The sequence below is a fragment of the Squalius cephalus genome (genome assembly GCF_949319135.1).
Source record: "Squalius cephalus genome assembly, chromosome: 19".
Lineage (NCBI taxonomy): Eukaryota > Metazoa > Chordata > Actinopteri > Cypriniformes > Leuciscidae > Squalius > Squalius cephalus.
Genome location: NC_137140.1, coordinates 16,953,017 through 17,241,374, shown reverse-complemented (window position 1 = coordinate 17,241,374; position 288,358 = coordinate 16,953,017). Strand labels below are relative to the sequence as shown.

The 288,358-nt window shown below is 38.9% G+C and overlaps 2 protein-coding genes and 1 long non-coding RNA gene across 4 annotated transcripts; 2 read left to right on the top strand and 1 right to left on the bottom strand.

Annotated features, from left to right (window-relative positions):
• Window positions 1–47,508: 47,508 nt before the first annotated feature.
• Window positions 47,509–64,701, top strand: LOC307147353 (uncharacterized protein). Its single transcript, XM_079852051.1, has 2 exons — window positions 47,509–51,068; window positions 62,688–64,701. The coding sequence occupies exons 1-2, from the start codon at window positions 48,130–48,132 to the stop codon at window positions 62,737–62,739; spliced, it is 2,991 nt and encodes a 996-aa protein (XP_079708177.1). The 5' UTR covers window positions 47,509–48,129; the 3' UTR covers window positions 62,740–64,701.
• A 13,314-nt stretch (window positions 64,702–78,015) lies between these two features.
• LOC307147243 lies at window positions 78,016–79,913 on the top strand. The gene is made up of 3 exons (XR_013819248.1): window positions 78,016–78,048; window positions 78,528–78,584; window positions 79,082–79,913. It is a non-coding gene; the product is annotated as an uncharacterized lncRNA (long non-coding RNA).
• Window positions 79,914–101,437: 21,524 nt separating this feature from the next.
• On the bottom strand, window positions 101,438–283,431 carry svild (supervillin d). Of its 2 annotated transcripts, none has more exons than XM_079852048.1 (28): window positions 282,959–283,431; window positions 245,203–245,636; window positions 210,087–210,121; window positions 204,561–204,616; window positions 171,222–171,322; window positions 166,036–166,177; window positions 163,626–164,080; window positions 162,872–163,007; window positions 141,894–142,041; window positions 141,612–141,695; window positions 141,410–141,490; window positions 141,138–141,318; window positions 138,936–139,108; window positions 136,720–136,875; window positions 136,475–136,611; window positions 132,657–132,804; window positions 121,065–121,210; window positions 120,751–120,926; window positions 119,613–119,751; window positions 119,226–119,523; window positions 118,788–119,045; window positions 118,479–118,686; window positions 117,810–117,943; window positions 116,913–117,068; window positions 116,631–116,774; window positions 115,944–116,056; window positions 115,629–115,784; window positions 101,438–102,064 (listed from the first exon to the last, which is right to left on the bottom strand). In XM_079852048.1, the coding sequence occupies exons 2-28, from the start codon at window positions 245,568–245,570 to the stop codon at window positions 101,978–101,980; spliced, it is 4,416 nt and encodes a 1,471-aa protein (XP_079708174.1). In that variant the 5' UTR covers window positions 245,571–245,636; window positions 282,959–283,431; the 3' UTR covers window positions 101,438–101,977. The 2 variants fall into 2 exon arrangements, with proteins under 2 accessions (XP_079708174.1, XP_079708175.1); XM_079852049.1 differs by having other exon boundaries at window positions 115,950–116,056.
• Window positions 283,432–288,358: the final 4,927 nt, after the last annotated feature.

Below are 288,358 nucleotides of genomic sequence, written 5' to 3'. Positions count from 1 at the left end.
ACAAGTCACATGGAAAATACAGTTGGTTAAATTTAAAGCAAGGGGCGTGGCTTTATCCAATTCAGTTTCAGCTAAAATGTGAATTATCATTAGTATTCAACAATGGACATAAGAAAGTATATGCAGCATATTTCAGACCATAAAAAGGACACTGAAAGTATGATTGAGAGTATGCCTGATGAAGATGACAGCCATCAAAATGCAGCTGCATTTTTTTGATGAGCGCCAACACTCAGAGCCAGCAGCACCCAGCACAAGCGTCGACCTGGACAGCCAGGCCCAAGCGGCTGTCCCGTCTCAACCCCAACCTCATCCGCTGCTGCTGCCTAATGACCTCGGAACAGAGAGCCCAGTCCAGGTCTGCCTGCAGTCGTACCCAGGTCGTATGTTCAATGGCAGGAAACGTTCATTCTGCAGTGGTTGGTTTAAAGGAAGGGAATGGCTGGAATATTCACGTTTCACCGATTCAGCCTTTTGTTTTCCATGTAGAAAGTTCAGTTTGGGCCCTAATGCTGATAAGGCCTTCAAGCTAAGTGGCTACTCTAACTGGAGACATGCAATGGATTCTTCAAAGGGATTTTCCAGGCATGCGCATGCAAAAGAGCACTTAAAATGCATGGTGCTGTAGAAGGAAAAGGAATCACGCAGCACAGCAGGAACAGAGGTGTCAACTCTGGTTAATTCGAGACAGCTAGATAGAAATAGCAAGTATTTTTCTGCAATTGTTGACATAATTGAGTTGTTTCAAACGCGCTGCCTTTCAGGGGTTCGTTGGATGCTTTTGACACAATGGGAGAGGGGGGCAGTGGCCTTTTTTTGTCCATGATGGATTATACTCTCTCCGAAAAGACACAGAACTTGCTGAAGTGTGTTGCACTATACCTGCCAATGCCAGATACACATCGCATGACATTCAAAATAAAATTATTGGACTTATGAGTGAACTTTTAACTGAGGAAATTGTTAAAGACGTAGGAAATTCATGGTACACGTTAAAGGCAGATGGGACCCAAGATGCCAAAGGCTGTGAAAATATCCCCATCGTCATTCGCTACCGGAACGAAAAAAACGAAGTTCACGAGCGGCTGTTGTGTGTGGCAACAACTGAAAGCTTTGATGCATTGTCATTAACTAATGTTGTCTTAACAGAGATAACACGTGCTGGTCTGAGCACAGAAAAAATTCTAAGTCAATGCTATGATGGGGCCAACGTGATGTCGGGGAAGAAGGGGGGGATGCAAAAGATTCTACAGGATAAATTGAACAGAGAAGTGCCATACATTCACTGTTTAAACCATCAGTTCCATTTGGTGGTGGTGCGCGCAATGTCAGTAGAGAATGCACTGGAGCATTTTTTTAATGTGTGTGACAACCTGTATAAATTTGTGAAGAAACCAACAGTAGCTGCCCAATACCATGGCGAAATGTTGAAAAGACTTCTCGATCAAAGGTGGACAGGTCACCTGGCAACAGCGTCTGTCATAATAAGAAGCTATGACAACATTGTGAATTTTTTGTCTGACATAGGTTTGCGACGTACAAGCAGAGCGTACAGCACAGACATAAAGCTGGAGGCTGCAGGCTTGGTGAAGTCGGTATCTGAAGCGGATTTTAAGTTCATTGCTTTGATGGTACACAAGATTCTCCTTCTCCTAGATCCCGCAAACAAGATACTTCAGGCCAAAGAAACTGATCTGTACACTGGCCTAAAACAGTATAGTTAAGTCTAAGTTCGGAAAGGAGGATTGAGACAGCAATTTCAACACAACTTGAGAAATTAAAGAAAATGTACTGTATTGGTACCAGTTTGTGAACATACAGTTAATAAAAAAAAAAAATAAAATAAAAAAAATACAATCAGGCCTGTTGAGTATAACAAATAAAACTAGAAAAATGCATTTCTGGAGGAACTGCAAAGTGTGCTTGCTCGGGTGCAGTGCACTAACGTTAGCAGGTAGTGGATAGATGCGAGATGCGAGAAAAATGCGAGAAAAATGCGAGAAAAAAGATGTCAAACTGTCTTTTATTTTCGAATTTAATTCCTCAATCAGTGCTGGACCGGCATTTTCTGTCTTCCGCTGAGCCCTGGCCGTAGACAGATCATATGTTTTACCCTGTCAATGCAGTGGTCTGCGTTGCGCTGATCTTATTCACACTATCGAGTGTAGGTGCAGCATTCTAACATTAGTCATAATGAGCTGTTTGTGAAGAAATTATCCGCTTCCAAATTATGTCATTTTAATCACGAAATTGAAACATTAAAAAACAATTTACTCTTTATGGTGTACGAGTGATAGAGCGCGGCAGCAATGAACCATCAGCTTGCAGCGTAACAACATTGAATGCTCGGCCGAACAGCTGATCATAGCTGTACAGGGCGCCTTATTATATCCATAAATATATCTAGTAGTAAAGCTAATGCAAGGGCTAGAAATCTATTAATCTTTTGCTGATACTTCCTTAGCTTTGTCTGAAACCGCTCACTCGTTCACTCATTCACTAATCCCTACATAGTGAATGGCAGTTGAGTGCACTACATCAGCAAAGAATTCGGACGCTGACATAATTATCACGCGCCAGAGAGCTCAGACAATTTGTCATAAACATTACCTACCCATCTTTAATATTTCCTTTTTTTGGCTGTGTGAATTGTATGTAACAATTGTATGTATGTATTTTTCACGTTTATTGCGTTATTTGATTAAAAAAATATATAATAAAAACACTTGCTTGTCATATTTATTTACTTTTTACATTTATATGTGAAAATAAAAGAGAACAAAACACTACACAACACATTTGTTTATTCAAATATAGATATAACGGTATATATAAATAAATAACCAGGCGTCTGGTCTTATAAATGATTGTTTTCTAACTCGCGTGCACCGTTGCCATGGTGACATTTTTGTTTATTTTTTATTCGCGCTCTATCGCCTCATCGTGTTGGATTGTGGGAAATAGTGTCTCAGCAAGTGTACATCGTATGTACACTCGAATTCAGAGAGGATTGTGGGTAAAAGTAGTGAAGAATGTAGGGAATGATGTCGTTCACTCAGAATTCGGACACCACTACAAAATGGCCGACACCCTAAATAGTGCACTATATAGTGGATAGGGAGCGATTTCAGACACAGCTCTTGTCATCATGCAGAGCGCAGTTCATGGTTGCATAGCAACGACAGACGCCACAGGAGAACAAGCGCTTGTGGAAAGGAGACAGCGGCGCGCTCGCGCTTTCCACTTGTTTTACACATCTAATGTGCATTTGACAGGGTCCATATGCAATGTTCACTGCTCCCCTACTCCCTGAGCACGGTATATCAGTTGAAGTGGACTTCACTGACAATAACCGCTCATTTGAAACGCCCTGCAAATGTCATCAAAGAAAGTCAACGACGGAGTCGTGCAGATTATGATATAACATAAATATATATAGGACTACATTCATATTTAAATTTTTATTATTATATTATATATTTACAATTATATTGCACTATTTTACAACTACCTAAAATAAAATCACTTTACTTCACAAACTAGCTAAGCTGGCTGCATTCACTGAGGTAAATTAATTATAATCATCAAAAATAGTATATGTAATATTCACAACAATAACCATTAAAAATACTGTCATTTGTATAACAATGGCGAAATGTATGAATACTTGCACACATACGTAAACTCCTCCATCGTTAGTTATGACCGTTCTGACTGGTGATGACGTGGTGCGCGAAATGACAGTTGCGTGATCATCGCTCTCCACTTCCTGTGAAGTGATGTATCGATGCTCCCTTATTCCTTATGCCGTGCGCAGTGCCCTTCGAACTGAACATCTAGTTCGCTCCCTTTGGATTAGAATCTCACTTAAGATGGCGGAATACCCTGTGAAGTCCACTTCGCAGTCCACAACGCACCTCTAGAGCGACGTTGTTGATTGTTTGAGCATGTGACTGCGCGTTTCTCCTTGTTTTCTATTGTTATGCGCAGCATATTTCCCGTGCGCACAAACACAGCCACAGACAATGAATTGTTTGTTCTGTTAGCGAAGAAGAGCATGATGTATTTTGTATAAAGTGTTGTTTTGTTTTTTTGTTATTAACTGCTTTGAGAACTGGAAATGCACAATTCATGCATACAAATCTGTATATATGAATAAATACAGATGATGATTAAATTAGACCAATGCAAAAAACGAAATTCATGCCTGCATTTATTAAGACAAACCTAGTAAAAACGAATACAGTCTATACACTGACTTGGCAGCTCTGTGAAATGTAATACAACAGTGCCACCTACTGTCTAAATGCATTAACATTAAAAGTGTGAGGAAACTCTTGCATAGACATAGGTAAATGGGTTTGTCTATTAGCCTGAAATAATTTTTTTTTTTTTTTTTAAATTCAGATCTTGTGCTTCCTCACATTGGAGTCCCGAGTTCATGTATAAAGTTTGGTTTCGATACGTGACAGAGTTCCTGAGATATGGACGACTTCCTGTTTGGCGACTACGCCACTGATTTCGTTTGGCTGTGACGGGCAAACGCTTCCGAAAATCAAAAATCCTTCTAGTAACTTTTGTGAGGCTTGGTCCAAGGATCATGCACGTCCAGTTTCGTGAAGTTCGGACCAAATTTGTGACCTGTGAAACTTTAGTTTGGCTTTTTGTTCAATCCACTATGGCGGACAAATGACATGGACTCGTGATGTCATCTTCGCGAGCAACTTACACCGGTACTGACCGGACGTTTTAAAGTTGGAACGGTGTCTCTGTCTCAAAGGGCCTAGGCGCAGGAGCTGACCAAATAGCTGGGGGGGGGGGGGGGGGGGTTGCCAAATGATGTAAAAAAATTTATTTATTTTTTTATTTTTTTATCTTGTACATCCTCACATTGGAGTCTTGAGTTAATGTACAAAGTTTGGTTTCGATACGTGTCAGAGTTCCTGAGATATGGACGACTTCCTGTTTTGGCGACTACGCCGCCGATTTCGTTTGGCTGTGACGGGCAAACGCTTCCGAAAATCAAAAATCCTTCTAGTAACTTTTGTGAGGCTTGGTCCAAGGATCATGTATGTCCAGTTTTGTGAAGTTTGGACCAAATTTGTGACCTGTGAAAATTTAGTTTCGCTTTCTGTTCAATCCAGTGTGGCGGACAAACGACATGGACTCGTGATGTCATCTTCGCGAGCAACTTACACTGGTACTGACCGTACGTTTTAAAGTTGGAACGGTGTCTCTGTCTCAAAGGGCCTAGGCGCAGGAGCTGGCCAAAATTTTTCTCCCGGGAATAATAATAATAATAATAATAATAAGAAAACTTAAGAAGAACAATAAGTGTGCGCTTTCAGCAAGCACATTTAATAATAATAATAATAAGAAAACTTAAGAAGAACAATAAGTGTGCGCTTTCAGCAAGCACACTTAATAATAATAATAAGAAAACTTAAGAAGAACAATAAGTGTGAGCTTTCAGCAAGCACACTTAATAAGAAAACTTAAGAACAATAAGTGTGCTGCTTTCAGTGTGAATGTCATTTGTGAATGTCACTCATTCACATTATCTGAATTGACAACAGATATAAATCACATGAAATTTCAGATCTTTTGCTTTTCTTTGTTCAATTGTATATTAACTCATTAACTTGGTTTACAAAGAAAATCCTGAGAGAATATACACACTTAAATCAACATTAAACAGAGCAATGTCTGATATATTATTATTGTTATATGACTCAAAACTAAATGAAACTACTAAATGTCATATATACATATTCATCAAATCACTTACTCTGATTATTTTACAACAATATATCCCCCGAGTTAATTAACATCAAACTATCGTCAAATGGCTCTGTTTACACAAACCAATGCACATTAATTAGTATGTGAAGCAGTTGATTTTAACATCACATTGGATTCAACTCCGATTGGTTTAATGACAAAACTATCCTTTATCTCTTCGTCACAACATGCATATTTCAATATTTACTCATCATCAGTTAGTTATCAATCATATTTCTTATCGTAAATCATTAATTGAACACATATGACTGATTACAGAGCAACAACAGAGTAACAAAACACTCACCGGAGTTCTTCGAAATAAAAGTATGAAAAGATGTTTCTTCCCCCGGATTTCACTTGAAAAGAACTTAAAACTTTGTCTTCACACTCTATTACTCTCTTTTATAATAATTACACTCTGAATCGTCTTTTTTTTCTTTGCTCTCTTTCTCGCTCTCTTTCTCGTTTTGCAAAAATGGCGTTTCTTTTCAGCTATTTTTAACTCATCACGGAGAAGCGCCCTCTAGTGGAGAACAGCAATCACTACACTTTTTTTCAAATTAAGAGTCTGTTTACTTCCTACATTTAAAGGGGTTACATCCTCCCCCCTAAATTTGCATGTGTCCCTGCATGTAGTCAATTTATACAATTTCATGAGGTAATAGGGAACTAACTCTAGGACTCATGTCATAGTCAAGGGCCTGGGAGAATGCTTTGTCAAGTCCACTAAATAGAGATTGCAAAATGAGGACTAAAGGATTCCCTAAAGTCGGGCAAGTCAGTTTGTGTGGTGGAACACTTTGTCTAGTGTGAAATGTTCCTGCACCAGTTCATCACTTGATTGAGGTATTCCTTCAGTTTCAGAAGTGTCAGACTCTTTAGAGACATCAGCTTTAACTTCATCTTCCTCTTCTTGGCCTTTGATTAATTCTTCTGGAACAGTCAAATCTGTTTCTGCACCAACTGACGGGGTGTCAGTCAATTCAGTCAACACTGATGTTGTCTGCGGATTGAATGGTTGAGCCTCCGGGCTTAAGGTTGACTCTGCATAATCCTCATGTTCAGATGTCCTAGCTCTTTCCTGAGACTGCACAGGACACATGTTTTCTAGTTCAGCAGTCTGTTCTTCTGAACTACATACTTCTCCCTCAGGTTCAACCACTTGTTGGCTTGGAAGCGGGAGGTCAATTGTTTCGATCCAAAACAGTGACTGGGGTGAGTAGTACTCTACTACAGGGGTTTTCAAACTTTTTGTGTGTGTGGACCACTATTTGTAATCAAGAATTTTCGCGGACCACCTCACTATACACATAATAAAATATGTCTACACACAGTCCTACCTGAATTAATCCGCACCTCTAAATAGGCTTACTAGCACTAAAACTATAACTGGTCATCACATCAGTACAACAGGCTTGTTAAAAAAGTTTACTGCACACAATGGCTGCCACATATTTAATTTATTTATTTACTCAAGCGCCCGAGGGCATAATCAGGTTCATTTAAACAACAGGCTTGTTTCCATAGCAATGGATTATGAAATCTATACAGTAATAAGAACACTTGGATATAGTCAACATATCAAAACCTTTGGCGATTTTTGGGGATTATTAATCTTCAGAGTTTTACAAGTCCTCAAAAAGTAGGCTTGAGTTTGTCCACTTAATGTTAACAGCACATCCGCGAAACATTTCAGAAACGCGAGATCAAGAAACTAACTGGAAATTAAAATAGTAACAGGCCTTATTCATTCCATTTATAAACATTTCGTTTCATATAAACTGCCTATAAAGGCTATGCGTGTGATGTGATAATGAGAACATATCTGCCTCTGCCACTTTTCTCTTCAGAGAACCTGTTGCTATCCACCGATCCATGTTGTGGTTCTAATTGCACTGGACTTGAACGTCACGGCCGAGCGCCAGTAGCCTATTTTAGTAATCACACAATAACTTGACAATTTAATTTAAATTTTATATCAATATAGGCCTACGTATTCTTTTTACTTTTTATTTTTTATGGGAATTTCCTGGTAAAATGAAGGTAAAAAAATATTATTTTATATTTTATTTTGCCTTTCCACGGACCACCTGCAGTACCCTCACGGACCACAGTTTGGGAATGGCCTCTCTACTACATGATCCTCAGGAATGTGATCTGAAACATCATCAATCTTATCTGCGGGAGCATCCTGGGGTACACTGAAACTCTCCATTCTTGGTTTAGATTCTGCACTTGTAGATCCATCTATACAGGTAGACAGAAATCCACAGGGTAAAAGTAGATCCCTGTGTAGGGTTCTCTCTGGACCTTCTGAGTCCACAGGTGCAAGAACATAAACGGGTGAGTTGTCGATCTGCTTCACAATCCTATACACAATTTTGCTCCACTTGTCAGCAATTTTATGTTTTTCACGAAGTCCCACATTCCTTATGAGCACTTTGTCACCAGACTCTAGGATGGATTCCCTGACGGGTTCCTGGGAGTCAGGCCGAATGCAAGGTCAAGGGGAAGGTTTGGTTGTCGACCAAACATCAGCTGGTATGGGGAGAATCCTGTTGTGTCATTCTTGGTGCAATTATAAGGGTGCACTAAAGGCTGAACAAATTCCTTCCACCTCAGCTTATTTTCTTCAGAGAGTGTCCCGAGCATCCCCAAAAGAGTCCTGTTAAACCGTTCCACTGGATTGCCACGTGGATGGTACGGCATTGTCCTGGTTTTCTTTATACCTAGCAACTGACAGAGGTCTTTTATGACAGAGGACTCAAAGTCACGGCCCTGATCACTTTGAAGTCTCTCTGGGAAGCCATTATGTATAAAGAAGTGGTTCCATAAGGCTTTGGCGACTGTCTTCGCTTTTTGATCAGAGGTTGGCACAGCAACAGCATATTTCTTGAAGTGATCAGTGATTACAAGTATGTTCCTTGTGCCCTTTCCACCTGGCTCCAAAGATAAATAGTCCATACAGACCAAATCAAGGGGGGCGACTTGTGTTTATGTTGACAAGAGGAGCACTCCGCTCTACCCTTGCTTTGCGTCTCACACACCTCTCACAAGACTCTCCTCTACATCCAGTGCCATTCTGGGCCAATAAAACCTTTTACGCACAAGGTCTACTGTCCTTTCAATGCCCAGGTGACCAACGGAATCATGCAGTTCTGTAAGAGCCACTTGTCTGAAAGCTTTAGGAAGGACAAGCTGGAATAGAGGCTCCCCTCCAATGATGCGCTTCCAATACAAGACATCATTAGTAAGAAAAAAAACTGGTCTACAACTCTCAACATCACATGGACTTCTCTATCCTCATGCAACCTAGCACGGCAGGAAAGGTGCTTGTTTGACTTAATGTCAATCACTCGGTTCACAGCAGGGTCATTCCGTTGCTCTCGAGCCCAATTCTGCTGGGACATACTTGGAAGCGTGCTAGATCCAAGGAAGGAATCTGTGGATAAGAAATCAGGTGGAATAGCTTCTTCACTCATTGCCAGACACTCAACAATTGCTGGTTCGCTATCTGCTCCATCTTCAGAGTCTGCACTGTCGAGCACGTTATGCCTCTGATACACTGCTTTCACAGCCTCCTTAGAGAATGCTGGTTCCGATCCTTCTCTCTCAAACCGAGAAATGAACTATTGTATCCGATCGTCCTCCTCCTTGGAACTATAATCATACTCGTTCTGTTTGTGTGGTCTTCGGGATAAACCGTCTGCATCTTGGTTCCTTTTCCCGGCTCTGTACTCTATACTGAAATCAAAACTTGAGAGGGCAGCTAACCATCTGTGTCCTGCAGCATTGAGCTTAGCTGAAGTCAACACATAGGTTAAGGGGTTGTTGTCAGTCATGACGACAAATTTGGCCCCATAAAGGAAGTCAAAGAATTTGTCTGTCACTGCCCACTTGAGGGCAAGAAATTCAAGTTTATGAACAGGATACCGCCTTTCACAGTTAGACAGTCCGCGGCTTGCATAAGCGATTACTCTATGTTGGCCATCCTGTTCCTGATATAGAGCCGCTCCGAGTCCATGCAGACTGGCGTCAGTGTGCAATATATAAGGCTTCCTCGGGTTCGCAAATCCCAAGACAGGTGCAGATGTCAGCTTCTGTATTAAGGTCTGAAAGGCCTCTTCACACTCTGAAGACCACTTTTCATTGAAAGGTCATTTCCAGTAAGCAGGGGAAAACTGAGCTCTTTTCACACCAGACAGCCTTTTAGGTGAAATATATCCAGCAGTTAGACTGTTGAGAGGTCTGGCAAATTTTGAATAATCTTTAACAAACCTCCTATAGTATCCTGTAAATCCAAGAAAGGATTTCAGCTCCTTGATGTTGTTGGGTCTAGGCCAGGAGGTGAGTGCTGCAATCTTTCCTGGATCGGTTTCTACACCTTTCTCTGACACTACATGCCCAAGGTACTTGACAGAGGTTTGAAAGAAATGGCATTTCTGAGGGGACAACTTTAGACCATAATCTTTGAGTCTGGTGAGAACACGCATGAGGCGATCTTCATGTTCCTCAAGAGTACTGGAAAACACAATGAGGTCATCAAGGAACACTAAGACTTCTTTTAAATTCATACTGCCTACACACTTCTCCATCACACGTTGAAACGTGCTTGGCGCATTAGTGATCCCTTGTGGCATGCGATTGAATTCCCAGAACCCTATTGGGGTCACAAATTCTGTCTTGTGTTTGTCTTTTTCTTCGACCTCGACTTGATAATAGCCAGATTTTAAATCCATGACTGAAAACCACTTGGATCCAGTCAAAGATGCAAAAGCCTCCTCAATGTTCGGTAGGGCGTACGCGTCTTTAATGGTCTGGCTATTCAATTTTCTATAATCAACACAGTCTTATGGCACCATTTTTCTTTTTCACTACCACAATGGGTGAAGCAAAAGGGCTCGGATTATGTTAGCGTCGCGCAGCTCTTTAAGATGGAGTCTCACCGCTTCAAGGTCTGATGGATGAATTGGCCTTGCTCGTTGTTTAAACGGAGTAGGATCAGAAAGGCGAATTCGATGTTTGACTTCAGCAGTATGGCCATAGTCCAGATCACTTAGAGCAAAGACTTCTGGAATGGAATTAAATTTTTGCGTGATCCTAGCTTTCCACTCTTCTGGCAAAGGAGATTCACCAAAGTCAAGAGTGATGGAGCCTTTAGTGTTTGAGCACTCTGTACATGGCACTGCAAGCGGGGGATCTTTTGTTACAGTTTGTGTAGGATTGGAAAGAGAAAGAGGTACTGAAAGCTCAGCTATGATCTTCTTTGATGGTACTGTAATGTCATGATCTGTGCAGTTTTGCACAAGAACAGGCACCTTGAAAGAAGTCCTGGTTGGGCAAGTGAGAACATAATTACAGAACAGAAGCCCACTTGGTAAATTGGAATGGGAAAAGGGCTCGACAATAATCGGTGTACCCAAAGGCAGAGAAACATTCCTTGCATATCCAGTCAATACCATCTTCTGACCGGCAGAAACTGTATGGGCCACTTTGCCTTGGAGCTTCATATTCGCAACCCTCCCATTCCTCAGCTCAATTTTATGTCGGTTACTCAATTCTTTTACAAGAGCTGCATATACATGGCTCTGGGGGCTTCCACGATGACTCTCAAGACCTTTAGTACAAACTTTGTACAATGCATCCAGAGTATTTGTCCCAACTAAGGCTGGAATTTCACTGTTGGTTTTGCAGTCAGGAACCACCAGAGCTAATGTACGGACTTCTGCTGTCCTTCCAGCAATTACTTCTGTAAACTCAATACTAAGATGAAGGTATCCCAAATAGGGTACTACTTGCCCTCCAGCACCTTCGATTTCGAGTAAATCATCAAGGGACAAGATTGAATGTGACTGAAAGTATGAGTTATAAAAAGATTCTGACACAGTGGTCAATTGTGAACCAGAATCGAGAAGGCATTCACAAGGGGTCCCATCAATGACAAGTAAAGCAGTGCAACGGGGCCCCACCAATCCATTTAGGGGACCTTCTGGGAAAGACTGAATTGGTGTATGAGTTTCACTTTGATTCAAATTGGGACGATGGATCAATGGATCATCTTGAGCCTCAATATGTCCCTCTATCGAGACCATTTCTAGTTTAAATGTGGACCATACTTCAGTTTCCACTCGTTTTGCTTAGCCTTCAACTCCTTGTATTTCTGATCCACAACATCTTTGTTTGGAGGATTCGCACACTGTCTGGCTATATGGCCATCACCACCGCATTTGAAACAAAACCAAGCCTTTGGCTGGGGCTTTGACATTGTTTGATATGCTTGTACTTCTGCTTTCACTGTGTGCTCTTTTCCCTTCTTAATCTTCTCGGATTCTGCTTTCTGCTCCTTCTTTGACTTTTTAGAATTCAGCTGCATTTTCAACTGCGCAACCCTCCGCAACCTAGTGATGTATGTCTCGAGACCGGTCTTGGTCTTGACAGTCTTGGTCTTGGTCTTGTCTTGGTCTCGGACCTCTCGGTCTTGTCTAGGTCTCGCTGTCTCAGACCGACATAGTGGTCGGGGATTTAGCAATACAATACTACAATATCCACGACGACACAACGTTCGATAATGCAACATTATTATCCGCAACGGAACGGATTGAAGCGCGCGCCCGAGTGAAGACAGTGCAGTGTGTGCGCGAGCCACACGAGAAAACACACCGCGCCACTGATCGCAGCGGCAACGAGCACTTTGATCACTTGGTTTAAAAAATACATATTAGTGACATGATAGGTTTTATATTCATTCAGGAGATTTTGGGTAACTAACTGACAGATGACTTTGAGCGCACCGCCAACGGTGTGTGTGTGTGTGTGTGTGTGTGTGTGTGTTGTGTGTGTAACCATAGCGACAAAACGACCAGCTTTCGGATCCTGCACTTAAACCTATCATTTCTTTTTTAAAAATTTAATTATGTATTTAAAAGTTGCAGAATGGATTCATTTGGAGTCTGAGACTCTTAAATCGGCAGAGATAGGCAGGCATTTGCTTAGATGAATTTGTGTCTTTGATATCTCTCTCTCTGTGTGTGTGTGTGTGTGTGTGTGTGTGTGTGTGTGTGTGTGTGTGTGTGTGTGTGTGTGTGTTGTTTGATTACAGTATTGTATGTGGTGTTAGACTAAATAAATGGTCTTTTAAATATCATCTGCATATCTCCGTTGTGTTGACTAAACATTAGGCCTAATCCAAGTTTATAATTGTGCATCTTTAATTTGATCTTGAGTCTGCAAAAACATTTACAGTGAGCTCACAGTCACACACATGACATGGTCTGTCTCTATTGTTCTGCCTGTGTAGTTGAAGTAATACTGTCTAATATGTATTGAATGTAAACTGCGGCTGAACCCTAGTATGCTGCTGTTCTTGAATTCATACAAGTTATAGCTTAGCTTCAACACTAGTCTGTTTTTCCCCTCCAGTCTCAACTTGGTCTCGGTCTTGGTCTCGGTCTTGGTCTTGACTTATTCTGTCTTGGTCTTGGTCTTGGTCTTGTCTTGGTCTCGATACCCTCTGGTCTTGGTAGTGTCTTGGTCTCGGTTTAGGCGGTCTTGACTACAAGTCTACCGCAACCTCAGATCCTCAGTTTCAGCCTGGTAAGCAGTGAGAATGGATGCATTCAAATCATAGGGTAGTGAAGTCTCATTTACTGTATGAACATTCAAGAAGGGTTTTGCCCTGGATCTACCCAAGTGACGCTGTAATCTTTCAAGCTTTGCAGCTCGTCGGTCTTCCTCAGTTCTAATCTGGAGCAAAAGCTGAGCAAATTCAGGTTTGTCTGGTTTTGACTCTAGCTGTAACACCAGAAGCAGGGACTGATCCCAACAGCCTTGACTAAACTGCTTGAGTAACTGTCGGTTGGAATCTGTTTTCTTCAACCCATTTCTTTTCACAGCAGAACTGAGGAGAATTTGCAATCTTTGGAGGTAATCAGAGGCTTTCTCACCTGAGTTCTGATAAGTGTTGAGGAACTTAGCGAATATCTCATCCCCATCCTCCACAAGACCATATGCAGAATCAAGAAGATCAACATATTCTTGTGGGGAAGCAGAAAGACCCAGCTATTTGACAACATCTGATGCTGGTGGAAGGAGGCTTTCCAGAATTTTCCTGCGCTGTACATCAGTTGGCAGACGATCTTGAAACATCAACTGAATGTGCAAACACCATGTCAAGTCAAGTCAAGTTTATTTATATAGCGCTTTTCACAACATAGGTTGTATCAAAGCAGCTTCACAGTAATAAATTAAAACAATACATCCATGTTTGTTTCTAGTGGAACGTCCATGTTTGGTAATGCTGATCAATAGTATCGTTGATTGATTAATTAAATGAAATATCCCCAAATATCCCCAACTGAGCAAGCCAAAGGCAACAGTGGCAAGGAACCAAAAAACTCCATCAGGTGACCTAATGGAGAAAAAAAAACCTTGGGAGAACCCAGGCTCAGTCGGGGGCCAGTTCTCCTCTGGCGTTTATGAACTAGAGGTCGGATTTAACTGTAAGATTAAAAGTATTATATGAATGCCTGGCTGAAGAGATGCGTCTTTAATCTAGTTTTAAACTGGGAGAGCGAGTCTGAGCAACGAACAGTATCAGGAAGACTATTCCAGAGTTTTGGAGCTAACTGTGAAAATGCTCTCCCTCCTTTGGTGGATCTGGATATCCTAGGTATGACCAAAAGCCTCGAATTTAGTGACCTTAAAGAGCGCGATGGATTATAGGGCGATAGAAGATCGGTTAAATAGACTGGAGCTAAGCCGTTTAGGGCTTTATAAGTCAGTAGCAATACCTTGTAATTAATATGGAACTTTATAGGTAACCAATGTAGTGATGATAAAATTGGTGTTATATGATCATATTTTCTTGATCTAGTTAGAACTCTGGCGGCGGCATTTTGGACTAACTGTATCTTGTTTATTGAGGTTGCAGGACAACCGGCTAATAAAGCATTACAGTAATCTAGTCTCGAGGTCATGAATGCATGAACTAACTTTTCTGCGTCAGAAACTGATAGCATGTTACGTAGCTTAGCAATGTTTCTAAGGTGGAAAAGCTGTTCTTGTAACATATGAAATATGATTTTCAAAAGACAGGTTGCAGTCTAATATAACACCCAGGTCTTTTACTGTAGAGGATAAAGTAACAGGACATCCTACTATGTTAAAGTTGTATTGTGAGAGGTTTTGTGGGTGGTTTTTTGAACCGATGATTAGTACCTCTGTCTTGTCTGGATTTAATAAAAGAAAATTGCGCGTCATCCAATCTTTTATATCTTTAAAACACTCTGTCAATTTGGATAATTTAGCGTTTTCATCTGGCCGTGATGAAATATAGATTTGAGTGTCATCAGCATAACAATGGAAACTAATTCCATGTTTCCTTATAATATTTCCAAGTGGTAGCATTTATATTGAAAATAACAGAGGGCCTAGCACAGATCCCTGCGGCACTCCATAGTTTACTGGAGTTATGATCGATTTTTCTCCATTTAAATAAACAAAATGGTAGCGGTCAGATAAATACGATCTAAACCAGCTTAATGCTTGTCCTTGAACACCAGTATAATTTTGTAGTCGATCTAAGAGTATTGTATGATCTATAGTATCGAACGCAGCACTAAGATCAAGTAAAACTAATATTGAGATACAGCCTTGGTCAGAAGCTAAAAGTAAATCATTTGTGATTTTAACGAGCGCAGTTTCAGTGCTATGGTGCGGCCTGAATCCAGACTGAAACTTTTCATAGGTGTCATTTTCTTGCAAGAAAGAGCCTAGTTGGGCAGACACAACTTTTTCTAGTATTTTAGACATAAAAGGTAGATTTGAAATGGGTCTATAATTTGCTAGATTATGTGGATCTAATTGTGGTTTCTTAATGAGAGGTTTTATAACTGCCAGTTTAAATGTTCTTGGAACATGACCTAAAGATAAAGATGAGTTAACCCTCTGGGGTCTGGGGTGTTTTTGGGGTCCTTGAGATGTTCTGACATGCCCTGACATTTGTGCTTTTTTCAGTTGCTTATAAACATATTAATGGCAAAAAAAAAATTACACACTATTTAGCACAAACAGGACTACCATAATATGTGAGCAACAAGAATGTACATGTCTGCATTTTTGAGAGAATAATGGGTAACACTTTACGGTAAGGGTACATGAATTATCATGAATTCATGTATAAATTCATGCATGAAATATGCATTCATTCATGCATTAATATCTCATGAATCATTAGGAACTAACACGAGTTCAACGTTTTTCATTCATGACTTCATGGATGAACAACACCTTAATTAAAACATTAACTAAGATGAGTACATCATCATGAATTATGATTTATTACGCATGATCATGTTTTCTTTGTTCACACAAAAAATTGGTCTTTACCACCCATTGTGGATAAAGCTATGGTTATGGTACATGAATCATCATGAATTCATGCATAAAAAAGTATTAATTCATGCATGCAAGACTACTCTTCGAATTATTAAAGGAATGTACAAAAATCCACATGATCTAATGCATGCATACAGGCTAGAACAGTATATCAATTAATGTGAGAACTTTTTTTCTGAATTATGATCTGAGTTATCCAGCATGTTCATGTCTTCTTCATAGCCTGCAGGTAAATTGACAGACCCCAAAATTGGCCAATCACAGCACATAACATACGAATTCTGTTGGCGTTCAAATACTAGTCATCATTAACTAAGCATTATTTATCAATGATTTCATCATGTGTGTGGCCCCTCAACTAAAGTGGTGACTTGGTGCTTTGAAACACTGATGAACAATGTGTTTTCATTATGATCTGAGTTATCCAGCATGTTCATGTCTTCTTCATAGCCTGCCCTGCAGGTAAATGGACAGACCCCCAAATTGGCCAATCACAGCACATAACATACGAATTCTGTTGGCATTCAAATACAGTAGTCATCATTAACTAAGCATTATTTATCAGTGACTTCATCATGTGTGTGGCCCCTCAACTAAAGTGGTGACTTGGTGCTTTGAAACACTGATGAACAATGTGGCATAACTGTGAAATGACATGAATATGAAAGTTCAAGCCTTGGCAAACAATGTACTGTGGACAGAAATGGACTTTGATCTTAACTGTACTGCTTTATTCTTAAACGGTATAAACCAGTTAAAACCCATAAAGCTGTTTTAAAAAAAAAATGTTTCACAAACAGCTTGATCTCTATTTGGGTAAAGAGTCACCTTTTAACGTATAAAGCTACTGATGTGACTCCTCCATATCATGAAATTGTAAAACAGCTTTATGGTTTTGTAAACAGTTTTCAGATATACAGGCACTTAAAATAAAGTTCATGGTGTTGAATTCCTTCTCAGCTCTTTCCAGCTGTTGATTTAACTGGTTTATACCGTTTGGTTTCAGAATAAAGCAGTAAAGTTACATAACATTATTACGATTTTACAGCTAAAAAACGTACGTTAAACTATTTACGAATATTTCATATCATAAAGATATCTGTATAATTTCCCTTTTACCATTTAATAGATTATAAATGTAAGATCCCTTAACCCTAACTCCACACCTAAACATACCCATTTTATAGATAATATTAAAAGGATAAAACGTAATGGACATATGTGTAGGGAAATGGCTTAATGTAGCATTAAAAGATAGTTTGAGCCACTAATCCTACCCCTAAACCTAACCATTTCTTAAAACTACGTAACTACAATTATAAATTAAAACAACAGACAGACAATCACAATCATTTATTTATTGAGAAAATGTCAAAACCGGTACCAAAAGTCGTTCACATGACGATGTGTCGCAGTCCTCTCTGGCAGTAACGTTATATAATAGTTATGTATGAGGTAACGTTACAGAGCAGAATTTAAGTTATTAATCCATGAAAATGTTAATCCGGTTTCGGTTTGCTGTTCGCTCTGTGAAGGCGCGCGCACTTCTCCATTTCAAATGTAGTACACAGCTTAAACACGGCATGTCGCAACCTGTGACGAAGCAGACGAGAGCCAATGAGCGTTTGATATCACTGCCGTAAAACATGTCGTAACGCTTCGGGCGCAATTTTTGAATTTGAATTCACCACGAGCGCGGGATGCCGGGATTTGACGTTGACGGTCTCTGCTGAGAAATGGAGATGAAGATCACTGGATAAAGGGCTGCATTTGGATCTGTTTCTTGCAAACAACGTATGGATTCTAAAGATTTGGATCACATTAAGCTAATAAAATTTATGTTGTGTTTGAGTGTATTATGTGTCAAAACATTAATGCCACGATTTTAATATGCATAAGTTAAATATGAATACGCCCAACTTTGTACGTCGTTGTTTGTATAAGTTGTTTATAAGTAAATAAATTACGTTTTTTGTGCTGTCCACTGTCAGTATTATACGTTTCTGTGTGTATAAAACAATGTACTATGGTAGAACTACACTTTACGTAAAAATACACACGTATTCTCATGAGATCACGTTGCAAGTTAAGATCAAAGTCCATTTCTGTCCACAGTACATTGTTTGCAAAGGCTTGAATGTTCATGTTCATATTCATGTCATTTCACAGTTATGCCACATTGTTCATCAGTGTTTCAAAGCACCAAGTCACCACTTTAGTTGAGGGGCCACACACATGATGAAGTCACTGATAAAATAATGCTTAGTTAATGATGACTACTGTATTTGAATGCCAAAAGGATTCGTATGTTATGTGCCGTGATTGGCCAATTTGGGGGTCTGTCCATTTACCTGCAGGCTATGAAGAAGACATGAACATGCTGCAACTCAGATCATAATGAAAACACAATGTTCATCAGTGTTTCAAAGCACCAAGTCACCACTTTAGTTGAGGGGCCACACACATGATGAAATCATTGATAAATAATGCTTAGTTAATGATGACTAGTATTTGAACGCCAACAGAATTTGTATGTTATGTGCTGTGATTGGCCAATTTTGGGGTCTGTCCATTTACCTGCAGGCTATGAAGAAGACATGCACATGCTGGATAACTCGGATCATAATTCAGAAAAAAAGTTCTCACATTAATTGATATACTGTTCTAGCCTGTATGCATGCATTAGATAATGTGGATTTTTGTACATTCCTTTAATAATTCGAAGAGTAGTCTTGCATGCATGAATTAATACTTTTTTATGCATGAATTCATGATGATTCATGTACCATAACCATAGCTTTATCCACAATGGGTGGTAAAGACCAATTTTTTGTGTGAACAAAGAAAACATCATGATCATGCGTAATAAATCATAATTCATGATGATGTACTCATCTTAGTTAATGTTTTAATTAAGGTGTTGTTCATCCATGAAGTCATGAATGAAAAACGTTGAACTCGTGTTAGTTCCTAATGATTCATGAGATATTAATGCATGAATGAATGCATATTTCATGCATGAATTTATACATGAATTCATGATAATTCATGTACCCTTACCGTAAAGTGTTACCGAATAATGTTTATGCGTGGTTATTGAAAAAACTAAAAACTAAAGTTTCTGAAATAAGGCCACAAAACACATACTAAATATGTGGCAATAAGTCTTTTGACTAATGGATTTCATCGCCTAGTGTTTTTTCTTCAAAATGATATGAAAATCATCCTGCCTAATCATCCACAAAAAAACGATACATTGATTTTAGTTTTGTGAAACACTTTTAGTTTGGAAAGCCAATATGCGGATGGGGCGTAAACGCTCCAACAGCATCATGCATATGTAGTAGTTCACACCTGGTGAGACTACGTCCCTGCATACTTAACCCCTTAAACCCTAAGCGTCCCGCCGGCGGGACGGCACCCCATGAAAAAAATTCATAATCAAATTACTAAGCAACCACTGAATGATATGATACAAAATAGGTATCATTTTAAAGCTTAGAATCTCAGCTTTTCAATGCACCTATACATTTTATTCAACTCCTAAAAGGTGCTGAGTTATTCCTTTAGAACGGATTATACCGCCGGAGGGCGCCCCCTAGCTATGGAAAAAATTAATTGTCATATTTTTCAAAACTACTGCATTGATCAACACAAAATAGGCATCATTTGAAAGCTTAGAGTCTAAACTTTACAATGAATGTAGCCATTATGATTATCTCCAAAGTAGTGCTGAGTTATTTGCTGATAAAATGATTTTTTTTTAATACATAATTTATGAGGAAGAGGAAATTATTATGTACTGCAATGTGTCAAAAACATCATACTGCTCAGATAGTCATGTGTCATATGTCATTTGAAAGGTCTCAATGAGTAGAATACAACAAGCATAATTGTTTCAGGCTTTTACTAAACTTGAGCAAGGTTTTTGTAAAATAAGCCCCTCAAGAGACCCATGGGTAAACCATATATGGATGCTGAATTTTAGACACATTTCCGCTTGTAACTTCATGAAACATGCTCCGATTGTGGAAAATGACACATCATTATTTACAGCAGATGCTTACAATTAAAATGAGTCCAAACTCAACGTAATCCATCACTCAGAACTAAAGATATTCCTCATGGAGTTCTAATTCACAAAAAATACACAAACGCACGTAGCCAAGCGAGGTAGCTTAGACTTGGCCTTTTTACTCGTATCTTCATGAAACATACATCGATCATGAAAAATGACACATCGTTATTTACAGCAGGAGCTCATGATTAAGACGAGCCCAAACTCATCAGTCAGATCTAAAGATATTCTTCATGGCGTTCTAACACAGAAAATACCAAAGACGTACCTAGCCAAATATATACTCATGAAGCACTCGCGTTTGGTTTTTACTTATAACTTCACGAAGCATGCACATATCGTAGAAAAATGCACATCATTATTTTCAGCAGACTCTCACGATTAAAAAGAGCCCAAACTCAGCATAATCCATCACTCATATCTAAAGTTATGCCTCGTGGAGTTGTAACACAAATGCGCACATAGATCTTTATTATAGATGTAGCACTTATGTCGCGTTCTAACTCATAACTCAATGAAGCATGCATCAATTGTGGAAAATGGCACATCATTATTTACAGCAGAATGTTACGATTAAAAAGAGCCCAAACACACCATAATCCATCACTCAGGTCTAAAGATATTCCTTATAGCGTTCTGACACAAAAAATACCAGAGGCGCACCTATGAAGTAGCAATAGCAGTGATGCTATGTTGTTTTGATGTGACGTTTCAGCTCATAACTCAATGAAACATGCATAGATTGTGAAAAATCGAACATCTTTATTGACAACAGATTCTCACGATTACAAAGAGCCCACACACAACAGAATCCATTGCTTTGATCACGAGATATTCCTCACGAAGTAATGCATACTTGGATAAAAAACAAGTCTCTCATCCTTCCTGGGTGCAAAGTGTTTTCCAATTTTCCCGGAACCGTACGCGCTCGTTTTCAAACGTGGAATAACACAAAATATGTATCATTTTAAAGCTTAGAATCTCAGCTTTTTAAAGAATCTAACCACTTCGATCAACTCTGAACGAGTGCTGACTAGTCTCTCTAAACCGGAGTGTACCGCCCGCGTGCGCCACCCATGGCGCCCCCTAGCTGCGAAAATATTTATTATCATATTTTTCAAAAATATTGCCTTGATTCAAACAAAATTGGTGTCATTTGAAACCTTAGAGTCTGAACTTTACAGTGAATGTAGCCTATTTGAAAAACTCCAAAGTATTGCTGAGTTATTTGCTGATAAAGATATAAAAAAAAATTCATAATCTATAAAATACTTTTTTGTACTATGTACTGCAATGTGTCAAAAACATCATACATCTCACGAAACATTCAAAAATCGTTGAAAATGGCACTTCATTTTTTACAGCATATTCATACAATTAAAATGAGCCCAAAATTAACTTTATCTATTGCTTTTATGACAAGATATTCTTCATGGTGAAACACTATAAAAAATGCCCATGAGGGGGCGTCAAGGTCTCAACAAAAATGCTATCTTGGTTCCAAAGGCTGTAACGTTTGATTACTTTATCCAATCACCACAAAATTTTATCCAGATGCAGCTCATATGTAGAGGGACTTCCCCAAAAAAGAATTTTCCTCCTACCTTATTTCCTTCCTGAGTTATTCCATGTCAAATAAGAAAGATATGCATTATCATTATAAAAATTATATTTATTTTTTGTCTTTTATCAGCAGTTTCTCGGCAGAAGAATGTCCAAATGTAATTTAATTTATATTTTCAAAAAATGTGAAAAGTGTTCTTTCAAACGATACCTACCTTTTGACTCTCCTTGCTATAGTTTTGAAGTTATGAGTCTTTAGTTTTGTGTATGTCACTCAGAAAACTCTTTTTTTTTATTGCTTTCCAAATGTGTGAGGACTAAACAAAAAGGCTACCTTTGTTCCAAATGCTGTAACTTTTGAGTACTTTATGCGATCACCACAAAATTTGATTCAGATGCAGCTCACATTTAGGGGTACTTCCCCAAAAAAGAAAATTTGTGCTACCATATTTCCTCCCCGAGTTATTGCATGTCAAACAAGAGAGATATGCAAAATCATAATAAAAATTATGTTTTTTTTTTTTGTATTTATCAGCAGTTTCTCGGCAGGAGAATATCCAAATGTAATGTAATTTATATTTTCAAAAAAATTGAAAAGAGTTCTATCAAACGATACCTACCTTTTGACTCTCCTTGTTATAGTTTTGAAGTTATGAGTCTTTACTTTTTTGTGTGTCACTCAGACAAAAAAACTCCAAAAATGGCTCAGGGTTTAAGTTAATGAGCCATTCATTCAGGTGACGTGTCACCTATAGCTAACTTAAATATACAAGCTTCATAAAAATGATCATTCTAGGAGAAAATTTCAGATGGCATTTAGAGGCTTTTGCATCTGAACTCTTATACACACACACACATATATATATATGCATGCACATACATACTTTATAATCTTTTCAAAACTAGTCAACGTCTTTCAAAACTAAAGTATACATTTTATCATACGTATTTCAAAGTAAAGGATTCATTAGTTAGTTGATGACTTTATTTTTGACAAAACACATACAGTATATATTCCTCATCTCAGTATAGCAATAGAGTTTGCTAAAAGCTGTTCATTCAATACAGCAGTATTTGAAAATCGATCATATTTTGTAAAATTACATTTATATTTGCATTTATGTCAAAACCTAGACACTTTTAAACATCAAAAGGACATTTATTAATATGTATTCGTGTCAAAATGACAAATAAACAGATTTTCCTATTCAATTTTGCATGGAAACGCTTCCAAGACGCTTGCGTGTCGCGTGAAAAATAGGCGTCGGTTCTATTTCTAGAATGCACGCGTTTTCCACGCGGCTCGTGCCGCGCCTGAGACGCGCGTCTCACACAGGCAGTGTGCAAACTCTGATGGGAGAGTTCAAATTCGGATGGGAGCCGAAATAAAAACGGACACGCCACGCAGCTGAGACGCTTACGCCACGCATCCAGTGTTTCACCGGCCTTATCCAGCGGATGTGGGCGTTTCACAGGTTTGTATGGATCGCCTCACATTTGCGTTTGAATAGCGCGGTCTCCGTAGGCGGAGTCACATTAAAACTTAATTAGCTGAGATGAGTACGACTGACATCTCTCTCTTTACATACATATTATATAAACTGTGAATATTTGTTTTTTTATAAAAATTACTTCATTTGAAAGAAGATAATTCAAGCTTCATGCCTGTGTGACTGTTTGCCTGTTTGACTGAGTATTCGCTGAGTTACAGTTCATTTTCGGACGCGTTTCAGAATTGACTTCACTGACGGAGAGTAGGCAGAACTCGCATCATGTTTATTTTTCTTTATTTGGCGAAAAGCACAACACTTTGTTTTTATTATGAGCATACACAAAAAAAATACACACTAAACAGGATCGATTGATGTATAACACAAGCATATAAGATAAAAATTAATATTTTTTATTTATTTATTTTTTTGCACTCATACGAAAAAAAACGAGCCTATTGCGCCAGCGCGATAGCCGACCTCAGGGGGTTAATAATATTGAGGAGAGGCTCTTCCACTACAGGTAACACTTCTTTCAATAGTTTAGTTGGTATAGGATCTAGTAAACATGTTGTTGTTTTAGATGAAGTGATAAGTTTATTTAACTCTTTTTGTTCTATAGTTGTAAAGCACTGTAATTGTTCTTGCGGGGTGATAATTGAGGCTGAATTACAGTGCTATGCATAAGTTTAGACACCCATGCTAAAGTTGACTAAAAAGAGGAATAAAAAATCATCTTTTGGAAATTGAACTTAATGCCTTAATTTAAAAAATTAGGAAAAATCCAACCTTTAAGGACACCAATTTTCTTTGTGAATGAATAATGTATCGTAAATAAATAAATGTTCTTCCTTAAAATACAGGGTGCATAAGTTTGGACACCCCTATGTTAAATTCCCATAGAGGCAGGCAGATTTTTATTTTTAAGTATTTTTTTGTATTTTTTTTTTTTAGGATACTATGCATCCTGATAAAGTTCCCTTGGCCTTTGGAATTAAAATAGCCCCACATCATCACATAGCCTTCACCATACCTAGAGATTGGCATGGGGTACTTTCCATAAGATCATCTCTCAATGCAAATCAAACTAGCTATTAGGCTAACTGAAATAAAACCATGCCAATCTCTAGGTAACGCACGGAGTAGACGAGGTCGGAGTCAGCGGGTTAGTAACGTTAATCTCTGATTTGTGTGCATCGGCGCGTGATGTTTCAAGAGCCAAACGCCGGTCTATCAGCTCGGCCTGTCTCACTAAAAGGTCGTGGATCTGTTTCTCAACAGCTTCCAGCTCAGACTGCACCGCGTGCAGCTGAAATGTGTCCTCACCTGCACCAAAAGGTAGACTACTTACATCTGATATATTCGCCATTTTAACAGATGGACAGTACGTTAAGTTGGCAACGACGCTACCAGTGATGCTATCAATATTAATACTAATTTATGGCTGAAGTCTTGGATATAATCCGTCTTTTTAGTGGTACGGGTGTAGAGTAGACGCACGATAGGCGAAAAAATGTTTGTTTGTAAATGAGTGTGGAGAAGACGCGTTCAGCCGTGATCCACGGACGTAACCTATAGGAATATCCAGCGTTGGATCACTAATAGGCTTGAGACGCGTCTGCTCAACAGTCCGCGTTGTAACTATGAGGTGAGGAAAAGTAGAAAATGTTCGTTGTAAGTGAGTTTAAAGAGAAATCAAGAATTATAAATCAATCGATGGAGCTCCAAAGACAACAACGCGTTCAGACGCGACGCATGCGCATTCGAAACAGTGTCTCAAAGCCTGCCTCACCAGGTGGTCTTGGAATGCGACCTGAGAAAGATTTCAGCCATTTTGACCCTTGAATGGATGAAACTGCAGAAGTGTCATTCTTAATCACATGTTCAACTACAATTCTTTGTATTTCAGATGGGTTCAACATATCAGAGGAGATGCAAGTAACAGGCTTCTGTGCAGGTGTGGATTTTGGCACTTTAGGTCGAACAACTGTTGCAGTGGTGGTTCCTTGCACTGAGCCATGATTCTGAGCTAATCTTTTCGTCTTTCCTTTAAGGAGAGGGGTTTGACTACCATCAGTGTCAGAGCTATTGGAGTCTGTATCTGAACCTGATTCATCAGGCGAAGCAAGATCTACTGGATTCACAGTCTGGTCAGTTTTCTTTGTCAAGACATTTATATTATCAACTAGCCATGTTACTGTAGCATCAGCTACATTTGGTACATAGCAAGGGAAATCTGGCTTCAAAATACTTATAGGCTGATCAGAATCAAACTCTACAATTGCTTTGGTGTTACCGGCTCTGTCCGGTTTACCGACCCGTACGACCTTAGTTACTTTTTAGTAAGTAGCAAAGGATGCCACTAGGTCATCATTAGAATTAAAGGGACTTCTGCACATCTACTCCAAATGCACTTTCAAGATCCTTTTTTTTTTTTTTTTTTTTTTAAAGAAAAACAATTAATATGAAACAAAATACAAAACTTTGTTGGTTTCAAAGAATTTCAGAACACTTGAATTTGAGCTTTGAATGTCAATTAATAGTAATGATCAAAATTAAAGCTGTCAAAAAGAATCCTCCTGGCTGGCTTGCCACTTTTGAGATGTAACCTGCTGTATCACTCTATTGTAGGGTTCTAAATAAACTGATCAGGTTGAATGGGCACAGTATAGTTAACGTCTAAGTTCGGAAAGGAGGATTGAGACAGTAATTTCAACACAACTTGAGAAATTAAATAAAATGTACTGTATTGGTACCAGTTTGTGAACATACAGTTAATAAAAAAAATAAAAAAATAATAATAATAAAATCAGGCCTGTTGAGTATAACAAATAAAATAAATGGTTCCTCAAACACAGTTCAGAAAGTCTTTTCCTTGTGTTGTTATTTGACTTTTTTTTCCCTTTAAAGTCTGATCCTTCCAGGAAAGAAATCTTGAAGTAGAAAAAATAGAAGCAGAAGTGGTCACATGACCCGGGTAGTTTTAAACTCAGTTTCACTCAAAGTATCCAAAGTGTATGGTGTGTTGTATTCTCTTATCTGTTTGATGACAGATTAAGGATACTGAACTCACTCCAGAGAAAGATGCGTTGTGACATCAACTAGGCACTGTTGGCTCGCCGTTCACTCGTTCACGGTCAACTCAAGAAGTACACATCAACCGGAAATAAGAAGGAAGAAAAAAAAAAAAACCTGCATAATGCAGAGAACTTGTCACTCATTCACATTATCTGAATTGACAACAGATATAAATCACATGAAATTTCAGATCTTTTGCTTTTCTTTGTTCAATTGTATATTAACTCATTAACTTGGTTTACAAAGAAAATCCTGGGAGAATATACCCACTTAAATCAACATTAAACAGAGCAATGTCTGATATATTACTATTGTTATATGACTCAAAACTAAATGAAACTACTAAATGTCATATATACATATTCATCAAATCACTTACTCTGATTATTTTACAACAATATATCCCCAGAGTTAATTAACATCAAACTATCGTCAAATGGCTGTGTTTACACAAACCAATACACATTAATTAGTATGTGACGCAGTTGATTTTAACATCACATTGGATTCAACTCCGATTGGTTTAATGACAAAACTATCCTTTATCTCTTCGTCACAACATGCATATTTCAATATTTACTCATCATCAGTTAGTTATCAATCATATTTCTTATCGTAAATCATTAATTGAACACATATGACTGATTACAGAGCAACAACAGAGTAACAAAACACTCACCAGAGTTCTTTGAAATAAAAGTTTGAAAAGATGTTTATTCCCCCGGATTTCACTTGAAAAGAACTTAAAACTTTGTCTTCACACTCTATTACTCTCTTTTATAATAATTACACTCTGAATCGTCTTTTTTTTCTTTGCTCTCTTTCTCGTTTTGCAAAAATGTCGTTTCTTTTCAGCTATTTTTAACTCATCACCCTCTAGTGGAGAACAGCTCACTACACTTTTTTTTTCAAATTAAGAGTCTGTTTACTTCCTACATTTAAAGGGGTTACACAGGCAACAAGCGAATTCTTCCAAACGGCGAAGATACACGACCAAGGGTCTCGAGCAGTTTGTAGTGGAAAGTTCCTGTGGACAGAGTGATGAAGCAGATGAAACAGAATGCAAAAGACTTTTCTTCAGTACTTTGGATACTGTCATTGGAGAAATGTCAGCACGGTTCAGTGAGCGTAACAGCCAATTGGTTAAAGCCCTGTGTGCAATCTGTTTTTATGTAAGTGACTTTAAAAAGTTATGAACATTCTTAACAAAAAAATTGATTACTAACTTAGTCTTTGTCTTAGTCAGTTTATGCAAACAACCACAGAGGTCAAGCCGCATTAAGCTTAAAGGTACACTGTAGGAATTTCTCCCATCTAGTGGTGAAATTGTATTTTGCATTCAAACGAATAGTGCTCTCTAGTGCCTCGCTTTTTCAAATGGTCGCTTTTTCAAATGATACTACGGTAGCCGTTATGTACCAAGAAGCTATGACAACATGTCTTCCAATAGCACTTCATCGAGTTTAACTATACATGTTCTACTGTTATCCTGTCTATATAATGAATTACACAACCAAGCAATGAAAAAAAGCTTGTAATTTAGACCGTAACATTGACTTACCTGTCGAGAAGAAAGCAGGCAACTTCACAAAGTTACAAAGTCTTTCTCCTTTATTGGCTCTTTCCACCTGGGAAAAGCTATCCCGATATTTACCCTCGTGTTTTGAATTCGCCTGTCACGTTTCCTTTTAAATAATTTTTTTTGCTTTTTTGGCGATGAGAATTCCTTCTCCTGTGGCTCGGCATAAGTATGATCATGCATTATGAAGTACCGTGCAGTGCAGCCTTTCAAATTTGCCGGGGCAGTGACGAGCACCTCTCACTGATCTCCTTGTCCGTTTCAGCTGGTTTCAGTCACGTGATGCTGGCTCTGCATCACGTGACTGAAACGGACAAGGAGATCAGTGAGAGGTGCTTGTCACAAGTGCTTTTTGTCCCTCTCTGCTATTATAGTTTTTCAAAATGGCGGAACGACATGGAAGCCTCCTTGGACTTACCCGTCCAATGTAAATAAAGATAAGAAATTATTCACTTACGAGGATAAATCAGATCATAGGCAGAGGTAATTTTACACCAATGAGGACATATTTATGAATAAAGACATTGATTTTAGCTAATAAAATACTTTAAAAAAACTACACAGTGTACCTTTAATATAAAGCATGTCTCATGTTTAGGATAATTTGGTTCTTGTTCTTTCCTCGCAGCAGCTCACAAATTGTTAAGGGGGCTTAACTTTATACCATCAATGAATAATACACACTAAAAGCTAGACTGGTTACCCCTAACTAACTGCTAGTTGGTCATACTAGCTCTTAAGTCACATTCTTAACATAATGGCTATGTTTATGCAACTGAACCCTGCTACCTGTGCAAGTATTAACATTTTACATAAAGGCTCACAATGACAGCAACCTAGTCTCCATTTCACAAACTTCACTGAAGGAGCATCAATGCCTGTATGTGCGTCAAACAGAGTGTTTAACTAAATAGGAGTGCAATTATTCTGACTAAAACAAACATGTTATATACATTTTACTAAAATATATGTTGCTAGACATTGTGTGGATGTTTAAAATTCTACATGTGGCATAAGTAAGTGTATTTTTTATAAGAACAGTAACTATTCAAATAGGGTCTGTACTTTTTTAATTTTTTTAATTTCTGCTTCGAAAAGCAATTGTTGTTTTAGAATGTAACGTTTATATTTTGACATATTTTTGCACATAATGTACATCCTAGGCAACATCGCTACTTGTTTTCATAACCTTCAATTTGCACATTGTTTGGAGGACAATACTACTCAGGATGTGGAATAACATTTTTTAAATAAATACAAAAAAAATAAAATTCGGCTGTTTATCTTGTTAATGGGTTAAATAATCAACAGATTCTTCAATGACCCAAATACTCATTAGTTGCAGCCCTAGTTAAATTATTTGGAGATTATTCAGATTTAACAGATCACATGAGCAGCAAAACCATTTAATCTGTAAGGAGTGCCATAAACAGGTTGTATCCAAAAGTGGAAGTACACAAAAATGTCACCATTTACAACAGCAGTGCGGAAAATGCATTAAACTTTGTGTTGCTGTGTAATAAGAGGTCCACTGGAGGCAAGTGTAAAGGAGAACCCAAGTGCAGTTTATTGTAACTAAAATAAAATAAAATGGCGTGGCATGAAAACAAAAACCAAAGCATCATCATGAACATGAACTTACATCACAGCAGATTACAGGAAACAATACTTGACAAAGACACATGGCAAACATGAGGGATTAAATACACAGACTAATGACAAGACAAGGGACACCTGTGAACAATGATCAGACAATTAACCAATGACAAGACATGGCAGGATCACATGACAAACAGGGAATCACATGACAGACATGGAAACAAGACATAAACAAAACCAAAACGTGACATGCTGCTGCAAACCTGCCGTGAAAGATTACTTAGTTGAAAGTTTTGATTTGCCATTACATTGCCATTCAACTTAAAAATACTGAGAAATGATTTTTGGTCCATATCAGCCCCAGTTCATGGTTTGGTTTACGGTTGAGTTAGGATTATATGAATGCTATGTCTTATTTGGCAAATCCAAGGTGACCCTGCTCCTTTAATCTCACAGACACACATACACACCTCTTCTTTTTATCACAAGCCCTGTGAAATTCTTGCTTGTGACTGCCTTTGGATTATAATGGTGTTCTGGCTGGTGAGGCTTATAAAAAATGCAAATACTGCAAGTGATGGTCAGGTTTAACAATTCTGCTTATGCTTGCTATATGTAATAAAACAAGTGCAAACAACCTTTCATTACTTCATTCATTAAACTGGAAACTCGTCTTGGTGTCACAGCTTCATGCCAACTGAGCTGCTTCTTTTTCTCCACTCTCCGCTTAAGCAGGCTCTCTGCTGCTGGGTACTTGAGCCTGTTCACACACCGCTGCACATACGTACTGTACTACATCTGCTGCCAGTGTGTGAGAACAGGCAGCACTTGAGGGACTCAAGGAGGCGCACAGGATGTTTTTCCTGATATACAAGGTGCTTCGTTTCGTGAAAATAACTGCAGTTCAGAAACAGACAAGAATGGAATAAACCTGATAAAAAAAATAATGGCAGAAAGAAAATGTAAAAGGAAGGGAAATTGTTACTCTATAAGAGTCAAGCCATTTTACCATGTTCCTGATTGAACTTATGACATGAAAAGAAACCAATTTTTTTTTTTAAGGCAATATCAGCATAGTCGTATATGGCCAAATAAAACCATTGAGCAAACCTATACTCTGGCAGCCAGCAACATTTTTGGAAATTAGGTTCTAAAACATTGTATTTTATGACACTGGAAATATGGAAGTCATTAAATCATGGTTTATCAGTGATATGAAGTTAGTGCCCTGGGCATATAGGCAACAACCAGTAAACCCTCTGAATCAACCACCTCTATGGAAGAAGGCTTGTCAATGCCGCAAGCGTTACCGCTGCAAACACAAATGAACGGTGCACACTGTTCAATATTCAATTGAGGATTAAAGCAGGAGTTTGACACGCGTATAATGGCTCTTCAAGGGAATAGCACTACAAACAAAGATGCATACACTGAATTGCAGATACATGGAAGAAAAGGGGATCCAAAGAAGTGAGGACCCTTTGCTTTAGTGGGGAAAAAACAACAACAAAAAAGAGAGTACATTTCCATTGCTCAGCAAAGTGGCAAAAAGATACCTTGGAACTGTTGCAACCTCTGTTCCAGAAGACAGGCTGTTTTCTAAGGTAGGAGAGACAATTATTCAGAGACGGAGTTGGCTAAAAGCTAAAAATGTTGACATGTTACTTTTCCTAAACACCAATCTAAAACTCTTGAGAGCACTAAAGAAATTTGAGAATGTAGGAAAATGCTGCTATTAAGAAGTCTTAAACGTTCTCTACGAAGCATAATTCAAAAAGATAACAAAAAATGTATGTAATCTTATGTAGGAAGTGGCTAAATTTTAGTGACTACGCCACCCCAGATTAACGGGGGAAAACAACCCAAATAAAGCACACAAGTACATTCCACCTAGAAAGGCAAGAGGCATGGGCTTCCATACAAAAGTATTTTTATTAAAGCTAAATGAAGTTGGCCAACAATTATTTAAAACCAACAATTAACAAGTGTCATGGTTGAATAAAACAGAACCAAAAAATAATAAAATAAAGAATTCACAATAAATCTCTACAGGGGCTGAGGTCTCCTATAGGGAGCAGGCTAGTGTGACAGCAGCAGGTCTACAATAGAAAGCACGCCAATCCGAATCACACCCACCAAATTCACTGCAAATGACAAAAGTAGTGACACAGCAATAATGACACCGCCATAAGGACACCCTTGGTGAAACAAAACCAGTAATGCAGCAGACAACCAGCCCGCTCCAGGAAGCCCTCAGCTCAGCAAAACTAAATAAACCTTCAAGCCCACGTAGGCATGTTTAATTCAGACGTAACTAGGCGCCAAAAGCAGCAGTGTGGCTTAAAGAGCAAGGGGTGGGGAGAGAGCAGTTTAATGTGACTGCTCTCACTCAGCCCACCTTAACGTCCAAAAAGGACCTTAAAAACATTTAACAAGGTTATCTAACAGTTAACGTTACCCACCTGATAATGCAATGAAGTATTAATCTAACAGTCTACCTACCCGAGGATATGATGAAGCAATACTTCGACGACATATGCCAAAGAAAATCATTTAACAGCCTTGTTGACTGCAACAGCTGGTGTTCTGACCAGGGCTACGTTAAACTGTGATGCCACACCGATGGAAGCCCTGAAGGTACACCGTACTGAAACAAATGGCTATAACTTAAGTTAGGTCAAACTAGGGATGGGACGGTATGAAAATTTAATATCACGATTATAATGACCAAAATTATCGCGATTATCAATATTATCATGGTTTTGTTAAAACGAGATGAAAGTGTTCAAAAAGAGTTGATGCTCACACTGAAGACATTTCAACAAGTTTTATATTTGAAAATCAACAAACAACAAATAAAACAAGCAGCTCTATGCACTTTTTAAAGCATTTCCTTCCTTATAATGACGGTCGTCAATAGCAACGCATTATAACCATAGACAGTATAAGAAGTGGACAGAGCCATCTCATTGGAACTCAATTGAGACAAGTGAAGCCCATTTTTAGCGATTTTTTAGGACTTCCGTTCCTGACGCGCAGACTCAAACCGACTCAAACTAAGCTTGACGACGTAGATGTGACGTGACCAACCTGTCTGCCTTCTAGTGGCTGTGGCATGAGAAATCTGAATCATTCCCTTCCGAATCTTGCAGAGACGGAGAGCGTGAGTAGGAGCTGTCCATGTGCTAGGAGCAGGAGAAACTTTTGCTAGGTATTCTGATTAATTATTTTGTCATTTTGCCTCCACGTCTCCCCGATTGCCCACGAGCTTCTCCTCCCGTCCATACGGTAATCTCTCTACTGTGCGACAGAGAGTCGCGTGGTTATGACGCAATCGTTAGCCTACTTTTACAAAAACTGTTTCTACGGGGCCATAACATAAGCTACAAGGTAATGGAGCATTTTATACATTGTCGTGTTTCTTTAGAAATAAATAATGGACAAATGGAGTCTTCAAACGCCTCAGATGTAAAGTTATTCGCTGTCAAAGTGACGCCAAAATGAATGGGAGTCAATGGGATGCTAACAGCAGGTGAAGTTCTGCTACAAGATGGTGGCACGCGGCCGGCTTCAACTTCCGGTCGACTTCCTTCCCGCTTGATTATAACACCGCGCACATCCATCGTAATGGCCACCTAGTGTTTAGTAGTGTTCAGGACATGAATGTGGATGTGCCTTTAAGATAACTTCTTCTATGGCGTACGTTATTGTATGCGTGCTGTTTTTATGTGAGCGCGCACGCACAGTGAGTGTGAGATTGATCACGCAAAGAGGAAGATGACTGCTCTACTGCTGACCGTTGTTTTATTATAATGTGTTTACTTCCACTTTGATTTGGAGCGTGTTTTAGAGTGTTTTCTTTTCCCTTTTAACATTCACTCTTCGACATGTATGTGAAGAGTGTGCTTAACTGCACTCTTAGAAAAAAGGGTTCATTGGGGTTCTATATAGAACCATAGGGTTCTTTACTCAACTCCAAAGAACCTTTTATGCTAAAAAAGTTCTATAATGACAAGAAAGAACCCTTTTCTAGTATAGTATATATTATATAGTATATATTATATTATTCTACAACTACTTCATTTTGTAGTTGTAATTAAATTATTGTTTATTAAACTGTTGTAGTAACTTAATATCACATTTTAATCATGCTGATTTTTGGAGAAGAAAAACTGAAATGGCACTTGTTGACTTAAAAATCTTGCTTTCCCCTGTTGTTTGATTTCATGTAAACAGACACCAGTGATTTTGCTAAGAGATCTCTTATTTATTTGGTTTATACAACATAGGAGGAAGAGACAATGGACCAGGTGAAGGTCTAATTCAGCTTCTCAGTCATCTTCTCTACATTTCCATCTCTTCCTGATTTTCGGACAAAAGGGCTTGATTTTTATACCACTGACCAAGGAAAAAACTACATCACTATAGGAACACATACATTCAGCAGAAGAACATATGGTTTCCATTAACGTTGGAATGTATATCTCCTTATGCTATGCTTGTATAAACACTGAATATACATTTCAGTCTCTGCAGCACACACAAGTCCAAAGTCTCCCAAAGTCTCTCCCACATATTCACAAAATACAATGAGTACAAATAATTATGAATGTATATAAAAAGTATAAAAGAGATACATAATACTACTGATTATGAATATTAATAAAAAGTAATAATAATAGTAAAAACATTAAATGATGAAATTTGTGTCTTCAGTCCCTCCACTGGAACTACGGCCGTCAGTTCCACACCATCATTCCCAGGTGGCCAACCTATAGAAGTGATAGTGAGGAGGAAAACCAGATCAAGAAATAGATATAAAAGACAGAAGAATAGAAACAGAAAACAAAACAAAAAGTAAAGAACAACGAACCCCAACCCATGTTATGTTCCCGCATACTATGTGTCATTTAACATCTATGTGTATGTATTTAAAAATGAACCCCAATCATCTAAGAAAAGAAAAAGTAATAAGTCTTCTGCCAGTGCCTTGACTCGTTAATTACTTAACTCCTCAAGTTCCTGGCCAAAACAACAAACTAAAATAAACGTTGATGTTAAAGGATCCTATCCCTTGGGGTAGAAAATCAGTAAGTGGGTGTTCATTGTTTGTGAGGTTGTGTTTTGTATGTAGAGTAGAATGTGTAAAATCTCCTATTTCACACCGAATTTCCCGTTCCCGGTTCTATCCATTTGGTTAGTAATAACCAATTTAACAGGTTTGGTACTTTTCTTCCTAGTGACACATATGATGAGATTTATTGCTAACAGAATCACCAAGACTACTACCATAGTCAAAACTATCCATTCTGACCATGACAGATTTCCTGGAATTTTAGTTAATTTTGTCTCAGACATCAATTTAGCTATTCCATTCGCTACGATGACATGACCCATTGCTTGAATTCCCTCCTCTTGGGCTGCCTTAACACTTCCTTTAACTCTCTTAACCATTTCAAAGAGTTCATAATTCCTCTCCTCCACCAAATCATTATTCCACCACTGTGCCTCTAACTGCAACAATTGCACATGTGGAACATGAATTCCACCCAAATAAAGAGGATAGAGAATCTCAACGCAAAATGGATCAGGAGGAATTGGGCATAACTTCCCTCCGTATATCATATTTTCCCTTATTCCATCATGTAATATGCACCACTGTGCTTCTGACACCTGCCATGCACCTGTGGCTTGATCTAAAGGAACTACTTCCCAAACTGCAGATCCATTAAGAGATAAACTGAACATTGTAGAGCATGAGCAAATTACCCACTCATGTTCCTCAACACAACAGTCTGTGGTAGAAATAATTGGTGTATCACCTTCAGCCAAATATCCATTCTTTCCTAATCTAATTACTGAATTTCCTTGTCTAACCCCCATTGATTGGAATCGTCTAACTGTCATAATATTACGCTTCCCATATTGAGGCCATACCATAAACAAAGGTAATGTTCCAGAACCTGACAACAAATTTTCATTAATGGCAATTTTAATTAATGGAACATGTTTAGCAGAAGTCAAATTAAGTTGATTACCGAAAACCACTAACACAGATTCCGCTATTCGCTCTTGAATATCCTCTACCATTTGATCCTTCAAATTTTGAGCCAGAAATAAACACGCTGCACAATGCGTCTCATAATTAGATGACTTTGTTAATGCATCTGCCAATTCCTTCGCTGCGTTATTAAGATGCTGACCCGCTGCTATAATATGTAGAGAATCTTGAAGAGCCTCAGTGAGTGCTTTCCCAGTCATTGTTCCCACCCACTGAGTATATTTGCTTAATTGATTCATTTGAGCAGTATTACTAATTAAATTGACAGAACCAAATACCCCCACTATATCTCCCCATATACTTCGAGATTTATGATTTCGACTTCTCAGAGGATCTTTAGAGGTATAATATTTAATTTCTTTTTCCAACCAACTCCGTATTTGTGTGAAATTTCCACAATAGGACTGATCAAAAACAGTAAGAAGAGATATCAAGTTATAATTAATGCGTTGTCGCACCATATGGGCTTCATTTATCAAGGTTTTGGTTTCTTTTGCTAACAAGATACCATGAGCTGGTGCCGTAGTCGTATTTGGGCAAGTTTTAGCTTTGTTTGTCTTTTCCGCAGAAAGATAAAAACACCGTCCAATTTCCCCAGTTTCTAGTTCAGTCTCACAATATTCATTTGCATCTTCCGAATGCCAAACTCTTACGTAATTTCCCTTGAATCTGGTTGTCCCTGAGGTAGTATCCCTTAAAAAACCCTCACATGGCAACACTATGGGATAGATACAGCCTTGGGCTAATGAATCCCATATTGTAAGCATGTGGGTCCGATTCAAAATGAAGTTCATTTCCACATTAGTAGATGTTATGAGGTCTAACCCCACAATTTCACATTGTTTTTTTGAACAAATTTCTCATCTTTGAGCACTACCAGTATACCCCCCATCTTTCACCGGGCAAATTATTCTGCTTTTGTAACATTGATGATGAAAGTTACATCCACCATAGATGCCCTCACGATATTTATCAAGGTCTTTATCATTATGTGGCACCCAATCCCATAATCCCCATTTGGAAATAAAGGGAAGAGTGAAATGTTGGCCTGATTTCAGAGTTGCATTCCGAGTGATTCCTTGAACTCGAGGAGTCCATAAAGCCTGGCTTCCTTGGTAAATGCCAAGTAAAATTAAAAATAAGCATACCATTGTCGTTGGGTATCGAGAATAACTTGCAACCATCTCTAATCAATGTCAATGGAATTGATCTCTGAAATGGAAGCAGAGAAATAATTAAACATCACTTCTTTATTCCCAATCTTTAAAGCTAATGGATGAACAGTGCTCAATATCAGGCCATAAGCCGTCATTATCATTTTGTTCATTCACTAAGCAAGGTTTAACTTGTGACCAATGATACCATCTATCTGTTCCTTCACCCTTCCCTTTAAGGCAAACACTTGTATCGGTTGTTAAGAGTATCTCATATGGTCCCTCCCATCTAGGCTCTAAACCTTTCCTAGCAATGCGTTTGACCATAACAAAACTGCCTAACTAAGGAATGTGTGGAATATCAGTAGTGGTATGTTTTTCATCCCATTGCTGTTGAGCTTCTCGCACTTTCTTATTATTGTCTTTGGTAGCTTTGTCCAGCATTGTTAGATAGCGTCGTAACTTCTCTTGGAACAAAGTAGAATCTCCTCCTGTTCCCGCAGGTGGCGGAGCATCAGGAGGTAGGACCATTGCTCTTCCAGTCATCAGTTCAAAAGGAGTTAGTCCTGTTACTCTGTTTGGAGTTGCTCTCAAGTTCCACAGAATAGCAGGTAATAACTTATGCCAACCTTGGCCAGTTTGCAGAATGGCTTTGGTAAGAGCGGTTTTCAACGATCTGTTCATTCGTTCTACCATGCCTGAGCTTTCCGGCCTGTACGGAATGTGAAACTTCTGTTTGATCCCCATCAATTTCATTGCTTCCTTCATCAGTTTTCCAGTGAAGTGAGTTCCATTGTCAGAATCAATTTCATATGGAAGACCCCAGCAAGGAAAAACTTCTTCCACCATTACTCGTGCTGCCGCTTCAGCTGTGCAAGTTCTCGTAAGGCAAGGCAAGGCAAGGCAAGGCAAGTTTATTTATATAGCACATTTCATACACAATGGTAATTCAAAGTGCTTTACATACTATTAAAAATAATCAGAAGAAATAAGAATATACAAAACAGTTTAAAATAAAGAAACGAGAAAGAACTAAAAATAATTAAAACAGTTTAGAATAAAGAACAGTTTAAAATAAAGAAACAAGAAAGAACTAAAAATAATTAAAACAGTTTAGAATAAAGACTAAAATAAGACACAAGATAAACAGTCGGACAAACAGTGACACAGTGCTCATTCATTAAATGCAAAGTTAAACAGAAGTGTTTTGAGTCTGGATTTGAATGTGACTAATGTAGGAGCACATCTGATCTCTTCTGGAAGCTGGTTCCAGCTGCGGCTGGCATAATAGCTAAAAGCAGACTCTCCTTGCTTAGAGTGAACTCTTGGAACTTCTAGCTGATGTGATCCTAATGATCTGAGTAATCTGTTGGGTTTGTATTCCGTGAGCATATCTGCAATGTATTGAGGTCCTAGGCCATTAAATGATTTATATACTAGTAATAATACTTTAAAATCAATCCTATAAGTAACTGGCAGCCAGTGTAATGACCTGAGTACTGGTGTGATATGATCATATTTTCTGGTTCTGCTCAGAATCCTGGCTGCAGCGTTCTGTATGAGCTGCAAATGTCTTATGGTCTTTTTGGGAAGGCCAGTGAGGAGTCCATTACAATAATCCACCCTGCTGGTGATGAAAGCATGCACTAGTTTTTCTAAGTCTTGACTGGAAACAAAGCATCTAATTCTTGCAATATTTTTCAGATGATAGTATGCTGATTTAGTTATTGCTTTGACATGACTATTGAAACTAAGGTCTGACTCTAAAGACACACCAAGATTCTTGACCTGATTTTTAGTTGTTTGACCTTTAGAGTGAAGGTATGCGTTCACCTTGAGAACTTCATCTTTGTTTCCAAACACAATGATTTCAGTTTTGTCTTTGTTTAACTGTAGAAAGTTTTGGCACATCCAGCTGTTGACTTCATCAATGCATTGAAGCAGAGAGTCAATGGGGCTGTAATCGTTAGGCGATAGGGCTAAGTAGATCTGTGTGTCGTCTGCATAGCTGTGGTAAGAGATTTGGTTCTTTCTCATTATTTGGCTCATTGGGAGCATGTACAGGTTGAACAGGAGTGGCGCAAGAATTGAGCCTTGAGGGACTCCGCATGTCATGGGCGTCCACTTAGACTTATGGTCACCTATACTCACATAATAACCTCTCCCATCTAAGTATGACCTGAACCATTTTAGAACTGTCCCAGAAAACCCCACCCAGTTTTCCAGCCTGTCTAGAAGTATTTTGTGATCGACAGTGTCAAATGCAGCACTGAGGTCGAGTAGAACCAGCACTGATAATTTGCCTGAATCCGTATTTAAGCGAATATCGTTTATTATCTTAATGAGCGCTGTCTCTGTGCTGTGGTGCGGTCGGAAGCCAGATTGAAAATTATCAAAGTATCCATTTGAGTTTAAGAATTTGTTCAGCTGGTTGAAGACAACTTTTTCAATGATTTTGCCTGTGAAAGGAAGATTTGAGATCGGTCTATAGTTGCTTAATATAGTCTTATCCAGATTGCTCTTTTTCAGGAGGGGTTTGACAACAGCAGTTTTAAGGGAGTTTGGAAAACTTCCATAGAAAAGTGAGGCATTTACCACTTCTAGGAGATCTGCTTCTAAACAGTCTAACACACTTTTAAAAAAAGATGTGGGAAGTGTGTCAAGGGCGCATGTTGATGTTTTAAGGTGCTGAACGGTTTCTTTCAGAATTTTGCCATCAATTTCTTCAAAATCAGACATAGTAACTACTTTCTCAGGTTGTAGTCTGATCTGACTGACCCCAGCGCAACTCAAGGATGTGCTGATCACCTTTCTAATATTATTGATTTTCTCAGAGAAAAAGGTAGCAAACTCACTACACTTGCTGTCGGAGAGCATTTCACTGGGAATCTGGCTTGGGGGATTTGTTAGTCTGTCGACAGTAGCGAGGAGATTTCGAGTATTATTTAGGTTTCTGTTTATGATATTGGAGAAGAAAGTCTGTCTAGCTTTGCCTAGTTCCATATTGAAAGCACGAATGGTGTCTCTATAGATGTTATAGTGGATTACAAGTTTTGTCTTTCGCCACATGCGCTCTGATTTTCTGCATTGTCTTTTCATAATTTGCACTGCTGTTGAGTTTCTCCAAGGTGCTTTTTGTTTACCATTCTTCCTGACTTTCACAGGAGCAATATCATCAATTACATTTTTAACCTTCGAGTTAAAAGAATCAAGGAGAGAATCAACCGAGTCAGCAGATATGCTCGGTCTTAGGGATATGGCCTTCATAAATAGTACACTAGTGTTCTCATTTAGGCATCTCTTCTTGACAGACACAGATCTAACTTCAATGGCAGGAGAGATCAATAAATCAAAGAAAATACAGTAATGATCAGAGAGTGCGACATCCTTAATATCATTCAATGAAATGTTTAGACCCTTACTGATAAGTAAATCTAGAGTGTGTCCACGATTGTGTGTGGGCCCATGTACATGTTGAATCAGATCAAAAGTTTTTAAAACAGTAATGATTTCTTTTGCCATATTATTTTCTGCATTATCTATGTGAATGTTAAAATCTCCAGCAATAGTGAAACTGTCAAACTCTGAGGAAATTATTGATAACAGTTCTGTAAAGTCTTCAGCAAAGGCTGAAGAGTATTTTGGAGGCCTGTAAATAGTGATAAGTAAAATCCGTGGAGCACCTTTTAACACAATACCCAGATATTCGAAAGACGGGTAATTACCAAATGATATTTGCTTACATTGATAGACATCTTTAAAAAGAGCAGCTACACCCCCACCTCTCCTTCCAGCTCTGGAGACACTCATAAAGGTAAAGTTCGGAGGAGATGTTTCATTGAGGATTGTTGCACTGCAGCTGTCTTCTAGCCAAGTTTCATTTAGAAATATAAAGTCCAGGTTGTATGTGCTTATAAAGTCATTGACTAGAAGTGATTTATTTTTAAGTGAGCGGATGTTTAAAAGTGCTAACTTAACAGTCTTGCTTTTTGTGTCCACAATCTTAGTTTGTCGTGTGATAGGCACCAGATTAGATGGGTTTGCTGTACGGCTTTTAAAGGCCTTAGACTTTCTAACATGTGAATGAACAGATGATACAGGAACACTGGGTTCCCGCTTGTTCTGTAAACATTTGAGAAAGTTACTGTTATAACAGCGGGGACCCGGCACAAATCACTTGGAGCTGGTATCGGTTGATTTTGTAACACCTCGAGCAGACGGTGGAAGTTGTGGGCCCTGGCGTTGTGGAAGGGGCCTTAATGCTCGAGGAGGAGGAAGAGGGGGAGGGGGGAGAGGGCGAGCTGCGCTCATAGACTTTGGTGGTAGTGATGTTTTTCTGGTTGATATCTGGGGGCTTCCAGCGAATTGGGTTCCAGCATACACTAGTTTTTCCATTTTCTCTGAGAAACACATCAATGGGGATGTAGGAGATAGTGATAGCGGTGAGAGTGGCTGTGGTGTTAATGGAGGCTGTAATATGCTGTCTTGGCTTTCCTGGTCATGTTTGGGTGCTGAATCTGTTGTTACTGGTGGCTGTAATGTACTGTCCTGGCTTCCCTGGTCATTCTTGGGTGCTGAATCTGTTGTTATTGGAGGCTGTAATATGCTGTCCTGGCTTCCCTGGTCATTCTTGGGTGCTGAATCTGTTGTTATTCGAGGCTGTAATATGCTGTCCTGGCTTCCCTGGTCATTCTTGGGTGCTGAATCTGTTGTTATTCGAGGCTGTAATATGCTGTCCTTGGGAGCTGAATCTTGTGACATTTCTAATATGTCACAGTCTGACTCTGGTGAGCTCAGTGGGCAGGGCTCAGCTGAAGTTGTGTCCGTGAGCAGAAGTTGTTTTGGCTGCATGGTGTTATCATTGTCTTTGTGAGATGTGTCAGCCGCATGTCCATTCAAGTCCTGAAGTGAAGTCCTGTGGTCATTCAAACTGTGTCCAGGTGAGTGTGTGCCATTCTGGTTGATTGGATTGGCAGAAGGATGATGAAGGGAGAAAAGGATATTGTCCTTTAGCACTCTTGAACCCAGTTTGTTTGGAAGATGGCCATTTTGTTGAAACAGTGGCCTCTGATTCCAGAAAAGATTAAAGTTGTCTATGAAGATCACTCCTTTTATATTACAGGTTTTTTGCAGCCATGAATTAAGCCCAAGCAACCGTGAGAACCTGTTACTTCCTCTTGCTGGGAGTGGTCCACTGATGAATGTTTGTACTTTCAGTCTTTTGAGTGTTTCAAAAAGTTCATTGAAATCCTTCTTAAGCTGTTCTGACTGCTCTTTATGGATATCATTCTTCCCCACATGAATGATGAGTCGATTTGCAGTCTTATGTTTCATCAAAATGTTTTGAATTTCTCTGTTTACGTCAGAGGTTGTTGCTTGTGGAAGGCAGCATGTAGTTGTATCTTTCGAGCTGATATCTCTGATCGTAGAGTCCCCAACTATCAATGTTTTGACCTCGGCTGCGCTCTGAGCTGAGTGCCGCTGTCTGCTTGACCTTGAGCGCCTGTTAGTATCAGAGTGAGCTCCTGGCTGTCTGTGTTCATCCACATTTAACAAATTTGAGCATTCCTCATTCAATAATACTTCAAATCTGTTCTTAAGATGAATAGGTTGTGGAAGACGACCAGTGTTTGTAATCCTTGTAGCTGTGTATGGTGTAGATGAAACTATTTTTGCCTGAGAGAGTCTAATGTCTCTATTTTTGGGTTTTGCCCCCTCTTTGTACCAACGGTTTGTAGGTCGATCGGCTTGTTTCTCTGCACTAGGTATGTTCTGTTGAGGAGCATTAAATTCATGACACTCACCGGCTGTGCGCTGTATTTGTCCATGATGAAACTCTGTTGTGGGTTCCGTCTGGTTTGATCCTACCATTAGCTTTGTTTCAAGAACTGTAATCCTTTGTAAAAGTTTTTGGCAGTTAGTACAGCAAGTAGAATCAAAAGGACGCATTTTCTCTTATCCTTGTGAATGTTTTCTCTTCCGCCGGAATGTAAGCAGTTCAGTTTTCTCTTCCTCGGAATGTAAGCTTCAGTGAATTCTGAAGGAATGAAAATAATTCTGCTTTTTTATAGTAATCCAAGCGTTCTGAGCACTGTGCTGATTCACTGAAGTTAAAATTAGGTGATAAAATGTAATAATAACGAAAGCGATAGAGCAAAGTGCGGAGCAGTAGGCAAAAGCGTCCGAACAGTAGCAAAGCAGGAAGCAGCATCGTAGGGAATGCTTCCACCCACCTAGTAAATCTGTCCATGATTACTAGAATGTATTGGTACCCTCCACTGGGTGATAAAGGTCCTGTGAAATCGATTTGGAGGTGTGTCCATGGACCTGTTGGTCTGGGTGCATGTGACATTCGCACCTTTACAGATTTTCCCACATTTGCTTTCATGCAAATTAAGCATCTCCTACAGTAGTCATCAATGTCTCTCATCATTCGTGGCCACCACCACGTCTCGCTGATTTGAGCTTTCATTGCTTTTGCTCCAGCATGCACTTTTCCATGATACAGCTGCATTAGTTCTCTTCTTGTTCCAATCGGCATCACCACTTGTCCGGTTGGAATTCTCCAGATACCTTGATCATCCTCTTTCGCTCCCGCTTTTATCCATTGTTCTTTCTCTTCATCTGTCTCTGTTTGATATGACAGAAGATGGCGCTCAGGATTATCTTTGCTGCTTTCCTGTACCATGGTAACAGGAGTAAGAGGTAGTAAAGCTGCTACTCTAGCTGCTGCATCTGCTGCCGCGTTTCCTTGACTTTCTTTGGACTTGTCAGATTGATGTGATTTTACTTTAATCACGGCTGCTTCTCTGGGTAAGTGACATGCTGCAATCAAGCGACAAATTATGGAAGCGTGTTGTATTTCGCTCCCACTGCTAGTAATAAGTCCACGTCTTTTCCACAGAGCAAGATAGTCATGGACCACGCCAAAAGCATAACGACTATCTGTGTAGATGTTGACTCGATCTCCTTCTGATAGTTCAAAAGCTTCCGTAAGTGCCGTGAGCTCAGCTACTTGTGCTGAAAATTGCCCTGGAAGAGCTCATTTCTTCACAACAGTTCCATCAGCTTCCACTACAGCCCATCCAGTATGTTGTTTTCCATCAACGTAATAACTGGATCCATCAACCCATAACTCCTTATCTGGATTTTCAAAAGGGGTTAGGTTTAACAGGACCATGGCTTTCCTCTTCTACTTGTTTTTCACACTCATGTGGTGTTCCCTCATGTGGTTCTAGCATCATTGTTGCAGGGTTAAGGGATGTGTCTCTGATTATTTCCACTCTCAAATCCTTGTTCAACAAAGTTGCTTCCCATTTTGCTCTTCTTGCATCAGTTATGGTCTTGATGTTTGTGTTGTTCAACAACGTCACTATACTGTGTGGAGTGTGTAGTATGATGGTTTGTGCTCCTATCAAATTTTCCACAGCATCCACTGCCCATGTGGCACCATCGAGAGCTTGTATACATTGTGGTTGACCAATCATTGTGACAGGAATCTTTGTGGAAAAGTATCCAACTGGTCTGTATTGATCACCTGGTTTTTGACACAGTACTGCTGAGTAGGTCTCATTTCCCACCCTGGTCCACAAATGGAATGGCAATCGTCCATCAGGAAGTCCCAAGGCTGGGGCTGATATTAATTTCTCTTTCATAGATGTAAATGCTTCCTCAGCTTCTGGTGTCCAATTTATCTGTTCCACTCCAGGCTTTCCTCCCTTGTACAAGTCGATGAGAGGGCTAGTGATGCTGGCAAAATCAGGTATATACTGGCGACAGTAGTTGAAAAGTCCCATCACCTTCCGTATTCCTGTAACTGTTAGAGGTTTTGGAAGTTGCCGTAATGCCTCTACACGCTCTGCTGTCATTCTCCTTCCCTCGACAGATATTTCTTGGCCCAAGTAAATAACCTTGGTTTTGGCTAGCTGTGCTTTGTCGGGATTGACTTTGAATCCTCCTTTCCTAAGGGCTTGTAGGACAACATTCAGAGCAAATATATGGCTGTTTTCATCTGGGCTTGCAATCATCAAGTCATCAACATATTGGATGCAAACACTCCCTGAACTCTCAATTTCAGCTTTTCGCTCTGTTAAGAACTGATCCAAAGTTCTATGAAATACCACAGGAGAAAGATTAAGACCTTGTGGGAGTCTGTTCCAAACATACTGTTTTGCACCCACTGTGAAGGCCAATTTCTCTTGAGATCTTTCGTCAATAGGTATAGACCAGAAAGCCGACAGTACATCTAGTACTGTGAAAATTCTTGCATTTCCTGGAATATCATTCAGAATGGTGGCTGGATTGGCCACAATAGGATGCGGTTTTGGTGTTACACTGTTAAGTCTTGTGTAATCGATGGTTAATCTCCATGAGTTATCCGATTTCTTGACAGGCCATACAGGACTATTAGTGGTTGATGAAGTTTGTCTGATGATTCCTTCAGCTTCCAAGTCTGCTACTATCTCTTCCACAGCTTGTCTTGCTTCAGGTCGGATAGGGTATTGTTTATGAGGGGCATGTATCGGTCCCTCAATAACAACAGGGTCAATGTTGGCTTTACCGCAATCCAATTTATGTTTAGCCCAAACATCTGGATATAAACTGCACAGAAGTCCCCACACACCGTCTTTTCCCCAATCTCTGATAATTGGTTTTGCTGTACCAACAGACGTTAGATTACATGTGCGATCTTCGTGTGGTATTATCCCAGCTGTTGTAGCGATTTGACGACTGTCGGTAAATATGATCATGTTTAACAATGGAAGAATGTCCATGCCAATAAGGCTTCCTTGTGAATTCGGCCCTACCCAGAAAGATGTCCATAAGACTTCATCTTCATGTATTTGCAAAGGAACTTTTATACTTTTGCGAAATTGAGTGATACCTCCTCCAACTCCTTCAACTTCCATAGTTTCATCTGTTGTAGGTAGGTTCAGATCTGTTATCGAAATCGCTGCTCCTGTGTCAACCAAAATGTCACATGGGTGGCCCCCTATCAATGCATTGACGAAAAGGCTATTGTCTCTTTTCTTACTAATACAGGGGGCCGCTGATTCCTATTGCGGATGCATAATTCCCTCTATGAGCTGACGGACTTGTGCTTCAGTCCACGTCTTCCCTTGAGAGGTTTTATTATGTCATTTCTAACATTAATCATTTTTCGCCACTAGATGGCGCTGTTTGCCATAGGTTTAGTTAAACTTCTCTTGGAAAAACTTTATTTGTTATGCTTCATAGCTACAATCACGCAAAGCTCATCAGCCATTTTCCAGTTCTGCGCAGCAGAGAGATCGCGTTCTCTTTTCTTCCGATTCCAGTTTGTTGTGTAAAGTCCAGAGAAGCTTTGCTTGTAAGTTTATTGAATATAATTGTTATTTTATATACTTTGTGTCTGTATCATATTAAAATGTATATATTAGACGCACGTTAGTGGTGACGCAGGCATTATTCGGACATTTCAGGAGATCGCCATGTGATCACTTAACATCTAGTGTAATTTTCCGATATTAATGTAAACATTGTGTAAAGAGTTTTGAATATTGTTTCTTTATATTTAAATTAGCATTTTTGTATTTCTTTTTCAGTTTCACAAAGTAATGTAACATTGAGAGAAATAACATGATTACACTCAAGTAAAGAAGAAAATTGACATCCTCTGAGTGGTCATTGAAGCCTCTTCATCACGTTACAATGTTTAGCTATCTGTATATGCATGCCCAACGCACACGCATGCAGAGGACAGAATAGTGAAAAAGCAACACGACGGGCAGAATACAACACTTCTGAGAAGGACAGCTATCCAGTTATTCCACCCATCACAACTAACTCAAGATGGATGTTAAAGAGAAAGCTGAAGAGCAACAGCTGACCACTTCACATGTCTCACTCAGTCAACTGGAAACCAGATCGGTAATATCTGCATCTTCCAAGAGCTCAAGATCGTCCACTGCGAGTATGGCGGCAACCAAGGCACGAGCTAAAGCGGAAGCAGTGAGAGCGCGTACAAACTTTGTGGAAAGAGAGGCTGAGGTACTGCTAGAAAGAGCTAAACTGGAATCTGAATTGTTATCACTACAGCATAAAAAGGAGTTTGCAGCGGCAGCAGCAGAGGTTGAGTTTCTTGAAGCGGCTGCAGCAGAGATCGAGTCAGGAGAAATGAATATGGCGACTGACGTCACAGCGTTTCCACAGGAAACTATTGAAAAGCGTACAAAGAACTATGTGGACAGCCTTTCTGGATCAAGTTTTCATCGTCTCCCTCATGTTAAAGCAGAGACAGACTCCCGTGATCACGAACAGTTCATGATCTCGCCTGCGCTTCCCACCACGGCTGTCACGAGCAATGCCACACAGAACGTTGGCACACTAAACCACATTTCAACTCCTAAGCCATTCATAGTAAGCCAACCTAGAATGCCCACCACCCAGTTATCATTTCCCCAGCACACTCCTGTCAACCTGCCATATACATCATTCTCTCATAACAAAGCCTATGGACAAATTCCGGTTTCAGAAAAAGTGAACCAACCTCAGACTTCCTACCTCAGCGGTTCAACGCAACAGCCACCCTCCACAGATCATGCAGGTATGAGTGAAATAGCCAGATACCTGGTGCGTCGTGAGCTTGTGAACTCAGGGCTTAGGAAGTTTGACGATCGACCGGAAAACTACTTGGCCTGGAAGTCATCATTTATGAATGCTCTAGAAGGACTATCGCTCACCCCTAGCGAGGAGCTTGATCTTCTGTCAAGGTGGCTAGGACCACAGTCCTCAGAACAAGTCAAAAGAGTGAGAGCTGTTCATGTCGCTGATCCAGCAGCCGGTCGTAGAATGGCATGGTGCCGTCTAGAAGAAAGCTTTGGGAGTGCTGAAATAATTGAGAAAACACTCTTTGATAAGCTGGATTGTTTCCCTAAAATCAGCAATAGAGAACCCCAAAAGTTAAGAGAACTTGCAGATCTGCTCAAAGAAGTGGAGTCGGCAAAGCTTGGAGGCTACTTACCCGGGCTCTCTTTCCTGGACACAGCGAGGGGCGTGGCACCTATTGTCAACAAACTTCCTCATAACCTCCAAGAAAAATGGATGTCTCAAGGGTCCCAATACAAGCTTCAGTTCCAGGTACCGTTTCCTCCATTCACATTTTTCACAGACTTTGTATGTAAGGAAGCCTACATGCGCAACGATCCAAGTTTTGCATTCCACTCATCTCCAACTGCCCCTGTAAAGCCTGAAAACTCAGTAAGAAGAGGCGGACCACTGAAAAGCTTCATCTCTACTCACAAAACTGAGATTGTACAAACAACCAGCTCTTCTGATTCGCCGAATAGTAAGCCTGATATAAACAGACAATGCCCCATTCACAAAAAAAACCCCATCCCTTCAAACGGTGCAGAACCTTTAGAGCTAAGAGCATTGAAGAACGGAAAATGTTTTTGAAGGAGCATAATATCTGCTTCAGATGTTGTTCTTCGAATGACCATGTGGCCAAAGACTGTGAAGCTGTCATACAGTGCACAGAGTGTGATAGTAACAAACATGTCACAGCCCTTCATCCTGGACCACCTCCATGGACACTGAAAGCACCCAGCACAGAGCATGGCGGGGAGAGAGAAAGTGCAAACCCTAACATTAACTCTAAATGCACCGAGGTCTGCGGGGATACTAATGGTTCACGGTCCTGTTCAAAAATCTGTCTTATCAAAGTTCACCCTAAGGGAGAGCCAGACAAATCACTGAACGTCTATGCTATTCTTGACGATCAAAGTAATCGTTCACTTGCCAGAGCTGAGTTTTTCGACTTCTTCAATCTCAAGAGCACAGAATTTCCCTACACTCTGCGCACATGCGCCGGAGTCACAGAAATGTCTGGGAGGCGGGCTATGGACTTCATCGCACGTCCTTTAGATGGCAGTCTTTCAGTCCCACTCCCTACGCTCATTGAGTGCAACTACATGCCCGAAGACAGGTCAGAGATACCCACTCCTGAAGCAGCAAAACACCACTCACATCTCAAATCTATTGCTCATCTCATCCCTCCTCTAGATCCAAATGCTCAAATACTTCTCCTTCTTGGACGTGATATCCTTCAAGTCCACAAGGTAAGAGAGCAACGCAATGGGCCACAAAATGCTCCCTATGCTCAAAGACTGGACCTAGGCTGGGTTGTGGTTGGTGAGGTGTGTCTTGGTGCTGCTCACAAGCCTTCAACTGTTAATGTTTACCGCACGAACATTCTAGAAGACGGGCGTCCATCTTACTTTAGTCCGTGTCCCAATAAACTCTACCTCAAGGAGAAGTTAACTGCACAGTCAAGTGTTAAAGCCTCTCTCCTTCACCAATTTTCTCCCAGCCCAATAGCCACCTCAGTCTTTGAAAGAATGGAAGATGATGAAAAAATAGCCCCTTCAATTGAGGATAGGCAGTTCATTCAGTTAATGGACAAAGAAATGTTCATGGATGACACTAACAGCTGGGTAGCACCCCTTCCTTTTCGTGCACTTAGACAACGGCTTCCAAACAACCGAGAGCAAGCCCTGAGCCGTTTCAACTCTCTCTGTCGCACACTACGTAAGAAACCTGAGATGAGAGAGCACTTCGTAGAGTTTATGCAGAAGGTCTTTGATAACAATCATGCCGAGCCAGCTCCTTCTGTGAACCCAGGGGAGGAGTGCTGGTACTTACCTTCCTTTGGTGTGTATCATCCACGCAAGCCTGGTCAAATTCGTGTAGTGTTCGACTCCAGCGCCCAGTTCCATGGCGTGTCTTTGAACGATGTGCTGTTAACAGGCCCAGATTTAAACAACAGTCTGCTAGGAGTCCTACTACGATTTAGGCACGAGCCAATAGCCATCACTGCGGACATTGAGCAAATGTTCCACAGTTTCATCGTCAGAGAGGATCATAGGAACTTTCTTCGCTTTCTGTGGTTCAAGAACAACGACATCTCTCAAAGCATGGTAGAATACCGCATGAAAGTCCACGTCTTCGGCAATAGCCCCTCCCCAGCTGTTGCCATTTATGGCCTCAGACGTGCTGCCATGTATGGTGAATTAGAGTTCGGTGCAGATGCGAGACGTTTTGTTGAAAGAGACTTCTATGTTGATGACGGACTAAAGTCACTTCCTTCCATCAACGAAGCTATCAGTTTGCTTAAGGCTACCAAAGATATGCTCGCTATCTCTAACCTAAGACTCCACAAAATAGAATCCAACAGCCCAGCTGTGATGCATGCATTCTCTCCAGCCGACTATGCCAAAGACTTAAAACATTTGAATCTAGACACTGATTCACCCCCTTTGCAGCGCAGTCTTGGCTTGAGTTGGGACCTTCAGAAGGATACATTTACATTCCACGTCAACCTCAGTGACAAGCCATTCACACGCAGAGGAGTCCTGGCAACTGTGAACAGCTTGTTTGACCCTCTCGGCATGGTGGCGCCAATCACCATCCAAGGGAAACTGCTACTTCGTGAACTTTCGAATGGGAAGTCAGACTGGGATGCCCCCCTCGCAGCCGAAAAGAAAACTGAATGGAACCTTTGGAAGGACTCGTTGCAAGATTTAGAGCAACTAAACATTTCCCGAACTTACACTCTAATGTCCATTTCCCACTCAGTAAAAAAGGAGATTCACGTCTTCTCAGACGCATCCGTTCAGAGCATATCTGCTGTCGCATATTTGAAGGTAACGGATCACGATGGGATGTGTCAAGTTGGATTCATTATGGGTAAAGCCAAGCTAGCCCCACAGACTGGACATACGATTCCCAGACTTGAACTGTGTGCGGCCGTCCTTGCAGTCGAAATAGCTGAACAAATCATCCAGGAGCTAGACATCAAACCAGACACCCTACTGTTCTACACAGACAGCAAAGTTGTATTGGGGTATATCTGCAACGAGACCCGACGCTTTTACGTGTACGTCAGTAACAGAGTTCAAAGAATTAGAAAATTCAGTCACCCAGAACAGTGGCTTTACATTCCAACCTCACAAAACCCTGCAGATGTTGCTACTAGACCAGTTCCTGCATGCCGTCTGACTGAAACAAACTGGCTCACCGGTCCTTCATTTCTGCAGCATCCTGCAACCACCCCGGTGAAAGAAGCTCCTTACAATCTTATTGACCCAGATACAGACGTGGAAGTGCGAGCACACGTCACCACATGCTTAAACCCTGATTCTGATCTTGGTTCTCACCGCTTTGAAAGATTTTCATCTTGGAGATCCTTAAGAAGAGCCGTAGCTTCTCTTATACACATCGCTCAGTCTTTCAGAAACAAAGAAAAGATGTAGAAAGAGAAGAATGTCCAGGGTGCTCAAGGAGTTCAAAAAAGTTTTTTTAGAAGGTGCTCTTTGGGGTCGGGAATTCAATGAATAATAATGGAAGAAAATCCAAGGCACTCTTCTTTTGGAAATTAATAAAAAGCCTTTATTAGACTGGCTATTTCATGTTAGAAAATTTTAAAAGACATGGGAAAAAAACAACCCACGCGTAGCGGCACAAACAGCCTTCTTCAGGGTATGTTTTACAATCAAACACTTTCCTCTTTTATAGGTGCTAATTAGATACACCTGAATGACAAATTGCATGCACATACAGAGAAGATCCACTAGGAGGTTGCATTACAAATTACATCAAAGAGAAAAGAAGAAGATAGAAGAAGAAAAAAAAAAAAAAAAAAAAAAAAAAAAAAAAAGAACATATGTACATACATACACATACTCATATACACAAGAAAAAAAAAAAAAAAAAAAAAAAAAAAAAAAGTACATACATACACACACATACTCATATACACATTGAAGGAAAAAAAAAAAAAAAAAAAAAAAAAAAAAAAAAAACATATGTACATACATAAACATACTCATATACACATAAAAAAAAAAAAAAAAAAAACATCACAAAAAAGGACTAAAATCTATTTCTTCATTCAACCCAGGGTATACTGTGGCCTGTAACTCATATATATAGAATGTTTCTCTCTGTAAAAGTAATTTTAAACGGTCACCACCCCGAATACTCTTTTCGATCGTTTCTAAACCCTCAACCATTAGGCCTTCTGGATTACTATTGTGCACATTTAGGAAATGTTTTGCCATGGGGTAATCTAAATTAGCTTTTCTAATGGCATTCTTATGCTCTGATACTCTGTCTTTGAGACGTCTCTTTGTCCGGCCAACATAAAAGCATCCACATTTGCATGATAACCTGTATACCACAAACGTGGTATTGCAATTAATGAATGTCTTTATGTTGTACCTCTTATCAGTCTTGAAATTACAGAAGTCTTTACATTCTTTAATACTAGAGCAATGGTTACAGAACCCACATCTGTAAGTACCTTTTAACTGTCTTTTAAGCCAAGTGGTCTGTTTTTTGGCAGGAAGATGACTAGATACTAGCCTATCTCGCAGAGTTGGAGCCTTCTTGAAGCTAATTTTTGGAGATGCAGAAAACACTTCTCTGAGAACAGGATCACTCTCAATGAGATTCCAATTTGAGTGTATGATCCTTTTTATGGGATTAGCCAAAGAGCTATATTCTGTCACAAAATAGGCCTGATTTTGTAAACAGGGTCGTTTTGTCTTCTTCTGGAATAGCTCTGGTCTAGGAATACACTGGGCTTTCTTATAAGCATTTTGTACAATTTCTGTGTGATAGCCCCTTTCTAAAAATCGGTTCGACAGGACTTTAGCTTGCACTTCATATTCATTATCAGTGTCACAAATACGTCTAAGGCGTTGGAACTGGCCAAAAGGTATATTGTTTTTTAGCCAATTAGGATGGAAACTATCTGCTTTTAACATCGTGTTCCTATCTGTTGTTTTACGATATACAGTAGTATGGAGTTTCTTATCTTTGCCAATAGAAATGGTTAGATCTAAAAAGTTAATACTAGTTTTGGAATGTTCCATACACAATTTTATATTCCTATCATTATTGTTCAAGTGATCATAAAATTGTAACAATTCATCATAAGAACCACCCCAGATCATAAGAATATCATCAATGTACCTCCCCCACCATTTTATCTTGTCACTGTAACTGTTTAAATAGACAAAATCCCTCTCCCACAGACCTAAAAAAAGGTTAGCATAGTTGGGGGCAAAACATGCACCCATCGCAGTGCCCCGAACCTGAATATGTAGTAGGTCCTGGAAAAGGAAAACATTATTTTTAAGTGTCCATTCAGTGAGCTGAACGATGAATTCGGAGGGAGGCAAAGAGTCTGAAGGTCTATTCACCAGGAAATGTTGTAAAGCTTTTAGTCCATCATTGTGAGCAATATTTGTGTACAGAGATTCCACATCAAATGTGACTAAAAAACAATTGTCTGTAACTCTCATATCGCTTAAGACCTTCAACACATGAGTGGTATCCTGTATATAGGAAGGAAGTTGTTGAGCCAATGGCTTAATGTGAAAGTCTATGAATTGCGAAGCTGGCTCTGTGAGTTAAAGACAGTTAAAAGGTACTTACAGATGTGGGTTCTGTAACCATTGCTCTAGTATTAAAGAATGTAAAGACTTCTGTAATTTCAAGACTGATAAGAGGTACAACATAAAGACATTCATTAATTGCAATACCACGTTTGTGGTATACAGGTTATCATGCAAATGTGGATGCTTTTATGTTGGCCGGACAAAGAGACGTCTCAAAGACAGAGTATCAGAGCATAAGAATGCCATTAGAAAAGCTAATTTAGATTACCCCATGGCAAAACATTTCCTAAATGTGCACAATAGTAATCCAGAAGGCCTAATGGTTGAGGGTTTAGAAACGATCGAAAAGAGTATTCGGGGTGGTGACCGTTTAAAATTACTTTTACAGAGAGAAACATTCTATATATATGAGTTACAGGCCACAGTATACCCTGGGTTGAATGAAGAAATAGATTTTAGTCCTTTTTTGTGATGTTTTTTTTTTTTTTTTTTTATGTGTATATGAGTATGTTTATGTATGTACATATGTTTTTTTTTTTTTTTTTTATTTATTTATTTTTTTTCCTTCAATGTGTATATGAGTATGTGTGTGTATGTATGTACTTTTTTTTTTTTTTTTTTTTTTTTTTTTTTTTTTTTTTTTCTTGTGTATATGAGTATGTGTATGTATGTACATATGTTCTTTTTTTTTTTTTTTTTTTTTTTTTTTTTTCTTCTTCTATCTTCTTCTTTTCTCTTTGATGTAATTTGTAATGCAACCTCCTAGTGGATCTTCTCTGTATGTGCATGCAATTTGTCATTCAGGTGTATCTAATTAGCACCTATAAAAGAGGAAAGTGTTTGATTGTAAAACATACCCTGAAGAAGGCTGTTTGTGCCGCTACGCGTGGGTTGTTTTTTTCCCATGTCTTTTAAAATTTTCTAACATGAAATAGCCAGTCTAATAAAGGCTTTTTATTAATTTCCAAAAGAAGAGTGCCTTGGATTTTCTTCCATTATTATTCATTGAATTCCCGACCCCAAAGAGCACCTTCTAAAAAAACTTTTTTGAACTCCTTGAGCACCCTGGACATTCTTCTCTTTCTAATTATTAAGCACTAGGGACGTGCTTTTTCTGGAGTTGCTCTGCTCGGATCCAGTGGGCATGGTGGAGTCGTATTATTAGCTCAAGATGGAGAATGGAAGATACAACGCAGCATTCTCATATTCGAATGAGCAAGCCAACAACATCATTGTAACTCAGTCTTTACTCGATGACACAACAAATTCTCCAGGAGCTGAGCCAGATGTGAGTAAAAAATATTTTGAACTCAAAAGAATGGCAGAAAAAGAGATTAAGCTTCATTGGAGTATCGTTAATCTGTCTGATTACTGGCGTGAGGGCCGCATTCCAAGAGGCCTTAGAATAAAAAAGTTCCCCTCGTTTGGCATAGAAGATACTGATTTCAGATCAAAATGGGAAGCCATTTTGAATAAATGCTCATTAGATCTGATTCTGCTAATCATTGAACATAGTAAGAAAGAAAAAGAAGTGGTTCAAGAAAAAATCAATGAGATAAAAGTACAAATCTCCGGCATGAGTAATGATGACACAAAACTGCCATTTGAAAATAAATTGAAACAGGACCTTGAGAAACTTGCAGATTGGGTCAGACAACAAAAGATCAAGAAATTTAAGAGAGATGAAAACGACTATAAAGATGACAGAGTGTACAAGTGGACTAGACCTAATCACAGAGATAGACAAAGACAGAGATCTGTGTCCTTCAATTTTACTACGAGCGATGAAGAATCCACTTCGATCTCCAATATGTCTTCACCAGCTGCTTCTACCATGTCTGATTTTTTGGACGAAAGACCCAAACCTATAAAACCCAACATAAAAAGAAGAAAACAAGGAGAGGCAGAAAACGGTCAAGGACAAAGACAACAACCATGGACTCTCAGGGACCGGAACAAGAACAGACGGTAATCAACCTATCAAAAACATCTCTTACCTCTGACCATGTGAGTGTGTTGTCCAAAGGACTTTCTTTTTCTCCCACTAACCACACTAATGTGTTTAATACCAAGGTGGATCTATTTAGATTCTATCGAAGTCTCCACCTTAAAGTTTGGTATCATCAATATAATCAGAAGAATGACTGCACAGCACAAAGATCTTCCTTTAGACCAAAATCATACTTCATGCCTCCAATTTCGAATGCGACTTTGACTGCTTTTACAAAAAAGGTGGATTATGATATTGAAAGATTATTTCTATCATCAAAGCAAACAAGTAGGGAAAATTTGACCAAATCCCAGAAACTTGCAATAGATCATCTGGCAAAGAATGAGTCTATAATTATAAAACCGGCTGATAAAGGAGGAGCAGTTGTAATAATGGACAGAGATAAGTATGTTGAAGAAGCCTTACGACAACTTAACAATCAAGACTACTATCAACGGCTGCGGTTCAATCCGATAGACAACATAAGAGATAAATTAAAAGCTCTGTTGCTCACAGCGAAGGATACTGGGTGGATTTCAAAACAGGAGCATGATTTCCTCCTATGTCAGCATCCTAGAATACCCACCTTCTATATGCTCCCAAAGATCCACAAGTCTCTCGAATCTCCTCCAGGCAGGCCCATCATATCGTCCAATGGTTCTCTCACAGAGCCAGCTTCGCAATTCATAGACTTTCACATTAAGCCATTGGCTCAACAACTTCCTTCCTATATACAGGATACCACTCATGTGTTGAAGGTCTTAAGCGATATGAGAGTTACAGACAATTGTTTTTTAGTCACATTTGATGTGGAATCTCTGTACACAAATATTGCTCACAATGATGGACTAAAAGCTTTACAACATTTCCTGGTGAATAGACCTTCAGACTCTTTGCCTCCCTCCGAATTCATCGTTCAGCTCACTGAATGGACACTTAAAAATAATGTTTTCCTTTTCCAGGACCTACTACATATTCAGGTTCGGGGCACTGCGATGGGTGCATGTTTTGCCCCCAACTATGCTAACCTTTTTTTAGGTCTGTGGGAGAGGGATTTTGTCTATTTAAACAGTTACAGTGACAAGATAAAATGGTGGGGGAGGTACATTGATGATATTCTTATGATCTGGGGTGGTTCTTATGATGAATTGTTACAATTTTATGATCACTTGAACAATAATGATAGGAATATAAAATTGTGTATGGAACATTCCAAAACTAGTATTAACTTTTTAGATCTAACCATTTCTATTGGCAAAGATAAGAAACTCCATACTACTGTATATCGTAAAACAACAGATAGGAACACGATGTTAAAAGCAGATAGTTTCCATCCTAATTGGCTAAAAAACAATATACCTTTTGGCCAGTTCCAACGCCTTAGACGTATTTGTGACACTGATAATGAATATGAAGTGCAAGCTAAAGTCCTGTCGAACCGATTTTTAGAAAGGGGCTATCACACAGAAATTGTACAAAATGCTTATAAGAAAGCCCAGTGTATTCCTAGACCAGAGCTATTCCAGAAGAAGACAAAACGACCCTGTTTACAAAATCAGGCCTATTTTGTGACAGAATATAGCTCTTTGGCTAATCCCATAAAAAGGATCATACACTCAAATTGGAATCTCATTGAGAGTGATCCTGTTCTCAGAGAAGTGTTTTCTGCATCTCCAAAAATTAGCTTCAAGAAGGCTCCAACTCTGCGAGATAGGCTAGTATCTAGTCATCTTCCTGCCAAAAAACAGACCACTTGGCTTAAAAGACAGTTAAAAGGTACTTACAGATGTGGGTTCTGTAACCATTGCTCTAGTATTAAAGAATGTAAAGACTTCTGTAATTTCAAGACTGATAAGAGGTACAACATAAAGACATTCATTAATTGCAATACCACGTTTGTGGTATACAGGTTATCATGCAAATGTGGATGCTTTTATGTTGGCCGGACAAAGAGACGTCTCAAAGACAGAGTATCAGAGCATAAGAATGCCATTAGAAAAGCTAATTTAGATTACCCCATGGCAAAACATTTCCTAAATGTGCACAATAGTAATCCAGAAGGCCTAATGGTTGAGGGTTTAGAAACGATCGAAAAGAGTATTCGGGGTGGTGACCGTTTAAAATTACTTTTACAGAGAGAAACATTCTATATATATGAGTTACAGGCCACAGTATACCCTGGGTTGAATGAAGAAATAGATTTTAGTCCTTTTTTGTGATGTTTTTTTTTTTTTTTTTTTTATGTGTATATGAGTATGTTTATGTATGTACATATGTTTTTTTTTTTTTTTTTTTTTTATTTTTTTTTTTCCTTCAATGTGTATATGAGTATGTGTGTGTATGTATGTACTTTTTTTTTTTTTTTTTTTTTTTTTTTTTTTTTTTTTTTCTTGTGTATATGAGTATGTGAGGAGCTCTTTTCCAAAACGGGATAAATCCATTTCAGTAGTTTTCAGGAAAATTACATTTTTTACCTAGACCCACACATTTTGTGAATATTCAATTTATCCTGTTAAAATGTTTTTTTTTGGCTCAGTCTGAACATGTTGAACAATGATTATTAAATCAAACAACAATTTTGTTGATGATAAATTCAAAGTTAATTTATTTATTTTTCAAAACGGCATAAATCCATCAACTTTTGGAAAAAAATGATGGTTTGTCTTTTACAAAACAAACAAACAAGAGAACGTGCAACATATAATCAGGTACTCATAGTATAGATTAATATAAATTAAATAAGTGCAAATGCATGAAATAAATAAAAGCCAAATAAAATAAATAGTAAAATAAAATAAATAGTAAAATAAAATAAATAGTAAAAATAAAATAAATATTTCCAGTGACATGTTCTAATATTGTCCACCACATAAAACAAATAATTAAAAAATAACACGCATACAAATACCAGTCCTTAAATACAACAATGTTAAAAATACATTCAAATCATTTAGTAACACATTTAGGCTAATAGTCATTCGGTGCCGAACCTGAAAAAAGTAATAGTTTTTTTTTTTTTTAAAGTTATTAAGTAATACATTTAGAGTCATTTTTAGTAAAGTGTCAAACCTGTAACAAGTAGGACCAATATGTCCACTACATATGCATGAAAAAAAACAAATTATTAAAAATATTCAATAATAACGATATTCAATAGGCAAGTCAGTCAGTAATAAATTAAAATAAATACAAACATTGGCAATTCAGTAAAGTGTCTAACCCCATTGTCTGCTTTACATAAAACAAATCACATAGTGTGTGTGTATGTCCTTTGAATATGTGAGAGGAGAGAGCCAGTGAGTGTGTGTGTGTGTGTGTGTGTGTGTGTGTGTGTGTGTGACACCCACGAGAGAGAGAGAGTGAGTGAGTGAGTGAGTGTGAGGGTGTGAAAGAGAGAGTCTTTTTTTTGGGGTGTAATGTGTCAAGCCTATAACAAGTAGGACCAATTTGTCCAACAAATATGCATGAAAAACATTCAATATTCAATAATGCATTCAATAGTGCAATACATTCAGTAAGGCATACAGTAAAGTGTCGAACCTGTAAAACAGTTGTCTGCTATACATCTAAAAAAAAAATCACATAGTGTCTGTGTGTGAGATGTGCTTTGAGTGTGTAAGAAGACAGAGAGAGAGAGAGAGAGAGGGTGTGTGTGTGTGGATCACTCGTCATCACTCAGGCCTGCATTGTCAGTCACCTGATACAGTGCATCATCATAAAAAGCCCTCACAGCATCAGACACACCTATTGCTCCTAATAGTGCCAGCACATCTTTCTTTTTTGCGGCCTTGACAGAGCTTTGCTTTGGAAGTACTTCAGGTTTCAGGTCAGCCCACCGCTTGCCCCGCTTTAACACACTATGGAAACAATACTCCCCGTTGTAAGTCGTCTTTACACCCACCTTGTTGGTACTCAAGTCAAGCATTCGTGCTTCACTGATTTTAAAGCTCCTCTGAGCCCTAACACAGTAATTTGAGGCTGACCTGTAATCAAACGCCTCCCAGTCTGTGCCATAAACATGAACGTTGCCAAATTGCTGCAGGATGGCGTGGTATTCCTGTGGTAGCAGAATTGTGTCCATTTTCCTGATCTTCTGCTCAATTCTGCCAAAGACTCGGTCTGCAGGGAGATAACTGTGGCCCCGTACTGGAAAGGTGTGCTCTATGCCAAGGTTGGGGAAAAGCTGCCGAAGTTCCATCAGCATGGACACCATGCTCATGTTCTTGTTCTGCCCAAAACAAGAGTCACTGAACAGCCGAAGCCCCCTGGATCTGCTGACTTTGTCCTGAAGTTGAACCTTGAGGCAGTCATTCAGCGCAGAAGCAATCATATTGCTGTCTTTGCTACCCTCATTCTCCTGCCACACATACAGATGGACATCATCTTTTTCCTGGTAACTGTTCTCCCCATGGTGCACAACCACACCAAACAGGTACAGATACATCTGGCGTGAGTAATAGGCCTGTCCTATCGCGGTTTTTGGAAGCACCAGGTTTTGCATCATATCAAAACAGAGGGTCACATGACCTTCAGCAACCCTGCCTAACATGTCATAAAAAACGCGCGCTCTGCGACGATGCAAGATGAATGATGCCGATTCCATCCTCTTCTCTGTGTCAGTAAGGTTTGGGTCTGTAATCCTGATCTTGTACTTGGCACAATCAGCGCATGCATCTGTAGCTGGGTGACCGAAGCCAAGATTGAATTCTTTGGAAAAAACAGAATAATAGAGGGAATAGCTGGTTTGAGCATGGCTCTGAGCCTCAAAGAGCTCATGCATCTTGTGCACATTCAGGTCACTGGGGAGATACTTGCGGCCTGGTGCTCCTCTCCGGCCATAATGGCTGGCTCTGCAGGTGAAAGACTGTATGTGCTCAACAATGAGTTGCCTTCTCCTTGCATGCTCCTCACTGTGTCGTGCACCACCTCTTCTCTCTGGGCGAGCCTCAGCAGTCTCAGCATAATATTGAGCCACCCGGGACACACGGCCTTTGCCGATGCCTGTGAAAGTAAATTATTTAGATTGTCATATACATTGGAGCCAGTATGAAATAAACAGAATTACACACAACTAACTATTACTCCCTCCCCCTTTCAGTTTTCTCCTTAGCAGGGGTTAGGAACTGCTTTTGCTTAACATATCACCTTTCACACACACATCTCTCTCTCTCTCTCTAAATACAATCAGCTTTATTGGCATGACAAAAAAAAAAAAAAAAAATACATTTTGTATTGCCAAAGCATCAAAACCTCATAGAAAATGTGTGTGTGAGCCCTGCTCTATAGCAATGACATACCATGTAACAACAACATAATGTCCAATCATATGCAACAACAATCACATCTTTGCACATATCCCTGCACTGTTTACTGGCTGCATTTTGTACTTTTGCACTATCACTACACACAATCTACCATAGCACCTTATCATGGTCAGTGTATCAAAGGCCAGTCTATCTATCAGTAGGCTAGTAGAACTATTCAGTACTTTAAATGTCACGTTAGCCAGGGCTGCCAACTTTTGAGTTTAGCTTGGAGTGAGATTTTTTTTTTTTTTTTTTTTTTAATGACTGGTAGGATACAGTTTTTATTATTGCTTGACAACAATTTCAAGATTTAAATTCCATTCTTGTGATTTGATTCCGATTTTGATTCAATATTGACTAATTTGGATACATGTTTATTTTAAATTTTATTTAAAAAAATAATCTCACCTAATGCTGTAAACATAGAGGGCCCAATCTGCTGGTATTATTAAAGGTTAAAAATAACAAATTAAATATAATGCAGTTTTTGTTATAATAACAATTATTTAATGACATAAGTAAAAATATAATAAATATGTAATATAGTGCTCAGCAAAATCTCCTCTCTAGCTATTTTTTCTATTCAGTTAACATGCTATGGTCATTAAATGGCTTTCCTGAGGTAAATGTAACGTTATGTGACATAATTGTTCTCCTGCTGTTATATTGGCCTCTTTCCGTGGTTGAAAAACACTAATTGGTCGATATTATGTATACTTTCGGTAAGTTGTACTGCATCTTTAAATAAAAAAGTAACAGATGATGGGTTCACTTGCACTTGAACTTGAACTGAGGCGCTCAGCGATCTGTCACGTCACATCACATTTACAAGCGCCAAACGTATTTTTGTCTGAATTTCGTAATAAAATTGACGAAATCTAAGAGCTGAGAATTAGTTTAATATTAAAAGTACCTCTTTGCTCCGCAATTTTTCTGTGCGTGAGAGTTGGCAGCCCTGCCGTTAGCAGGCTTCTTACAGGAAAATATCTTTATCGCGAGGGTGAAACCTACAAAACGGTATTATACTAGTCAATTCTGAAACGAAAGTTGTACTCACCAAACACTTTTATGAAGGTCGCCTTGCAAACGGGCACTTTCTCCGGATGTCTGTTGCACAAAAGACTGTACTTAACAGATACGTTCCGGTCTTTTTGTTTGTTAATGTCCTGGACTTTCGGACGCTTCCTTGTCACTTGCGTGATGTCCAGGAGATGAAGTATGGCCTGGTCCTGGTCAACCTTGTTTGGTTTTTCATAAAAATAGTTGAAATTTACCATCAGATCGTCCGGCGACAGCCTCTCGGCCTGACAGAAACCTTTGGCGGCAGCTTTGTGTTGACATCCCACTGTTGGTATTAACGCGCCACCCGAGTGACGAACCTTCTTTTTTTGTTGTTTTTTGTGATTTTCTTTGTCCAGTCTGCGTTTTCTACCCCCTGGTGTAGGTCTCACTGGCTCATCAAGGCCATCAAAAGTGTTACTACAGTTTAAAGCACTCATTTTGAGGAATGAATGAACATAAACAAAGTAACAAACCTCTGTTCAGATCGCCGCCTATTTGGATTGCGTAGAACGCTCACCGAATTCTGATTGGTCGAGAGGATATATCCCGTTTAGGCTAAAAATAGGTTCGGCGCTTATCTCGTTTTGGAAAGAAACTGCATTTTGCAGTACATTTTAAACAAGGAAATATAGCGATTTGTCATGAAACGTTGATGGAGCAGTTAATAGGTTCAGTACACAGCAAAATGACATGACAAACTCATTTTTTTTAAAAATGGCGTTTATCCCGTTTTGGAAAAGAGCTCTTCATGTGTATGTATGTACATATGTTCTTTTTTTTTTTTTTTTTTTTTTTTTTTTTTTTTCTTCTTCTATCTTCTTCTTTTCTCTTTGATGTAATTTGTAATGCAACCTCCTAGTGGATCTTCTCTGTATGTGCATGCAATTTGTCATTCAGGTGTATCTAATTAGCACCTATAAAAGAGGAAAGTGTTTGATTGTAAAACATACCCTGAAGAAGGCTGTTTGTGCCGCTACGCGTGGGTTGTTTTTTTCCCATGTCTTTTAAAATTTTCTAACATGAAATAGCCAGTCTAATAAAGGCTTTTTATTAATTTCCAAAAGAAGAGTGCCTTGGATTTTCTTCCATTATTAAACAAAGAAAAGATGTGTTGCGGCTGGCACCACTGCAAAAGTTCGTACATGCCCGAGTTACTGACTCGAGCTGAAAGGGTCATCATCAGGAGTGCACAACGAGAAGCTTATAAAGAAGAAATCACTTGTCTGGAAAATGAGAGAGATGTTTTCAAGCAGAGTTCCCTTAAGAGGCTTAACCCTGTCCTGGAGGATGGACTTCTAAGAATTGGAGGCAGACTGGAACATTCCACACTCCTCAGCAGTGAGAAACACCCTCTCATCATACCTGGCCATAGTTACATAGCAACCCTCCTAATAAATCATCACCATGAGAAAGTAAATCATCAAGGTCGAATCTTCACAGAAGGAGAAATCCGGACTGGAGGATTCTGGATAGTTGGAGCAAAAAGACACATCAACAGTATCCTCCGCAAGTGCGTCATTTGCCGCAAACAGAGAGGTAAAACAGCTGAACAAAAAATGGCAGACCTCCCTCCTGACCGCATCAGCACAGAACCACCCTTTACTAATGTCGGCTTGGACGTGTTCGGCCCTTGGAATGTATCAGCACGCCGTACCCGTGGAGGTCAGGCCTACAGTAAAAGATAGTAAAAGGGCAGTAATATTCACATGTTTATCCGTGTGAGCCATTCATATCGAACTGATAGAGTCAATGGACACATCAAGTTTCATTAACGCGCTTCGCCGCTTCTGCGCCATGCGAGGCCCGGCTAAGATTATACGATCCGACTGTGGCACTAATTTCCAAGGAGCGTGCAGAGAGCTGAATATGCTTGTGGTCTCGACTAAAGATTCAAGCGTGACCAAATACCTCAGTGAAGAAGGTTGCAAATGGATCTTTAACCCACCTCATTCATCTCACATGGGAGGAGCATGGGAGAGGATGATCGGACTTTCCAGACGGATCTTAGACTCCATGCTTCCTCAAATCAGCTCCTCGCATCTGACTCACGAAATGCTGTCAACTCTAATGGCCGAAGTGTGTGCTATTATCAATGCAAGACCCCTCGTATCCGTTTCAACTGACCCTGAGTCACCTCTTCTCCTCACTCCAGCAATGATCCTCACCCAAAAGGTGTGTACCCCGTACGGACCTCCAGGACCCTTTGAAGGTACCGACCTATATCGGAAACAGTGGAAAAGAGTGCAATATCTCGCCAGCATATTCTGGGAAAGGTGGAGGCGCGAATACCTTGCATCCCTTCAGTCTCGCAAGAAATGGCAAGACAACAAGCCTAATATCAAAGAAGGAGACCTGGTCCTCATGAAAGATGATCAGGTGAAAAGGAATGAATGGCCAATGGCTTTGGTCACCAAAGCTATTTCTGGCACAGATGGCAGAGTCAGAAAACTGGAGCTGAAAGTCACTAAGAGTGGTACTGCTAAAACATTCTTTAGACCTATTACAGAGGTTGTTTTGCTTATGTGTTAAGTTACCTTGTGAATATGTATTCACTGGTTGAGAATTCAAGAATGGCATTATGCTTAATACCAGACGGGGAGTATTATGTCATTTCTAACATTAATCATTTTTCGCCACTAGATGGCGCTGTTTGCCATAGGTTTAGTTAAACTTCTCTTGGAAAAACTTTATTTGTTATGCTTCATAGCTACAATCACGCAAAGCTCATCAGCCATTTTCCAGTTCTGCGCAGCAGAGAGATCGCGTTCTCTTTTCTTCCGATTCCAGTTTGTTGTGTAAAGTCCAGAGAAGCTTTGCTTGTAAGTTTATTGAATATAATTGTTATTTTATATACTTTGTGTCTGTATCATATTAAAATGTATATATTAGACGCACGTTAGTGGTGACGCAGGCATTATGCGGACATTTCAGGAGATCGCCATGTGATCACTTAACATCTAGTGTAATTTTCCGATATTAATGTAAACATTGTGTAAAGAGTTTTGAATATTGTTTCTTTATATTTAAATTAGCATTTTTGTATTTCTTTTTCAGTTTCACAAAGTAATGTAACATTGAGAGAAATAACATGATTACACTCAAGTAAAGAAGAAAATTGACATCCTCTGAGTGGTCATTGAAGCCTCTTCATCACGTTACAATGTTTAGCTATCTGTATATGCATGCCCAACGCACACGCATGCAGAGGACAGAATAGGTTTCATCATTTTTTTTCGCACTGACTTGTTTGAATGATGGACCTTGACCTTCTGCTCCACCTCCTTTAGCCCAACAATATTTTATTGAGTGGCCACGCTTTCCACAGTTGGTGCAGAAAATCATCCTCTTCTTTGTGTCCATGTTTTATTGAGCTGTTGCCACTCCTCTTCGATTTGGCTTGTTTCCTTCTTCCTTGTTTGATCTCATAGCCATCTCTAAGCGGCCAGCCCATTGCATAATTTGATCAAATGTCTCACCTGGATTGACTCCAAGTGATAAGGCTTGTTGGTATTTTGTGCTAAGTCCATCCACAAGTGTGTCAGTGAACTGCACATCATCTCTGTCAGGTTGTTTCTTAGCACAGAGAGCCCATCTCTCGTAAGCATTCCACTTACGCAGAGCATATTCATCTGGAGATTCATCATCCTTTTGCTTAATCAATGTCACTAATGTGAAAGGAATTTTTCTGCTGCCCAAGATTTCTTGGATTTCTTTTCGAAACACATCTAATGCTTGCCAAAGACCCAGGGGTCGCCCCTGGTCATCAACCCACAAATTTATCCATTGGGCTGTGGTTATCGAAGCTGGCAAGCGTTCCCATCTGTCTCTTGGGATTTTAGCTTTCACAATGGTGTGTATATCCTTTAATGTAATTTGATGTGCTTCAACCAGAGAGTCTAATTCTCTCCAAAACTCTGTGTTTGGATCTTGTCTCTTCAGAGGAGGCAAGGCTGTGAGAATGGCTTGACGTTCTCCTGGTGTGAATGGTCTCTCTTCTGTCATCATTTCAGATTGTAAGTCTTCCCTTTTAACAACAGGTGAAGAAAATTCAGGACCGATCTTGTCAACTGTGATCATGTCGTCATCTCTTGTCTCATCACCCCAGTCAGATCCATAATTACGAGCTGGTGTACATCGCAGCATGTCCCTGTTTGGCTGGGCTGATTTAGATCTTGTTATTATTGGAGCTGCTTGTGCAGATGCAATGCACATTTTGTCAACTGGACCTCCATTTGATCTTGAAGCTTGAGGCTGTGTCAAAGGTTTAGATAAACTTGTATATTGTTCAGGCAAAGCTGGATAGATTGGTTTGTAAGGAGGAGGCGTTACTGTGGTTGCGGATTTCACTGGTGGTTGTCAATATTTTCTTTCCGCTTCAGTTATTATATTTGTCCAATCTGGATCAAACGAATCATCATTGGTTGTATTTTCTCCATCTGAACATTTAATAGACATGATTTTGTTCAACTTATTAAATGCTTCAATTTGAGGCTTCATTGCTTCAACAAGTGGAACTGGACCGCCATATCACAACAAATTCCACCTTGCTTTACAATCCAATGAGCTGCCAGTATTGGAAATGCTTGTGATTTTATCTTGTCTTTTTGAGACTCGAACCAGTGTAACTGTGCATCCATATTTGCATTTATGTCAAGTCCTTTTCTCAAAAGCTTAGCTTGTTTCTTGTTCTTTCTTTCAAGGTACCAAGCCGAAATTGTTCTGCTGTTACAGTCACTTTCTGCCATCTTGCAAAGTTACTTTGTGCTGCTCAGAACAGCAGGGATGTGTGTGTGTGTGTGTGTGTGTGTGTGTGAGTTCTCAGAACTGCCCTGTTTCTCTCTCCCTCTCTTTCCAAACTACAGTATATGTGTGTGCGCTCAGAACTGCAAGCCTATGTATGTGTGTGTATGCATATGTGCATGTATGTGTGTGTGTCAGAGGCTGCCCTTCTTCTCTCTCTCTTTCCCTCTCAAAAGTACAATGTATGTGTGAAGGTACAGGAGAAAATTCTAAAGGGAGGGGCTGCCTCACTCTCTTTCCCTCTTTTTCACTTCACAGAACAAAAGAAATTTTAAAGAAAAGTTAACTTCAATGTTTTTCAGTATTTTTTTGTTTAGTTTCCAGTTAACTCGAAACAGTTTTTTTTTTTATTTTTTTTTTATATTTGTGGATTTTATCTCAGATTAATTTCTTGTTTTCTTTTTCCTTTTTTTTCTTTCTTTAAGCTTACTCGGATCAGTATCCTCAAATATTTGAACAGCTTTACGGTCAAAGTTGAAATGCACGCGATCTTGACTAGTTTTATACTTGTATTACTCCAGCGTGTTAATGTTTTAGAGTTTTTTTCCTGCCATCGTTTTAAACAGACTCGCCACACTTAACCGCTCATGTCAATCAAGCATTGCTTGTGTTTCACCTCCTCGCCTCCTTCTGAGTACGAATCCTCCGTGCTGGATATACTTTAGGGATTAATCTGCCTTCGTTTTTACAGCCCCGCCGTATCCCCAAACACCAAACGGTGCCAAACCAAGCAAATTTCTAGTTTAACCGTCTTACAGCTAATTCTCCCAAATTTTTGACTAGATGGTCTTTTTCTAAAAAAGATCCATCTCAATCCCAGCACATCAAATAATTTTAGAGGTTTACTTTTTCAGAGAACTTAAATAAGCCAAATTAAATTTAATTTAATTTTTTATTATACTATGTCTTATATTCATTGGCAAAACAACTGGTACTTGAAATCACACAGTTCTTTTAAGCAGTTTCAGTCACTGTCTCTAATCATCAGGCAGACTTAAAACTATTTTATAAGAATAAAAAAAAGTCTTACCTGAATGACTGAGACAAATGCCTGGATATGCTATCCTGTTCGTGACGCCAAATTGTTGACTTAAAAATCTTGCTTTCCCCCGTTTTTTAATTTCATGGAAACAGACACCAGTGATTTTGCCAAGAGATCTCTTATTTATTTGGTTTATAAAACATAGGAGGAAGAGACAATGGACCAGGCGAAGGTCTAATTCAGCTTCTCAGTCATCTTCTCTACATTTCCATCTCTTCCTGATTTTCGGACAAAAGGGCTTGATTTTTATACCACTGACCAAGGAAAAAACTACATCACCATAGGAACACATACATTCAGCAGAAGAACATATGGTTTCCATTAAAGCTCCAGTATGTAACTTTTGTATGTGACCACAAGAGGGCGCAGTTTCCAACAATAACAAAGGCGAAGCTTGATGACGCTATGAAGGAGGTGACGATGGGAGATGTCGTTTTTAATGCGTTTTCACCATAGCAATGTATCTAAATGGAATTAATGAATCATGATCACGGATGAGGTAATTTATTCGTTTTTGTATTACCTGTATGTCTGATCGTATTATTTTATGTCATCATAATTAATGAACTGCAAGGAACGTGAAATGTTATGCTATATTATCCCGTTACAACATACAGCTATTTGTCAAATGATTTGTTTGGTTTATGTTGTGCAGTTTTACGTTTTTATGGTTAATGCCGTGTTGTTTAACGTGTTCAAACCAATATCTAAAAGTAAATTTGAACGAACATTTGCAAGTAATGACTAAATATATATTTTTTTAACAACATATCCGATTGTATTTAATTGTACTGCCATAATCTCGGTCACCACACGTGATAAAAAGCCTTACCGAAGTACAAAGAGCAATATAACTTTGTTTATAAGTGCTATTATTGACAGTTGCATGTCTTACCTGTCTATCAATACACTCACGAGAGCAGAGTCTCTGTCAAGTCCAAGATAGTCACGCAGCTCTCTCCATCTCGAAAACGCCTGCCGATATTTATCCGGGTTTTATTCCTCCGTTTGTCACACAGTCCATGACGCCGCGTGTATCCGAATATGGACGCTTTCGTTTTGTTGGCACTTCAATACAAAGAGTAATCGTGATCCATAACAGCTATAACCATACAGTTTATGGCTATAACGCTTTAACCACCACTTCCGCATTTGACCATGTGATATTCCGGTGTGGTGGGTCATATTTTTTATTTTATTCTTTTTTTATTCTTTGTCAGACGTCTTTATTGTTTATTGTGATAAGAAAAAAAACTCAATAAAGTTGTTGTAAAAAAAAAAAAAAAAAAAAATGGGATAGGAAACCGGAAAAAAAGGATAGAGCGGAAATTGCGTCACTGAGGCGCGACATTTCTTTTCCGGGACGGCCAGTTATTTAAAATCGGAATTTCTCTGAAATAAAAAATCTTTGGAGACTTTTGAAATATTGTAAGTACACAACTGGAGGAAATATATCACACTGTGCAAGTTATTTTCGGAAATTTTATTACAAAATTCCTACATATTGGAGCTTTAATGTTGGAATGTATATCCCCTTATGCTATGCTTGTATAAACACTGAATATACATTTCAGTCTCTGCAGCACACACTCAAGTCCAAAGTCTCCCAAAGTCTCTCCCACATATTCACAAAATACAATGAGTACAAATAATTATGAACGTATATAAAAGGTATAAAAGAGATACATAATACTACTGATTATGAATATTAATAAAAAGTAATAATAATACTAAAAACATTAACCTGTTAACCGTTGCCAGTGCGCGGGCGCACTGAAGCGTTTTTTTATATATATATAGTTCAAAGTTACTATCAGATTTAATGTTATACCTTGACAAACTATACATCATTAAAAATATATAAGACTCAAGTTTCAGTATTTGACCACTATTGTATTCTGAAAAACTTATAGCGACAGTTATTTCTTAATTTGTGTCAGGAGTTATGAAATGAAAAAAATGAGTCGATACCTTTAATATGAATTATGCGCGTCAGCCGCTCCCATTCATAAAAAAACTCTGTGCTGTTGTCATGACAGCGATTCACAAAACAACGTCCCTCAGGGCTTTAGCTCAAAAATGTGCAGATTTGGAGAAATATTGATATATTCTCATAGGTTTACATCAGATTTCTATAGACAGGAATAATATTTATTGAATTTATACCCAAATGCGTCGATGTAATCATTATGAGCACTTGAATACTCTGATACTGTGTTTTCAATTCATACCAATAGCCTGAGGGCGCTATATGCACAAAAATAGTCCATATATGGAACATGAAGAAGAGCCATGATCATGTGACATTCCAGGACGTCACTGATACACACAAAGCTACAGAGATTGTGCTGTAACATGCAGATAAAGATGTTTTGAAGATAATAAACATGATTGCAATGATATTTGAGTTACCTGTGTTTTTCAAGCCATGCCAGGTATTTTCATAATAATAGATTATATTTATAATGTAATGCTAATCTATATAGACTATCATTGTGCAGAACACCATACAATAGTATATTTTCTGTCTGATTTTTTTATCTGAAGCCAAATTAGATCACAGAAGATTATTTAAAACACTCGTCTTGCGTTATAAAGTAAGTTTGGAGCACAAACATGGTTTTAATCTCATAAATTGTCGTGTATTGATGGTGTGCTAAGCTAACATGCTAGCTAGCCTAGGTGCACCTGCAACCTAGAAGTTATCTTTTATGATTTTGTTTCTAAATAGGAATGCTTGCTGAAATGTTTCTTTATTCCAGAAGGGCATTTTATACAGTTAGATACAGTGAGAACTTTGATAAAAGAATTTAGGGATTGAAACCCTATGAATAGCCTGTGAATAGCTAGTCGTTAGTAGCTATAATGCAGACAAAAGAAATTCATATTTAGAGCCATAACCAGGCTGGAGAGGTGTGAATGTGTGCATGGGGAGACTGAGACTGAATGGGGCTCGTTTGCACCACAAAACAATAGAGACAAAAGACTGAATAGATGACTTAAGAAGATGAAAATAAACATCAGTTGCATTTTAGAGTCTAATCAAAATAAAGTCATGACATGATCTTGAAAAACATTGAACTAAATACAGAGTTTTAGACTTATCATCTTCATATTGTACATTTAAAATGGTCAGACATGTGGCTTTAGCTGCAGTGCATTTCTAGATTGCTACAGTGCCAACTTCAATTTTATTTTCATGAAAATGTTTCATAAAAATAAATTTCTAATAACTTTACAAAATTTTGAAGCTATTTATAACTATATTTTTCATTATGACAAGAATTAATTCTACATTTACAATAAACTGCCAGGTGTCAGCTTTCAAATGAGATCATACTTGTGCTTTTAGTGCAAAGGGATCATTAACTGTATCTGTTTCAGTTTGGGTATGTCATTTCTGGGGATTTTTCAAAAGTGGGGTTGCAGCTTAACAGGTTAAATGATGAAATTTGAGTCTTCACACTCTTCGTGTGATATTGATTAACTACATAAAATGATATAAATATATATATTTTCTAACCCCCATATCTTTAATTTTGTGATCATTCACATGCATTCATAAATGCATTTGAATACACTGAATAATGCAGTGAAAGAACGCACTCAAAATGCACACGCGCACTAGTATAACTAGACTTCAAGTAACTTTACATTAGCCTAGATGCGTGCACTCTGTAGGCACGATTTGTTTAGTTTTTGAAATATACTTGATAATGTTAAAGCGCACATCGTTAAAACAAAAAATACGATATTATCACAGATGATTTAGCTATATCGCACACCCCTATATTGACCTTATCGTCATCATCATCATCATCATCATAACAAGAAATTACTCAGTACAAAAACAAACATAAGGGCTCATTCTAAGCCATTTATAGCTGAATAGGCTTTCGTCTTGTCTTACTTAGCCTTGTTTGCTTTCATTTCATTCTTTATCATTTATGTGGAATTATTGTACCGCAACTAAACAATTTTGCATTATAGATTTAAATTTTGTATCTGTTGAACAGCAAACATAAACAAAAAGAAGTAATAAACTCATTCTTTTCATTAATTTTACAAAGTAAACAATTTGTTTGCATTTGCGCGAGCATATTCACGCAGCGCTGTCTCGCGAGCGCAGTGCACGTTTTTGAATTCCAACGGTCGAGAAGAGACTGATCCCGATCTGCTGATTTAAATTGATGGTCTGATGGAAATATTGTTGTGGTAAGTCAGATAAATACATCGATTTTTTAAGTAATTTAATTGTTATAAGCTTTAAACCCATTAGTAATGAAGTTGTCAATGTTTCTACAGCGGATTTACACTAAAACACGAAAGAGCCTGAACCGCGACAGTGTCACAAGTTGCCATATGTTTCATCGGTAAGTTTTGTTGTGCTTGCTGCAAACTGTTAAATTTTGTGTTTAGACAGTATAAGAGGCTTCAACCCCCATATGTTTAGTCTCAGCCCCCCTAAAACTATAATCAGCTATCTGAACGATCAGGCCAGTGCTGCTTCTTCAGTAAAGTTTATCATTCTCTCTTGTTTACTGATAGTGGTTAAATGTACTCGCACATCGGCTCAGAATGCTTTTATGATGCTAGATAATTGTAAACAGCCCAGTGTGAACACTATTGTGATTCACTTCAACCTTTTCAAACTTTATGAATTATTATTTTATGTTCAAGTCAAGTGGTGTCTAAGGAACTGGAAGCAGGCCAGGGTATGGCTGTTTCTAAAGCACACACAGCTTAAAGGGATAGGCCTAGTTCACTTTAAAATGAAAATTATTTCATCCTTTACTCACCCTTAAGTTGTTTCAAACCTGTATGAATTTCTTTCTTCTGCTGAACACAAGGGAAGATATTTTGAAGAATGTCAGTAACCAAACAGTTAACTGGAACCATTGAATTCCATTGTAAGAAAAAAAAATACTATGCAAGTCAATGGTTCCAGTTAACTGTCATGTTTGGTTACTGACATTCTTCAAAATATCTTCCCTTGTGTTCAGCAGAAGAAAGAAATATTATATAGAAAAGTCATGTAAATTTTGGGCAAAATAGGGTTGACTAAATGATCATTTTTGATGGAATTTTATTATAAGTTATTTTATATAAGTTATTTCATAAATAATTTGGATGTTTTTCCAACTTGCAGGAATCGGTAAAGCCAACTCCGACTAGTTTTTCATGAAGCTTCAAACCCCCTCCATGCAAAAAGAACCAGCATCAGTATGGAGGGTGTCAACATTGTAAGTGCAGAAATGGATGTGATGGAGGCAATGGAGTGCCTCTTTGCTACTTATTTCGTATTCAGTGTGGAATACCCCAAGCACATCACTCACACGATGAATTTTGTTGAGCACTACCTGTTTAAACTCTCCAGCAGCCAAAAAAAAAAAAAAGTATTACGGTTAGTAATACAGACCTGCAAACTCCTCAGAGTAAAAAAGGTGACAGTGTTGCCGGTAATCGTCCCATCCCTAGGTCAAACCAAACTTCCCACAATGCCCCAAAACACAGTATTAAACGTACCTGGGAGTAAGCAGCACCCCACATGCACACAGACTCTCAGTAACCCAATGTCACATTAAACAAATACAAAATTGCCAAAATGTCACTGGACAACACTAAGCTCAAACAGCTAGACTACAATGCTAAAAACACGTACCTCCGTAGTCCATAGCAACAACGCAAAAGGGACGGGCTTTCGACCCGGTGAGGACAACTGGATAACTGGGGGGCTATCAGGACGGACAACAATTGGGGAGTCCTGCTCTATTCGAGTCTTCATCAGAGAACGATGAACGCGCTTAATCCTTCCCAGATCATCAGCGGGTGCAACTGTATAGACAGGCCCTCCATCTTTTGGTGCCCGCACAACTTGATGCACCATGGAGCTCCACAGGTCCTGGAATTTATGACGACCTCTCATGCTATGATCCCTGAGATAAACCAGTTGACTCTCCCTCAGTGTTGCATCACGGACGTGTTGGTCACGCTGTTTCTTACAGAGCTCAGCAGCTGCCTTCAAGCGTTCCCTTGCTCCCTCAAATGCCACATGCAACCTTGCTCGATGCTCTACAATCCACTCAAGGACCCCACCCTCACCAGGTTCCTGTACCCTTCCCAACAGGAAATCAACAGGGAGTCTAGGTTCCTGGCCAAACATCAGGAAATACGGAGACTCACCTGTGGCCTGGTGAGGAGTGGTGTTATAGCAGAAAAGATCTGCGGGAGGCAAGATGCCCAATCCCTTTTCCTAGAAACCGGCAGAGTGTGCAGGAAACCTCGATTGAGCCATTCACACTGGCCGTTACCATTCGGGTGATAGGGCATAGTACGAGATCTTTCAATCCCATAAAACCCGCAGAGTTGTTTCATAAGGGCTGACCTTTCATAATTCTGGCCCTCGTCTGAATGGATACGACCTGGGACCCTGAGCCTGAAAAAACACTCTGCGACCAAAGCTTGTACTATTGACTCAGCCCGCTGGTCTCTAGTCGGGACAGCCAGTGTATATTTATTGAACACATCTGTTAACACTAAAACATTCTCATGTCCAGAACAAGAAGGCGCAAGCATCGTAAAATCAATAGCCAAGATCTCATTTGGCTTAGAAGCCAGGTCATGACCCATACAGCCCCGGGCAAGTGGTCGGGTGTCTTTAGCCAGCTGACATCGCTCTCATTCATGACACCACTGGACCACTTCTGCCGACATCCCTGGCCAATAACACCACTGACGAATTAGTTCCGTAGTGCGTTCAACACCCTGGTGTCCATGGTGTTGATGCAACTGAGTCAATACGTCACGTTTTAAAGCCACAGGTAAAATCAACTGTAGCACCTCCTCACTGCCATCAGGGCGTGACACACAGCGATAAAGGAGCCCATCCTTTTTCAAGAGACAGTCCTATTGCCGAAGCAAAGTCAAGACAGACTTGGAAAGCTTTTGGCGCTCTACAAAGCTGGGAAAAGACCCCTGCTCCCAAATCGCCAAAACCCTCAGAATATCAGGATCCGTCTCCTGTAACGAACTCAGATATTCAACTAAGAAACTGGGCAATGCTGTAACCACTGCTTGATTGACCTGTACCACCGGTTCTGCCTCCGCTTCCTGCCTCACCACTGCTGGAATAACGGACCCTGGCAAGAAACTCTCCCGGGTCTTCTGACAAAACTGGTGCTGTCTAGAGAGAGCATTAGCATTCCGGTTGCTTCTTCCAGAACGATACCGGACCTCAAAGTCGAAGGAGGCCAACTGGGCAGCCCAACGTTACTCTCTGGGAGTTTTCCAAACTCCTTAAAAACTGCAGTTGTCAAGCCCCTCCTGAAAAAGAGCAATCTGGATAAGACCATATTAAGCAACTATAGGCCGATCTCAAATCTTCCTTTCATAGGCAAGATCATTGAAAAAGTTGTCTTCAATCAGCTGAACAAATTCTTAAGCTCGAATGGATACTTTGACAATTTTCAATCTGGTTTCCGACCGCACCACAGCACAGAGACAGCGCTCATAAAGATAATAAACGATATTCGCTTAAATACTGATTCAGGCAAACTATCAGTGCTGGTGCTACTCGACCTCAGTGCTGCATTTGACACTGTCGATCATAACATACTTCTTGACAGGCTGGAAAACTGGGTGGGGCTTTCTGGGATAGTCCTAAAATGGTTCAGGTCATACTTAGATGGGAGAGGTTATTATGTGAGTATAGGAGACCATAAGTCTGAGTGGACATCCATGACATGCGGAGTCCCTCAAGGCTCAATTCTTGCGCCACTCCTGTTCAACCTGTATATGCTCCCAATGAGCCAAATAATGAGAAAGAACCAAATCTCTTACCACAGCTATGCAGACGACACACAGCTCTACTTAGCCCTATCGCCTAACGATTACAGCCCCATTGACTCCCTGTGCCAATGCATTGATGAAGTCAAAAGTTGGATGTGTCAAAACTTTCTTCAGTTAAACATAGACAAAACTGAAGTCATTGCATTTGGAAACAAAGATGAAGTTCTCAAGGTGAATGCATACCTTCACTCTAGGTGTCAAACAACTAAAAATCAAGTCAGGAATCTTGGTGTGACACTAGAGTCAGACCTTAGTTTCAGTAGTCATGTCAAAGCAATAACTAAATCAGCATACTATCATCTGAAAAATATTGCAAGAATTAGATGCTTTGTTTCCAGACAAGACTTAGAGAAACTTGTGCATGCTTTCATCACCAGCAGGGTGGATTATTGTAATGGACTCCTCACTGGCCTTCCCAAAAAGACCATAAGACAGTTGCAGCTCATACAGAACGCTGCCGCCAGGATTCTGAGCAGAACTAGAAAATATGAACATATCACACCAGTCCTCAGGTCTTTACACTGGCTCCCAGTTAAATTTAGGATTGATTTTAAAGTATTATTACTGGTATATAAATCATTCAATGGCCTAGGACCTCAATACATTGCAGATATGCTCACTGAATATAAACCCAACAGATCACTCAGATCACTAGGATCATATCAGCTAGAAATACCAAGGGTTCACTCTAAGCATGGCGAGTCTGCTTTTAGCTATTATGCCAGCCGCAGCTGGAACCAGCTTCCAGAGGAGATCAGACGTGCTCCTACAGTAGTCACTTTCAAATCTAGACTCAAAACACATCTGTTTAGCTATGCATTTACTGAATGAGCACTGTGCCAATGTTCGTCCGACTGTTTGTACTGTACTGTATTTTATTTTTTTTATTTTTCTTAACTGTTTTAATTAGTCTTATTTCTTTTTATTATTTTAATTTATTTTATGTAAAGCACTTTGAATTGCCATTGTGTATGAAATGTGCTATATAAATAAACTTGCCTTGCCTTGCCTTGCCAACGTTGTTCAGTAGCTCCCAGTTTAGCAAATGTCAGGTGGCTAAGGGGATTGTTGTCTGTATAGACAATGCACTTCTGACCCAGCAGGTACTCCCTAAATTTCTCGGTAATGGCCCACTTGAGCGCCACAAACTCCAATTGCATGGAACTATAGTTGGTCATGTTGCGCTCAGTGGGCCTAAGACCATGGCTGGCATACACCTTGCCTCCTTGCTCCTGTGAGAGGACTGCGCCAAGCCCGCTATGGCTAGCATCCACATCGAGGATAAAGGGACGGGAGAAGTCTGCATAAGCTAATACTGGGGTGGTAACAAACCTGTTCTTCAATCCCTCAAAGCTCACCTGACACTGCTCTGTCCAATCCCCCTTAAACCCCCGAGAAGCTCGCTTTCTAGGTCCCGAACTAGCACACGCCGCCACTAGCTTATGCAGGGGGCCAGCCAATTTGGCAAACCCCTCCACAAAGCGGCAGTAATAGCTGGCGAAACCAAGAAACGAATGCAACTCCATCACATTGGACGGACGTCGCCAATCAGCTACGACCTCAATCTTTGCAGGATTGGTTGATACCCCTTCAGCCGATATGACGTGACCCAGATACTTCACTTCTCTTTAGAAAAACGCACACTTGCTTAACTTAACCTTGAGTCCTTCACTTTATAACCGACTCAGGACTACCTCTAGACGCTCCAGATGTTGAGCTACCGAGGTAGAAAATACCACCACGTCATCCAGGTATAAAAGCAACTGTTGACACTGTTGGTCCCCGAATAGCCGCTCCATTAAAAGAGAACAATACATACCGGATGTTTAAACCAATAAGCATTAAGCTGTGTCGTCAGCAAGTCGTTTCCACAGACCTATGGTAATTTCCCATCGTGCATTTGATCAGTGCAGTCAGTGGAGAGCAACTTCTCGCTGTAAAAACTAAAGGAGTAAAAAAAAAACCTACACTGTAAAAACTAAAGGAGCCTCAAATATCCTGTCGGATACTCAAGGAACTTCAAAATGTAATTTAGGTGCCTCAAAGCTCTTTCTCCTATAGTAGGGTTACTGGAGGAGCATTGACAAACTTTGAGGTTCTTGCTGGAACTTATGGGATCCTTTAAGCACTTTGTATTTACTTCAGAGGTTCTGGAGTCACCTTTTCATTACCATGAGACCTCTAAGTGATAGAGGAACATGCGATAAAAGGGTTATTGGAAGATCTTTTAACATTTAAGTGGTTTCTGGAAGATCTCTTATGTTAAAGCCAGCATCTGGAGGAACCCAATGGTTCAGTGAGGCCAGAATAAGATTATTATTATCCTATTATTATTATTATTATTATAGGCTACTTAAGTTTGATTCAGTATACATACCCAGGTGAAAAAGACATACTATTAAATGTATTAAAAATGTACTTGAGTGTGTTTTTAGTAGACCTACAATACAAATATACTTTAATGCATGTTTAATACATTTAACAGTAACCTATGTCTTTTTCACTTGGGTAGCTTACATTTATTTAGTATAGGCCTATTTTATTAAGTAATTTAAACCTTAAACAACAACACTAAATAATAATAATATTATATGAAGAAGAAGAAGCAGGAGGAGAAAAGTATTATTCTGTCACGAAACTGCTGCTATTCCTCTGCTGTCGTCGCTTCAGTGATGCTCGCGCTGCTCGCGTGCAACAAAGCTCAGCTGATCGTCATCAGGAAAGTAACGGCTCCTCTCATCAAAGCTTCCGCTGTTTGTTCAGCTCTCCGTTACAAGGTTTGTAAACTCACCAAATAAATATAAATACAGAGTCTACTCACTATATATTCAAACACACATATATATAAACTAAATTTATTATACATTACTACGTTTTTACAGTGTTTACCACTCGTTTATTGCACAGTATCTGGTATGAAGGTTTTAGCCGCGATGCTAACTAACGTTACGTTGATCTAATGAACAACTGGAAATGATTGGCTTATTGTCTTAGATTGATTTAGTCATTCAATTCAACATATTCTGTACAACTGTGTCTTCAAATTGCTGATATAGCCTAACTAATTTAGCTGATTCTTGGCGTTTGTTATGAATAACAAAAGCAGGTTAATATAGTTTGGTCTGTTTTTGTTTAGCCTAACTTTACTTAACATTACTACAGGTGCCCTCATTCTCTCAAATGCCATTTTAAAGCCATTTACTGTTCAATAAATATTATGTTGTGAATAATCAGCTTTGTTCTTTTGTTTCCCCAGAACAACCATTACATTTCTAAAATAATCTGAAAATTTCAGTGGCAACATTGAATTACAGTAAGTTACCTGCACCACATGCAGTACTTTATTACTATGAACTTTCTCTGTGTGAAATTGTATTGTTTGACTGTGTACTTGTGTTTTTTAATCAGTTATTCTCTGAAAATCTTCCCTCATGCTCTCAAATCTCATTCGTGTTACTCAGAAAAATAATATCACAGGTTTGGTTCACAAATAATGCATTTTTCTAATATCTTTATCATTTGCATTTGAATATAAGACATTTTAACTCTGAATTATAACTTCAAGTTTAGTCTTTTTCGACAAAAAAAAAAAAAAAAGGAAAAAGCTATTAGGCTTCAGAAGACTTACAACACAACCCCATAACACATGAGTTGTGAACTCATTGATTATTTTTAGGATCTTTTCTGGGACATTTTTGGAGCTTAACCATTTTTACATAAATTGTTGCATTGAATTGAACTAGACAAGAGTACATAAGAATGGTTTCATGAATGATTTACACGTTTGTTTTCTGCTTGTGTTTCATGCAGTGAAATTGAATGGTGACTGGGGTTGCATTATGCCTGAGATCTGCTTTTGGGTTCCACAGACAGAAAGTCAAATAGGTCTGGAACGTCACAAGGCTGAGGAAATTATTTAAATTTCACAACTATCACTTTAATAACATTACTAACAGTAAATTTTGTACTTTGCAGGGATCTCGGTAAGCTGAAATACAAGTTTGAACAAGAATAAAAATCCTCCTGTAGACCTGAAAATCATTGAAGTGCCTGGACCGACCATCCACCAGAAAAGAGGAAAAACAAACGGAAAACGATGCTGTACCTTTTCACTTTTCTAACTCTTTAAGTACCTCACACCAACTTGGTCCCATAGTGACATTTTTGACCACAAACGAAATTGCTGATCGTGTGGATTCTTATTGAAATGACTGGAATTCACCAGTGAACATTCACAGAACAACAGATAATTTTACTGCACCTTAATACTGTTTCCAGGTCGAAGCCTCTACTTCTACTTCCTCTATCTTGTTTCATGAGAATACTCAACAACCATTTATGAACACTGTTGATTCAAGTCACACATTTAAGCTTTTCAAAAGCCATAGTGTACATTACAGTCTCCAGTCTAACGGCATCCCAGACTTAAACATTTTATGATTCAAAATAGCTGAATAACTAACCATCTGAGATTTCGGTATAGAGATAAAGGTTAGGATCATAATTTTCAGGAATATTACAGCACAATGAGTGCATATTAGCACTGTTTGTTTTTGGCATCTGATAGAGCTTTTGGACTTGGAAACAGTGATGTCAGACTAACCATCGGACTGAAACACAAATGTTTTAAAGTTAAGTAAAGATGGACATTTTTAATTAGTCAAAATGTAATTTTTTTACATTGATTTATTTCGTGGAACATATGTGTTTCCATGCATTTTGTTGAGATGTCTTTTCTTGTTTATCTATTGTATATACATGGTTGATTATTCATATTGCTTATGTATTATACTATTTTTTTGTGTATTCATTGATATTAAGCTATAGATAGCTTTTTTTCCCATGTGCATGGAAGTGTATGTATAAAAATGAATATCAAATATGTAATAAACAATTCTTATTTCGTATTTGGTTTAATTTGTTTATTATAATAGAAGTCAAAGGTAACCATAGTAACAACATGAAATTAAATATTTAAAAAAAAAATGAAATTTGGTTCCTGGAGGCACCCAAAGTGGTTCCACACAGTGCCTAATATAAGAGTTCCTCAGGAAACTTGTGTGGTTCCTCAGAGAACCGGCCCTTTTTAAAGGGTGCCTAGAGGATCTATAGACGGTTCCGCCGGTGTGGCAAAGTGAAGAACCCCAAAAGGTTCCTCCAGGCACCTTTTATTTTTACAGTGTATGGTAAGAATATACCCTGAAGAAAGAAAGTCTAAGCGCCTAATCTTGACCAAAGCCTTGTCACCCTTTTAAATTCATCCTTAAATTACAACACAAGAATATTCCCTTTTTGAAGGGCACTCCATAACAGAAGTGGCATGTCTAAACCACATTTTATGTTCGCCATCAAACAGTCTGCCCAAGAGCAGCACTGACCAAAATGAAAAATACAATAGAAAGACCAGCAAATGCAATAGTGCCACACCGGCCTGGGCAGATTAACCCAGACCCCCTTGTGATAATATAACAAAAGCCTCTGTATCTTGCTCCAAGAGCTACCGATCCAATCAAGCACGTAACAGCTTGAGCCATGAGTTAAGGTGCAGAGGAAGAGCAGAAATGGAAGCATTCCCTATGACTTGGGTAATTAACTCTGAACAACATACAAGCAATGTCAAACATTGGGGAGAGGAGAAGTAAATGCAGGCTCAGCAACACTTAGAGATGTGCAAGGCTAATGCACCAGGCAGGAAAAACAACACACTCCTGCAAAAAAAAAAACAAAAAAAAAAAAAACAGCATGGATGAAGGACAGCAGATTTATCTGCATAAAAGAGTTTATCTGGTTAAGAGCTTGAAAGTACCTCCTTCTCACGATCTGCCCTTCACTTGCTTAATGGTCACGACAAGGACTGAGTTTCAATCTGCAGGCGACACCTGTCCACAGTTGTGACCTTCAACCCTGTCTGAGGACTCTGAACTCGATATAACCCAAAACTTCAAGTCTGATAGGAAGAAACAATGTGTCTAATTGAATGAGCATCCATAAAAAACATCTGAGGGTTGCAAAGTTAAATAATAATAATTATTATTATTCTTAAAGTTTACACATCTAATTTACTCTAATAGTGTGCATGAAAAAAAGATACACTGTCAACTCAAAAACTAAATATTTTTCAGATAATATTTACAAAAAATTATACTGGTTGAGTACAATATAAAAATGGGTCTTTATATATGAAAAATATATAGCTGCCTGTAAATTAAGAAGGGGGTTCTTTGCAGGGGCGTCACCGAATTTGGGGGTTCTTTTCAGGTTAAAATTTTTGTGGGAAGGTTAGTTTTTGGTTATAAAATAAATAGGCCTTTTGTCATATTCTGAGTTTGGTTGAATAATGTTTGTATTCTGTTTGATTTAGTTTTCCTGTTCAGTTCTGGTTTTGTTGTCACAGTTTTTGAGTTTAATAAAAGACTTTTGGATTGTTACTCCTTCATCCTGGTGAGTGTTCCACACAGCACCCTGACAGTACACCAAACCATAAAGACTATGGATTTGGCTGAAACAAAGAGATGGGCTGAGGATAATTTACTCTTGACCCATCGTCAGAGTAGTTGATCTCTGGAACTATATCTAGAGGAGTTTGTGAAATTCTCCCATTTGGTAAGTTGGAGCCATCACATGCTTAATGCCTGTTTTTGGATGGGATTGGATGACGAATTATATCCTGGATGACGAATTAAAGTCTTATCTCCATGTAAATGCAGTGTATCCTTAGTTGAATATATTAATTATGCCCTCTGGATGAATGATTCTGATTTCGTTGTTGATGACATGAATGAGTCTGTTCCAGAGAATGAAATCCCAGAGTCTGTTCTAGAGTGTGAAATCCTCGAGTCCTTTCCAGAGAGTGAAATCCCAGAGTCTGTGTCCCTGCCAAAACCCTTGAGGTGAATGATTTGATTGCTTTTGTCTAAAATATATTCCTCCCAAAATCCTTACAGGTGAGTGATTTGATTGGTTGTAGGCCAGGTGGGCAAATATAAATAAGATTTAGTTTAACCAATAATTGATTGCTTGTCTTTATTAGAGAAAAATAGTAAATAATATCTAAAACATAAAACAGTTGGAAAACAACAATTTCAACAGAAAACATTTAAAAATACTTTGAATTAAAGATTTCAAACAAAGGCATTACATACCACATTAGATGGCGTGTCCCAGTCGACTCCAGTCCTCAATAGCTCCTGTGTGAATCCACATCAACAACATCTTCCTCATCTAACATTGAGCTCCACCCTTTCTGTCCTTCACATCTGTCTTTCTCTGTTTGTCTCAGTTGACCTCTGCAAAAACTGCAAAACAACAGTAATGTAACCACCGAAAATACTCACAACAAAATAATGGCCTATTTAAGAAGAGTTACATCATGTCAGTTTCTAAACTTACTGTTTGTTGTCTCACTTTGGCTTTTTTGCCACAACCTTGATTGAGTGTTTCAGATGGGCCTTCCCGGGATGAATCTACGAATACTTCATGGCCTCATTATAAATCTCGCAGGTTACATAAAAGACATAAAATGTTTAGTAACAGAAAATATTCACAAATAGATAAAACTGGAGCTGTATGGTAGGAATTTGGAAAGGGTTAAATTTTTTAAAGGGATACTTAAGGATTTAGCATTAAGCTTTGTATTAGTAGAAAACCTGTAGTATTTTCGAATTACCATGCACACCTCTTGTGTGCACCTCTTGTGTGCACATCTAACTGAATTCATTCCGATTGGTGAATCTGAATGTAGTGTTTACATGAACGCTAAACAAGTGATCGGTTGATGTGCGTTTTAACATTGCTAAGAAAATTCCCGCACCTCCGTTGCGAGACCGGCATTGCTAAGACCGGCATTGAAAATTCCCGCACCTCCGTTGCGAGACCGGCATTGCTCAGTAATGACGCCACCGGCCTCGCGCCGTTCTCCCGCGGCCGTCAGCCTCGTCCTGCTCGCCACAGTAAACATGATGAATGGCGACTGTAGAACGCAAAAGCCGAATCCCGGACATTTTGGGCGATCCCGAAATCCCAGGCAGACTCGTCACGGAGACTCACTGGTAGCCTAACCTTGTTTTAAACTGCGCTCTCTTACCAGTAGGCGTGGCCTCCTAGGGCAGCGAAGCAAGTGCATTCTGGGAGTTGTTGTCTTTCATCCACATGAGCCAAAAATACATTTTCTGGCTTTTCTCAGTCTAGAAAGCTCCAAATTAAAAAAATGTCTGCACATTTCTTCTACATAAATGACCTATTTTAAATACACATTCATCTTTCCAGAGGTGAAGTATCCCTTTAAATTTCTTGGTGTGTTATTTGACACAAGACTTACATGTAGGGATCATGTATCAAACGTAGTAGACAAATGTAAAAGGGTAATGTATTTAATGAGACGTCTTCCTGGAACAGAATGGGGAGCAGTGTAGCTTATTTGAAGCAAATTTATATATATTTAATTAGAGCAAGAATTGAATATGGGTGTTTGGTTTTTGGATCTGCAGCCAAGTCAGATTTGGCTGGAATAGATATAATTATATATAATCCAAGCTAAGGCACTGAGAATATGTACAGGAGCTGTGCTTCTCCAGTGTGTTCCTTGCAGGTAGAAACAGGATAAATTTGTGAAGAAAGCAGCTTCAGGCTAACTATTGGGTCAATTTGATGGGTCAAAGGTGTGATCACCCAGTTAAAATAACAATTCAGGCAAGCTGGGAGAGAGAGGTGGCAAGACTTCCAAGTTTTGGATGGACAGGGGAGGCATTGGCACAGGAAATGTCTATACATGACAAGATCTTTTGTCCAGGAGTACTGTGGCCATCAGTTCCTTTATGGCAATTGGAGGTCCCAAAGACTGATTTAGAGATACTTGGGATTAAGTCAGATAATCCTGAGTCAAATTTGGTGCATGTATTCCAGTGTCATATAAGAGAAAGATATCAGGAACATATATTAATTTGTACTGATGGTTCAAAGGATCAAGAAACAGGTGCTACAGGAGCAGCTTTTGTTGTTCAGAGATGGAATGTCCAAGCTTTTAAGAGAACATCAAACTTCAAATCACATCAAAGTGTGTCCACAGTGGAATTATATGCAATCCTGATGACAATGCAATGGACTGAGCAGATTCAGAACCATAAAGTGTTGACATGAAGTGACTCTGTGTCAGCTATCAATAGTATTGGGAAAGGGTCATCAAAGAGTTGACAAGACCTTGTATATGATATTCTTCTGGCAATTAGAGATGTGAAAAGGAGAGGGGTAGAAATAGCATTTGAATGGGTCCCAGCTCGTGTAGGTATTGCAACAAATGAAAAGGTTGATAAGTTGGCCAAGGAAGCTGCTCAAAAGGAAACCATCGATGTAAACATAAATCTATCCAAGGAGGACGGTAAAAATATTGTGTGGCAGAGAACAATTTTAAAATAGCAACAGCTCTGGGAGCAAGAAAACAAAGGGAAGAACCTATTCTCATTATCTAGTAGGGTAACTGACTCAGTTAATGTTTGTAAAAGGGGAGGGGTGGGGAGGGGAGGGGAGGGGTGGGGTGGGGGGTATTATTTCTAGAATGAGGATTGGTCACACGTTTCTGAATAACACATTACTTATTTTAGGTTTTGATTTCTTGAAATCAACATGTTTTGATTTCTTGTAGAAATTATGACCGCCAAAGACAAGATCTACTCAGAGAATTGCGAGAAATTGGCTTGGAAGAAGTATCTCTGAAAAGTATTTTAGAAGTAGGGTTAAACGAGAGGGGAAACCGCTGTTTTTTCTAATTTTTAATAAACACTGGAATGTATAGCAGGATATAGTGCACTAAGGTCCATAGATGGCAGCAATGCAACTTTTTGGATGCCGGCTGCTGTAAAACCCCAAAGAAGAAGAAGAGATGTAGAACTATTGTCTGCTGGTGTTGTTGCTGCTCATGAGGCTACCGAAGAGCTGACGGGATGTGTGGGTTACGGGAGACCAAAGCCGCATCAGAGGTCTCATTTGATCCATCTTCCCCTTTGATGTTTTGATTTGGACCTTTTGTTGTTTATGTTTGGTTGGACTGATGTCACTTGAACTTGCTACTTACATTTACATGCTGACACGCTGACTAACAATTACACTGATCACTTGACATTTCATGTTTCTTACTTTAGTTAAATAAATCGTATTGTTTATGCAGTGGTTGTGTGGCGTCTCCCTTACTTTGTTGCGATCTAAGAATAGAATCGTAACAAATGGGGGCTCGTCCTAAAGAGTAGAAAAATAAATTGAGTAAGAGAGAGAAAGAGTAGAAATGAGAGTTCGTTTGATTAAAATATAGATATTGTTTAGCTCATTTGGTGTATTAGGTGCTCTGTTGGAAGATAATGTGAAAAAGAAGTTAATCATTGTTTATTCGCAATATTTTTGGTGATGCACGTAAATCTTTGTTTAGATTATGTTTGGAAATGTCCCATGAGTTCGAAGGTAGTCGTCATTGAAGGTAAGTGCATTTTTATTAAGGTTCAGATGAAGCCTTATTCATTTTTCCCCAGTAGGTATTAGCTATGCCTTGTGTTGATTTGTCATTTTGCTTTTTAAAATTTTTGTGCAGGGCTCTGATTGCTGCTCAGTTTCGAAACCATCGGTATCTGGTGTTTAATGTCGCTTTACTCTTGAAAGATTAGGCATAGTACAGTTTAGTGGGTATGAGTGTTTTGTCAGTGGCTTACTAGGTTTTTAAATACACTTACTTTAAAGTCGAGAGAGTAACCAACAAGTTTAAAGGTTAAAATTACATCCGTTGAAGAATTTGTTAAAGCTCCGTCGGAGGACGTGTTAAATTTGTTTGTGAAGCAACAATTGTTGGCACTTGTAGAGCATTTTATTCAACAAATAAAGAAGAACAAACTTCATTCTATTGTGAGAGATTGGTTGACTGAAAATAATCTGTTGATTGTTTCCGCGAAGAAAAAAATTAAGTTGAAATAAAAACTTTATTGGATATTTTCTCAGGGTTGTCTTTTGAACCGAGAAAAGAGATTTTGGCATCAAAGAAATTTGAACAAACTTATATTTCAAAATTTGAGAAAAATGGTTGTGGGAAAAATGAGATTTAGTATGCAATTACTGTTTCAATATTGGACATTAGAAAAATAAGTGTCCTGTTTTGGCCTCAAAGTTGAAATCTAGTCAAAAGAATAAGGCAAATGTTAGGAATTAATGATTTTGCGGGTAGTGCCTCTATGGAAGTAGGGAATGAAGTATCTGAGTCAAAAACTGAAAGCGCAAAACACTTTGCACCTTTTATTACACAGGGTTTTGTTTCTTTGATCAATTCTGAAGATAAAGTCCCAGTTAAGATTTTGAGAGATACCGGGGCTTCGGAATCCTTTATTCTTGAATCGGTCCTGCCTTTTTATGATGCATAAGTGAAGGGAGGAATGTTTTAATCAGGGGAATTGGATTACAAGCTCTTTCTGTTCATTTGCACAGAATAGACCTGACTTCGGAGTTGGTCTGTGTAGTCTTGGAATTAAGCCACGGAAACGCAGAGATCTGCATGAATACAACATCCTCTCAAAGTTTCTCTCCTGACATATAAGAATAAAGATTTTTCTTGGCAAGATAACTGGTGTCCGGTCCCGTGAATCAAATAATAACGGGGAGAAACTTTGAGAGGATGTTGTATTCATGCAGATCTCTGCGTTTCTGTGTTTCTCTGCCCTCACCCCATCATTCCTCTATTTTCTCCTTCCTCTCACCCCATCATCTCTCAGTTTCTCTGGGGTGGTACAGTAAGATTGAGCAGTAACTTGTTTATAGAGTCGTGAGACATCTTGTGAGGAAAAAAAAGTGTCAAAGTGTGTTGTGCCTGGTTTGTCTACTCTTTTTCCTATTTCTCATAGGTAGTTGGTGACTGCACAACAGAATGATCCTGGGTTACAGCAATTGTTTGAGGATCTTATTCCATCCCAGGAGATAAGAAGTGCTGTCAGTGGATATTTTATCCAAGATGAGATGCTCTTAAGGAAATATATTCCCTATTAGAAAGGTTTGATGGAGGAATCTATAATTCAAGTAGTGGTGCCAAAGCAATTTTGAGAGGTAGTAATGCGAATTGCACATGGTGAAGTTGAGGGTCACTTAATAATAGAGTAATTAAAATGTATATCTGAGTTTTGTGACAGTTCTATTAGCCATACCTGAAAAGGGATATTTCGGCCTTCATTAAAATGTGCCATACATGTCAGTTAATAGGGAAACCGAATCAATCTTTGAGTCCAGTGCCTCTGTGTCCTATAGCTGTTATAAGCAAGCCCTTTGAGCATCTTAATAATTGACTGCATCTAAATCAGGTAATGTATATTTGCTGACTGTCATGTGTCAGGCAACTCAATACCCAGCAAATTATCCTATCAGAAGAATTACCACTAAAGCAGTTGTGAAAGCTTTAACCCAATTCATCTCTATTTTTGGGATACCCAAGATTATTCAGAGTGATAAAGGGACTAATTTCACTTCACGTATGTTTGCTAATATTTTGAGAGGACTTAAGGTTACGCAGAATCAATCAAGCACATATCACACCCAAAGCCAAGGTGCGCTTGAACGATTTCACCAAACATTGAAAGCATTATTACATGCTAACTGTGTGAAGTTGAACCGCGACTGGGAAGAATGTTTACCCTGGTTATTACTTGCAGCTAGAGAGGTACAACAAAAGAGTTTGGGTTTTAGCCCGAATTATCTTGTTTTTGGTCACAGTGTACGTGGTCCTCTTTCTGTTTTGCGGGAGGGATTGGGTGCAGAGGATCCTCCTAAAAATTTGTTAGAATATGTAAATGGTTTCCATAGATGTTTATTTTTAGCTGTAATAAGTGCTCAGAAAAATCTTATCAGAGCGCAGAGTAAAATGAAGAAACACTTTGACAAAAATACAGAATGGCTGTGGTTTACACCAGGTGATCAGGTGTTGGTTTTGTTACCTTCATCTGGCTCTCCTTTTTGCGCACGATTTACTGGTTCATACTAGGGATGCAACGGTACACGGTAAAATCCCGGACCAGCCCTGAAGTAAACTTCGGTCAGCCCTGCACGGGACAATCTACCCTCGTGTCCCGCGGGACTTCGGTTTTGCCATTGAGTTTGCGCTGATCCTTTTAGTTTTTGCTTTAGGCGCCGTTCACATATCGCGCCTAAAACGCGTAGAAAATGCTAGGCGCACCGCGTTCTCCTTTTTCCAAAGCAACTTTGGAAGGTTATTTCCAATAATGCATCTTATTGGATGCCGGCTGCCGTAAAACCCCAAAGAAGAAGAAGAGATGGGGAACTATTGTTCGCTGGTGTTGTTGCTGCTCATGAGGCTACCAGAGAGCTGACGGGATGTGTGGGTTACGGGAGACCACAGCCGCATTGGAGTTCTCATTTGATTTGTTCTCACTTGAACTTGCTACTTACAGTTACATGCTGACTAACAATTACACTGATCACTTGACATTTCATGTTTCTTACTTTAGTTAAACAAATCTTACTGTTTATGCAGCGTTTGTGTGGCGTCTCCCTTACTTTGTTGCGATTTAAGAATATAATCGTAACACAACACACAGTGACTTTTTTAGGGTATTAATCTCTATTTGTAGAGATACTGCAAGAGAAACAATTTCTCCCCCTACACCAGTTAAGGACCAGGTTTTATTTTCTGTGAAATAATATGGAAAGAAGAATGAAGTTGGGGAGAGAGGATTACTTCAAATTATAAACCATAAATACAGTAGATATGCTCTCTAATGGCTCTGTCAAAGCCGAGGTGACCATTACTGTCTCCAGAGACACAGACTCTAATGTTCCAAGCTCCTTCGTCACGGCTATGGAGGCCATTCCAATCTCCAGCGTTCCTAGATCCCTCATCTCTGCCAGGGAGACCGTTCCTAGCTCCAATGTCCTAAGGTCCCTTGTTACTGTCAAATTGGCCATTCCCTAGTCATGGCTACACAGACAACCTCTGTACAATCTAAGTACACTGTGCTTCAGGCGCTACCTCCAGTGCTTGCTTTACTGTCAGCACCTCCCAAGCTCCCTGAGTTACCAGCACCTCCCTGGTTCCCTGTATTACTGGTTCCGTCCAGAAGGCTACTAGCCCACCTGTATCACCCTGGTCACCTGCCCGTCACCTGCCATGACTCCAGGATGCCCTCCCCAGTTGGAGTCTTGTTCTTTTATTTTTGCCGCAGGGTCACGCCTTCTGGGAGGGGGGAGTTCTGTCATATTTATAGTTTTTTTTTCATGTTTGTATAGACCAATTTGGAGTAGACGTCACAGTTACATCACTTGCAGCTGTGCGTAGAGCCCTGCACGGGCCTCAAATCTAGGCCCGAGCCCGGCCCTGGCCCGAGACGCTCAGGCCCTAGCCCGACAGCTCATCAGAATTATCAGCCCGAGTCCGACCCGAGCCCCTTTTTTTTTTTTTTTTCACAGCGGCAGCCTGCCCTATTTGCAGCCATTAAAATATGTCCGTTTTGTTAGTTATGTTTCTTTTCTTTTCATTTCTTTATTAAGTTAATTTAGACAAATGTTTGGAGCATTTAAAAAAAAAAAAAATGACGACCAAGCAAGCCGAGCCAAAAGCGAGTAAAACATGTTTGATCAATTTAGCCTCTCAAATCAACGCTAATACTTTACTTGGCTACAATAAAATCCATAGATATAAAACACTTCAAGCATATCACACAGACAGTTAGTTTAATGTTTATTTATTAAACCAGTGAGTAAATTTTTTTGAAATACTGAGGCAGGCTCAGGCTGCTGGCAACAGCGCTCGCAAACGAAATGAGCAATAGCCAATCTAAACAAATTAAATTAAATAAATCAAAAACAAACTTGCAGGTTATCTTACCTCAAAAATGCACCACAGAACATGGCCATTCTTTTTTCCAGTAGTTTCCAACAGTTAAATGAAAATAAAGTCCAATCAAACGAAAAGTTAGAACAGTCTCTTACAGAGCATCGTGGAGAAAAAGAATAGCATCCACAGTGGAAGATTTTAACCCAGTCCTCTCTTCTATCACTCTGCGATTTTTCTCTTAATATTCTCCATTATTTGCACATGAGGTGAATCGTTGGTTGCGCTGACGGGAAACCTTCTGTGTGTGTGTGTGTGTGTGTGCGTGCGTGCGTGCGTGCGTGAGACTGTCATGTCAATTATGTCAGTGTAATTATAAGATTATGAAAGTTATGAGGTTATTAAATGTCTTTTTATGTTTGTTTTTCTATCGTCGACGTCAACTTCTCATATTTTTTTAATTAATGTCTAAAAATATAAAAAGAAGGATAACCCAAAAAAGGCCCGAGGCCCGCATGTGAACTATGACGTGAAAATTGGCCCGAAGCCCGGTCCTAGGGGCGTAAAAAAGTTGGGTCTTTGTTTTTCGTTGATCACGTGTTTCTCTGAAAACAACACGCGCACTGGCACGGAGCTTCATGAGAAATTGCGCTGCGTACTCAATATGCGCTTTGAAGCTTCAGTGTCAAATGTAACATCACTAGTTTCTCCTTCATCCTCAAGAGTGTTCCACACAGCACCCTGACGCCTATAATCTTCAAAATGGAGTATTCAGTATTCATAATGTATTTAAATCTCACATACTCACTCAAGAGCTTCAATGGGGAAGTTTTGATCACTCGCACAGTAGAAAGACCATCCCAAGGGGTTTAATTGAGTCTGTACACTATCTAAACTGCACATGGTCCTTGAAGAGGTCCAATATTTGCGGCCCAAAATCAATAGTGGCTAAAAGTGTTGAATTTGGAGATAATATCGATTTGACACTTCAATTGTTGAGCACCATCTTAAGAATGTGGTTCATGACTTTTTGGCATGGAACCTGGGGTGTTTTATCCCTGAGGTTTGTTTTGCTCTTGTCCTTCTTACAATAATTATTCTCAGCCAGCACTTCAAGGACATGACTGCATTTCCTTTCAGGGCTGTGTAGTATATTTTCTGATATTCTGAGCATCTGGCATTGGATTGGCAAAGCGAGTGCTTTTGCTTTTGTTAGGGTAGGCTTGATGCAGATTGTGAAGCCGTAACGCTGCTTTAACATTCTAGGAAATACAACTACATCAGTTTGTCCCAAAGATCAACACCTATGGCTCATGTTTCGAAGATCCACTTGTAATTTTCCCTGCAACGTACTACTATAACTCTGTGAATTAAATAACTTTAGACGATAATCTTGTAATCTGTCTCTTTAAAAGACAGACTGAAAATGTAACAGTTTGTTACAGCCCCAATGTTTCTTAACATCTTAAAGGAATGATTCATTCAAATTCTGTGATAATTTATTCACCCTCATGTCATTTCAAACAAGCATAAGCAGATGTTCAGCAAACTGTTCAAGCTGCTCTTCTCCACACAATGAAAGTGAACAGAACCATTTTAAGGCCTATACAGTACACTACAGTTTACAAAGTTTTTTGTTTTGTTTTTGAAATATACTTTATTCAACAAGCAAGGACACATTAAATTGATCAAATGTGAGAGTAAATACATATTTTGACACTTCTAACAAAATATTTATATTTCAAATAAACGCTGTTCTTTTGAACTTTATATTCAAAGAATCCTGAAAAAAAAAAAAAAAAAAAAATATATAAAAATCACCCTTTACACAAAAACATTAAGCAGGAGAACCGTTTTCAACATAATGTGTCTTGAGCATCAAATAAGCATATTAGAATGATTTCTGAAGGATAATGTGACACTGAAGACCGGAGTAACATGTATTTTTGATCAAATAAGTGCAGCCTTGCTGAGCATAAGACTTAAAACAAACAAAAACAAATCCGTAACACCCCCTAACTTTTTTACCAGTGTATTTATAAATACTGTATATTCAAATATGGAACACGAAGACATGTCACAGCAGGTTTGATATATTTACAGGATAGAAAAGGTGCAAGTCACAGACAGAAAATTTTGAAAATTTAATCACATTGTCTGTCTTGTCCAATGCATCATCAGTTTGTAGGTACTTTTCTCATTTTGTCAAAGTTCTGGTAATCAGAGGTTCACACACTGTTCCCCTCTCTGCTAAGAGCATTTCCTCCTGCTCAGCAGTGCTCAATATTGGTGTGGAACAAAACTGTTATATCCTTATCTTACAGACACAGGAACACTTTAAAGAGATTGTATAGACCAGTGGTTCTCAACTCCAGTCCTCGGGACCCGCTGCTCTGCACATTTTGTATGTCTATCTTATCTGACACACTCAAATCACTTCATGAGCCGTTTCTCAATATGCGAACTTGTCTGTACTTGTGTTCTTGTGGACTTGTGAAACGTCATCAGTCGCTGCCCAAGTACTGTTCCAATTCAAAGTTCACATCTAGCCAAGTCCAGTTCAAATCCCCGGATGTGTTCTTGATCCGCCCCTTTTACCGAGGATGCATCGAGAGGTGACTTGTGCGGACTTCAGACAGCCAGGTATCCCAGAATGCATCTCACACCAACCAGCAAGCGTCAATAGCAGAGGAGAAACCCCGCGTAATTTAAAAATACTGCTATAATTGTGTCACAAAATGTAGTTTTAAGAGTATTTCAGGCGAGAATGTAGTTGTTAAAAGCTCAAATCTTTGGTTTATTTATAAAGATAGCGCCTATTTGAAAATTTGATCTGACGTTTTCGGAGTTTTGAGAACCAGGCAATCGGACGCTCGGCGCTCGTACCCCGCCGAGAACAGCCTCTCTCGGCTAGTGCTGCTGACTTGCCGGTGGCTCGGATGTCTAGTCTAGTGGTTTAACTAACATGAGATATAAATCGTCTCGTGTATATCCAACAGGCGATTTATTTATTTTATTTGTCTCAATGTATAATTTGTTCCCTGGCAAAACGTTTTAGCTGAGAGCAAAGTGAAGTTTCATAGCTTTATTTAACGTTAGTCTATTTAAATTTAACGTTTTAGCGAGAGCTGACTTATGTTTGACTGAATCGTTGGCTTTATTGTTGTATAGCTTCTTATACCTTTTAGGCTACTTATACTTTTAGAATGGCTATTATTGATCATTAAAACTGACATTTAACAAAAAAGGTTATGTCATTTTATTTTATATATTTAAAACATAGCCAATATTTTATTATAGTCTGCATGTTGCCTATTCTCTTCACTGTATATACATATATGACACAACCCTGTCTCTTTTTGCTAAATATTCGTTTTAATGATCAATATTATAATGTTTTTTATTCATCATATTTTTAAAATGAAAACAAAAAGAGTCAGGGTTGTGCTTTATATTTCGTGTTGTTGTAAATATGCAGTGAAGATAATCAATTGCGTTTCCTGAACCACATTTGTGTGGCCATTATGTTAAAGATTTTTTTTAAATGAAAATGAAAAGAGGCAAAGTGGTGGTTTATAACATATTTCGTTTTATTTGTAGCCTAAAGAGATAACCGGAGTAGCCAGAGCGAGCTGCATGAGTGACGCTATCAAGTACGCTGCTGTTCCATTTGCAGAATTATCGGACTTGTGTCCTCCCGTCCTCGGGAGTTCGTTCTCCTGATTCGAACTTGTCAGTCCGAACTACCAAGGACTCAAGTCCGAACTTTGCGTACTTGGTATTGAGAAACGGCTATGGAGTCTCTCCTAACGAGCTGATGATCTGGTTCAGGTGTGTTAAATAAGGGAGACATACAAAATGTGCAGAGCAGTGGGTCCCGAGGACTGGAGTTGAGAACCACTGGTATAGACTCTATAGATAAGCCTATTTAGGTTGTTTTAGAAATGCTTTCAAAGTAAATAATAATAATAATAATAATAATAATAATAATAATAATAATAATAATAATAAATGTAGCTGCAAGCAGCAATTACGGAGTTCAAGCATTTAAGCCCGTCATGCCAACTATGCTGTTGAGTTCTAGGCCACACCGAAATGTAGGCCTGAAACCATTAAATATCCATGATGGAGAATGCACAAAATCTATAATACCAGTATTGGTATTGGTATTAAACCATATTGGTTTTAAACATTTATCAGCCAATGCTGGATAATAATAAAGATTAGATTAAAAAAGATTGATTGTCCCTCTTGTGGACAACAGTAGTATTTAAGGCTTCATCTTCAGTTGAAATGTTTGATAGAATGTACTGTGAGCCCTCTGAGCATCAGAAATCCTTGAAACCTGGCATGTTTCTTCAAAATCAGTTGTTCTCCATATCTACACAGTTTTGTGAATTTTCTACTTTGTGCACACAATATATAGACATATTACTCACAATGGGCCATACCAGAAATATATAAAAAATTGTATCTGCTAAACGGTTTCATCGATCGAAATTCTTTTGATAATTTTTTGCCATGAGAGTCCCTAGATGACGCATGTGAAGTTTCGAGCAAATCGCACCAACAGCCTAAGAGGAGTTCGAAAAAGTAGAGTTTTCAAATAATCTCAAATATTTAACAAATGATTTGATTGACAGCACTGGTTCTTGAGGCAAAGTTGTTCAGTATGAGGAGATCTATCAAATGATATGTATATTGTGTGGGTGTGTGAAACACCACGTGATTACAGAGCCATAAATCTTGTTAGCGCCATCTAGTGGTCGATTTCTTTCAAAATTCTTACAGACCTCTAGGGCCATGAGTCGAACATGCCCACCATGTTTTGTTCCGAACAACCTTCGATAACCTTGTCTAATAGGTGCTCAAACTTCACTGGCTAATGGCGGCCATGTTTTTCGAGATTCGCCAGTGTCCTCATAGAAAGGCATGGCACCCTGGACAAAGACACTGCATGCCAAATTTCAAGTCAGTCGGACTAACGGTAGCGTAGTTCTAGCTGCTTTATGCCTTTTTATGCCTTTTTTCGTATTTCGATTCACCAAGTGGTGAATCGACGCGGAATTTTTTGTGTGACTACAAAATGAGCTCGTACATGAGTACAACAAGTTTGGTGAAAATATCTCAATGCTTTCAAGAGTTATAGCCATTTTAGTGAAAGTGGCCCCGCCTACTTCAAACGTTTTGGTGTCCCATGGCAAGGTTGAATAACCGATCGTAATTATTTTGATAAAATTTTGCCATGAGGGTCCCTTGATGATGCATGTCAAGTTTCGAGTGAATCTGACAATCGGCCTATGAGTACGAAAAAGTAGATATTTCGGAAAATTCAAAATGGCGGAAAAATTTCAAATCTCCGATTTGAAATCGGAGATATACATTTTGTTTGTCTGGACTCGAGGATTCCAATGATATAAGACACTTGAGTCTACGACAAACACTCAAGGAGATATGAGAGGTTTCACGTTGTTGATCGCTGTAGCGCTGTAGAGGTCATATTTTGTGAGGTTCTCCCCAAATTGAGACCTACCACCTGGCCAGGTTTCAAGTCTCTAGGACTTAAGGTTTGGTCTGCCCGATCAGTTTTTCGGCGGAATAATAATAATAATAATAATAATAAAAATAATAATAATAAATATCCTAACAATTACGATAGGTTTTCAGCACTTCGTGCTTGAACCCCATATAATAATAATAATAAATATAGCTACAAGCAGCAATTATCGGGCCAAGCAGAATAAGACGACAAGACATGGCTGAAAGTTTCAGACCAACAGCAACAATGAACAATTAAAGACATTTAAAGAGGATTTTAGGCAAAATGGCTGAAAATCATAGAAACAGTAATTTCACTGATTATCACTTTCGACCAATAGGTGGCGCAGTTACAAAACTGATGTGATGTGGTCAGAGTGAAGTAACAATGACACATACAAAGTTTGGTGTCAATATGTCAAGGCATTGCAGAGATAAAGCTTGAATAATGCTTTTAGCATCGTGCCTCAACTTTGCTGTTGCGGTATATGAAAACGGTTTTGTCTATCGACACGAAATCCATAACTTTTAGTCAGCACAGTCTGGAGATGATACGATTCGATTTTGGTGGAAATCAGACAAACGGTCTAGGAGGAGTTCGAAAAAGTATGATTTGAATGAAAATCAAGATGGCGGACAGGAAGTTAGGCCATATAAGGAAAACTTGGTATCTATATTATCAGCTTCACCCAAGGAATCTATTAAGAACAGTGTCATAACGATAGGCAGATTTATTAAAAAGTTATTAACAGTTTTGGGAATTTTGTTATAACTTTTGACCACAAGGTGGCGCTGGTCCGAAACTTCTCATGCTCCTTCAGGGCATCGTGCTGATGACCCATACCGAGTTCCGTAATGATACGTTCATGCGTTCATAAAATACAGCATTTTAGCACATAATTCAAAATGGCCGACAGCCAAAATGGCTGATCTGGGACAAAGCGTTCAGAAGTTATGAGCAAAAATAGCAATTTTTCATATCTCCGGACCAGTAGGTGGCGCTGCGCCGAAACACAGCATGTAGCCTCAGGTCATGCTTGTGATGACATGTACCAAGTTTGGTCTGAATCCAATAAAGCGTTACGGAGATACAGCCTTATGTCTGTTTTTGCAAGTGCTACGTAACATTAATTTGCACTGTATTCGAGAACGGTTTGATCAATTTTTATGAATTCCATAACTTTTTTTGTTGCCATGGTCTGTAGATGGTCTGGTTCAATTTTCGTGAAAATCTGAGCATCGGCCTAGGAGGAGTTCGAAAAAGTAGGTTTTTCAGATAATTCAAAATGACGGACAAATTTCCATGACGAAAAATGACGTCATAGGATGCCATCGAATCAGCTTGAGCCAAGGAATCAGGGGGGGGGGGGGGGGGAAGAATTTGGTTTCTAGCCATTACAATTCAAAAGTTATTAGCATAAACATGAGTGAAATTTTGGACAGTTGGTGGCGCTAGAGGGATTGAGTTGGAGACTCCAAATTTGCTATGGTGACTTTTCAGACTGTTCTCTATAAGTGTGTCAAATTACATAACTTTCCCGCAATCGGTTCTATGGGCTGCCATAGACTCCCAGCCGGAAGAAAAAGAAGAAATATAGCTGCAAGCAGCAATTATCGGGGCCAAGCGCAAGAAGAGGATAAGATATGCCTACATGGCTGAAAGTGTCAGACCAACTGCAACAATTAGCAATTAAAGACATTTAAAGAGGATTTTAGGCGAAATGGCTGAAAAATCATATAAACAGTAATTAAAAATATCATTTATTTGATTATCACTTTCGACCAATAAGTGGCGCAATTACGAAATCGATGTGATGTGGTCACAGTGAAGAGACAATGACACATACAAAGTTTGGTGTCAATATGTCAAGGCATTGCAGAAATAAAGCCTGAAAAGTCATTTTGGCATCATGCCTCAACTTTGCTGCTGCGGTATACGAAAACAGTTTCGTCTATCGACGCGAAATCCATAACTTTTAGTCGGCACAGTCTGGAGATGATACGATTCGATTTTGGTGAAAATCGGACAAACGGTCTAGGAGGAGTTAGAAAAAGTAGGTTTTGAATGAAAATCAAGATTGCGGACAGGAAGTTCGACCAAATAAGGAACATTTGGTATCTATGTTCTCGGCTTGACCCAAGGAATCTATTAAGACCAGTGGCATTTACATAGGCCGATGTATTCAAAAGTTATTAGCAGTTTTGGAAATTTTGTTATAACTTTTGACATAACACTTTTGTCAAAATATTTTGGGTACCTTCAGGGGATGGTGCTGATGGCACATTCTGAGTTTCGTAATATTACACCAATGCATTTGTTAAGTATAGCATTTTATTTCACAAAACTGCATTGAAGTCAATGGGAATTTCATGTTTTGTTCTATTATAGCACCACCAAGAGGCTCAGTCCCACCATTTTTTTATGTGTCCTCAGAGTGAGCCCATACATATGTGTGTCAATTTTGGTGAAAATATCTCAATTCGCTTTGGAGTTATAGACATTTATATGAAAAAAACACGTAAAAAATGACTGACACATGACTTTGATTAGATTTTACTACCCCTTACTATCAATATTTTCACATTTGGGCATTAATATATGTATATCGACCTATGTTTCCAAACTTCTGACGGTGGTTTCGTCTCGATCGGACTAGCGGTTTCGAAGATATAGCCAAATGTTTTTTAAGCGCTAAATAACAACGCTACACAAACCGTAAGGCAAAACTTAGCATGTTTGGTATCGTTGGACTCGGCAACGATTCAGGAGTCTAATGAGATGACTCAGGTGAAAATAAGTCAACCACACCCAAAGTTATAAGCATTTGAAAAAAAAAATCACCACTAGGTGGCGCTGTTTCGAAACTTCTCAGGCTCCTTCAGGGCATCGTGCTGATGACCCATGCCAAGTTTCGTAACAATCGTTCATGTGTTGTTAAAATACAGCATTTTAGCACAAAAGTCAAAATGGCCGAAATTGGATATCAGTCGACTCGGCATGTTGCCCTGAATCTAACGAGACCAATTTTATGATTTTTGGACAAACTGTTCAAAAGTTATAAGCAAAAATAGCCATTTTTCATATCTCCGGACCAGTAGGTGGCGCTGTGCCAAAACGCAGCATGTCGCCTCAGGTCATGCTTGCGATGACATGTACCAAGTTTGGTCTGAATCCGATAAAGCGTTTTGGAGATACAGCCTTACGTCTGTTTTCGCAAGCGCTACGTAACATTTGTTTGTGGGTTTATCGTTAACGGTTAAGCGAATCAACTTGAATTCCATAACTTTTTGTCAGCATGGTCTGGAGATGATCTGGTTCAATTTTCGTGAAAATCGGAGCAATGGCCTAGGAGGAGTTTGAAAAAGTAGGTTTTTTGGAAAATTCAAAATGGTGGCCATATTTTTATGGCGGAAATAGGGTGCAATCAGTGCAGGAATCAGAAGAAAAAATAATTTTGTTAATTGGCCTTACGGTTCAAAAGTTATTAGCATAAATATGAGTGAAACTTTGGACAGGTGGTGGCGCTAGAGGGAATGACTTAGAAACACCAAAATTAGTGTATTTAATGTTGGGACTGTCCTCTATCAGAATGTCAAACCATTACAACTTTCCCGCAATCAGTTCTATGGGCTGCCATAGACTCCCAGAGCGGAAGAAGAAGGAATAATAATAAGAAGAAGAACGGAAACAGATACAATATGTGCCTCCGCACCTGCGGTGCTTGGCCCCTAATAAGAACGGGAACAGATACAATAGGTGCTTCCGCACCTTCGGTGCTTGGCCCCTAAAAATAATCACACCATGAGAATGGATTAAAAAGAGAGCGACACCTAGTGGTATGATATTGAATAACATTTATTGTCAACCAAGAGCAGCTACAGTATATGTTTTAGTGGCATAATTCTGGTACTGGGCAAACAATACATTTATATCTTTTGAGAAACCACATACATATTGATTTGTTATCTGTAATATTGTTGTAACTGTATCGTCACATTAAAAAGATCACAGTCACATAATACTGCAAATTAGTCATATTCATTCGTTTGGCAGCAGCGCACTTTATACACTCACCTAAAGGATTATTAGGAACACCTGTTCAATTTCTCATTAATGCAATTATCTAATCAACCAATCACATGGCAGTTGCTTCAATGCATTTAGGGGTGTGGTCCTGGTCAAGACAATCTCCTGAACTCCAAACTGAATGTCAGAATGGGAAAGAAAGGTGATTTAAAGCAATTTTGAGCGTGGCATGGTTGTTGGTGCCAGACGGGCCGGTCTGAGTATTTCACAATCTGCTCAGTTACTGGGATTTTCACGCACAACCATTTCTAGGGTTTACAAAGAATGGTGTGAAAAGGGAAAATCATCCAGTATGCGGCAGTCCTGTGGGCGAAAATGCCTTGTTGATGCTAGAGGTCAGAGGAGAATGGGCCGACTGATTCAAGCTGATAGAAGAGCAACTTTGACTGAAATAACCACTCGTTACAACCGAGGTATGCAGCAAAGCATTTGTGAAGCCACAACATGCACAACCTTGAGGTGGATGGGCTACAACAGCAGAAGACCCCACCGGGTACCACTCATCTCCACTACAAATAGGAAAAAGAGGCTACAATTTGCACGAGCTCACCAAAATTGGACAGTTGAAGACTGGAAAAATGTTGCCTGGTCTGATGAGTCTCGATTTCTGTTGAGACATTCAGATGGTAGAGTAAGAATTTGGCGTAAACAGAATGAGAACATGGATCCATCATGCCTTGTTACCACTGTGCAGGCTGGTGGTGGTGATGTAATGGTGTGGGGGATGTTTTCGTGGCACACTTTAGGCCCCTTAGTGCCAATTGGGCATCGTTTAAATGCCACAGCCTACCTGAGCATTGTTTCTGACCATGTCCATCCCTTTATGACCACCATGTACCCATCCTCTGATGGCTACTTCCAGCAGGATAATGCACCATGTCACAAAGCTCAAATCATTTCAAATTGGTTTCTTGAACATGACAATGAGTTCACTGTACTAAAATGGCCCCCACAGTCACCAGATCTCAACCCAATAGAGCATCTTTGGGATGTGGTGGAACGGGAGCTACGTGCCCTGGATGTGCATCCCACAAATCTCCATCAACTGCAAGATGCTATCCTATCAATATGGGCCAACATTTCTAAAGAATGCTTTCAGCACCTTGTTGAATCAATGCCACGTAGAATTAAGGCAGTTCTGAAGGCGAAAGGGGGTCAAACACAGTATTAGTATGGTGTTCCTAATAATCCTTTAGGTGAGTGTATGTGCACACATTATGGTTTAAAAAGCTATTCACTTTCCACTGTGAATCTTGCACAAAGCTCAGTGACTGAGTGAAAAGGCCTCCATTTGTTTTCCACTGATTACATGACTTGTCACCATTAGTGTTTAATGCATTTTAAGGTCACAGTTTGATAGCAACAGAGTTAAACAGGGTAAAACAATAAAATGGGATACATATTTAAAATTCAAGCTTGTGAGTAGCGAGACATAGATTTACAGTATGTTGATATGCTTCAAGCTATTCCCAAAACGTACACTTTTTGCAAACTTAAAATGTATAGAAAAGTCTTGTAACTAAAAGCTACTGATATATGAAATATGAAACTGCTAAGGCCATAGGTAGGTAGCCTGGAAATCAAGTCCCAAATCTGAAAGATTAAGGGTCTGGCATCGACTAATGAAAATCGCCCAGCTCGAGGGGCGGCACCAAGCATGCATTTGAAAATCTCACTGCACGCAATTGGATAACACTACGACCAATCACAATAAGCCCCATACGCTTAGTTATCAGCAGAGCTAACTGGTAACGTTAGATTAGACTCTTGCCGTATCCGGTCGGCAAAACAGCAAAAATGTCCTTCTTGCAAAGGAAGGATTCGAGCGCCGTCTTCTGTTCCTCTTTTAGATAAAAAGCTAAGTCTAACTCGTTAATTGTAGCGGCCAAAGCCGTTTCAAACAACTGGTGTTCATCCATAGCCATCTTGCAATGTTTACTAATGACTTCGATGTTACAGGGCTGTCGTCATCTGTTTAGCTCGCTTCTGGCCTGCCTATATCAGATAACCCGATGTGATTGGTGCAGCTCGGATACAAGGGCATATTTAATGAGCATCATTAATCGACGCCAGAGTAACTTGCTAAGCAAATTCATTTTGTGCTCTCACGAGAACTCTGGATTTCCAGGGTAATGTGTAGGTTAATCTTTAAACAAACAAACAAAAAATTACCTGTACATATTTGTGAAAAAAAAAAAAACACAAAGAAAATATGCAAAGTTCCTTAGTAATTACCTTAAGTGAATATACAAGAGATTGTAGACACAAACATTTAATTTGTTTAAAAGAGGCCTTTGCTCTTTTTCAGATTCAGTTGTTTCCAGTTTGGGAGGGTGTAAAATTCATCCCGTGTCAGGTCCAAAACACTCTGCAATACAAATACAATCTGTCAATGTCAGACAACTTTAGAAAACTATTAAACCAAATTTAGCATTTGCTGACATTTCATGACGCTTTCCATGATGACCATTTTAGACTGAACAATTGACTTTAGGGTGGGTTTTGGGACAAGTTTAGTAAAGGGTAGGGGCGTCAATTGTGTATGGAAGGGTATGGCAGCTGTTGAAATATTAGAAATATAACACCAATCCAAGGTGTAATAGCATTAGAGCACATAAAGACTCTTTCACCTAGATATCATCATAAAGAGACTGTGTCTGTTCCCCGAGTTAGGAAAACAAAAAACTCCCAAACCTATTTAAGGGAAAAAATTTAATTGATGTTCAACAAATAAAAAACAGATATAATATAGATGAACAAATGATAAAGCTTGGGTTACTGAATATTCCATCCCTTACTTCAAAAGCACTTATTGTTAAGGATATGATTACAGATTATAACCTAGATGTGCTGTTTGACAGAAACCTGGCTAAACCAGACGATTACATTACTTTAAATGAGTCCACCCCACAAGATTACTGTTATAAAAATGAACCTCGTCTGAAAGGCAAAGGGGGAGGTGTTGCTGTAATTTATAGTAATATTTTCAGAATTACTAAGAAGTCTAATTTAAAATATAATTATTTTGAAGTGTTGGTGCTTAATGTAACAATATATAGTGTAAATGATAAATCAAGTTTGAGATTTGTACTGGCCGTTGAAATTCTGCAGCAGAGTGATGACACCTCAGATCATTATCTAGTCTTGTGTAAACTTCATTTAGCAAAGCTGTGTTACAAATATGTTAGACCTATCACTTCTGCCACTAAAGATTACTTTATTAATAATCTTCCTAATCAATTTCAACATCTCAGCATCCCAGATAGCTTAGAAGAACTAGATATTGCGACAGAAACTTTTAACTCTCTCGTTTCCAGCACTTTAGGCACAGTTGCTCCGTTGCACTTAAAGAAGATTAAAGAAAATAGTCCAACACCGTGGTACAACGAGCACACTCGGGCCCTTAAGAGAGCAGCCAGAAAAATGGAGCGCAACTGGAAGAAAACAAAACTAGAGGTATTTCGCATTTCATGGAAGGAGACCTCGATTGCATACAGAGAGGCCTTAAAAGCTGATAGATCTGCTTATTTTTCAACTCTATTAAAAGAAAATAAACAAAACCCTAGGTATTTATTTGAAACAGTGGCTAAACTAACGAAAAATAAAGCTTCAAGCCCAGAAGTTTCCAAGCAGCACAGCAATAATGACTTTATGAACTTCTTCACTTATAAGATTTATAATATTAGGGAGAAAATTATAACTATGCAACTGTGTACTACAGTATCGCATCAGGGAGTGCAGTGTAGTCTCCCTAAGGAAAATTGTTATTCATTCATTGCTATAGAAGAGGAAGAATTTGCTAAACTCATTAAATCATCTAAATCGACAACATGTATGTTAGACCCTATACCGACTTAGCTTCTGAAAGAGATGCTTCTAGAGGTCATAGATCCTCTTCTTAATATTATTAATTCATCTTTGTCATTAGGATCCGTACCAAAAACTTTTAAGCTAGCTATGATTAAACCGCTTATTAAAAAAAAAAAAACTTGATCCTACAGAATTAGTCAATTACAGGCCGATCTCGAATCTACCTTTTCTGTCATAGATACTAGAAAAGGCAGTATCCTCACAACTATGTTCCTTTTTAGAAAGAAATGATATCTGCGAGGATTTTCAATCAGGATTTAGACCATACCATAGTACTGAGACAGCTCTCAGAGTCACAAATGATTTGCTCTTATCATCTGATCATGGTTGTATCTCTGTATTAGTGTTACTCAATCTTAGTGCTGCATTTGACACCATCGACCACAACATTCTTTTAAATAGACTCGAAAATTATGTTGACATTAGTGGAATTGGATTAGCATGGTTTAAATCATACTTATCTGACCGTTATCAGTTTGTATAAGTAAATGAAGAGATGTCTTATCGATCACAAGTTCAGTATGGTGTACCACAAGGCTCAGTACTAGGACCGTTGCTGTTCACTCTGTACATGCTACCCTTGGGAGATATCATTAGGAAGCATGGCATTAGTTTTCACTGTTTTGCTGATGATACGCAGCTCTAGATTTCTTCAAACCCTGACGAAACTTACCAATTCACAAAATTAACGGAATGCATATCTGATATAAAAAAAAACTGGATGACTAGCAACTTACTACTATTTAATTTTGAAAAAACAGAGATTCTAATTATTGGACAAAAAAATTCCTCACGTAATAATCTAGAATACTGTCTAACACTTGATGGCTGCTCTGTCAAACCTTCGTCGTCGGTTAGGAACCTGGGTGTGCTCTTTGATACCAATCTTTCATTTGAAAGTCACGTGTCTAGCATCTGTAAAACTGCATTCTATCATCTTAAAAATATATCTAAATTACGTCATATGCTCTCAAGGAAAAATGCAGAACAATTAGTCTACTGTATGCGTTCATGACATCAAGGCTAGATTATTGTAATGCTATTATGGGTGGTTGCACTGCACGCTTAATGAACAAACTACAGCTGGTCCAAAATACAGCAGCTAGAGTTCTTACTAGAACCAGGAAGTATGACCATATTAGCCCGGTTCTGTCAACACTGCATTGGCTCCCTATTAAACATAGTATACATTTTAAAATATTGCTGATCACTTATAAAGCACTAAATGGTTTAGCTCCACAGTACTTGAGCGAGCTCTTAACGCATTATAGTCCTTCACGTCTATTGCGATCTCAAAATTCCGGCCAGTTGATTATACCTAGAATATCAAAATCGACTGCAGGCGGTAGATCGTTTTCCTATTTAGCACCAAAACTTAGGAACAATCTTCCTAACATTGTCCGGGAAGCAGACACACTCTGTCAGTTCAAATCTAGACAAAAAACACATCTCTTTGACCTAGCATACACAACACATTATAGACTTTTATAATTCAATGTTAGGCTGCATAGTTTAGGTTAGCCAGAACCGGGAACACTCCCCATAAATCCTGATGTACTTGTTACATCATAAGAAGGATGGCGTCTACGCTAATATTAGTCTCTCTGTTTATCCGAGGTTTACCGCAGTCCACTGGATCCAGGCCGTATCCAGATCCGATTTAGGACCTGCGCCTGGACATGATGACAACGCAGTCCTGAAGTGTCAACCAGTCCCTCCCTGTTTACTGAAGTCAGCTGGACCCCGGCCGTATCCAGATCAGATGGTGGACCTGCACCTGGACCCATCCAAGACGCATCCCAGAAGTGCCAGCCTCATCAGCCCTGTGAAGGCCTCATCGACACGACCAATCTGACTTCTGACCTGTAATGCTGCCTGAATCATAAGCATACACTGTTCGCTCGTTGGCCAGAGGAGAATTAGCCCCCAACTGAGTCTGGGTTCTCCCAAGGTTTTTTTTCTCCATTCTGTCACCTGATGGAGTTTTGGTTCCTTGCCACTGTTGCCTTGGCTTTTGGCTTGCTTAGTTAGGGACATTTAATATTCAACAATATTATTGATCTGCCTTGCTTAGGGTGGACGATGACGCAATTTTAATCTAGAAACAAAATTCTGGCACCGTTCCTAAATAATATAAAATTGAATGAGCTAACAGAGTCAATGGCAAATGATCTGGATGAACCTATTAAAGAAAGTGAAATAATTGAGACAATCTCTACGTTGAAGAATAAAAAAAAGCCCAGGACCCGAAGGATATATAAATTAATTATATAAAAACTTTAAAGAACTAGTTTCTCCGCTCTTACTAAGAGCATATCATTATGCGCTGCAATCTGGTAGAGTGGCACCCTCGTGGAGGGAAGCAACCATTGTTGTATTTCACAAAGAGGGCTAAGATCCTGCTGAATGTCAATCATATCGGCCTATTTCACTGTTAAATAGTTATTTACATATATTAATCGCCATTCTTACTAAAATGTTAAGTAAATTAATTAGTCAAATTATACATCCGGACCAAACCGGATTTATCCCAGAGAAATATTATGGAGATAACCGTCGCAGAGCGTTAACCCTCTGAGGTCGGCAAACGCGCCGGCGCGTTTTGCTGGATTTTCTTCACATTGTAGAATTATAAACTTAAATTACTCCGTCATTTATGGTCATACAGAAAAAAAAAATATAAAAAAAGAATCTGTGATATTTCTACTTTTGTATGTGTCCACTTACAATCAAATCAAAACATTGTGCTTTTGTAAAATAAAGAAAATAAACAGGATGTGCGTTCTGCCTCTCCGTCGCGGTGAACTTTTTTTTCTTGAGCACATCTATAAACTGAAACAAAACTCAGCGAATACTTGTCACACATTTATGAGCCATATATCTTTATAATCATTTAAGTGTGTACTTTTAAATGATCGGATTCAAACTGAAAACAAATATTCTCTGTTTAAGTAATTTGTATAAAACCAACAAGATGTCCAGCTTCTCAAACACTTCCTAATTATTTTTAATTTGAACACGCCCACTCGCGCAAAAGATCTCAAACATGGAAATCTCCACATGGAACGCGAACGCGCTCGTTACCTCAGAAACAAAACACAAAACACTTCACAAGTCTCTGCTTTTCGTCGAGTTTAAAAGGCGCACCGTGAGCTTACATTGGATTTAGGCTACCTCAGAAGAAGAAGAACGCGATTTGAAGACAAGAAAGATGTAAGGTAAGAAATTCTTACATATTAGTTTGTTATTGTTGCATAAATTTCACATTGCAGTTGAACTGTCTCTAGATATATGGTGAATATTATAATATTTAGACCCGTGTTTACTGTTACTGTGTTTGTGGATATCTGCTCAAACGTAGATATGTATATGGTAACCATAATGTTTTATATTTGAGCGCGATCGCGTTTGAATGTATCATATTTGATACATTCGAAAAGCAAAACGCACCAAACGGCTTCATGTTTTTACTATTATCTCATTTCATATCATCATAACGAATGGAAACATTTGAAGTAACATGATAATCAATATATTTTTCTCTAGCTTAGTTGTTACTGAAATATTTTGGAAGATTTATAGGCTGGTTATTGTTATTATTATTTTATGCAGCACTGCGCATAGCCTATGCCTACAAGTCACAACAAACCTGGTGTTCATTATATTATATATTGTTGGAAACATTTGTGTGTGTGTGTGTGTGTGTGTGTGTGTGTGTGTGTATTCTGTGAATTTTAAAAAGCAATTTTAACCAGAAAAATCTAAAATGTATTCCCAAAATCGTGCAGGCCTTTCTCTTGATATCAGTATGTTCACTTTTTTTTTTTTTCAGGGCCCAGATGCCACTGAGTCCTGCTGACTTCAACATTCACATGAGTCTCTGTACATGAACCTGGTAAAGTGAAAATCAAACACCTTGGAAATGAAAGGGATGTATAATGTTTTTAGGAATGGCAGAAAGGTCTCTGTCTTTGGATCATTGGTTTTAATGAGTGCTTTTTTGTCATTTGTTGTGTATCTTTGGATTATGTTGTGTTGTAAATAAATCAAACAATCTAAAAGCCATTCTTTTTTAAATCTCCTCATTCTTTGTGCAAGGTTGCTCAGAATGACAGGGCCTGATAGCTCCTAATAGGGCCGTTAGGGGAGGGTCTTTGTCTTTCTCAGGTGTGAAAAGCTTACATATTAATGAGCTCCCGCATAAAGCTTTGTCGCACAAAACACGTTGTACAATTTTTAAATCAATATATTGTCTTATCTGAATGAGCAGTCAGGGTGATTTTCACATAGTTTTAGAGCAAATATTCTAGGCTACGTGATACAATTTTCAAAAGTCTTGTGAAGAAATAATCAGTACGGGTATCATGACCTTATTTCAGTGAGAATTTTTTTTTGTATTTTCACAAACCACGCATAAATGTCATTATCTCAAAACTACAAACTTTTACACACATGCTGCTGATATATTATTGTAGCAGAGTTTGTGCTGAATACAGTGTAATTAGACTTTAGCCATGAAAATGTCACAAGTAACAGAAATAAGCACAAATGTCAGAGCATGTCAGAACACCTCCAGGGCCCAGAAAACAGCTCAGACCCCAGAGGGTTAAAGGGCATCTTGCAGGTTAGACTACCCAGTGAGTCAATGTATAGAAAAATAATGTAGGAACTAGATTTAAATATAAATATATACTTATAAAACGCTATTAAGGCTTCTAGAGTCGTTTTTGTGAGAAAATGTTACTTCCGCATCTGAAAACCGCCGGAAGTGACGTAACAGGAGGGAGTGCGGTCAAAGTAAACAATAGGAAAGCAATGGATCGCAATGACAGTTCGGACGCTGAGGAAATTGTAAATGTTTACTCGTATGACGGACCTCAGCCATATAAGTTAATTATGAGCCTGCTATGCAGCCAAGAGAGCAGGACAGGCCAGGATTAGGCAGAACAAGTGGTTTTGTACAGATTGAAAATGAATTATAGAACTATTTATAATAATAATAAGTTTCGGCTGCAGACTAATAACAAACACATAAATGCATTACATTACAAGTTTATGTAGGATATGTTCATGAATTAAATTAAGACAAGGCACATTCTGTAAAACAGATGTACAATAAATGATCTCTGACAGATCCGTGAACATGATGTTTCCTATCGGCGGGACATTCTAAAACGCTTAACGTGAAAAAAGCTTAACGTGGCTTACTGTACTAAGACAGTGATATTAAAAGACCAAACTCAGTACACATCATATTTATAAACCACTATGTATAAAAATCAGATGAGTCCAGAAATTGAACGCAACGCGTTTAACCCTCTGGGGTCTGAGAGGTTTTCTGGCCCTGGAGGTGTTCTGACATGCTCTGACATTTGTGCTTATTTCTGTTACTTGTGACATTTTCATGGCTAAAGTCTGATTACACTGTATTTAGCACAAACTCTGCTACAATAATATGTCAGCAGCATGTATGTAAAAGTTTGCAGTTTTGAGATAATGACATTTATGCGTGGTTTGTGAAAATACAAAAAAAAAATTCTCACTGAAATAAGGTCATGAAACCCATACTGATTATTTCTTCACAAGACTTTTGAAAATTGTATCACGTAGCCTAGAATATTTGCTCCAAAACTATGTGAAAATCATCCTGACTGCTCATTCAGATAAGACAATATATTGATTTAAAAATTGTAAGACGTGTTTTGTGTAAGAAAGCTTTATGAGAGGAGGCGTGATCACATCATTAATATGTATGGATTTCACACCTGAGAAAGACAAAGACCCTCCCTAATGGCCCTATTAGGAGCTATCAGGCCCTGTCATTCTAAGCAACCTTGCACAAAGAATGAGGAGATTTAAAAAAGAATGGCTTTTTGATTGTTTGGATTTATTTACAACACAACATAATCCAAAGATACACAACAAATGACAAAAAAGCACATTATTAAAAACAATGATCCAAAGACAGAGACCTTTGTGCCATTCCTAAAAACATTGTACATACCTTTCATTTCCAAGGTGTTTGATTTTCACTTTACCATGTTCATATACAGAGACTAATGTGAATGTTGAAGTCAGCAGGACTCAGTGGCATCTGGGCCCTGAAAAAAAAAAAAAAAAAAGAGTGAACATACTGATATCAAGAGGCCTGCACGATTTTGGGAATAAATTTTAGATTTTTCTGGTTAAAATTGCTTTTTAAAATTCACAGAATACACACACACACACACAAATGTTTCCAACAATATATATAATATAATGAACACCAGGTTTGTTGTGCCTTGTAGGCATAGGCTATGCGCAATGCTGCATAAAATAATAATAACAATAACCTATAGCATCCTATAAATCTTCCAAAAGATTTCAGTAACAACTACACCAGAGAAAAATATATTGATTATCATATGTTACTTCAAATGTTTCCATTCGTTATGATGATATGAAATGAGATAATAGTAAAAAGATAAAGCCTAATGTTTGGTGCGTTTTGCTTTTCAAACGCGATCGCGCTGCAAAATATGATACATTCAAACCAGCATGCTGCAAAATATGACACATTAAAACACACAGCATGCTCCAAAATATGAAACATTATGGTTACCATATTATACATATCTACATTTGAGCAGATATCCACAAACACAGTAACAGTAAACACGGGTTTAAATATTATAATATTCACCATATATCTAGCAACAGTTCAACTGCAATGTGAAGTTTATGCAACAATAACTAACTAATAATTAAGAATTTCTTACCTTACATCTTTCTTGTCTTCAAATCGCGTTCTTCTTCTTTTGAGGTAAATCCAATGTAAGTTCAGGCGCGTCTTCCAAACTCGACGAAAAGCAGAGACTTGTGAAGTTTTTTCGTGCTTTGTTTTTGAGGTAACGAGCGTGTTCGCGTTCCATGTGGAGATTTGCATGTGAATCTCTTTTGCGCGTGTGGGCGTGGTCAAATTAAAAATAATGAGCAAGCGTTTGAGATACTGGACATCTTGTTGGTTTTATACAAATTACTTAAACAGAGAATATTTGTTTTCAGTTTGAATCCGATCATTTAAAAGTACACACTTAAATGTTTACAAAGGTATATGGCTCATAAATGTGTGACAAGTATTCGCTGAGTTTTGTTTCAGTTTATAGACGTGCTCAAGAAAAAAAAGTTCACCGCGACAGAGATGCAGAAAGCACACCCTGTTTATTTTCTTTATTTTACAAAAGCACAATGTTTTGATTTGATTGAAAGTGGACACATACAAAAGTAGAAATATCACAGATTCTTTTTTCATATTTCTTTTTTCTGTATGACCATAAATGACGGAGTAATTTAAGTTTATTGTGCTACTATGTGAAGAAAATCCAGCAAAACGCGCCGGCACGTTTGCCGACCCCAGAGGGTTAATTACACGTTAAGCGTTTTCTTATAACGGTATTCTATGGGAGGAAAATGCTTTGCAATATGCGTGTAATTAAACGCGTTGCGTTCAATTTCTGGGCTCATCTGATTTTTTATACATAGTATGGTTTAATATGATGTGTACTGAGTTTGGTCTTTTAATATCACTGTCTTAGTACAGTAAGCCACGTTAAGCGTTTTTCACGTTAAGCGTTTTAGAATGTCCCCTACCGGCGCCTGAACCACATTCTGATGACGGACCGGGCGACCCGATGAAGATGCTGTGACAGTGTGCACATATCGCGGTCATCATATAACTCCATCATATCGCAGGGATTATAATCATCCACTCTATAGTGAACGCTACACACTACCATGTTTTTCAAAGCAGATGCAGAAGTGAAGTCCTGTCTTTTCACCTGCACATAACGCAGGCAGGCACGGAAGATAGCACCATCCTGAATTGCAATCATCCGGAAACCTGTGGACTCGAAGTCCTGACAGGCCATAATTCACAATAATTTACCACGACAATGATTAATTGAAATACAATAACCACCCGAAAACACACTGAATCACGACCGCTCTTACTGAACACCAACCTACTCTGCACTGAGTGAACGCAGAGCCCGGCAAACGACTCCCTCTGATGACGTAATATGACGCGATGATGAAAAAACAGCTTTTTCAACACGGTCAAGGAAACTGTCATGTTTCTACTCAATTTGTGCCCTTATGTCTTGCAAAACAATTTTAAATCCTGCATTAACTTTTCATATGGTATTTTCATACAAGTTTATATATTAATTTTGAAAGAAAAAAAAACCTGCAAGATGCCCTTTAAATATTATGAACTACACAAAATCTACAGGTGCAAAGGCAGTATTCTTATCACTTGATGCTCATAAGGCATTTGACCAGGTATCTTGGCAGTATCTAATCCAAACTCTTAAACGGTTTAAATTTGGCCCCAATTTCAAACACACTACACAAATCCATTCGCCTCAGTGAGAGTTAACAGTTGTAGATCTGGACGCTTTACTCTACAACGTGGATGCAGACAAGGATGTCCATTGTTGCCCTTGCTGTTTGCTATCAGCATCGAACCCCTTGCTCAACTCATTCGGGACGACAGTGCAATTAAGGGAATTGTAATTGGAGGAGAGGAACATAAGTTGTAGTTATACACCGATGATGTCCTACTTTTCCTAACAGAACCTGAGACAACAATTCCATTTTTAAAAAAGCTAATTCTCAAGTATGCGTACTACTCTGGATATAAAGTGAATATGGATAAAACTGAGGCCATAGATGTTAATGGTCAAATTTCAAAACAAATCCAAATTAAAAGCAGGTTCAAATGGCCCAAGAATGGGTTTAAATACTCGGGCTACTTTATTCCCTCCTCTTTGTACCAGTTATAGGACACAAACTATAAAAAAGTGATTAAAAATATTAGTGAAGATTTAAATCATTGGACAGCTCTCCCTCTCTCTCTGATTGGCCGTGTTGAATCTATTCGTATGAATGTCCTGCCGAGACTCTATTTGTTTCAGATGTTACCTATAGAAGTGCCAAAAATCTATCTTTGATTCTCACCATATCTTTGAAATTTGCTGAATAAAATAATTTCTAAATTAGTTTGGCAAGGAAAACAGCCAAGAATAAGTCTTAAAGGGACTGTGTGTAACTTTTTAGGTATTTTATTATCTAAAATCAATATTTTTATTAATAAATTTGACCTCAATGATGTACAAATACCTATGCCAATGATCAGACTAATCCTCGTAAAACGAAGAATTTATTATCTTTATATACATGGGACGGGTAAGTCCACGGAGGCTTCCAAAACTATAATAGCAGAGAGGGACAAAAGTACTAGGCCAACGCGTTTCCACAACGCGTTTCGTTCAGAACCAGCGTCATGTGATTGAAGCCAGCAGAAGCGGAGGAGCAGAGCAGAGAGAGGCGCTTGTCACTGCACCGGCAAGTTTAAAAGGCTGCACTGCACGGTTATTTATACACCGTTCATTCATACATACATATGAGTCACAGGATAAGGAGTCCTCGTCGTCGAAAAAGTCCAAAATAGACCGTAAAAGGAAACGTGACCGGAGATTACAAAAACAAGGGTTAATGTCGGGATAGCTAATGCAGGAGAAAGCTTTCAAAAGAGATGCTGAAGTTGCCTGCTTTCTTCTCGACAGGTAAGTCAATGTTACGTTCTTAATTACAAGCTTTTTTTTCATTGCTTGGTTGTATACTTTATTATATAGACAGAAGAACATTTATAGTAAAAGTTAAACAGGCTCTTTGATGAATAGCAGCTATTGAGTAAAGTAACATTAGAGAAGTTTTTTATTATATAGACAGAAAAAAAACTATAAGTTTTTTATTATATTGAGAAGTACTTTATTATATAGACAGAAGAACATTTATAGTAAAAGTTAAACAGGCTCTTTGACGAATAGCAGCTATTGAGTAAAGTAACATTAGAGAAAGGCTCTGATGATGATGATATCTAACAATGCAAGTACTTCAAAAAATATAACGAGTAAAGAAGGCTTTATTACTACCTTATTTAATGTTTTTCACAGTCAGTAATTCATACTGTAACATTCTTTTTTCGTTGTTTCAAGTTTCAGTTTGTTTTAAATAACAAACCTGTTCACCCGAAGAAAAACTCGAAGTGCTATTATAAGACATCCTGTCATAGCTTTTTGGTACATAACGGCTACCGTAGATGCAACGCGCATTTGAAAAAGTGAGGCGCTGGAGAGCATTATTCGTTTGAATGCAAAATATAATTTCACCACTAGATGGGAGAAATTCCTACTTACAGTCCCTTTAAAATACTACAGTCGGCTAAAACAAATGGTGGGCGGGGACTCCCAAACTTTAGGTTTTACTTTTGGGCAGCTCAATTGAGGCTCCTGGTGAGAGAAGACATACAAACCCGGTGGATCAATATTGAAAAGAGCCTCTGTTCTATGCCACTTAAAATAGTACACTTTTCCAGTGTATCATTAAAAATGCCTCCATGGGTGAATGGACCAAAGTTACTTTAAAAATTTGAACTATACAAAGATCATTTGGTTTGTCAAAGAAAATCTCAATGAAACAGTTCCTCTTGAAACTTGGGAAGAAGCTTGTGGAGAGGTACATCTTGTGACCAACTCTAATGTCTCGAGGGAATTCAAATGGAAGATAATAACCAGATTTTTTGAACGCCACAGATAATTGAAAAATGGAATCCATCCTGCTCAGACAAGTGCTGGAGAAATTGTGGCCAGCATGTTGGTAACCACACCCATATTTTGTGGTCATGTCCAAAATTAAGAAATTACTGGAAAGATATATTTGATTCCCCTAAAGAAATCTTCCATTATGAAGTCCCAGAAGACTAATAGCCCTTCTAGGTGTGCATCCAGAGGGTCTTGAGGGTAGAGCTAAAATATATTTACTACAAATTTTACTTGCTGCAGCCATTAAATGTATTACATGCAGATGGTTAAAACCTGGAACAAAATCACATTTGCATTATGACTTCAGAAAACTGTTTTCTTAAAAAGGTGGGCTCCTGTAATGCCTTTAATACTCCAGTGATCATGAGTTATACTATCATATCCACCCTGTGTTCATCTCTGTCTTTCTCCATTATTTTTATTTATAAAAAAAAAAAAAAAAAAAAAAAATTATATATATAATAAAAATATATAATAAAACCTAAATAAACCTAAAAAAAAATATATATATACATATATATATATTTTTTTTTTATTATTCCTCTCCCCTTCCTCCCCCTGTACTATTCGTTTTCATTCTCTGTATAATGTGTACGATATAATTAAGTTTGAAGAATTGTCAATATTGTGGGAACATGATGGATTAACATGATGGACTACCCAATGCCATACGGTATTGTATGTAATGCTGTGGTTATAAAAAAATAAATAAAAAAATAAATTATGGGATCTCATTCACTGCTTTTAGAATCTTTACTTTTTAAAAATGTTGTTTGTTTTTTCAAAATATATTTTTATATTAACATTTTAATGACAGTATATTTATTGAACAAACAATACTCTTTTATTTATCAAAATAAACAGAAAATAGTGCAAACTTTGCTAAAGTGATTGCTTTGAACCAGTACGTACTTAGACATTATTAAAAAATATATTATTTTAGCTAAAGTATTTGTATCAATACTGTGTGCCTTTTAGACAGTCACTAATAGACAGTCACAGAAAAATAAGTTGTGAAAGGGTAAATAAACTCCAAGCAGATGAACGTCGTCGTTTGCTAACAATTGTGAGGCATGGCAGTGTTTTACAGGGGTCTTTGTTCATTTCATGGTTCTGAAACCAACTGCTCAGAAGTTGCCACTGTGATTTTTACAGAGTTTCAAACTATTCTATTGTGTAGTAGCCTGTGTGGAACAATATATTCATTCTTATATCAGCAACTATAATCTGCCAAGTTCCAAAACTATGTCATTTTTTTATTTATAATTTTAAATTTGATGATGATGTGATTTTATTCATATTTTTATTGATATTTTCACGCGTTATTGTTAGATTGCATGACATCAGATTGCAGGACTTTTAGTGATTTGATACCACTGGTAAAGGGCATATGTGAGCCTCATTTTATAGGTTTGTTACCTGAAAGTCTTTATCTGACAGGTAGCACTCGAGGCGCAGAGGGTCCACTCCCTCTGGCAGGGGTTTGGAAGTGAGCTCCTCCACAGTGTACTGCAGTCTGCTGAGTTTAGACAGGGCGTCTTTAACCAGAATCACTTTATTATGGGCTCCTTCAACCTGCACAGACATTCAAACATACAGTTTCATCATCCATTGGCTTCAATATTAAAGATGTTTGGGCTTTATTAAAATGTATGATTCATACTATATGAGAATCCTTTTAAAACTAAACAAAAATCCTCTGGCATTCTGAGAGCTATGGGTGGTGTAACGTACCCGTACTTTAGTATTTGGGTCTTTCTCCCAATAAGGGAAGATGTTGGTAAAGGTGAGTGGTTCTGCACCAGCCAGGATCAGGTAGGCCTGAGGAGCCCGTCTGGAGTTCTTCTCTGAAAAACAAACACAAGAAGGTCATTATTACACAGCAAAGCAATAAAATATGCACTATATATATGTTTCGTAACTTGAACTTGACGCAAAAGAGAAAGCAAATCTGTACTGTACAGAGTTCTCTTTTCAGTCTTATCGCGCATGTTTTAAAAGCACATGAATGAATGCGACTGATCATATACTGTATTGCTATCCAAACGATGCCAGAAAGACACATTAAACAGGAAAAAAAGGAATCACAAAAATTAAGAAGTTCATTTTGACAGCCCTCGTTGTTACTGATCAAAAATAATAGTTAATGCATATTGTTGTTAGGAACCTGCCAGCTGGATCATTTGGACTAGCACATACAGTAGGTCTTTAAGCCTGCTCCTGGAGATCCACTGTCCTGCAGTGTTTAGCTCCAACCCTAATCATACACACCTAAACCAGCTTATCAAGCTATTCAGGACTGGATATAAACTTTTCAGGGCAGTTTATTGGGCTCCAGGAAAGAGGACCTCTGGACTAGCATGAATTTCCTTTATTAAACCATCCTGCCCTCTTTCCTGAGTGAAGATTCCATCTCCTAACCTTGGCAGTACTGTAGCGTTGTTTCCATGGCACACTTCCTCTCACTGTCCCAGCGGATCTTGGCCGAGCCGGTACATTCTGTATCTTCTTGTTGCTGCCCTTGCCACAGGTACACTTCCATCCTGTTATCCACCAAGAACAGAGCTACAGAGAATAAAAACAGAAAAATGTATAGAAAATATAAACTATTGACACCGCAATGTGCAACATATTGATGCAATTCAATGTCAGTTGACATTATGAAAATCCGTGGTTACAGTCACATGTAATGACATTATGTACCAGGCTGAGGGGCTGAATACAAGTTCTCCTGCAGGAATGGCATGGCCATGATGGTTCCTGTCACTTGGGCGGGCCCTAACTGTTCCTCTTCCTGAAAAGTCCCACCGCTGGCACTCAGACGGAAAAGACGTGGTGTAAAATTGTACTTTCCTGGATCTGCAAGCACACAGAGACAGTAATATACTAGAGAATATACCTGAATCACATAATAATAATAATAATAATAAAATAAAAAAATAAAAACCACATGGGCCCTGCTTCAAAACGTATTAAGCTGCCTACATAGGCTGCATTTTAAGGCATCACAGACACACACTCAACATAAAAGCTGTTCTTAACAGACAGTCAGCGAGATTATGGTAAAGGTTCCCAGCTTTTGGCCCAATTCTAAGGCAACATTGCATGTGACTAATAAAAATATTCCAATATGAGCTCAGTAAAAAAATCTATTCAAGACGAGAGAAAAGTCTATTAGAAATATAATTCATGCGATACCAGTTTTAATTAAAATTGTAAAATAATGTGCTACTATATTTTAGACTTATTCCAATATTGTGCTGTTAGGATAGCAACATGCTAATGGAAAACCTGAAATCAGTGGTTAGTTAAGTGTCCTAATAAAAAAATACTAATAATCAATTATTCCCAACTGTAATATTTTTAGACATACTAGAATATTGTTCATAGAGTGTTTCAAATCAGTCACTTATGAAGTTTCATTTCAGATGCTGCCTTCCTTTGTCAGCAGTAGACAGCAAAAAAGCTCACTAGATTTGGAACAGGGCTATGGCATCATAAGGAAATATTATGCATGTGTATGATTATAATGACATATCAATTAGCAACATTATAACAAGGAAACATCGATTGCTTGGAAATAAACATTTTCTTTTTTACCTTGCAGCATGCAGTCATAGGCTTTCCTGTCCTGCTTGCCAAGAGCATCCCAGAATTGCTTGGGCTCAGTTCCTTCCTCTATTTCAATTACTTTCAAACTGCTGTTACTGTTCAAACCCAGCTCACGAGGACAACTGTAACATGCATATAAATACATATACACACACAATCACCACATGGTCATTACATTCCTATACAGAAATGTCTAAGGGTGTACTCCCACTAGGCACGGTACCGAGCCCACACAATTGTGCCCCCTCCCCTCAATTGTTTGCGACTTTACTCGCAAGCTACAATTCCTGTTCGTCAATAAAGTGAGAACCAGACCCGCTATAAACCTAGATATACTCAAATTAATTGAAAAGTGTACTGTCCAAGCAGTAATAGAAGATGTTTGCTGTTGTAATGATGACACATAAGAGTAGAAGCTGTTCTGTGTTCCGGTGCAGTTAGCGATCACACTACATGCGTACCATGCCCAAGCCCAACTTAATCGTGCTCTGGCTCACCACTTTCAAGAGGGCCAGGGCACGGTTAGTGAACCACGCCCGGGCACGGTGCGATCACACTAGTCAAACGAACCAGACTTTGGGGGCCCAACATGCTTGGGCACGGTTCAGATCACCTAGTGTGAGTACAACCTAAATCTATATGGGTAAATCTGCTCACGTTTGAGTGAGGCGCTCCACGGTCCTTTTGCCCACTTCCCGGGCACCGGGATGAGACTTACAGCCATGCCACAGGTAGAGTTGTCCCTTTCGTACCCCCAGCAGCAGCAAACTAGCACGAGAGCGCAGGCTGTCACAACAGCACTCCACTTCAACCAGCGAGCCCTCCATTACTGTCTCTCCACGCACACAAAACAAACGCCAGTCTCCTGACAGAAAAAACACACCAAAATAACACACACACATGGAATTACTGTGAGATATAAAAGAGGTCTGGTAAGTTTTGCTCATTGTTATCTGTGTTTATTACCTGTGTTGTTAAAGCTATCCTCCCTGGAGCCCTGGTGAATGATTAGCCCTCCCTGGAAGAGCTGGAGGAAGCAGGGTGGCTCTTTGCCCTGTGTGACCAGCACTTGCGCCCCCCTGTGGTTGCCCAGCTCTACCGTCATAAGGGCAGATGTGCCCCGTCCACTGACGCTGGAGCGACGTCCCTGCCAGAAGAAGCATGCTGTGCGTTCCCTGCCTGGGCCAGCTGTACTCACTTCACCAGGCTTCTGTCTCTTACCCACTGCGAACACATACGATAAAATATATTTTTTAGCCTCTTCTAGCTTCTTTTGAATTATGTCACTTTCAGCTTGCTGAGGCTCCCAGCCCCCCTGGTTGACAAGCACTGTATCACCTGAAATGATGCATACTAAGTACAAAAGTAACATCACAAATAAATGAAGTTCCATGCCTCACTCACCAACATTAGTGACAGAGTATTTCCAGCGGATGACATAGGTGTCGCCCTCGTGCAGCTGACTCACACTCTCTGGCGGGATTTCAAAATCATCAAACTCACGGATGTGCCATGAGTCCACAGCAACGGTGGACAGCACAGCCTGCCGCCCATCCTCAGAACGGACCAATCCATGACCTCTCTGCACGTCAACACCCTCCAGCACCATCTTCACAGGGCCTGCTGTTCCCGCCAGCATTTCTGTGACGTCACACGGCTTCAGCTCAGAGTCACAGGTGGGAAGGTGCTGACAGACTGGACTCTAGAGGAGAAAGACAAAATGCAGGTTGTCACTATCTTTTCAAAGGAAAGAAGGTTGGAATCCATTCTGAGTGTCTCGCTGTCTGTTACCTTCAGCTCCTCCACCACCGGTTCATCTTTGGGGGGTTTCCTCTCTGCCCAATCAAGAAACTTCTCTCGGAATAGAGCGGTTTCATTGTGTTCTGACAGCCGGCCAAACAGGGCCCAGCTCGGCCTGCCCTCACCTTGTCTGCTCACAAACACAGACACAAGTGAGAAAAGGAGTAGGATTCTCATGTGATTTGGTTCCAGTAACAGTTCTTGAATGTCTACATTCTTTAGTCTGAATTGAATGCACAGAGAGAGATTGACTGAACACGATGAAACAGTACAAACACAAACAGACAACACTTCTTTCTACTGCATTGTCCTCTCTAGTTACATAGAAAAAACGTAAAGTGTAGTACAATTTGTGAAAAAAATTACTCTTGATGAAAAAATGACTGACTTTGACTAATTCAATCAAAAAGATTGACTCAATGTTACAAGACTAATTCAGTGACTCACTAACTGAACTAATTTATTTTCATCTTCTCAAACTTAAAACGAGAACTATTACTTGCTAACTTTGTTCATGTTCATGTTCAGTGTGTATTTGAAGATACACATTAAAAAATGTCACTTTAAAAATATTGATTGTTGTTCCTAGACTAAAAGAATAATTTATTAAATTTACATTTACATTTTTACATTTACATTTATTCATTTAGCTGACGCTTTTATCCAAAGCGACTTACAATTGCTATATATGTCAGAGGTCACACACCTCTGGAGCAACTAGGGGTTAAGTGTCTTGCTCAGGGACACATTGGTGTCTCACAGTGGATTCGAACCCGGGTCTCTCACACCAAAGGCATGTGTCTTATCCATTGCACCACACCACCCCACCAATTTACAAAAATAAATGCTTTTATTAATCTCTAATATGCTCTAATCATATATATACCACTTATACCACTTGAGGGCAGTATTGTGGTTGCATATATCAGTCGTTTTCATGTGTCCTGGTTTTAATGGCTGTTCTTGAGATTCTACTGAGTTAACACATTTTTGAGAGCTTTATAAACCACTCTCTCAAGGCTCAATGCATTGCCTACAAAATCATAACCTGGTAAAAATTTTATTTTATTTTTTATCACAGACAGAGAACATGAGCTAAGCAGAAATAGTCAGTGGAGGTGTCACTCACTTAGGGGTGTCTTTATTGGCTGAGGATGGGTCGAGGGGGTTGATCCTGCATGTGCTGTAGTCGTATGCGCCACTCCAGATGTGTTTGCCCAGCTGCACTGCCACTTTCCTGTCACTTAAAGAAACATCTTTTCCTGTCCAGACGTACACCTCGCTTCCAAAGTCAAACACCAGCGCCTGCCACACACACAAACACACACACACACACTTTGAGTTAATTTCAGAACAATGGGATCAAGCACAGTTTACCAACACACAGACACTGATCATCCACAATTGGACAGAACCGCATAGAAGAGCCTATAAATGTGACACCTCCTTAGAGTTGAGAAGAGAGACACTGGGAATGGATGCCCAGGCCTCCTCATAAGGAACCAGCTTATCCTCCACCAGCCTGTAGACACAGTTTGACTCTACTACAGCACTCTCATACAGTTCATCTTCCTCTGGCTCCCCTGCACCTGTAAAACACACATGCACACATGTAAAAAACATATCTCCACAAAGCAAACTGCAGCCATTTAAATTGACAGTATATTAGCAACATGCATTTAACTTCCATAATTTCACATATTCCTGAGTAAAACTAAATATATAGCCAGAAATACTGTTGGACAGGACAGTTTTTTAACCATTTGCATGCAATCTGATAATGGACATTAAAATACAGTATGTTAAAGGAACCGTATGTAACATGTGGCCAAAACTGGTACTGCAATCACTTTCAAATTACTGTAGAGTGGGGTATCCCCTCCCCCTCCCCCCTAACTCGAGGTTGCCAGATAGGCTGGCATTTTTTATCCGACACGTTTGTAGCTGCAGCTGTGGTCAGCGCCGCCGCTCCCACCACGCGCATCACGCGCTGTGCGTAGGGCACCAAGTGCTGAGGGGGCACCAAAAATAGCCTGAAAAAAAGTTATAATGCCGATATTATTTCATTAGCCTATAGAAATATTATTAGGCACATTTTAGCCATGTATATGTAACAAAAAAAGGGGGAACAAGATAATGTAATTGCTCTAGTCTAGAAAGTGTGTGTTGGCTATTCTACATATGTTTACAAAGTCAGCAAAGCTGTGAAGATTTTACTTTCTCTTTTTAGTGTCCTTAAGTTTTATACTGTGATGCTGCTATTGTGTTATTGGTATTGAGGTATATGTTTGGTAATAAAAATTAAGGAATTATGCTTAGGGCACCAAAATGGCTAGCAGCGGCACTGGCTGTGGTAACTAGAGCAGAGCTGGCAACCCGGATGCCGAAACACTACTAACTTTGTGATTGGTAGATAGGTGGAGGGTGGAGCATCAGGCCAAAACACAACATGACAATATCAACATCAGTTGAGGGCTGCAACTTAACTTTTAAATGACAATATCCTGGCCGGACTACTGTTGTCAGTGATATAAGTATTTGAAATGAACATGATTTCTTAATGTCTAGTGACATATCAGGGCCATTTTATGATTAATTGAAATACATTTCTTACATACGGTTCATTTAAGCCTCACAGTCCTGTGAATAGCTTTTTGATTTTACCAGTAAGTGTGTAGTTCTGGAATTGTCATAATTTTTCACTAAATTCAGCACAGAATAAGGGGTAAAACGTGGACATAGCATGGGAACAACATGGTTATTCAAATGCAGTGTCAAGAAAAAACACTGTTCTTTTGAAGAAAGAGAAGGAACAAACTTCATGGAGCTTCTGAGGAAGTTAGTGTAAACTATGGCAATTTAAACTAAAAAAACAACAAGTAAATCAACACCAAAATACTGCAAGAATGGAGGATAAACTGAACTTGATTATGCAATATTAGTAAATTCTAGCCTAGAGTCAATGGTCTGTATACAAAATTACCAGAGGTGGGACAAAGTCATTGTTATGCAAGTCACAAGTAAGTCTCAAGTCTTTGCCCTCGAGTCCCGAGTCAAGTCGAGTCAAAGATGAGGCAAGTCCCGAGTCGAGTCAAAAGTCAAAGCCAACAAGTCTCAAGTCGAGTCCAAAGTCCTACCATTTTAGTTTCGAGTCATTTCAAGTCCTTTTACCACAGAAATAAAATGTATACAAATCATGTATGTCTGTAAGATTTGTATTTATTTAAACCTCTTTTTATACAATGACATTAATCAAATACAGTAAAAAACAGATAATTTAATTTTCACAAAAAATTTCAAATGAATTTCTTTCTTCTGCTGAACAGAAAGGAAGATATTTAGAAGAATGTCAGTAACCAGGCAGTTTCTGGGTCCCATTGACTTCAATGGGGGATGCAATTGTGATGCAATTATTAATAATTGTGATGTAATTTTTGCATCACAATAAGTGTATTGTGATTGTCAAAACATTTTAGTAACTAAACTGAATTTTATTAGGTTTAGTGACAAAATGTTACAGTGTTTACATGGTTCAATTTCTGGTAAGCTACGCTTTTTTATTATTTCAGTTCAATTAAATTATTGTGATTTGATTTAATATTGACTCATTTGGATAAATATTAGGTAGGCTACACAAGATAGGCATTAATTTTTAATGCAAAAAAAAAACAACTCACCTAATGCTGTAAACATACAGAGAGCCCTATCAGCTGGTAGTATTATTTAAGGTTAAAAATAACACAAATTAAATATAATGCTTTTTTTAATTATTATTATAACAACTTTATTTAATGATATAAGTAAACATATAATAAACATGCAATATAGTACACATATTTAGCAAAATACTCTCTATAGCTCTTTTTTTTTTTCTAGCCAACTAACGTGCCTATATTATGGTCATTAAATGGCTTTCCTGAGGTATGTTATTTGACATAATTGTTCTCAGTGGCGGTTCTAGGATTTTTCTGTAACAGGGGCCATTAAGGGGCCACATGTTACATTCAGGGGCCAAATACAGGGTACATTCAAGCACACAAAATAATTTATTCAGTACGGTGCAAATGCATTTCGGCAGTCATTCCTTTTTCAAACTCTCTAATAAAAAAATATGAGCCAGTAAATTTCTTAATGATTTTTTTTCATTTATTTATACTGTGCATAAAGGACACAATGCACTTCTTTCTGAATTCCACCTTTTAAGTTTCATAATCATCATCATCGCTTATAAACAGTAAATTATTGTTAATTGTTTGGGGGTGGAATTGCATCTGTGATCGTTGTGAAGAATTCTCCGGTTGCTCTTCTCGTCGATGATTGATGGGTGGGAATCTCTAGGCACCTCACGATTCGATTATGATTCAGAGGGTAACGATTATCGATTATTAACGATTTTTTTTTTTTTTTTTTTACTACTTGGTAGTACTTTTCAAGCAAAGTATTTATGATGACCCATAACGAACTTACTTCCAATACTTCCTATATTCATTTTATTAATAAAACAAATGGAAGTGATTTGGCAAGTCAACTGTAAGGTTACATTTGCCAGAATTTGTCCCAACATTGCAAAGAACCAACAGGACAATAAATGTGTGCCTGTACTAGCAGCATAGGCTACTTGTAGTAAATGAATACAAACTTCAGCGTATTCTGAATCTCTAGCATTTAATAATAGACTTCTAACCAACATCCTCTTGTTATTTCCAAATTCCAATGAGCAATATAATCCTTCAGACAAAAAAAAAAACAAAAACATTTTGCTGTAGCAAATTCAATCAGTTTTTGTTCAAAAATATAGAATTATGTTTCAGCAGCTCTCATACAAACATAATGCTTGTGGAGTTACGCATATTCTGAATAATTAGTAACATACAAAGCCGCTCTTATTCACAACTAAATAATAAAGAGTTATGACTTGAAATGTTTGCTGTATACCACAATCAAAAACAGCTTATAATACAAAAAAAGTGAATGAACATCTGCAGAGAGCACAGTCAAAATGTAACTTTTTGTGCATTGCACATATTGCAGGGCAGTATAACGTATAACAGATCGGTTCATGCATATTGATGTGAAAACTAAACAATAAAGAAAGCAGCTCTCATACAAAAAATACTAAATAGGCAACAATGAAATTGCCAATTTTCTTAGCTTATAATGAAGAGGGTGCCGTTCGAATTTGGCACTCAGCCATCATGCGTCTGTTATGTATGTGCGCGACTCTGTTATGTGCACGCCAGAGGGGCTGTTTACACCTGGCCACTTCATGCGTTTTCTCAGATCGGATAGCTATCCGATCGTGAAAAGACCTGGTGTTGTAAATGCCCTCCGAAACGCATTCGAGACGGATTTGAATCCGATCGCTCAAACCACTTCAGGAGGTGGTCTGGGCCGCATTCCTGACGAAACTGGACAAGTGTAAATGCATCTGGTTGTTGAAACCACATATGGAAATTGTACTCCTCCCAAAAATGCTAAAAAAATAAACGTGTGAGAGCGTGTTATAGGCTATATGTAATTTATAGCCAGATATGACGACGCTACTGGAACACGCATCACCGCAGATTAGAAGCTGAGCATCTATTCATTAAGCCAACGTGCAAACTATCGCAAATCAAAGTGAAAGTGAGACGCTTAACATACAATCGTCATCATTAAAAGTAGAGAAACGAAATGATCTTACCAGGGCTGTTTTCGCTGGTCTGAATTCTGAATTCTGTCTGAATTTCGTAATAAAAGTGGCAGAATCTGAGAGCAGAGATTTTTTTATATAATAAGTAACCTGCTCGTGCTCTGTCTAGTCTGTCTGTCTCCGTGTCCTCTTTGCTTCGCGATTTTTCTGTGCGTGAGAAAATGGATGTGTGGCGTGAAGAGCGTGTGAAAAGAATGCGTGAGAGTTGGCAGCTATGTAGCAGCTAGTAAGTTACGGTACATCCGATAAGGTGCTTAGCATTCGTTCAAATTCGTAGCATCCCAGCTAACACACGACGTAACAGTTACGTAATGTATTCGTACTTTTTGGTCACGTCATGACTTTACTAACTGACAACGTAACTACAACGTCGTATGCTCGGAATTTCATTACCATCATATTACCAACCCACAACGTCGTCAGTACGTCCTCCTAAGGTTATAACATAACCAACAACGTTCCAGATACGTACTCTATTCGTAATAACTTGGTAATTTCACGACTTACTGGCAACGTAACTGCAACGTCACGGGACCGGAATTTCATTACCATCATATTACCAACTCACAACGTCGTTAGTACGTCCTCCTAAGGTTATAAGATAACCAACAACGTTCCAGATACGTACTCTATTCGTAATAACTTGGTAATTTCATGACTTACTGGCAACGGAACTGCAACGTCACGGGCCCGTAATTTCATTACCATCTTATCAGACTGCATTTCTATGAAATATTTTATTTGTTTCAATTGTTTGTTTAGTATTCCATACGTTTGAAAGACGCTCATTTTATTCAAGTAAGGTTATAATTCTAGATGTTTATAAATGTTGCGTGGCTTTGAGGTTTTAATGGGCGTGCTCGTGAACCTTCGAGTCGCCCTCAAACAGATGAGTTGCCATGGAAACCGACAGACCGCCCCACTGACTGCAACTGACAAAGCAGCAGATCTCCGTCTCTCGCTGTTGTTTTCACTGCTTTCAGGTGAGTTTAGTCTCTAAAATCACACAAATAATACACACAACTGTTCTTGACACTTCTCTTACTTGTAATTGACATGTTTCTGTTGAATATTTACTTTATAGAAATGGTTTAGTGTCTTCGAAAAAGTCCGTTAGCATCTTAACCGTTTTCAGAAGAGGTAACGTTATGCTAACTTCATAGCTTGAGCTTTTGATATGAAAGTTTAGGCTTTTAATCACATCTTATGGGTAGATGAGAGGTTTTGATAGTTTTGTAAAAAATAAGTTAGTTTGGAAGTGAGCTAATTTATTTAACATAAACGTATGTATTTAACATAAACGTACTCGATGACGTCACAACATGGAGTGAGAAAATTGGCTGAAACTAGTCAATGGTTAACACAAATTGATCAAAATAGTTCTGTGATTTCAGCAGCAACAAAATAATCCTTCTAGAACAGAGGGAAGCTCCACGACTTCAACATTTCTGAAGAAAGCTGCTGCCAGAGAAGTTGGAAACAGGTGAAGTGAGGAAGCTCATTAAATAACTTCATATCCATTTTCTCACAATATTTTGTCACCTACTGTATATCACCATGCATCTGTTATTTATTTTTTTAAATTCTCATATTTACATTTACTTATTTAATTTATTTTAATAAAGTTTTGACATCCAAACTTAAGTGACACTGTATGAGCAATATGAATAAGTGAATAAGTAAAACTAAAACCATAGATGAAACATTTATGATTATTATCAGTGTTAAAAACAGCAGTGCAGCTTCATATTTTTGTGTTTTTCAGGGTTATTTGATGAATGAAAGAAAAAAAGCATTTATTTGATACAGAAATCTTTACTCTCTCTTCTGGTCAATTTAATGCATCCTTGCTGAATAAAATATGATTTTTTGTTATTATTATTTTTTTTACGCTATTGAACCCAAACTTTTGAACAGTAGTGTAAACTACTGTTTATATATGTTGGGTCTATTTAACAATGAATCCTGGAGAGAGAAAAAAGAAAATGGATTAAACTTACATTGGTTTACACAAAAAGATTAATCAGCACAACTGTTTTCAACATTGATAATACTCAGAAATGTTTAGGACGTTTACATTGTAAGAATGTATAGTATTCAAATATTAAAATGCTGACTCGTTAGGCCATGTCTTCTCATTAATATCAGATGATTTCCTATTAATAGAATGTAAGGGAATAACTCTAGAATAACCTTCCTGATCATGTTTGGGGCCCAGAAACACTCTCCTAATTTAAATCTAGATTAAAGACACATCTTGTTGGTCAAGCATTCAATTAACACATCTCATAATCTTGCACTATGTGATGAAATAGTAAAAAGTGCACATGACCATCTTTTGCCTGAAATAATATGAACAGCAGCAATGCTAATCTTTCTCCTGTTGTCTCCTTGTTTCGATCTCAGGATGCTCAGCATATTTTACTAGAGATTACAGCAGCTCCAGTTCGGATCCAGGCTCCAGCCTCACTTGGGAAGACTTCTAATGACATCAACACTCACGAAGACAATGTGTTTGAACAATTTTCAGATGTTAAATGATATTTTAAAGTGTTTAAACTAATTTAAGTTTTCATGTCAGGTGGTGTCATGATTCCTGTCTTGTGTTTCCCTCGTCTTGTGTGGACTTTAGTTATTTCCTGTTCTGTGTCATGTTTTGTAGTCCTTTGTAGTTTTTCTAGTTTATTAGTATCCCCAGGTGTTTCTAATTAGCCACACCCCCTTGTTATCTTGTTTAGCTTGTTGGTCCCTGTGTATTTATAGCCCCTGTGTTTCACGTGTTACTTTGTCAGTTGTTGTACATGTAAGGGTTGCTTCTAGTCTTGTCATGCTCGTGGTTTTGTTTCTTTTTCCCTGAAGTTCTTTATTATTTGTTCTATGTTTATTTCATTAAAAACTTGCGCTTAGATCCTTGCTTCCGCCTGCTTTCTCCGGCACATTACAGAACAACTGACCGACTATGGATCTAGCAAGTACTAGCTGGGACCCACTGAGCAAAATTTGTTCTATTTTTCAAGATGATCGCAGCATCGAAAGTTATGTGGAGGAGTTCCTTTTTTATAGTCATCTCGTTCCTGGGAACGAGGCTAGGCTGAAGGACTGTTTCTGGAGTGGACTAGAACAGGACATTAGCTTAAATTTACCAGAGGAAGACCCCAGCTGGACCCTGGTACAGTACATTGACTTTGTCCTGCAGTTTTGTGGTTCCCCCTTCACTGTAGGGGAGGTGGAGAAGAGTCAGGTCACTTCTGCCGATCCAGAGACTGTTCACGTCGCTTCTGCTGATCCAGAGACTGTTCACGTCACTTCTGCTGATCCAGAGACTGTTCACGTCGCTTCTGCTGATCCAGAGACTGTTCACGTCGCTTCTGCTGATCCAGAGACTGTTCACGTCACTTCTGCTGATCCAGAGACTGTTCACGTCACTTCTGCTGATCCAGAGACTGTTCACGTCGCTTCTGCTGATCCAGAGACTGTTCACGTCGCTTCTGCTGATCCAGAGACTGTTCACGTCGCTTCTGCTGATCCAGAGACTGTTCACGTCGCTTCTGCTGATCCAGAGACTGTTCACGTCGCTTCTGCTGATCCAGAGACTGTTCACGTCGCTTCTGCTGATCCAGAGACTGTTCACGTCACTTCTGCTGATCCAGAGACTGTTCACGTCACTTCTGCCGATCCAGAGCTTCACGCCATCCCAGAGTCTCCTTCACCGCTGGTCCTGCCCAGCACAAAGCCTTCACCGCTGGTCCTGCCCAGCACAAGGCCTTCACCGCTGGTTCTGCCCAGCTCAAAGCCTTCACCGCTGGTCCTGCCCAGCTCAAAGCCTTCACCGCTGGTCCTGCCCAGCTCAAAGCCTTCACCGCTGGTCCTGCCCAGCTCAAAGCCTTCACCGCTGGTCCTGCCCAGCTCAGAGCCCTCTTCGCCGCTGGTCTTGCCCAGCTCAGAGCTCTCTTCGCCGCTGGTCCTGCCCAGTTCAAAGCCCTCTTCGCTGCTGGTCCTGCCCAGCTCAGAGCCCTCTTCGCCGCTGGTCCTGCCCAGCTCAGAGCCCTCTTCGCCGCTGGTCCTGCCCAGCTCAGAGCCCTCTTCGCCGCTGGTCCTGCCCAGCTCAGAGCCCTCTTCGCCGCTGGTTCCGTCCAGTTCAGAGCCCTCTTCGCCGCTGGTCCTGCCCAGCTCAGAGCCCTCTTCGCCGCTGGTCCTGCCCAGCTCAGAGCCCTCTTCGCCGCTGGTCCTGCCCAGCTCAGAGCCCTCTTCGCCGCTGGTCCTGCCCAGCTCAAAGCCCTCTTCATCGCTGGTCCAGGACTCTTTACCGGGGAGCCTCCCCAAGAAAATTTTGGGGGGGGGGCAATACACCTCCGGACCAGCCCGATCCACCAGGACCGCCAGAGGGGTGGTCTCCTGTTCCGCCCTGGCCGCCCGAAGGGTCGTCTCCGCCCTGGCCGCCCAAAGGGTCGTCTCAGCCCTGGCCGCCCGAGGGGTCTTCACCGCCGTGGCCGCCCGAAGGGTCTTCACCGCCGTGGCCGCCTGAAGGGTCTTCACCGCCGTGGCCGCCCGAAGGGTCTTACCGCCGTGGCCGCCCGAAGGGTCTTCACCGCCGTGGCCGCCCAAGGGGTCTTCACCGCCGTGGCTGCCCGAAGGGTCTTCACCGCCGTGGCCGCCCGAAGGGTCTTCACCGCCGTGGCCGCCCGAAGGATCTTCTCCGCCGTGGCCGCCTGAAGGTTCGTCTCCGCCCTGGCCGCCTGAAGGTTCGTCTCCTCCCTGGCCGCCTGGAGGTTCATCTCCGCCCTGGCCACCTGCTCCGCCCTGGCCGCCTGCACTACCTGCTCCGCCCTGGCCGCCTGCACTGCCTGCTACGCCCTGGCCGCCTGCACTGCCTGCTACGCCCTGGCCGCCTGCACTGCCTGCTACGCCCTGGCCGCCTGCACTGCCTGCTACGCCCTGGCCGCCTGCACTGCCTGCTACGCCCTGGCCGCCTGCACTGCCTGCTACGCCCTGGCCGCCTGCACTGCCTGCTACGCCCTGGCCGCCTGCACTGCCTGCTCCGCCCTGGCCGCCTGCACTGCCTGCTCCGCCCTGGTCTCCCGTTTTGCCACAGTCTCTAGGTCCTCTTCAATTCCACGGACCTGGCCCTCCATCCCTCCCCCGTTCCACCTCTGCTCCACCACCCTCCTTGACCTTTATTTATTTTGTGTGGAGCGTCTGGAATCCGCTCCTTAAAGGGGGGGCTCTGTCATGATTCCTGTCTTGTGTTTCCCTCGTCTTGTGTGGACTTTAGTTATTTCCTGTTCTGTGTCATGTTTTGTAGTCCTTTGTAGTTTTTCTAGTTTATTAGTATCCCCAGGTGTTTCTAATTAGCCACACCCCCTTGTTATCTTGTTTAGCTTGTTGGTCCCTGTGTATTTATAGCCCCTGTGTTTCACGTGTTACTTTGTCAGTTGTTGTACATGTAAGGGTTGCTTCTAGTCTTGTCATGCTCGTGGTTTTGTTTCTTTTTCCCTGAAGTTCTTTATTATTTGTTCTATGTTTATTTCATTAAAAACTTGCGCTTAGATCCTTGCTTCCGCCTGCTTTCTCCGGCACATTACAGGTGGTACAACAAAAATATTATGTATTGTAGTTGTACCACCTGACATGGAAAGTGTACCACCAACCTACCCATACTTGAAATTAGCAGTTTTTATCAGTATTTTATCAGAGCTCTACAAACTTTTTCACTCTGCCAAAGAGATCAGTTAGGCTCCTCTGGACGATGCATTATCATGTTTACTGTTATTACCTTGTAAATTCATAATAACATTTGAGAATATACAAATTGCTGGACAAAAGTTTCTCAATTATCTCAACAGCTTTAAAACTACTGATATTTATAAAAAACAATTATATGAAAGGCTTCAAACCTAAAATGATGGCATAGTTTTTATTATTTTTATTATTAAGACACCATTTTAAATTGTTTTCTTAGTTGCACCATCACCTGACAATGTGGGGGTTTAATGCTGCCTTCAGGAATAATCATAAATAGGCCTAGTTTCCTAGTTAAAAAATGGACATTGTAATCATGACTTTAAGAAGAAGAAAAACAAAATAATATGTATTATTAAATGTACAAAAAAATGATTTCAAACTAAGGTTTTATAGAATATAGTGATACATGTCATGAAGTTATCAAATTATTTTAAAAGGAAATAATGCACTTGCCACAACCATAACTTTGTGAAAATGTTTAGAAAAATATATGAGCGATTTTTAAACAAAACTGTCTTCTTATACAGATTCTATCTTTCAGTGCTAATTGCTTTGTGTATTTAAATGTTAAATGGGAAAACACTCAACTGTTCTTTTTTTTCTTGCATTTTTCTTTTCTTATTCTTGCTTTGTTATTAGTGCCACCGAAATGAAGATGTGTAGGAGTAGTTTGATGTTCAAGCTTTTGGGGAAAACCTTGTTCATTTAAATGTATAACCTGTTTGCATACTGTTTTTGCTGTTTGTGCTTTGTTCTATAGTAAATGAACTGAATTAACCAAATTTTGAGTCTGTATCGTTCATATGTCGTTGAAAAAGTCTCTAAAATAGTTTTGGGCCAATGAGGACAAGTTAAATTAGACCACTGCATGTCCGCCCATATTATTAAAACTAAAATGACCAACTGGTTACCAACACACGACTGTCGATTCACAACGTTGCGACGACGTCGCCGTTACTTACTGACAACGTTACAAAGTTACGTCGTGACAACGAATCCAGGAATTTCACTTTTCCGGTTGCCACGACGTAACTAGTTACGTCGCCACGACGAAAGTTTGGTCACCAGATTACGTTGCAGTTACGTAACAGTCACGTATTTGTGTTAGCTGGGATGCGTTGTTGCTTGTTGCGCTTCTTTGGTTGTCTTGCAATGTGCCTGCTTATGCTGTCGAATCAAAACAACGTGGGACTACAGTGATTGGATGTCGTGCAGGTAGCGCGCGTGCTCTCTACATGCATACAGGTGGTGCACATTTTTTCACAGATGCAGATAAACTGAGAGCGGCGCGGCCGTGTGAACATTTTTTCCCCAGTTTTCATGGGAAGTAGCAAGTCTTCTCGAGTCAAAAGGCGCAAGTCCAAGTGAAGTCACGAGTCATTGATGTTAAAGTCCAAGTCGAGTTGCAAGTCTTTGTACATTTTGTCGAGTCGAGTCTGAAGTCATCAAATTCATGACTCGAGTCTGACTCGAGTCCAAGTCACATGACTCGAGTCCACACCTCTGAAAATTACACATGAATGTGTGTTTAAGGTGAGTGAAATATTGTCATTTCAACATCTGTGCAGGGCCTGGATAAGTGTTTTTGTAAGTGCCTGTACCTCTGTACTCAGTCTTTCCTCCCAACAGACTCCAGAACTCTTTGGCCGAGCGGTTCTCTGTGTTGATTCCCTCCTCCAGCACGGTGATCTGAGGAGCTTTGCAGCCCAGATCTCTCTTCGTCTGGATGTACTGAGCCATCTCTGAGCTCTGATATACAAACACACAATTTGACACAAACTTGTTTTTATATCCTCACTTTCCATAGACAAAATGATTTTTATACTGTACAAACTGTATAGTCTATCCCCCTACACTAACCCTACCCACCACAGAAAACTTTTTTACATTTAAAAAAAAAAAAAAAAAAAAAATCACTTTGGTATGATTTATAAGCTGTTTTCCTCATGGGGCCCGACCAAATGGCCCCACAATGTCAAATGTCAAACACACACACACACACACACACACACACACACACACACACACACACACACAGAGAGAGAGAATGGGTCACTACTTTTAAAAAAATCTCATCTGTTGTTACTGATAAATAAAACTATTTAAAATAATTTTCGGTAAATAAAAAATAAATTGAAATAAATAATAGATGGAAAACTTAAAAAGACACAAAATTCAATGTGTTGCCATAGCAACTAAACTGGAATAAATAAGTTTGAGCTGAAGAACTAAAATTACTAAAACAAATACAAACACATTAAAGGGTAACTAAACCTTAAAGCAACTTTTTTTAGTTAATGATCTGTAAGACTGGGGCTTTATTAGTGCTGTTCATTGATTCAAGTACATTTGGTACAAGTACACAAAAACTTGGACTGACATTTGGGTATAAAGGGTTTTAATTCTAAAATATATGGTGTAAAAACGTCTGAGTGCTGCCCTCTTCAGGTTGTATGTGGTTACTACAGTTGAATTTTCCTATTGGAAGTTGTGGTGCCCTGTGTCGTAAGAGGGCACCAGCTCACCACGCCCTTGGCAGCCCCTCTATAAAAACATCTTGTTCCGTCAAAACCACTGTAGGGAGTCAGGAGTTGGAATTGCGAGTATTGAAAACGATCAGGATAGCGTATATTAGCATCTAGTTAGCATAGCATTTATATAGTTATTTAGATTATTTTGTGTAGCCTAGGTAGTTAATTAGCAGTTAGTGTAGTATTGTTAGAAGCATAGTTAGTTAGTAGCATAGTATTGCATCAGTTAGGATAGCTTCAAGTTAGCGTAGATTTTTAGTAGAGATGCACCGATTGATCGGCTGGTGACCGGAATTGGCCGATTTTCACGTGATCGGCCATGACCGGCGACCGGCCGGTCAGTCTGACATATGCCGATTTTATGCCGGTCAAATGCACTCGGGCGCCGCATGATTAACCTTTTGAGCGGTACGGTCTCATATGTGGGATTTTTATTTCTGTGCCCCCCCTGAGAGTAACGTTACGGTGGTGCCACATTTACAATGTTCAGTAACATCGCATAACTGCCAGATTCAACTGTGCTTTCGCGCGTTGGCTGGCGCTGAGCCAGAGTCGGACGCGTTCAGCGCTGTCATATTCATATATCACAACTAAGCAGTGTTTTCAACCTCATAATGTTTATTTTAGGTTTCAGATATTTAAATACACATAAGCCCGAGTAAAACAATACATTTAGTTTGTAAAATACACACTGATGTCTGTGGAATCAGCAATAACAATCTATTCAAATATAATTTGCCGACATGTGTTATTCATATCAGACAAACATAGTGGAAGTAACTATAAAGTTTACTCTATTCTTCTCAGTTCACCGGCCACTTTCTTGCATTTATTTCGGGAGAAACTGATGAATTCACATGCTGTAAATCCGTCTGACAGCAGGACAACATTGCGGCGCCCATCTCATGTTATAGATCATAGACTGTAAAAAAAGATGGACGACGCCCCTTCGCTCTCTTCCATTGATGAGAACTGAAGCCGCCAGAGTCCCGATATGGCGCTGACATATTGGAACTTGAGTCTGCGCAGTAGCGATCTCGGGACCAGACCTGCGCAGTAGTGAGCAGGAAGTAAAGCCGCGAAATCAACGCTCCGCCCTCACTCTCGCAGAATGCACTCAGGGAGAGTGGATTCTGCACACTTTTTAAAAAATTGATTGCAGTACGACAAGAGGCTTGTTAAAATAAAGTAAACACAATCTCTTCAGTCCTCCGAAGATCCCGAAAAAAATGTCCGTTGGTGCTTCAGTGACTACTTCGCTCAGAGAACCTGTCAATCACAGCTGTCAATCATGACGTTACACCACCGCATCACGTAACTAACTAAAAAATAACTTATTTTTGAAACAGACACTTGAACTTGCATCAGCGTGATAAAAACGACAGCAAATGAAAGAAACCACCTTTAGAAAAAAGATATTTGAAGTGTAATTTAATTGTTTAGTTGGTCTCGCGTCCCGTTGAATAACACGGGGAGGCGGGGCTTATGACCTATACTAGGACCAGTCACTGGGGGGCGATCGAGACGTTTTGGCTTCACTTTTCAGGGCTTGTGCGGCACGCTTGTTATAGATCAAGACACACTCACTTACACGTATTTGAGAATCGGAATATCAGATAGGCTAGTTGATGACATGGTAAGCAAGTTTGTGAATATTTTGAATAAAGGAAAAGCGAAATAAAAGCGACACATCTGTCATACAGTATTATTGTGGCTGCGGTGTATCGCGTGACGCGTCGCCATGGAAACATTAAAGGGAACGTTCGGCTTGAAAAAACTCACTCTGGGGGTGACAAGTTAGAATATTTTAAACTTACGCGTGAAAGGGTTAAAGAAAAGATCGAAAATAAATGTGTGTGTGCTGTAAAGTGGTTAGAAAAAAATTTAATCGGAATCGGCTAAAATCGGTATCGGCAGGTCAAACTCAATGAAAAATCGGAAATCGGAATCGGCCTAGAAAATTGTAATCGGTGCATCTCTAATTTTTAGCTTTAGCTTTATCTGTATTTAGTACAGTTTAGTACAGTACACAGGTGTAGTGTTGCTGGTTGCAACAGCACTGCTCACGCTGAAAAGCGACGCAGTGCCAAACACTGCTCCTCCTGCATGGACTCCATCACTACAGCGGCGTCTTGATGTGAGTGAGCATATATTTTTAGTCACAATTTATGTTCTTTCCTATTAGGCTAAAGTTAATCCTCGGGGGTCGAAAAACGCGCCGGCGCGTTTTGCTGAATTTTTTCACAGGGCAGCAAAATAGACTTAAAATACTTTTTTATGTGTCCACTTACAATCGAAACAAAACATTGTGCTTTTGTAAAATAAAGAAAAACAGGGTATGCTTTCTGCCTCTCCGTCTCCGTGAACTTTTTTTTTTGGAGTACGTCTCTAAACTTAAACTAAACTCAGCGAATACTAGTCACACAGGCATGAGCAATATATCTGTATAAACATTTAAGTCTCTGCTATTAAATGATCTAATTCAAAACGAAAACAAATATTCTCAGTTTATGTAATCTGTATGAATAGATAGAGATGTCAGTCGTTCTCATGGCAACTCATCTGCTTATGTGAACATGCCTACAGAGAGCGTGCACTATTGAAACAGGTCTCAGGTGCACGCCGTATTGCCAGTGGGGTGGAGTCAGACTCTGACCAGGGGTTGAGTTACCCTTTAAAGCTAATAAAATGATGGGGAAAAATGCTTTTTAAGAGAAGAAAACATTTTTAAAGGATTTAAAATGAAAAATGAAAATATAAAAAATTATATTTAATTCAAAATATTAATAAATTCTACAAGAGTATATAAACAATGCTAAAATAACACTGCTGTAATACCCTGTTATATATAGAATAGGCTTGGATTTGTATTTACTTTGTGGTAGTACCTTAGCTTTTTCGATGACATTGGCAAATTCTCCACTCCAGAAAAAGCAGTGTTTGGGAGTAATGAGAAGATAGCAGTCTCCGCTGTTCAGAGAGCGGGCGCTGGGTTCAGCCAGACGCACCTGAACATGCCTGCGGCCTGCATGAATTAACAGACAAGTGTTAAAAGCCAGTGATTAAAAGCAGAACATGCACATTTAGGACAAAAACTCAGACTGATATTTTGCATGATCATTGACCGCTTCACCTTTAATGTGGATAAGCATGAGCTTGTGAAAAGGCACAGCGCTGTTATTGGTCACCACCTCTGTAGACTTCACGCTTCGCAGATTGACTTTCTTAAAGTTCTCTTTGCTGGCCAGACCTGCCAGAGCCGCATCTGCCAAATTTGAGTGCTTGGCCACTGAAGACAGAAGAGAAACCAATTAACTTTATATTTGCTACAATGTAACAAAGAAAAGAGGAATGTTCAGTAAATTAAGCTCTTTCCTGGGCGTGAGTCTCAATTCCATTTCTATGAGAGCCCACCTCTTACCTGAATGCTGGAAGGTCATAATTAATTTATTCACAATGTTTGAATTAGGGGAAACCCTCTTTTTGAAATGCTTTAAAAGAACACACGGGCTGATAGCTGCAGCTGCGACAGTATATCGGCTGGGCCTGCTTCATTGCAGCACGCTTTAGCTCTGGCTAAAAGACCATGTATCGTTTCATGCTTGGCACATGGGTCTGCTGCGCAACCTGATAACCCGCAGATGCAAAGGGCCCTTGTACAAACGGGCCGTAACAATGGGACAGGTGTGCAGACGCGAAAACTGTCACAATGGTTGCATCAAGCATGAGCTTGGGAGCCCTTTGTGATGGCAGACCGGTTTTCAGTGTCTGGAAGCACACAGAGAGGGTGTGACACATAAACTGTCTAGAAATGAGAGCAGTTCAACTTGCTCGTGTGTTTTTATGCTCCGTTTGTCAGATTATGATGGCATGCATAAATCATCAAGGAGGTATCAACTCGTGTCCCCTGTTGAAGCTCGCAAATAGCCTTTTGAAGGTGGGCAGATTGACATCTCCTGTCTATTCAAGCTGTCCACGGATGCCCTAGCCCACCACTGGTGGAAAGCATTCAAGTATGCGTTGATGCCGGCAAAGATTTTGCATCGGGGCGCTATGCAAAATCAGGGAGACTTAGTTGACTAACATTTAGTTGACTTTTAGGGGGCAGCACTAGTAAAAAGTGCTGTGAAATGGCCTGAAAGCGCAATGTGGCTTAGTGTGCATTGTCCTACATGTAAAGTTCAACGGTTCATTAAAAAGAACGGTACAGTAAAAAGTGCTAAATATTTGGATTTTGTTAGAGGAATATCTCTACCTAAAGCCCTCCTAAAATCTCTACCTAAAGCCCTCCTGACACCAAAGCCTGTAATTTTCTGTCAAAAATTAAGATGTTGGACTTATGAACATTCTTACAACCTTCTTAGAATTTGTCTTAAGAGCTTTCTTAACTTCTTTCTTAAGAATATTTCCATGAATTCGGGCCAAGGAATTTTTTTCTTCATGGATGCAGCAGAGGCTTGTATTTCATATTAAAGGTATCAACTTCAGTTCAATCTACATTGCGTCACTAGTAGTGGTGAAACTCCTTCTCTGAGTAACACTGAAGCCCTATTGAATAACGCCAAACCGTAGGATTTGCCAACAACGTTCAAGCATGCAAACTGGAGATTTCTCTTTACTCCTTCTCGCCATATAAGGAGGAGCTGAACAGTTATTGCCTCAGAATCTTTAGAAGGAAGTAAAGCGATACTTGCATACTGTAACATGGAAGCTTACACAATGTCTTATTCCCTCCTCTCTGCGAACACTGAGATAGATTTCAGACATTTTTCATTTTCAAAACTCCTGACTCAAATGTAGAAATTAATGTCACCATGAGATTTTTAGAATTCAGAAATTTCTGTTTGAGTCTTAAAGGTGCTCTAAGCGATGTTGGGTGACGTCACTTCTTGTTGACGTTCAAAGTATTTGAGTGTTCAAAAAAATTGAGGTTAGCTCGACCCTCCCTCCTCCTCATCCCGTCAACCAACTGACCCCCCAAACCCCCACCCCCAAATCATTCTTGTCGGTTCTTGGCTGGAACACTGTTTGTTATGTTTTGTGGTCCAGGCTGGGCCAGTTTGTTTTTCTTGCCGTTTGTGGAGTCTGGGCTGTCTACAGAGACCGCATTTTTTTACAGTGTGTTCAGGGGATAGGCAGCTAGAGGATAGTGAGGAGATATTTGCTGTATGTGACAAAAAAAAATGTTGGCCTAAAAAACACGTGACATCGCTTAGAGTACCTTTAATCTAAACAAAGAACATGGTTAACAGGTTAAGCTGGAACACAGATCTTTGTGGTGAAATACCACATATAAAAGAGGTGCAAACATTGCATGAATGCACCACAAAATGTAACTAACAAACGTACTCTTCTCCATTTGTATCCTTTTGGTCTCCACGGAGGCCACATTCAGTCTCTGTTCAGTATAAGCTTGTTTGAGGTCGTCTCGTGCTGCCAGGGCACGGAGAGGGTTTCTAGAGCTCTTGGTTCTTCTGCAGGGCCGCACTGAACGCTTATGTTCTTCAACAGCTGATGTTAGTCTGCAATTAATCAAGAATACATTCAAGAAAGCAAGAATGAACACATTAGAGCAGTACTTGTTTAACCATATTTGGAATGTGAACCACTGTTTGGGTTCCAAAAGGTTTGCAACCCCATGCAGTCACCCACATCCTTGAAATATAGACCCTGCCTACAGAAGAAAGATATAGAGTTTAGGATATTACAGGCATAATTGCTTAGAGACCCCCTGTGGTGAAAATCAAGTTTTTAATGTTGTTTATATGTCTATGTGGTGTTTTTAATATGGTTTAAGACAAACAATGAGCAAATTCATAAGTCACGATTGCTGAGTATTTTCTCCTTAAAGTCGACGTGAAATCAAAATTGACCCTATTAACTTTGTTAGCGCATATTACTAGTCTTGTGGTGAACAATTAATCCGTGCAAGTTAATACACAGAAAAAAACTGTTTGCCGTGGTAATCTTTAATCAAAATCTGAAAAGTTACTTCCGGTCTGGAATGGCGTTCCTTTTCTGATGACGTCAGTTTGACGGCTTGGGTTGAAAATGCTTAACCATTCCCTTACACCGTTAGTCTGCTATGAGCGAGAGATGGAGAGGAGGAGCGCTAAAGTAAAACCCTGCCCTCTGCTCAATATTCCGCTTCACTTGGATACGTCACAACACTGGAGAAAAGTAATTTGCAACTTCCGGTTCACGCAGACTTTAAAACTGCAGTTAACCAAGGACAGTCTCAAAAAAGCAGTTTGAAATCGCTGGTGTTTCTCAAACTACCTTGTAACCAATCACATCAAAGTGTGATCATCAACGAGTGGATCTCTGAGCTGGTGTGAGTGAGTGGAGGCGGGGCTAATTTGCATATTCATAGAACCACGTATACATATACATATATATATACATATATATACATATATATATATATATATATATATATATATATATATATATATATATATATATATATATATATATATATACACATATTATTATTTATTTATTTTTTATTTTTTTTAAGGAAAAAACATTTAAATATGTCATTTTTATGATCAAAGGTGAGTGTTAAATGTGAGTGTGAGTTATTAAAGATAAAATGATTGACTACAGGGGGACTTTAACTGGTAAACTACATTCTAAATGTTTGTATTCAACGGAGCCATCACTAGTAGAATAGGGCACTTGCAGACGGATTGTTTTTTGAGCATGAGAAACAGTAGGTTATCGTTAGCGCTGCTTGAGCACAGAAAAACTCCAGCCTCAATTGTTGCTGAGGAGAGTTGGTGCAGTTTTAGTACCTGTACTGTGCTAGTTTTAAGAATGTTTTTATTAATAACCTTTGTTTAAATTACGCTCTGAACACGATTTATTTGCACATTTTGTAAACAAGTTTTAATAAACATCGACTTGGTGTCAACTGCATTTCCGTTTTTACATCTTGACGTGATCCTGTTTGTGACTGCGTGGGTCCTTATCTCAGCTTCTGCTGAACTTCCCCCTGTGATACACAAGGAATTGTCACATTGGCATCCAGGCCACGTTGCAGACAATTTTTCACTTCATATTTTAAGCACAAGTGAAACTGCATATTTTATATAGGTACAGATCTATCTGATGGCTATTAAATATAAATGCATATTTTTTATATACAGTACAATAATTAAGAAACAGTTGAGTAGAAATCCCCAGAAATTCAGAGAACCTCTGCCATAGATGATCACTTCATAATTCATATTATATAGGTGTCCAAGAGAGGCTTATTAAAAATATTACTACAAGAGACAAATATGGACTGCAGCATCTCAAAGAGTTTGTTTTTTTCTTCTTCTGTAGAACAAAGATATTTTGAGAAATGTCTGTTTTTTTGTCCATACAATGGAAGTCAATGGTAACAAAAACAGTTTGGTTACTAGCATTCTTCAAAATAATTATTTTCTATTCAACAGAAGAAAAAAAGTCATACAGGTTTGAAACGACATGTGGGTTTATAAATGATGACTGAATTTTGGGGTTGTTGGTTAACTATCCCTAGAAATTAGAGCAGTATCTTACTTGGGCGTGTCTGACAGGAGGATGCTGAAGTCTTCTTCCTCGCCTAGCAGTACACTGGAGCTCAGAGTGGTGGGTGATAAGCTACTGTAGAAGCGCCCAAACGTCTCTTCGTCATCCAGGGTCATCACCTCCTTCTCTTTCTCCTCCATCACCTCGATGGTGGAGTTCTTCATGCCTGTGCCTGCATGTTAAATGAAGAGAGAAACAGATCACTGCATACAACTATATTATGCATTAACCTGCAAATTATTTAGAGTATTTCAATGAATAACCTTTATTGTGAAGTCTGTCTAAGAAGGACTCCAGTTTGTCCAGTCTTTTATCTCCCTCAGCATCAGGACGTGTGGAGATTTCTGTTCGAGGGAAATATCCAGGCATGAATGAAGAACACTTTGTAGAGACAATGGCCCTGACAGTACATTATTGATGCAAATGAGTATTCAAACAGGGTCACAGAAGATGTCAGACTTATACCTTCTAATGGTTTGACTGGTGTACTGTTGCTGGCCTTCTTGCTAAGGATGGTGGGAACATCCTCTCTGTTGGGTGACACTAAGCCTGATGGGAAACAGATGAGTCAACATGAAAACATTCTTGTAACTGCTTGAACCACAGAATGTACATTAAAATTTCCTATGTGCAGGAATTATGGTATGCAGCAAGTGTCTTGGTTTGTGCATTTACCTTTAAAAAGTTCAGGTCTCTGCACAAAGCTTAGTCTTTGGCTACAAACTAGGAAAATTATTTTATCCCCACCTCTCTTAGCCATTCGTCCAGCAACAGAGAACTGGGTGGAGTCATTAAAAGCTCCTTTGCCTTTAGTTTTCCATTGTTCCTCCTTCTCTTGCAAGATCTTCATCCGATCAGCCAAAGACATCTTTGGTTCTACATCTGCAGAAGACTTCTGAAGAGAGAAAGTGAAAAACAACAAGAATCCGTAAAGCTGTTCCACTCTGAAATCCCACTTGTGCTACAGAGATTGAGAAGTCAAACATGCTCAAATTGTGATTTATAAGTTTGTCTTACAAGAGAAAACCTTCTCCTTATTGAGCTCTTCTGACACTGGAGATGCAATATAAAAAAGTCCAGATACTATCTGAATACAAACTGCATGTTAATGCAAGGTGTAATGGGAGCCATAAGCCCCATACAGATGCTACATTCTCCAGCTGAGCTTTCAACTGTGAGAAATTAACATCCTAATATGAAGCAATGTAATGCACACTTATCAAAGTCAAACACAAAAAGCTTCACCTTTCGATAGACGAGGGGTCAGGAACCTTCTTTCACCAAATAACTTTTTTTTTTTCATTTTTCATTAATACATTTTCTTGAAAGAGCCAATGAAAAAACAAATATTTTACTATTACTATTAATTTACTAAAAACCTTTTTTTTTCAGTAACATTTCAATAACAATAACATTATTTAGGTCCATAGAAAATTAAAAAATAGAAAAAGGCAACAAACAATAGTCTCATTATGGAATTAATTATGCAGGGCTTTTACTGTGAGGTTAAGTTTCCACCTGAACAGCTTAAAACCTCTTCAGTGTGTGTGTGTGTGTGTGTGTGTGTGTGTGTGTGTGTATGTGTGTGTGTGTGTGTGTGTGTGTGTGTGTGTGTGTGTGTGTGTGTGTGTGTGTGTGTGTGTGTGTGTGTGTGTGTGTCCAGTCACCAGTCACCAGAAATGTTTCATGCTCCTCTGAATTCTTTATTTTCACCATCTCCACAAACTAGCTAGGCAGCTGCTTGTATCTGAGCACCAGAGGTTTCTATGGTTGTTCACACAGGCATAGAATATGGTTGTGATGTATTTGACTCCTTAATATGGTTGCATTCACACACAGTTTATGGGAGTGACAACCGCATTCTATCACCAAACTCTGTAAACTTTCGTCATACAGTGAAAGAACCGCTCCGTGCAGCACAAGTGTCTCGTATGGGCAAACGCGTTTTCATTTTTGTTTTATAATAACAGAGACAAAGATATGAGCATATGTCTGAGTGTCATGTAAAGGTTTAAGACTGTCTTCCATTGGAACTGCATATTTGTGTGGGCTGGTCTATACCATTCAGGTATAAAAGTTGCTGTCTGTTAATTAAAGGAGACATATCATGCTTTTAAATCGTTCCTTTTTACATATAAATCATACATTTGTGGTCTATATAAAGCGGAACTGCAATGCTTGGGTCTGAATTCCTCATTATTATAGCTCCACAGGCCCCTTTTCTACCCCTTTTCTGATGTGCGTCTGAGAGCAACTCGTTTTGGTGCGGTCTTTTTAAATACAAATGAGACACGTCATACCCCGCCCCCTCTCCAGGTTGTAGAGGTGACACTCGGTTCAACTCCACCCCGTTCGGCCATTTTTGTAGTTTGATAGCAGAGATACGATTATCTAGCGGCACAGAAACTTTTGGACATCCAAGATTTGTGTCAACACAGAAAACATTTCATCATTGGATAGTTTTTTCATTTTATTAAAGTGTTGTTTTATGTCAGCTTAATGCCCGGAACGCTTTTCAGAAAAGATAAGGCAACTTATTTAGCACAATTCACACGGTAATTCAGGAAAAAAATATCTCCGAATGCTCCACATGAAAGTTTGGTCTTCCGACCTTTTACCACCGTGTCGATTTATTTTGATTAATATGTGCGAGGGAGAGAGAGCAGTGAAGGAGACGGTGAAGTCTTGTTTACACTTTCGCCTGGCTCGGAAGAGAGAGAGAGAGAGAGAGAGAGAGAGAGAGAGAGAGAGAGAGAGAGAGAGAGAGAGAGAGAGAGAGCGCACGCGTGCAACCGGGTCTCTCTCTCTGCTCGTTCTTTCAGTTAAACATGCGCCCTGTCACAAGCGCGGCAGTTCATCTACATTACTCACCGATCAAATAAGACTTTGGCGGGACAAAAAAAATAGCTTTGGCGGGCGCTAAAACAAGTTCAATGCAGGAAAAACCCTGTTGTTGCTGAAGTAGTTATCCTTGAAGTGCTTCGCGTTCGCGCACACAAAAATGACTTTATGGGTACATTTCCGTTAAAAATAAAACTCAACCAGGCACTTCGAAGAGGTTCTGATGCTGGGAGACGGTGTAATAAAGCGTGTGGGTTACTACATCCAACAACCGAACATTTTGACTTACCCTCTCGTAAGTTCTGCATCTTTGAGCTTGGACTACAAAATCGTAGCGAGAAATAAAAATAGCGGATTGCTCGACGTGTTGAGCCGGTAGTCGATGTCCTTAATTGGCAGTTCCGCGGCAAATACTGTGACGTAATTGTTCACAAAACGTCATAGAGAATAGAAAAATCGGAACAGATTGAAAAATAAGGCCAAAACAGAATATAATGATATCAACGAAACACCTGAAGAGACTAATTTAAAATTTTCTATACTTCTAAACACTAAAAATATACAACAAAATGCATTTAAGGGCTAAAAAAGTGGATTTAGCATGACATGTCCCCTTTAAGATTTGACTGATGACGAACACGCTGTCGACTGTGATACTTTCAAGTTTTTTGGGCGTCTTTGATATGTACTGATAGGTGATATTCATGGCAAGCATGATAACAGAATACAGGCTTGTGACTTTAGTTGTTCGTTCATAAAGAAAGTATTCAAACCGTTATAAGCTGCTGTTTGAACTTTTTTCGAGAAATAAATACTTATGTAAGTAAATGTGATTGTCATTTCCAAACAGCATAGTCATAAAAACATAAATGGTTTGCTATTGATTGGTGTTGCACGCAAAAAACAGTTGTGCATCATGCCTACATAAACACTCTACAGTTGGTTTTGACTGCAAGTCATTCTCTTCAAATGCTATAGAGTTTAATTATTTTAAACTATTATTTTGTGTTTGAGCCCTAGTGAAAAAATTGAAATTTTTACACATGATTTGACAGTTTATTTGATTAAATTTCAAAACATCTAAAAGGTGTGAATCATGCCTGGCACCTAACACTTTACAGTTGGTTTTATGACTAAGTCATTTTCTTCAATGTTGTATGTAACTTTAGAGACGGTCCCTAAATTTGTGAATATCAAATGTCCAATGTAAAGCCAACTTTGTGCCAGTATTTCACTAAGAAATGCTTAGCGTGAAACTTTGCATGTTACGTTCATATTCTGAGTCCATCTGTTTGCCTGTAGCCTATATAGTATAGCCTACATTCCCAATAAGGTGCGAGTTTGGTCTTTTATATCACTGTATTAGTCCATTAAGCTACGTTAAGTGTTTTCACCCATGATAAGCTTATGATGTCCCCACGGCATGGGGGAATCCTGCCCTGGAGTATGACATATTGAGGGAACCCCTAGTTCTGCAGCACAGCACCACGATATAAAGTTAAGGAAACTAAACAACCGAGAGAAATATGTCTACCTCAAATTTAAAGTTTGATCTGCACATCAGCATTAGGGAATAACAATCTCGTTCACGGTAGAGAAAGCTGCTTACATGTACACAGGGAAAGAAACCGAAGACATTTAAAGCTACAATATGTAAAAAAAAAAAGAAGCATTTTTTCCCCGCATTTTCAATATGTTTTCGCCGCAAGGGGTCGCTAACCTCTTACAGTAACAAAGGCGTAGGTTGATGACGCAGTGATAAGCGGAATGATGGGACTTGCTGTCATGGATGGATGAGTGAAAACATTCATGTTTTTTAACATAACTGTGGTATGAAGCAGGTCACGATTGCTAATAAGAGACAGATATCAGAGCCACACACGTGTTTTGCGGATATAAAGGATTAAGGACATTTAATTCTACCAAACTACCCGCAAGTGGTGAATTACTAACATTTCAGAATAACTGAAATTCTAAAAAATATGTTATTTATATATAAAATATTTATATATAATATAAATTATATATAATATAAATATATATACACAGTATATACATGCAAATATTTCTTAAATATATACATGCATGTGTGTGTATTTATATATAGAAAATAATTATACACCGTACACACACATATATTATGTAAAAACAAACTTTTATTTTGGATGCGATTAATCGCGATTAATCGTTTGACAGCCCTAATATATATATATATATATATATATATATAGTTGTTGTTGGCATCCGTCTGTCTCTGGAGACAATGGAATATGCGTCAAGGAGTCTCTGTGGTTGGTATGCAGCATCAAAGTGTCTGCTGTGACTGTATAGTCCAATTTTGGAGCGGCAGGCTATGTTGCAGTTGCTGCAGGTGTAGTATGTGCCTGGGTCAGGATCTGTTGGTGCTATATCTGCGGATGCAACCCTCTGCCGTCTGTGCTTTCTCCACTCTTCCCACTTGTACTCTTTTTTTTCTTCTCCGACACTTTGATGCCTGCTTCGACAGCTTGCCTCCATCTTCAGCGATCTGCAGCTGCTGCGTCCCAGACTGCTGTTGCCTGCCTTCAAGTCTCGTTTACAAACGTCTTTGTAGAGAAGAACAGGCCTTCCTGCTGGTCTGGAGCCCGTAGCAAGCTCGCTGTAGAGTAGATCTTTGGGTATACGACCATCCTGCATGCGACTGACATGGCCTAGCCAGCGCAGGTGTTTCTTGGAGAGTAATGCAAACATGCTTGGTATTCCCGCCTTGGCCAGAACGTCCTTGTTTGGGACACGGTCTTGCCAGGTGATGCCTAGGATTTTCCTGAGGCAGCACAGGTGGAATGAGTTGAGTCTGCGTTCTTGCCGGGAGTACAGGGTCCATGCTTCACTACTGTATAGTAGAGTACTGAGCACGCAAACTTGATACACCCTCATCTTGGTATGTGTTGTCAGCATGGAATTATCCCAAGCTCTCTTTGCTAGGCGGGCCATAGCTGCTGCTGCCTTACCAATCCGAGTGTTTAGCTTGGCATCCAGGGAGAGGTTGCTGGAGATGGTAGAGCCAAGGTAGGTAAAGTTATCTACCACTTCGAGGGTGTAGTCAGCAATGGAGATATTCGGGATGCTGCTAACATCTTGGCCCATTATGTTGGTCTTTTTGAGACTGATGGTGATGCCAAAATCTCTGCAGGCATCCACAAAGCGGTTGATAAGTTGTTGTAGAGCTTCTTCGGAGTGTGCAGTCAAGGCAGTGTCATCTGCGAAAAGCATATCAGAACCTTTCGCACCTTGGTTTTTGCTCGGAGGCGTGCTGTGTTGAACAGGTTTCCATCAGTTTGAGTGTGGAGGTAAATGCCTTCTGATTTACTAAAGGCGTGGGTCAGCAGCAAGGAAAAGAAGATGCCGAAGAGCGCTGGAGCGAGTACGCAGCCCTGCTTCACTCCACCTCTGATAGGGAATGGGTCTGAGGAAGAGCCATCGTACTGGACAATGCCTTGCATATCATCATGAAAAGAGATGATAATCCTCAGAAGCTTGTGGGGGCATCCTATCCTTTGCAATAGGGTGAAGAGGCCTTTCTGGCTGACCAGATCGAACGCCTAAGTCAATTCGATAAAGGCGATAAACAATGGTCACCTCTGCTCACGACATCTCTCTTGTAGCTGCCTCATTGAGATAAATATATATATATATATATATATATATATATATATATATATATATATATATATATATATATATATATATATATATAAATATAAATATATTATTTATTTATTTATTTCAGAAAATGAAGTATTTCCCACAAAAAAGTATTGCAATTACACATGTTTTGCTATACACGTTTATTTCCTGTGTGTGTATTGGAACAACACACACACACAAAAAACAAACAAAAACAAAAAACAAAAAAAAAACAAAAAAATTTGACAATTTCACACAAAACTCCAAAAATGGGCCGGACAAAATTATTGGCACCCTTTCAAAATTGTGTATAAATAAGTTTGTTTCAAGCATGTGATGCTCCTTTAAACTCACCTGGGGCAAGTAACAGGTGTGGGCAATATAAAAATCACACCTGAAAGCAGATAAAAAGGAGAGAAGTTGACTTTGCATTGTGTTTCTGTGTGTGCCACACTAAGCATGGAGAACAGAAAGAGTTGAAGAGAACTGTCTGAGGACTTGAGAACCAAAATTGTGGAAAAATATCAACAATCTCAAGGTTACAAGTCCATCTCCAGAGATCTTTTGGAAGTACTGTTAAGACAACTGTTATTTTCTCGAAAAAAAAACAACGGAATTGATTCAAGATACTCATCCACATGATAAAGGAGGTCTTGAATGTGCCAAAAAATATAAATAACTCATTTTTGACCAAAAAGTTACGGCCTTTTGCCTTTGCACGGCAGATCTGACACAGAGACAAAAAAAAGCAAGACTACAGTCAGAGACAATTTATATAAGAGACATGCCACTTCCTCAATCCTCAATACAACTATATAAGGAAAACCCGTAACGGCAAAGATGGCGGTTGTATGCACATGTCCCGCCCCTCCCGCTGGAAAGCCAATCATCTGCTTTTAAAAGTCAAGCCGGGAAACATTTAAGCCTATCGTCTGGTTCCACTGACGCATGCGCACAGTTGAGGTTTTGCGACAGCGGAGAGAGAGAGAGAGAGAGAGAGAGAGAGAGAGCGCGCCCTGGTCGCGCGTGCGCGCGCTCTCTCTCTCTCTCTCTCTTCGGAGCCAGGCAAAAGTGTTAACAAGACTTCACCGTCTCCAAATTAAGCGCTGTCTTGCTCTCTCTCCCGCACGCATATTAATCAAAATAAAACGACATTATGGTAAAAGGTCGGAAGACCAAAGTTTCATTTGGAGCATTCGGAGATTTTTTTTTTTTTCCTGAATTACCGCTGGGTGTGAATTGTGCTAAAATACGTTGCCTTATCTTCTCTGAAATGCGTTCCGCACATTCAGCTGACATAAAATTACTCTCTAAATAAACGAAAAAACCTATCCAGTGATGTAATGTTTTCTGTGTTGACACTAACCTTGTGGCATGTCCATGTTCATGTCCATGTTATTACTGATAAAGTGCAAACCTGCTTATATTTAAATAATGGAGAACAATATTGACATTGATTATTGCACAACACCGGCATTCTGGATAGAGACGTAAATGAAGTTGGTGTCGTGAACCCTTGTGCATGCGTAGTAAAGTATAACCTGTGGGGAAAAAGGAGTTTTAAACCTTATTTTGGGGCAAAGTCATCAAACTTTTTCAGCGATATTTATCATATTTTACTGCTGTTTCTATACATGCAGTTTTTATGTCCCGGTGACCAGTGAAAGTGCAGTTCTGACTCTCTGCCCATTCATTTAGATAGGAGCCTGGTCTTGTTAGTCCGAAATAGCTGCCCAGAGGCGTTGCCAAGATGGCGGCCGAGTGGTACGACTTGCCTAAAAAGGCCTTTGCTACAGTTTGCCAAAATGTACGCGAGTAAGCCAAAATCCTTCTGGGAAAACGTCTTGTGGACAGATGAGACCAAGATAGAGCTTTTTGGTAAAGCACATCATTCTACTGTTTACCGAAAACGGAATGAAGCCTACAAAGAAAAGAACACAGTACCTACAGTCAAATATGGTGGGGGTTCAAAGATGTTTTGGGGTTGTTTTGCTGCCTCTGGCACTGGGTGCCTTGACTGTGTGCAAGGCATCATGAAATCTGAGGATTACCAAAGGATTTTGGGTCGCAATGTAGGGCCCAGTGTCAGAAAGCTGGGTTTGCGTCCGAGATCATGGGTCTTCCAGCAGGACAATGACCCCAAACATACTTCAAAAAGCACCCAGAAATGGATGGCAACAAAGCGCTGGAGAGTTCTGAAGTGGTCAGCAATGAGTCCAGATCTAAATCCCATTGAACACCTATGGAGAGATCTTAAAATTGCTGTTGGGAAAAGGTGCCCTTCCAATATGAGAGACCTGGAGCAGTTTGCAAAAGAAGAGTGGTCCAAAATTTCGGGTGAGAGGTGTAAGAAGCTTATTGATGGTTATAGGAAGCGATTGATTTCAGTTAATTTTTCCAAAGTGTGTGCAACCAAATATTAAGTTAAGGGTGCCAATAATTTTGTCCGGCCCATTTTTGGAGTTTTGTGTGAAAAAAAATTCCTGTTTTTTTGTGTTGTTCCAATACACACAAAGGAAATAAACGTGTATAGCAAAACATGTGTAATTGCAATACTTTTCTGTGAGAAATACTTCATTTTCTGGAAAATTTTCAGGGGTGCCAACACTTTTGGCCATGATTGTGTGTGTATATATATATATAAATCTTTCTGCGGAACAAGGAATCACGTATGTGGGGTAAAACCCATCCCTCTGACTGAGGGGAGGAACTTTGTCTATGGCTCCTTTCTGCAACAGTAAATTAATTTCTAAGGAAAGAGCCATTGACCTGCTTACATTTTTGACAACTGTTGGAAGGATTCCTGAAAACTTGAAAGGCCAGCGTTGGAACTGCAGAGTGTATCCCCAGCACTAATTATCCAGAACCCAGGGGTTGGACACTAAATTTTTCCAGTAATCTAGATGTTGCGCAGTGAAACGACCGAATGCTGGCCCCAGAGCTTCAGGGTTTTTGGCTTCTGCCTTTAAGACCTGTGGGGAGGCGCTGACGTGGTCCCCCCTGATGGTGACGGTGAAAAAAGGGCGACATCCCTGGGCCTCTTCAGCACCTCTATGTCACTGTGGTGAGTGAAGTTGGGAAGTGTTGTGTTGACACACGTGTTGCTCTAAGCCCGGGTATTGTGGGTGAGCCAGAGCTGATGGCATTCTAAAAGGTGGTGCCTGTGGGAGTTAGTTGTCATGTGGCTTCTGACAACTTCATTCTCTTCTCCAATACCTCAGAAACATTAGGGTTTAAAAAGATGTCCCAGTACAATTGGCAGTTCTCTCAATGTCTTTTTACAATCTTCAGGTAATCTTGCCTGAGCCATACCTGGCTGTTAGAAGGGTTGCTGAAAGTGTCCCAAGTTCTCGAGCCACATGACCCATAGTCAACAGAGCCATCTGTAAGAACTGAGGTATAGAAGCGTCAACATTTGCTGACTCTAATGTGTTATTACAGAGAAGAAGCAGTAGGCAGATAATATTCTCTGCTCGAGTTATATAGGCTACTGACTCATATGCCTTCTTCAAGAAAGTGTCAGTACATCCATATTGCGCACTTTACATACATTGCCTCTTAGAGCCTCATCTGGTGATACCACCAATGCTGGTACCGACTGTTCTATTTCAGCCGCTCGTCCTACCCCAATGGAATCAGCCTCGTCCATTGAGGCAAGAGTGTCGGCTGTCTTAGACCTCCTTCTAGGCACATTGGGACCTGTAAGTGCACTGGAGAATTCTGTCACAAAGTCCTTAAAGGGGGGGTGAAACACTCAGTTTCAGTCAATCTCATGTTAATCTTGAGTACCTATAGAGTAGTACTGCATCCTTCATATCTCCAAGAAGTCTTTAGTTTTATTATATTTATAAAAGAAAGATAGGCTGTACCGAGTCTTTCCGGGAAAAAAACGAGCGGCTGGAGGCGTGCCGTGCGGGCGGAGCTAAAGCTGTGCTTACGCGCCGATAGCTAACAACACACAGAACTTGACACAAGCAGTTTTACTCACCGCCTGCGTTTCCAACGCACGACCGTGAACCTTTATCGTTGGGACTGCTCCATCCTTAAGCATTAGACGATCCGCAAATCCGGCGTCGAACTGGGCTTTGTTTATAAAACAATCATCGTCGAAATGCAGGGAACAAACAAGAACACTTGCACAACTCCGTTGATGCTCTGGAAAAACAAACTCCATCCACTGGTCCCTTAACGCTGGGTTCTTTGGGAATCTGTGCAGCCGATGACTTCCCTAAAGCCGAGCACAGCGCTTTGATGGGCGTACTGCTTTCGCTCTCTCGCTCTGGTCTACGGGTGCGCGCGCGCCCTTCCAGGAGAAGTGCCCTTAGGACCTGTATAAGGAAATTCCGCCCCATCTGACGTCACACAGGCCCATACTCGAAAAAAACTTTCCGAAACTTGTGACAAACCGGAAGGAGTATTTTTGGCACAGAAATACTTCTTCAAACATACAATTTAATTTTTGAAACTTTGTCCATGTTTAGCATGGGAATCCAACTCTTTAACAGTGCAAAAAACTAAGTATGCATGAAATAGCATTTCACCCCCCCTTTAAATGGTGGCATTGCAAAAACATTACTATCAGCAGCTTGTCTAAATAACACATTGGTTTGCACGGGCTGGACAGTCGATTTGTCAAGACCCAAATGAGCCAAGCCATCTGCAAAACAGATAAAATATCATCTGGAGAAGATGGGTCTGCGCCCAATGAATGTACAGACCCACCACTCGAACCACCTGCAGCAGACAGGGTGGAGAAAACATCATGTGGGAGGGTGGGTTGCATGTCAGGTTCCACCAATTCTTCATCAAGAAAGTGTGAATTAGACACGCTCATGGAGAGAGCATCTAAATATATAGCATGTGGGGGTTGGAAATCACTCTCATCCACTGGTGTGTTCTGTTCTTAATATGTGTGGCCTGGGGGTTGGGGGTTGAAGAGACTGAAGAAGACGTTTCATCTCCGCCATTTCCGAAGAGAGAGTAGCCACAGTTTTCAAAAGCAAATGTTCCAAAGTTTCTGTCTGTGATAAAGATTTCTTCTTGCTCGGCGGAGGGCCAGCAGCAGCCGACATACAATGCTTTGAGGGCACTGAGGCTGTTGTGCGAGGCTAACTGAGGAGTTAGTATCTAACTCAACAAGGCGAAGTGACAATGGTAGCATATTACAATGCAGTCAGAGCTTCCTTCAGATGTTGAATCCCTAAACATGATGGGCATCGATCGTGTCCGTCGTCGGGTAGAAACGTATTTGGACAATTTGCAACTTGAAATGGAGATGAGAGAGCTATGATCTATGACTCAGTAAAACGGCAAAAATAAAATATTTAATAAATAAATAAATGTCCGATTACCTATGGCAGTTGTTTTCACAAGTAAAAAAATAAATAATATGCATATTTGGCATGCTGTCCAAGGGTATTGAGGGCTCCGAGCTTGGACTTTAGCCCAAACCCAGAGTTCTCCCCTGTATCCCCAACCGAGAGTGAGGAACAGGGTGACGGAGGGATGCAGAAAACTGTCGAGATAACAAGGTGATCGGCTCTCCGCTGTGTATATATACTGTACCTCCTTTTGAGCTGTGTTTATAAAACGTCATTTGAATTCTGCAATCTCTTGAGATCCAGACATGTTAGAGGTTGACAATTAGCTGAACATATGCTAGTTTAATTAATGACACTTAGCCTACATTTTAAAACCTTTATTTGAATATGGCAACATTTAATCTTTGTTTGAATATGGCAAAAAAAAAAAAAAAAACCTTTATTTGAATTCTACAATATTTCTGATTAAATCACTGACAGAGACCCCTTCCCTATCAGCCAATCACTGTGTGCATAGTTAGTAAAAGTGTTGACATCATCCATAGCAACAAGGTCAACTCCACCCTTACTCTTAGCTTAAGACTTCTCTTTATTCCTTAGCAAAAGTTGGTCTCAGCAGCTTTGTGAATAGGTTTTAAGAGAAAACTCTTAAGGCCGTGTGTCCACCAAAGCGTTTTTTCACGCGGCTGGCGTGTTTTTTCAATTGTTTTCAATGGGAGCGCCGCGTTTTTAAAACGCCATGAGCGTAAGGAGGCACTGAGCGTCTTTTTCACACTGAAGCGCTGAGCGTTCGGCGTTTTTTACAGGCCGCCGAGAGTTGAAGAATGTTCAACTTTTGGTAAAACGCAGCGCTCATCACTGTCACTTTTTACCCAACCGTCCAATCACAGTGGAGGAGGGGTGGGACTAATACCACACGGACCAACCGCGTCTGCCACATTCTGCTTGTACAACGTACGTCAACAGATGACAACAACAAGCATTATAACGGAACAAAATCATTTAAAACAAGAGCCAGAGAAAATACATTACATTGTATTGACATTTTAATATAGAATCAACACAGAAACAAAATATGTGTGAAATGAGATACTAGTAACACTTTCGCGGATATTCCGTATCATAACAATCAAAGTGTCTCAACTGAAAAAAACGCAACGCTGGCAAAACGCTCAAGCGCCCACAGCTAGGCGTTTTCAGCAGAGCGCCTAGCGTTTTCAGCTGGCTAAAAACGCTTTGGTGGACACACGGCCTAACTAAGAACTTTTACTGTCGTTTTGGAGAACTCTACGTGGTTTTGTGAATAATGGCCCCACGTGTCGTAAGATTTATAACGAGAAAACACACGTGAAAGTCAAATCTGCCTTCGGATAGAACTGTGTGGCAAACAATAACTTGCACAACAGCGAATATAAGTCTAATAATAAGTAAGATATAATGTATAATATATATAAAAGATAAATAGGTTTGCGATGAAACGCTACCTAAGCGCGGTTGAAACCAGCCACCGGATAGTACTGTGAAGCACAGGGTATCGCCGACACAACAATCAAATATAAAAGTTTCCACTCACATAGTAAAGAAAGGGAATCTGAGACATCATCCTGAAAAAAGTGTAGAGCGCGCTGTCACTGCTTGGGAGGGCGAATCCTTGCAACTCAGGTAAGCTGCAAGGGACAGTGCGAAACGATGACCTTTCATAGGCGAGAAAGCGAAAGAGGCTGGGCACCGAGCTGCTGTGGTTTATATTCTTGCGTCTCGGCCTGCATAATGACGTGACTTTGTTGTTATATTTTTCTCGACCTATCTAGCTGGCGCAGCAATTATCTACTAGTGCTTAGTACCGCCTCTGGCAGTCAGGACAAATGGAACAGAACACACATCTTTCCAAGGAATTTGCAGAGTCTGAAATGGCTGGATCCATTAAACAGAAAAATAGCCCAAAATGGTTTATTCGAATTAGCTGACATGATGTGGAGGGAATTTTAATTAGAGGGACCATCGTCTGCATGTGGATAAATTACACGAGACCACAGAGATTTTAAATATAGGGTTGAAGCGACTGAGGTGCAATATGAAGCTGCTCATCAACTAAAATATATTTAACTGCTTTCAAATGTCTTATTGACCTGGCTCACTTCACCTGAATGGTTTAGCTAATAATTCTAAGTTTTCCATTGTGAGGAAAAACAGAAAAAGACACCAAATATTAGATTACCTTGGACTTCACATCTGGAGGAATCCAACCATCAAAATAAACTAAATTAAACAGGAAATGAGAGAGAACATAGATTCGAACATTTTTCAAGCCAAATTCGAAACTTGTCACCCATACAAGCATCAAGGCTCAATGTGTGCACCAATAGCCAGGCCAATGCTCTGAAACACTTAAAATAAGCTGCATAAAATGACAAATCACAATTTAACCAAAATCAGATCCTCCAGAAAAAAAAACAAAAAAAACAGCACTACAAGGTGTCCAAATGAAATTATCGGTCATCATCCATCAGCCACTCTCGCATTATGAATCAGACACTTCATAAATGAGCCCCATATAGGGAGTAACTGTGACAGAGTCCTGGGCCCTCAGGACTGAACAGGATGGAGACCGAGTTATTAATCTGAAGGCTTGACGGCCCACACTGCTTACTGCCTCCCCACAGCTTGAGCATGTGGTCATCACAGGTGTTGCTTTCTATGTCCCTTGTTTCTTTCTATGTCCCTATTTCCCTTGTAAATCCCAGAATTTACTGTTCAGAGCCCTGTGGATAAATAATATCTGACATGTTCCTGGTCCCTTTAGAAGGAATTTGACCATACACAAATGTGTACACACTTATGCGCATACAAATGTGCCAAAAGCCGTAAAGCTTTTAAGCAAATCATTTCAGGGGAATTCCTGATGTGGTGGGGCAGGAGGAATAGGAATACTCTCCCCAAAGCCTCAATGGAAGACAGCTTTTTTCCAAGGAACCAAAGCTTAGTTACTGTATATCTAAAGAGAGATATTGACAATTAGCCTGACAAGCCAGACCCACATCAAGATGTTGGGTCTGGGAACACACCACTGGCAGGGCTCAATCCGAGGGGCAGGATAAACGGTTGTATTTCAAATTCCCTCTGCACGCAATAGGATAGTGCTACAACCAACCAGGGCGTTTTCCCACCAGTGGAGCTAGATTAAACTTTTGCCGTATCCGGTCAGCAAAACTCCAGCCACATCTTCCTTTTTTAAGAATAACTTCAGTGCCATTCTTTGTTCTTTTCTCAAAGAAAAGCTTAACTCCAAGTCTTCCAGAGTCACGGCCAAAGCCGATTCGAAAGACTGCTGTTCGCCAGCAGCAGCAGCCATCTTCTTTGTTTTCAAGTAGCAGGGAATTCATGCGTAACCGTCACAACTCTGCCATCATTATGTTAAGCCCGCCAACCGACTCTATACACGATGTGATTGGCCTGACTAGATTTAGGTTTTTCCAGCTCACAAGCCAATGGAGAGTTGCTAGACACTGGCTGCAAAATAAAATTTTCTGCCGCTAGGGTGCGTCTAGATTTGTAGGCTAATTGACAATCTCAGAGAGCTGCCAATTTAGTCTGGAACAATAGTTCTCTTAGGGCTGGGCGATAAAACGATGATGATGATTATTACAATATAATTTTCCTCGATAAAACGATAACGAGTTTGATAAATGCTAATGATAAATGCATTGATAAATGATCATGTTTATGCACCAAAAACGGAACAAAACATCGCTACTCATTTGAACCACGCCACAAGGACCATTTTTCTGTTTGGCTCAAATTGTTAAATGGCGCAAGCTAAGCTTACTACAGATGTGTTTACTCGCTGATTTTAACTCAAGCTACTACTACTGTCAACTGAAGCTACTGTCAAAATGTGCATTTCTAAGAGACAAAACATTATTAATAAAATAAAATAACAAAACTATAATTAATATTGCAGCCTGCAACTGCAAACTTTGCCAAAGCCATTTTAATAATGAGGACTCATGAAATATTACGTTGTAATTCCAGTCAAATACCCATGTCATTATACACATTTGTGTCCTCAGATCATATAAACAAGCATACACACACAAGCATACATACATACACACACTTAGAAAAGATTAATACACTGCAAAAAATAATATTCTTAAGCCTTTTTGCATTGTTTTCCATCTATCCTTGAAACAAGATACATTTGATCAGATATCAACTTGTTTTCAGGTGCATCTTGAATTTAACCATATTTTGTGAGAATATAACAAGTGAGAAACAATCTGCCAGTGCCACAAGACATGATTTTTTGCAGTGTAACAGCAAGAATAAAGATTGAGACATAAAGACAACAAAATATCCATAACGCATCAAAAAAGACCACAAAACACAAGCTTAAGAACTCACCTGGGAGTGGAGCACTACAAACTATGCAGAGGCAAATAGGGAAAGCTGAGGTGACAGAGCAGGTGCCTGAGGTGAAGAAGGAATGACACAGATGATAAAGACAGAAGTCAAAAGGTAATTCTGAATACAGCTGGGTGAATCTCACAAAAGAAATATCTAGGTCCTAATTCACATAGAAAAATATAATATTGTGTACAATAATATAATATATATTTTGACAATCAAGTAATATGATATTTTTCCCACATTGCAGTAGCCTATAAAAGGGCTAATTTATTTTTTTTATTGCCCAATACCCTTAACACAAGTATACAATACAAGCATATCAATGGCTTCAAGTGCAGTAAGCAATTTCTGAGAAACACTGTTCATATTTGAAATTGACACCCAAAGAAACACACCCCTACCAAAAAGAGACACACCCCTCTCTTCATTGCTCCACCCCCAAAATAATGAATATGCTTTGCGACACAGGCAACGGCTAACAGCTAGTGCATCAGACAGCTTGTGTAAATATGGATAAATCAGCTGTGATTCAACAACAACAGCATCTCGGTTCTGTGAAATAGCTAAATCAATGATATTCACGTACGGAGCAGGCCTTCCTGCTATCTAACGTCTCTCCAGCGCTGCAAAGCTTTTATTAATGCAGATCGTAGCTCTTGCCTGATAGTAATCCTTATTTTTCCAATTTTATTCCTCTGACCTTTTCCTCTTTTCTAATATCTCAGCCATCTCTTTTTCTACAGTCTTTCAACAAATGGCTCACTAGCTCACTCTCTCTCCTCCCCTATCATGAGCATATACGCCCCCATATTGCTGACTGGCTACTGGAATGTTATGGTGCTTGTCTGATCGGTCCGATCCACTTTTTTTTCTTTCTCTTATTTACACAGCCAGGACTATGTACAAATACAAGATTTTTTTAGACATCTAGTAAATATGCGCTAAATTGTTTGTTAGAGTGTTAATTTCAATTTTCAACAGCGTTTTTCTTAAAGCGCTTACTGCACCTTTTTGAGCTAAAGCCCTGAGAGACGTTGTTTTGTGAATCGCTGTCATGACGACAGCACAGAGTTTTTTTATGAATGGGAGCGGCTGACGCGCATAATTCATATTAAAGGTATCGACTCATTTTTTCATTTCATAACTCCTGTCTGACACAAATTAAGACATAACTGTCACTATGAGTTTCTCAGAATACAATAGTGGTCAAATACTGAAACTTGAGTCTTATATCTTTTTAATGATGTATAGTTTGTCAAGGTATAACATTAAATCTGATAGTAACTGAACTAAATAAAATAAAATAAAACGCTTCAGTGCGCGGGCGCACTGGCAACGGTTAACAGGTTAAAACTAATTTTTTATTCTTTTGAATCTGGGGTTAAATATGACATTTCTTGACAGTTTTTGTGAGATTCACCTGTTAGGAAGGTAAATCAGGGCACAGGAAAAGACAAAAAAAAATCAAAAAAAAAAAATCAGAAAAGGCAATTGTGAAGGCTCCATCTTCTCAAATCCAAACACATCGCAAACAACTCAACATTCAAATAACTACCTAAAGCCAAAAGCTCACCAAAAAAAAAAAAAAAAAAAAAAATGTTCCAGAGGTCCAGAGGAAAGATTAGATGTTTTGACTGGATGTCAGATTCATGACTGAAGAGGTGCAAAGCTAGGAGCCCCTCCAGGGGGATTGAACAGAGAAAGAGAAATTTAAAGAGTGTGAAAAAGAAAGAGACTAGGCTGAGGTCATTGTTACAGTTCCCAAGCAGGTTTTCCATAAAATTGAATTGCCATAAAAAAAGGTTTTCCTTCAACTCTGTTTTAGCTGAGCTCACACTTTTCAAACAGCCTCCAGTGAGCACTCACAAAGTGTGAGTCAGAACAAATAAAAGAAAGATGAGAAGACAAAGAGAGAAACTGACTTATACTTGGGATGATGAAATCTCTGGACTTCAGGAAGATTTTCTCTGTAATTAGATTTATCTGAAAAGGAGCAACATGATAATCCTGAGGAGGCGATCCTCATCATCTGCTGAGACATCTGACAAAGCGAGTAAATTATTTAGTCATATTGACTGTGTCCAGCAATGCTCAGTGGGAGACCGAAGCTTTCGACACTGAGCTCATTTCATGTAAAAGGAATTATTGGTCAAATCACAAGTGAAGCTGAACCAAATGAGGATGTCTGCTTGGTACAGGTTTGCTATAAGCCAGAGTTATCATGGTCAGTGTCTAAGAGCGACCTGGCTAACCAGAAGCATCTGTAACTGGGTGCATTTAACGGTAATGTGCACCCCTGACAACAGAATTGCATTGTTTTCATTTCTTTCTTTTCAGAGCCAAAAAGAGTGGCAACATTGCTCATTTTTCTTTTGCACAGATCTGTAGCAGATCTCATCTTCTCACAATCACAGAGATGTTTGTTCTGCATTCAGGCATTTTTCTGGTCACATTACACAATTCTGAGTTTATTTTATAACTGTATCATAGCGACTTCTCAATCTGTATGTTATTGGATCTCAGATCTACATTCTGTAGTCAAACCGTATTAGTGAAATCATTTTTACAAGCTTTTAATTTAGCTATGACTGTCACATAACAGTGATATAGCCAGAATATGCCCAATATAAACTTCATAAGGTATAATGTACAGTCATCATTTCTAAATAAACCCTGATAGAGTGATCAGGACTTGGAGGGGACTAGACGACTCATGAAAGGGGTTTACTTTTACAGTATTCACAGACTGACTGTGTTATTACCAAACTAACCTGCCAAATAAGTAAATAAATGGATATCAAATATTGATTGAAATTGAAGTTGAAATTATTTGATCAAGTGAGAAGAAAGAGTGAACTGAATGCTATTAAAAAAAAATGGACCAGCACAAAGCAGGGTCAACAATCAAATACACAGATTAGCAGTCAAACAAACATTTGACAGACAAAAATAGCCATTTTATAAAACCAAGGAAAAAGTCAGGTTAGTCTCAACCTTCCTGAAAAAGAGTCAGTCAGACAGCAAGTTCCACAGAGACAGTGTGAGACCCAGACCAAAGGATAATCCACTGTGGATGAAAAAAGATTATCCACTGAAATTTGGCATAGAGTATGTCTTTCCACCATTTTGATTAATGGGAGCAGGGTGAGATTGGAAAGATTGAATTACAGATGTTCTTTTCAAGATGGGACTGGATTTGGTGTTAAGTCATTCTTATCTAGGACATATTAAGACTGGGTTCAGACTACACTAGTTTTTAAATACTACCTGATTTTGAAATCTGGTTGTAGCATACACATAAGGAGAATATTTACAGATTTCCCTCTCTCAAATCTCAAACCTGCACACACTACAATATATTAAGATTATCATGCCAGAGGGAGCACCTCACGTGATTTCATGCAGAAGCGGATGTAAACAAAATGAATATAGTCTGTTTGTCAGTGAGAACTGGAGGTGAGATTTTGCCAATTTTAATATCTGTTAACAGCAGTATGCTAGCTAATGTCAGCCTTAAGGGCCAAAATGTTTACCGTTGCTTGGCAACACCCTCAGCATGTTAGCCTATAGCGCTAGCAGCTTTCTACACTCAGCCCGGTCAGCCGGTAAGTTCAAAACAGAGGTGATTTCTCCTCAGCTCTTCTCTTTGCCCATACGATTGTGGTACGTTTTCTAAGACATTGTGTTGTTGACAGGTAGGGAACGTCATGTTTTTGCCGTTTCAAATGTTTCTCTCATTCACCTCTTATTGGCTATTGTGAAAGTACTAACATAATCATAGTCATAACCACCCTGATTTAAAATCCTAAATATCAAACATGTTTTATATCACTGGGGGAGCCCGATGTGTCCTAACACAGATTCGGAGGTTTAAAATTAAATCTGACAACGCCTCATTACCAGATAATCTGTGCTGAACATCGGAAACGAACAAGGTCCGGAACAAGATTTTTTCTCAGATTGTCGGGAGGGGTAAATCGGGGAAAAATTGGCCTAAAACTCCTGGGGCCGGTTGCACCAGCTGTGCATTAGTTACATCTTAGCCTAGTTGTGATGTAAAGTATTCTAAGTTACAACTTACGCATTACTAAATATTTTTGCGTTGCGCCATTCAATTTAGTTTAAACATTAACTAAATATTTACAGAAGCCTTCGACCAGGAGTAATGATTGGAATAAAACAGCAGATTGTTTGATTTGCAATAATCTCATGTTTTAGCCACCTGACAGACTTCAACACTTCAGACATATATGATGATGTTGACATTTACACTCGTTTACATTTTAAGAGAGAGAACTTTATGTGAATAAATGACTTGTCTTGAGGCTCTTCAACATGAACCGGATGTAAACAGAGTGTGCATTGCTCTGTGTTGTAGGCTACATGGCAAATAAAATCAATCATAATAAATAAATGTCCAGTAGCAAAAAGTATTTGAGTAAATATAGTTAGTTACTCTACGTCTGTATCTTTATGGCTACTTTGTACTTACAGTGTAAAAGTTGCTAATATCTTATAATAATCTAATAATCTATACTCAATTTGACTACATTTTGAACAAGTACGCTTCTTTACTCAAATAAATTTGAAATGAATAATGCAATTACAACATTACATTTTGCATGGCACCTAACTTTTTCTGCAGCAGTTTATTTGTGTTTCAAAACAAGCGTTATCGGCATCAACAGGGCATTGAAGGTACTATATCTTGTGTGATTATGTGACTACCCTGTAGTCTGAGCCCGGCTTAAGTCTTGTTTAGTTTATTTCTTAGTTTAGTTTAGTTTATTAGTTTATAAAAAAAAAAAAAAAAAATACACATACAAAAATCTAAATAAAAGTAGTCTATGATGTGTGCCATTTGGGATAGGGCCTGTGTGAGCAATGGAAGCTGGCACAATTTTATCATAAAAATTGCTTAAATATCAGATTGTTTTTCTCCAAAACTAAATGGAAATGGCAATTGTTATTGCCATTATATTCAATTTATCAAAGTAAATTATTTTTGCATGAACAATACCTTTTAAAGAAATAGGGGAAACACACTTCTCCATATTAATTTGTGGGTTTAAATGTTTGTACTGAGAATGCATGTAACTAGAGAGACTGATGCATATCAAATTTCAGGAATTGGTAAAACTGAGTAGAAATCCTCCTTCTGTGCTCACACCCCTTCTCAGCAGGACATCCAAGCTGAGGAACTTGCTGACTCAGCACTGGAAACAACCTCTTCCTGCCCCACCCCTCCCAGTGGATTCACCATCCCACAAACAGCTCCTCACATCAGGGGATCTGCAGTCTATTGTTTTATGCTGTCTCCACCCTATAGCCAACCAACACGGACACTTCATTAACCCCAAACTGCACACAACAACAAAAGTGTTGTGTACTGTGAAAAGTTTTATGAGAGTTTTAGGTTAATTCAGCCCATTTCTCTCTGCTACTGACAGGAAAAAGTGGCTGCTGTTTTAAAGAGTGTGTGGATACCTTCTTCTTCCAGGCATTTTCACTCTCCTGCAGCTGGGAGTAACGGTCAGCCAGGGAAGCCTGGGCGACATCGGTTTGCTTATTCTTCTTAAGCTTGCCCCAGCAATCGTCTTCACCGCTCTTAAACTCTGCCAGCCTGCCAAATGTAGAGGGAACGTATTATAGAAACAGACATAGAAAGTGAACTTTCCACTTAAGCAGCTTCTGTGTTTAGACTGTGTCAGCAGTATAACAAACATCCCATCAATAGACTTTCGTGGGACTTTTGTTTGGACTTTTCATTCAAAGCTGGGTAAAAGGTAAAAACTGAAGTTAGAAGTGCATGATATTTTTAATCAATATTCATACTTTTCTACCTGTAAAATCTCCGTAACAATATTTTTTTTTTATGCATAGCACTTTAAACTATTCAGACAAACATGAAAATGAAGGAAATTTTTTTTTTTTTTTTTTTAAATAAGTAAAATTGCAACCACAAAACAGCAGTGAATAAATATAATAAAATAATAATGTCAATACATATTATTATCATTTTTAAACAAACTTTTAAACAAATAATCAGCAATCAATCATGACAGTTTTATTAATGCATCTGGCAGATTATTTTTTCCAAAGCAACTTCCGTTGCATACATATTAACAGTTCATGCATTCCCCAAGAATCTAACCTATGACCTTTGCATTGCTGGAGCCATGCTCTACTGTTTGAGTTACATGAATGCTTTTAAGCATTAAAACTCCCTTTCCCATCATACCTCTCTTTGAGGGAGGAGCTCATGCTCCCGTCCAGGCTGCTGTCTAGCTCCTCCCCTTCTTCAGATTGGGAGATAGACGGGGTTTTGTCCACAGAATCTGGGGAAGGAGTGCGAGAAGTCTCTCTCGAGGTGCTTTCCTCTCTCTGCAGCATCCTCTCGTCTCCATCCTCCTCTTCCTCCTTGGCCTTCTTTCCATCAAGAACAGTCAGCTCCTTGCAGGTTTTGATGGCAGGAGTTGTGATACACTCCAGCTCGGCGTGTTCGGAGTCCAGACTGGTTGAGCGGCTCTTCTTCAGGATGCCTTTTATGTTGCGCTGACCTGAGTCCTGTCTCTGTAGTACTGGCATGGCAGCTTTTGGTTCTTCATCCACCTTAAGAGCTCCAGAAGAAGCAATCAGTTCTTCTGTGCCCACAGAACACTGCCTCTCTCTCACTTTCTGCTCATTCTGTTTAGCCTAGAAGACACAATGCAACAAAAACAAAAAAAGAGGGGATCTTATTTTAACCCCTTTGGTGCAAATTTTGGTAGGTGGTTTGTTGTAGATGCTTTTTGTTTCTTAAAGACTGATGATATTTTTGTCTCATGACTAGTGAGTATGAGCGTTAAAATATAATTTTTTTTGCTATTAAACAGCATTAGGGCCCTATCATACACCCTGCGCAATGCGGCGCCAGGCGAAACTCAAGTGTTTTTTGCAAGTAAGTTTCAGCCCAATGCAGTTATCATTTTCACGTCCTGTGCCACATTGTTTAAGTAGCAAATACATTTCTGCCCATTTGTGCGCCCATGAGCATGCTGATCTGAAAACGAGGTGTGTTCAGGCGCATTGTTGATGCATTGCTATTTTGAGGCAACTGAAATAGACTGCGCCATTGACCAATAAAAACCTGGTCTAAAGTCAATGGCGCAATTTAAAAAAATATATATATATTTAAAGGGCGCATTAGTAATATGCACCTATAGGCGGGTGCAAAACGCGCGTACACTGCTTATTTACGCAGTGCAGCAGCACACAAACATGACAAATATTAAAAATAAAAGGATTACAATGTAAAAGATTATTATTGTGTACATAAGATATGGTGGAATCCAGCTTGTCCTGTAAATGGTCTCCTCGCACACAAGCAGATCCGTTTGCTCTCTGGATAAGCTGAACGTCTTTCTGCTTGCAAATTCGGCCATGTAAATAACAGTGGCGCCATGGCGCGAGCGCAATTGGCTTTTAAAGGAAATGGGAGATGAGACTCTTATTGGTTTATTGCACATTACACCCAAAACACCCATTACTCATACAAGAGAATAGGGACAACCCTTTTAGACCATGCGCCAGGCACGCCGACCATTTTTCCCGTCATTAAACTAGCAAAAGTGGATTCGGACACGCCCAAAGTGCACTTGCACTTTAGACCATGCGCTTAGATCATTAAAATAGGGTCCTTAGAGTTAAGTTCAAGTAATTTTCATGAAATAATTGTTTCAAAACAGGTAAGTTGTAACTTTGATGCAATGATTTGCAACTCAAAAATGTTTTTTTTTTTATGTATTGAAATGTATGTTTGGCTATGGAGAGAGATCACAGCTTATGAAAGATCTTGCCAGCAAATAAAAGAAAATTGAAACAACACTGTGTCTGTGGCTCTCATTTTGGGCTAAAACAAGCGCTGACCCTTCCATTCTTCCTCAAAATAGGCACCCAAACTCTCTTTCTCTCCCAAAAAGGAGAAAGAAGGATATAAAGAGGGGCAAAAGAAAAACAGTGAGAGTGAAGGAGTGAAAAACATGGTTGGTGGTCTGTTTAACAGCAGCACAACCACACACCCCTCAGGGAGGAACACAGAAACACAGTGACCCAGAGAGAAAGAGAGAGAGAGAGACAGAGATAGAAAGAGAGAAAGAGAGAGAAAGAGAACAACAGGTGGGTTGAGTCTCATGATGTCCGGAGCCACTACTGATCACATGTGTACAATACAGGAAGATGAGGAGAAGTCATAGAAGCACATAGCTGTTGTAATTTTAATTATTACTCAAACAAATCAAGAGAAAAATCAACTCATATGCATGGTTTATGTGGGTTTATGTGAGCAGAGTGCACACATGCACATGGTTGCAAGGTTGGGAAGATTAAGTAAAACATTGGTAAGAAAATGTATCCACTTAATAGAAAAGCTCTGATTGGGTGATTTAAAATGTGATTAATAGTGCAGCCCTAATTTTAAGGAATCTGCTGATGCTTTACTATGATAGCAAACAACATTAACACACAATGCTGATTAACAAAGCTCTTCTAGAGAAACCAAATTGAAACCAAACCAAACTTTTTTTTTTACTGATTATCTAGAAAATATTCATTGTGGATACGATAAATTATGAAATTCTCTTCAATTTGGGGGATGCAGCATGACTGCTTACCATTTCTTCCCTCACATTCTCATTTTCCTTGTTTCTCGCATCCTGCTCTCCTGCAGTGAAAGGTTGAAAGTGGGAGATCTCATCCTGTCTGAAATGTATTCTTTCTCCAGAACTTTTCGCACCCTCACCTGAGGAGGAATGACTGCAGAGAGAAGATATATTTGGTAGGGATCTCATTTCATAATCAAATTTATTATTGTATATATCATTTTATTACTTGTTCATTCAAAAAGCTGAGTATGTGTGATTAGTGGAGATTAGCGGATGCTATGTGTCAAATAAATAAATGAAAACAGATGCTCTGACATATAATGTTGTATGAGGAATCAGACTGCTTTCCATAAAGTTAATCATTGTGACTGTTTACACATATTAAGGGGTGAGTCATAGAGATGTCTGCCGCCAAACACTGAAAGCAAAAGAGCATTCGGTCCAAATTCCACAGATTCAACACTCAACTCAAACATATACACAAACAGAACATATAATCTACACTATTAGCTCACAATAGCTGACAAGAAAACACACAACTAATATTGATAACACGCACACCTAAAACCACACACATGCAATCAACCTCATGTTTTACAACAGTGATATTTGATATTAGTTTATCCTTAAATCTGACCAGCAAATCAAATGTCAATTTTTGCACACACACACACACACACACACACAAACACACGCGTATGTATCGACGTCAGGGCCATCAGTTAGAAAGATCGCTCTAATTGGCTATTTAATTTTGCAAACGATAATGAGAATAAAATGTGCATAAGAAAAAAAGGAAAAGTAATGAAAGCAAGTAAAGAAGTCAAGAGGGCACAGACAGAAGGTTGTTCTAATTTTACATCATCTTACCTGAGCATTGCAATACACTAATATTTTCATTATCATCGTGAGCCGCCTGAAATGAAGAAAATGATCAGCATGATTGATAGTTAAAATGTTAAGCCAGCACTGCTTTGTCTATGGTTTGTATATCTGCAGTGCTAGTTTCCCTTTTTGATGCAAAGCACACTCTGGAAACTTTAATTTTACATTATCAGTATTAACGATAGTTTTGAAAAGTTGCTATGGTCTACTGTTTGATCACAAATTGTGCACATTGTTTTATTTTAATTTAATAGGCTTAATTAATTTAATTTAATTGTTAGTTGAATTTTCATGAATTTGTACCCCTTTATGGCTTAAATTCATGGTTGTAAAAACACTATTTATTTTAATTTTTTTTTACATGGTCTCCGATTGAGATAAATAATTTGAGTTTGAGACCACTGTTTAGTCAAAGCTATCTGTGTGAATTCAAAACCTTTGACCCAGGACTGTCAAACTACACCGAGAAGATAAAAACAGACTGTTAAGATCTAAAAGTGAAGCTCACAGCAAACTGTGGGCCAATGAACCAAAAACATCTACAACACACACACACACACACACACACACACACACACACTGAAAAGCTATGCAACCCAAAAAGTGCATAGGACCTGGATATTGTAGATGTACACCACATCAGACTCCACACACACAATCTTTCAGACCCCTGCTGCGAGAATGGAGCCAGATGAGATGGGATCCAGTGTGTTGAGTCACCAAGTGTTGAGTCTAAAGTTCCGACAAAAAGTCACTTTTATTGCAGACCTCTGTCTTTTGTACAGTAACACTCTATCAAATCCCTAAAACTAGCCTTTAGAACAGCAGCTTTGGTGAAATATCCATCCCAGAAGCCCTTGACTTGTAATTGCATGAGACATTCATACAGTCCAGACTGGGACCAAGAAAGTCGTTAATATGGAGTGCTTGGTCATGAAGCAGCCATCGAGTGAAGGGTAGCAGTGATCTGTTCTTTAGTTTAAAAAGAAGACCTTCAATCTTTAATATATCAGCCTCACTATGTCTAGAAACATGCAAGTGTGTCAACCACACAAACACAAATAATAACCTCAGACACGTCACGATTGAGCTACTGGTTTACCTTCTGGAAAGCTTATCATTAAGTTATGAAGACAGACATACACTGAAAATAAACACACACAGACACACACACACACACACAGTATTTATTTGATACAGTGGCTAAATTAAAAATAATTAAAGCTTCTACTTCTGAAGTTTCCAAAGAGCATAGCAGTAATGACTGCTTTATGAATGACTGTATGAACTTCTTTACTTACAAGATTGATAATATTAGAGAGAAAATTATAACTATGCAACCGTCTACTACAGTATTGCATCAGGCAGTGCATTGTAGTGTCCCTGAGGAAAAATTCCAATCATTCGTTGCAATAGGAGAGGAATAATTGTCTAAACTCGCAGTTGTATTTTAGACCCTATACCGACTAAGCTACTGAAAGAAATGCTTTCAGAGGTCATAGATCCTCTTCTTAATATCATTAATTCATCTTTGTCACTAGGATATGTACCGAAAACTTAAGCTGGCTATTATTAAACCCCTTATTTAAAAAGAAAACGCAACTTGATCCTAAAGAATTAGTCTATTACAGGCCAATCTCTAATCTACCCTTTTGTCAAAGATACTACAAAAGGCAGTATCCCTACAACTATGTTCCTTTTTAGAAAGAAATGGAATCTGCAAGGATTTCCAGTCAGGATTTAGACCGTACCACAGTACTGAGACTGCTCTCATTAGAGTTACAAATGATTTGCTCTTATCATCCGATCGTGGTTGTATTTCTATATTAGTGCTACTCGATCTTAGTGCTGCATTTGATACCACTGACCACAACATTCTTTTAAATAGACTAGAAAATTATGTTGGCATTAATGGAATTGCATTAGCATGGTTTAAATCACACTTATCTGATCATTATCAGTTTGTAGCAGTAAATGAAGAGATGTCTTATCAATCAGAACTTCAGTATGGAGTACCACAAGGCTCAGTACTAGGACCATTGCTGTTCACCCTGTACATGCTACCCTTGGGAGATATCATTAGGAAGCATGGGCTTAGTTTTCACCGTTATGCCGATGATACTCAGCTCTATATCTCTTCGCGCCCAGAAGAAACTTGCCAATTCAAGAAATGAACGGAATGCATAGCTGACATAAAAATTACCATGACTAGTAATTTCATATTACTTAATTCTGAAAAAAAACAACAACAGTTTTTAATAACTGAACAAAAAAATCTTTGCACGTACAAACCTAGAATACTGTCTAACAATTGATGGCTGCTCTGTCAAGTCTTCGTCGACGGTTAGGAATCTGGCTGTGCTCTTTGATACCAATCTTTCATTTGAAAGCCACGTATCTAGCATCTGTAAAACTGCATTCTTCCATCTTAAAAATATATCTAAATTACGACATATGCTTTCAATGAAAAATGCGGAACAATTAGTTCATGCGTTCATGACCTCAAGGCTAGATTATTGTAATGCTCTTATGGGTGGTTGCCCTGCACGCATAATAAACAAACTACAGCTGGTCCAAAACGCAAAAGCTAGAGTTCTTACTAGAATCAGGAAGTATGACCATATTAGCCCAGTTCTGTCAAGACTGCATTGACTCCCTATTAAACATCGTATAAATTTTAAAATATTGCTGATTACTTACAAAGCACTAAATGGTTTAGCTACCCAGTACTTGAGTGAGCTCTTAACGCATTATAGGCCTTCACGTCTATTGTGATCTCAAAAATCTGTCCAGTTAATACCTAGAATATCAAAATCGACTGCTGGCGGTAGATCATTTTCCCATTTATCACCTAAACTCTGGAACAGTCTCCCTAACATTGTCCGGGAAGCAGACACACTCAGTCTAAATCTAGACTAAAAACACATCTCTTTAACCTGGCATACACATAGAAAATTATACATTCATATTATTCAAATCAGTTAAATGATTATTAGGTTGCATAAATTAGGTCAGCCGGAACTGGGAACACTTCCTATAACACCCGATGTACTCGTTACATCATAAGAAGAATGGCATCTTGCTTATTCCGAGGTTTACTGTAATCAGCTGGATCCGGGCTGTATCCAGATCAGATGAAGGACATGGGCCTAGACACGACCACAACGCATCCCTGAAGTGTCAGCAGAGGTTGTGTCAACTAGACTCTCCCCTGTGAAGGCCTCATCGACACGACAGCCATCAGCACTGATCCTCAACAAACCCGTCCCCATACCGGTGTGATGAATCTGATCTTCAACCAGATGGAACTGGATAATAATTCTGATTGTTCCAATCCAATCGGACTTCTGGCCTATAATGCTGCCTGAATCATAATCATACACTGTTGGCTCATTGGCCAGAGGAGAACTGGCCCCCCAACTGAGGCTGGTTTCTCCCAAGGTGTTTTTCTCCATTCTGCCACCTGATGGAGTTTTGGTTCTTTGCCACTGTCCCTTTTTTCGCCTTTGTCGCCTTTTTTCACCTTTGTTGCCATTGGCTTTTGGCTTGCTTAGTTGGGGACATTAAATTTAACATTTTATTTAATATTCAACAATAATATTGATCTGCCTGCATTGACACCATTATATGAGAACTGAACTGAGCTGGATGATGACATCACAGTTTTGTCCAGAGCAGCTATATGTATAAATTAACTAAATTAATAACTTTTTTACAACAAAAATGAAACATCACTGAACTTACTTAAGATGGACTGTGATGCTGTTTTCTTCTGGAAATAAACTTTATTGCATTATTTTTCTGTTATCTCTGTAAAGCTGCTTTGAAACAATCTGTATTGTAAAAAGCGCTATATTATTAAATATGACTTGACACACACACACAGAGAGAGAGAGAGAGAGAGAGAGAGAGAGAGAGAGAGAGAGAGAGAGAGAGAGAGAGAGAGAGAGAGAGAGAGAGAGAGAGAGAGAGAGAGAGAGAGAGAGAGATGCTTATCTGACAGACAGGCATTTTGCATTCATCTGCTATGACTCACTGCCTTCCTGGCAGGACAAAGATCAACACTAAACCAGCACAGAGGATTACAAACTTCCAAAACTAACCTTGTGTGAATCGACACAGAGGGACTGTATGCAAATGAAAGGGATAGTTCAGCCAAAAATTATCATTTACATACCCACAGGTCATTCCAAACCTGTATGCATTTATTTCTTACATGGAACACAATAGAACATATTTTGAAGACCCCAGTGTGTTCAGTGTGTATGCTGAACTAACCCTTTAACTTGAACTAGTTAACAAAATATTACCTGGTGGAAACTTTCCTCCTCTCACTGATATGCTCTACATTGTAGGTAGTGTCATCTGCTTGGTTCTTTGGGGTGGCAGAGATGTCTGTCTTCTCCAGCCCCTGTTGGCCAAAGGAAAACAAAATTACAGTAAACATACAAGAACAACAGGAATACAGGAACTTCAAATCTGAAAGAAAGGAACCATGTGTACTTTCCACATCAAACTAATCCTCCAGGGATGGTCCAATCAGAATCTCACAATTAGCCATTCAGAGCCAGGCGGTTTTGTGTGTGTGTGTTTATTTTTTTTATTTTTTTTTCTCACAAAGCCTAGGCAGAGCCAGAGGGGCTGCAGGGACCTACAGGCACGCACACACACACAAGCTGGGAAAAGCTGTTGTCTTAAGATTGAATGAGGCCTGTGGGAGAAAGGGGCTTGTGGGAGGACGTAGAGGTCAGAGTAGTTTTGACTGCTCTCAATTCAATGTGGAAACTTAGGCGATACTCATTTAATAAATATTAAAATAAATGTTTTGAGTTAAATACAAGTTAAGCTCAGTCAAAAGTACCTGTGGCTGTGCTTTTCACAGAAAAAAAATTGTGCCTTGCACCTTGTGTTTACACTTACAATGAAAGTCTATAGGGCAGGATTTCTATTTGTCAATGTAACCCTAACCAATTAAAATGTTTAGCCATATTCCGGACATTATTCAAAAGGAATTGCAAATTGCATCTGCAATTATGTTTTCAAATTGTGGACGCATAAAATGTGACATAATCCAAACGTAAATGCAAATCGCGCATTACCGTTTGCATTTTCGTTTAAGCGAACGCACAGTGACTGCCAAATTTAAAATGGAAATGCAAAGTCCGTTTGCAACTGTGTTTCCCATATCTTACGAGTCTTGACCCTGTCATATTTAAATAGCATTTTTCACTTTCTCAGCGTCGCGTATGTAGCCAGCCAAAACTCAAATGAAATAGCAATTCCCTTAGTATTTCCATTTCCGATGCCTTACACGGAAACCTGTCAATCAGCGTCAAGGGTGGGATTATGCTATGGGGCGTGTTCGTGTTGGGACGTGACGTCACTCACAGTCGACGGTCAAGAGGTGATGCCCTGGACAGACAGATGCCGATTTATTTTAAACAATGGAGGTAGTTGGTGAAATTGTGGAGGACCTTATGATGCTCGCGCAGCAAGTTGATGACAGTACATCCTCTACAGATGTCCTCTTACTCAGAAGCCATTTCGTTTTGGGTAAGTTAAATGTTTTCGTGGCCTTGACCAACAGTAACATCAGTAATCAGTAAAGCCCACAAACCTATAGCGTGAATGGGCAGGGCTACCCCTCTATATAATGCAGGCATTCTGCCATAGGAACTCAGCTCAATTCGACTGAAAGTTATGCAGAGCCCGTACCTGTTTTTAGTAACCGAGTATGTTCACCATCGAATAATTCGATGACAAACATCTTCTCCTCGCTAGACTCTTTGTGCAGATGTGCAGCTTTTAAGGAATTTAAAGTTGGTCATGTATCGAACTATGAAGGTATGATTATTACATCTGATGAGGTCAAGTACGCAATTGAGAAACTGGCTGAGAATAAAGCATGTGGTCCAGATCGAATAACAGCTGAACATTTGAAGCACGCTAGTTCAAGGATCACAGTGTTACTTGCTTTGTGTTTTACAGGATTTTTAATCCATGGTGTGTTACCTGATTCCATGCTAACAGTTTTACTAGTGCCAGTAATTAAAGATAAAACAGGTAAAATAACTGGGACAGAAAACTATAGGCCAATTGCATTGGCAAGTGTGATTTCTAAAGTATTTGAGCGAATCCTCATGGATAGGCTCAAAGAGTATTTAACAACTACGGATAATCAGTTTGGCTTCAAAAGTAAGCATGACACTGATCTATGCATATATTCATTAAAAGAAGTAGTTAGTAAGTATAATGTACATAATTCCACAGTCTTTGTGTGTTTTTTAGATGCATCTAAGGCGCTTGATCGAATTAATCATACTAAGTTATACAATTGCAAGAAAGAGGGATTTCCCCATATTTGATAAGAATTTTACATTTTTGGTATATACATCAAACCTTAAAAGTTCAATGGGGTAAGAACGTATCGGAACCGTTTTATATGACGAATGGGGTTCGGCAAGGGGGGATATTGTCACCTCTTCTTTTTAACCTGTACATGGATGGACTTTCTGTAGAGTTAAATAATTGCAAGACTGGATGTGTAATAGGTGATAGTCTCATTAACCATTTGATGTATGCTGATGATTTAGTTATTATGTCTCCTTATAGTGCAGGATTACAACAGCTGCTTCGGGTATGTTCAAGTTATGGTGTGCAGCATGATATTAAATTTAATGTTAAAAAGAGTGTGGTCATGATTGTTAAAACAAAGAGGACCTTAAGCAAAATTGTCCTTCTTTTTATATAGATGACCAAGTTTTAAATGTGGTAAATAAAGTAAAATACTTGGGTCACATCATTAGAAATGATTTAAATGATGATGATGATGTGCAGCGCCAGTGCTGTAAGTTGTATGGGCAAGCTAATATGCTGGCTCGTAAATTTTATATGTGTACAGATGATGTTAAAATAGCTCTATTTAGGGCATACTGTACTTCTCTTTATACAGCCCACTTGTGGTGTAGGTATGCTAAAGCTAAAATGAAAAAGCTCCAGGTGAGCTCCAGGGCCCTGATGTTTTAATTGGGTATGATGGTGTCTGATGAACAGTAAGGAAACATGGTTGTCTTTTGGGAGAATCACAGGGTTCTTTTGCTCAATCTCTACGTCTGCGTTTTTCAGACGGCCACCAATGCAGATGAGGTCATTCTGCAAGATAGGGTTGAGACGACGTAGACAGCTGTTTAGAGGAATTGGCTGGTCTCTTTCTAGAGCTTCAAATTCCTTTCCAAATGCTTTCCTCTGAACAGCTCTAATGATGACTTCTCTGGCTTGGGAAAGCTCATCCGGAGAGCGAGGCAGCTCACATGTATGCCATCTCCTACACTTGTCCATGATGTTAGAGGACTTGAAAGATCTTGAAATGTGAATTAAGAGTGCCACAGCTCACTGGAGTGTGTCAAAGGTGGAGAACCTCTCAAAACGCTCTATGCTGAGACCTTTCTCGTGTAGCTGGGTGGCATAACTCTTCACATCTGGATGAATCTCTGCATCCAATTCTGGTGAGACTAAGCTGAATGACTAAATAGGCTCTGGTTGAATGGAAGGCTTACGCAAAAAGGTAGGTCCGCTGAACCACATTGTTTGTGTGAGACGTGATGCTGGAACAGACCTTGACACAATATCAGCCGGATTGTCCTCTGTGCGTACGTAGTGCCACTGTTCAGGATTTGTGGTCTGGCGAATACGCTGGACTCGATTGTGGACATATACATAAAACCGTCTGGATTGGTTATGAATTTATCCAAGGACCACTCTGCTATCCGTGTAGAATTTAATGGAATCTAACTTCAAGTCCAGTTCTTCCTGAATCAGTTCGGCCATTTCCACAGCCAAAACCGCAGAACACAGCTCAAGTCTCGGTATGGTTGGCTCTGATTGAGGAGCAAGTTTAGACTTCCCTATGACAAATCCAATGTCAACAATGCCTTCTTGGATGGTCTTCAAATAGGCTACAGCCCCAATGGCCATTGTAGAAGCATCACAAAACACACAGAGTTCCATCTGTTCGGCCTTGGTTAGAGAGATGCCTGTGTACATCCTTGATATATGGAAGTGCTTCAACTCTTTAAGTGAGTTTCGCCAAGCCTCCCACTTGCCTAGTTTATCGTCAGGTAATGGAGTGTCCCACTCTGAAGCCTCAGAATTCATTCTCTGAGAAAGGCTCTTCCTTGGATTACGACCGGAGCCAAAAAACCCAAGGGATCAAAAACACTGTTCACCATTGAGAGAACTCCTCGGCGGGTAAATGGTTTTACGTCAGTTGACACAGAGAAGGTGAATGTGTCCCTAGCTACCTCCCACAGGAGGCCTAAGCTGCGTTGGATGGGTGACTCCTTCCCACAGAGGTCTACCTCTTTTCCAGCTGCCACACAGTCCTCACTCGGAAAGGCTGCCAAGACAGCCGGACTATTCGATGCAAACTTGTGGAGCCTGAGGTTGGACTCAGCCAATGAAGCCTGAGTCCTATGCAGCAAGTCAATGGCTTCAGCATCAGTAGGGACAGAACAAAGACCGTCATCAACATAAAAGTGGCGCTCGACAAAGTTGACGGTGTCTAGTCCATATCTTTGCGCACCCTTTCTGACAGCTCTTCTAAGTCCATAAATTGCCACTGCTGGAGACGGGCTGTTCCCAAACACATGGACCTTCATCCTGTAGTCTACGACTTCACTTGCCACATCATTGTTCTTGAACCATAAGAATCTCAAATAGTTCCTATGTTTTTCTTCTACGAGGAAGCAGTAAAATATCTGCTGTATGTCTGCCATAACAGCCACCTTTTCCTTTCGGAACCGCATGAGTACTCCCAGAAGGGAGTTGTTAAGATCAGGGCCAGTCAATAGCACATTATTTAAGGAGATTCCGGAGTGTTGGGCGCTCGAATCAAACACCACCCTGATTTGACCTGGTTTTTGTGGGTGAAACACTGCAAAGCTTGGTAAGTACCAACACTCTTCATCTTCCCTTAGTTCTGGTGCCACCTCAGCATGATCATTTTCCAGCAGTTTGCCCATGAATGCCACATATTGCTGTTCCATCTCCGGCTTTCTCCTCAAGTTGCGTCGAAGTGATTCAAAACGTTTAAGTGCTTGGCTGCGGTTGTTAGGCAAACGTTCTCTAGGCTGTCTGAACGGTAGTGGAGCGACCCAACTGTGTGAATCATTTCTGTAGACTTCTTCGTCCATTATGTTCAAGAAAGTCTCATCCTCAATTGATGGTGCCAGCTTGTTGTCCTGTTCGGTGTGATCGAATACATTTTTACCCAGCCTGTCTTCTTTAGCCCTGCTGGGCCCTAAGACACTCTTCCTGGGCTCTTTGCCATGAAGCTTATCCCTGACATGCATAACACTTGTGCACGGTTGGAGGAGCGAGGGCCGTTGACAATCAAGCACTGTTGTCCTGTAAATGCTGACATTTGGCTTGTGCGCATTCCCTAGGCAGACCTCTCCAACCACCACCCAACCTAGGTCAAGACGTTGAGCAAAGGGGGCGTTGGGAGGGCCATTTACTTGTTCCCTTACCTTGTGCACTCTAATTATATCTCTACCAAGCAGCAGGAGGATCTCCGCAGTAGGGTCCAACTCAGGAATGTATTCTGCTACCTTGACGAGGTGAGGTTGATGAAGAGCGGCGTTCGGCGTGGGAATTTCAGCCCGGTTGTCAGGTAAGTCGTTACATTCAATAAGCGGGGGAAGAGGAATTGTCACTTTCCCATCAAGTGCTTTGACCATAAAATCTTCAGCCCTTCTGCCAAATGTTTCCTCTGTGCCGGAGCACGTTCTCAGTAAGTAAGGATATGGCTTACTCTGAATGTTGAAAAGGTCAAAGAAACTGGACCTCGCCAATGACCGGTTGCTTTGGTCATCTAAAACGATATATGCCTTGATGGCTTTATCTGGACAGCCCTTGTGATACACCTTTGCTAGGCATATCTTGGAACATGACCTCCCATCTTGTCCTGCACCACATACTTCAGTGCAGCTTGAGCTGACGACTTCCCTGCTGTCGTTACCCTCTTCTCCATCCCCGCCATTCTGTGGCGAGGTAACAGGAGCAGTGATCTTTGGTGGAGGGCCCAGATGCATGGCTGAGATATGCTTGGTGCTGTCACACTCAGAACATTTCACTACTGCAGTGCAGTCCTTCGCCACATGTCTATTTGAGCCACAGCATTTAAAGCAGAATCCTCTCTCCTTCAGAAAGGCTTTCCTGTCCTGAAGATCTTTGGCTCTAAAGGCTTTGCACTTCTTCAGTGGATGTGGCTTTGCATGTATTGGGCAGCTCTTATTTGGATCACTGGAAGTGCTCGACTCTGCTGGGGAGACATTGGTCTTATGAACTGCAATGGGGTTCTTGGTGCTTTTAAATTGGGGACTTTCAGCCTTTACAGCAGATCCGCTAGCATTTAAAAGGGCAAAACTGGGATCATTCCTTTTCTTTGCCTCATAGCACATGAATCTGGTAAAGAATTCAAATGGTGGAAACCGTCCTCCATTTTCTTCTTTATACTTTGAACCCGCAGAAATCCATTTTTCCTGAAGTCCATAAGGCAGTTTGGCTACTATAGGTTCAATGCCTCGTGCAGTATCCAGGTAGGACAAACCTGGAAAGTAGCCGTCTTCCTTAGCACACTGCACTTCCATCAGCAGATCTGCTAACTCCCTTAGCTTCAGATTTTCTTTCGCCAAAACCTTGGGGAACTTGTCAAGTCGAGTGAAGAGGGCCTTTTCAACTACCTCTGTCGCTGCGTAACATTCCTGAAGACGTTCCCAGGCTTTTCTGAGTGCTATGTCTGGACTTGCTACGTGCACTGAACGCAGGCGTTTCACTTGGTTGCTGGATTCTTTGCCAAGCCATCGAGTCATTAAGTCTAGCTCCACAGTAGCAGTGAGACCCAGCCCTTGTGTAGCATTTTTATATGAAGACTGCCAAGCACGATAATTTTCTGGTTTATCATCAAACTCATACAAGCTTGCACTCACCAGGTCACGTCGCGCTAAATATTGCGCAAGATGTTCAGTTGCAGACACGCTCTGATCAGTTTTTAGCTGGGGGTAATAGCACGGAGCAGAAATATTCAAGTCAGTATGAAACTTCTTTGAATCGACTTGAACATCCTCTCTGTCATATAAAGTCTGACCATATGACAGTTTGGCTGCCGGTGGAACATAAGCATCGTCTAGACCATCCTCTGATAAATTCCCATTTCCTATGTTACTAGCCTGTCGTGGCTCATGTGAAGAAACAGGAACCTGCTGGTATGAAGAGAAGGGATTGTTCGGACTGAAAATGAGAGTGCCATCTGTAGCAGGCTGAAAAGCCTGAGAGCAAGCGTTCGTAGCTTCTCGCTTTGGGGAGCTTTGGGGAGCCAAAATGAGTTTGGACGTATTCGCTCGTCCGCTCCATTTTATCTTCTCCTGACGAGCCTGTTTCATCCAACAGAATACACTTCGCAATTGAGTCAGCCGATTCCCAAACGGCTGCTTCAGCTTCAGCAGCCGCTGCTTCACAACACATAGCGAGTGTTTCAAGCTCAGTCTCTCTTTTTACCTTCTCCAACTGTGATTCAGCTTCTTTAGCTGCCTTTTCTATTTTAGCTTTAGCCTCTTTTTCTGCATATTCAGCACGTACTTTAGCAACTGCTGCTTTAGCCCGTGCACGGATTACTGCACTCCTTGATGACACAGATGAGTGAGAACTTCCACTTGCTACGGAAGACTTAGCACGTTTTCCTTCCATCTTGCCACGATGTTCAACACTAACTTTTCTCTGTCTTTTCACTGTGTTGTCCTCACTGCAGTGTAGCAACTGTAGCTATACAACCAGCTAACTCTGATGCAAAATGACGACAAGTCGTAGTGAGCGATTTCTTGCTGTTTACTGTGGCTTCAACATCATCTTACATGACAGAGTGAAAACTGTAACAAAGAAATAAAGTTCGACTGTTTTAACATAAATCTTGTCTAATGAAATATACCTGTACATACATGTAAATAAATATTATAACTATGTGTAGTCTTTTCTTTTTAAACAGTATTGTAACATTAACTTATTAACATAAAAATGAATTTTGTACTTACGACTAGGGATGGCTGACGCGAAACAGTCGTTCCGAAGCTTTGCGAGATCCCGAAGCGCAGATGTTTCGAAACACTGATCCGAAGCGTGATTCAAAACACCCATGTCACGTGACTATGGCCAAACGAAGCCTCGAAGTGTTTCACTAAGTGTTTCATCAGGTGTGGTCCGCCGAATCAGCGTTTGATTGACACGGTCGGGAACAGACCACACAATTGCACATCTGTATAAAAGTGAAATCAACGCATATTGACCTCGTGGGTTTTTGTGAGAGGAGTTTGATTTTGAGATAGCGGATTTTTGATGATATAGTGACAGTGCGATTTGATTAGTTAGAGGGCTATAGGCTTACATTTCAATTTACACAACACATTGACTGATAGGCTCGAGACAGACAGAGTATACATAGTGACACATTAATAGATTAGATACATAGATATAAATATATATAGACAGCTAGATTTATAGATAGATACATATATAAATACATAGATTATAGATAGATATAGATACATAGATAGATTATATCTAGATACATATCTAGATACATAGATAGATTATAGATACATATCTATACAGATTCATATAGATAGATACATAGATAGATAGATTTGGATAGAGATAAAATGGAGGCTCCCCAGAAGAGATGCCATACATCTGTGGTGTGGGAGCATTTCCATTTAGAAACCCCAAATAAAGTGAGATGTGTGTATTGTGATCGGCAGCTAGCCTACTGCAACAATACATCATCCATGATGCGCCATTTGAGGAGCACTCATCCTGCCATTTTGCAGGGGGCAGAGGATGGCATCATTCCCCCTGTACCTAGGCCTGTTACTGACACTGCTGGGCCATCTAAGCAAGATATGCATTGTTTGAAATATAATTATAATCGAAATATAATTACAAACTTTTGGGACACTGTTTAGAAAGTCCATAGCCCTAGCTACAACCTAATGTCCCAATCACAACTGCCAATCATGTTAAAAATAGCTTCAATGTGAATATAATATAATATTGTGTGAATATACATTTTATAGGTCTACATGTGGAAGCTGATGCCACAGTGGAAGTGAAAAAATAAATCAACGATGCGTATTTGCCCAGAACTCATGATCCACTAACTTACTGGAAAGAGAGAGCAGTAATCTTTCCTCATTTGTATGTCCTAGCTAAAAAAATAGCTTTGCATGCCAGCAACAAGTGTCCCTTGTGAGAGGATTTTTTTCAAAGGGTGGAGAAATTATCTGTAAAAAAAGAAAAGTCCTTCCACAGCAGAGAAATTTATATTTTTTAATAAAAATCTCTTAAAAAATGAGACATTGTGGCTTGATTTCTTTTATTAATATTCTTTTTGCAGGACCAAAATAACATTATGCACAGTGAGGAGCCTATAGGTTACAAGCTTTACATATTAGAAAAATACAATAATAAAAAACAACACATTTTTTTAATGGCTCGTCAAGGTTGTTTCAGATCAACACCTGCAAGTGACCACTAGGTGTCACCGTTGAGACGGGTGTCGGATTGATTCGAAGCCTCGAAACAATATGACACATTTGGTTCAACTGTTTCATTGCTTCACGAAGCCTCGATCTGCCCACCACTACTTACGACATTGCCTCTAGTGCTAACAACAAATGGATTACATGTGCTCACATTCTGTTACCTTCCTTACTTCTGTACAGGGAGGAACACCGGAATGGCGAGCAGGTCACATCGGGTTTTCTAAGCTCGCTATCAATGCCCCCGAAATAATCTTTTAAATCAACGTCAGCCACCCAAAATAGTTGCTATCATATAATAACCTTTAACACCAGCATCTTTTTGAGAAAAGCCAAGCAGCTGCTTTATTTTTTTTGTCAAACGACCGAGATATGTCAAGCAAGAAAAGCGAAGCTAAGCTAACGGCAACCTCTGCTCAAGCTAACGTTTCGGAACACGATTACATACCAATGGAAACTTCAGGAAGCAGCTACGGTAAGAGGAAAGGCCAGCCTCCGACTCCAACAAAATCTTCTATTCCTCCCAACAAGATTAAAGCCTCGCAAGAACCAAAGGAACACCCAAGTGCCCTTGTTGAGGCAATTGAAAAGCTAACAATGAAAATGGACACATTTGGAGAACAGTTACGAGAGACCACTGTTATGGTAGCCAGTGTAGCCAAGCTAGCAGAAATTAATGCCGCTGAAATTAAGGAGTGCAAAGCGCAATTAAAAGCAGTTGAGAAAGAAATGCCACAGCTTATTAGAGAAAATAAAGAACTAACGGAAAGAGTTACAGAGATGGAAAGATACAAGCGGCGTTGGAACCTTAAGATACAAGGTCTTAAAGAAAAGGAAAATGAACAGATCCGTCAAGAAATCATCAGCATCCTGTCAGAGATCGCACCACAGTGGGCCGCCTCCATGGAAACGGTTATTGACAGTGTTCATCGGCTCGGGAAACGAGAAGAAAGGAGTCATCGCCAAGTGATCATCCAGTTCGCGATGAGACATCAGAGGGATGAAATTTGGAGACTGACTAAAAACTCTAAGTTCTGCAAGGAAGCTGGGATTCGTTTCAAGCAGGACTTTTGTAAAGCAGACAGAGAGGCTCGAGCAGCTGTGTGGCCAAGGATGGAGCAAGCCCGTGCAGCTGGGAAGAGCATCTACTACAGAGGTAGGGCTGGGCGATAAAACGATAGCGATATGTATCGCGATAGACACGTAATCAATATCAATAAAAAATGCGTTCGATAAAACGTTCGATATTTTATTTTTTTTTCGCCGGAAGAAATCCGAGATTGTGAAGCAAGTTTGGTTCCATGAACAAAAGCACTCACTCTCTGGTAACCTAGCAATGTTGACACCAGGTTACATCATTACAGTTTACGGAAACTCGTTTTCCCTCCTCTGCGGCTGTCAGTCATTCTCCATTCAGTAACGTTATTCAAACAGCGCACGCGCCTCTTCCGGTTACAGCAGGATGCACGGTAAAACTCTCTCCAATATGATATATTCACATTATAATGCTTGATCTGTAGAGAAAAGGCTGTGGATTTGCATAAAATGACTTTATTTTGTTGGAGTTTGTTGCTGTTTTTAAACGACTCGCTACCGTGAGCCTGTTAGATCACACACAGCACAAGGACTATGAATGAATCGGCATATAACTGGATACAACAAATAACTGGAATTTAAAACTCTTGAAGAAACAAATGATCAATAAACTGTTGGACAGATATACACTAAGATTTGTGCGCTCGACATTTCTTCGCTTTGTGCCGTGAACTTTTAAATGCGCACATTTGCTGTGACTCCATGTTGCTTTGAGCACATCATTCTGCACCCGCGATGCGCATACGCGCTGTTTGAAGCGTTTCATATTATCATGGTTTTGCGCACTGAAAGATTATTAAAAGCCTATATTTTTTTATACTTAGCCTGCTCAATACATTTAAAATAAGCATAATTTAATTGTGTATTATTTCTGTGTAGTGTAGCGTAGGCTATATAAATACACTTCTGAATTCTTGACATTTCATATATAAAATTGTGAAATGTATGATTGACTGATTGAACTTTATAAGAGTACTAATAGTAATATTATTTGTACTATTTATAATACTATTTGTTTTTATAAACATGTTTATATTTTATAAAATTACTCTGCAGATTTTTTTCAAGAATTACTTTTTGCTGCTGATACACTCACTAAGTTTAATAAAAATACATCATACATTTATGTAATTTTTAAAGGTGTTAACTGTAATCTTACACTGCAAAATGAGAACTTACAAAGGATTAAATTCATCACAATTATGTAAGTATCTGGATATCTGCCGTGGGGCGAGGGCTTCGATAACCTCTCTCTTTTTTGCCCATACATGTGTTTGCATCCCTGCTTTATAACTGAGGGGATTATAATCAGAGGAAGGTTAAGTTTAAAATAAAAATGTTAAATGTAATATATTTTTCTTCTTGTCCTTATTTTAAATAGGTCATACAAAAAATCAATAATTATCGATATCGACCGATATGAAACGCTTATATCGTGATACAGTTTTCAGCCATATCGCCCAGCCCTATACAGAGGCCACATGGGTTTTATTGATGGTAAAAGGGTTCTTGTTGATACCTGAGATTGTTTCTGATAGCTCATATATCTGACCACTCATTACATTCAATACTTGAAATACAATTTGACATATTTAAAAAAAAAAAAAACTTAACTGAAGTTAAATGTTCAAGGTTCTACCACACATTAATGGTTGTGCAATTCTATGAAGATTGAGATTATTTACTTTAATTTTGCATGCCTTTTTTAGGCTCCCTTCTTTCAGAAGAAGTAAACTTTACCGGCAGTATATTATATTCCTTTAAGTTCATTAATAAAACTGTTTAAGTTTCCGGTTTCTAAGATACTTATTACCGATTCAAAGATTGATATTTGATGTTGATTAATACCAAAAAATTAGTTAGGGGCTCATCACAACTCGGTAGTTACAACTAACAGATCTACGTTCTACAACCTTTCATTCTTTTCAAGATATTCTTTCTTTCTTCCTTTTAGTTTTTGTCATGTCTGTATTTAATTCTAACCTCTCTTTTGTAACACTTAACGCAAGGGGTTTAAGAGACTCTATTAAAAGGAAAGCAACATTTTTGTATTTAAAAAGTGAAAAAGCGCAAGCTTATCTTGTTCAAGAAACTCACAGCAATGAGACAGATGAAAAATTTTGGTCAAATCAATGGGGAGATAAGATACTGTTTAGTCATGGTTCAAACAGGTCAGCAGGTGTTGCCATACTCCTGAACAACTTTCCAGGGAAAGTGACTGCTACTAAGAAGGACCCGCTAGGTCATTGGATAATTTGTATTTTTGAGATGGGTGACAGAATTTTTATTCTAGGGAATATTTACGGTTACAACAATCACAACCAGAACAAAAATCTTCTAATAGATCTAACTAATATTGTAAAAGACTTATCCAAAAATTATGTAGATTATGATATCCTTATTGGAGGAGATTTTAACGCAGTAATGGATGAATAGCTTGACAGGTACCCCACAAAATTTCAAAATTATCACTACAATACAGTTTTGTTGGAACTTTGTAACTCACTCAAACTGACAGATATTTGGCGCTATCTAAACCCAGACACTCAAATGTTTACTTGGTTTAAACCAGATGGAACAATTAAATCTAGATTAGACTACTGGCTTGTGTCAGATATTAATCCTGACTCTGAAATAAACTGTACAATCTCGGCTGCACCACTTACAGACCACTGTTTAGTTAAAATTAATGTAACTCCATCAAATATGCGCTTAAGAAGAAATGGATATTGGAAATTCAACTCAAACCTCCTTAATCATGACCCCTTTTGTCAAGAAATTAATAGAACTATTAATGATATAAATATGGATCCATCATTCACGAGCTATAGAGCCAAATGGGAATATCTGAAATATAAAATTCGTCAAATTTCCATCTCGTTTGGTAAAACTTTAAGTAGAGACAGTAAACAAAAAGAAATGCATATTGTAAAGGAAATCAATAGTATTTGCAATAAACATCTAATAAATGAAGATGATAAGCAAAAATTAACGGCGCTGCATTCCTCACTGGACAGAATTTTTGTTAATAAAGCTAAAGGAGCTTATATCCGTTCTCGTGCAAAATGGATGGAAGAAGGAGAAAAGAGCACAGCATATTTCTGTCGTCTAGAGAAAAGAAGGCAGGAACGAAATGCGGTAAAAACGCTGATAATTGACAACCAAGAATGTACTGACCTTGATAAGATCTCCAGAGCAGTCTTTCAGTTTTATAGTAATTTATATTCCTCTTCTTATTCGCAGGACGATGCTGAAGCTTTCTTTAATAAAATCTCTGAACAGATCCCTAAAATTGATGATTGTTTTAAGAATTTCTGTGATGCTGAAATTAAAATGGAAGAGGTGGAAAAAGCCCTTAACTGTCTTAAACTGGATAAATCCCCAGGCTCAGACGGTTTAACAAGCAACTTTTACAAGTATTTCTGGGATAAACTAAAAGATCTCTTACTAAATATGCTAAAAGAAATATGTAATACATTAATTTTACCTACAACAATGAAACAAGGAATGATCACCCTAATTCCAAAACCTGGCAAAAACTCAAAGATAATTGACAATCTACGTCCCATAACTCTTCTTAATAACGATTACAAACTCTTGACTCATATTTTTGCAAACAGACTTAGAGTGGGGATCGAGGACATCGTGTCAGACACACAATCAGGCTTCATCAGAGGACGTTCAATACATAATAATATACGACTTATACTTGACTTACTTGACTATAATTACCTAATAGAAGACAAAAGCCTAATCCTTTTTCTGGACTTTTTTAAAGCTTTTGACTCGATCGAACACAGATTTATGTTTCGGACATTAGAGCTCTTAGGATTTGGTGAACAATTTATAAACATAGTCAAATTAATTTACAAAGATACAAATAGCACAGTCCTTCTGCCGCAAGGAACTTCCCCAAGATTCCCGATTCAAAAAGGTATTAAGCAGGGATGTCCTATATCCCCACTGTTATTTATTATTGCAGCCGAGATGTTATCCATTCTTATTAAAAATTCAGATTTTAAAAAACTAACAATATTCGATCAACAACTGACAATAAGCCAACTTGCTGATGATACAGCCATATTTATGGAAAATAGCGACCAACTCCCAAAAATCCTTGAAACAATAGGTTCCTTTTCAAAAGCGTCTGGGCTAAAATTGAATCTCAATAAATGTGAACTTTTACCTATTCATGATTGTAATCTCTCAGTTATTCACTCCATCCCTGTGAAAACAACAGTTAAATATCTAGGCATACAAATTACAAAGGACGGGAATCAATTAACCAAACTTAATATCTGGGGGAACTTGGAAAAATGTAAAGCTTATCTCAATTCTTGGTCTCAGAGAGATCTATCTATTATCGGGCGAACATTACTTACAAAAACTGAAACCATCTCTCGCTTCATCTACCCAGCCCAATCATTGTCAGTTCCCAAGGATGCAATTAAAGCAATAAACCAGGCAAACTTTAACTACATTTGGAAGGGTAAAACGCATTATATAAAAAAGAGTAAAATGATTAGAAACTATGAAGAAGGCGGGGTTGGGGCAATTGATTTTGAATGTATTGATGGTACAATCAAAACCAACTGGCTTAAACAATTTTTAAATAAAAAAACACAAATTTGGTTTCACATTCCCAACAATATCTTTATGAAACTTGGGGGCATCAAATTTCTCCTTAGTTGTGATTATGACCTCAAGAAACTTCCCTATAAAATCTCTTCATTTCATTATCAAACTCTGTTTTATTGGAAAATGATATACAAACATAATTTTAGTCCCCACAATATCCCAATATGGAACTGCAGGTATATTTTACATAATCGTAAATCTCTGTTTATACAAAACTGGTTAGATAAAGGCATTTGGTCTGTTTCTCATTTACTGGACTGTAATGGTAACTTACTCTCATTCGAGGATTTTTGTGCTAAATTTAATATTATAGATAAACAGCAATATAAAAAAGTTTTTAATGCTATACCTAAGCAAGTTCTTTTAATGATATCTCACCGGCATCGAGAATGTTCGACTCCAAAGCTTCCTTCGCTTTTGGTTCAAGGGAATAATCTGTTCGAATGTAAAATAAGTAACCTCGCTATTAGACAAATATTTAACAAAGAACTGTACCCGTTCTCTAGATCTTACAATTCAATCTCCAGGTTTTTTTCCAAAAAAGATGCTGAATGTTTAAGATCCTTTTTCTTTAAATTTCCAATTATGCCAAAAGCTAAGGAAGTGCACTACAAGATCCTAAATGGAATCTATCCATCTTCTGAGTTTCTTTCTAATAGATTTGGTTTTGATTGTAAGAACTGTGTGTTTTGTACCAATAACACAGAAACCACAGATCACATGTTCTATGATTGTATTTTCATCAATGCCTTCTGGAGTGATTTATTTCATTGGTTGTCTAAATGTCTGCCTGTTCCTGTTTTAAAGAAAGAAAATGTGTTATATGGTTTTATTGTCAAAGATAACTATCACAATATGTTGATTAACTCCATAGTAATACTTGGAAAATTCTTTATACATAAGAACAGATTTATGGAATCCATTCCCAAATTTTTTGCTTTTCACAAAGAATTGTACTGTTACTTTTCATCTCTGAAACACATGAAAGGAAAGAATGCTGTGAAACTCTATACAATGATAGAAAATCTCGAAATGCTAAAAAATCCCTAGCCCTCTTTTCTCTCTTTTTTTTTTTTTTTTTTTCCTTTCTTCACTACTTTAGTCTATCTCTATCTCTTGTAATTCTCTCGCTTCTCTTAAGCGTCTTTATGTTTGACTCTGTCCACAAGCCATCTTAAACTGTCATGTTCAAATGGTCATGTTATAATTGTTATGTCTGTACTGGAAAGATTTCAATAAAAAAAACAAAAAAAAATACTTCTGTACAGGAAATAACCTCTAACCCCAAACTCCAGGTCTACATCAAATCAAAATAAAAGTCTCTATCAAATTAAAAGTCCCTAACATGTTGCCTTAATGGCAACACAGGACCCATGAGTCTGAAATAAAGAATAATAATAAATAAGGTTAATTAGTTAACAGTAGTGAATGTATTAACTAACATGAACTAACAATGAGAAATACATTTGTTACAGTATTTATTAATATTTTTTAATGTTAGTTAATAAAAAATACAGCTGTTCATTGTTTGTTCATGTTAGTTCACAGCACATTAACTAATGTTAACAAATACAACCTTTCATTTTAATAACGTATTAGTAAATGGTGAAATTAATATTAACTAAGATTAATAAATTCTGTAGAAGTATTGTTCATTATTAGTTAATGTTAACTAAGGTAGTTAACTAATGCTAATTAATTAACCTTATTGTAAACTGTTACCAAAGACACCTTTCAACAATTCTTAAAAAAAATTGAAATTTGAACATTGATTGTACTTTTTGAACTATTAAAATAAACAATATAACAGATAATACTTCAATGAGTATTTTATTAATTCCCGCAGGTCTACCACTTATAATGCGGGAAATTCCCCCACAAACATTGATTCACTTTAGCATGTAGATTGTATGAGTAGCCTAAATGAATCCACACAGATTATAAAATCAAATCAATAAATTTGAAAACTTTCTCCAAGAAGCAATTTCACAAACCGCGTGAGTGTTCAGCGGTGCTCCGTCTTCTATCTCTCTTCTCTCAAAATGGGTTGGACAAGGCAAGCGTCGAAACTACACTCTCGCGTTTAGGAGTCGAGACATGACGAAATTGTCACTTGCACAATCAGGCCAGCATTGCATCGTAACTAAAGTTTATCATTTTCACTTATCAGTTTAAACATTCAAGCTGAGAGATTTTATTGCTTCGGGAGGGGCAGAAGTGCGAGTGTGCGCGTCATTCAGAACACAAGACAAAATTGGAGCATTCTTTCAAAACAGAACATGGCAAAATAATCATTTTTACTCGATTGTACTATTTTGGTGATCGTTGGGAGCCAAAATCGAAATCGAAATTCAATTAATTGCACAGCCCTATTAAGAAGGCATTTATTCATAATGAATTGCATGAAGCAATGGCTGAGCAGCGTAGCTGCACAAACCTATAGCGTGAATGGGCAGGGCTACCCCTCTATATAATGCAGGCATTCTGCCATAGGAACTCAGCTCAATTCGACTGAAAGTTATGCAGTACCCATTCCTGTTATTAGTAACCGAGTACGTTCACCATCGAATAATTCGATGACAAACATCTTCTCCTCGCTAGACTCTTTGTGCAGATGTGCAGCTGGAAATGGCAGACCTGAGAGGGCACCATGTCTTAGTGCGCTCCAGTGATAGCATGGCAGTGGTGTCCTACATAAGCCATCAAGGTGGACTTAGATCGAGACCTCTGTACATGCTTGCCAGACGCACACGTGCAGGGCACTGAGAGCAGCACACATGCCAGGCAACGCTCACTAATGACCCACAAATGGCCCAGCCTTCCCCTATACCCCTTTCCGCCGGTTGAGCTGCTCCCTCAGGTCATCAGACAGATCAGGGAGGACAAACGCCCAGTCCTTCTGGTGGCCCCCTTCTGGCGAAACCAGTCATGGTTCCCAGAATTGACGCAGCTGCTCTCAGCAGCCCCGTGGCGAATTCCCCTGAGGAAAGACCTCCTTTCCCAAGCGGAAGGAATGATCTGACACCCTCAACCAGAGTTGTGGGCCCTTAACCCCTCGACAGGAGCCTATAACCTCTCCGCAAGGGTCCTAAACAGTATTTCTGAGGCTAGAGCCCTGTCCACTAGATCTCAACACCCTTAAGTGGTCTGTTTTCTCCAGCTGTGCAAAGTGAAGACCCAACATCCTTCCACGCTCGAGGTCTATGTGGCAGTCATAGCAACATTCCACGCTCCTGTGGCTGGCCAGTCCATAGTCAAGTCAAGTCACCTTCAGTTATATAGCGCTTTTAACAATATAGATTGCTCAAAAGCAGCTTTACAGTGATAATAGGAAATTACAGTAACAAAGATTGTTTTTGCTTTATAGCAGCTCTAGAATAAAGTTATTGTCCAGCAAAAGTTAGTTTTGATTGATTGATTCACTTCCGTTGCAAAGATCATTAGTTAATAACTTAGGGGCCGCTAACACAACACCGTTCTAACAGAAAACACTCAACGCACTCTGGCCCATATGCAGGAACAACCTGGTTGTTTGCTTTCTGAAGGGGTCCAAAAGGCTAAACCCACCTCGCCCCTCAAAGGTTCCTACATAGTCCATTTCGCTAAAGAACGCCCTCCTGCTAGCCATAGCATCGGTCAAACGAGTGGGTGATTTGCAAGTGCTCTCTGTGAGTGCTTCTTGCCTTGAGTTTGGGCCTCATGACTGTAAAGTCATCCTCAAACCAAGACATGGCCATGGCTACCTAAGGTACTCTCTACTCCGTTCAGAGCACAGTTCATTACTCTCTCTGCTCTTCCCCCTCTGAGGGCGAGCAGGACTCACATTTACTCTGCCCTGTTCGGGCCATAAGAGTATATATTGAGCGCTCTTCCCAGTTCAGGCAGTCAGAACAGCTCTTTGTGTGCTTTGGAGGCCGCACCAAGGGCATCCGGTCATGAAGCAAAGACTTTCCCACTGGATAGTGGATGCAATTGCGCTAGCTTATGCCTCAATGGGCCTACAGTGCCCCATCTGAGTAAAAGCACACTCCACCAGAGGTGTGCCCTGGGCATGGTCTAGCAGAGTGTCTGAGTCTCTTAGTGTTGTACGGTTACCTCACCCTAATTTATCCTTGGCGCCCTCTGAGCCCTTGTTCAAGCATCCTGGGTCAAGACCTTAGAACGATTTCTGCATTTGAACCATATCGATGGTGAATGTACTCTGTTACTAACATAACCTTGGTTCCCTGAGAAAACAGGAACGAGTACTACATAACTTGCAGTCGAATTGACCTGAGTTATGGCAGAATGCCCGCATTATATAGAGGGGTAGCCCCGCCCATTTTGGCGAGCTCTGGCAGGCTTTCACGCCATAGATTCGTGCAGCTACGCTGCTCAACCATTGGTTGGTGCAACTCCACAGCTCGACCATCGGCTCATGCAGTTTCACTGCGTGATTCTATAAGGTTCAGTAAATAGGAGAAAAATAGCAACGTCTAGCAACGCAGTACTTGTTCCCATTATCTAGGGGGTCCGAGGTTACGTTAGTAACCAAGAACGTTTTCACTGATGCAAATGAGACAATAAGTTGATAGGTTTTTGATGACAAAACCTGTAACAAAAAATCTATTGACCTTTTCGTCATGAACGAGATGATGTCAGAGAGGGATGATTTGGGAAGAGATTCAAATCACAAATAATCTCTGTGTGGTAGGAAGATTAGATGCACACATTTGAATGGTAATGTATCTACCGGGCAGGTTAATAGAATACAATTGCTGCATGTCTTATAAAATGCTTAAAAATGTCACCATCTGTGAGAAAGAGGAAAATGGACATATCTGGATAAATTACACATTTGAGGTCAAGGAAAACAAGACCATTTTTAAACTGTGTGGAGTGACAATCTCCAGGAAAACAAAGAATTTTATATTGGCTCGACAATGAACCGGGATACATTTTATCATGCATTTGCATATGGTCTGCCAATTTAAACAATAAAGCAACTATTTAAGCACAAGACGCGAAAGAGAAAACTCAATTTGAGACGGTTGAGCCACCTCTCTAACCACACGAGTGCTAAATTTAATTATCTTTTGCATCTTATTACGCTTGAAAGGACAAATACACAAAACTGTCATTTAAACAGTCGGTTATGTCTAAAGTGAAAGTAAAACAATTGGCAGAAAATCAGATATGTATCATTGGATTTGTGCATTAAAGGGTTAGTTAGTTCACCCTTTAAAAGTAACCAATGTCAGAAACGGCAACGGAGGCGATCCTAGGGGTAATTTTAAATAAATAGCCATTAAAACATTTAATATTAGCCTTTGCTCGTCTTGTAAGTTTACGATAAAAAATGTAAATGTGAACAAAAACAGTTGTTTTTAACAATTTAACAATTGTTGTCTCGTTATCATTAAAATATGAAAAATTAAAATGACAGGTAAAAAGATAGTGACAGAATTTTTTCTACCCTGTTCGTCAAAATCATGGACAATGCGAAAGTCTAACTCTAGCTCTGTATTAGACCTACTTGGCAAACTTAAAGCACTATTTCATTTGTATCTTTGTTCTATTTTATCTTATTTAATGACCGGTATATTTTATTTGACAAAGTATTCTTGTGATATTTAATCGACTAAAACTAGACTAAAACTAAAACAATTCAGATGACTAAAATTAAAATGGCATTTTAGTCAAAAGAAAAGTAAATTATGTTTTCTTAATTTGCTGGTGTTTTTTTTCTATTGCCATGGTTTTTCTGCCATGCCAGTAGACAACACATGTGCTGCAAATACTCACAATGCAACCAAATACAGAAACACACTGCAAATAGCACGGAAATGTTTCAAGGGGACCCCAACAAGTGACAAACCTGGCTGGGACCGCTTATTGCTACTCGTCAGTGGTGTTTGTGATGACCAGAAAGGTGTTTTTTGTTTGTTTTTTTTAACATTTTTATATATGTGCGTAGTGAGCATTTGTAGCGCATTTTTGTATCTGGTGTTTTTTCTATGTGCATGTGTTTTCTTCATGCGTTTCTTTATTTTCGATGTACGTTTTCCATTCATGTGTGAACCCGGTTTCTATGTTCATAAAAGTTTTGCTTGTTTTTACAAATATAGGGACAAGTAAGTTTTTATTGTCTGGTTATAGACAGCATGCCACAGATACTGTCGTCAGAGCTTGAACCTGGAACATTCCTTTAACTTCAGAATTCCCTTTAACACATGCAAGCAAGAAAAATCTAAATCATTCTCTTTTTCAAATAAGATTGTAACTTAATTATATAATACCTATACAATTCTTGAGGCTAAATTAGCATCTGAAGGGCTGTGAATAAACTTTTCTAGTCAATCTTTGACATTGAAGATATAGCGAGCCTTGTGTGCATGCAGACCCAATATGTTTTGGCCTTCTGGGTACAAAAACTATGGTGTTTTCATCCAACTTCGAGGACACCTGGACGTCTTCAACTCCAGCTTGCAGACTTTCTTTTAACAAAACACAGCTGCATTACAGCACTCCATTTGGGACAACTTGAGAGCTCAGCTGACAACAATCCATTTAATTTAGTGTAACTCCTCCAAGATCATTTCCTGCCATGCCACGGACAGATGCTGACATAATAATCATAGTCAGAAGCTTACAACATAATAATACCAACATAATAATACACTCTAAAAAGTGCATATGGCTTGTCATTAGTTTAAAGAACTTTTTATACTTGATCTGACTCAATACATTCACTTTTCTGCCTTGTCGTTGGTCTAATGTAATTGAGTTTAGTTGTCTTGAAGTAAAACAATTTTTTTGGGTGTAATTTAAATGAATTGCTTTAAATCAAATTACAATTTTACGTCCACGTCCAAACCACGTGACTACTGACGTCATCAAGCTTGGGTCGAGAATTTTCTGTTCGGCCGCCATCTTGTTTTGCTGTATGAAGACCGTTGCGGATCCACAGTATTGGTGAGTAATCCTAAAAATAAGTTTTCATTAAGTTTTATCGCCGTTGATATACATTTGTATAATATTAAAGTAGAATTCAATGCATTCATGCATGTGTTTGGTTGAATATCTGTTTTATTTTGGTCAGAGTCATCTGATATTTCAAGTGTACAGTTAATGTTAGCTATAACTGTTAGGCCTAGTAACGATGGATAGCCATTAATAGATACTTAAGTAACGTTAGATAATTTGTGGACTTTTAATTACATTATTTATTTGGGTTTTTCCTGCATTGAGAATTACAAGGCGACCACCTCCGTCAAATGGCGTTCCCGATCCGGCTGTCCTCAAAACTCAGACAGGCTCAGATTAGGCCTGTCGCGATAAATAATCAGAAATATTGTTACTCAATCATTCACAAATTCTAATATAATGATTTAAGTGGTGTAAAGCCATATCTTGTTGTGAGGGACAGAAGAAATTTTACATCGTTAAATTAAAGTTTGCGCAAACTCGTCTTCCCTCCGCTGCAGCGGTCAATCATTTGCGGTCAATCAACTCCTCGTCTACCAAATGTAATAATCGTGACAGCCCAAGTTCAGATACCTATTTTCCAAGCAGGATTTTACCACCTTCAACTCATTTTGATCCAGGAAAAACCCTAAAATAGTATATAATTGTTACTATCGGTAGAGATTGTAACGTTATATATAATACATTGCGTATCTACATTTCGTTCATTGAGTGGATTGCATAAGTTTCTGACATTTGATTGATGTAGAAACATTGGTGAATGAGAAAAATAAAGTAGCAAGAGTGGTTAATACTTTAAAATGAGTGAAGCAACAGTTAAGTTGGTGTGATTATGCTTCAAATCAAATGACAAGTTTGCATTCTGTTTAAGCCACATGACCACGGACGACCACGCACGGACAAAATTCTTCTCGACCATCATCTTCTTTTGCTGCAGGATAACCTCATGGTGGACTGGACACAAAATTACATGGTGAGTAATCTTACAAATTAAGTTTGTTTCTATCTATCATACATTTATAATCACATGAGGATCAGTTAACTGATTAATGCAAACGTGTTTTATCAAATAATTCAAAGTTTGAATTCAAAGTGGACATCAGAGAATTTACACTTTATCAATATATTGCACAGCACTGAATTGAGTTCTTTTTAGTGTCATATGGCGTTTGAATGGTCATAGATATTTTATTTTAATTGAAAATGTCTACCTAGCCAAGTATTCACTTTAACACATTTGGTTGTGTCTTAAACATTTGCCAAAAAATTGAGTTTGTCCTTGTTGGTATGTGTGTTAATTCTTAAAGTGACAGTAGCCTCATATATACATACTACTGTATAACCTTAAAAGAATAAATATATGGTAAATACTTGATTGGTCAATTACGTTGTTGACGTTTTAACACACTGCAGTAGGTTCCGATTACGTCATAAAACATTCAAGTCAATTAAACATGCATACACGCACGCAATGACCTATTACATAATATGTTACACAAAATACATTATTTTATGAAATCTGTATGACATGACATCTTTGCAACTTTGAAAATAATTATTGATAAACGTTCAAATTACACCAACTTATTTAACGTATTATTTATAAATATCTAAACTTGCAAAATTTTTGGCTCTTAGGTGCAAAAGCATATCCATCCAAGATATCCAAGATACAGATGTTGAAAGACAACAGTTTGGAGTCATTGTAGTCCAGTCAGAAGTTTTTTTTTTTTTTTGCTTGTGTGTCTTTCAGATTGGTCAGAAAGATGAAGCACAGAGAGAACTTGGACAGTTTTTGTGCTCTGTGAAAGTGATGGTCTAAGCACTCCCCTGGACATCAGCATTGTCATTGATGGTACTGAGGTTTTACATGAGTTGTCCTCAGTTGCATCTGCTTGTGCCATGATGTTTGGAATCACGTACTGAGAACTTGAGGTATCCTGAAGTACTTAAATATACCTTTGAGGCCTTTCAAAAAATTGTCATGGACATAGCGAAGATGCAAATGGATTTTAAAGGGTTAATTCATCCAAAAATGAAAATTCTGTCAGTATTTACTCACCCTCAAGTTGTTCCATCCCTGTAAGACTTTCGTTCATCTTCTTGACGTGTTCACAAAAGCAACACAACGCATGCGCAAGAACTGAGAAGATGCCGCAGATGGGTCTCGATGTAGTGTTTAAAATTGTTCTAAAGTGTGCATTTACTGGATGTCCGAATCGTGAAAAACCAACGAGAAAACGTATAAGTTCCTTGCCAATGCTGCTAAATGAATGGCTTACCTTTCAGCCTTTTCCATCAAATGATCGTGAGCGTCATCTTCTCAGTTCTCGCGCATGTGTCGTGGCGCTCTCGTGAACTCACTCAAGACCCAAACTCAAGAAAATTAATAGTTGAATAAAGTCGAAAGTTTTGTTTGTTTTTTTTGTACACAAAAAGTATTCTCATCGCTTGATAAACTTAAGGTTGATCCACTGTCACTTGGACTATTTTAACAATGTCTTTACTAACTTGTCTTGGCCGGCAGAATGAAATTACATAGCAACCTATGAAGGAGTGAGACAGCTCTCAGATCTCATTAAAAATATTTTAATTTGGTGAACTAACCCTTTAAATGTTCCTGCATGTCATGTCTTTTAAGGAGCTTTCAATGTTGATTTGTTTAAAAAAAAAAATTTTTTTGTTTTCAATGAATTGATGTTACACTGGATGATTTATCAATGCCATATTAAGGGCTTTTCAATGTTTTCTGTAACATTCCTAAATTTAATGCAAGATAATCTGAAATGTCAAGTGACAATTTTACTATAGCAAATGGAATTGATGAATACATTTATTGATGGATGTTTTTTTGTTGTTGTACAAAATTACATTGTTGGCGGTTTTAATATTGAATTTTTTATTTTTATTTAAGTCATGCACTAAAACGGTTTCAGTATTGACTTTTGTAAATCAAATGAATTCTTCATCACATGTTTTAACAAGTGGAAATTCTGGTTTCTGTGAGTTTGTTGGAAGATTGCACTAAATAAACAGTTAAATGTTTGATTCCAGAGTGTAAAAGGCTTATTTTTTCAGACAAAAATTCGGTGATACTTCATGTTTGTAATTTTGTTTTGTATTTATTTTGATATTTAATATTATATAAAAGTTTTAAAAATTAAGTTAATCCAAATAATAATTTATAATTGAATGCTAATTAAACAAATCTCTTTGGTTGAAAGAGTATTTTTACTTTAAGTTGACTATGGAAATGTGATTTGAGTAAATGAATTTTTTTAAGTTGAGATAAAGTAAACCGATTACTTGTAACAAGTTGAAGTAATTTTTTTACTTTGATCCAACGACTCATTTTTTTCAGTGTACCAACATAAAAGGAAAGACATGAATTTGCCTTTGGGGAGTAAAGTTGAGTCTCATTAAAATGATTTAAAATTGATATTAAATAAATGTTTTTTTTTTCTTCTTTTTTTTTACTTTTCATAGCTGATCTAGCACTTTTAACAAACTGCTGCTTTACATTTCAGCAATTAAACTGAAGTGTGCCATTTTTTATGTTAAAGTAATTTATCCTATTTCTCTCTGACATCAACCTCTGGCTAAATGACATGAAATTGATGCAGGACTACTTGTTTGTCTTTTACAGTTCACAATCAACTGCTATTTGCTAGTGCTATCCAACTTATTTTGTGACGCTGAATTAAGCTATTTCCCGTGAATGTCCGAGACTTCCAAATCACTAGCCACTATAGGTAAGGTATAGGTATAAGTGCAATATCCAGTAAAACTATTTGCACTAAAACCTAGTGTGTTTATGATTGTAATAATAAATTAAAATAATATAACAGTTTGCGATTTCAAGCAGCATAATGCACTGTTTTTATATAGCTAAAATAACTGGAAGCGGATGGCACCGGTAGCCTTGCACATTCATGTTACAAATGGCCACATGTGCTCTTACGTTAAATATAAGGTGGATAGTCTTTGATGGGAGGAAAGCACACTTCAACATGAAAAGACTTCAAAATGGACCAAAATCAGTCCATGCAAACTATACAAGAATAATTAGTTTAAATACTGAATTGTTCAAGAACAAAACACCACAACTGTTCAGTCACAATGTCAATTTGTATGCCAACCCAGAAGGCTAATTCACCGATTTGAATTTTGAAATTTGAAACTTGTGAAGATGCATTTTATATGAGGAGGAAGAGCTGGGAATTCTGTTTGGTGTCACTACTAGTGCTGAAATTATACATTCCACTTATATATCCTGTAAAATATTTTTTTGTATGACAGTGAAAACAACATTTGATTGCAAGAGAGACAGAATGATAGGTGACACATGGTGACTATGGAAGCATATGGATAGCAATATTCAAATTTGAAATGTAATATGCAAAATGATAATGCAATATGTAAAATGACAATGCAATATGTAAAATGGCTATGCATTTCTGTATTCGAATTAACATTTTCAATTACATTTGTGCAACGTTTGGAGCAAAATGAAAATAAATTCTATTACATTTGCCATTTCATACACTAGTTTTAATATGTAAATTGAATACATATTTTAACACTTTATAAGTTGCAAAATTAAAATGAAAATGTATTAAAGAAATGATTAGATCTGTTTAACATGTTCAAGCAAAAACTGTAGCAAAATGATCATTTAAAATGTTATTTTCTTAATTGCATTTACACTCAGTTAAGACACTTGCGATTGCATTCTCATTAAATGTCCCGCAATGAATGTAGCAAAATTCAATTTGCAAATTGAAAATGCATTCCGAGCCGATCACGTCCCCACCCTGTCCTGCTCTGTCAATCACTGCATGAAGTTGGCCCCGCCCCCACCCAATGCAAAACGTCGGCAAAATAGGCTCAATCGTTTTTACTGCGTTTGTGCTGTAAAAAAATTTGTTTGTGCTGCTACGGTTTTTTCAATATTAAAAGAATATTTATAGGTCACCCAGCCCCCCACATGCTCCAAATAAAATAGTCTTGTTCGTTTGTGTTGGTTTGTGCCGGTAAAAGTTTAGTTTGTTCTGCTTCAGTTTTTAAAATATTACAACAATTATAGACGATGACGTTACCAGCACCCCGACCTGCTCCAAATTCACCCAAAATAGCCTCAATCGTTTGTGCCGGTAAACATTTATTTTGTTCTGCTTCGGGTTCTTAGATATTAAAATAATATTTATTGGTCATTCTGAGGTCACTCAGCCACTTGTATTTGATTTAAAATGTACAAATTTGTATTTAAGTTCTCCAAATGTGGTTTAATATGAATACTGAAGGATCTGATGCTTTTAGGTTTGCTCTCATTACAAGTGAGTAAATTGTGGGTTGAAGACTGTAGAATAGACTGGTTTGGTTTTATTTGCCTTTATTTTGACAGCATATAGGAGTGAGAGCTTCAATCGTCTGTTTTGAAGTGAAGGTTCATTGGCTTCAATGTACAAACTTTGCACTGGCGAAGTTCTAAATGCTCCCAAGGCAAGTCGTAAGCCCTGGTGATGCACTGAGTCAAGCATCTGCTTATATGATTTTCCATAGTCCAGACGGGAACAGATTAGTGTTCTGTAGAGTCTCAAAAGAACAATGTAATCTGCTCTCCATTTTGTTTTTGCCAATACTTTCATTATATTCATAGCTTCAAGACACTTGTTTTTTAGTGATTTCAAATGAGGAATGATAGTCATTATGTTGTCAAATAGAAGACCTAAGTACTCGATTTCCTTAATCGGTTCTCTATTAATGAAGAGTTCTGGATCATGATGAAGGGATCGCTGGATACACAAATGAGTGCAAACTGTTTTTGATTTAGAGAACTTGAATCCATTTTCAACTGACCACTGATATATTTTGTGAATACATAACTGCAGTTGCCTTTCAATTGTACTCATGTTCTTCCCTCTATAAAAGATGCAGAGATCATCCACATATAGGCTGCAGAATATATTAGATCCGATGACATTCTCAATGCTGTTTATTTTAATGCTGAAAAGAGTGACAGAGAGAATGCTTCCCTGAGGAACTCCAAGTTCTTGTTTGTGAATATCCGACAAGGAGGTTCCTACTTGGACTTTAACATATCTGCTAGCCAAAAAATTAGAAATGGGTGATCCCCAGGATGAAAGATGGGTGATCATCCTCTAAAACCCATGTGGTAAAGATCTTTCAAGATTCCATATCTCCATGTTGAATCATATGCTTTTTCCAAGACAAAAAAGACAGCGATAACATGTTCTTTCCTAATGAAACCATCTCTGATGTAAGTTTCCAGTCGGATTAATTGATCCAAAGTGCACTTTCCACGTCTAAAGCCACATTGATAATACCTTATTTGTTTCTTCGACTCCAATGTCCAAACAAGTCAATTATTTACCATTCTCTCCATTGTTTTACAGAGGCAACTGGTAAGAGCGATTGGCCGATAGTTATTTGGTTCTTTTCCTGGTTTAGGTATTGGGATTATGGTTGCTTCTTTCCAGGAGGGTGGTATTTTATGAAGGTAAAGGAGTAGCAAAATTCGAGAGCACGTAGATGTGAATTTGATAACTTGTACAAAAAATATTTCGTAAAACATTCGTCCTTGTACGCAAACATTTACACTCACAGCCTGTGAGTGTAAATGTTTGCGTACAAGGACGACAGCTCCAATGTGAAAACCTGTAAAATAAAAATCTGAAGCTGAATGTTGAAATTTGCACTCACAGACAATAGTCACAAACCTGTATTCTGAATTTGAAGCTGCAGACAAGTAGTCACAAATGTTTAAAATGCCATTCACAGAAATGTAAATGAAAGACACAAACTTGTAATATATATATATTTGCATATAATCTTCACATTCGCAGTAGGCTACAACCTCAATTAGGCACTTGCAACTTCTTAAATCTGTCACAGCAATTTCAAATTTCGCGCCTTGACTTTTGCTACTCTTTTCGCGATATATTAGGTGCAAAACTAACTTGTGCACTTGAAACTCAGTGGCGGCGAGAGAGAAAGGGGGGCGGGAGCGGGGGTGTTCAAAGGACCCTGTGTTTTATTGGTTGGCACCTAGCCAATGAAATGGGACTTCTATCTGTCCCGAAGGCTACAGAAAAGCAATTGAGCACAGAATATGAACGCAACGCGTTTAATTACGTTAAGCATTTTCCTCCCATTGAAAACGCTTAATGAGGCTTAAATGGACCAACAGTTATAAAAAAAAACAAAAAAAAACACACACAATTACATTATTAAATATTAATAAAACACAGGCAGCAGGTTTATTTGCACAAATTTGCTTTCTTTTGTCATATTCTGGGCTCATCTGCTTTTCTGTAGTATGCCTAAATTAGTATGGTGTTTACTGAGTTTGATAATATAATTTGTTTCGTGACATAGCGTACAATAGAAGTCCCATTTCATTGGCTAGGCGGCAACAAATAAAACGGCTCCTTTGAACAGTCCCGCTCCCGCCCCCCTTTCTCTCCCGCCGCCACTGAGTTTCAAGTGCACAAGTTAGTTTTGCACCTAATATAATGCGAAAAGAGTAGCAAAAGTCAAGGCGCGAAATTTGAAATTGCAGTGACAGATCTGAGAAGTTGCAAGTGCCTAATTGAGGTTGTACTGCGAATGTGAATGTAAGATTAAATGCAAATATTACAAGTTTGTGTCTGTCATTGTATTTCTGTGAATGGCATTTTACACATTTGTGACTACTTGTATGCAGCTTCAAATTCAGAATACAAGTTTGTGACTATTGTCTGCGAGTGCAAATTTTAACATTCGACTTCAGATTTTTATTTTTTACAGGTTTTCACATTGGAGCTGTGAGTGTTATACAAATATTTATTGTACAAGATCTCAAATTCACATCTACATGCTCTCGAGTTTTGCTACTCTTTTCCATGTTAATCAGAGTTTTTGTCCTAACCAGCCGCGACGGCGACACGGGACTGTGTTTGTTGTTCCAGCGCGACATTGCAGAAAAATAGAAACTGTTTCTAAAATAGAATCGTCACGTGTCGCCGTTGCGGCTGGTTAGGACAAAACCTCTGATTAACATGGAAAAGATACCTTTTATCGCGTGTTGCGGCGTCGCGTCGCGTCGCGTCGCGTATAGTTAGAAATACGGTTTTATATGTTTCTATTTTTCTGCGACGTCGCGCTGAAACAACAACACAAAGTGTGGCAATGATAATCTCAGGTAGGCTACTGTTTATGTGCTTTATTTAATGTTAAACGCATGCAATGTGACTTTGAATATCATTTAGTGATCCCAGCTTTGTAACGTTAGCTGCAAAAGCAACAATGGATAATTCACCTCATATCTTGAAATGAAACAAATGGAAACAAGAACATTCAAACTGTGAACAAACAAGTGTATTCTTTGACAAAGAATGTTTTAGTAACTCAGTACCCTATGTTTAATAATGTTTAAATGGTGTAATATTTATGAATTTGATTATACGTAGCCACTTTGTGATTGCCGTCAAGATTACTTTCTGGTTGCCGCAAGACTCCGCCCACATGCTGTTCTGATTGGCTGTGGGTTTTGATTGATTTTTACACATCTCTAAGTCACGTTGCGTCTATTGTGGACAGACAAATTATTCACTGAAATCTTATCGCATCGTGTCTGTTTACGACACGGTGTAATAATCTTCGGAAACACTACAATTTCTCCACTTCATCTGCCAGGGAATTTAACACTCGTATCAGCTCTGTCGCCGCCATGTTTCCTTCCAACACCTCAAAATACGTAACATATATAGAGCTGGTAAGTCCCGCCCATCCGTAAAACCCCAAGTGGACCTCTAGGTTGAAAAATCGTCAATGCAAGTGAATGGGAGAAAATAATTATTTTCTGGTCCTGTTTGAATTGTGCCATGAATGTGAACATATGTTGTCTGTGAATTTTTTATATAATTTTTCATGTTACGAGTTTGACAGTATATGGTATGATTCTTCGGCTAGCAGTTGTGGAAAAGACATAACGAGAAAGACTACATGTCGCCTATGTGACGTCACCCCATAAAGTTGACTTACCCGTGGTTTTCGCCAACCTCAACGATTTTGTCCTCTCCCTGAAAGAAGGCGGTGAAGTGCACCAAAGACACAGCCATGTTTAGCGGGATCCGTGAGCTAGTGTTCATGTGCGAGTGCTGGTGATGTTTCAAACGCTTCGAAAGCAGCGAAGAGTTGTAGTCCACAAAGTGCTCTCACACAAAGTCTAACCGTATCAAACTTCTACCCGCTAAATTGTAGCATTCTTTACACAAACAATTATATTAAAAATTCACAGACAACATATGTTCACATTCATGGCACAATTCAAATGGGACCAGAAAATAATTATTTTCTCCCATTCACTTGCATTGATGATTTTTTAACCTAGAGGTCCAGTGGGGTTAGCGGAAGGGGCGGGACTTACCAGCTCTATTGAGACAGAGCGCATTTAGGCCACGCCCACACCGGGGGGGAAAACAAACCAACCGTCTCCATTGACTTTGCATTGCGAGAGGCTGCCTCCTTGTCATTTCTTGCTTCTCACAAAAGACAAAAAAATGCCTAAAAGCTGCTGTGTGACAAGGTGTAGGCTACAGCAAACAAGCTAAAAAACCCAGAAATAAGTTTTTATTAGCTCTCGACCCCAAAAAACGAGTGTTTAGGACATAAAAGTGGATACAAGCAGTTGAGACAGAGCGTCACGTGTCTAATTACTCTGAGAACTAACGTACGTCCGCTGGAGGAGACCGTAATCGGCAACACAGGATAGTTTATCTTACAGAAATATAATATATAAAACTGACATTTGGATATTTGACTCACCAGTGACCAAATGTTTAACTTACTGCACACGTAGTGTATTTTTAGTGCATACTAAGTGTCAGGATCCCACAATTTACCCATTTGTTCCAGCCTGTATCCACTTTTATGTCCTCAAGCGCTCGGTTTTTGGGGTCGACAGCTTATGAAAACTTATTTCTGGGTTTCTTAGCTTGTTTGCTGTACACCTTGTCACATAGCAGCTTTTAGGCATTATTCTGTCTTTTCTTAGAAGCAAGAAATGACAAGGAGGCAGCCTCTTGCAATGCAAAGTCAATGGAGACGGTTGGTTTGTTTTCCCCCTTGGTGGGCGTGGTCTTCAGATTATGACGCGTTGCGCTCTGTCTCTATAGAGCTGGTAAGTCCCGCCCCTTCCGCTAACCCCACTGGACCTCTAGGTTGAAAAATCGTCAATGCAAGTGAATGGGAGAAAATAATTATTTTCTGGTCCCGTTTGAATTGTGCCATGAATGTGAACATATGTTGTCTGTGAATTTTTTATATAACTTTTCGTGTAAAGAATGCTACAATTTAGCGGGTAGAAGTTTGATACGGTTAGACTTTGTGTGAGAGCACTTTGTGGACTACAACTCTTCGCTGCTTTCGATGCGTTTGAAACGTCACCACCACTCGCACACGGACACTAGCTCACAGATCCCGCTAACATGGCTGTGTCTTCGGTGCACTTCACCGCCTTATTTCAGGGAGAGGACAAAATCGTTGAGGTTGGCGAAAACCACGGGTAAGTCAACTTTATGGGGTGACGTCACATAGGCGACATGTAGTCTTTCTCGTTATGTCTTTTCCACAACTGCTAGCCGAAGAATCATACCATATACTGTCAAACTCGTAACATGAAAAATTATATAAAAAAATTCACAGACAACATATGTTCACATTCATGGCACAATTCAAACGGGACCAGAAAATAATTATTTTCTCCCATTCACTTGCATTGACGATTTTTCAACCTAGAGGTCCACTTGGGGTTTTACGGATGGGCGGGACTTACCAGCTCTATAGCCTATGTTTACCTGTTGCCGAGCCCCACCTTGATGCAATGATCAATTCCGGCTCGGAATGCATTTTCAATTTGCACACTGAATTTTGCTACATTCATTGCGGCACATTTAATGAAAATGTAATCGAGCGTAAATTCAATTAAGAAAAATAACATTTAAATGGTCATTTTGCTAAAGTTTTTGCTTGAACACATTAAAATATCTAATCATTTTTGTAATACATTTTAATTTTAATTTTGCAACTTATAAAGCGTTAAAATATGTATTCAATTTACATATTAAAACTAGTGTATGAAATGGCAAATGTAAATTATATAATTTAATTTTCATTTTGCACCAACGTTGCACAAATGTAATGGAAAATGTAAATTCGAATACATAAATGCATTGCCATTTTACATATTGCATTGCCATTTTGCATATTACATTTCAAATTGAATATTGTTACTATGCTTCCATAGGTGATAGGCAGATGAACTGTCCATTACAGTGCTTACAGATAAAGGGCACTTACTTTTAAAAGAGACGTCTTGGCAGTCATACCCATTTTGGTGTCATCTGCTTTCCCATCTGTCAACACACAAACAAGTAATGACGAGTAATGTCAGAATGTGCACAAACACAAATGTATGCACACCAATTAACGTGCCTGAAGTAAACTTTCCTCATACTGCACACAATATCAGATGTACTCCCAGTAAAGTAAAGTCATGCTCCCAGAAGGATCGTTTCACAGTTTGTTTTGGTTTTGATATTTAATAGAAAAATGACTACAAAAGAGACCTTCACACATACACACTTATGCTCTTCAATAAACTCTTATCTTCAAGAACTTCTCTTGACCTCAACCCACTGTGCGAATGACCATACAAAAACCATCTGTTCAGTAAGAGCATGATAAGAAGGGAATAGGGTTGGCTATCATTTGAATTATAGCTATTATGATTCTGATTATGCTTATCCAATTCTTAATCGAATCCAAGTTTAAAATGTGGTAAAAAAAAATGTCTAAGTTAAACATTGAGATCAAAATATTTATTCAGTGTCTCTTTTTGCAAAACATTTGGTTGCAGCTAAAAACCATGAACAAAAATCAGCAGCCTAAAGAACACTTACACAAGGAACTTTTGCCTATGGCTAACCTAACTAACAAATATAAATTTCAAACATTACTAAGGACAAGTACACAGTCAGTAATAAAATAACAACAAATTAACAAATTAACAATAGCTCAAATAAATAAAACTTAAAGATACATATTAAATAAACAGTGCTTTTCAGGTATAGAAAAGTATAGTAGTAGTATTTATATATGGAATATAGTAGAGATGTGCATCTCCATAACCAAGGCCGATGCGATACACATCTCGATGCATAGCCAAAGATACGATACGATACGATACATTAAAGATACATATAAAGCAGCTACTGATGCGATAAGATTCACCCCATTACGATGCAGTGCGATCCGTTTCGATTCGATTCAACAATTGCTATTCAATGCAATAAAATGTAATAGAAAAAAAAAATGTGATGCTACACAATTCAATATGGTACAGATAGTTCGCTTTGGTTAAGACAGACAGCAAATCATAAATTAACTTAAGTGCCTTCTGACTTTGTGTGTTTCCAAACATTGGATTTGTAATTATTTGGTGGAAGATGCAGCTCTACCTCTGCCATGTTAATCTATATTCTATGTCAGTGGTTCCCAACCTTTTTTACTCCAAGACCCCCCTCTTCCGAATCATTTTATGCAAGTATCTGATTCCCAATCTTAAGTATTCTATTCTCAACTGTAAAAGGGAATGTGCGAGTTTGGATGATAAAGTCCTTTATGTTCCCCGGAGTTGTGTGATATTCTGGATTTAGATGAGAATGCTTTTTTAATTCAATTTCAAATAAATTAGGAGAGCAAACAGGATGAAGAAATGTAAATTATACTGCGGGGCTGTTGAATGCGGAGTCTAAAGTCGTTCCAGACAGGTCTTGACTGCATTGCAGTTCCATATCACTTCGCCAAATGATTTCAGTTATTTCAAAGGTCCTTACAGTTTACAAACAGCAAAAGATCCAAAATCTACAAAACACTGACCAAATAAAAATAACAAACAATAGAATAAAAATGACAAACTATTTCCATGTTTTATCCTTGAAATTACATTTTATTAAAGCACTCTCTTCTGCCGCTCTCTTTCTGCACACACATATACAGACACAAACGCACAGAAACTTGTCGTCAACACTGCCCCGCGACTTAATCAATAAAATATGTTGCAATTGAAAAGCTACATATTTTTTCACAGTATCAAGGTAGTAACGTGTTTGAAGCAGTTAAACTTAGTGTCACTCTTAGTAGAGACGCTACAGCCAAACACTATTGAGATTCACAGATAAGGTAATTCGCACACGCTCAATCAAACCAAATCCAATCAATCCATCAATCAATCCATCAATCCATCAATCAATGTCTCTCTCTCATTCTGTAATAACTGCTCAAGCCTCCATTTCTAGCTCTTAAATCACAATACACATTTTTTATTAGTACACTTGTATGGTTTTAGCGCAATATATATAATTGATTCACTACCTTTCAAAAGTTTAGCATCGGTTAAATTATTGTAATGCATCTTATACTCAACAAGGTTGCATTACTGATCTGAAATGCAGTAAAAACAGTAATATTGTGAAATGGTATTAAAATTATATTTAAAAAATAACAGTTTAAAATGACACGTTTCTATTTTAATATACATTTTAAAATATGTCAAGTCAAGTCAAGTCATCTTCATTTATATAGCGCTTTTAACAATGTAGATTGTTCCAAAGCAGCTTTACATTGATAATAGGAAATTAAAGTAAAGTGTTTTGGCTTTATAGCAGCTCTAGAATAAAGTTATTGTCCAGCTAAAGTTAGTTTGATTGATTCACTTCTGTCGCAACGATCATAAGTTATTAACTTAGGGGCCATTAACACACCACCGTTTTAACAGAAAACTCTTAAGTTCTTTCTGCGCAAACTTCAAAAACGCGAACCAGTGAGAACGCCGATGGCGTGCACATGCGTATTACGAGTTCAGTCTATAGGTATGTGCGTTTGAATATATGTAACTTTTTCCTGTGATTTCTAAGTTGAAATTTCAGCAGTCATTACTCCAGTCTTCATTGTCACATGATCCTGAAATCATTCTAAATCGCTGAGTTGGTGCTCACGAAAAATTGCATATAATTATCAATGTTGAAAAAAGTTGTGCTATGGAATATTTTGTGGAAAGCATGATAAAAAAAATAATAATAAAAGAAATCAGGATAATTTGATGAATATAAAATTTTAAAAAAAAATCTGTATTTATTTATTTATTTACACAAATAACAGTATTAATTTATTTAAACTAAAAATAAAAACACACTTTTGAATGGTATAGTGTACATGTGTTAAGATTTATTTTCATAAAGTGCTCTGAAAGTGTTCTGAAAACAATGGTGGACATTTTGTAGTCCAGTATATTTTGATAGTTAAGTTAATAGATTTGAACTGTTTTAAAAATGTAATCTACATGTCTGGGAATAAATCACTAATGCAGTCATTTGTTTCATCATAAACCTGACTAATGAAATTACTGTGCAAAATTTCCTTGCTTTGTAATTCAGTAAATCCCTCCTCTTGTCATTCCATTTCAACATCTGTGGGGTGTAGCCAACTGTACATGACTGTACATCATTTCAAACATTTTTCATAAATACCTTTCATTTCGTTAAGGGTTTAACTTCAACTTTTTCGACAATGGAAGAATATACAGTCCACATTTAAGTTGTGAATTTCGCCCAACCCTGATGAGCACACGTGTTGTCATACTGTTGTCATAACTACTGTTACACAACCAGAAGAAAATTATGTTTCTGCTCCTAGCCTAAAACCTTTATGGATTAGCTTATTTATATTCATGGCTTGTATGTTCAGTAAATTGTTCAACAAAACATAATATTGGGAAGTACGTTACACCACAGTAGTAATAGCCAAAATACCAACAATATTTTACATACTTGGGCGAAGCAATAAAAACTTGAGAGGTGCATTTCTCATAAGTGCAGTTTTATGTGTGTACGTTATGTCTGTGTGCATCCATCCATCTATTTAGCCAGTTGTTCTTTGTTTGGTTACAGGTTATAAAAACATGTATTGCTAATGTTTGTCTTGGATTAGCTCACAGTGCAGTGTGTAAGTGTCTATGTGTGCAGTGATGCATTTTGTGTCTTATTTTATAGTCCAGTATAACAACAGGGGAGGTCTAAGAGTCACACAATACAAATGATTACTGCTGTTGATACCTTTGTCAGTCAAAATTGTCAATCAGGCCGCTTTCACGCCGTGGGTTGATTTTATAGTAAAATGTCAGCTGACTTCACAAAAATGTCCAACTCCTCCAGAGGCATCAATGATGTGGACAAATCCTAAAACCTGCTGAGTTCACACATTCAAATGAATGACCTCATTGCAAAATACTCTACAGCATATCAGAGAAGAAAGCACTAGAATACAGCACACAGAAACTGTGATCACTCAAACCAACCCATAAAGCAGGGGTACTCAAATGACATGGTTTGGGGGCCACTTTCAGACCTGAAAGTAATCATACTTTTATGATTATGTGGCTTAAAAATGTGTCTGTTCTTACATGTAGCTGTGGTTGTTGGTTACTGAACATTTCAATTACCTTGTTTATTAAAGCAGTCATAAGTCATTATGTAAGTGTAAAAAGGACCCTATTTACTTTATTTAGTAAACGTAAAAGTTACTACATTTACTTAATGTGAATGATTAATTCATTCGCATTATACTTTGAATATACCACAAAAGCCAATATTTTATGTGATACTATTAACAATAATAACCAATAAAAGGACAAAATTAATCATCTATTCCATGATGTGTTCAAAAAAAAATGTAAACATTAAAAATAAATTATTTTAAGTGAAAGTATGAAAACAAGATTTTAATTTTGAGACTGCAAAAGATTATATTTATCAGCGTTATTAAATTATAAGTGTTAATAAATATTAACTCTAAAGGTAATCTAAGTGTAAAAATAAGCAGAAAAGAGCATGTACAATTAAATATCCAATATCAGCCAATATACACTACCACTCAAGTTTGGGGTCAGTAAGATTTTTATTTTTAAAGAAATTAATACATACTGAATATCATTCAGCAATGACACATCAGTTTCCACAAAAATCTTAATATAAATATAAAAATATAATATAAAGAGAAATGTTTCTTAAGCATAAAATCTGCATATTAGAATGACTTCTGAGAAATCACGTGACACCAAAGACCTGAATAAAGACTACTGAAAATTCAGCTTTGCCATCACAGATATAAATCACATTTGAAAATATATTAAAATAGAAATTCACTATTTTAAATAGTAATGATATTTTAGAATATTACTGTATTTTTGATTCAATAAATGGAGATTAAGAGCATAATAGACTTCTTTCAAAAACAAACAAAAAAATGTATTGAACCCCAACCTTTGAATGATATATATATATATATATATCTCAATGTGATGCAATTATACTGTAAATCCCTAATTTATTGTATTTGGCCAGGAAACACCTCATTTATATTGTAAGCAAGTGACAAGACAAACCTAGAATTCTGCCATAATGAACAAGATGTCTAACCCTGCAAACAAATGACAACAGGATCAAATGTGACGCAACATACTAGAACTCATCCAATTTAGACAAATGTACAGGCCACTTGGGGGTTTGGGTCTACTTTGAGTATCACAACTTCGAACTGAAGAAGCTCTCAGCGGAACAGGATGGCTGTATACACAATTACACATGTGCACATCTGTGTGTAAGGCTGTTTGTGTGTTTCACTAGATTCTCTCCAGCTGTATGTGAGTACATCACTGTCTCTCTGCTCTTTTAAAAAGGGAGAGTGTGGCACAATTGAGGCAAGAGAAAGGAACTCTGTGTTTCACAAAGGGGTTCTTTGAAGCCAATGAAAGGAAAGGAGACTTACCCTGTGGCTTCTGGGCTTCTTCTGCTTCCAGTGGACTGTGTGTGAGAGAGAGAGAGAGAGAGAGAGAGAGAGAGAGAGAGAGAGAGAGAGAGAGAGAGAGAGAGAGAGAGAGAGAGAGAGAGAGAGAGAGAGAGAGAGAGAGAGAGAGAGAGAGAGAAAGGCAAAGACTAATGAGCTTACGAATTAATATGTGGCAAGCAAACAAAAGATGACACAGCTGCTCCTGAAACCTAATCACCGTTTTGCCACCCCTCACAGCATTTCCATTGTCCTGCTTAAGGCAGATAAGAATGGGAACTCAGTGGTAGATAAGCATGAGAAACCACACACTACACATAATAAATGATACACATTAGTAAAGGATTATTCAAGCACTGTAAAGACTAACAACAGGTCAATATAGAACTTGTAAAGTCATTGTAATTTTCTTTACAGTCATGCAGGCTGGGTCATGGACTTTTTATATAACACTTATATGTTTGGATATCAATAAAATCTGTGAAAAACAAATAAATCGTGAAAGGCACATATCTGAGATGAAACCATACATTTAAAAATGTGTGCCGTTTAGTTCATCAATGCTTTGAGGCCATAAGCCAGTTCACACTTAAAAAGTGATGTGTGCAGCTATACAGTAGGCACATTTTTGGTCTGGAAAATCATAGGAAGTGGGAAATATACACACCAGTTATTTCAGCACATAGAGAAGTTTGAAATAAATTAAGGCGGTGAAACGGAGTTGTGGCTCCGGCATTATTATTCCCATTTAATTATTCCCATGTGTGGTTTGTACACAGCTGTTCACAATTATAAAGTACAAGAGACGCAACAATTACAATGTAACTATCATATTATGGTTAATATATAATAATATAATATAATAATATATTTAATAAGATAAACGGTATCTAATCTAAAAAGAAAATACGCTTTTCATATTAAACAATACAACAGACATTTAATCACTTAGTTTACCGCTTTCAAATAAGAATTTATATTACTTAAATTGATAATACTTAATACATTTATATTTATATAAATCACACATGGATTTATTTTATACAAATCTATATAATCTAATTTATATTTATTTACAGTATATTATGTCATACCTTCTCATTATATCATACCTTAAACTTCTCTAATATGCACAAATCAAGCATCTGATAGACATTTGCAGGGTGTTTCAAAGGAACTTATTTTGTGAAGTGAAGTTCAACATATATTCACTATCCCGTGCTCAGTGAATAAGGAGCAGTGAACACTGCGAATGAACCCTGTTGATTGGACCCACAGCTGTGATTTATGCTGTGAAGCAACTAAAGCCTGATGACTATAAAAACAATAAAAAAAAGTATGTGTATACAAATATATGTAATGTATATAAATGTACACGTAGAAACCATGTTAAAACAGGAATAGAAACTACTAAGCAATTCTATTTAATTTTTGAACAAAATTCAAGAAATAACAGCACAAACATGACCAGCAAAAATATATGTCATTATAAAACCACAACTAACAGGAAAAAACACGTTTTTATCAGACAGCACATATGAGTAGAGGCTTATCTACACCCAAGGCAAGCACAAAGAGCCATGAACTACCATAGTAGAGTACTAGAGTTTTCTTTTCCCTATGAGAGTTCACCAAAGGTTGTGTTACAATGAGTCAATGCTCATACAACTGACATTTCTGAGAAACAAACACAGAAACAAGTTACTGCTAGAGGAGAAATATGGCATAAATGTGTAAGAGACACCCCACTGGGGGAAGCACTTCTAAATAACATGACAAATTTAAAGGGATATTTACACAATGTCCACATTTTTTAGGTATCCAAAGTTTTTCCAGAACATTACAAAAATAATAAATGTAAATGCTTGCATATTGTTGTTTGCAAATATCTTAAATTGTAATAATGTGTTTAGTCATATTGGTTTTGGTATGAAGTTAAGTTCACCTTCACCCAAAAAATAAAATTGTCAATTTTCTCACTCTCATGTCCTTTCAAAGGCACATTGCTGTTATTATTGCAGTGAAACAAAACGACTTTAAAAAATCTTCAAATACTGTAGATCTTTTCATAAGTTCATCATGACCACATGGCGCTTATGGCACAGGTTTGATGACATTTGATAACATTCTAATCTGATTTTATAGCTGCAGTAGAGGTATGGAGAGAGAATTGTGTCTTTATTACATGCGAGAAAATAAATGATCTGAGAGAAAAAAAAAAAGTTTGAGAGAAAAAGTTATCACACTGATAGCAAAAAAGCATTTCATGAGAGAAAAAAAATATATTTGAGAGAAAAAGTTTTCATACCAATAGCAAAAAATAATAATATTTGAGACTAAAAAAAGTTTTGAGAGAAAGTATTTTCTCATAGAACATAAAAAAATATAAATTTGAATTTTTAAAAATTATTTCTGAGAAAAAAAAAACTCTCTCAAAATACTTTGAAAAAAACTCTCAAATATATATATATTGCTATCAGTGTGAAAAAAAATTCTCTAAAAAAAAAAAAAAGTGTTTCTTTCAAAACGCTTTTCTTTGTTCTCGATGCAATTTCTTGCTCTCGGGTCAGGATTTTGCTTTCACTGTGAAAATTGTGTCATGGGCAGGGCCACGTTCCTATTGCCCAATCGGGTGAGCATCATCTTGTCTTGGGAGTCGAACTGAATCATTATACCATGTTCGGTTCACCGGCATAGATGCCGCCTCTGCCTTAGTTGAGCACGGACACTCCAATGTTTGGGTAAGATGATTCACGGTGATCTTAGATGATCACGGACGTATTGCCTGCGATAATTAATGCGATATTGCTCAGCTTGTCAGTGAACTACGGCTCTATGTTAAATGCCGCTTCATCTGAAAGCAGGCGATGGCGATTTACTACTAATCAAGGAACCGGCTTTACTGACGAGATGCGCATAACAATGTCATCCGATATATCGCCCAGGGCCAGCCCTAGTTCATCGTATACAACCTCCTGTACAGTTTTACTCGGACTCAGAATAAACTATTTTGTTTAAAGGTCAATATGATTACATTTCATTGTGTGTGTGCGAGTGAGCGATTGTGTGTGCGCGAGTGAGTGAGCGAACTACAGTGTGTTTGTGTGTGTGTGTGTGTGTGTGTGTGTGTGTGTGTGTGTGTGTGCGCGCAAGTGAGTGAGCGAGCGAGCACAGTGAGTGCTCTTGTTTTCATGACAACTGAGGACATTTTTATGATAACACACCTGCATATGAGGACACTCGGAAAAATGAGGACATTTTGTGGGTCCTCATTTTTCAAATGGCTTCAAAAATACTAAGCAGTGTTTTTTTTTAAAATGTAAAAATGCAGAATGTTTCCTGTGATGGGTAGGTTTAGGGATAGGGACAGTGTAAGGGGATAGAATATACAGCTTGTGCAGTATAAAAACCATTACGCCTATGGAATGTCCTCACAAAGATAGTAAACCAGACATGTGTGTGTGTGTGTATGTGAGTGAGTGCGTTGTGCGAGTGAATGTGTGCGTGAGACGGCTCGTGGTGACTGGTCGGAAAGCAACGTGTAGTCTGACATATTTCTTGTCCATCCACGACATGACAAGATTTTTAGGAGTCAAATCTGAGTGTAATCTGACACCGTGACTATCGTAACAGACACAAAAATCTTGTAATCTGAACCAGGCATATGATCACCATGAATCATCTTACCCAAACATTGGAGTGTCCGTGCTCAACTAAGGCAGAGGCGGCATCTATGCCGGTGAACCGAACATGGTATAATGATTCAGTTCGACTCTCAAGACAAGACAATGCTCACCCGACTGGCCAATAGGAACGTGGCCCCGCCCATGACACAATTTTCACAGTGAAATCAGAATCCTGACACAAGAGCAAGAAATTGCATCGAGAGCAAAGAAAAGCGTTTTGAGAGAAACACTTTTTTTTTTAGAGAAAATGTTTTCACACTGATAGCAAAATATATATATCTGAGAGTTTTTTTTTTAAGTATTTTGAGAGAGTTTTTTTTTCTCAGAAATAATTTTAAAAAATTCAAATTTATATTTTTTTATGTTCTATGAGAAAATACTTTCTCTCAAAACTTTTTTTAGTCTCAAATATTATTATTTTTTGCTATTGGTATGAATACTTTTTCTCTCAAATATAATTTTTTTTCTCTCATGAAATGCTTTTTTGCTATCAGTGTGATAACTTTTTCTCTCAAACTTTTTTTTTTTCTCTCAGATCATTTATTTTCTCGCATGTAATAAAGACACAATTCTCTCTCCATATAGGGGGGTGGTTATCAGTGTGTGAGAAACAGACCAAATATAAGTTATTCAAATTTATGTTTGAATAATATATTCAAAGTATATTCTTTTTGGACCTTGTCAGCTCATGATCACCAACTGCTGCAGTCCTTGTGTGTTCCATGGGGACAAAATACAGCATGCAGTACAGTTTTGAAACAACATGAGGGTGAGTAAACAATGCTGATTGGCTGAAGACAATTTCTGGAAGGGCAAAAACTATCCTTTGCCCCAGGAATGTTCTGAAAATCCTTCTAAAGCACGTCCAACCGTGGCCCTGAACCTGACGTGTTGGGTTTCTGAGAGAGGTCAAAGGACTTGGATGCACTCATCCTGGCCAACAGAAACAGAGGAAGAAATAAAGGAAAAAGATGGAATAGGAAGTTTGGGAAGGTCAAACAATAACATTAGGAATAGAAGAACGTAGGAGAGAGCGAAGGAAATGAAAACATTTGATGAAAGAGTAGGTAAGGGGTTGAAACAGCATGACCCAACTCATTCATTCATAAAGAATGGCCTTGATATTACAGCAGCCTGCAGCTGAACCCTATTAGATATGCTGGATGTGTTTCCAGAGGACAGAATTACACAGGTACACATAATCCGGTTATATATTGCTTCTCTCCCTACTAGTCATTTAGCACATCTCTATTGGGATCCATTTTAAAGAGATTCTTCTCATTTAGTATATCTCATATTTTTAATCAAACTCTAAAAAATAATTTTTACCAACACTGGTAAAATTATTGGTATTTTTAGCTTTCCTTTACCTCGAGGTATTGTGTCAGATAATCAGCCCAACATGGCTGCATTTGTTATAACACAAAACAGATGAGCAAAAAAAAAAAAAATAAATAAATAAATTCCTACATCCTTTGTGTTACCTTATAACAGTCAAAAGTTTGGAAACTTTTGACTGTATAAATCTACTTGTTATACTTGTATAAATCTATCTATATAAATCTACTTGTTGTACTTGTACAGGTCCCACCCATCTCTGGCTACAAAAAGTTCAAGGAAGAAAACACCCCCAGAGTCAACGAGAGCGGGGGAGGTTGATGACTCACTGACAGACTTCATGTCTACTGACCCAGGAACGAAACAGACAATGAGAGTGATGATCAACAAGACACCTGAGATAACAACACCTACTCCAGGAATTAAGCTCCAGAGTTGTAGATGTGGCTGGACCAAGGAAACATCCTATGCAGGCCTGAGAAGACACCAAGGCTTGAAAAAGAGCTTGCTGTCAGAGCAACAGGTAACTCGCATTGACCGTTACTTCTTACGAAGCAGGTCAAATAAGTCAAGTGAAGTTCAGCAGAAGGACCAAAATCAAAGTCTGCAGAACATCAATCCCCCTGTTCGAGAGGAAGATGAGGAGCCAAGCATAGTGGTGCCCCACAAGCCCAACCTGCCGCAGCCTTCAACCGAGAACAAGATTCAGGGGCGAAAACCATGAGTCAAGTGGCCAAAATCCTGTGAGAAAAAGGAGTGGGAGACGATTGACACAGACATCAGTAACCTCCTGGGACAACTGAGGGCAACTGCAGTCAAGAAGCTAGAGGCAAATGGGAGACCTGATTTACAACTATGGTGCAGATTGCTTTGGGACGGCAGAAAAGAGGAAGAAAACATCACCCACCCTGACGAACTCCAGGAGTCTCCTGGAGTTCGTCAGGGTGGGTGATGTTTTCTTCCTCTTTTCTGCCGTCTCAAAGCACTCTGCACCATAGTCAAGGAAAGAAGGCAGCTGAAAAAACAATGTGAAAAGGCTCCAGAGGAGGAGGAGGGGGGAATTAATCTGCTACAGGCAGAAATTAAGAACCGACTGGCAACCTAGAGGAGAGTCTGAGAATGAGGTGTAAAATGAAGGAGCAAGCAAGATCAAACTTCTTCAAAGATCCCTACAAGTTTGCAAAAAAACTTTTCACAAAGGAAAAAAGTGGCAAACTCAAAACATCAAAGAAAGATCTGGAAACTTACCTCAAACAGAGCCACACTGACAGCCAGCAATGCGGACAGACAACTCTTCCACCCAATATGCCACCGATACACTCCCCAGAACATCAGCTGGACATCAGCCCCCCAGGTGGAGCAAAGTGGAGAGAATTGTACATTGAGCAAGAGCTGCATCCTCCCCTGGGCCCAATGGAGTCCCATACCTGCTTTATAAGAACAAACCAGAGGTATTGCGCTTTCTATGGAGGCTGATGAAAGTAGTGTGGCAGAAACAAACAATTCCAACTGCATGAAGGAGGGCAGGAGGCATCCTAATCCCGAAGGAATAGGACTCTGTGGACATCAGCCAGTTCTGCCAAATCAGCCTCCTGAACGTTGAAGGCAAAATCTTCTTCAGTGTAGTGGCTCACAGGCTGACAGCCTACCTGGAAAAGAACCACTACATTGATACCATGGTGCAGAAAGCAGGGATTCCAGGCTTCTCTGGTTGCTTGGAGTCTTAGAGTCTACACACAAACATGATATGGAATGTCAAGGGGCAGCGGTCGGAACAGCGGTTTTATGTGAGCAAGGAGCCTATACCAACAGTGGCAGAGAAACCAGTCAATAGCCTTGGACGTTGGTACCATGCCACCCTCAAGGACACAGAGCAAGTAGACCAGCTTAGGCAGGACACAATGCGCTGCCTTGAGAGTATCAACAAGACCATGCTCCCTGGCAGGCTAAAGCTGTATTGCCTTCAATTTGGGCTACTACCCAGGATGATGTAGCCTCTTACCATCTATGAGGTACCAATCTCAAAGGTAAAAAAATCTGGAGAGGTTTGTCAGCTCACTTGCCAAAAACTGGCTGGGACTCCCCAGATGCTTTACTAACATCGGACTGTATGGAAAAGGCATCTTGGAGATTCCTGTTTCCAGCCTTGCAGAAGAGTTCAAGTGCTCTAAAGTAAGGTTGGAAATGACACTAACAGGGTCCTGTGACCCATGTGTTTCCCAAACAGCTCCTACCCTGGTGACCGGAAGGAAATGGAACCCAGCTGCAGCTACTCATCAGGCGAAGTCAGACATCATTGGCAATGTGCAACAGGGGAGAAGAGGCCTTGGCCTTGGAGAGAGCAGACCATCGTGGCATAGGGCAGCTCCAGCTCAGCGCCGACAGCTGGTTGTCGAGGAGGTGCGTCGTCACGAGCAGCCAACGAGGTGTGCAAAGGCTGTTTCACAAGCCAAGCAAGGGCAGTGGATGAGATGGGAGGGAGTTGAGAGGAGAAAGTTCTCTTGGAGGGAGCTGATGGGCATGGAAGCATTTCACATCAGCTTCATCTAACGTGTAACGTACGACGTCCTGCCTTCCCCCTCAAACCTCAACCAGTGGTACGGAGAAGACCCGACGTGCCACCTCTGTCCATCCCCTGCAAACCTCAAACTCATTCTGGTTGGATGCAAGACAAGCTTGTCACAAAGCCGCTATACCTGGCGGCACAACCATGTCCTTAAGTGCCTAGCAGCTACCTTGGAGAGCAGACGGATAAAGATCAATGTCCTGCCTCCTCCATCATTCCATCCTTCATACTCAAGGGAGTTCATCCGAGAAGGTGCAAAGACAGCCAAAGTCCATTCAACATCAGAAATCAGCCAGCTCGGAAGGGCTCGAGACTGGAAGTTGGTGGCAGATCTGAACCAAAGGCTTTACTTCCCTTCTGAGATCGCCACAACGAACCTCAGACCAGACCTCGTGCTCTGGTCCTCCTCACTTCACATCGTGTTCATCATTGAGCTTACCGTTCGCTGGGAGGCTGCTGTAGAGGAGGAATCTGAGCGCAAGAGCCTTAAGTACACTGAGTTGGCAGCTGATGCTGAGCAACGCGGATGGAAATCCAAGGTTTGCCCAGTGGAAGTCAGCTGCAGAGGCTTCGTGGGCAAGTCAACATCAGGCTGCTTAAGAAACTGGGATGCGAGGCCAAACCCTACACTAAACCATCAAAACCCCCTTTTAAGTGGGACACCAGGTGCTGCCGACGAGCCCTCTGGAGGTGTTGTGGGCCTATCATTGAAACACCAGAGAAAGAGGGTGCCTACCTGATGACCCCAATGAAGCTTAAAACCCTCATTCTCATCCCACTCAGCTAGAGCCCTGCACGGGCCTCAAATCGAGGCCCGAGCCCGGCCCTGGCCCAAGATACTCAGGCCCTAGCCCGACCCGTGTCCGACAGCTCATCAGAATTATCAGCCCGAGTCAGACCCGAGCCCGTTTTTTTTTTTTTTTCACAGCGGCAGACTGCCATTAAAATATGTCCGTTTTGTTCGTTACGTTTCTTTTCTTTTCATTTCTTTATTAGGCTAATTTAGACAAATATTTGGAGCATAAAAAAAAAAAATGACGACCAAGCAAGCCGAGCCAACAGCGAGTAAAACATGTTTGATCAATTTAGCCTCTCAAATCAACGCTAATACTTTACTTAGCTACAATAAAATCCATAGATATAAAACGCTTCAAACATATCACACAGACAGTTAGTTTAATGTTTAGGCCTATTTATTAAACCACAGTGAGTAAATTTTTTTGAAATACTGAGGCAGGCTCAATCTGCTCGCAACAGCGCTCGCAAACGAAATGAGCAATCTAAACAAATTAAATTAAATAAATCAAAAACAAACTTGCAGGTTATCTTACCTCAAAAATGCACCACAGAACATGGCCATTCTTTTTTCCAGTAGTTTCCAACAGTTAAACGAAAATAAAGTCCAATCAAATGAAAAACATCAGTTTCCAACAGTTAAACGAAAATAAAGTCCAATCAAACGAAAAGTTAGAACAGTCTCTTACAGAGCATCGTGGAGAAAAAGAATAGCATTCACAGTGGAAGATTTTAACCCAGTCCTCTCTTCTATCACGCACGATTTTTCTCTTAATATTCTCCATTATTTGCACATGAGGTGAATCGTTGGTTCCGCTGACGGGAAACCACCTGTGTGCGCGTGCGTGCGTGCGACTGTCATGTCAATCATATGTCAGTGTAGCCTAATTATAAGATTATGAAAGTTATGAGATTATTAAATGTCTTTCTATGTTTGTTTTTCTATCGTCGACGTCAACTTCTCATTTTTTTTTAATCAATGTCTAAAAATATAAAAAGATGGATAACTCAAAAAAGGCCCGAGGCCCGGCCCGCGTGTGAACTATGACGTGAAAATTGGCCCGAAGCCCGGCCCTAGGGGCGTAAAAAAGTCGGGGCCCGTCGGGCTCGGGCTGAAATGCAGGGCATTACACTCAGCCACCACCACAGTGATGAAATTACTCCGATGGATGCATCGTCACCACTCATACATCAGACCTGTCACCACCACAGAGAGGAAACCACTCCGATGGATGCATCGTCACCTCTCATTAGGGGTGGAAAAAAAAATCGATATTGCAATATATTGTTGTGCTCTCTGTCGCAATAAATAATCGATACACTAACGCCCAATATCGATATTTTATTACAACACAAAATGATTAATTTACCCGTTGTCAGTGTCACTGTCACTACCCAATATCTACCATTCTGTTTGCGGGGGGCACTGTTCGAGTAAATAGGGGTAAAGTGGCGCAAACAGCGGCCGGTGAAGAACACAAGTTAACTAACAACAACAGAGAATTGCAGAAAAAAAGAGAAGCGAGAAGAATGGCGGAAAACAATAAACAAGTAATAAAAACTCAGTGAGTGTTTTAGCGCAATTTTCTCACGTCATGGGATCACAACACTAAGAGATAGTAAATCTTTTCCTGGATTTTTTTTGTGCGTTCCCGAAATTAGACCTTCCTTAACATAATGCCGAAAACCCGAAGTCTCTAGGTGGTCTGGTTGAGGAGTAGATAGAAGTGCAAGATTGGTGCGCACAGACAGAACAGAAATCATGAGTTAACAATCGCAATTTTGTCCGGTGGAAAATTGCGCTAAAAACTAATTAAAGACCCACCCGCTAGTTTCCACTCTAAAGGGTTTTACGAGACAGTCGACGGAAAGGCACACTATGCAATCTGCAAGAACTGCTTTACAAAGATAAAATATAACAGCAACACTACGAATCTGCAAATGCACCTCGTTCGCTACTGACGTTTCAGTATTATGGTTTACACATGTTAATGTTCATGTTGTTTTGTAATGTTCATGCACTTTTATCTGTCTAGATGTACAGTGTTTACATTTAAGACCAGGAGGCAGTGAGTTATTATGCAAATGCATATTTCTTTGCACAATGTTGGAAATGTTGGCATTAATAAATGCATAAAATTTCCTTATTTCCTTATTCCTTCTTTTTCTTTTCAGTCACATATATCGTGATATATCGTTGATGAAATTTCTTCCAATATATTGAATATCGTAGATATCGCGAATCGTGATATTATCATATCGTGGACCACATATCGCCACAGAATTGAATCGTGAGGTACCTGTATCGTCCCACCCCTACCTCTCATTAGGGCTTTGACTCCGAACTTTGTTATTCGAATATAATTCGAATATTTAAAAAAATAATGATATTTGAACGAATATTAGGCATCCTTTAATATTCTAACCTGTTATGGGCATTATTTTTTGTAATTGTTTTCGCTTGTAAACGTTGTTTTCGATTCAGATTCCGAGGCTTTTTCACGCCTGGTGAAGTTGTGAATCGCGAGCTCATTAGCAAGGCTATTATTGGTCATCTGGGCTCCGGTAGGTGACGCTAGCGTCCTGGTTAGCACCTATTTTGTATACCAAAACAATGGAAACGCCTACAACAGCCACGCCTGACGAGGAGTTTGAAATCTACACTCCTGACAATTTGAAAAGCAACGTGTGGCGCTACTTTGGGTTACCAAAGAAACAGGGAAAAATCACAAGTAAGGACAAAGTCCATTTTTTTATTAAAAAAAAAAACAAAAAAAAGTTGTGACAGTGTGTTTTTCTTCTGAAAACATCATTGCCTGCCTATTGACATTGACTGATACACTGCCCTCTGGTGGACAGAATATATACAACTTAAGTTTGATACCAATATAGGTCTTACTGAAGGCATTTTAATGGTCAAAATATTATTAATAAATATTTGAATATTCGAATATTAATAAACAAATGAACTTCGAATATGATTTTTGGGCAAAAGTCAAAGCCCTACCTCTCATACCTCAGGTCTTAAACAGGGGATTGTTTCACCTAGTCCTAACTTCTTCAGAGTGAGGTGCATCCTCAGGTGCTTTTTAAACTGTATTGACTAAGTTTACATGCATGCTGGTGCTGGACAGTTGTTGGCTGCTTTTCCTTTATTATCCGCTCCAACCCATCCATTTTAATTTAGTTTTGAAATAAAACAGCATAACTTTAGATTAAAAAGTAATTCAGATTTTTGACAAACTTTTGGTAGTATAGATTGCATGGCAATTCAAATTAAAGGTGCAAATGCTCAAAGATAACACCTCTTTGATCGAGTCAAAGATTACCAAGGCAGAATATCATGTGGTCAGATCAAGTCCACCGCCAGCACGTCTGCTGCACACAATCTCACTGATTCTCAAACATACCTGAGAAAATAGCTAAAGACTACCATTGCGTCACCTCATAAATCGCATCCGCTTTGGCTGTTGTCAGTGATATTCAACCAGTGATGTTCAGGTTTACTTTCACTTTACCATATAAGCCTACACAAACCAGATAAGACACTTACAATACAGACAACTAAAGACTAAACAGTAACATGCCAGGACAGGACAGGCTGGTTTAACGTGTCTGAGAATGAACAATGACAACATGCAACTCTCATATTTATGCTATCAATTTTAATGAGGTAATAAGTAAAGCTGGCATGTTTGTTAGTCTCTAGAAAATCAAGCGACTGCATCACAGAACAAATCAGATATGGGCAACAGGGTGATGGCAAGTACAAAGAATTGCTTGTATCATGACTTACAGGTGAGAACATCATCATGAGAACAATTTATTTTGAAATTTGCATTTTCATCTTATAGATACAAAACATTTCGTATGGATGTCTGGCCTGCTAATTGAAATAAAGCACATCATACATCAGTATAGACCAAAAGTTCACAAACCTTTAAGCGGTGGACCACTTCAACAGTAAAACAAAAATTGTGGACCACCTAAAACCACAAATCTGGAGGAAACCACAGACTAATTCAGATTAACCCTCTATGGTACGGTGTTGCCTCCAGGCAACATAGTCTATTTTAATTTATTTTTAATAAAATGAGACGCCCATTTATTGGTCAACCCTATCTCAGGGGAGAAGAACTCAAATACTTAACAATGAAAGTGCAAAAAAGTGGTCACATGACCCACAGGGTCCATTTTGTGTCTTGTTTCAGCACATGTGCACAGGTCACGATGTGTTGAGGATGAAGATGGATATGATAACTGGATATGATAACGTGATGATATAGCCTAATGGTTTGGTAACGTTAATACTTTTGTTCCACTACAATGTTGCCTGAGAGCAACAGCTGGATGTGAAATGTTACTTTATTAAATAGGAAATTTGTAATAGGCCTACATTAAAAACGAAATTGATGGAATTGAGGTTTTCAATAAATATATTTATTTTGTCTGCACCATTAATCTTTAAACAATCTCGGATCTTCACACCGGAACATTCAAATCTGTTTGCGCTGTCGCTGACCCAGAGAGAGCAGTTATATATGAAACAGCTTTACTTTCACAGTCTTTTCAACATCGATCGATATTTCTGTGTTACAAATATTCAAATGATCACAGAAGTACTGAGATAAAAGTTTATAGATCGAGAATAAACACTGTCTGTTCTGGTTGCTACCATAGACATCAGAGTAAATCACCTTTTGGAAGTCGCTTCAAATAACGAAAATTCGCTTCAGAATTTACTAAATGTATATAATGAGCGAGTACATCATGAATGCCTTTTTTCAAACCGTGTTTTTGTCTTACCCTGAATCACTACGGTAAACCTGTAATAAGCGTTTAGACTCGGACTACTTTACGTATTGGGCACATTTCGGTTGGGCACCGCTGCGGAGTAGCCCAGTGCCTGCGTGACTCACCCGCGCCATAGACAAACATAGAGAAGTAGCTCCGGCTACAATGTTCTTCCGCAAGACGCATGCAGTTTTGTTTATTAACTGCTAGAGCACTGATTCATCCAGTAATGAAACAAGTGAAGTCTTTATGAATCAATTCAAACCGATTTAAAAAATATTATGTTTCACCTGTCTGGATCTTACATGTGTGTTCAAGCATATTCTACCCCTTCTGATGCCCGTTTCACACATACTCCGTGTGCAGTGCGTATGCGGCGCATGTTGCGGTGCGTATGCGCTACAGTGCTTTCACATATGCTGTGTTTGCAGTGCGTAGCTGATCCGCGGCTGTACCACAAACACATACTCACTATTTGTATTTCAAATCCATAAGTTAATGTCACATGCCTGTCCTGTCTTGTTATGCACATGGGTGTTTTGTTATTTTGGGCCATGTGCTCGTGTCTATTGTCTAGCCCCTCCCATCTTGTTATCTGATTATTGGTTAATTTGTCCCACCTGTTTGTCTCGTTACCCTCCTTTGTTTGTTCCCCTATTTAGCCTCCTTGTGTTTGTAGTCTTGTGCTGGTTCGTTGTCCTTGTTGCGTGTTCCTGGAGCGCTGTGTTTTTTTTAGTTTGTTACCCTGTTTGCATTAGGGATGGGGAAATGAAGCCTCATGAATCACTGAGGCTTTCCCCTGACTGTTCCGGGAAAAGATTCAAAGCTTCGAGAGTGTCGAGAACAGCGCCGAGAACAGCGCCATCTGGTGCTCATTTAAAATAAAGCAGCCAGAAGCCTGTGTTAGAAGCTCTGGCAGATGAAGCAACCACAACACACTCCATAGTTTCAATGTTATGTGTACAAATAAAAGCCTTACATGTTTGATTTGTTCATTAAATAAATTCATTTTCCCATTAAAGTGTGACAATAAAATAGAATAGTTTATAAGCTTATATGATTCAATAAGATTTAATGTAGGCCCTCTCTCTCTCTCTCTCTCTCTCTCTCTCTCTCTCTCTCTCTCTCTCTCTCTCTCTCTCTCTCTCTCTCTCTCTCTCTCTCTCTCTCTCTCTCTCTCTCTCTCTCTCTCTCTCTCTCTCTCTCTCTCTCTCTCTCTCTCTCCACACACAATGAATAAGGACATTGTCTGATAGTATCATCTGTTATTAAATGTCAATATCAATAATTGTAAATATCAACCAGGGGTGCGTTTCCCGAAAGCATCGTTGGCCAACTATGGTCGCAAGTTCATCGCAATGTCCATTGAACTCTATTGGTAACGACGGAACTTGCGACCATAGTTGGCCAACGATGCTTTCGGGAAACGCACCCCAGACTGAGCCAACAATGACTCGTTAAATGGGTCAATGACGTGACGCCTACATTTTCTGTCCGATTGCATTTTTTCAGGCAAAAATGGGTTTAAATGCCTAAAAAGATACTGTATATTTATAGTACCTCTCCCATGTATGTACTCACTTTAACTTTTAAAAAACCTTTACTTATTTGTTATTTTTTTTGTTATTTAAAGTGTCAAAACATCATGTGGTGCGACCGTCCGGCCATAACTTCTGTTTTGAAAACATCTTTGAAATTACTCTGAATTTATTCAAATTCATTTTCTGCACTATTTGGCATGATTTCCAAAATGTTTTGTAATCCTTTTAAAAAATTCTAAGCATTTGTATTTATATTTCCATCATAATATACAAACAAACTTTGTCCGATGATGTCCATTTTATGAAATATCATGTGGTGCGACCATCAAGGAACTACCATTTTGGGACTTTAATGTTGAAAACTATTCAAACACAGGAAGTTACATCATAAACCAATTTACCAAGGACCCATGGAAGCAGCAAGCAGGTTTGTAATTCTCTCAAATTGGAAAAAAAATAAACCTTTGTAATGGTTGGTATGTAGTTGCCACATTTGGATGTCATGTGGTATGACCTCAAAAAAATAATAATATTAAAGTTATTTCTACAAATATATATTTTTATTATAAATTTCATAGTGACCTTTTTTGGCAAGCTAGCTTGTTTTGTTTAGGTGGCCAATTCTGTGCCTGTAAATTATGACTGAATGTGAAAATGTCATGTGGTGCGACCAAATATCATGTGGTGCGACCACTGCAGACTGTTTTCCATGATATATATATGTCCTAGATTGGCAGTTTTATGCTTTTATATTCAATTGACGGTTTATATAAAAAAAGTACTTTACTTTAGTATCATTTGGAATAGATTTTTATGCAATTTGGGATCTTTTTTATAGATTTCAGACAGTTTGTGTTTACTCTTTGTACAATATGAGAAAAATGCAAAAAAATAAAAATTAGAGCATGTAATTTCAGTTTAGTAATAATGCATTTATTAGTAGTGTATTTATTATTGCCTATTTATTTATTTAAAACTATTTTAATCTATTTTACCAGATGCCACTGCCAAGCGAAAAAATTCTAACCCTGCAGCAAGAGCAGAGTACCTTGATAGGAGAAGAGTGAAATATTATTACAGTTTAAAATATCTGTTTTCTATGTGAATATATAGTAAACTGTAATTTATTCCTATGATCAAAGCTGAATTTTCAGCATCGTTACTCCAGTTTTCAGTGTCACATGATCCTTCAAAAATAATTCTAATATGTAACCCTAGACCACAAAACCACTCAATGGGTCAATGTCACATGGGTAAATTTTTTTACATTGAGATTTATACATCATAGGAAAGCTGAATAAATAAGCTTTCCATTGATGTACGATTTGTTAAGATAGAACAATATTTGGCCGATACAACTGAAAATCTGGAATCTGAGGGTACTACAAAATCGAAACATTGAGAAAATCGCCATTAAAGTTGTCCATTTATGTTTGCAATATTGCTATATTCACTCACAAAAATAAATGTTTAGAAATTTATGGTAGGACATTTACAAAATATAAAACATGATCTTTATTTTATATCCTAATGATTTTTTGGAATAAAAGAAAAATCGATAATTTTGACCCATACAATGTATTGTTGGCTATTGCCACAAATACCCTGTGCGACTTGTGACTGGTTTTGTGATCCAGGGTCACTAATGATTTGCTGCTCAAGAAACATTTCTAATTATTATCAATGTTCATATTTTTTTTGGAAACTGATACATTTTTCATACATGTCAGGATTATTTGATGAATATAAAGTTCAAAAGAACAGCATTTATTTGAAATAGAATCTTTCGTAACATTATAGCCTGCTCCTGAATGTGACACTGAATGTGTCCTTGATTAATAAAGTATTAATTACTTTAAAAAAACTATTGACCCCAAATGTTACCTGTATACAATACTTTTATGAAATAATTTATATCTATAACATTATTATTTGTTAGAAAGAAATTCTAAGTCAAGTTAAATTAAATGGTGCACTTGTGTTTGTGAAGTGATTTTTTTTTTTTTTATAAAAGTGAGTTTATAAAATGTTTATGTTCAGGAAAATTCTGTGAAATTTGTATAAAATCTGGTTTAAATAAAAAAAATTGTATAAAATGTATTGTTCATTGATCTCTTTAAATAGATTTTTAACTATATAAGGTTTTCGTGTCATTTGGAGCGACCACTTATCATGTGGTGCGACCAATAAAAGCCATCACTGTATTAAATTTAAAATAAAATATCTTATTTCTGTGGCTGAAATATGAATCACTGATACAGTATGCTTTAGTAAATTATATTTTTAAAACATTTCTATCAGTTTTATGCGATTTACAGGAAAAATAAGTCTGTTAACAGCATTTTAGAAGGCGACTGAAATTGCAGAACAAAAATATGAGATCATTATATACAAAAACTCAAAAGAAATTAAAATACTCTGTTTTTAAACACTTTAATTACTGAGAACATGTAAAAAAAAATACATTTATGTTAAGGAAATTAATTAATTTTAAGATAAATCACGGTCGCCCCACATGACATTTTTTAAGCATATGGACAATTCATCTAGATGAAAAAACACTAAAATCACTTAATTTAAATTTTTTATTTTAATTTTTATGTACACAACATTCTTAATGATTGAACAATTGCAATATATATTGTTAATTTTCATATTTTAAAATTGGCCTGTTGAAAATCCTTATACGTCATTGACCCAAATACGATCTGAAGTTCGAGCCTTCTGACACCCAAAGCGAAACGCGCACGTGACTGGACAGAAAGTGAGGCTTCGTTTGTCATCGATCACGTGACTCTAGTAAACCAATACACGCCTCGATACGGGGCTTCACTACAAACTGTGTCGCTTATGTGATACACGCATCGAAGCTTCAGTGTCATATGTAACATCACTAGTTTGCATGTCATCAATAAATTCCTCTGCATTTGAATCCTCGTCTCATATTCATCCGTTACGTGACAGTTATCAGCAAACTTTTATTTAAAAAAAGGTTTGCCAGCATTGCGATTCTCTTTGTACACATAAACACTCTTTAATAGACGTATTCATTTTTAAACAATTTAAACAACGTATTATTCAATGCATTACTTCTATATTATAATATATTAAAGGAAAACTCCAGTCAATTTTAACATTGAGCTCATTTTTTTGTAAATTTGGAGTACTGTCAGTACAGAGAACAACGACAAAAATCGGTGTTGCCTACACCGTGTTATCCTCTTTTTAAAATTTGCACCCTGTTGACTTAAATGGGGCATGTTTTAAACCTGCTTTTAGCCTCTTAACATCCTTGATGTGTTATTACAAGTGCATAGCCATGTTGAGTGATTCCTTCAGAGTGAACACGGTGAATCTGACTGCAGTAGATGTGAAAGATATGAATAAAAGTGATGTTAATTCAGCCAGCGCACATACCTGTATTTACTTCCTGTTTTCGGTCGAAGTCCACAGTAGTCGATTGTCGAGTTCACGCGCATAGGTTTAGTTACCTGTGATCACGCGCGCATGTAAATTTTAAAAAGAGGATAACACTGTGTAGGCAACACCGATTTTTGTCGTTGTTCTCTGTACTGACAGCACTCCAAATTTACAAAAAAATTAGCTCAATGTTAAAATTGACCGGAGTTCTCCTTTAAGTTGCTCAAGCAAGTGGTAAAATATTTAACCATACTTATTAAAATCGAATACATTTTAAATTAAAATTTAAAATTGACAAAAAACAGCAGACTCATACCCATTCTTTTGCATAATTTAAATCTTGCATGTCACAAATAACTTGTTTTTCCACCTCCACGAATGAGACGAGTGTAGTTCATTATGTCGCCTTGAAGTAAATTGTAGTTTTCCTTGATTTACCCCGGTCTTCTAAAAGTAAAAAGATGACTGTGAAAAATAGTAGTATATAATTAAATGCATTTATGGTGAGATTACTACATTTTTTTAATTAAACGCATTTATGGTGAAATTACTACATTTTCAGGTCAATCTGTGTTCATTTTGACCATGAAACATGTGCTGTCTCTTTAATTCAGCGTTTGCAGCACAGCAAAAATAGACTCGGTGCGGAAACGATCGCTTCACTGCTGTATACGCACCGCAACTGGAACAGATCGACAGACTGCAACCCCGTGCAGTGTGAAAGCTCTAACCTGTTAACATGGATACTGAAAAAAATATGCACCGCATACGCACTGCAAACGGAGTATGTGTGAAACGGGCGTCACAGGGTATTCTCCATTGCTGGAGATACAATAAGCTATATTATCCTTGAAAATGCAGAAATTTTTATTTTCCTTCAGAAAAATTTATTTTTTTTGCAAAAATAGCTAAATAATATGTTGAATTTGTTGACGATTACCAGTCTGTTAAACTCATTTGACAAGTATCAGAAATAAAACACAAAAAGAATTCCCCTTACTACTATGTTTTATTAGTTGTTTTAATCATTTTTATTGAATGGGAACCGGAACCAAAACCAGAATCGTTTGGTGGAACTGGAATCGGAACCGGAACCAGAAAATTTCTTACGATTACCAACCCTATGTACCATAGAGGGTTAAGTAATCTTAAAGTCCCCCTGTAGTCAATTTTATCACTTAAAACTCATCTTTGATCACCAAAATGACATATTTAAACGTTTTTTTCCTTGAGAAAAAAAAAAAAAAAAAGTATTCATGCTTTAAAATAGCTTGCATGTAAACTATATACTCTTGACTCAATATACTCATAATCTGTGTATTCTACTTCCTGCTCAGCTACTGTTCGGTCGCTCTTGCTTACTGCTCCGCGCTTTACTCTATCGCATTTATATTGTTATATTTTATCTCCTTTTATCACCCAATTTTAACTTCAGCAAATCAGCACAGTGCTCAAACGACAAAGCTTGGATTACTACAAAAAAGCAGAATTATTTTATCCAACCAGCTTCCCACTGAAAGCCATCAGCTTACATTCCGGGGAAGGGGAAACACAACTGCCTACATTCAAAAGGATAAGAGAGAAAATGCCTCTTCTGCACAAACTGCCACAGACTTTTACAAAGGATTGCAGTTCTTGAAACAAAGTTACTTGTGGGACCACCAAACCAGACGGAACACACAACAGAGCTTCATCATGGACGCCCTCAGCATACAGCCGGTGAGTCCCATGAATCTAGTGCTCCTCGACAGGCCATACTGAGTGTAGAGAAACGAGCCGTAACTGATAAACATACAAATCGATGGCACAAACAGGGAGCGAGACCCAAAGGCACTCGAGACATCAGATTGTCATGAGCATCACATATTGACGCAGTAGCATCCTCTACCCCAGATACGGCTCTGACAAGGATTGTATACACTGGTTTCCTACCACCGCCTATAAATCTTGAGAACAGATTTGAAGTATTAATGAATGTAGATGTGGAATCCCCAAACGTGATAAATGTGATCAAACAAAGATCGAATCAACCAGTAGCTAACTCTGATGCTAACTGGCGCTCAAGGTCGAGCAGACAGCGGCACTCAGCTCAGAGCGCAGCCAAGCACAGGACTCTGATAGTGGGTGACTCCATAATCAGAAACATTAGCAGCAGGTATACAACTACATGCTGCCTTCCACAAGCAACAACTTCTGATGTAAACAGGGAAATTCAGAACATTTTGTTGAAACATAAGACTGCAAATCGACTTATTCATGTGGGGAAGAATGATATTCATAAAGAGCAGTCAGAACTCCTTAAGAAGGATTTCAATGAACTTTTTGAAACACTTAAAAAACTGAAAGTTCAGACATTCATCAGTGGACCACTCCCAGCAAAAGGAACACAGGTTTTCATGGTTGCTTGGGCTTAATACATGGCTGCAAAAAACCTGCAATATAAAAGGAGTGAACTTCATTGACAACTTCAATCTTTTCTGTAGTCAGAGACAACCGTTTCAACAGGATGGCCACCACCCAAACAAACTTGGTTGAAGAGTGAGTGCTAAACATTTTTTTCGCCTATCGTGCGTCTACTCTACACCCGTACCACTAAAAAGACGGATTATATCCAAGACTTCAGCCATAAATTAGTATTACTATTGATAGCATCACTGGTAGCGTCGTTGCTAACTTAACGTACTGTCCATCTGTTAAAATGGCGAATATATCAGATGTAAGTAGCCTACCTTTTGGTGCAGGTGAGGACACATTTGAGCTGCACGCGGTGCAGTCTGAGCTGGAAGCTGTTGAGAAACAGATCCACGACCTTTTAGTGAGACAGGCCGAGCTGATAGACCGGCGTTTGGCTCTTGAAACATCACACGCCGATGCACACAAATCAGAGATTAACGTTAATAACCCGCTGACTCCGAACTCGTCTACTCCGTGCGTTTCTCAACATCGGTCCCGAGCGTCGAGGTCGCGATCAGCCATGGTCTCGTTCACTCCGGCTCCAACACGCCACCACGAAGCCTGGATGGTTCCGCAGCGGAAGACGCGAGTCAGGTCTAGACCAAGAAAACTCTCTCCGACCCTCCCGGTTTTCGAGATATCCACACAAAACCGCTTCTCCCCTCTTCGCGAAGCAGAACGCGATGCTGTGATCATCGGCGATTCCATCGTTCGACACGTACACGCTACGTTAAATAAAAGTAAGGTGCATAGTCACTGCTTTCCTGGTGCTCGTGTTTCTGAAATCGCTGCTCGCGTTCCCGAGATTCTGAACGAGCGCGTCGGAACTGTGGTCTTGCACGCGGGAGTGAACGACATCAGGCTGCGCCAGACGGAAGTTCTGAAGAAAGACTTCAGGAATCTGATCGATACGGTACGCAGCACATCGCCTGAAATAACGATCATTGTGTCAGGACCGCTTCCCACGTACCGACTAGGTCATGGAAAGTTTAGTAGATTATTTGCGCTAAATGAATGGTTAATGTCATGGTGCAATGAGCAGAAACTGCTCTTTGTAAATAATTGGAATCTGTTTTGGGAGCGTCCTAGGCTTTTCCGCGCTGATGGCTTACACCCAAGCAGATTCGGATTGGATCTTCTGTCAGATAACATCTCCAAAATGTTAAATATCTTTTGACTAGTAACCAAAAGTCCAAATCATAGTCTCTGCTGCACCACTTTAACTGATATAAATACTAGTGTTGAACATTGCATAGAAACTGTGTCTATTCCTCGTTTAGTGAGATCAAATAATAAATCTACTGCAGGATCTAGAAAAAATCTAATTGTTATTAAACCAGAAAATTTTGCTATTAGTAAATCAAAAACAATTTCTAAAGCTAGGTCTTCTAAACATTAGATCACTCACACCTAAGGCAGTTATTGTAAATGAAATAGTCACAGATAATAGCTTCGATGTACTTTGCCTTACTGAAAACTGGCTTAACCTCTTAAGTGTCACCGGCCCACCGGTGGGCCCAAAATCATTACATATTTAAAACAGTAATATCCTATAATAAACATAAACTAATCTTGACAAACTATATATCATTTGAAAGCTTACAAACTCTAGTTTTCATATTTGGTGAATGATTTCCAAAATAAATTAGAGAGGAGCTGTAATTTATCAATTTGCAACAAGAATATTTTCATATTTATAAGGCGTGTTCAGACCTTTATTTTGAAATAGCAATGAACATGAAAAATCATGAAAGAATGGATGAAACCTCAATTTGTTTTCATGCCAAGAGTTCAAAAGATATCATCCATTCAATTATTTTAGAAAAAAATATATTAATATGTTTTTAATAACACATATGGAAATGAAGGCGCCCTTATATGGGCAGTAATGGAGTCTGGTTGTCACCTAGTGAAAATGTTTGGTACTGCGCCCAAACAAAATCTCACTGAAAGCTCGTTTTTTGAGATATCAACCTAAAATTTGAAACACAACTTATTCAGATTTTTGGCTTTGATTTTCTAGCAGTTTTAGAGTCGGCCAGGTTTTAAAAATATATATTTTATATAAAATATGAATAATTAAATTTTTTAAATTGTACATTTTCATAAACAAAAACTTATATAACTTTTTTTTTGTTTCACTTTCTTAATTTATTTCACTTCAACAAAAATCTGCCAAATGTCTTCTTTAAAACAAGACCAATTTTACATCTATACTCCAAAGCATTCTTTAATTACAACCATTTAAAGTCGAAATGTGCATTTTCATGTATATTTAAAAAAAGGGGGGTGACACTTAAAGGGTTAAACCAAATGATTATTTCGGTCTAAATGAGTCTACTCCATCAGGATACTCCTATAAGCATGAGCCCCGTCTGATTGGTCGTGGCGGCGGTGTTGCAACAATCTATAGAGATATTCTCAATGTTACTCAGAAAACGGGCTATAAGTTTATTTCGTTTGAAGTACTTGTACTAAATGTTACGCTCTTAGATGTTCAAAAAACATCCCTATTATCTCTAGCCTTGGCTACCGTATATAGACCGCCTGGGCCTTACGCTGATTTCCTAAAAGAGTTTGCAGATTTTCTCTCAGACCTATTAGTTAATTTCGATAAAGCATTAATTGTTGGAGACTTTAATATCCACGTAGATAATTCAAATGATGCGCTAGGGGCTGCGTTTACAGATTTATTAAACTCCTTTGGGGTCAAGCAAAACGTTACCGGACCAACTCATCGTTTTAATCATACACTCGATTTAATTATATCACATGGAACCGATCCAACCGATATAGATATCATTCCACAAAGTGACGATGTCACTGACCATTACATGGTAACTTGCATATTACGTACTCCTGTAATATATCATGCTGCGCCGCGTTATCGATTAGGCAGAACAATCCTTCCATCCACCATAGATAATTTTTCAAATTGCTTATTTGATCTGTCTCAGCTGCTCAGTGAACCCAAACAAACAGATGAACTTGAGGAATTAACTAGCACTATGAGCACCATTCTCTCTGGAACATTGGATATTGTTGCACCCATTAGATTAAAAAAGGTCAGAGAGAAAAGTAAAGCACCATGGTACAACAATACTACGCATGTTCTAAAGAGAGAAACCCGTAATTTAGAGCGTAAATGGAAAAAAACTAACTTAGAGGTCTTAAGAATCGCATGGAAAGACAGTATGTCACGTTATAAAAAGGCCCTAAAAGAGGCCAGGGCTGAGCATCTCCGCAAACTAATAGAAAACAACCAAAACAATCCTAGGTTCTTATTTAACACCGTGGCTAGACTAACAAATAAACAGATGTCTCCTGAACAAAATATTCCGTTACAGTTTAGTAGTAATGATTTCATGAAGTTCTTCACTGAGAAAATAGAAAACATCAGAACCACAATTGTAAACGTTCAATCCTCAATCGCGCCTTACAATTCAGCCTCAATTATCACCCCGCAAGAACAATTACAGTGCTTTACAACTATAGAACAAAAAGAGTTAAATAAACTTATCACTTCATCTAAAACAACAACATGTTTACTAGATCCTATACCAACTAAATTATTGAAAGAAGTGTTACCTGTAGTGGAAGAGCCTCTCCTCAATATTATTAACTCATCTTTATCTTTAGGTCATGTTCCAAGAACATTTAAACTGGCAGTTATAAAACCTCTCATTAAGAAACCACAATTAGATCCACATAATCTAGCAAATTATAGACCCATTTCAAATCTACCTTTTATGTCTAAAATACTAGAAAAAGTTGTGTCCGCTCAACTGGGCTCTTTCTTGCAAGAAAATGACATCTATGAAAAGTTTCAGTCTGGATTCAGGCCACACCATAGCACTGAAACTGCGCTCGTTAAAATCACAAATGATTTACTTTTAGCTTCTGACCAAGGCTGTATCTCAATATTAGTTTTACTTGATCTTAGTGCTGCGTTCGATACTACAGATCATACAATACTCTTAGATCGACTACAAAATTATACTGGTGTTCAAGGACAAGCATAAAGCTGGTTTAGATCGTATTTATCTGACCGCTACCATTTTGTTTACTTAAATGGAGAAAAATCTATCATAACTCCAGTAAACTATGGAGTGCCGCAGGGATCTGTGTTGGGCCCTCTGTTATTTTCAATATATATGCTGCCACTTGGAAATATTATAAGGAAACATGGAATTAGTTTCCATTGTTATGCTGATGACACTCAAATCTATATTTCATCACGGCCAGATGAAAACGCTAAATTATCCAAATTGACAGAGTGTGTTAAAGATATAAAAGATTGGATGACGCGCAATTTTCTTTTATTAAATCCAGACAAGACAGAGGTACTAATCATCGGTTCAAAAAACCACCCACAAAACCTCTCACAATACAACTTTAACATAGTAGGATGTCCTGTTACTTTATCCTCTACAGTAAAAGACCTGGGTGTTATATTAGACTGCAACCTGTCTTTTGAAAATCATATTTCATATGTTACAAGAACAGCCTTTTTCCACCTTAGAAACATTGCTAAGCTACGTAACATGCTATCAGTTTCTGACGCAGAAAAGTTAGTTCATGCATTCATGACCTCGAGACTAGATTACTGTAATGCTTTATTAGCCGGTTGTCCTGCAGCCTCAATAAACAAGCTACAGTTAGTCCAAAATGCCGCCGCCAGAGTTCTAACTAGATCAAGAAAATATGATCATATAACACCAATTTTATCATCACTACATTGGTTACCTATAAAGTTCCGTATTATTTACAAGGTATTGCTACTGACTTATAAAGCCCTAAACGGCTTAGCTCCAGTCTATTTAACGGACCTTCTATCGCCCTATAATCCATCGCGCTCTTTAAGATCACTAAATTCGAGGCTTTTGGTCATACCTAGGATATCCAGATCCACCAAAGGAGGGAGAGCATTTTCACATTTAGCTCCAAAACTCTGGAATAGCCTTCCTGATACTGTTCGTTGCTCAGACTCGCTCTCCCAGTTTAAAACTAGATTAAAGACGCATCTCTTCAGCCAGGCATTCATATAATACTTTTAATTTTACAGTTAAATCCGACCTCTAGTTCATAAACGCCAGAGGAGAACTGGCCCCCGACTGAGCCTGGGTTCTCCCAAGGTTTTTTTTTCTCCATTAGGTCACCTGATGGAGTTTTTCGGTTCCTTGCCACTGTTGCCTTTGGCTTGCTCAGTTGGGGATATTTGGGTATATTTAATTTAATTTAATCAATCAAGGATACTATTGATCAGCATTACCAAACGTGGACGTTCCACTAGAAACAAACATTGTGGTATTGTTTTAATTTATTACTGTGAAGCTGCTTTGATACAACCTATGTTGTGAAAAGCGCTATATAAATAAACTTGACTTGACTTGACTTAAACGACAATATCTACTTCTCCCTCCATCATCCTTCTGTAGTGTGTGCCAATCCACTCAAACTGAATGGCACACAGACACCTGGACAAAGTATGAATGACCACAGGACTTCACTTCAGCACCTGAATGGACATATGGTTGTCAAATCCCACAAGGACAATGATAACACCATGCAGCCACAACAACCTCTGCTCACGGACACAATCTCAGCTGAGAGCTCACCACAGACAGAGCTCACCACAGTCAGCCTGTGTCGTATTAGAACTGCTCCAAGATTCAGCACCCAAGGACGACTTCCTGGAAAACAGCCAGGGAAGCCAGGACAGCATATTACAGCCTCCGATAACACCAGAGCAACAGCCCCTCTTCACCAGACACACATCATGCAGGGTGACAAGGCTAGGCCGAATGGAAGAACACGAAATTGGTACGATTCGCCCCCGAAAGCGAACCTCAGGAATTTCCTGTGTTGTGGCAATATTTCTATGTGAAAATATGCGTCCTTCAGATCGATCGTGATGAACCAATCGTGATGTTGAATTTGCGACATGACCGTCTTGACGGTTAACATCTTGAACTTGAACGCTTTGACTGTACGGTTTAAGCCTCTAAGATCTAAGATTGGACGCACCCCCCCCCATCCTTCTTGGGAACCAGGAAGTATCTGCTGTAATAGCCCGACTCTCTCTCTGGAAGTGGAACATGTTCTATGGCCTCTTTGCTCAGAAGATTTTGTAGCTCTTGTGACAGTACGTGCATCAGCTCCGGTTTCACGGAAGTGGAGACCACGCCGTTGAAACGCGGAGGACGACAAATAAATTGGATTCTGTATCCTATCTGTACTGTGCTTAATACCCACGCAGAAATGCCTGGCAGAAGTTTCCACGCTGCCAGACTCTCTGAGAGTGGTATCAATTTTAACAGTTCCTTTTGAGGGGATGTTAGATGTCTAACATCTAACATTTCGCTGGAAACCGCTGCCTCCGAAGCACGAGAGGTGGCGGGGATGGAGAGGTTTCGTGGGGGTAACAGGAAGGGGCGATTTGATCTTGAACGCGCCCCATCCCGCGGGGGGCTACCCCCACCAGACTGGGCACCAGACCATCAGGACTTCCTCTTTCTATTAATAATAGTCGTGAGGTCTGGCTTGGGAGGTTGCTGAGCGCGACGAGCCTGTCCCCAATCTTTACGAGGGGGAGCATGGTCCGCCATGCTCTGCTTCTTTACCTCCCTGGCTTTTGAAGAACCGGGGCGAGGTTGGGTGGCCGATGGCCCCTCCCCTTGAGTGCGGCGAGAAAGGAACTGAACGAATGCTTCATGTTTCTTTACTTCCTTGAACCTGGTGACGACAGTATTGACGGAGTCGCCAAACAGGCCAGAGGGAGAAACGGGAATCTAATAGAAACAATCTGTCTTTCTCTTTGATACCCGTTAAATTAAGCCACAGGTGCCTCTCCGTGCTGACTAAAGCCGACATTGAACTGCCGATGGCACGGGCCGTTTGCTTGGTAGCACGGAGAGATAGATCTGTGGCTCGACGAAGCTCAGAGAACGCTTCCTCGTCGATGGTACTGCCCGCACTCAAGTCCTTCAACAGGTCAGCCTGGTACGCCTGTAACACTGCCATAGTGTGCAGCACAGCACCAGCCTGACCTGCAGCTTGGTAAGCTTTACCCACGAGCGCTGATGTTGTTCTACATGGCTTTGTGGGGAGGGTAGGTCTCTTAATCGAAGATGCCGATTCGGGCGAGAGATAGCTCGCAAGCGTCTCTTCAACCCGAGGCATCTCCGAATACCCCCGCGACTTCGCACCCACGATAGTCAAAAAAGTCGACGTCGAGGGCACAAAGACACGAGAAGTATATGGTTTACTCCATGACTTAGACAGCTCATTATGGAGGTCCTCGAAGAAGGGGAGAGACTGATGTTGTGGTCTCTCCCCCCTGCTACCGGACAGAAACCTATCCTCTAGCTTACTACGTTTGGGGGTCTCTTGTTCGCGTGGCCAGTCAAGCTGTAACCTGTCCACCGCACGAGTAACCACCTCGAGCAATTGCTCGACAGATCTTTTTTCGTGAGAGGAACGCTCAGAGGTAGGCTGCTCGTAGTCCGCAGACCCAAGAGATATATCATCCCCCTCGTGAGCCGAAGAAGCACCGGAGAGCGCTTCAGGATCACGAGAAGGGACGTGTGGATCTGGTGACTGAGCAAGCGAAAGGGACAGACCCGTCTCTTGCTCGTCACACAGATCCATGCGAGAGCCCCACGTAGGGCTGGCCGATATATCGCATGACATCTCGTCAGTAAAGCCGGTTCCTTGATTAGTAGTAAATCGCCATCACCTGCTTTCAGATGGAGTGGCATTCACTACAAAGAGCCGTAGTTAACTGACAAGCTGAGCCATATCGCATTAATTATCGCAGGCGATACGTCCGCGATATTAATACGATATGGCTCAGCTTGTCAGTTAACTATGGCTCTTTGTAGTGAATGCCACTCCATCTGAAAGCAGGTGATGGCGATTTACTACTAATCAAGGAACCGGCTTTACTGACGAGATGCGCCTAACAATGTCATGCGATATATCGCCCAGCCCTAGCCCCACGATGGTAATGCGGGTGCGGTCTGGAAATAGTTCAGATGAGAGCGCAGCATCTTCACTGTGAACAGTTTACAATGCTCGCACTCGCCTTTCTCTAACGCGAGAACCGCGTGCTCTTCCCCCAAACAAACAAAGCAGTAATCGTGTGTATCCAGCTCAAACATAGGACGGGAGCATGGAGGAACACAACGCTTACTCTGCTGTTGACTCATTTCTTTTCGTTTTTGACTTTTTAAACTCTATTACAGACTTTGAGAGAAAAAGATCGAGAAATGAGAATTTTCTGCACACTGCCTGATGAAACTAACTACTAACAAAAGATCTGAGAACAGATAAGAGATAGTGGAGAGAGTTTTGACGCACACGTGCACAGTATGGTCTGAAGACAAAAGACCTGATGATGCACCTGTGGCTCATCTATTTATAGCCTTGTGTCGCGGGTACGCGCAGATGACGTCATCGACCGAGGCTATATTACCTCCGGGTCAATTCTATTGACGTGTTACACACAAAATTCACAGCTGGTCACGATTAAAGACGTTCCCAATGCGCTAAGCAGTGCAGCATCGATTGTAGCTTTTGAAAGGGAACTTGTAGGGTCATTAAATTTTTTTTTTTTTTAAACTGGTGTGGTCAGTGCCACAATAGTGCTATTCAAGACCCTGCTACCTGTGGACTTAGGGGCCCGAGTCATCACAATTTTTCCAGTTGCCAAAAATATAATTATTACTTTCATTTCATTTCATTGCTGTAAAATTTCTTAAAGGTAAGTTACAAAAAGAATACCTTGATTAAACTTTTTTCATCGTTTGATCAACTCCATCATCATTTAACTCCAATACATCATATTTTCGTTGAAAAGTGCGTGGCCGTGTCCTCTCTGCTGCCATCTTGTTACTCCTAACTAGGTTAGGAGACCTCTCCAGTAGAGCCCTGCATTTCAGCCCGAGCCCGACGGGCCCCGACTTTTTCACGCCCCTAGGGCCGGGCTTCGGGCCAATTTTCACGTCATAGTTCACATGCGGGCCGGGCCTCGGGCCTTTTTTGGGTTATCCTTCTTTTTATATTTTTAGACATTAATTAAAAAAATATGAGAAGTTGACGTCGACGATAGAAAAACAAACATAGACATTTCATAACCTCATAACTTTCATAATCTTATAATTACACTGACATATGATTGACATGACAGTTTCACGCACGCACGCACACAGAAGGTTTCCCGTCAGCGCAACCCACGATTCACCTCATGTGCAAATAATGGAGAATATTAAGAGAAAAATCGCAGCAGCGAACGTGTCTTCAGCGCAGCGGGAAGAGTGATAGAAGAGAGGAGGACTGGGTTAAAACCTTCCACTGTGGATGCTATTCTTTTACTCCACGATGCTCTGTAAGAGACTGTTCTAACTTTTCGTTTGATTGGACTTTATTTTCGTTTAACTGTTGGAAACTACTGGAAAAAAAGAATGGCCATGTTCTGTGGTGCATTTTTTAGGTAAGATAACCTGCAAGTTTGTTTTTGATTTATTTTATTTAATTTGTTTAGATTGTAGGCTATTGCTCATTTCGTTTGCGAACGCTGTTGCGAGCAGCCTGAGCCTGCCTCAGTATTTCAAAAAAATTTTGTTTTACTCACTGTGGTTTAATAAATAAACATTAAACTTAACTGTCTGTGTGATATGCTTGAAGTGTTTTATATTTATGGATTTTATTGTAGCCAAGTAAAGTATTAGCGTTGATTTGAGAGGCTAAATTGATCAAACATGTTTTACTCGCTGTCGGCTCGGCTGCTTGGTCGTCATTTAAAAAAAAAAAATGCTCAAAACATTTGTCTTAATTAACTTAATAAAGAAATGAAAAGAAAAGAAACATAACTAACAAAACGGACCTATTTTAACGGCTGCAAATAGGGCAGGTTGCCGCTGTGAAAAAAAAAAAAAAAAAAAAACCGGGCTCGGGTCGGACTCGGGCTGATAATTCTGATGAGCTGTCGGACACGGGTCGGGCTAGGGCCTGAGCGTCTCGGGCCAGGGCCGGGCTCGGGCTTAGATTTGAGGCCCGTGCAGGGCTCTACTCTCCAGCTCTCTTAAATAATTTACTAGCTGAGACCAAGTCTTAACACTTAGGAACCTTTATGAATCACGCTTATTCTTAAGTTTAGGAATAAGAGTAAAATTATGTCATTCTTAGAATTTTGACAGACTTGAGACTAAAATTTTACTCTGAGTGGCTTTATACATACGGCCCCTGGATTTTATGTTTCTAAATGAAACTTGGCTAAAAGACGTAGTATAACTGCGTAGCGCTTCTGTGTTATACGTCACACGTAGGCTCACTATTGGCCGACGCTGGTCATGTGTGTGATGCGTGTGACGTACAACCCAGAATTCACTCGAGGCCCAGAGAGAAGGAAATGAATAGTGGAATAAAGTCGTTATTTTTGGGGGGTTTTGCGCACAAAAAGTATTCTTGTCGCTTTATAAACTTAAGATTGAGCCACTGTAGTCACTTGGACTATATTAACGATGTCTTTAATACCCTTTCTGGGCCAGCAAGTTATAATGCCTATGGAGGAGTGATCCAGCTCTCAGATTTAATAAAAAATATCTTAATTTGTGTTCCGAAGATGAACAAAGGTCTTACGGGGTTGGAACAACATGAGGGTGAGTAATTACTGACAGAATTTTCATTTTTGGGTGAACTAACCCTTTAAATGAGAACACTAGTGGGCTATTTATGAAGGCTAGCCTATATCTTTAACACCAAGCATATCTGCTAACTCTGTTGATTTTCTCCTTAATTCTTTCAATTCAAAAGTTAAAAGTGTAATTGATGATATTGCTCCTGTAAAAGTCAGGAAGAAGAGTGGCAGACAAAAAGCACCTTGGAGAAACTCAACAGCAGTGCAAAATATGAAAAGACAATGCAGAAAAGCAGAGTGCATGTGGCGGAAGACTAAACTTGTAGTCCATTATAACATCTACAAAGACAGCCTTCATGCTTTCAATATGGAACTAGGCAAAGCTAGACAGACTGTCTTCTGGAATATTATAAACAGCTACTTAAACAACACATGCACTCTTTTTGCTACTGTAGAGAGACTGACAAACCCCCCAAGCCAGATTCCCAATGAATTGCTCTCAGACCACAACCTGAGAAATTAAATCACTAAGTCTGAAGAAACCATATAGCACCTTAAAACATCAACTTGTACCCTTGACACACTTCCCACATCTTTTTTCAAAAGCGTGTTAAACAGTTTAGAAGCAGATCTCCTAGAAGTGCTAAACTCCTCACTTCTCTCTGGGAGTTTTCCAAACTCCTTGAAAACTGCAGTTGTCAAAGCCCCTCCTTAAAAAGAGCAATCTGGATAAGACCATATTAAGCAACTATAGACAATCTCAAATCTTCCTTTCATAGGCAAGATCATTGAAAAAGCTGAACAAATTCTTAAGCTCGAATGGATACTTTTAGACAATAGACAATTTTCAATCTGGTTTCCGACCGCATTACAGCACAGAGACAGCGCTCATAAAGATAATAAACGATATTCGCTTAAATACTGATACAGGCAAATTATCAGTGCTGGTACTACTCGACCACAGTGCTGCATTTGACACTGTCGATCATAACATACTTCTTGACAGGCTGGAAAACTGAGTGGTGCTTTCTGGGATAGTCCTAAAATGGTTAGGAGGGAGATGTTATTATGTGAGTACAGGAGACCATAAGTCTGAGTGGACATATATGACATGCAGAGTCCCTCAAGGCTCAATTCTTGCGTCACTCCTGTTCAACCTGTATATGCTCCCACTGAGCCAAATAATGAGAAAGAACCAAACTGCGTACCACAGCTATGCAGATGACACACAGATCTACTACAGCCCCATTGACTCCCAGTGCCAATGCATTGATGAAGTAAACAGTTGGATGTGCCAAAACTTTCTTCAATTAAACAAAGACAAAACTGAAGTCATTGCATTTGGAAACAAAGATGACACTCTCAAGGTGAATGCATACCTTCAATCTAGGGGACAAACAACTAAAAATCAAGTCAGGAATCTTGGTGTGACTCTAGAGTCAGACATTATTTTCAGTAGTCATGTCAAAGCAACAACTAAATCAGCATACTATCATCTGAAAAATATTGCAAGAATTAGATGCTTTGTTTCCAGTCAAGACTTAGAGAAACTTGTGCATGCTTTCATCACCAGCAGGGTGGATTATTGTTATGGACTCCTCACTGGCCTTCCCAAAAAGACCATAAGACAGTTGCAGCTCATACAGAACGCTGCAGCCAGGATTTGGAGCAGAACGAGAAAATATGAACATATCACACCAGTCCTCTTTACACTGGCTTCCAGTTACATTTAGGATTGATTTTAAAGTATTATTACTGGTATATAAATCATTCAATGGCCTAGGACCTCAATACATTGCAGATATGCTCACTGACTATAAACCCAACAGATCACTAAGATCATTAGAGTGAACCCTTGGTATTCCTAGCTGTTGTGATCCTAAGCATGGTGAGTCCGCTTTTAGCTACTATGCCAGCCGCAGGTGGAACCACCTTCCAGAAGAGATCAGATGTGCTCCTACAGTAGTCACATTCAAATCTAGACTCAAAACACATCTGTTTAGCTGTGCATTTACTGAATGAGCACTGTGCCACTATTCGTCCGACTATTTGTACTGTATTTTATTTTATTTTTTATTCTAAACTGTTTTAATTATTCTTATTTCTTTTGATTATTTTAATTTCTTCTCTGTAAAGCACTTTGAATTACCACTGTGTATGAAATGTGGTATATAAATAAACTTGCCTTGCCTATTCGCGATTCTATGAATATGCAAATTAGCCCTGCCTCTATTCATTCACACCAGCTCAGAGATCCACTCCTTGATGATCATACGTTGACGTGATTAGTTACAAGGCAGTTTGTGACATCAGAAACTCCAGCAATTTCAAACCACGTTTTTGAAACCGTCTTTGGTTCAGTGCCGTTTTAAGGAGAAAATACTCCGCAATGGTGATGACTTATGAATTTGAACATGGTTTGTCTGAAAGTATATTAAAAACACCACATAGAAATATAAACAACAACGCTTGGTTTTCACCACAGGGGGTCTTTAAGTAATGTAAAAAGTCATTTTGAAATCTTGAAATAGCTTTACATTTACAGATCTTACAATCTACAATATACTATTACATTCAGTCATTATATATAATAATATAATTGTATAGTGTTTGTTCTGTTTTGTTCAGTTTTCCTGGTCTGTTCTATTTTGTCTCTTGCCTCTAGTTTGTTAATTGGTTCCATTCTCTGAGTTTCCCTGCCTGTTTGTCTCCATGGTTACATATTGATTAGAGTCCTCATTTTAGGCATGTCTAGTTAGTTTCCCCCTTTTTTTGCTCTGTGTATTTAGGTCCTCTGTCTCAGGTAGTTCCTTTTCCTGCATCGTTTAAAAGGTGCAGTATGTAAGAATGACAACTAGTGGTCTAAATAGGTACTGCAGTCGAATTCAAAATATCAGAGATCGTGGTTTCTCCCGCCACCTGCTCCTCAGACTTGACAGCACTCACAAGGGTTGCCAGTTTGAGCACACACAACAGGAACGAGCGCAATGGACAATGAAAATTGGCAAATTAGCAACGTGCAGTATCACAGACCAAAACAATAACAAACATTCCAGCCTGGAAACTTTTACATTTCAAAATAAAATAACTGGCTGTAAGTGGTTTTCAGATAAACGAGTATGTGAACTTAGCATGTTTCCTCAATATATGCAAACATATTATGGTATTTTTATGCTTTAGTAAAGTGAAAAAGTTATACACAGCACCTTTAAGTGCTATGTGGTGGTACATTCTCCTAGATTTTCTCCTGTTTGGTGTGTTGAGTATTATATTAAACGTCTCCTTGAGTATCTCCTTTGTTGTGAAATTTATTGCAGCCACCTATCCGTGACAATAATATAATATAATATAATAATGTTAACAAATAGTAAATTTTAAGCATTTACTAGTTGCTTTATTTAAAACTTTTTTTTATTTTTTTTTATTGCGGATTTAATCAATCAATCAACTAAAAGATTACTTGGAATCGTTCACAGACCAGCAGTTTGAGACCAAATGATGTAGAGAATTAGAACCAAACAATGAAGAGAAAGTTCTACTCTGTTCTCCATACAAGAACATTCCAAACTGGCAGAATTACGGCGCCTAACCAACCCCCGCACATTTGCTTTTATCTGTTTGTAATTGCCCAGAAATGAAAACCAATCCATGTTGACTGAGTTTCTGTAAGTTTAAACCAAAACAAAAAGCTCAGATGTCAAAACAGCAGAATGTTTCCTGGTGTAGACCTCTGCATGGCTCAATCTCCCTGACTATTCAGTTCCCAATGTCTAAATGCTGCCCTCAGTCTGAATTTACTGAGCAGTGAAACGTGAGATCTTTGTTAGTCTCTAAATGGTCAATGGTCATTGAGACTCAAACTCACCTGTGACATTGTTGTGAACTTGTTACTTTGTTGCTGTGACTAACAAAGATGTTAGAGGATGGTGTGGCATCTGTTTTGGCCTTTCCCTCAGAATTGCTCCTGTCTCCTTGCTCTCTCAGAGCAGCGTTATCTTTATTGTACTGACTCAGTCCAGAGGAAACATCTGTCTTCTTTTGCTCAGAGCTGGGCACTGCATCTGAGGTGTCTGTGGTTTCCCGGTGTCTTTCCCTCCGCGTGTACACGGATGAACTTTCCTCCAAGTTGGCATACCGTTCAGACAGCTCCCGCCTTCTCTCGGCCTTGTAGCGGGCGATACGTTCAGCTTTGGATTCCAGAGATGAGCCTTGCAAAGAGTCCACAGCATCCATCTCTCAGCCCAGTTACACGTTCTTGCTCACTTCCTAATGGACAACAAGTCTGCCGATACCATTCCACTGTTGAGAGAGACGAACAAAATGAGATGTCTGTTCTTAAATAATAATAAAAAAATGCCTTTGTTTAAGCACTGAATGAAACAACAATACAAACAAAAACATGCAACTGAATATAAAACACTGGCACAATCACTAACACTTGCACTCTAATCCTTTCCATGGCAGTTTTTTGTCAGTCAGGACCTGTCGAATGAAAGCCTGCAAAAGGAGAGAAGTGATTGGCTGAAAGAAAACACACAGAACTCGAACACCTGCCGACATTGCTGTGTGATTCTCATATTACCCTTAACAGCCCCAGAGAAAGATAAAGAGAGAGAGATTAGCATCAAAGTGCACTTAAAGAGATGGTTCGGAGTAGGGCTGGGCGATATATCGATATAAAAAATATTCAAAAATATATCCTTTTCCACTTTGTGTGCGTGTTTAGAACATGTTATTATGAGAGGCGAATCATGACTACTTCAGAAAACCCAGCACAGGAACTACCAAGCAGTGACATAAGTTTACACTGAAATAAAGTCTTTCACCTCAGAAAACGGACTTTCTTGTCCTGTCAGCCGTTATCCTGTAGCCTCCTAGTAGCGCACACTCTTCAATTGCACGCGCAAATGCGGCTGCGCGCGCTGTGTATCTCCTCACTGTATATAAAGTGCAAAAGAAACTAAGAGCATGCAACGCCGTTACGTTGTAATTTCCACAAAATAAAAGTAATGCAGGGATGATTTTCATTCTATTCACCAGGAGCAGTTTCCATGTTTCATTAACAGTTCTTGTTGTGTGTTCACCATGGTAACTGTCGTTTCCATATTAACCCCAAAATGCCACTTTATTTTTCTTTGTGTTATTTTTTATATTTTTAAATGACTGTAGTGGCTCATACCAACATTGTATTAACAAAAACTAGTTTGGGACTGCTTTAGCATAGGCCTAATGTTTAGTACTAGTCTTTACTATTAGTCATATTCTTACAATTTATGTTAAGTAAAGGGGAAAAGTACTTGTGTGTGTGTTAACAAATTTTGTGTAAACGTGTTATAATTTACCTAATATATATATATTATAACAAATTATAATATATAATTTATAACACGTTTACACAAAATTTGTTTATATATATTCAATGTAAACTTTGATAATCATAATTAACAAATCGCATTTACAATTCCAAGGGAATAATCGGCAATTATAATTTTTGTCATAATCATGCAGCCCTGAAGGTGAAGAAACCTGTTTATTATTTATTCATTTTGATTTTGCATCTGTTCACTGAAATAGCCGGTTTTAATAAAACTACTTGTAACATGTCATATTTGGCTTTGACTTTGACTGAACATTTGCTCTCACTTTGCGGAAAAAATATCGGGATATATATCGTATATCGATATTCAGCCTAAATATCTCGGGATATGACTTTTGGTCCATATCGTCCAGCCCTAGTTCGGAGTAATTTCAACCTAGGGTCCTTTGCACCATGACCTTGAGTCATAATACTAAATACTAAAATACTAAAAAATAACCTTAAACAGTACATTTTTAGTCTTCAGTTTTCAAACCTGTCCTGCAGGACCCCCAGCACTGCACATTCTGCATGCCTCTCTTATTTGATACACCCACTTCAGAGCTGTGTTCGAAATTGCCCCCTATACCCTCATTCATGACTCCACTAATATAGTCCACTTGAAGGAGTAAATGAAAACGAGTAAATTCAGACACTGAGTGTGCCGGAAGGGCTGCCGCTTTGCCGACTAATAATCATTTGAAACTTAGCATACTAGCAGCTCCAGTAGTAATGAAAAGATTTATCTTGAACTCTGTCGGAAACTAGCATGTATAATAACCTTTATTAAAGTAATGAATTAAAAAGTAATTTATACCTCTATGATGTTATGCTGTACCCACATTGAAAAATGAATGGATGCACTGAAAAAAATGATTCATTGACTTAGTTGAATTTGCTAAAAAAAAATTATGTTAATTGGTTCCACATAATTGATTTTAGCTACATTTAAACAAATACATTACGTTGAACTAAGTTCAGCTTAATGAATTTGTTTAAATGTAGCTAAAATTAATTATGTGGAACCAATTAACATAATTTTTTTTAGCAAATTCAACTAAGTCAATGAATCATTTTTTTCAGTGTGGATGATTCAGATGTGGGCGGCATCTTCTGGCAAAACGCGGGAATTCATTCGGCACGACTCTCACAGTACGTTATGGATATTCCTTAGCTGCTGAGCGTACATTGGTCGTTCACTCACAGGATTAAATAAGTGCACTTGATAAAATAGTGCCCTATTTAGGGTATAAGGGGCAATTTCGAACACAGTCCTGGGCTCAATGGCTAGAGAATACCCATTATGTACTGGTTGAACCGAATGAATTCCCGCGTCTCACGAGAAGATGGCGCCCGCAGGTGAATCGTCCATCCATTTTCCAAGCCGCTGGTCCAATGTGGCTACAGTGTAATATAACATACAGGTATAAATACCTTTTTAATTGATAACTAAATTGTTTAATTATTGTTTATACATGCTAGATTTCATGACATAGTTCCAGATACATATTTGTATTACTACTGGACCTGCCAGTTTGCCAAGTTTCAAATGATTATTATACAGCAAGCACAAACTATGCAAAAGTGGCAGCCCTTTTGGCGCACTCAGTGTCCAAATTTGCGCACTATTTTTCATTCACTCCTTCAAGTGGACTACGTTAGTGGAGAAATGTAGGGAACACTGAATGAGGGTAAAGGGGGCGATTTCGAACACAGCCCAGCTCTTGCAATCTCTACTAATGAGCTGATGAGTTAAATCAGGTGCAAGTTAACTTAACACAGTTATTAAAGTGTGATAGTCATGGCAAGGCACAAAACCCTATTTGGAATGTTCTAAATAGCCAGCAACTTACTGTATGAGGAATTGTGAGTGTCACATTATTACATAAACCTTTCATATAGAGTGCCAATAAGTAAGCACATAAGAAAATAAATAAATGGCAATATACAGTATGTATCAATGTCCAAAGAAAATATATATGAAATGTGTCAAAATATTTACTTATTGACTTATTTCATGATTTATTTAATGATAATTTATTGAAAGAGTTATTTATTATTACGGCACTCCAAATCCTCTATAGCAACTCACATTTGATTTCAATACAGTTTGGAGTCATCATCTTGCTCAAGCTAACGGTTAGATACCCTAGTAAGTATAAAATTATTACCGTTCTATCAATATTTCTGAGAATTTAATGATTTTTTTTTTTCACTGAGCTTGTTGCAGAAGGTATCTTATAAGGCAACATATTCATTTAGCATTGTATCAATGTGTGCATGGGTGTGTCTAAACAACTGTGGATGATGGAGGCTCTGATTTTGCTGTAGAAATCTATGACTTATGAGCTGGTGAGGGTGTGTTTTTGCTAGTGGGGGTTTGGGGGATACGAGGAGAAGTTTGCATGGCGCTCCTGGATTCCTGCTGCTGGGTACAGGGGTTAATGGTCCACATCTGGGACCTCACGTTTAATAGCTTCCACACGGAGAGCAAGGGCGAGAGGGAGAAAGGCAGAAAGAAACAAAATGGATGTGGTAAACATTAATTGGAAGGGAAAGAATAAGTTTGTGATAGAGCGCAAAAAAGAGAGCAAGACGATTGCTGCTGAAGATAGAGTATTGAAGGTGAAATAAAACATGATAATGGGACAAAGGAAAATACAGATGGAGGAGGGCGTGGAATGGCAGGGAAGAGGAACAAGGTAATAGTGGAGTCACAGATGGGATTACATCATTTTGAGAAGAGTCGTAATCTCCCATGACAAAAGACATATGCAACACATTTTCTCTATTTCTATTGTTAGTGAGTTTTCAGAACATATTTTCATGTTTTTATGCCATCAAGAGCTGCTGTTGATGCAATGGTCAGACATTATAACAAATCATATTTAAAAAAAAAATCCTGGTAATTTTCCAATTTTTTTGGTTTGAGACCAGCAGATTTAAAGAGCCAGTGCAAAGTAGGCTACATCATCACAGGGACATTGAGCTCCAGCCATTTTGTATTTATCTGGACATTTATCAAGGTTTGGTTAACAAAGCATGAAGTAGCCTAATGATAAATAATCCCTACCCTTAAAGTTTAACCTATTGCAGAAGGTAAAATGAATATATGATCATCTGAGAACTTCCTACAGTAACAGGGTCCAGGAGACATCATAAAATCATTATGTTGATGAACATGACCAAAAATGCCAAAAACAACTGAACCCACAATTCTCCTTCCAAGGGAGTAAATCCCACGAGAGGCAAAACGGCTCACGTTGGCTCTATGATTAGAAGTGTGCGTAACTCTACAAGCCATCTAAGGGTCCACGGTGTGTTCCTTGTTACTACCTATAAAGGAGTGCTTAAACCAAGAACTCACTTGTTTGGAAAAGTGCAGATTTTTTTATATAATCAAGAGCAGAATACATTTGGAAAGACATCAGCAGCAGGAAGTTTTGTGCTTATAAATGCGGGGAATTCACGCAAACATTTTCCGCAAAAACAGTAAGAGCGAGCGCTACAGTGTCCTCTCTCTCACTCTCATTAAAAGACTAAGAATAAAAGACTTTCCAAAACAATGTTCATAATAAATGAAGTGTGCTGCTGGTGCAATGTTTGTGTCTAATGCTATGAGGGAGAACACTTATCCATAAAAACACCTCTATTATTGTTACATACAGCGATACTGGTTATACTCAGTAAGTACAATCTACCAATGAAAGATTATCAGGTAAAAAAAAAAAAAAAAAGAGAAACTATGAACATCAAATTTGTAAACAGCAGTTTCCAAATCAGTTCCTACATGTCTAACCAATTGAACAGCCATAAATAATGTGTTATATGAAAAGTTGAGAGCCAGAGTTCTTCAATCAACAGAAGTCAAAGAATCAATGACTGCTTGTGTGAGAAAGGGTAAGAGAGAAGAATGAAAATCATCATAAAAAATATTTTTGACTGATTTTAGCACAAAAATACCTTGATTAACATTATCATTGCATAAGCAGCTATTTTACAAAACTAACAGTTGACACTTGCATTCGAAAGAATATGGGGTTTTGTTTGATTGATAATGTATATGTTTGTCTTCGCGAAAAGATAGTACTCTTGTAAAACTAACACCAAGTATAATTAATTATCCAGAAATGAGCATGTTAAAATGTTTTAAGTGAACTTTTTTTTTTTTTTTTTTTTGCATATGTGTATGATGTGTCACCTTCCTTTGCTCCAGGGTTATGGAGTGTTGGCACCCATTGGCAGAAACATAAATTGGTTATGGTCGGAGCACTGCCCACAAGGCTATGGCTCTGACTGATGCAAAATGATTTAAGTCACCCTCCAGTCAATAATGTTTTCACTTAAAACTCATCATTGATAAATCACAATGACATATTTCAATGTTTTTTCCTGTGAAAATAATTTCTTCATGCCTTAAAATAGCTTGAATGTAACTCTACACCCTTGTTTCAATTAGTATATGTGGTTTAGTATATGTGAACCATAAATACGCAAATTGGCCCCCTCCTCCACTCACTCACATGAGCTCAGACTACCAGATCCACTCTGTCAACTGTAGTAAACACTACACAATGGCAAGTGGAAATATTGTTTAATTCAGCAATATATATTTGACTAGAAATGAAAAGGAAGACATCACCAACTGAGATAAAAGACAGCTTTTTAGTGATTGTAAAGGGAGTGGTCTTTGCGCTGTTTCTATATCCATTTGAATGAAAGTCGACACATAACGGTAATTGACATGATTAGCCTTTAGCTTGACTACTATATCAAAAAGCTAATAATGTGTTTCAGTTTATTTATTTATTTTTAAAAGCACATTTAAAATAGTCACACAATTCTTTTTATTGGCAAGTAGATCTGAGTATCATCCGCATAAAATAGAAGGATACTCTGTACTTTCTCAGTATCGAACCTAAGGGAAGCATGTAGAGGGAGAAGAGCGATGGTGCCAAAATAGAGCCTTGGGGAAGTCCGGATTTAAGGGGAGCAGCAGAGGAGGAAAAATTATCGATCCTAACAGAGAAATATCTCTCAGATAAGTAAGATTTAAACCAAGTCCAATTAAGAACTGAACCTTTTAGCCCCACAAGGGATTCCAATCTAGATAGAAGCAATAAGTGATTGACAGTATCGAAGGCTGCAGATAAGTCAAGGAGTAATAAAATCACAGAGTCACCAGCATCAGTAGCATCAAAAATATCATTTAAGACTCTCAACAAATTAGATTCAGTGCTGTGAAAAGGCTTAAACCCTGACTGGAAGTGGAAGACTTCAGAAATTTTTATCTTATTTAAAAATCGGCACATCACAACTTTTTCCAGCACCTTGGAGACAAGGAACCACAGAAATTAGACGATAATTATTTAAAACACCTCAGATTTAGAACACCGCAGACACAGTTTAATCAACATGGGAAAATCTCAGAGTAAACTGGGAGTGAAAAATATGATACACCGGTGTTTTGACAAATGAGAAAAGTATGGTCATGTATGCAAGTAGGATATTTTATCCACTGTACCAGGTTAAAAGACTCGATGAGGGTTAAGAACTCATTCGATAGCGTATTTGATGGGCAGCAAACATGAACATTAAAATCACCAACTAACAAAAAGCGATCAATATTTGTTGTAATAAACCCCATCAATTCCGTAAATTCAAGAACAAAATCTTTAACAAGATGTGGGGGGCGATAGATCACTGCTAATGGAACAGGGCCCTTCCACTCAAAACTTCAAACTTTAAATAGAAAAAGCCTTTATAGAAACTATTTGACAGCGCGCGAGGAAAGTCTGTTTTAAAACAGTCACTAACCCACCCAACCCTCAACCGTTTTGACGGGGAGAGTTAAAAAACGAGCAGTCATTTGGAACCAGATCAGAAAAGGGACTTAAATCTCCCACCGGTGTCCAAGATTCGGTTATAAACATAAAATCCAGCTTGTGAAAGGAAAAAAAAAAAGTCATTCAGCAGAAAGGTCTTGTTGGCCACGGAACGAGCGTTGATCAAGGACATTTTAGGTGGAGTGATGACGCTGGGAGAGAACAGGGCTCTTCTCAGGAGACGAAGATTAGCGTGATTCACTCCTTCTCGTCGAGCGCAAAAGCCGGTGCTGGCAGTACCGAACTGTGGGCTTGGAGATGAGCAGACTGGAAGAAAAGGGCGAAGCCAGCAGCAGGGGAAATCCAGCGAACACCAGGCAACAGACGCAACTGGAAGGCTGAATTCACATCCAGCCCGCAGATGAACTTTCTGACGGGCAGAAACCCCAGCCCGTTTCCCACGTTTTCTCCTGCGCTTTCTCCATGTACGATCGACAGGCCATCGCCATATACAATCCAGTATATCCGATGGAAAAAACTAAAGCCATACGTTTAGTTTATAAAACATTACACGTCGGCCTTGCTGGAGGCAAGAACAGAGGTTTGAATGTCCAGCACCAGCAGTGTTTGTCAATTGTAAAACAAAAGTGTGTGACAATTTGGGGGCAACAGACACAACAAAGAGAGCAGGCAGAGGAACAGAGACAGACGGCTGGCCAACCACACCGGCGCATCTTGAATGCGGTATGAATGTGTTGCTAATGTTACACAAAGTTTCTGTTTACCATCTCAGAGTCAGACAGCTGCTTTCTAAAAATCAGCATTCTTAGAAATAATGATAAGAAAAGACCCACCCCAGACGTTGACGGGACAGGTTACATATTCATGACGGTAGTCATTGAGCGGTTTCAAACCGCATTTTTGAGACTGTCTTTGGGACACTGCAGTTTTCAAAAAAAAACAGCAGCGGTGTTGACTGATAAATTTGCACGTTTGTCTAAATTCTCGTAAAGCATTATTAAAAACACCACACAGACATATTAAACAACAATAAAAATGCGATTTTCACCACAGGTGGTCTTTAAATGTAATCCTGCTGTACCACTGAAGATTAGCTTAACTCAAAGGCTCAAACACATTCCTGTTATCTGTGCTCCTGATATACATCTGGGCTAATCTGACCTGAGGCTAAATCCACTGACTGACCTGCATCGCTGGAGGTGACTTTGGGAGTTTATTTGCTTAAAACAGTGACACCACATTGAGTACTAGCTGGCATACTGATTCATTGATGTGTACGAAGGCATGCTATGGAATCTTGTTTATGCCACAGAATAAAAAAATAAAAAAAGGTAATTACAACTTTTTCTCTTACAATTCTGACCTTTTTTTTCCTCACAATTGTGAGTTTAATATCACACAATTCTGAAAAAACGGAAACAAATGGTGGAAACAAGCTTCCATAGCATAGTTGAAGAATCACAAAGGCTGTATGTGGTTGTATGTGAATAATAAATTGCCATCATTAGCATAAACTGCAAAGGCAAAGGAGAGTCCGTTTTCATGCGGACAGAATATTATTATTATCAAAGCTTAACCCTGTGGGTGTGATTCATTGTGCTGATGTTTTCTGCTCAAGCAAAACTTTTTCTCTAAAATGTGATGGCTGGTGTCAATACCAAGCTGTTAAAGTTGCCATGAAATCCAAAATGACTAATTCACTTTTTTTTTTTTTTCAGAATGTTGCAGTGCTTTTTATTTTAAAAATAAATAATATGCCCTCATAATCTTTATTCAAAAACATTAACCTTTCCTCCCCCTCGAAACGATGTTTATGTTGTATGTCTTGGCAGAGGGTGGGGCTAAATATCCTTCACAACTGACTGCAAACTGGAATTCGTAGTAGATCTGCCTCCATTTGATTAGCAACACCCAACTTTCAAAGATCCAAACAATTCCAGAAGGATGAAATCAAATCCCCGCCTACATTTTTCTCATTCCAGAAGCCATTTCACTCTGATGTACTTAACAATTGGGAAGAAAAGACTATCACAACATCCGTTTCATGCCAAATTTAATACTGCTCTGACTGACTGTCACTGAGATTATACACAAAATGTCTTATATTGTTGGAAAAACAGCAATGCATTAAGAAAAGCAATAATAAGCTTTGATATCAATGGGCACTGAGCAGTGAAATGTCTACCATCAACCTCCAGTAAATCTCAATTCAAATAAATGACCGATTTTAGTATGCCATACAGTGATGCTTCTGTACATAGAAAAAAATAAAATGGCATTTCTTTTTAGTTTTGATATTTTTAGCAGCATAAAATCAAACACTTCCAGGAGGCACACTAATGTTTGTTTCCTTCATGATGATTTTACATTTGTGGATTAAGGGCTCTAGAGTGCAACCAATTTGGTCGCATGTTTGTAAGGGTGCGACTAAATTTTTTCCTAGGTCGCACCGGAGCACCTAACGTCGTCGCATCCGCTGCTTCTCCACGAACAAAGCGTTTGTTCTTCTTTGACGGAACTCACACTCATGGTTGGATCATATTGTGGTCTAAACCAATCAGAGACAGATATGGGGCGGGTCTTTGTCACTGATTGGCTGTGGTCCAGATATTCCTGTAGGCTCCGTGCTGTGTGCTTGAAATTGCGACTGGAGCAAAAGAGAATCAGTTACGGCAATCAGCATCAGCAAAATAAACGCAGACGTCGAATAATGAAAAGAAATAGACCCATAGAGATTTTTTTCTGTAAGAAAAGTAGGCCTGTTCCCTCTACACTCTCCCCTGTCAATGCTCCGACAACAGCCCAGACACGGAGCTACTTCAGCCGGTCTCCCCAGTCCCTGGTAAGATGCCAAGCCCTGGTCCTTCGTCGGAGATGGTGTCACCTGTGCAGGCCGGGGCAGGCACCAGATGACCGGTCGCACCCCTAACTTACACCCCACTGTGAGGAGCCGGCACCGCAGGTACACAACAGACAGACAGAAAACAGTGGAGTACAGTAAAAAGTTATTTATTGATTAAAATCAATAGCCGTGGGCAGGTTTCTTCGTGTCAACCAGGAGGACAGCCAGAACAGCCGTATTCTTCGGGGCTCAGGCAGAGAGAGAATGGAGGTAGGTTGCTCACCAGCGTAACTGCTCTCTTCAGGGCTCAGGCAGAGAGAATGGAGGTAGGTTGCTCACCAGCGTAACTGCTCTCTTCGGGGCTCAGGCAGAGAGAATGGAGGTAGGTTGCACACCAGCGCAACTGCTCTCTTCGGGGCTCAGGCAGAGAGAGAATGGAGGTAGGTTGCTCACCAGCGTAACTGCTCTCTTCGGGGCTCAGGCAGAGAGAATGGAGGTAGGTTGCTCACCAGCGTAACTGCTCTCTTCGGGGCTCAGGCAGAGAGAATGGAGGTAGGTTGCACACCAGCGCAACTGCTCTCTTCGGGGCTCAGGCAGAGAGAATGGAGGTAGGTTGCTCACCAGCGTAACTGCTCTCTTCGGGGCTCAGGCAGAGAGAATGGAGGTAGGTTGCACACCAGCGCGACTTTTCTCTTCAGGGCTCAGGCAGAGAGAATGGAGGTAGGTTGCTCACGAGCGTGACTGTTCTCTTCGAGGCTGAGGCAGAGAGAATCAAGGTAGTTTGCTCACCAGCGTGACTGTTCTCTCCGGGGCTCAGGCAGAGAGAATGGAGGTAGGTTGCTCACCAGCGTAAATGCTCTCTTCGGGCTCAGGCAGAGAGAATGGAGGTAGGTTGCTCACCAGCGTAACTGCTCTCTTCGGGCTCGGGCAGAGAGAATGGAGGTAGGTTGCACACCAGCGCGACTTTTCTCTTCAGGGCTCAGGCAGAGAGAATGGAGGTAGGTTGCTCACGAGCGTGACTGTTCTCTTCGAGGCTGAGGCAGAGAGAATCAAGGTAGTTTGCTCACCAGCGTGACTGTTCTCTTCGGGGCTCAGGCAGAGAGAATGGAGGTAGGTTGCTCACCAGCATAAATGCTCTCTTCGGGCTCAGGCAGAGAGAATGGAGGTAGGTTGCTCACCAGCGTAACTGCTCTCTTCGGGCTCGGGCAGAGAGAATGGAGGTAGGTTGAAACCACCGTTGCTTCAGCAATGCATTCTCCACACTCGTGTTCACTACAATCCACACAGGTAAACACACATGAATAAAGACTATAAGATACTGTGAATCACTCCACTCACAAAGGTAAGGCTTCAGCGCGGCGTCTCATCCATCACCCATCAAGATAATCCTGATCACAACAATGGGGAAGTGTAGGTCACTCACTGCAACGACAACTTCCTTTAGACCACAGGTGTCAAACTCAGTTCCTGGAGGGCCACAGCCCTACACAGTTTTGTTCCAACCCTGCTTCAACACACACACACACCTGCAGTTTTCAAATAAGCCTGAAGGACTTGATTAGCTGATCAGGTGTGTTTAATTAGGGTTGAAGCTAAACTCTGCAGGGCTGTGGCCCTCCAGGAACTGAGTTTGACACCCCTGCTTTAGACAGTCAGCTTCATGTCATAGGTTTTTTGAAACAGTTACAAGAATCGTCAATAATGTCATAATCCAACTCAGAATATAACTTATCTCTCTCTCCTTGATAGACCCCGCTAATGGCTTCCATTCATCTGCCGCATCTGCAACCCGGAACCAACCCCCTTCGCTGAGCAACGACCTCACCGAGCAACGACCTCACCGAGCGACGACCTCACCGAGCGACGACCTCACCGAGCGACGACTTCACCGAGCGACGACCTCACCGAGCAACGACCTCACCGAGCAACGACCTCACCGAGCAACAACCTCACCGAGCAACAACCTCACCGAGCAACAACCTCCTTCTGACTCGATGTGATGCCCTTTTAAACTCCACTCAATCCAAGCGCTCTCCAATCGGGACCCCGCGGACCATCCTTACGCACCTGTTTCTGATTAAAACATTAGAATAGCTGGCGTTTGCGGGTTTACCCGAAACCGGAGATTCGGTGGGTCCCACGCTGAAAGCGCTCCCCATAAAAACCTTAACTCCGAATTTTCATTCCGTCTTCTCCGCGACTAGTCACCCGTGACAATGGCATCCGACTCAGAGACGGAGGTAGAGCCTACCGGGCCTGAGATAGAGACTCAAAATAAAAAGGGAAAAACATATATATTTTGTGACTGGTTAGACCAGTTTCCCTGGTTAAGGTTTAATAAGAAAGAGAACGTAATGCACTGCATTTATTGTAAAGAATGTGGCCAGAGCATGGCAGGGAACAGTGCATTTGTAAGCGGATCAACAACGTTTCGAATTGAAACGCTGAAAAAGCACAATATTAAAAAAAAAACACACACTTCATGCCGCGATAAGTGTGTGACTAAAGTTGCTCTCATATCAGCGGCAGGCAGCAGCTATCAGGTCCTCAGAACAATCAGAGATGATAATAAAATTCAACGTCGCCTATAACATCGCAAAAGAAGAGCTGCCATTCACTAAATTTAGATCGGAAATTATTCTGATGTAGAAAAATGGATTAGACGTGAACCCGATGTACAGCAATGACGCTGCATGTGCCCTATTTATTGGGGTAATAGCCGACACATTAAAAAAAGACGATTGTTGCCATCGCGAATTCCACATACATGTCATTTATGATCGACGGAAACACAGACATTTCCACGAAGGAGTGTGTGATTGTCTACAGCCGGATCTTGAGGAGAGGGAGACCGGTCAATATACTAATTGGACACATTGAAGTGTAACATGGTCATGCACAAGGTAAGTGTAACATTACCCTATGTTAAAGGGACACTTCACCCATTTGCATTAAGCTTTGCATTGTTAGAAACCCAGTCATACTATTGAATGGTCATGCAACATTTTTTCATTTTCCCCCGAGACGAGAGAAATCTGTATTTACCTCTTTACACTTCCTCCTACAATGACGCAAAAATCGTCATTTTGCGTCATTGTAGGAGGAAGTGTAAGAGGGGGGGATTTCTGTTAAGACTACAAGCACTAGATCCACCCTTTCAAACCCGCCCATAGGGGGTTGGACCTAATGCGCTAACAGACCTATCACAGATCAGTGCGAGTGCGTTTGATTTCAACGGCAGAAACCTGCAGAAAACAGGGACGAAGAAAGCTGAGTAGTAGGGGTTACCATACTCTATTTCCCGGACATGTCCGGCCGTCGAGATCGACAAAAATGTCCGGGATTCAGCTTTTGCTTTCTGCGGTCGCCATCCATTGTTTACATGCTCACCTTTTGTTTCAATCTAACTGAATTCACCCCGATTGGTGAATCTGAATGTAATGTTTACATGAATGCTAAACAAGTGATCGGTTGATTTGCGTTTTAACATTGCTAAGAAAATACCCGCACCTCCGTGAGAGATAGCCCATGAGACCGGTGCATCTCACAGGCACGCTCATCAGTAATCACAGTAATACAGGGAGCAGGACGAGGCTAGCGCCGCGGGAGAAAGACGCGAGGCCGGTGGCGTGATCGGTTGAAAGACGCGAGGCCGGTGGCGTGATCGGTTGATGTGTGTTTTACCATTGCTAAGAAAATACCTGCTCCTCCGTGCGAGATACGAGAACAGTGCCTCACAGGTGTCGGTCGTCAGTAATCACGCCACCGGCCTCGCGCCGTTCTCCCGCGCCCCTCAGCCTCGTCCTGCTCGCCACAGTAAACATGATGAATGGCGACTGTAGAACGCAAAAGGCGAATCCCGGACATTTTGGGCAAACTCGTCACGGAGACTCACTCGTAGCCTAGCCTTGCCTTGATGTTTTTGTTTTCAACTGCGCTGTCTTACCGGTAGGCGTGGCTTGGGAGTGGCCTTGTAGGGCAGCGAAGCAAGTGCATTCAGGGAGTTGTTGTCTTTCATCCACATAAGCCAAAAATACATTTTCTGGCTTTTCTCAGTCTAGAAAGCTCCAAATTCAAAAATAATTTCACATTTCTTCTACATAAATGACCCACTTTCAATACACATTCATGTCTCCACGGGTGAAATGACCCTTTAAGGCCTACCCACAATATAGCATGATATATGAAATAGAAATCTTAAGAAAATTGTGTATAAGCCTAAAATAATATTAAAAATTCATAAATAAAAATCTAAGTAAGCCTTGATCACATTAAAAGTATTGACCTGGCAAGCTATAGGCTAGTGACCTGCATTATCATTTTTCTTTGTTTATTAGGAATCCATGCCGCCACAAAGAAAGCATTTGCTGCGCTTGGGGATCAGTGTGGAGACTGGCTTGAAAAAACAGTTGCTCTGGGGGCTGATGGTGCTGCAGTTAATCTTGGTAGCAAAGGGGGAGTTATAGCCCTTTTACAGAAAGATGCAGGGGATTTCATCATACCCTTTCACTGTATGCCACACAGGTAGGCTTAAGACTTGTACCTGACACCCCAATGCATATTGCATGCTTTGTGCTTTGTGCATTTTCTTATAAAGAGGTATCTGTATGTAAATTAATTGAGATATATCTTTACAGATTGGAATTGGCCATGTTGTCGGTCCAGAAGGACAATGCAATGATCCGTCAAGTGTATGATATGCTACATTTGGTGTGGAAGACCTATCATTTTAGTGCCAAATCAATGAGGGAGCTGAAGGCCATTGGAGAAGACCTGGGAGTGGATGTGTTAGTCCCTGGTGGGGTTAAAGCAGTGGTTCTCAATTCCAGTCCTCGTGACCCACTGCTCTGCACATTTTGTATGTCTCCCTTATTTAACACACCTGAACCAGATCATCAGCTCGTTAGGAGAGACTCCATGAACTGAACTGAGTGTGTCAGATAAGATAGACATACAAAATGTGCAGAGCAGTGGGTCACGAGGACTGGAATTGAGAATAAAGGAACATGATGGCTTCCTTATTGTCTCCAGGGCCCTGGAGACCTTCCTCAGACCCAGACAGAATGGCCATCAAGGCCAGTTCACTGTCCACTGTCATATGGACCATTTGGCAGGGTCCTCTGCCAATGCATATGTTGCAGGCCGAGCCACAAAGGTCAGTGAATTTCCACAGGGAATTTATTAAATTAGTGCCACTTTAACTTCAGTCATTTTTTCCCAAGAATTTAGTTTATCCATGTTGTTAATGTATCTGAATAGTTGCTGTGGTTGTATGATACAGGTCAAGAAATCAATAGAAGATGGCACTTTTGTGGCTTTTTGTCACTTTCTGGCTGATGTTTTTGCTGGAATAATGGACTAAATAAGTTTAGTCTCCTACTTAAGAAAAATGAGACCATCCTACCTCAAGTAAGGGAGATGAATGGGATATAATTGTAACTTAAATTTGTTATTACGTTCAGCTGTATTTGTAAAAGTGCTTGATATGTCTAAACAGGCAGTTTGTGCTCTTGAAAATCTGCTGGTGACCACAGAGGTAATGGCTGCAAGCCTGGCGGCAAGCAGCCATTACCTAAGCCTGGCGGGCAAACTGTCCCAGTTCCTGGCTGACCTTAGGCTACAGAAGAGGCAACAGGATGAGCAGGGTCACGTTGAAATGCCAATCTACAAATTCCAGGTACATTTATGGTTTTGTTTCTGATATCTGAAATACTCTAAAAACAAAATATTTATAAATCGAACTCACAATGCGTGTTTATGCTTTGTCACACACAGACAGCTACACTCAAAGGGGAAGTGTCTAAGCTGGCAGAAGATGGTACTGCTAACACTAAACTTCAAAGAGCAATGGAGGCAACAATCAAATCCACTGTCAAACATTTGAAAGCAAGATTCTGTAGCCTCCTAGGCAAGTGTACTCTTATGAGTAAATGAGGCAAGTGTCTTATGAACACATTGATAGATCAGAAATTCTGTTACTCATTTATTAAGATGTCTTTATCCTGCCAATAGGAGAGGATGATGCCAACTCTGCCACAACCAAGGCTGTCAAATGCTTCAACATCTTCAATTATGACAGCTGGCCTGAAGACCAAGAGGAATTAGTGGACCATGGTGCTGATGACCTTGCATTCTTCTTGGGTCACTTCTCCCCTGTGAGTGGGACACATAGTGAGTGTGACTGTTTAATCACTGTGGGTCAGGTGACAGGCCGTGTGGAGATGAAGCACAGTGTGCATCATCAGTGTGTAATCCAATAACATTATCCGACAACTGCTAAGACAAGTCTTAGGCATGAAACTGTCCACAGCATTCACAGTTTTGCCATCATCAGATTGAGAAAGCTGCAACAGACCAACAGCCACTTGATGGTTTAGGAGAGAATATGACTCAAACACACACTTTCAGATAGAGCTAGCTTATGTAACCTGCACAAGCCATCTGTCAATAAAGCATCATCACTTAAAGGGGCTATATGTAAGAATTTTAATGTATTAATTAGGGATGTCCCGATCCGATCCACGTCATCGGTATCATGCCGATACTGGCCCAGAACGCTAGATCGGAGATCGGAGGGGAGAAAAAATATGATCCGATACGATACCTATTAGGGGTGGAACGGTACATGTATTCGTATTGAACCGAAACGGTATGTGCGTCACGGTTCAGTGCATGGATTTACACGGAGAATACACGATATAAAAATAAATAAAATTCGCGTGCACATTAATTAAAGTATCTTAATGTTAGATACGAGCATAGACATATGCAGGTTCTTTAGGGACACCTAATCTGTAGCCCCGCCTTAGCTCTGAACACGCGTCTATTCGCTAGTTGCACGTGGCCGCCATTTTGGATTTTGGATCAGCGAGTGTACACGTAGACACTTCCGGTTTCGCATTAAGCCCGGTGCAGGGAGCCGGAAAAAGCCGAAAATTATCTTTTATAGTTGTTTATAGAATCAATTATCACTTAAAATACTACTAAGATCCATATTACTATCACACGAGCCAATGGCAATTAAATGCACAGATGCATAGTCAGATTAATGAATGAAATAGGCTACAAGTGTTCACGAACAGAAGATTGTATTTGACTCATGCTGCATACACATACGCAATGACAATTATGCCTACTGTAAATATAGTGTTACAACTACGACCAGAGTTGTTTGCATAAAATGCACCGTGAACATTCACACATTTACCCTGTGATAGGCTACAATTTATCTCCATAAATACTATTTTCTCAATTCTGCGCATATATTTTTACGCGATAGACGTGAATTTGACGCTCTATTCGCGTTTGGTGTGAACGCAGCATAATGAACAGGCTGCGATGTCAAGATTGCAATGCTGGAATGTGTGTGTGTGTCAGAGAGAGAGAGGCACGGGCGCGATCGAACAGTGGAAACATAAAAACATACTCCGTCATTTTGTTCATACAGGACAAGGACATCATTAAAACTGCAAAGTGGTTAGCCTACTTATATTTGTGTAAAATACAACATTGTGCTTTTGTCAAACTGTAAACTGTTGTCAAACTGTAACCTATGATAGATTTTGTATTTTCAGTCATCAGATTCATTTACATTGTGACTGTGTATCAGATGTAATGCACTCTGTCTGTGTCTGTAAAGGCGTGAACCAAATGGCCCACAGTCATCTGGCCCACACAGACAAATGCCCCATAGAAACTGATGAGTGTGAAACCACATTACTCAAGGTAGATTGTAGTATAGATCGATCCTAACAGTTTTCCTTTGTTTGTAGCCCTTTTGTCTTCATGTATAAAGTTCTGTCTCAGACACAGAACGTTGGGTTAAGATTGTTGAAGGGCGACATGCTAACATCGCTGCTGAAGGACTGCTACACTACAAACCTTCAATAAATTCTTCTCCCCACAAGAACTCTGGTCAAGCTTACTTATTTTATGTATTGGAGAAATCTAATACATTGGCGAGCCACCCAAACCACTGCTCGGCCAAATACACCAAAATCTAACACCTACAACTGTCACCCACCCACAATCTCACCCACACACCCACCCACACAGTTTAAAAGCCAAAATTATCTCATTCATCATATTGCATTGCATTGGTTTTCATTTCTTGTCCTAAAACAGAGCACTAATCTGTTTATTTTTAAGTTACACATTCTACATTGATTACAAAAGAAAATCAAATGTGTTTTTAAAAGTAGTATTATTTTATACAGAAATAAATTATTTATAATTCAGATGAGAATAAAGTTAATTAAAATTTTAAGGAAACAAATATATTGATATGAAATATACAGTAGCAAATTAATTTTAAATTCATTCAGTTACAATTACCAAACATATCTCAAGGCCTTCTGAATAAAGGGTGGCAGTCTTTCATTATCAACTGTTGTTGTGGACTATATACTGCAGAAGTATTTGTTCTCCATTTGAGTGAGATGTTTTTATGTGACTAATTGAGAAAAGTGCTTCCATAAATTTTATTATTAGTAGTATTAGTTCAAGAATAAAATAAAAATATCGGATTGATATAGGTATCGGCAAATAGCCAAATCTATATACGATCGGTATCGTATCAGAAGTGAAAAAGTGGTATCGGGACATCCCTAGTATTAATCACATTTTTTTTGCCAAAGTGTGAACAGCTCATAACGAACTTCAAAAATGAGAACTTCCCCGACTTCCTAGGTTGTCAATGAAAGTCTGTAGACTTATTTCTACAGTATGTGAAGGACGTTTTTGCCAGGAACATCAAAAGGATGTGGCGTTTTTGTGCGTTCCTGAGAGCCTCTCTTGTGTTCTCTACAGCTAATGTTAGCTTAGACATAGAGTCCACTAACGTCAACTGCACAGCACAACACAGACTCAAACACAAGCTAAAATAAAAGGTTTGCTGTTTTACAGTAACAGTGGCAAGGTTAATCTGTAATGATTCAACAAGGTCAACTACAACACATGAAATTAATGCTTATACAATGTTCATAATACCAAAAGAACCATTCTGTACTGTATTCTCAATGTGTCATGCAAAGAAAATGGATTAATTGAAACTATAGTCTGACATAGCCAGATATATATAGTCTATAGTGTAATTTTAACTAGTGGCGCAAAACTGACTATCATGTCAGTTGAGGAACTGTTGACATGATGCCAGTGAATTGCATATCCACATCGCTATAAGATTCTTTCTAGACTGCCATTTCCTCACCGCTGTCATTTTTGTTGTTTGTTATTGGGAGGAAAGTGTGTGCACGAGTAAGCAAGTACACCTGGCTGCAGTCTGCAGATCGGGGTGGGGTGCATGTGTCGTCCCGTCCCACACTTACTCTGATTGGTTCATTCATCTTCAATAGGCATACTTGATAGAAAATGTGTCCGTAGTAGGTGTAGGTCAGAGTAGCGCATGGTTTGATGAGCGAATGTCATCAATTAAGTTGCAAAACTGTAAAAGACTTCCTATTCCAGTACAAGGGTGGTCTATTAGAGGAGAGAGCTTTCCAGACAATATGACCACACTATATGGGGCCCTGGTTGTCATGGCAGAGAAACTCAAATCTCACACAGAAGTGTCTGACCTAAAGTGTCTTCATCCTATAGACCAGCGGTCCCCAACCTTTTTTGCGCCACGGACCGGTTTAATATCAGACAATATTTTCACGGACCGGCCTTTAAGGTGTGGCGGATAAATACAACAAAATAAAATGATACGACCGGCATAAAAACTGGGGTATTTTTTAAATATAATAATAAACGTGAATCCAATGTGTAGGCCTACTCGCAACTTTAGCAGCGTCCTCGTAACATCGTGCCTAAAGACAACTGAGAAAGCCTGAACACAAACAAAATGCCACCCAAAAGAAAAAAAATGTTTTCGGCGCTGATGCGTTCATGTAACATGTAAGGGTGGCGCTGCCAATAAAACACCCAAAAGCGGTCACAACGAACCAGCAAAATGAATGATTATGAATATGTAAAATATACATATTTTTCTTCTTCATGCCGCATTTTTTGACTGATGCGTCTTATAGTCTGGAAAATACGTTAAGTTATTCTTTCTGTGCGGCCCGGTACCAAATGCCCGGTGGTTGAGAACCCCTGCTATAGACCTTATGCACCAGAGAAATGAGGGCGCCGCCATCTTTAGAATATTGTCTTTTAACTTCCGTTTTTGCGGTCACTCTGTATATTTCTATGGCGCTGCTGTCCAGAAGTAATTAGCTATTGAAGTCGATTTACTTAATGTAAAGTTAACGAAAGTTATCATGAGGACTGTAATGTTTAAAGCAGATGACTTAACAAATGTCAGTCGACCGGTAAAACGAGCCGTTCATTAATAAATAAGCAAAATCCTATATTCCCTATTGGGTTTTTGTTAAGGGAAAAACTGCCGATTGGCCAACAAAGTGACATCATACCTGCACCACTCTATAGACCTTATGTAGCCCCGCCCCTTTTCAGCACTGCACTCGTTGTCTTGTCTTCCGGTCTGTATTTTCACAGCGATCTTGCATTTACCGGTATGAATGAACGGCTCGTTTTAAAATCTTCCCGACATTTGTTAAGACATCTACTTTAAACATTATAATCCTCATGATAACTTTCGTTAACTTTACATTAAGTAAATCTACTTCACCAGCTAGTAACTCCTGGACAGCGATGCCATAGAAATATACAGAGCAACCCAAAACGGCAGTTCAAAGACAACATTCTAAAGATGCGCTTGTTTCTCTGGCGCATAAGGTCTATAGAAGGCCTGTGTTAAACTCATCCTGTACCATTTTTGTTACAGACATGATGGACACCTAAAATCAGGTGTATTCTTAAACATAGCTATGCTATTACCATTTTACTTTTTTGCTACTTTCTCAGAACGTTTAAAAATATAGCTTGAGGAGTATTTCCCATGACATTTCTCAAAGGCAAGGTCCTAGTGTGATTAAGCATAGTGTGATTCCATTATGCCTCATGTCACCAGACAGAATGAAAGTGCACTGCTTTTTCTAAACAGAGCCTAGTGTTCAACCTTTTGTCTTTACTTTCCTGCATCATTTTCACACATACCAGTGCCAATCTAGTCTCTAAAAGTCATGATTATTGAGAAAAACATTTCATAAAATGAACAGTAAACCTAGACAGAAGTTTAACAAGACACACATTTTCCCCTCAAACTAGGTATAAGCCACATATACATCCAACCTGAGACGCTGTGATAACACTACAGAGGAAGACACTGGCTGACTGTCCTGTCCTTGTAGGGTACGGTCCTGTTCACTACAATCCCTGACAGTCAGGCATGGGAAAAAAATACTTAAGTCAATGTGGCTTTAACCTCATTAGGGCATATTGCCTCTGTGTTCCCGCTCATTTCACTGAGCGATCACAAACATATCCTTGTCGGATTATTTTTCAGTGGATAAGGACAAAGAGACTCCGTAAGGAATTGTGACAAGAAACAAAAGCAGGGAGACAGATAACAGGCCTTGTTTTAATATTACACAGAGCTGTACGTGTTAGGTGGGGTTTCACCTCGGCCTGAGCTGGACTGATTCATCGTGCCATTCCAGCTCATTTGTTTTACAGATGGGTTTCCCAGCTCACTCAGCAAAGAATTTTTTTCCAAGTCTGAAAAACAGACTCTTCAGAAATAGTCTCAGAGGGAAAGAGAGAGAGAGAATAAGTTGTGTATAAAAAAAAGAAACAGGAGCGGTGGATAATGAAATGCTTTTTGGAAGACTGATGGGAGAAAGAGAGAGTAATGTAAAACTGATATATTCCTCAAATAAAAATTCCATTCAAAATACAGTTTTGGGCTTTATTTTGTGTAACTTCCCAGCTAACCCGCGTTATTACTGTCTTAATTAAATAGTTCTGCTAAGCAGCTGTGGGCCAGTATTACCTAAAACTGTCTTTATAAATGATGAAGGATTGAGCAAGATTTGTTTTATAAACTTTAATGTTACATCAGTCATTCACATTAGTGCTTGGCTAACGTATGCGCTGTTATTGATACAGTTCCCGCATATGCACGGCAATAAATTGGAAATATACACATCAGTTTGTTGATGGGCATACACTTGTTAATGCTGATGGTGAGGAATAACAGTTGCAATATATCATAATGTACGTCAAAATAACTACCGTATCACTGAGAAAAATGTCCTGCTCAAGTCGTCCTTTTGATGGAGGTTTGGGTTGAATAACTATTTCTTCCCATGTTTTATCATCTGGCGTGTGCTTGGATTGATATAGTAAAATTGCCGCCATCGTTACTCTCTTTACAGTGTGTACAATCACTGAGCTTTAGGAAGCCTCTGGAGCTGAAGTTGAAGCCGAAGCCATTACCAGTTATGGTAATGGACTTTTTGTTTCCAATAAGTGCTATAAGCGGTAGACCAATTGTAACAGACTGGGCAATCTGGCCAATCAGAACAAAGTAGGCTCGAAAAAAAAGGGGGGATTTAGAGAAAAACAATCATCCAACGAGTCGTTCGAGAATCACTGAAAAATGTGATGTGCAATAGCCTGGCTAACGTTCATTTTCCACGTGTTCATTTTCTCGTATTTGAGGCGTGGTTTACGAATGCCTAGAGCCGTTTATTGGGCGCTATGAATGTCTATCAAATGCGCCTGTATGTAGCTCATAGCCAATCGCTTCAATTATACCAGATGACGTATGTAGAGTGACAGAAATTCGACGAGGAAAAAGACGATGGGTCAAAGATTTATTTGTACATGATGGCGTTTAGCGAATATTACCGTTTGTGCAAGATAAACATGAGGGTAGAAGGTAACGTCGAGTCTGATGCCATGTTGGATCCATAGATATAAACAAACTGCTTCGTTGTCGTCATCGTCTTGCTGCTCCCTCCACGTTCTGTGATTGGTTCCCTTTTTCAGGGGAAAATTTGGTCCATGGTGTCCAGACTGCCTAGCAGCGTGAATAAAATCGCGCTGCGAGCAAGGCAGTATGGGGAAACCCAGGCTAGATGTGCAATGTATATTATGAGAAAATTCAAGTGTTTTTTTTTTTTACCTTTGATGCATGTAAACCTGTTGTAGGAGACCTCCAAAACAAAATTAGGATCCTTTAAAATAGCATAATAGGGGCACTTTAAGTTAAATCTGTAAAACCTAAACCACAGCCAGGTGGTTTTTTTTTTTTTTTTTGGTAATCGTTGTAGTGAACAGCAGATGAACAGTTCATCTGACACTCACACACACTAAGAAATGTGTGAGTCCATAACTATTTTGGTACAATATGTGATCAAAATCACAAAATCGTGCACAAGTAAACAAGCTCAGGAATTTAGTGGGTTGCACATCTTTCCACATAATACTTTGTCAACACAGCTGCACTGTAAAAAATTCCTGTAAATTTACATGGAAATTTAACAGCAAATTGCTGTTTCCATGTAATAACAGCATTTTGCTTTTTTTTACAATGCATTATGGGAAGACTTGTTCACTTTGGGTTGTGTGGTCGATCAACAACAAATTGTCACTGTTATTTAACAGTATTATACCCTATTTTCGTCCAATGTGCACAAGGCGACATTTTGGATTATCTGAATGAGGTAGGTTTTCAACGATTTATTATTTTATTATCTTTAAATGACCTATTACTTTAAAATATAACATCTTAAACATCTAATGAAGCTTCTGTGATTTAAATAAGATGGCTCCATTAAATGATGTGTTTTAACTATAGGCAAATAATTGGTCAACGGAGTGAGATTGAGCCCAGACTGCCATACAGCCATTTTATCACACACACAGGTAAGAATACCTAATTTTCATTCAACCTGCATTACCAAACTTTATCCAAGTAATAGATGAATGGAATGAACGCAATATATATTTTTTTTCTTCTTGTGTGGCAAGTTAACATGCACATTCAGTCCATGAGAGACATTATCTAGAGACATAGACAAATTATCTGCTGGTGTAACTTAATTTGCCGCTCTGCGCTTATTTTAATCGCCCTGTTATCAAGTAGGCCTATATTATAAAATAACAATATATATAAAGATCCAGTGAATCCGGTTAGTGAATGGGTAAGATTTGCACGCACACTCATAACGCGTTTGTACTGTCAAGCATGCAAGGGAATTATAAAGTTTGAGTTTTGAATTATAAGTGTTTATGAAACATGTTCAAATCTTTTTTGTCAGTAAATGGTAGTGAGGTATGAACAACATTTTAAATTCTTGTCTTATATACTTTAAATGTGTCTAATGGACAATGGAATCCTCAAGCCATCCTAGGTGTATATTACTTTCTTCTTTGAGCCGAACACAGTCAGCGTTATATAAAATAATATACTGGCTTCCCAGCTTTGCAATGGCATTAAATAGATCCCGAGTTTTTGAAGCTTAAAAATATCCATGTTTATAACTTTTATAAACTATAATCACTGGCTTCCGGAAACAGCTGTACACGAGTTCATGATAGAGTCGAGTTGCGGCAGAAGAATGACCTCTGACCCGACATATGAAATCTTATATCAAAGTCCTTTTCTTTCAAAACGTCTCTTTTTAGACTTCTAATTCATGACCGGCATTTTGTTTTACTCTATCCTCTGCACTTCCGCATTCGTCAGTTCCAACCTAATCTTTCGCTACGTCTTCGCTATACGTCAGGTCAGAGGTCACCCTTCCACCAGAACTCAACTCAATCATGAACACACATACGGCCATGCCAGAAGCCAGTGATTATATTTTATAAAGTTATAAAATACAGATATCTTTCTTACAAAAATGCATGGCTTTTCTTCAGAAGACTTTTTTTTTTATTTTTTTTTTACTTTTATGATTGATTGATGCATTTATTGGAGCTTCAAAAACTTGGCATTGTTCAGTGCCATTACAAAGCTGGGAAGGATGTTATGTAATATTTGTGTTTGGCTGAAAGAAGAAAGCCATATACACTTTGAGATTGAGTAAATTGTGGGATAAATTCTTGTTTTGGGTGAACTATTCCTTTTAAATCATTGTTCACTGAAGATATTCTCCTCTTATTTTTCAGACGTTTTGTTGTAATTAATCCAGAAAAGGGGACCAAGGCTGCAAGGGGAAAAGTGATGTCCAAAAAATCTGGGAAAACCGTGCAGAAGAAGACCATAACCGTCAGTACCAAAGTATCAAATCTTTTAAAAAGACTTATGTACTTCAAGTGGCACTTCATTTAAAATGTAGCTTACACTCCCTACACATGCAGTTTGTTTTCAGAAACATGGTGGCCTGGTGTTATTATTTTGTTTATACATAGTTCTTTAGATATTAAAAAGGGCTGGTGTTTTTTAAAGCCTGATTTAAGAGGTTATTTTTTAATGATTTAATTATTTTAAATAATTACTTTGTTTTAGTGCAACTGTTTTTGGGCTAATGTTTGCTAAAACCTCATTTGAGACTAGATTTGTATTTTATATACAGGTAAGTCAATTCTATATATTGTGTATTTGTTTGCTTTTTCTTAAGCCATTTTTGCATTTTGATGGGTGCTTATTTCTATGCACTGAATATTACTTGACTACTATATTACTATATTTTTTTATTTGCCTGTTTTAGTTCACAATAATTGAGCAGAATTGATCTGGTGTTGTATCAGAATAATAAAAAAAAATCCTAACTTGGCTTTATTCCTTTTTTGTAATCCATGACAAAAATAATGTGCAGGGTTATAATAGCATTTAGAATTGAAATTATTGGGGTGTCATTGTAAAAAATGATACTGTAAAAAAATGGTAAACTACTGGCAGCTGTGGTTGCCATTATCATACTGTTAAAATACGATGTGTTACTGTTTTTGAAATTAACAGCTAAATACCGTTTTGACAACTACAGCATATAGCTGTTAAATACCGGGCTGTAAAATTACAGTTTTATGCTGTAGTTGTCAAAACAGTATTTAGCTGTTAATTTCAAAAACAGTAACACACCGTATTTTAACAGTATGATAATGGCAACCACAGCTGCCAGTAGTTTACTGTTTTTTTACAGGATTATTTTTTACAGTGTGGGAACTTCTGCAAAAAATGTCCTTAAGCTTAAATGTAGATGCCCAAACACAGCATCACGTGACAAAAGCAAGGATTCATTTGAGAAAAACACGGGTATAGATTTGTATACAACTGAAGATGGATGATGTTTTATTTAAAAGTACACAGGAAGAAAACCATCTGGGCCAACAAATTATTGAAACCAGGTGACTTCTCATATTTTAACAGTGAATAAAAAAGAAAAGAAAAGAGCACTGAGATAGGGAAGTGCATTTGTTTCACAAAAAAATTACAGTACAAACATTACAGCATATCCTGCATTTCATAATCGCAGTGTTATCAGTATGACCCTGATGTTCACTAGCTGTGAATCTCTCAAAACTCAAGACTCCTTTAACAACCACCTTTGACATCAGAGATGGGCAGGATGGTCAGTTAGTGACACAACAACTAGTTAAAGCAATAAATGATTTATGAGAATTTTCATCTTAAAAGTCAGCCCTCCATGCTGCAGGTGTCGGACTTTAAAATCGCTACAGCAAAAACTACAAGTCTAACTATATAATATAAAAGCTCAAACATTATTAAATACAAGTAAATGGTCAGTAATAAAATAGGAAATAAACAAATTACAAGCAACAGCACAAATAAATACGGCAAAACAAAGATACAAATGAACTAAAACAATGGTTTTCATGAATATACCTTGGAGGAGTAAACCAATATTCAGTATCGTATCGGTTACAATTCTGCAATTTTTGCCAGATTGGGTATCTGTCTGGCAGGTCTGATCCAAATCCAATATTGTGCGTATTCATGGTTGTTACGGTTTAGCTCAACAAAAGGCAAAAAGCATTATAAAGCATCATAAAAAGTTTTGTGCAATAAGGTTCCTTTAGTTAACAGTAGTGAATTCATTAGTTAACATGAATGAAAATTATTACACTTCTATTATTATTTAATTTTAGTTAATTTCAACATTTTCCCTATTAATACATTGTTAAAATCAAAAGTTGTGTCTGTAAATATTATTTAATGGGTCTGAGCCATAGACTGTAAAAAAAGATGGACGACGCTCTCTTCCATTGATGAGAACTGAAGCCGCCAGTGTCCTGATATGGCGCTGACATATTGGAACTTGAGTCTGCGCAGTAGCGATCTCGGGATCAGTCCTGCGCAGTAGTGAGCAGGAAGTAAAGCCGTGAAATCAACGCTCCGCCCTCACACTAGCAATTCTGCACACTTTTTAAAAAATTGATTGCAGTATGACAAGAGGCTTGTTAAAATAAAGTAAATACAATCTCCTCAGTCCTCTGAAGATCCCGAAAAAAATGTCCGTTGGTGCTTCAGTGACTACTTCGCTCAGAGAACCTGTCAATCACAGCTGTCAATCATGACGTTACACCACCGCATCACGTAACTAACTAAAAACCAACTTATTTTTGAAACAGACACTTGAACTTACATCAGCGTGATAAAAACGACAGCAAATGAAAGAAACCACCTTTGGAAAAAAGATATTTGAAGTGTAATTTAATTGTTTAGTTGGTCTCACGTCCCGTTGAATAACACGGGGAGGCGGGGCTTATGACCTATACTAGGACCAGTCACCGGGGGGCGACCGAGAGGTTTTGGCTTCACTTTTCAGGGCTTGTGCGGCACGCTTGGTCTGAGCTAACATAAACTAACATCAGTTAGTCTAAATCAGTTGCATATTTTATTAACCAACAAATGTAACAAATGTAGCTATTGCTCATTGTTAATGCTAACTCAAATGTAAATGTTATGTAAATGTAACTAATGAGATCTTATTGTAAAGTGTTACCAATTGTTCTTCATAATTCTTTTGCACATTTCAGTGATAAAGATCAAATGCTGTACACACCTTATTAATAAACCATACTATCCTACAGAAAAGCAGATGAGCCCAGAATATGAACGCAATGCATTTAATTACGTTAAGCGTTTTCCTCCCATATAGAAACCCTTTAAAGAAAATATAGGTGGCTCTTGTGTCTTTCTATGAGAGGATGGCATTGCGGTGCACAGCAAATCCTTTAAATGGTAGCTAGCCTATTCAATGCAAAACAAAAATGAAAAATATAAGTAGCCAAAAAAATATACAAATTATTGTGGCATTAATTAGCCCACAAACAATATTTATTTTAAAGCCTAAATAAATTTATTTAAAGAAAACACCAGCTTTGGGCGTTTATCTGTATAGGCTAAGTGTTTCAGCCACCCTTTTCAAACTGGCGCAATAAAATGCAACAGAATTTGATTTGTTAAAGGTCCCATTCCATGGATTATTTTTATTATTTTATAATGTTTCCAGGGGTGCCCTTATAATGTTAGTATGTTTTTTAGATCAAAAATTGTTATAATTTAGAAATAAAAGGCATATTTCCTAGCCTGATTTCATTCCCTGGTTTGAACACTCTGTTTGAAGGGGCGTGTCTGCTGTGAGACTTCAGTGTAAACGCCCTCTGCTGTGATTGGCTGACATGCTTGCATATGAGATATCGGGCATTACATGTGGAACTATCTGGAAAACGTTTACTATTACAGCTATTATACGTTTTTACTATTACAGCTATCGGGATTAACGAATCATGAGAAGTTTTTTTAAGTATTTAGATCTATTACCATCACATAAAACGTTGCAGTTATGAGCATTGAGCAGATGACAGTCTGTTGATCGCGTGAAAGATCTTATCATTGCAACGCAGTTTCTGCACTCTCACTAATGATTTCACCAATGCAAACATGAGGCATATAAATACAGTAAGAGCTTCGTTGTGCAGTGTAACAGCGTCATTGATTTCATAACGAGTTTTGGCAAGAGTCCAGATAAACTCGCGCTGTGTCACCGACAGCAGCTTGGGCGATTGGAAAGGGATTGTTCTTTGATCGCTTTCTGTATATTAATCACAGTTTAAGTAAGATTATTTTCATCCTACTAAGAGAAACGAATGATGTGAAGAGTGATCGCTACTTCCATATTAAATCACTACTTACCGCTTGCTGGAATATAGTTGAAATTGCCCCCTTCGTCAGTATGAAACGCTGAGAGAAGTCTGCTGATATTATTCCAGGTTAGAAAAACAGTCCGTGGTGAAATGGACAGAGCAAACTAACAACTTCGAATTAAACTTTTGCGGTATCCGATTATAGATAAACATCAACCACGTCTGTTGACATTTCGCCATCAATACGCCTGTGTTCCTGTGGGCGGAGATTACGGTTCTAGTGACATCACTAAAGAAGGAAGTAGGGTTGTAGTCCAATCCAGCCGTTTTTTGTAGTCAACTTCTGTTAAATAAAATATCTCGCTTGGCATTGAACTTTGAGCTTTATAATTTTACAGATATTATTTATACTCTAACAACAACATTACACACTAACTAAAGTTTGAAACATGGGATCACATAGAACGGGACCTTTAAACATGAAGAGGATTATCCGTCTGGCATGGCCACTCGCTCTAACGTTAACCTAGATAAATGTTCGCTATTATTAGGTGCATATCCAAGTGTTTGTGCGGAGTGTGGAGCGCGCACTGCATGACATGGAGGCACCGGTGCCATCACTCGCATTTTCCTATCAACAGTGGAAACAACTTAAAATACTCCATTTCTGGTCATACAGAAAAGAATAATACTGTACATCAGTCACAACTACTTTTATTTGTGTAAACTCACAACAACAAGAAAATGTTGTTCTTTTGTAAAATAAAAGAAAACGAACAGGGCGCGCTTTCATGATCTCTGTGAATTGGAGCGCGTCTCAAAAATGAACTGAAAAACAGTGTAGACAAGCCTCACAAACATGAGAAATAAAGCTTATAAAAAAATGTCCACCAACGAAAAAAATCCAATCGAAAGCAAATACGTACGGTACCATCTGATTATGTAATCCTGTCCGTAAAAGGCGCATCTCTAGAGGCTAAATTACAGAGAGATGTATGGGGATATATTTGCAGGCAGCCTACACTGATTTAGAAAAGACTAGTTCATTAATAAATAATTAAAATGCTTCGTTATTTTTTTCAGACACATTTATTATTATTAGTCTACTTTTGCCGGTGCTTTGCGGCAAGTTTTATGCTTTGCGCTTGAGCGCGGAATATAGGCTAAAGCCTACATGCACCCAGGATTGAATACGTGCGACTAGTCCAAGTCTAGAAAAATCTTTATGGTAAATCTATTCAATAGCATACATTTAATATTTAATATTGACATTATTTAATTAGTAATCAGTATCCTTTACTAGCTCTTTACATTAAATTAGTTGAGTTAGCATAATTAGTTAATGAACTAATAAAAATAAAGTTTAAATTAAGATACTACCGATAACCATATATTTCTATATAGCATTGCTTATTCCACCACACAAAGGACTGTTTATAAGGTGACAATCCGTTATACATGTGAAGATTGTAGGCTGTATCTTGAAGATTTTTGTATTGTGTTGTACCTTCTGTTATAAAGATGAAGATTGAAATTTCGTTAATTAAACAAAATATGAACACAATGTTGTAAAAAATAAACAACTTATGCTATGTTCTGTTAGATGTGTTTTGACTATTTTTGTTTAATTATATCTCTAGGTAATGAAGATATAGGCCTAGCCTATTAGCAAAAATAATTATTATATATAATATATTTAAAAAAAAAAACCCGTATAGGCGTATATAAAATATATTTAAAAAAAAGGGCCTCATTGTTTAATTTTGCCTGATTGGGGGCTGCTACTATTTGCTTAAGCTTTTTGAACGTAGAAGTGTGATAAAGGCGTGATAGGATATAAATTTTATGTGGATAAAGGCATATTTTGTACATGACTACACATGTCCTTATAAGGCCAAAAAAATATGTTGTTTTAACGACATAGCATCTCGTTATTACAAGAAAAAGATATCGTTTTAACGACATAAGATCTCGTTATTACGAGAAAAAGATGTAGTTTTAACGACATAAGATCTCGTTATTACGAGAAAAGATGCCGTTAAAATGACATAAGATCTCGTTATTACGACATAATTGAGGGGAAAAAATAATATGTACAGTATGTGGCAGCAATGCGTCACCGTAGTAAACATTCCTTTAGAAACAGCAATAATCTCCGGCAAGATAAAGTCCTATTATGTTAATCCACAGACCTTTATCTACAGATCAAGTACAGCCTAATAATGGGAACATTTGAATCATCTTGGAGAGTTTTTCCATGCTTTACTGACTGTCGTAACCTAACAATGACTTGCTGTTTGAATGCTGAATGGAGAATAATCGACAACCACGGCAGAGGGAAGAGGTTCCGTCAACTTTAATTTAACGACGTAGATATTTGTCTGTCCCCACGTTACTATGTTGTATGTAGAGGTCAGAGGTCAACTTTTCTAAGCATGCAGTAGGGAATCGTGTTCAGCGGTGACCTGACATCTCTCTTAATCTCACTGTCGATCTGCTGCTCCTCCACGTCCCACCTTGCCATTTCCTGGGTAGTGACAGGAAGTTCATAACTGTAAATATTTACATGGGCTCAAAGTTTTTTTTTTTTTTTTATACACTGTTTAGGATCTGGAGCAACAGAGCCTGTGTCACACTGAGCAGGGATGTTCCACTGATACACTTTTGAGTGTTAATAATGAAATGTCAATGGAGTATATTAGAAATCTGCCAATAGGCTACATATTTCAAAATTGTTCAGACAACTCAACAACTTGACGGAATTTGTAAGTATGCAGTTTTGCACATCACAACGGGAGAAAATGATTATAAATATCGATATTGATCTATGAAAAATATTATAAATATTAAATAAATATTATTAAAAAAAAGTGAAATATATTAAATATTCATATTTTTTGCCATATTGCCCAGACATAATAACATCCCTATATGTTGTATTATTCTAATTTAATTTGTTGGTTAAAATGCAAGAATTATACATTAAATTGCCCTTACAAAGGTAAAAATGCCCATAACAGGTAAAAATCAAAAATTTTATTGGAAAAGTTAATAACTGACCTCACCATGAAAGACAGTACTTCGACAACTGTCCCGCAACACTGATTTCACCACCTTGCAACAAAGAGGCTTCTGTCCACCTCTGCTTTTACATGGATCAAAATAAACAAGAGAAGAGAAGAATCATAAGCTCTCAGATGCTCTGTTGGAACATGTTCAAGCTTTGCAATTCTCCTCAGGCGTTTAAAACCATGATTTACTTTACAGGAACCAGGGCTGCATTCACAAAGAATTTTATCTTATGCTCTGAAGAGTTCCTAGCTAGGCGCTTTAGCCTAAAACATATTACCTTTTTTCTATATATAATATATTTATATGTAACTATATAAAATACAAAAACTATAAATTGAAATCAAAAATGACAGAAAAGATACTTTATTTATCTGGACTGTACTTGAAAATCAGGCCTGAGCTCTCCTGAGCATTCCTGTTCCTCATTGATCCGACTCAAACCTCCCCTCAGGGATCAATTAAGCCAACTCAATACAATCCAGTTGAGTCTTGCCAGTATATTTTAAAACAATAACACTGTCAGTTCATCAAGTCAGAGGTAAAGTTTTTAACCATCCATCCATTGACATTATGCAAAGGCAATTGGCAGGGCTTGCCTATTTGTTTTGTGTAAACAGAAAAAGTTAGGCTCTAGATTTTAGCAATCTTACACAAACACACGCAAACATGTACAAGTAATTAGACCGATTGGCTTCTCCCAAATAATTTCACTAAATATTCCAAAGGCTTCTCTAAACAAGCTCAGTTTGTAAAGGCTACAAGAGTCCAATCCAAGAATGATGTTAAACCCTCATAGGTATTGGAACTTCATTCATTTGCACCACTGAAAAGCTTGAATCACAATATTTTTTACTGTTTACCAAAGCTTACAAATGATGAGGGGCCGTATGTATAAAGCATAAAAATGTTGTCTGAAGTGTGTCAAAATTCTAAGAATGATGTAATTTTACTCATTTCTAGACTTAACAGTTAGGAACCTCTATGAATAAAACTTATTCTTAAGTCTAGAAATGAGTAAAATTACATTCATAGAGGTTCCTAACTGTTAAGTCTAGGTCTCAGCTCCTATATTATTTAAGAGTGCTAGAGAGGTATCCTAACCTAGTTAGGAGTAACAAGATGGCTGCAGAGAGGAGAAGACCACACACTTTCCAACAAAGATATAGGGAGTTGATAAAACTATATATACAGGCTGGATTGTAAATGTATAATTTCTGTAACTGACCTTGTAAGAAATGTAATAACTTCTGCCACTCTACAAATCAATGCTCTGACTGCAGTAATGAAAGTAATAATGACATTTTTGGCAACCGGAAAAATGCAGCAGTGCACCAGTGATAACTTGGTACCATCAGTCCACTGTAAGCAGGGTCTGAAATAGCACTTATTGTGGCACTGACCATACCAAACATACAGTAGTGGCCAAAAGTGATGTCAGACGGTTTTTGGTTTTAGTTTTTAATGAGCTTACAAGTTTGCTTAAACCATCTAAATATGAGGAAAATATTTAATATTTTAAAAATATTTTAAAATATGAAGGAAGAACAAAAAACTTTGACTATGTATGGTATTTATCTGACAAAATTGTTTGGCAAAAAAGGCAAACTACAGCTACAGGCTGTAGCTCACAGGAAAAAGAATACATTGCCAACAATATAATCAGTTCTTAATCACTGGTTCTTTTTTGTTTTGTGTGTTCATAAATTGGCATGTTTCATTGCGTTATCACAAATAAAACAATTGACTCCAAGCACAACTATGCAATATGCAAATCTTTAAAGGGGTGGTATAATGCCCTTTTCACAAGATGTAAAATAAGTCTTTGATGTCCCCAGAGTGTGTGTGTGAAGTTTTAGCTCAAAATACCCCACAGATATTTTTATATAGCATGTTAAAGTTGAGCAAAAACGCACCGTTTTTGTGTCTGTTCCTTTAAATGCAAATGAGCTGCTGCTCCCGACACAGAGGGCGGAGCTTCAAGAGGTTGTGTCCTTTTACCTCACACAGACATGCACTGGAAATTTTTTATGTCTTTTTATGTTCAAACCGAAGTCAGAAAGAGAGACTCAAGAAGAAGTGATAACATGTAGACAACCTTTCTGAATGGTTAGTAGGGATGCAACGGTACACGGTAAAATCCCGGACTGTTCGGTCAGCCCTGCACGGGACAATCTACCCTCGTGTCCCGCGGGACTTCGGTTTTGCCATTGAGTTCGCGCTGATCCTTTTAGTTTTTGCTTTAGGCGCCGTTCACATATCACGCCTAAAAACCTTTTACAGTCTATGCTAAAAACGCGTAGAAAACGCTAGGCGGGCCGCGTTCTCCTTTTTCCAAAGCGCTAGGGTGGTTGCACTCCAGAGGTGTCTGTCGTTGCTAAAGCATCCATCAGCTGCGCTCTGGTTGGTTCTTGTCACGTGACCTACGGTGCGCTTGCGGCATTCTGAAAAGTTGAGAATTTTCTCCACTGCTGGGGACATCGTTAGTGCCAACCGGTCTCGCCTTGCACCAGACAGTGTTGATAGACTCATCTTTTTGCACAAGAATCTCTCAATAGTGGATGAGTAAATAACATTGCACTTTGTATCCTGAATGCAGTATTTTTTTATTATATTATTTTGCTCTGCTTTTTTTTTTTATTCAAAGCACAAGCTAATTTATGTTTGTTAAAGGTAAAAGTGCACTTTTTCTTTCACATTGATCACTTCATATACCAGTTATCAAGGTTTGGAATTGGGATCCACTTGAATATTTTGAAGTGTGTTTGTTTACATTTTGTATTTCATATAAGTGATAGTTGAAGAGGTTGTATTACTTAGTGTTGTTGAGTACAGACTAGAGTGTTAATTTATTCCATACATTGATGTTCTTCCTACTGTGACATTCTGTTTATGCTCATAAGAAAAATAAAACATATTTTTGGGATGAAATAGCAGTCTCTTTCTGCACAAAACATGTACCGAAACCGAACCGAGACCGTGGCCCAAAAACCGAGGTACGGACCGTACCGTGGGCTATCTGTACCGTTGCACCCCTAATGGTTAGTTGGTGAATTTATGTAACTTATGTGTAGTTATCTTCTAGTCATTGATTAGCATATTCTGTCTTGATAATCTATAAATCACGTTCCCGTGGGCGGGGTTTATGTAAATCTTAGGGTTAGTGATGTCACTAACCCGGGAGGAAGCTTGTGTAGTCCCTACCAGCCATTTGTTGTAGTCCTTAAAAAGCAATTTCTTTAAAATAAAATATCTCCCTTTGCTTTGAACTTTGAGCATTGTAACTTTGCAGATGTTTATGCTCAAACAGCAACAGTTGTTAAGTTAAAAAAAGTGAAATCATATTCAACCACCCCTTTAACGCATTTTAAATCATATTTGAATAAAGGGTGAAGATGTAAATTTTCCTAACCCAGACATCACTTTTGGACACTACTGTATGGCAGTTCATTGACTTTACAGCTGATCTTTAAACCATGCGCAAAAAGCAAGCCGCTTTTATAAGGATTGCAAGCTTCCCTAGAGTTGTTGGAGCTTTGATGGAACGCGTTTATGCCATTGCTTTAACTATAAATGAGGAGACATATATCAATTTTGCACAATGCAAATCCATTTTAAAATAAATTTAAATATTAAAATAAATATTTCAATGTTTAAATAAATTATTTTATTGAAATTACATGACTGGTGTCCTGCCACTGTACCTTTTGGATGATTCAGAGGTTGAGGGTGGCCATTTTTGGGTTAACATCATCGTAGTCCTTAGTTTGCAACACTAAAAGGGTTAGTTCACCCAAAAGTTGTTGTTTTTTTTACTCACCCTAAAGCTATCCTAGGTTTATGTGACTTTATTCTTTCAGCCAAACACAATCAAAGTTATATTAAAAAATATCCTGGCTCGTCCAAGTTTTATAATGGGAGTGAATGTACCTTAGATTTTGAAGACCAAAAGAGTGCATCAATCCATCATAAAAGTAAACCATACTATAATCACTGGCTTCCGGTAACTGCAGTACACGAGTCGATTTCCAACGGAAGAGTGACCTCGGCGTATGAGTCACTCTTCAGCCAGAACTCGACTTGCATACAGCCGTTATCGGAAGCCAGTGATTATAGTTTATAAAGTTATAAATATATGGATATTTTTCAAAAACACACCCCTTTGCTTCAGATGGCCTTTATTAACCCCTGGATCCGTATTAATTACTTTTATAATGGATGGATGTGCTTTCATGGGCTTCAAAATCTATGGTACCATTCAAAGCTTTATAAAGCTTGCCATTATAAAGCTTGGAAGAGCCAGGATATATATATATTTTTTTTTTTTTATGTAACTCTGTGTTCGGCTGAAAAAATAAATTCTTATACACCTAGGATGGTTTGAGAGTAAGTAAATTATGGGATAATTTCATTTTTGGGTGAACTATCCCTTTAAGTGCCACCTCAGTTAGCACCTAATAATCTGATTTAACTAAAAATTGCTTTTAGCTTCTTTATAAATAGCTCCTAACCTTAAACAAGTCCTACTTTTAATAAGAATTTTTGGACAATTAAGTCAAAGCTTAAGCATTTTTGTTACGTTTTGTACGGCCCCCGATGTCTAACGCAATAACTCAATTTCACACCCCTTACATAACTTTTCTTTGACACTGCTGAAGTGAAATCATTCCTCAAGTTTAGTTCACCTCGCTTGCAATGGCTTTGTTTTTGCAGGTGTTTAAAGGGATGGTTCGGAGTAATTTCAACCTAGGGTCCTTTGCACCATGACCTCGAGCCAAATCACGGAAGTGACCTTGACGTCCGGGTAAGCGGTAACATGAGCCATCAGACAAGTGTTATTTAAATAAACTCCTGGTGTACTTACAAACTTTCCAATGCCTCGTTTTATGAGTACAGAACCTATTTGTACTACTGTAGAAGTTTGGTACCATTCCGGGCATTATTAGTGGGGTAATTTACGAGATACAACCTGGATCCATTAGCGCCTGCACTAAGCCATTCGGCTGATATCTCTAAATAAGCTCTAACTTTAATAATGTTCGACCAAGGGCTCGAGGGGATCATTGTTTTTTAAGACTCAGACCTCAGAACTCAAAGAGAAATGTTTGCTAAACCAGACAATTATGTTCCTGAACTGAGTTACAACCAGCTTGCAGAATTCAGACGGAAATGGCAAAACAAATCAATCACAATGAAAGATCAATTGATGATTTAAATCGAGTGGGGACATGTCATCCGATCTCAACAAAAAAAGAAACTGATAAACAGATAAGATAATTTTTTTTTTTTTTTTTTTTTTTTTTTTTAAATTAAAGTAAAAGACTCACACATTTTAGCCAGAACTCAGAATCTAAAGTCAAAATTGAAAAAGAGACCTTTGATTTGTCAGTCGAATTAAGCAACACACTCCGCCCATTTACTGTGCACTGACATTTATCCATGTTTTTTAAACAAATAATGTCGTTCAATTAAAGCCTGTTCAGAATAACAGAGTTACGAGAAATGTAACGTTAATAGGCAACATTTCGGACGAGGTACTCACCTACTTTTCCAGAATTTCGCTGAATCAAAACAAGTGCAATAGGACCATCCGATTAACAAAGCCAGGCATGAGACAAGAGCATAGACAGGTCCGGAATATTTTACAGATAAAAAACTAGGCGTGAAATAACAGCCAAATACATAACCACCTGAAATCGCACAGCAATCTTAAGGTCAGAGTCAGCGACAGAGTGCGCTCTGCCGGGGTTAAAGCACCGAATATCCGTGTGGTCAAACACTAAAATATAGCTTGACACCGCTCCTGGTGTACTACCATAAACACTCGCACAAATACAGAATAAAGACTGCAGAAGTCGAGTGCGTTTGCCAGCCGTGTTTGAAAGTTGAAATCCCGCCCCTTGTCCACGCCAGTAGTGGTGAAATATAAGCTATCCAGCTGCATAACAGCAGCGACAGAAGTTTCAGACCAGCAGCACCAGACCAGCACAAGTAGGCTACTCGACCAGCAGCAACAGGACGGAAGCGAGGGGCGGCTTATCGTTGCACTACACATACACGTAATGTTATATGAGCTGTTTTCACATGGATTTTAATCGGATCCATATCTAAAATATTAAAAAACTATTTATTTTTTATTTATTTTTGTACAATAAACAATATATTTGTAATTGTCATGTCAATGGATGTATACAAACACTTTTTTGTTGTTAGTTCATACTGCATTAACTAAGCTAATTAAACTAGGGAAAACTTTATTTTTTTTAATTTTGAAGTAAAAAATATGTAACTGAATTGTAAAATGTTTCCCATTTGACTATTATAATATTGTTTTCTTCATGTTCATGATGTTACAAATAGCTACTTACACAGAGTATGCCAATTTAATGTCAAATATACTGTATTAAATCAAAGCAATGCCTTGAACAAGTGAAACGTGTGCATTTATATGATGGAAAATATGGTGAGTTGTCTTATCCTTTTGTTTACTGACACATGGAATGTGGCCATTCGCTCTATGGACCAGAGGAATCTAGGACTCAGGTAGATTTAAACAGCAAAGAGGAATATAAGAAATGTGCACCCTGCTGTACATTCAAGATTTTAATAAACCGTTAACTTGTCCTGTGTTTTTAATAAGGGGTTTTAAATAAAGTAACAAACCATATTCAATTAAACTTCAAAATAAACAATTTAAACCATGGCAGAGGACAAATATGTGAGGTGGGCTACGCAGCCGTCCCGTCACACACAGAACTGCAATACATTTGTGATGAGTAACTTTTCATATATGTTTATGTTATATGTATATATGCAGGCCAATCCAGCATGTATCGTGCAATAGGCTTTGAAACTGTAATTTTACTCAACATTTTGTTATGTATCCGTAATATTAAAGAGACCTTTTTAAAGGATATTGGTTTACTTATTCCCTTATTGAACAATTCAGCTTAAGGCACCCACAGACAACAAGATCGGGCCGATTTTGGCTCCAATGCTCCCCTTCCGATAATCCTAAAGGTCCAGATTATCTTGATGGTTCTACAGACTTATCAGATTTTCCTTTTGGTGTGATGTGTGTTCTGAGACTCTTCATTTTGGGGTCACACTTGGCTCCTTCGCAGTCAAAAGTGACCGAAGCCTTGAAATGTAACTTTTTTTTTTCTTTTTTTTTTTTCTCAGGAATATCATAATGTTATATATTTTTGTTAATTCATATTTTTTGATTATTATTTAGAATTTTGAGGGAATTTTATGATACTATGCAATATTTATACAATATCTATAAAAAAAATCCATAAAAAATGAATGCTACTTTTTATTTTATTTGTTGTTTATTTTCAATAAATGCAATATTTCATATTAAAATAGAGTGAAGGCCTTTAAAATCCTTTTCCTTTTCTTTTTTGAAGTGAGAATACTGCCATCTGGAGGTGTTAAAAAAAAACATGTGCAATGTCATGATGTAACTGTTGCACCCCTAGAAAAGGGATAGACACAGACTTATGCTGTTGTCTGCGCGTCAAGCTAATTTCTTTCTCTTTCAACACATAACATATAACAGAGAAATTGAATGTACACGTCAGTACATTGGTTAACATTAACGCAATGCAGATGTATCACAACAATCACTATAACATTGTAATTTAGAATAGAATAGAATAGAATAGAATAGAATAGAGCTTTATTGCCATTGTAACGAACGACATTACAAAAAGTCACCATGCTCAGCAAACAACAAATATTAGAAAACACATGGGGTAACTACACATGGGGTTAACATAAAATGAAAAAAAAAAAAAAAAAAAAAAATGGGATGAAAAAGAGTAGCAATCTTAAATGGGAGGAAAAAGAGTAGCAATCTACAATGATGAGAGTAACATGTTAGTCTCTGTGGACTTTGATCATTTAACACTGAGGTATAAGAATTATGGTAGCAGAAGTGGTGTCCCATATTGTCACAGCCCAGGGAAAGTATTTTTCTATAAGTATTTAAACTATTTTTCTTCCTCGAAGTCCGAGCAGTGATATTCCTGTTTCTCCTCCCAGATGGCAGAAGGTTAAACAGGTGATATGGATCTTTTATGTTTTGAGCTCGCTGCAAGCAAAGGTGTACATTGAGTCCAGTGCTGCGTTCCAGTCCACTGTTAGACACGCCCCTGCAAACAAGCCAGCACTGGCATCATCCGAGTGAATAGACATTCTCTGGCCCATTGCAGTTTCCGCCAGTAGTGGGCACTCGTGCATCGTAAGCAATGACGTACATCCGAGTGAACGAGACGGAGGGAAGTTAGCGTTAGCGAGTGAAGGGCATGACAATTTTGGACTGGAACGCAGCCCTGTGCTGCGTTCCAGTCCAAAAGTGTCATGCCCTTCACTCGCTAACTTCCCTTCGTCTCGTTCACTCGGATGTACGTCATTGCTTACGATGCACGAGTGCCCACTACTGGCGGAAACTGCAATGGGCCAGAGAATAATGTCTATTAAGGCGAGAAGTTTCACTCTCAGTACACTTCCGGCTTCTGAACTGGTTGCAGTTCCACTCTGATTCCATATGAGAGCGCTCACAGGACGAGTGCAGAATGAATGGAGGTCTATGGCGCTATATCTATCAAAATCCACTTTTCTCAGGATATAATTTTTTGTCTAGTAATTTGAATGTTGTAGGTATGGGGAAATGAAGCCTCATGAATCACTGAGGCTTTCCCCTGACTGTTCCGGGAAAAGATTCAAAGCTTCGAGAGTGTCGAGAACAGCGCCGAGAACAGCGCCATCTGGTGCTTATTTAAAATAAAGCAGCCAGAAGCCTGTGTTAGAAGCTCTGGCAGATGAAGCAACCACAACACACTCCATAGTTTCAATGTTATGTGTACAAATAAAAGCCTTACATGTTTGTGTTTGATTTGTTCATTAAATAAATTCATTTTCCCATTAAAGTGTGACAATAAAATATAATAGTTTATAAGCTTATATGATTCAATAAGATTTAATGTAGGCCTACTCTCTCTCTCTCTCTCTCTCTCTCTCTCTCTCTCTACACACACACACAATGAATAAGGACATTGTCTGATAGTATCATCTGTTATTAAATGTCAATATCAATAATTGTAAATATCAACCAGACTGAGCCAACAATGACTCGTTAAATACGATCTGAAGTTCGAGCCTTCTGACACCCAAAGCGAAACGCGCACGTGACTGGACAGAAAGTGAGGCTTCGTTTGTCATCGATCACGTGACTCTAGTAAACCAATACACGCCTCGATACGGGGCTTCACTACAAATTGTGTCGCTTATGTGATACGCGCATCAAAGCTTCAGTGTCATATGTAACATCACTAGAATGTTGTATTCGAAAGGAGATGCAAAGAAATTACACATTGCTGGGTGTTAGATTTTTTAGAGTCACTTATTTTCTTTAAAAAGTATTTTAAAGTGTCAATGACGTCATACACATCGTACGACCAGAGATACTGCTTTACGGCAATCCTTCAGTCACTTTGGTGCTTTTGCGCTCTGCACTTTCTTTTCTCTCGAGGCATCGACAACACTAGCCTGGTAATACCAGACTCTGCTACTTCACTTTGCTTCGTAGAGAGAGTCTGGAATAGCATAATAGAGAAGTGTTTTCTCTCTCTTGCGGGGGGGGCGCTTGTCTGAAGTTTAAAATCATTGGTTACCCGTAAGCCAATCACATAACGTTTGGTTATGGCGTGTGTTATGCGCATGCTCAGCCGCATCTAACTTCCACTGTAAACACATGTATGATGCAAAAACTAAACCATCGAGCGAAATACCGGAGTGAACATGACTGTGAACGACTTTTGCAGATTATGTGAAGTAAATCTACGCAAGTACGCATCCACCACGGTACAATCAGCGTCTACGTCACGGCTCTCAGCCCGCCCTCTGTTCGTTGATTGGCCCGGCTGTTTTCAGGCCGGTGGAAAACTGAAAGATACGCTGCTATCTCAGACTGACTACAGGAGCGAAATGAAATTAGCGGAAGTAGGAAGTCTGACGTAGTCAGGCTACGACAACACAGCTGACACAGGTAAACACACGTGCTAGACGAGTTTTTGGTTTGTTTTTTTCTGGTCCTGCTTCGGATGCCATGATGCCATTAAGCGGTATCTCTGGTCGTAATCAGTCCTTCACTGACCAATCAGCGTTCATTAGCAGAATGCTTGCGTGTTATGGGCAACAACAACTCAACTTGTAAGAAATCGAAAGGACATACGTACTCGTTCATTCAACTTTCGACCTATAACCCATATTGAACTTGCAAAACCTACAATCAAATCTGAGATTTCTCAATGGCAATCGGGTGAAAGAGACAAATTTAGCCGTCTAGCCCCATAGAGTGCCCAAGTTATGACGTCATTTTGTAGGACAACCCGGAAGTTAGCGGCGCATGGGTTCCCTCGACCAAAAAGCTATGCATTTTCCTCATAGACTTTTGGAAAATCGCAAAAAATAAGATCTGTGTTCAACAAAGAGTTGTGACCCTTACACGTTTTGTCTATCAAGATAATATTTACAAGTTAATCCAAAATGTATACATTTTGAAGCCTAAATAAAGCCGTCAGATATAAAATGCTAACGGTAGGCTATAAACGGACTACAGCACACCATGGTCGCGGATCAACGTCATCAGCAAGCTTCCTCAAACTCTATTTAAAAAACACGCTCGCTCATTATGATCTGCGCTGTGTATGAACATTTATCCACTTTTTCATGAGAAATATTGCACATTCGTTTTTTCCAAAAATGTTAGAAACTAATTTTGTTTATGCGTGCCTCTCTGAGATTTTTTTTTTTTATCTTTTGTTAATGTTTTATTTATTCGTTTATTATTTTGTATAAACCTTAATATTATTTTCTTTGTGATTAAGATTATTATGCCTGATCATTGTGCCCCAAATAAACTTTAAAGATTATC

Coding starts and splice junctions, on each gene's coding strand:
- LOC307147353 (XM_079852051.1), top strand. CDS start 48,130: ATGCCCCATTCACAAAAAAAACCCCATCCCTTCAAACGGTGCAGAACC. Junction 51,069..62,687: donor TTCAGAAACAAAGAAAAGAT/GTAGAAAGAGAA, acceptor AACAAAGAAAAG/ATGTGTTGCGGCTGGCACCA.
- svild (XM_079852048.1), bottom strand. CDS start 245,570: ATGGATGCTGTGGACTCTTTGCAAGGCTCATCTCTGGAATCCAAAGCT. Junction 117,944..118,478: donor GTGGAGCGCCTCACTCAAAC/GTGAGCAGATTT, acceptor TGCATGTTACAG/TTGTCCTCGTGAGCTGGGTT. Junction 116,057..116,630: donor AACGCTACAGTACTGCCAAG/GTTAGGAGATGG, acceptor TTTGTTTTTCAG/AGAAGAACTCCAGACGGGCT.